General features: G+C 39.6%; 6 protein-coding genes across 13 annotated transcripts; 1 reads left to right on the forward strand and 5 right to left on the reverse strand.

Moving 5' to 3' along the window:
- Window positions 1-18286: 18286 nt before the first annotated feature.
- On the reverse strand, window positions 18287-58642 carry LOC122643080 (chitin elicitor receptor kinase 1). Its single transcript, XM_043836716.1, has 12 exons — window positions 57926-58642; window positions 57308-57341; window positions 57200-57204; window positions 56896-57060; window positions 55492-55694; window positions 53158-53247; window positions 20867-20960; window positions 20596-20747; window positions 20430-20518; window positions 18974-19112; window positions 18782-18880; window positions 18287-18695 (listed from the first exon to the last, which is right to left on the reverse strand). The coding sequence occupies exons 1-12, from the start codon at window positions 58566-58568 to the stop codon at window positions 18531-18533; spliced, it is 1878 nt and encodes a 625-aa protein (XP_043692651.1). The 5' UTR covers window positions 58569-58642; the 3' UTR covers window positions 18287-18530.
- A 50741-nt stretch (window positions 58643-109383) lies between these two features.
- On the forward strand, window positions 109384-139596 carry LOC122643027 (protein STRUBBELIG-RECEPTOR FAMILY 8-like). 3 transcript variants are annotated; one of them, XM_043836652.1, is made up of 16 exons: window positions 109384-109728; window positions 110000-110132; window positions 110281-110352; window positions 110472-110537; window positions 110633-110704; window positions 110799-110870; window positions 112020-112091; window positions 112168-112233; window positions 112308-112373; window positions 112471-112790; window positions 117785-118035; window positions 136480-136751; window positions 136842-136977; window positions 138249-138388; window positions 138525-138684; window positions 139383-139596. In XM_043836652.1, the coding sequence occupies exons 1-16, from the start codon at window positions 109632-109634 to the stop codon at window positions 139530-139532; spliced, it is 2145 nt and encodes a 714-aa protein (XP_043692587.1). In that variant the 5' UTR covers window positions 109384-109631; the 3' UTR covers window positions 139533-139596. The 3 variants fall into 3 exon arrangements, with proteins under 3 accessions (XP_043692587.1, XP_043692588.1, XP_043692586.1); XM_043836653.1 differs by having other exon boundaries at window positions 109388-109728; window positions 117827-118035; window positions 138525-138681; window positions 139380-139596; XM_043836651.1 differs by having other exon boundaries at window positions 109391-109728; window positions 138525-138681; window positions 139380-139596.
- Window positions 139597-142535: 2939 nt separating this feature from the next.
- On the reverse strand, window positions 142536-179235 carry LOC122644234. 3 transcript variants are annotated; one of them, XM_043837857.1, is made up of 19 exons: window positions 179018-179235; window positions 177748-177865; window positions 177429-177616; window positions 177215-177322; window positions 176859-176923; window positions 174682-174787; window positions 172758-172841; window positions 168893-169039; window positions 168686-168814; window positions 168418-168485; window positions 167273-167306; window positions 167103-167187; window positions 166647-166714; window positions 166458-166571; window positions 166299-166334; window positions 166102-166188; window positions 165555-165646; window positions 164837-164946; window positions 142536-142556 (listed from the first exon to the last, which is right to left on the reverse strand). In XM_043837857.1, exons 1-18 carry the CDS (start codon window positions 179153-179155, stop codon window positions 164850-164852), a joined length of 1764 nt encoding a protein of 587 aa, XP_043693792.1. In that variant the 5' UTR covers window positions 179156-179235; the 3' UTR covers window positions 142536-142556; window positions 164837-164849. The 3 variants fall into 3 exon arrangements, with proteins under 3 accessions (XP_043693792.1, XP_043693790.1, XP_043693793.1); XM_043837855.1 differs by lacking the exon at window positions 142536-142556 and adding an exon at window positions 147965-147976; XM_043837858.1 differs by lacking the exon at window positions 142536-142556 and adding an exon at window positions 148758-148779.
- Window positions 179236-180593: 1358 nt separating this feature from the next.
- On the reverse strand, window positions 180594-206197 carry LOC122644235 (serine/threonine protein phosphatase 2A 59 kDa regulatory subunit B' gamma isoform-like). The gene is made up of 3 exons (XM_043837859.1): window positions 206007-206197; window positions 204313-205796; window positions 180594-181380 (listed from the first exon to the last, which is right to left on the reverse strand). Exons 2-3 carry the CDS (start codon window positions 205546-205548, stop codon window positions 180991-180993), a joined length of 1626 nt encoding a protein of 541 aa, XP_043693794.1. The 5' UTR covers window positions 205549-205796; window positions 206007-206197; the 3' UTR covers window positions 180594-180990.
- On the reverse strand, window positions 199180-219062 carry LOC122644233 (subtilisin-like protease SBT2.4). The gene is made up of 12 exons (XM_043837854.1): window positions 218859-219062; window positions 218321-218465; window positions 217826-218223; window positions 217626-217721; window positions 217464-217533; window positions 216163-216445; window positions 215733-216073; window positions 214452-214722; window positions 214079-214351; window positions 212874-213277; window positions 205048-205050; window positions 199180-199192 (listed from the first exon to the last, which is right to left on the reverse strand). Exons 1-12 carry the CDS (start codon window positions 219041-219043, stop codon window positions 199190-199192), a joined length of 2472 nt encoding a protein of 823 aa, XP_043693789.1. The 5' UTR covers window positions 219044-219062; the 3' UTR covers window positions 199180-199189.
- Window positions 219063-221553: 2491 nt separating this feature from the next.
- Window positions 221554-232259, reverse strand: LOC122643136 (chromatin remodeling protein EBS). 4 transcript variants are annotated; one of them, XM_043836779.1, is made up of 6 exons: window positions 232122-232259; window positions 231689-232031; window positions 231537-231605; window positions 228260-228392; window positions 222849-222854; window positions 221554-221869 (listed from the first exon to the last, which is right to left on the reverse strand). In XM_043836779.1, exons 1-6 carry the CDS (start codon window positions 232192-232194, stop codon window positions 221843-221845), a joined length of 651 nt encoding a protein of 216 aa, XP_043692714.1. In that variant the 5' UTR covers window positions 232195-232259; the 3' UTR covers window positions 221554-221842. The 4 variants fall into 4 exon arrangements, with proteins under 4 accessions (XP_043692714.1, XP_043692712.1, XP_043692713.1 ...); XM_043836777.1 differs by lacking the exon at window positions 222849-222854 and adding an exon at window positions 226020-226023 and having other exon boundaries at window positions 221554-221871; window positions 232122-232258; XM_043836778.1 differs by lacking the exon at window positions 222849-222854 and having other exon boundaries at window positions 228254-228392.
- Window positions 232260-234124: the final 1865 nt, after the last annotated feature.

Below are 234124 nucleotides of genomic sequence, written 5' to 3' on the forward strand. Positions count from 1 at the left end.
CTCTTATTTCCAGAACTCATATTTCATATTGATAGAGGATGGTGTCCTCATGTTTAGAGATCGGTTGTGTGTTCTCGATGATGCACAGTTGAAAACGATTATAAGGGGTTGATTTTGTTCATTGTTTTAGAATTTCCATCCAACTTCATTGATGATCTGCAATTAGAACAAGGTCTGCGATTAACCTTCCATTTAAATATTTTTGCTTCTATCCGCCAGAAAGATAAAACAATCAACTGTCCCCATACGCTCATAATTGAGGAAGTTGATATTACTACTCATCATCGACATATAATCTACATTCACCATTTCAAAGGCTTTGACTGGTTTGGGATTCCATTGCGAGGAAAAGATTCTATTAAAGATTTGAAAGTTTTTGAATCTGAGTTTTATATGTCGCCTTGTCGACGTTACTCTCCGATAAGAGACTATTATATAGTCAAATCTTGGAAGGTCTTGTTCGAGAACAGGGAACCTGACCAGCAAAAGCTTAATGATCAACATTCGATTGCTATGATGGTCGCAGATATCTTCGGTTGGTCATATGGCAACGATGATGGTGGAGTTCCTTCTCTTAGTCGGAGCTTAACATGTTTGTCAAGAGGGGAGGTTGAAGGATCAAATTCTGTTCCTAAAGAAGAAGGAAGAAGAGTGAGTGTTGCCATCATGTGTAGTAGAGACATTAATGGAAAAGGGGAAAACATCTCTCTTGACAATACAGAAGAAGAGGAAGAGGAAAGGAATTGCATTGGATTCGACTCTGTTTCTAAAGTAGTGGGGGAAGAGGAAGAGATGTGGAGGTCTAGCAAGAGAGCTCATCTACATTACAACAATGATGATGCATCAGGTCTTCCTAACATTCAACCATAGACATTTTTTCTTTTTTATTTTATATTTTTTTTGGGGGGGTGTTTGGAATTTGTGGTAAATTATCAATTTTTTTTTATGATAAAAAGAAACTTCATTAAAAAAGACTAACAAAGAAGCAAAGTATCATACACAACATCCAAGATATTGTTTTTCCTAACCCTTCTGTCTAGATGATGGGCCACAACAATAAAACTTTTGTCCTTCTTTTCTAACTTAAAACCTCTCCAATTCAAAAGAAAATCCTTAGTCTATAAGATACGGAAACACCTCCCGTAGCCAATGTTGCATTCCTTGTTTCATCATGTTTCACAAATCCTTCCAAGTTAATCCAAAAAGTGGACGGTGGCATCGATCCCTAATAGTGTTGTCTGGGTAAATCCTTCAAATACTCCTCGGATTTCTGACTCCTGTACACTCCCTATATAACTAGAGCATAAGGAAGAACATATACATTAACCATTCACAGTATTATAGACGCCCAACCAGCTTAGTGATACACATCATTGAAACTGCCATCATAGAAAATAATACACTCATCCTTGGGTAAGAGCGTATGGTAATTCGGCCAAAATAATGGTTCCACAGGTCCTATAAAATAGGTATTACTGTATGTTGATTTTATCATGTTTGAATCCCCTACCCATTTGTTAATATTTGACAAGATAGCAAGAGGGTTGAGGGGATTCCCATGTTTTACATAGGCCTTCCTTGCTATCCATATGAAATCACAAGTGATACGAAACACCGATAGGAAGAAAGAGAAATCTGATTTTGATAAATTATATGTTCAGATAAAGCTAAAAGCAACCCCGCAATTTACTCCCCTTGAAGGTACTCGGTTCTTAAATCAAGAACCTATGGTGCCCATATTCATTTAGAAAATTTGCAAGAGACAAACAGGTTTCAATCAATTTCTTGATGAAGGACATTCATGCTTTATTAAAATGAAATGAATGAAGTTTGTCCTGGTATGGATACCTTTCTCTCATAATTTCCAAAGAAAATATTTGAATTTAGGATGAGATTTGGACTTCCATAGGCTAGACCAAAACATAGTACTAGAATAGTACTAGATGAATTCTTTTTTTTTTTGTTTTTTTTGGTAAACAGATTACCAATTCTAATGGTGGGAATAGTATCACATTCTCTTCTATTGTTGATGCTTCTAGGAGAGTTCCTTATTCTCCCAAAAGAAAAGGAGGTAGATGAAATTTAACGCAAAAAACTTCTCCGCTTTTCCTAGTTAAGACTTGGGACCAAAGGTTCCGTTGGGGGTTGTGAGGACAAAATGGCCGCATGGCGGGTGATCGTTATGTGTCCTCCACCTCGTCCCTCTTTGGGGAGAGAAGAGAGAGAGGGGTGAATTGAATGTAGGGAGTCACCACCTAGAGGAGGGTCTAGGACCCAAGATGTAAATATAATGACTCTCATGCGAGTCCATTAGGGACAAATGGTCCGTTGGTCTGGGTAAGAGTCAAGTTACGGTCTGGAGAAGGTATTAGGCACCTCAGTCCGTTCGGACTTGCCGGTCTTTCTACTGCTAAGCACAGGCACAGGTATAACATGCTTTGGAAAAATGTAAAGTACAAAAAAATTGAAATAAAGTGCAACAATGAACAAGAATGACATACCCAAAGGTTTGGCTGCAAGGCAATGATTAGCATACGGAATGTAAAAAAAGAGACTCAAATCCTAAATAAACCTAAACATGATTGACACTATGCTACGCATGACAGGACGATGGAAATCGATGATGAAGCATGAAAATGCTTATGCATGGCATGTGAAAAGACTAACAAGGGCAAATGCATGAGGGAGTCTTAGACTACAAGGGATGGGGACCATGCAAAGGGATGCATGCATGTTGAGGGATGAGGCATGATGTAAAGAAAATAATTATACAGAAAGAAAGAGGGGAGGGGGTGTGACCACCATCTAGAAAAATGGGATCACACCTTCCTCAAGAGATGCAAGACGATAATTAAGCGAAAACAACACGTAATAAATAGAATTAAGACGCTAAAGGAGACCTACCTAGTTGAACAAAAATGATGGTGCGGAGGTTTCCCTTTCGTAACTCAGAAGATTTGTACGTAGAGCAAGTATCGTCGCTTGAAAGGCTTCTCTTATTTCTTGTAAGCGAACACTTCATTGTCAAGCCAAGATTACCAGATTGGTGACTCCAAGTCTTGATCTTGAAGTCTCAAGTGGGATTGTAGTCCTCAAGAGATGGAGGGAGTGGTAGGTAATGGCCAAGTGAGGGGCCAAAGCTTAGACCCAAAGCTCTTGAATAGGAGGGATGAATTGGAGCAAGTAAGCACCAAAACAATGGGTAATTGGACTAAGCAAAGCTCATAAAAGCTGCATGTAACCCTCCTCAACGTGAGAGGAGGTGTATTTATAGATGTAGAAGGATGTGTGTACTCCCAAATTCGTGTAGGTGTAGCTGGGTTCATCCGGATCGTCCAAATGGGGGGTCTTTGCATCGACGGTAGGTGTAAAGTTATGGTGAGGACCAATGGGTGAGTGACATGTGTTTTATTGCCTTAGGAAGTGTTCTTTGGGTCCTAAGGGAGCCAATAATTGAGATCCAAAGTGCCAAAAATAAGCTTGGTCGCGAAAAGAATCAAAATCGGAGCAAAATATAGCAAGTTTGGGCTTCTTGAATTTGCAGAGACTTGACATCGAAATGGGGTGAGGTCGACATCGAGTGGTTATCAATGAACAGGACTCAACATCGAGGGAAATGGATCTATTGTTGATTGTCGTTGTCTGAATGTCGAAGTGGGATAGACAGTAAAATGGTTTGTCCGACAATGAGAGGGCATGGCTCGATGTCGATGGCAGGTGGGTTCAGTGTCGACTCGGGACCTTTGAGTGTCGATCTGGGTTCCAGTGCTGACAGGCATGGAATGGGCTGTTTGGGCTAGGTTCTGCATTGGGCCAGGCTGGTTCCAAGGGGTCTGGGTCAGGGCTAGCCTTTCTAGAGGTTCTTGGAGGGCTTGGAGGCTCTAGGTTTGGGCTCTGGTAAGAGGAATGGACGATTAGTAGACGGATTCAAGCAGTGGACACTGATAATACATCCACAGATACACCGGCTCTAGGCTTTGGAGGGTACTCATCATTGTTACGAAAAAACTCTAGGGGGAAAGACAAAATGAGGTGTCTATAGGAGCAAGTTAAGGTCAAACCAGTACTGGTTGGGACCTAGCGAGCTAAGCCTATAAGCCCCAGATAGTTTAATGAAGAACATAAAGCAAATTGAAGTAGTAAGATAAGACAGAAAATGAGGATCATGGGACTTTAGAAAATAGTGGTATATTTATTCCAAATACTATCGATTTGCCATTGATTAGATTTGGACATCTCAAGTTCATTCCTAGAGAGGTGTATGACATAGAAGAGCAAAAGGAAATCCCTAGAGAAGAAAATATGAGATATCTTCAACCAATTTTTGGCAACCATGCACAACCACTATTCTCTAATTCTGCAATGGAGCATTAACTCAACTCTTGAATGGAAAGTGGATGAGGTTGTATGCTTGAATCTTCCTCTGTTTCCTTCTCTTTTCTACTCACCTTCTCCTCTTTTTCTTTTCTTGAAGATGTTCGGGAAATGAGCCCTAAGTTTCATTAAATAGCCCCCAAACCAACCCAAACACGAGCTTGGTTCAGCAACTCAAATTGGACCAAAATCGATCTTGTAGACAGGCCTTATTTCATCTGGAGGGCATAACTTTTTCTGTACAAATCCGAATGGGCTCATTTTTATTTCCTATGAAAGCAGACTCAAACTTTGACAAGTTAGACTTTCCCAGATTCTGCTCGGATCATACTCAAATATCGACCTAAAGTTGGTTAAATTACAACATCCATCCGATTGGATAATTTGTTAGGTCAATCAGCCAAGTCAGGTCGAACTCTTCAGCTTGGATGACATATTTACTTTGACCATTTTCACCTCAATCATTTTGAGCTCAACCATTTTCACTTCGGTCGGTCCATTCAAATCAATTAGCCTCTTTAGGTTGGACGATCAAGTCAAGTCCTCCTCTTCAAGTCGGTCGGCCTTTTCAGGTCCGTCGGCCAAGTTAGGTCGACCTCTTCACCTCGGATGACCTCTTTACTTCGACCATTTTCGCCTTTATCCACTCAAACTTTTATATCTGACTCATCCGAACTCCAAATGACCCAATTCTAATGATATTGAAAAGAAGACTAAAATGGATACATTTATATGAAGATATCTTCAACCCAGGTGGAGTGCATGGTTGCCAAAATTTGGTCTGAACCTAACTAATGTGCAACTACTACTTTCTTCAATTATGGTGTCAAGCCTGAAGTTCATGTCGTAACTTCCTACTCCGATATCAGTTTAACCTGATTCAAATTTTTCAAGAAATATGACTCGAAGGACTCCACTTTTCATGTTTTATGATCCTCCATATTCTCATTAGAGGGCATCTCCAATATTTCATGAAGATGTTACTATAATATCAACATCCAATTTTCAACATATAACAATATTCCTCACATTCGACAACACTCTCTCCTTCGACAACATTGTCTTATGTCAACCATGTGCTTTATCATCATGTGCATATCATAAACATTCATCACACGTATCACGTTAACTTGTACATGCATGATTGTTTGGCACCTCAACATATATTGTCATGTCACTAAACACATGGTCATTGACTATGTTCACATCATGCATGCCACCACCACATCTTGTTTCCATCTCTCATGCCATCAATGCCACTTCACCACATACAAAATCTGACCTTATAAAATGTCAGTACATTTTCACGTCATCAATACTAGGCCTTAACACTTAGATTTTCCCATTTTATTCCTTTTTCTGAACAATGATATGGAAACCTCCATATCTTCTTGATCTAACCTCAAAATGGGGTGATTTCAGTTGCATTGAAAATATGACCTAAAGAACTACAACTCTAAAGTATATTCCCACTTCCAATATAGATACTTAGCATGCCCAAATTGGCTCAAAACTTAATCCCTCCATATGAACATGTCCTGTCACCATGAGAAGTTGCATATACATTGTTCCCAATGTTGCCAACTACTATATAATATTGTACTGTCTACACTGCTAAGCAACTCTCTGGCTCTGCCAGCTCTACTAGAACGCTTGTGATTCTATCATATCACTTTTGATGCCCTGCCACACAAATACACTGCATGCACACCTCTATACTCACAACTGCCATCTGTATTGTTGCTCTGTTGACTATACTGCACCAAGATGCATTGTGTTGACAACAAGCAACACACATGCACAGTGTTGCCAACAACGACAATCATACATTAACAATCTCCCCCTTTGGAATTGTTTTCAATGCACATTATGAGAATGATCATTAATAAACTCTATTACTCATGAGTCTTTCTCTTTCCTAGACATTAATAATTTTAAAGGGTTGAAGTGAACTACCTCCAACTTCACTAGAGACTCTCTCCCCCTTTGACTGACTAATTAAAGTGGTTCTCATTGTTAACAACACTAACATATAGTGTGCAGTGGCCATGGAAAAGAATATGGCAGACAGTCATGCATGTGAAGGTTAATGGTATGCATGTGATGCATGTTGATGGCATGTACATGATGATCAGGCACATGGTTGACATAAGACAATATTGTCGAATATGAAGAATGTTGTTATATGTTGAAAATTGAATATTGATGTTGTATAAGCAGATTTGTGAATTTTTTAAGAGTCTTCTAGTCATAATATTAAGAATCTCAAAACATGATAAGTGAAGATCTCTAAGTCAGTTTTTCAGAAAAATTTGATCAGGTTAAGTCGATATCAGAGTAGGAAGTGATAGCATGATCTTTATGCATGCGATAGTTGAAGACAGTAGTGGTTGCACATCAGTCAAGTTCAAGCCAATTTTTTAGAACCTTTTACTCCACCAGTGTAGACACCTTATTTTGTTACAATCGTGCCCAAACCTGTACTAAATTGAACGTGTGTGTAGATGTGGAGGCTGTGTATACCGGTGACCTCTGAACCATTACATTTAAGTCAACGCACAAAATCATTGGTCAGTCGACGGGTGAACTTATGGAAGAAAGGTTCATTGATAGAAAATTGAGAAGATTTGTTCATGGTTGAAAAGTACTTGATCTCCTTCCGTGCACTTGTTAAGGATGTGAAGAACACCATAGAAAATACCCGAAACTTCCTTTTTGGATGATTGAAGGTATGTGTCCTAACCATTATGCGCTTACCTCTCATGGCAAGTAGACATGATGCCATTACCATACCTAGGCCACCAAACAAGGCCCCTCACATATGGCCTTGGACAGTAGCACTTAGACCTCAAAAAGTGTTATCAAGACAGTTAAGGTCAATCATGCGGTCGATCAAGCATGATCATCCACATGATCGACCCATGGAGATAAATAATATATTTTTTATGTTATGGGCCCCACTAAGCCTTGGGGTGGGTCCCAACCCCTTATGGCATTGTGACGAATGAATGTCCACTTGTCAACCATACCAACTACACCTTAGTGATGCTTGATAGTGGGCCCACCTGCCCATGCATAAAGTTTAATGTAGTTTAAACTTGAGGATTGGCTTGCTTACCATACCGACCCTAAGAAACTTAAATTATAAATAGATATGAGTTTCCAAATAGCTCATTTCATTTCTCCTAAGACAAAAATCATGGGGAAGGGAGAAAGAATAGAAGAAGAAGAAAAGGAATGGAAGAAAGTGAGCTAGGGCAACCCCTCTTGGACTTCCAAGCTTCAATCAAGGTAAACCCTATACCTTGTATATCCCCTTCCATTTCCTTTTACATTTGACCTTGGATTTTGAGTTTTTCTATTAGAATTTGGGATTTAAGACCTAGGGTGAATGCCATGGCCACCCCCATGTGTTTCCCTAAGTGTGTACACCCTTGTTCACCTTTTCCATTTTCAAACCCTAATTTACTCACTACTTATTTGGGAAGGATTTCTAATGTATTTACGACCCTCTTATGATGGAATGCATGTTGCCCACCTCCCCTTTAAATTCGAATTAGGATTTGGGGCTAAAACTAGGGTTTCTATGCATGAAATCTTGTTTGGATCATCCTTCTATGAATTGGGGTAGGTTCTAGTGCTTTTCATGACCAAAACCATGTGTACATTATATACATTTATTACCCTTAGAGCCCCTTTCACTTAGAACCATGATTGACCAAAGGCTAATGAAGCACAACTTCGGATGCCTGACCGGTCGATCATGCAAATGGTCAGATGCCATCGATCGTTGGCTTAAAGGGTGCTTCTGTCAGCCTGAGATCAATCATGCAGATGATCAGACTTCATCAGCCGCAAGATCAACCTGTGGTTGTGTTTGGGCTACATTTTTCAACTTATTTTGTGGATCTTAATGCCACTTTAATGCAATCAATTTACTTATATTCCACACATTAAATAGGTTTAAAACAAAATCCTGGTGAGAACGAATCAAAGATATATGCTCAAGTGCATCGAATCACCTAAGTGTCAAAGGTGAGTGGGTTGGATCCTCGATTTAATTTATTTAGTGTTTGGTCTTGTGTTGTGTATGAACATCCATGCATGGTTAATTGAAGCATGAATCATTGAATATGAGTGATATATTTAAATTCCATAACTCTCACTATGCTTACTAGACTAGGTTAGTTATATTTATTAGGTTGCTGTCATATATATTGTATGATTGTTAGATGCTAGGTATTCTTGATTTGTGTGCGTTGTGATGATTGAGATGGTGTTGTGATTATGGGATCTGAGTGCCAAAGGGGATGTTAGACTCGGGATTCCCATCTATTAAGTTGTTCTTATGCATATAGAGTAAGCTTTGGGAATGGGGTGCAGAATGGCTGGTGTGAATTCCATTGTCGCATCGCCATACTTGTATTTTATTTTGATATATTTGTTGCATTAGGTCAAGAAACGGGGTACGGTGTGACCGAGAAGATAACCGATACAGTATCGTTGTACTATTAGCATGTGGGTGTGTATGCTAGAAGAGACGTGTGGATAGTGTGGCCGAAGGAAAATCCGGTACTATGACCCCGACCTCTAGTATATATATATGCTTGCACTATCATCCATTTAGATGCATGCTGTCTAGGTTGATATGAGACCATGTATTACGATCCCTTGCCGACAAGGGGTTAAGTGTCAAACAACCCACGGGTTAGGCCCACTAAGAAGTTTAGGTTCCGATTGTATTTTGGGAGCGAGTGCCAGGACGGGATTGTAAGGGGTTTGCGGTCAATCTCATAATGAGTCTGATACTGCAAGCTTCTAATCGCAACTCGGGTTTGACATCGTTGGGCTCCACCATTTTTGGGATTAAGGATGCTACCTATGGCATTGCAGTAGTTCTCGCCTAGACTTAGACATTGTTGCTTAGGTGGACATTAATAAAATGAATACAACCATACATCACGTGTTTGCATTCATGGATTTTATGTGTGTGCTTGTATATTCTGACTGTTCATTGGGCTTAGTGAAGCTCATACCACGTGGTTTACTCCTTTTAGATGGTGATGTTGGTGTTCCGGAGCCGACGAGGTCAAATCCCCCTTACCCTTATACTGACGATCTGAAAATCTGAAGTTCTCCTGAGGAGTAGGAGCATGGTCTGGGTTGCATGTGTGATGACTGTCCCCATGAGGCATGATTAATTGAGGGCGGGGCGGGGCCCTTTTTCTGATACATTGATGTATTTAACTCTTTTTCCATTGATATATAGTTTTTTTTTGTATTACTGTATTTATATCTTGATACAAAATTTGGATGATAACAATTAAGATAAATGACACACACAGTTACTATATATAATATAACTATTAGATTCCATTTTGCTGATTTTATATTTTAATCTATCTTCAACTGCTCTGATTCCAATTATTTTGATTATAGACTATGAGTGTTAGCCAATGCATCTGTGATCCTAGTAGATTGTTGGGATGTAAGCGTACATCCTAGTCACACTTCCCAGTAGTTAGGAGTGGGGTGTGACACATTTTGTCCTTCCCCTTGGAGGCTTCCTGTGATGATGATAAACATCCTCCAAAGTAATAGAGTTGTTGTATCTGTAGATGTGGCACAAGTGTGTACAGCCCAAATCCGTCCACAAATCATTTAAACCCCTACCAGAGCCAAAACCAGAGCCTCAGAACCCTCCAAGATCCCCTGAAAAGGCTAGCCCTGACCCAGATCCCCTTGGAACCAGCCTGGCCCAACATCGAACCAGCCCAAATAGCCTAACCCTTCATGTCGACACCCAGACCAGGGTTGAGACCCAAAGACCCCAAGTCGACATCAACCCTACATCCCATTGACAACAACACATCCATGTTGACTATCAAGCAGAGCCTTCTTAATGTTTATTTCATATCAACATTCAAAATATTCACACTGACACCCGAAGCCTTCCCACCAACGTCGATAGTTGTTCATCGACAATAGCTCGATGTCGACTCAGCCCCAGTTCATTGTCGATCCTGTGCAAATCTGAGAAGCCCAAACTTGCAATGTTTAACTTTGATTTCATTTGCTTTCGTGACTAAGCCTATACTTGAAAACTTTGATATGTATTTTGGCTTTCTTAGGCCCCAAGTAACTCCTCCTTTGGCAACAAACTATTTTCCCACATCCCATTGGCCATTACTTTAATCAAACACTCACCGTCAATGCAAAGATATCTATTTCAATGCTTCATCGATGATCCGGATCAAACCTAGTATCCTAACACGAATTTAGGAGTGCACACACTTCTCTGCTGACCGCTTCATCACGGGTTCAAGTTCTGGAAACAGGATAAGGCTACGTACATTTGACCCTCCCAGACCCTGCTAAACAAGGGAGCCTTGTGCACTGGGTACGGCCTCTTTTTTTTTTACACATCTCTTTGCATCTATAAATACACTCCCTGTCACGTTGAGTAGGATCCCTTGGAATGCTTGAATCCTTGGACAAATCTCTAAGTCCTATCTTGGCTAATTAACTTATATTGAGTAACCTTCAAGTACGGACGGTGAAGTGCTGCCCAAAAGAGGGACAAAGAAGATTGAACTATTGGCGATATTTTCTCTGTACATCACTCCCCTAAGTCACAAAAGGGAAACCTCCACCTCCACTCAATTTCAGTCTTCTAACTAGATAAATACTTCTTTTCTTGTTTATTTTTTGCCGTTGTTGTTTTCTCTTTCACATTTGTTTTGCATCGCTTAAGGGGTGTGCAGTCACATCTCGTTAAATGGTGATTACACACATGATCTTGTTGTTCCATATTTTACATTCTCATTCATTATCCCCATCCCCTATAGTCTAAGACTCCTTCTATTTTCGTTTATTACATGTGTTTGCTAAGTTTTTCATATAATTATATGTCTTCCATGTTTTCTTTCTTATGCATCCTCTTAGCTTAGGATTTGAATAATATTTTTATCACAATGTTTCAAAGTTGTTTGATGCATCTTTCATGTGTCATATCTCATATATCATGTCACACCTTTGCAATATCTTATGTTTCAATACCTTGACTCTTTGCACCTAGATTAGGGTTTTCCCTTCTTCTTCTGAATTCTCGTCATGTTTTGCATTTTTACCTTATTTTTAAATCATTCTTGTATTTGGCCTTGTCTTAACTTCCCGCTGCTTATATTCATTACTTGTATAGCATAATTCTCATATGTTTAACCTCATTTTTTCATCTATTTCATCATTTACTTTTACTTTTATGTATACTAACTTTTACCATGCAGCCAAACTTCCAGGTATGTCATCTCAGCTTTCTTTGTATTTTATGCTCCAGTTTTACCTTTCTTGTACTTTATCTATTTTCTCACCCAAAAGCATGGTATAATCTTGCCTAGCCAAGTAATAGAAAGACCGACAAGTCTGGGCGGACTGGGGTGCCTAATACCTTTTCAAACCGTAAGTTGACCCATACCTAGACCAATGGACCGATCAATCCCCAAAAGGGCGTTACATGAGAGTCATTACATTTACATTATGGATCCTAGACCCTCCTCTAGGCAGCTTACCCTTGGTGAAACCAAAACTCTTAGCACAGTACCTTCGGATATGTAAAAGATGTTTGTGTTGTCGTACTGCTTAATCATCATACTTGTAGGAGTGATGAGAGGTATATAGGTGCACTTTGCTAAAGGAACCATTTATGTCCTATTACACTAACCAGCATGCATCATGTAGGGATCTAGAGCCTAACACTTAGATGACAACACACTAATAGTAACATTATGTGAGAAACGAACCAGCACTTTGTTGACCTTGTTCCCAACCATCCTGATGATTCTTAATCCCATATTAGGCCCGCTTCGCCTATATGTGACCCTTGATGTATGAGCTAACCTAGAACTTGATCAACTTAGCGCCTACACTTACAAATCCATGTTTGGGTAAGACGTGCTTTTTGGAACTGTTTGCGTATCATATGCGTATCATATTTCCTTGAGAATGACGTATACGGGGTACGAGATTCACTTTAGGTCTAGGCTTTTCCTAAATTCCATGTGGTCTAATCGTGATCGTTATTCTAACTAGGAACCATTACTTCGAGACAGCAGGATACCAATTCGACAACTAATTGCGCTAAGATTGGGAGAAGATTAGTTTGTCTTTCGAATTCACATAAAGCAGAGATGAGTGACACGGAGAACAATCGTACAGATATAGAAGATTTGAAAGCCCAAATGCAACTTTTGGTTAGCCTAGTGACTAAGCTAGTACTGAATGTCATTGCATCGGTAGCACCGTAAGTCAGTGTGGACCAGAGTCGCACACGTTTGCATGGGGGTCATCACATAATCTCATTCTAACTTTAGAAGATGAGGTCATTATTCCGGACCAAAACCGTCGGTTGAGTCAATTAAAACCCGACTATTGAAATAAAAGGTAGAAAAATTAGAACATGTCATGAAGAATGTTAAAGGGGTAGAAGACTAGATGATTGATTTTGAGGGATTATGTTTCTTCCCTGAAGGACAATTACCCGATGGTTTCAAATGGAAGTTTGAGAAGTTTGATGGAACTATCGACCCTCGAGCACACCTTAGGATTTACATCGGCTAGATGAGGGTAAGAAACTTCACAAAACAACAATGGGCTAAGCTTTTCAAATGTCTTTAACTGGGCTCATGCTGAGATGGCTCATGTCCCTAGATTCCTTCTAAACATGTACTTGAGACGATATGGTAAAAGCTTTTAAGAACCAATACTCATACAGTACAGAGATGGAGTTCACTCAACGAGATTTGGAAACCACCAAACAAGAGGCCAATAAGGGGTTCACCCAATATATGATGAGGTTCAGATCTAAGGTTGCACTAATGTGGGACCGTCCTACAAAGAAAGAACAAGTCAAGATGATTATCAAGAATTTGCAAGTGACTTACAAGACTCACCTTTTTGCCTAACCCTTGACTACTTTTGAGGCCTTATTCGAAGCGGTCAAGCAAGTTGAAGATGCATTGAGCCCACCCGAAATGATCCAAGGGAGTTCTAAACAGAACATGGTAGTGAACAACCAACAAATCGAGGCCGGAAAGAGGACTTTTCCAAGCAAAACCGCTGCAAGTAAATGTCGTGGAACCTTCAATAGAGGCCCCTTTCTTAATCCAAGAAAATGTTCCTAGGCTCGGAACCACCCGATAGAAGAAATAGTTCACGGATGTGGGAATGTCATTGAGTTTGATCTTTAAGAAATTACTTCAAAAAGGGCTCTTGGTTAAGATTCAACCGGCTAATTTACCGATCCCATTAACCAAATGGTAGAAACCAAATCTTTACTATGAGTACCATCAACAAAATGGACATCTGATTGATGAGTGTTACCAATTGAAACACACCATACAAGATTTGCTAGATGAAGGAAACTTTGCGGTTCAAACTAGTCAACCTAATGTGCAGACCAATCCACTCCCATAACATAATGAAAATTCTAAGTCCATTAACAACCTTAAGGACGAGGATCATCCCACCAACTTACAAGTCTAAATCACATCTGTTGAAGGTCAACATGATCCCCCTCATGCAAAATGGACTGAAGAGATTTTTCAAGCCTTAGTGGCAATTACTCTAGGGGAAGTACTTTCTGACGATGTCATTATGATACACATTGGAGATGATGAGGATGAAGAAACCCATGATTCGACCAACAATCATTTGAATCAAGAGGACAGGTCAACTCATCCCTAGAGGCCTTCCAAAAGGATGAAGATGACCTTATAGACAAAGCAGTCGATGAACATCACAACAATCGAACGGAATGCCTGGACTGTGAGCTATTTGAAACTGATGATCCGATCAATCCAGTCCAAGAAATGGATGAATTGGCATCGATTGGCCAACAATTGAGAAACATAATTACAACACTTGGACATGATCATCAGGAGAAGGATGAAAGGTTATACACAAGCATCGAAAATGTCTACGAAGTCAAGCTAGAAGTAGACGAGCTCATGTGGACATATGTCAAGAGAAGACCTAACCCATTCGGACCACATAGTTGGGGCGCATATGGGCAATACGAATGGGTGGAAAACATAAGATCCCTACCAGGGATAATACAAGAACTCAAGAACATAACCCAATTCATCAGAGGACATGTTAGGGATACACTCAATAGACAAATGGATGTACCTGAGCGTGACCGAGGAAGAAACGCAAATCCCTTAGGCCAAAACATAATCAAGACCCAGAAACAGCAAATCAAAACCATCCAAAGCATAAGTCGGAGAATGGATGAGCGATATTGGAAAATATGGGATCGACATATAGAGTGGTGGAACAATGTCCGTGATCAAGTCCATGTTGTTACCCAACTAGTTCAGGGAACCAATGCCTATCTTTGGAGGAACATAGCCGAAAGTCTCAACCTAGGCATAAGATGGGACATTAGTCTCCCTTTTCCTACTCAGGAAGGTGACATTTTTGAATATTTCCAAGATCTCAATCAAGAAGTCCGTACAACGGAGGCCCTAGTATGAAATCTTTGTGACAAATTGCAAGAGCTCAGCACAAGGGAAATCACCGATGAACTTTATCTTCTCACCATTTGTCATTCTTTGTCTAGTGATATTGTGGTCTTGAAGGTCTTAAATCTAGATCGACATGCACACCAGGTGTGGAAATTTAAAGCTAATTCAATCTGTTTTTTTCTCAGTTCTTCCTGGTTCCTTGAATCCTCGTCCTCTCTTGCAACTCTATCCATGACCCCTTTACAATTCCAAAATGACCTCTTTACAACTCCAATGGCCTCTCTCTCTCTCTCCTAGCTTTGACGATATCTCCCTCCCACTTTCTCCAGCTATTTCTACGTGAACTGTACCACAGGGTTTCAAGAATCGGGAATCGGATTAGTTAATTGACCAATAGTATATCAGAATCATCCGAGACCAATCCCAATTCCTGCCTATTCAGATCGTAATACCACTCCAAGATTCCCTTGAATCACCATGTTTTCAGATCAGATGGCTGACTCTAAGGTTCTTGATCCGATTCCAATCCAACCCAAAATCAGCTGGGATCGGATCCGTCACTGATTCCTGGTTTTAAAACCCCGTGTAACAATCTCTGTGCAACTCTAGTGACCTGGTTCACATAGGTATTCTATTTCCTTTAACTAGGTTACAATTGCATTAAAATGGTTACGGAAGACAATGGTTTGCAAGCTTTGGAAATGAAGAGACCTAATCTGTTCATGACGTACATAATCTCACAAATTTGGTTATGTTTAAGGAAATAACTTCTTGCCTCAGTTAACAAGCTTAACATCTGGAGATTTAACTGTAGCTAGTTAAATCGTTCTTTCTATACAAGGAATGATCAAGCAATTTGTATTTTCACTTGGCTTTGCTGCTCCAGGTCAGCCTTTGGAGCTAGTGCATCTTTCTATCAAAACCCAGGATTTCCTGGAGTGGTAGAAGGGATGATGCCTATGCCTGGTACTTTAGAGGCATCTGCCTTAAGAAGGTAATAGTGTACAAGAGAGCTCAGGTCATGTGCTCTATTTTAGTTTGCCCACTCATACTCCATAACTTCCACTGTTCAAGGGAAATGCAATATTCCCTCATGCTGGATATGGGAGCTTAATTTGCAGGTCCTCCTAAAAAATTGTTGGTTAGCATTTCCCATAGGTTTTCTGCAACATTGTTTTCCTGAAATGGCAAAATGTTTCAACTTCAAATTTACGGGAAGAAACAGTCTAGGTCAAGATTTAGGGCAAAATAATGAATCTCAGTCCAACTACATCCATGTTGGACAAGTGTGTGTCCATCAAACTCGGTTCGGTCCGGTTCAATCCGGTTCACCTTTGTATTGAACATTTATACATTTTAGTTTAATATTGTCACATGTGATATAAATTTTTTGAGCATTATGTGTCTGTAAGTTATACTTAAAATGGTAGTCACGACTAGGGTTTGGGCTGGGCACCCTTATCATATGATCGTCGCATTGGGTATGCCTAGACATGTGATGTCAGGGTACGAATGCGAGTGCTCACATGTTTGATGTGTGCATTGGCGAAGAATCTACTTTGTCGATTCCCTCATGTATTCCGCGGATGTAAGAAGGGATAGACATGTGTCACCGACACCCTGTACTGAGGGAACCCGTCACCGCAAAGTGTGATCGCATTCTTTGGTTCATCAATGACCGAGACTCAAGCGAGTCAAAGTCGGTGTTCTGGGAATGCGTGAACACTTTGTGAGTGAAGGAGTTATCCAACACGGTCACCACTGCCCGATTGGGGAACACCAAGATAGAGACTGTTCGTGCATGGTCGGATTAGAACTGGATCCAAGATCTTGTTTTGGAAATGGTTTTGCAAAATTTATTTTACATAAAATGATACATTATTTATAGTTATTTCAAATAAAGTGTTTTATCGAGTTTTTGGGACTCGATCGGATGCACTGACGCTCTTATATGGACATGTACTATGGATTGGGGTTTGGCAGTACATGTGTACATGCCCTAGATTCCATAATGATGGTGTTGATTAGTGGGAGGTTGTATATGATAAATTGTTATCATATAGGGAGTTATTTGAAATTTGCTAATTTAATTGGCTCTTTATTTAATTAATGGATTTGGTGCTAATTGTAATTATCCATTAATAATTAAATAAAGAATCTAATTAATACTTTCCCTATTAGATTCTGCTTTTTTACCTGTGTAGCACTTTGAGTTTAAACAGAACTGCCAGATTGAGAGAGAGAGAGTCAGACTCTCACTAGGGCTCTATTAAATCTATCTAGGATTTAATTAAACCCTATTATTATAAATAGGGGACCATAAAATGCAGAAGAGAAAAGCTCTCCACGTTTTTGGAGCAGACACTCTCTCTCCTACGTTTTTGATTTCTCTCTCTCCCTCTTGTGATCTCTCTTCTTCTTCTTGCTTCTCTCACCTGTGTTTGAGAGTTAGGGTTTGTGAAACCCTAGATCTGTGCTGAGGAGTTTGAGGGCATCTGAGATTGGCGTGTAGAACCTTGGTAGCACAATTAAAGGTTCAGATCTATTTGCTTGGAACGCTCATTGGAGGAAGAACCACTGTCTATTGGAGGAGGAACACTTGAGGCTCACCAGATTAGCAGTTCTTTATTAATTCCTTCTGTTCATTGATTATTAATATTTATGGGATGCGAAAGAAACTCGAATCGATTAATTTTCGCTGCGCATTCGAGTATGGGATGGATCCTTCTTTCCATGTGATGGACTAAAGACGAATTTCTCCATCCCTATTGTGATAATTAATTTTATGAAATGCAATAGGAAAGGAGAAACCCTAATAGGGATGCACCAAGGTTCCCATGAGCGACCATGAAAAACCCTAAAATTAAATTAGAACACCCATGGGCTAACCCAGGGCGTGCAAAACCCTAAAGATAAATATCTTGGTCTCCTTAGGAAACCATGGTTTGAACCCTGGACCGTTGTTTGACCAACAATCCCAACATGCATGCTTAACTATCCTGTTTGTGAACAATAGTTCCTAATATGAAAATGCTACTGAAATAAAAATTCAGGTTGTAATTCTACTATGAACTCTTTACAAAGAATGCCAGCACACCAAAGGGGGAAAAAGTGAATTATGGTTGCTTGAAGAAATACGTGAATTGCGTGATGGGTCTCGCAGTTGTAGCTTCATCCATCATGTTAGGGAGATTAATACTTGTGCTAATTTTTTGGTTAGGTTCGTGCGACATGTGCATGAATTTGATCTTAGTATTAATTGTCTGCCGAAGGCGCTTTCCAATTTAACAAGGAATGTTGCTTCTAGTATGACATACTACAGGCTGTAAGCTCTATATTCTACCTATATAAAAGTTCCTTTTAACCAAAAAAAAAAAATTGAATGCCAGCACACCAAAGGGGGAAAACCTGCAATTTGCAGATTTATTTACTTATACACATTGGGATTATGTGCTCAATCATGGCGATTGAATATTTTCCTATCCTTTTCTCTCTACTTACCCTCGATGTTTTCTCTTCATCTTCTTACTCATGGCCTCATCATGCAGCATTTCACATAGTTCAACCAACAAATTCTCATACTAAGTATTCTTTTGCGTAAGTACATGAGAATCCAATGTCCCCTGCTAGCTGCTACCTTCCTGACATTAGATTTACTAATGGCTGGTTTCCATAGAAAGCGCGGACATCCCAATCCTCAGTTGAGGAAGAAAGGGTCATTAGTGCAACCACCATTGACCTCATGCTTGGCCTCAACTCGTGATTGTCTTGTGTGCAAGCCATGGCAAGCTGAGCCATCTGCAACCAAAACAGCCACAATAGCTTTATTAGATTTAGTATAGCAACCGAACCTTGACAAGATATTTGCTTATTTCTGCTTCCACCTTAAGAACTGAGTCAAGCGGATAATCATCCCCAAGCCTAGGGTCAACTAGTTTGCGGAGATCTTCTTTTGGGTCGGGCTGATTAAGAGCATCCTCGAACTGTATAATACCAAGTAGTAACAGTTATTTAATGGGTGATATTTTCAGAAGCAGTTACATCATCATTGAACTGAAAGGGAGTAAGAGAATAACCAAGGCCACGAGTCCTTTTAATTCAACACTAGATGCAGTTCCCTTGAGCACAGCTTCCTTGGCCGAAATAAGTTCATAAAGGACAACTCCAAAAGCATAGACATCAACCTTAGGAGAAACCTCACCATATTTAGCATACCTACACATAATTGATGTGAAAAGTCAAGCCATATTTGTTTCAAAAGTCCAACTCCAAGTTATTTGATGCTATAAAATGTTGCTAGGATGCAGTTCCAGCAAAAGATTATATTGAGATAAGCTGAAAATTACTAGTAAGCAAAAAATGGTGATCCCTGGAAAACAGGGCCTTTCAAAGATCGTGTGAGTTCATCAGGAGACAACCATTCCTATAACCCAAGCAAATCGAGCAGTGAATAAGTCCCTATAATTTATTTAATCCCCCAAGTATAGATCTCTTACGTATCCAATTATCCCCCTCTGGTACACTTTAAGATCAGGCAATAGAAACATTTTATAATAAAGATTCATGTGCATAAAAGTGAGACTTGCATGAACATTAATCATCATTGTAAAATGTGGAGGGGATGGTGACACTGCATAGCTCTATTCATAAAATTGAACTTTGTAATGGAGAGGCATTTAAATATCATGCTCCCTCTGAGGTATGTAAGTATCATAAAAGAAACTCCTGTAAGGAATGTTCAACCAAATCATATAGTAATGGCAGAAGGAATTCCCAACCATCAATTAACTAACAAAAAATTCAAGCCACAAAAGAATTGACAAGGCATTGTTAGTTTAGATTTCCGAATCAAATGTCTAACTAACCAAATAAACACTTATGGATTTAACAAATTCCTTACTTCAATAAACTAGCCTATAGATTTGTATACTTCCAGATCCTCACAAATTTCCCCCCAATAAAACAGAGCGCCCCCCCCCAAAACAGACAAACTAATAGTTTATGAGAACCATGTAAGTAGTCTAATACCAAACAATGATTCAGAATCCTACAGCCTATTCCTACCATGTTCCTGTCCAAGTATCTGAACCATAAGCTCACATGTCTCGTGAGAAGTCTAACAAGGCCATACATGAAGCACTATTTTCAGTGAGTTAATTCTGCAACTATGACAGACAGATTTTCACTGATAGCTGCTCTATCATCCACCCAAAACACTAGAAGAACATCCTGCAATTTAATACACAGCCAGCATACTAGGATCCAGAACAAATATGCCATGATGTCATGATCTATACCATGGTCTTTGGGTGTAAATGCTCCTTTCATATTATAAAGAACAAATATACCAGTAGAAATGCTTTTGGGGTGTTTAAGCATTTATGAATATATATATATATATGGAGTCAGCATTATCTCATGATAGTTTTTACTTCAATAATATTATACATATGACTTCTAATGACAAATAATTAGAACTGCAAGAGAACAGCATTACATAAAAAATAAATAAACCAACAGAAACCATCTTACTCTGGGGCCATATATCCAAATGTACCCACTAGACGTGTTTGCGATGAATTTCCAACTTCTGTCAGTTTTGCCAACCCAAAATCTGCAACCTACAAGATAACAAATTTTTATCAAACAAGACAAATTTTTAAATGTCTGCCTCTTAGCTAGAGGGGATTTTCACAACCTTGCCATGATAGTTGTTGTCGATCAAAATGTTAGCTGATTTAATGTCACGATGGATATAGACAGGAACGGTATGCTCATGGATATATTCAAGACCTCTGGCCGAATCAAGGGCAATTTGTACCCTACTAGACCATGGAAGTGGATCCTTCCCTGAAGGCAGAGGAAAGTAATTACAACCAATACATTGAGTGAACTATAAGCAGTTAATGGTGTTCAATTGTAGTCAGATAAAAATTGCATGTGGCATGGTTGTGTAATACTGTTCATACCTGAACCACGCAAATGTTGGCTTAAGTTGCCATTCTCAATAAACTCATATACCAGAAATAAACATTTCTCAACACAGTATCCTATCAAGCGCACCTGCATTGGATTTTAATGTAGAGTCACATATAATCAATAAAAACTAAATAACTACTCGCCTTATAAATAACTACTCCTATTAAGGATCATCTAGGCAAAACAAGCAACTCAAAGCTGTTATTCAACCATAAAAAAACAACTGGATAGCAATAAGCCAAAACATTCGTTGAAAAATAAGTTCTGAATGTTAGATAATTTATATCTTTCAGTCCGAGCTAATGTATTGATAGCATTTTTACTCTCACAAGCGTGGGATGTAAGCGGGCCAGGCTAGAGCAAGGTAGAAGTAGGCCCAGCCCACAGGTTTTTGGTCAAGGTCCCGGCTTAGGCCAAGTTGAACATTGCAGGCCTTGGGCTGCCATATATAGTCCCAGGTTGATATGCATACAACACTCACATATATAGGTTGGAATATGCATAGTTTACAGTTTGGGCTTGGGTTGGGCCATTGAGGTGGATGGAAGCCAATCCAGTCTGGCCCCAATTTTCAGGCTCAAGCTGAATCAAAAACAACAACTCAGCCTTATCCCAACTAAATGGGGTTGGCTGCAGGGATCCAAGCAAAGACAAAATATTAATAATAATAATAATAGTAAAAAGAAAAGAACACAACAACATCAACAAGACAACAATGACAACAACAGCCTTATCCCAACTAAATGGTCATTCCTTATTTTATCCTTCCTAGTTTTGCCACACATCCATCCCAACATCCTCATCTTCGCTACACTTAGCTTATCTATATGACGCTCCTTAACTGCCCAACATTCCGCACCAAACATCATAGCCAGTCATATGACTGTCCTATAATATTTTCCTTTAAGTTTTAAAAGAATCCATCGATCACACAACACTCCAAATGCACCTCTCCACTTCAGCCATCCTACTTTATTCCTCTCTGAAACATCATCCTCTATATCACCTTCTTTACTTATGATTAATTACAGATACCTAAAATAATTACTTTGTGGAATCTCCCTCTCATCAATTTTACCCTCCTCATTTTCCGTCCTGGAGTTACTAGGTTACACACCATACTCGTCTTCATTCTACTTATCTTAAAACCTTTTAATTCCATGGTTGATCTCCAAAATTCTAGTTTGGTGTTAATTCCTACTTTTGTCTCGTCCACCAAGACAATATCATCAACAAAAAGCATACACCAAGGAACCTCATCTTGGTTGTCACTAATTAAACCATTCATGATAAGTGCAAACAAATAAGGGGTTAAAGCTGATCCTTGATGTAACCCAATTGTAATTGGAAATTCATTACCTTGAACCCTCACCCTACGGTGCTTACACTAATCACCACATCATCATACATAGCTTCAATTATATCCACATATTTACTTGAAACACTTCTCTTCCCTGGCCAGATTAAATCTCTAGGGACTTTGTCATAAGCTTTTCTAGGTCAATAAAGACCATATGTATATCCTTCATGCTCTCTCTAAATTTTTCCATGAGTCTCCTAAGTAGGTGGATAGCTTCTATTATGGATCTTGCTGGCATAAAACCAAATTGGTTCCCCAAGATATTGGTTTCTTTTCTCAAGTGTGTTTCAATAACCCTCTCCCATACTTTCATAGTATGACTCATTAGTTTTATGCCTCTATAGTTATTGCAACTCTAGATATTGCCTTTATTTTTGTAAATCGGGACCACAATGCTTATCCTCCATTCATCTGTCATTTTCCTAGGGCTCATAATCTTATTAAACAGCTTGGTTAACCAAGATATGCCACAAATTCCTAAGCTTTTCCACACTTCTATTGGGACCCTATCTGGGCCTGTAGTCTTGGCTATTTTCACCTTTCTTAGGGCTTATTTTACTTCACAAACCTAATTTAACGTATATACCTACGAGGCTACGACAGGTGGTGCCTTGATGTGTAATGCCTTCTTCCAATCCACTATAACTCGGAATGTCTTCCTTAAGTAGGATGTTGAAATAACCTTTCCATATCTCCTTGTTGTCCTCATCCCATATTAGGATTGTACCATCTTAACTTTTAATACATTATACATCTAACATGGTCAAAATCTCAACTCATCCTTTCCCTCATTCTAGCTATCTTATAGATAGCTTTTCCCCCTTCCTTTGTGCTTAGATTGTAATAAAGATGTTCAATATTTCTTCGCCCTTGCTTTCCCCCCAATCTTCTTAGCTTCATTTCTGCCAGATTTATACCTTTCTAGATCTTCTATATCCTTAGTCTTAATTTGCCATGACTTAAAACTAGTTTTCTTAGTCTTAATGGTTGCTTAGACCTCATCATCCCACCACTAAGTCTCCCCAGGGGAATGACGTCCTTACGATTCGTCTAGGACCTCTTCAGCAACCTTTTTTATACACATAGACATCTCGTTCTACGTCGTATTAGTGTCTCCCTCAAAGTCCCAATATCCATGTTTGACCACTTTGTAAGTAAATGGCTTCAAGGGGTCTCCTTTTAAACTCCACCACCTTATCTTTAGGGCAAATAGGCTCCCCTATCTTACGATCCTGTTTAATGAGAGACATGTCCATGACCACCAATCTATGTTGAGTGGTTAAGCTCTCCCTTGGTATAACCTTACAGTCCTTGCAAAACAATCTATCAAACCTTCTAGCTAGGCTCAAGATGAGTCATAAAAATCAGCCTAATCCAAGGGCCACGCTGATCATGCCTCATGCCATCCCAGACCAAGTTTCATCAGGGAGAGTTGGCTTATTTGCAAACACTAACTACAGTAGAATCACCGACAGCAAAAGGTACTAAGGGCCTGCATGATAACACTTCTATTTCCCTATTTCTCTGTTTTTTTGTTCCTGGGAACGAAAAAGGAGTAGAAATCTGTTGTTAATACCGGTTCATTTTTTCATCTGAGAATGAACTGGGACAAAAATGTAGCTGAGAAATAATTAAAAAAAAACTCCTTTTAGGAACTTCTCTATTCCAGAATTAAGACGGAGAAATAGGGCTCCATGAGACTCAGCGCCATCTTCTCCAGCAAAGTTACGGTAAGCTCTCTCTCTCTGATCTCTCTTCATCTCTTCCCTGTCTCTCTACATCTTTCCCCTCTATACCTTTCTCTAATTTCTCTCCATATCTTCATTCCTTAACCCTTTTTTTTTTTTTTATATGTTCCATTCTCTATCAATCGATTTTGCTGTGTATTTTTTAAGTTCAACTTTCTAGCAATGGATGTCTCTTTTTTTTTTTTAAAGTTCCATCAGTTCCATCTCTCTAATCTCTCCTCTATGCCTTTCTCTGATTTCTCTCCATCTCTTCGTTTCCTAACCCTGTTTTTTTTTTTTCTCCATCAATCGATTTTGCTCTGTAGTTTTTAAGTTCAATTTCCAGCAACGGATTTGTCTCTCTTTTTTTTTAAGTTCCATCATCTCTCTCCATCTCTCCCCTCTATGCCTTTCTCTGATTTCTCTCCATCTCTTCATTCCTGTCCTTTTTTTGTTTTGAAGTTCCATTCTCTATCAACCGATTTTGCTCTGTATTTTTTAAGTTATATTTTCCAGCAATGGATGTCTTTTTTTTTTTTGAAGTTCCATTCTCTATCAACCAATTTTGCTCTGACTTTTTTAAATTCCATTTTCCAGCAATGGATTTGTCTCTCTTTTTTTTTTAAGTTCCATCTCTCCCCTCTATACCTTTCTCTGATTTCTCTCCATCTCTTTATTCCCTAAACCTTTCGTTTTTTTTTTTTAAGTTCCATTCTCTATAAACGGATTTGGCTCTGTATTTTTTTAAGTTCCATTCTCCATCAATGGATTTGTCTCTTTTTTTTTTTCTTTTTTGGGAATATTTATCAATATTCGTTATATATAATAGGATCTCAGACCTCCTGGTATACTTTCAATTCTCTGTCCAGGTATATATTATCTACATTTATGAGTGTTTCTGTCGGTTTCAATTGATACATCCTAAGAGATTAAGACACAGAGAAAGGAACAGAGAACATCACACCTCTATTATACCCACTAAGACCAGAGTTTAATTGATGGAAAGATTTATAGTAATAGAGAGCAAACAAACTAAAGAAAAGAACAGGGACAAGAACTAGACCTTGGAATACATATGACGGATACAACAATCCTTTTTTGGGTATTCAATGGTATTTTTGTAAATTTATAGAAGTGTTAAAAACAAAATTACTGTACATTAATGTTAGAACCGTAGGGGTATTTTAGACCCTTTTCTTATGTTTTTTATGTTTCTATTATGTGGGCTTTAGTCCCACATTGCTTATTTGTACTTTTGTTCTCTATTCTCATTGATATAAATAAAGAGCTTGGGATGACCATTAATCATCCAAGCCTTACTCTAATTCTAAATCTGTTAACATGGTACGAGAGCAGGGTTTCAATTAGGGTCCTCTACCTTCTATTTTCAGCTCTTTCTTTCTCTCTCTCTCTCTCTCTCTCGATCTCCTCTTCTCTTCTCTCTTTTCTTCTTTTGTTTTCTATTCTTCAATAGGGCAGTCATAGATCCAGTTGCTGCCCTTTCTCACCTCATTCTATGATTAAATAAGTTTCCATATCAACTGAAGCCTCCCATATTTGATTGATTTCACCTCCACTGTAAGGAATCAATCTCCCTTATTGAAGATCAAGAACTGCAGCAGGTTCCTTTGTTGAAGTTTTTTTTTATCTAAGATCTGCCTTGAAGACCCCCTAGATCGATTTCTACAAAAACAGGGTTTTTTTCAAAACCCTGACAAATATCGATCTAGGGGATGCTGTCCTCTGTTGGAGCTGATATTTGGAGGGGTGCCTAGTCTCTTCTAGACCCACACTCGAGCCAAGTTTCAGCACAATCCACTGATTTTTTTGCAGGTTTCTCTCCCTACATCGATCTCAACAAAATCAGGGTTTTTTTCAAAACCCTGAAAAAATCGATCTCAGGGTTTTGAGCCTCTGTGGGTGCTGGTTTTTTGAAGGCTGGTTCTCCACTTATAATGACATATCTGCCCCAAATTTGAGCCTCAATAATTCAGTTTTTGGGCCTATTCTCCCCTATATCGATTTTAGCCTAGTAGGGTTTTTTCAAAACCCTAAAAAAATCGATCTAGGGGCTACACTTGTCTACTGCTACTAATTTTTGGAGACACATCTTGTGACATTGAAAGGGGAATCTCCTCCAATTTTCAGCCTTTAATTTGGAGGATTTCTTGTGTTTCTTGTTACCATAGCCTTCTCTGCGATTTGGTTTGTTCTACTGCACTTATGGCTGAATCTGAAGTTTCTACTGGAACTTCTACTGATAATGGGTATAGTAGGAATGATACCCGTGATCTTGTCCCTAATCCTATCAAACTGGATGGGAGCAATTACCTGATATGGTCTCGCTCTACCTACTTTGCCATTGCTGGCCATATTGATGGCACTACGGTCATGCCAGCTACAGCTGGCCCTTCTCTGACCACGTGGATCTCCAACAATGGTGTACTTATGTCCTATTTGATTGGCTCAGTGCACTTAGACCTTGCCGATGGTTTTCTTCTCCTTGATACAGCCCATCAAATTTGGTCTGCTTGCAAGGAGACACATGGACAGCTCGGTAATGATATACAGGTGTATGAGCTCCGGCAGAAGGCCAATAATACCACTCAGGGGGAGTTATCTGTCTCCAAATACTATGCTATTTTGCGTAGTTTCTGGCAGCAACTGGACCATTTTTCTGATTACCATCCCACTACAGCTGCTGATATCACTACATATAAGAAAGATCTGGACAAAACCAGAGTCTATGATTTTCTGGCTGGTTTGAACATGTAGTATGACCAGATTCGTGTTTAAGTATTGGGTCATTCCCCTTTTCCCACACTTAAACAATCCTATGCTTTGGTCTCCTCTGAAGAGAACCGTCGGGCTGCTATGCTCCACCCTCCTGTTACTGACAGATCAGCCCTACAGTCTGCTGCCCAGGCTACTCCTGCCTCTGTCAAACATGTTTCTCTTGGTGATTCTACTACAGGGACTGTTACTTGTGAGCACTATCACAAGCCTTACCACACCAAAGAGAAGTGCTGGAAACTTCACGGGAAGCCAGCTGACTTAGAGGCTAAACGGGCTGCCAAGAAAAAAATAAAAAATAAGGCAAACCACTCTGAATCCGTTCCTACAGCCCCGGCTACTGACACTGGCCTATCCCAGGATGATCTACAGGCTTTCCTACGATTGCTAAGGTCTTCCGTTGTTGCTGCGTCTACAACATCAGCTCCTGCCACCTCTTCTGCTCCTTTAGGTTCACACTTTGCCCAGTCAGGTATTCCATTTAGTAGTCATTGTGCTTCTGTAGCTTCTCATCCTTGGATCATAGATTCTGGGGCTAAAGATCACATGACCGGTTCCTCTAGCCTGTTCCATCGGTATTCTCCCACTTCTAGGAAAGACAAGGTCAAAGTAGCTAATGGTTCCCTTTCCTCCATATCTTGAAAAGGAATCATCAACTGCACTTCTTCCCTTACTTTGTCTTAAGTTTTGTCTATTCCTAAATTTACTACTAACCTTCTTTCTATTAGTAGTCTTACTCGTGATCTTAACTATAAAGTGACTTTTTTTTCCTTCCCATTGTGTATTTCAAGATCTGGCCTCTGGAAAGACGATTGGATTGGGTAAAGTGCACGGTGGCTTGTACCTGCTTGATGATGGTCGTCTCACTCCACCCCCGTTACCATCTCCACATCAGAACTCCTTAATCTCTTCTAAAATTTACCAGTGGCACTCTAGATTAAGTCACCCTCCATTAGGAATATTAGCATCTTTATTTCCTACTTTGATCAAATCAGGTGATAAGACTGATTTTTTTGTGAGGTTTGTGTTCTGGCCAAACAGACACATTCTACTTATACGGTTTCAAATAAAAGGAGTTCGTCACTTTTCCAGTTGGTGCACTCTGATGTTTGGGGCCCTAGTCGTAAAACTTCCCTTTCTGGTCATCGTTGGTTTGTTTCTTTTATTGATTGTCATTCTAGGCATACATGGGTTAATCTTATGCACACTAAGAGGCAAATTTTTTCCTGTTTTCAGCATTTCCATAGAATAGTCCAAACTCAGTTCCTGGCTAACCTCAAGGTTTTGACAAGTGATAATGGCACCAAGTATAAGGAACACCAATTTCAGAAGCATTTGGCTGATAATGGGATTATTCACCAGACTAGTTATGACTTGTGTCAATACCCCAGCCCAAAATGGTGTGGCTGAAAGGAAGAACCCGACATTTGTTGGAAGTGACCAGGGCGTTGATGTTTTCGCACCATGTCCCCTCCCAATATTGGGGGGATGCTATCCTCACTGCAACCTATCTCATTAATCGGTTGCCTTCTCGTGTTCTGGACTCTCGCAGTCCGGCTGAACTCTTACATGGGAATTCCACCTTTGTGGTTCCTCCCAAGGTGTTTGGTTGTGTGTGCTATGCCAGAGACACGAAATCTCATGGTAAACTTGACCCTCGTGGGTTGCGGTGTGTTTTTTTTTGTTACTCTCCAACCCAGAAAGGCTATAAGTGTTACCATCCCCCTTCCCGTCGTACTCTGGTCAATATGGATGTTGTTTTTGACGAACATCTTTCCTATTATCCATCTCCACAACTTCAGGGGGAGAATTCTGGTTCTAGTGAAGATGTGTTTGTGCTTCCTCCCCTTGAGGCTCCTCCTACTTTGGAGCCTATGGCTGCTATCCAGCCTACTTTGGAGCCTACTTTGGCTGCTGCCCCTTCTTCCACAGGGATTCCTTTACAAGGGGAGCTTGTAGAAAATAATGATGGTCATGTTCCTAGTCAGGGGGAGTTGACCCTAGTCCAGAGGACCATCAGTGAATTTCAAAAGAGAATTGACGACTCGATGTCATCACCTACCAAAAGAGATGCTCCACAAGAGGGCAGCATCATTCCACTATGGCACCCATACCTATCCAATTGCCCGCTCAGGATCCAAATCCTCATCCTCCTCCTCCTAGTGAGAGACTTCTCCTTCCAAACTCCCTATTGCTCTTTGCAAAGGTACTAGGACTTGCACCTTGCATCCCATTTCTCGCTTTGTTTCTTATAGGTCTCTTTCTCCGTCTTTTCGTGTTTTGTGTGTTCTCTTTCTTCTGTTTCTGTTACTAAAAATTGGCAGGAAACTTATGCAGATGGAAAGTGGAAGGCAGCTATGTTGGAAGAAATGAAAGCCTTAAGAAAAAATAATACTTGGGATCTTGTAGATCTTCCTCCAGGGAAAAAACCAGTGGGATGTAAATGGATGTTTGTGGTCAAACAGAAGGTTGATGGCACTGTGGATCGGTATAAGGCACGTCTGGTTGCAAGAGACTTCACTCAGACTTATGGGATTGACTACCAGGAGACCTTTGCTCCTGTTGCAAAGTTAAATACAGTTTGGGTTTTGCTATCTTGTGCAGTCAATCTTGGATGGGATCTACAATAGTTGGATGTGAAGAATGCCTTCCTAAATGGAGAACTTGGTGAGGTATACATGAATATTCCACCAGGGTTTTCTTATGAGAGTAATCAAGGTAAAGTGTGCAAGTTGAAGTGAGCACTTTACGGGCTAAAGCAGTCACCTAGAGCTTGGTTTGGTCGGTTTCACATGGCCATGATTTCTGTAGGCTATAAACAGAGTAATGCTGATCACACTCTCTTTATAAAGAGGGCTGAAAAAACCATCACTGTTCTTATAGTATATGTGGATGACATTGTGGTTACTGACAACGATGGTGATGAGATCAACCGGTTGAAGAAGTTTCTTGGGCAGGAGTTTGAGATTAAAGATCTAGGGAAGCTATGGTACTTTCTAAGGATTGAGGTTGTCTGGTCTTCTAAACGCATCTTTCTCTCCCAAAGGAAGTATGTCCTAGACTTGTTGTCTGAAACTGGTTTGTTAGGATGTCACCCTTCAGATACTCCTATGGAGGCTACTATTCGTCTCAAAGAAAAGGAGGGTGAACCTGTTGATAAAGGCCAATATCAAAAACTAGTGCGGAAGTTGATTTATCTCTCACACACACGTCCAGCAATGTTGTTGCTGTGAGTGTTGTGAGTACTGTGAGTTTATGCATGACCCCTATTCTTCTCATATGGAGGTTGTCCTTTGGATTCTTCACTACTTGAAGTCAGCCCCTGGAAAAGGCATTATTCAGTCTCCTCATGGTAACCTACGGATAGAGGCATATACCGATGCTGACTAGGCTGGTTCTGCTAATCGAAAATCTATCTCTGGGTATTGTTCTTTCGTAAGGGGCAATCTTGTCACTTGGCGTAGCAAGAAGCAGAATGTGGTGGCTGGTTCTAGTGTTGAAGTAGAGTTTCGTGCTATGGCACAGGACATTTGTGAGTTACTTTGGCTGAAAGGCTTGCTACAAGACCTTGGTGTTCCTGTTCATCTTCCTATGATGTTGTACTGTGACAACAAAGCTGCAATCAACATTGCTCACAATCCAGTACAGCATGATCGCACCAAGCATGTTGAAGTGGACAGACATTTTATCAAGGAAAAGTTGGCAGACAGATTGATTTGTGTTCCCTTTGTGAAGTCTATTGATCAGGTTGCTGATATTTTCACCAAGGGATTGTCTGGAAAATTGTTCCATCCTAATCTAGTCAATTTAGGCATGATTGACATATTTGCTCCAACTTGAGGGGGAGTGTTAGAACCGTAGGGGTATTTTAGACCCTTTTCTTATGTTTTTTAAGTTTCTATTATTTGGGCTTTAGTCCCACATTGATTATTTGTACTTTTGCTCTCTATTCTCATTGATATAAATAAAGAGCTTGGGATGACCATTAATCATCCAGGCCTTACTCTAATTCTAAATCTGTTAACAATTAACAAACGCATTTCTGTTTCTTTTATGGCCCAGAAATAGAAATTACTACCCATTATCAAACGCATTTTTTTTTCTAGAAATTTGACCCAAAAACAAAAATACCAAAACTTAATTCTGGAACAAAAACAAAGCCTAGAAATAGAAGTGTTATCATGCAGGCCCTAAATGACCAATAAGTTTTGCAAGTTCAATGATTAAGAGAGCATTCCATCACTACACAGAAACTGTGGCAAGGCATGGGATAGTGACCTATACCCATAGTTCAAAATCTTGCCGAAATTTCAGATATTTTAGCCAGGCTGGGATGAGATGCTATGTCGTAATGAAAAAATGTAATATTTCGGAAATTTCGGAGAAATGTTGTAAATTTCGGTCTAAAAAATGCACCGTTTCTTCGAAATTTCAGTTATTTCGGCCATTTCAGCATTTTACACCCCGAAACGGCCAAGCAAAACTCATAGAAAAATACAATATTTTAGCAAAATTTCGGTGTATCTTGGAAAATGGCCTTCCAAGATGAGATTTAATACTATGCCTATACCTATGGTCGATTGGTCTCCCAGTCTGTCCATGCCAGTAAAATCTATGATCTCCATGAGAATAGGGGCTACCATTTGTCATACATGTTGGGAAAACACTTCTCTTCTCCCACTCTCTTATGAATGTTTTGATGATAACAAACACATGAAAGAACACTGATGCTTTGCTTAAGAGTATTTAAAGATGACAGAATTGCCAAGCTTCAAAGAAAGATCGTGAAGAAACATAAGAAATCAAGACATTGAAGAAAACAGTGTTGAAGAATGTACCTATTTAAGAACTCAAGCAAGGAACACTTGAAGATCTCTGGAAGACGTTCGTGTGCACTTAGGAGCACAAAATGCATGTTGTAATTGCATACACATCTTGTAAAATCATATGCATCTTCTAGTGACCTTAGGAGGCTTTTATATACCTTCACTTGACCTTAGTTTAAGCTGAAGAGTCGTTGGAACGAGACCCCAAAAGACAGACAGTCGAAAATAAGGCAGAGCAGTATGCCGGTCAATGGATCGATCAATCAACAGACCATTTTCGACTGGAAGCGGCAGAAGCATGCCGATTCGTACCGACAAGCTTGTCCAGTCAACCAGACATCGACCGGTAGGACCAGCTGAAGCCATAACGGCTACTTTTTCCCCAACGGTCATATTCTCCGGTCGACCAGTAGGACAAAAATATAATCGTTAGAGACTTTTTGGCACATGTTTTTAGAGCATTAAATGAGATCTATAACTAGTGAACGTTCAGTACTCACTACAGTCCAAAAAGAAGCTTTATTGTGAGAAGAAAAGTCATTCCAAGCACTTTATTGGTATTGAAGTCAAGGAGTCTCTTTCAAGACTACTCAAGGCTAACTTCATTGATCAAGACCTCTATTCTACTAAGTTCTTATTCTAGAGAGAAGCTCTAAAGGAGGTCAACATTCAATTTCATTCATCTTTGCATATCATTTATCACTTGCAAGGAGTACGCATCACACTCCTTGCATAGGTAGCTTCTATTTTTCTTTTTAATCTTTATGTTTGTTATTGCTCTTGAGTTTGGTCGAGTCTCGGTGAGCAATGTGATTTTTGCACTAGCCTAGACTGTACTTAGGATTGTGCAAAAAGGATTCTCTTATCCTCAAAAGATTTAGGATCCTCTTATCCTTGTTAAAAAGATTTGTAAAGCTGTTCTTCCCCACCTATTGTATTCAAAGGGAGAACTAGTGGAATTCTCTAAAGGTTGAGAGGAGTGGATGTAGGCTTGATTAGCCGAACCACTATTAAATCTTGTGTTGCTTACTTTTGTGCATTTTATTTATTCTATCATTTTAAGCATAACCGAAAGAATTCTAAAAAGGAATACATTCCACTAGTGATAACTTATTCACCCCCCCTCTAGGTTATCCCACTATACATTGGTATCAAGACACAGAAATTAAACTACTTTATAGAGATGAACAGCGTATACTATCGTAAACACTGGAATTGACTTATGTAAGAGCATAAAAATAATAAAGCAACCAAATATTTACTAGCAGATCAGGAGAACAGTTGACCACGGAAACAGTACATGCACTTTAAATCTCTAATGCATATATTGAAACCAAAATACTAAACAAAAAAGAGATGAATCATGAGTATAAAGGAAATGTTTATCTATGGCTGCAGCGTACAGTGTCACAGAGTCCACAAAATAGTGCTGCCCAGTCCACTCTGGATGTAGCATCAAGCACAGCAGAATGTGCATTTAAACATTGAAGGCTGCCTTAGGCATGTGCAACCACGTGGTAATGGTCACCATGAACAACTCAAGTCATTCCTCGAAAGAATAACACGTCAAAAGAGGACAACTACTTTGTGATTGTCTCTGCAATATTAATCTGCACTCTCCCTGAGAGAGAGCCTTCATTACTTCATCAATACACTTGCCATATTGGAAAAATAACAGCGGAAGCAGCAGCCAAAGATGAAAATCCAAAGAGTCCAACCTCTCTGAAGGAAAGAAGCAATATAGGAAAACATTAACTACCAATCAAGCAAAATGCTAACTAGATAGATGACTACATGACACACATGTGACATCTAACCTCAGCTCATTGAGCCTTGAAAGGAAAGCCTGGGTAGGGAACTACTTGCAACTTAGGTTCCACACTCAAGTAAAGTCCAACCTTCTCTTGCAAACCCCTAACATGTAAAAAACGGGCCTAGAAGTTTCAAGAGACTTGCACGATGGAAACACATTTGAAATTTAAGTCTGCATATCTCCAAAAAATAGAGAAAGTAAGAATCTAAACCTTGACAATAATCATATAGTAGACCAAAACCACTAGAAAGATTAGCATCAGTTATATTGAACATTCTCAGAACCAAGCCAATGTACAGAAATGTGGCATCCGTGGCAATTTAGAGGTTGCAGCAGCATGGATAAGCCCGAAATTGCACTTCACGAACCACCACCCCTATCCATCGTGAGGTGAGGGGTTTCGCAGTAGTGTCCACGAGCGACACAACCGTTGCAATGGAAGAACTTTCAGGTTTGTATTGGTGCCTTCCAATCCCCACTGATGAACGAGAAACCCTATCCATCGAATCTTCTCACTATGGCATTTTTCTTCTTTGTCTGGATTTTTATTCTGGGGTAAGATCATTATCTCCTGCGGAAGTCATGTCGATCCGATTGTCCCGGCACTGCCTTCAAAAGCTGCCAATCCAAAACTCCACTTCACGGAAACCTCCACTCCATTCCAAAAGAAGAGGGCCCGAATGTGGATATTCGTTGCGATCTTTGAGTTCATCTTCCACGAGTTATCGGTGCTAGGTCCAGGACAACAACAAAAATTGGGTTCCTTTATTAACTCGATTTTATTTTGGTAGTTTATTTCTGTATAGAGCTCCTCTGATCCGATATTTCTTGGTTTTTAATATCACCTACTATTTTTCCTTTTTTGGCTTACCTTCTTTCTGTATTTAGCTAATTCTGCGCATATCTCTTTTCATCTGAGCTGCATGTTCTTTTGGACTAACTTCTTGTTGCTGTCCAAGCTAAGCTTCCTTGCTCAATTCAGTTTCTATTGTTGCTATGCTTAGGAGTAAAGTGGGTTTCTGGATTTTATTGTTGAGTGGTGTATGATTTATTTTTGGTTTCGGAATCTTATTGTCGAATTGCTGGTTCTGAATTCTAGAATCTGTTTCCTCCTGATTGGTACTTCATATTACTGTTTATTTTCTAATGATTTCCCTGTAAAATTGCATTGCTGCAAGATAGTTTATTCAAGTTTAGTTTCTTCTTCTCGTCTGCTGTTACGTTGTTGTGGTTTCTGAATATTAATCCTAGGGTTACATGTGTGTATTGGTTTGGAGTATTTGGTTGAATTTTGTTCCTCATTTGTGCCATATCTGGGTTTTCCTTCGATTTTTGTTTCTTTTTGCTTCTGAAATTTGAGAATGTATTCCGTCAGATTTTTTTTTTCTTATTGTTTGTGTATCCTGTCATACTTTCTATTATAAGGGTCAATGTATACTGTTATTTTTTTTTTTTTTTAAACCCGACTATTACGTGGGACCCAGGCCAGCCCCTAACATTTTATTTATCTCCAAAAAATAATCAAAGAATATAAGAGGGGGACATTCCACCTTACCTCAACCCACAGCTCACCACCACACAAGGGCCTCTCTAAGTGAAACCTCACTCCCCATACAAGAAAATCATGCTCGCTAAATCCTGAAGACTGGCATCCCTGCCTTGTCTTCCCTAATAATTCCTGTGCAACCCCCACCCGGCATACTGCCCTGATGGAAGGTGAAGAAGGATCCCGTTTCACAAGCGTGATTAGCCAGCCAATCCGCTGCTCTGTTGCTTTCACGAAATGCGAAAGCCACGTTAGCTTGAGTAATGGAGACAAGAGCCAAAACCTCGTGGAACCAGTACCATCCCTTCCATAAATTACACTTCTTGAGGTTGACCACTCTAACCGTGGTAGCCGAGTCAGAGTTTACCACCATCTCAGCCAAACCAAGCTCCTGGTACAGACGCAAACCATCTCTCAGCGCTCTGAGTTTGGCTATGGAATTGGTGCAGTCTCCATAGAAGTAAGCAAAAGCAGCCAGCACCACTCCATTCCTATCCCTAATCACTCCTCCCCCTCCACCCCGTCCACGGTTCCCCTTGCAAGCACCATCCACATTAAGCTTAACTGAGAGAAAAGAGGGGCACCAGTAAACGGGGAGGGGGCGTTTCAGCTTTGCAGATGGCGCCAAAAGGCCAAAACACTGAAGAATTAAGTCATCCCTAGAGGATCCCAGCCGACAGATCTTGGAGGGCAGGTTCACCTCTCTTACCCATCCTCTAACTCGCTCAATAATGGACGCTGCAGTACGACATCTCTCCCCATGCCTTCTATTGTTTCTCTCCTTCCAAAGCTCCCAAATAATCAAAGCAGGCAAGATCCCTGTCATGTAGGCACTAAGACTCTTGCAGCCCGCCGACTCTTGCCAGAGTAACACCCGACTTCTGACATCCTGAGAGGGCAGAAAAGGTATGTCCAAAAGCCGAGAGAAGAATACCCAAACCTTAGAAGCTGTACCTCCAGAACCCAAGCAATGATCCATGGTCTCCCTCCTTGGCTGTCCACAACAGTTGCATCTGGACGCCAAGGGGATACCAAGAGTCATCAGAAAATCATCGATGGGGATCTTACCCATAAGAAGCTGCCAAGAAAAGAAAGCCACCTTTGGGGGCAGCGCTTGACACCAGATCCATTTAGCGAAGGAAGTTCCTGGTGACCCACGTCAGACCTCATTCCATGTCGACCTTGTAGAGAAAAGACCATCACTAGCAGCAGCCCACACCATGACATCGTCTCTATCCGAAAGCACAAAATTCCCCAAGGTGATGCTGTTTGTGACTGCCTCAGAATCAATGAGGTTTAAAATGTCCTCCCTCCAATTTTTCTCCTCATCCACCACATCCTTAACACACAGATCCAGATCGACTAGCAGGCCATTGTCAACAAAATCGATCAAGGGGCCAACCCCCACCCAGTTATCAAGCCAAAAGGAAATATTACCAGCCCCAAGGAGCCACCTTGACCTCTCCATCATGAACCCCTTGAACTCCAACGTGCTACGCCAAGTTTTAGAGCCATTCCCCACCATTCCTGCCAGCGACGCATGCATATTTTTAAAGTACTTAGCTCTAAAGAAGCCACTCCAAAGCGAACGATCTGACAAAGCTTTCCAAAGGCCTTTAAGTCTGAGGGAGAGGCCTACATCCTCAAGGAGCCAAATTCCCAGCCCCCCTTCCTCCAGCGGCCTACAAACCTTCTGCCAATTCACCAGTGCTTGTGATAACCGCATTCCAAGCTGCCCAAAAGGAAATCAGTAAAGATCCCATAAAGCCTGCGAAGGACAGCTTTAAGCGGATCCAGAGTGGCCAGAACAAGAATCGGCATAGAAAAGAGAACATGCCTTAAGAGCGTTACACGACCTCCAGAGGACAATAACCTTCCCTTCCAACCTGCCACCTTACTCTTGATCTTCTCCACCAGCCCATCAAAGTTACAAATTTTGAGCCTCCCCGAGTGTAGGGGAGCTCCCAAGTAAGTGATCGGGAGCGACCTCCTGGGGAAGCCAGTGACCGCCCCAACCATACGGGCTGCAGCCGTTGAGGCTTTGTTCCCCAAAACAAAACAGCTTTTTTGCCTGTTAACGAGCTGACCCGAAAAACCTTCATATCTACCAATGAAACCCATAATTTGCTTGAGAGAGCTCTTCAACCCTCTGGAGAAAATGATGGTGTTGTCTGCAAAGAGGCAATGAGAAACCCCAGGGCACCCTCACGGAAGTCTGTAGAACGCTACATGCCCATCAACGAATAGCCCTTTTATTCCCCTACTTAGAACCTCCTCCGCCAAAATAAACAGAGCAGGGGAGAGGGGGTCCCCCTGCAGCACCCCCCTGGAGGATTTAAAGAACCCGGACTGCCTACCCAACATAACAATAGAAAACCAGCTGTTCTCCATAGTCTTCCTTATCAGAGAAATCCACTCGTCACCAAAACCAAACCGAGAGAGGACCAACCAAAGAAACTTCCATTCCAGCCAGTCATAGGCCTTAGCCATGTCCAGTTTGAGGATCACGTTGCCTCCCCTCGTCTTCCGGTTCAAGTCTTGAGTCACCTCCTGAACAATGGCTATATTATCATGTATGCACCTGCCCTGCACAAACGCACCTTGCTCCTCTGCCACTAAGGATGGAAAGAGCCTTGCCTGCCTAGAAGTAATGATCTTTGCAAAACTTTACAGGAAAAGTTACTGAGACTAATAGGCCAAAAGTCTGCCATTACCTCAGGGTTGTCTTTCTTTGGAATAAGCACTAGGTTGGCTGAGGTAAAGCTTCTAGGTAGAGCTCCACCAGCAAAGAAGTCCTTCACTGCAGCCCAGACATCATTGCCTACCACCTCCCAACAGACCGTGAAGAAAACCCTTGAAAAGCCATCTGGACCAGGGGCACTGTCACCTGATTGTGCAAAAGCAGCCTCCCGCACCTCCTCCTCAGAAGGAATTAGCAGCAGAGAGGAGTTATCTGAATCAGTCACAATTTTGGGAATCAGCGACAACAATCCCTCATCAACCACACAACCCTAAGAAGCAAAAATCCCTGAAAAATGCCGCACAGCCTCAACCTGAACCGCATCAGTGTTAGATATTCACTTAACATCAATTCCCTTAATCTTGCTAATGCCAGCCGTACTCCTTCTGACATTCACCATGGAATAAAAGAACTTCATGTTCCAGTCCCCCTCCTTTAACCAGGTTACCCTCGATTTTTGCCTCCAGAAAATCTCCTCCTACAACAGAACCCCCTGAAGAGGATTCCTGGCCTCCTCCAGAATCCCCCTGGACTCGACACTGTTAAACCGGTCCGAGTCCGCTGCTGCCCTGCTAACAGCATCTTCCGCACCCTTAACCTTCTGATGGATATTACCAAAAATCTCCTTATTCCAGCCACGGAGAGCACGGCGAAGGTCTTTGAGCTTTAGGAACAACACAAAGAACGGCGAACCAAGCACCGGTTTACCCCACTGGTTCCTGACAAACTCTATAAACTCCGGATGAAGCAGCCACATCTGTTGGAACTTAAAAGGCGACCAACAATGGTCACGGGCAGCAACAACGGACATCCAAATAGGAGCATGATCAGAACAGGTCCTATTGAGATGAGTAACATCACACCTGGGGAAAGCACCAGCCCACCCCGCTTTAACCAAGAACCAGTCCAACCTGGCCATAACCCTCCTAGCACCAACCTGGTTGTTCGACCAGGTAAAACGCTACCCGAGAAACCCGCATCCAGGAGGCCAGCACCACTCACAAAGCTTCCAAACTCCTCTAGGGAATTCGAACAGGCAGGTCTGCCACCCGCCTTTTCCGCTGCGGAAGCAACAACATTAAAATCACCCCTACTGCCCACAGGCATGCAATGGTCCTGGAGAACATCTCCAGCCTGGTCCACATCTCCCGTCTCTCCAGCACCAAATAAAGGCCATGAACAAAAGTAATAAGAAAAGTCCCCCCACCTGTATCCACACATCGTAATGTGACAAACCGCCTATGCTCCTCCATCACTGTCACCTGCATCGAGGCCCCCCAGAACACCCACAGCCTGTCCAGGACATGCACCGAGTCCAACCCAACCCTTCGCAAAATCAATCGCGTCTTACAGGCCTGCGCCTTAGGCTCTGCAATCGCAACAATATCAATCTGATGCTGACTTACCAGAGTTTTTAACCATCTCGAAGTAGGCTTATTCCCAATCCCCCGTGCGTTCCAAAATAAGCAGTTCACTTGGAAACGTTGGGAGAAGCCTCTACCGATCTCATAGATCTCGTGACACGCTGACCAATCCCCTCCCTAGCCGGTCAACCCCGCTTGACTTTTCTGATTTTCTTTCTTTGGTATACTTGTGCAGCACTGAGCAATGCAGCTCGAGAGGACACCTGCTTCAGCCGCTTCCCTGCACAAGTCCACGCAGGCTCAGAGGCTCTACACTCCTCCCCCAACCTGTCGACTGTTCTACGAATCCTGCCCTCAATTGAGGCATTAAACCTCTTAAATCTCTCCAGCAAAGCAATTCTGTCCAAAGTGGAGCCAGCCAACTCAGTCACCTGTGAGTCATCCCTGATGCGTCTAGCTGGGTCCCTGTGAAGAAAGAAAGAAAGGCCTCGAACGCTCCCCCGCCGACTGCGAACAGTCAACACTAGCACTGCTGCCACCAACCACCTCCTTAAAGGGTCCTGCGCGTACCCCCACCCTCTCTTGAGCAGGCGCAACAAGCACCATAACTCAGCCATCGCCCTCCCCTACCCTAGCGAGCTCACTATCGTCACAGAGGATTTTTCCCTCCTCTAAGGCCCGATTGTCAACCACGCCTTCCGCCTCAGGGAGAGCAGCACCAATCTCCGTCAGTACTCCAGCCCCACCCTCAGGGCGAACAGCAGCAGCCAACGCCTGAACTGCAAGACTGCTATGGTCTTCCACCGTAACCACTGCCTCTCGGGGGGCAGCCATCGAGTTCCATAGCCCACCCTTGAAACAAAGTAGGCTTACCATAGCCCAGCCCCCCTTGGAAACACCCCACAGCCACATTGCCGCGGCGTCGCTAGCCTCAGGTCGGCACTTCTACCTTGTGTCATCGCGCGACGAGCCTTCTCCTCGTTGGAATAAACACCCCATCTCCATTTCGCCACTCACATTGACCCGACGGCACGTCACCTTCCCCGAAACTAGCTAACCCAGTCAAGAAGGGTCAACGGCAACTTTCTTCCTCGGGGCAGCCCCACTGCCTCCGCAGCATGCACGTAGATCGCGTTTATTGTACTAGGATCGCTACTTTTATTTTTTATATATACGGAAGAGAACGTCAACCGGTTGTGTAGGCTTTGCACCAAAGATGGTAGACAATGAAAGCGCGCACAGAGGCATTGGTTTGGATGCAATTTTCGATTTCATGGGGCTGAACGATCGATCTTTTCACGCATAAATGCCTTTGGTTTGTGTCTAGGCAAGCGGGAACCATGCTAACCATGCGACAGTTGGCATTCTTTTCCCCATATACACATACACGAACGCGCACACACACACACACACATGTTGGTGTGTCAAGTAGGCAGCCGGCACCGTAATATATTCAGCCAATCACCTTTTGCATGGATCCTATTTTATGAGAATAATGTATTTAGTGTTTAGGTATATGTTCTATCGGCCTTATGGTAGGGCAATCCCCTAATGCAATGTGGCCGCATCACACCTAACGTGCCGTGGATGAAGCTTACTTTGTATAAGAGGCAAGGGTTCTCGTTAGACAATAGACAAGTGCTGTAAAGAAGCTAGTCCATAAGCGTAGGATTAGATTAGCATCTTGGAACATTGGATCTTTAACAGGTACGAGCCTAGAATTGATAGATGTTATGAGGAGAAGGATTAATACAGCCTATATTCAAAACACTAGATGGAAAGGTAAAAAACGCTAAGGAGTTGGATGACTTAAAACTTTGGTATACGGGGGATCAAAGTAATAGAAATGGAGTGGGCATAGTAGTAGATAAAAATTTAAAGAATGATGTGGTTGATGTTAAAAGATTTGGAGATAGGAGTATATCCATCAAGCTTGTGTTAGAGAAAGAGGTTGTCAATCTAATTAGCATTTACACACCCCTAGTAAGATTAGATGAAAGTAGGAAGTTATAATTTTGGGAACACATGTATCGATTAGTGCAAGGTTTTAGTCAAGGAGAAAAGATTATTATAGGGGTGACATGAATGAACATAACGGGAGAGATCGTAGAGGCTATGAAGGCGTACATGGAGGTTTTGGTTTTGGAGAGAGGAATGAGGAGGGGATCTCAGTTTAAAATTTTGTTGTGATTTATGATTTATCCATTGTAAACACTTACATTGAAAAGAGAGAGGAACATTTAATAACCTACAAAGTGAGCATCATAGTAGCCAAATAGATTTCTTCCTTTTTAGGTAAATTTACTATTCACAAAACCTTTTTTTTGGAAAAAGTATGAGTAATAGTTGTTGTATGGGTGTGGATTATATATATGTTACACACCGGAGGCCGATCTACAACCTCACGGTGTCTAAATATTTTTCTGTTTCTATTTTTTTTTCTGGTTAAAAAATGATTTTCCTACAACAAAATCAGAGAAAATTAAGGTTAATACTTGTTGGATGGAGCTCAATTATATATATGTTAAAACACCGGAGGCTGATCATCGACCTCACAGTGTCGAATTTATTTTTCAGCAAGTAAATAATTTTTTTTTATTTCAAAAATTATGAAAAATATTCAAAAAAATCTGTTTTGATTAGAAAAATAAGGGTAGTTTATGGTACAGCAATTGAAGCACATATGAGGCTTCAAATTCTGTACCATACTTTTTTTTGAGTATTAGGCCCAATATTTAATTGAATAAATAGGGAGAAATAAGAAAAAAAATTCTGTTTTAATTAGAAAAATAAGGGATGTTTATGCTTTATGGTACAACAATTGAAGCACATATGAGGCTTCAAATGCTGTACCATACTTGTTTTTGAGTATTAGGTCCAATATTTAATTGAATTAGTAGGAGAAATAAGAAAAATAATTCTGTTTTAATTAAAAATAAAGGATGTTTATGTTTTATGGTACAACAATTATATGAGGCTTCAAATGCTGTACCATAGTTTGAATGTTTGATGTTTTCATGTTTATAATTTTTTTTAAGCTAAGGAGGTGAGATAATGGCTGATAGTGAAGGCGATGGGGAAAGAGGTAGGAGAGGAGGCAGAGGAGGAGGCAAGGGAGGTGGAGGTGAGAGGAGAGATATAGCATGGCAGCATGGTGTTCCTATTGATGGTGACAAAAGAAAAACACGATGTAACTATTGTCATAAAGTGATGAATTCAGGTGGGGCCACGAGAGTGAAACAACATTTGGCAGGGAGTGCCACAGATGTGATGGCATGCACACAGGTACCTGTTGAGGTTGCTAGGGCTATAGGTGAGAGCATGAGAGAAGGGAAGAGGAGGAAAGCAGAAAAGGGCAAGCAAAAGGAAGCATTTGAGGAGGCAGTTTGTGCGACCCACCGAGGTGGTGTACAGGGGGATTGTGATAGTGATTATGATAGTGAAGACCCTACATATGTGCCTAATGACATGAAGACACAGGCGGAGGCTAGAGATTTTAGGTGGGCAGCTTACGTGATGAGTAGGATAGACACAGAGGAGGAGCTGGTCCATCCATGGCAGGTGGTAGTGGTAGTGGAGGTGGTAGGCATCCTTTATTTCCCTTCAGGAGATCTCAGAGTACTAGGGCAGCTCCACCTCCACCTCCAGTTCCAATGGTCCCACCACGAGTGGACCCCGTATTACAGCAGGATCTCGCCAGTTATAGAAAACAAAGGCAACAAGCAGCCCAGCATTAAGGGGGCATGGGGTAATGTGAAGGGAATGGTTGGAGAAGCTGTGTCTAAGTGGTTGTTATTCCATAGCATCCCAGCAAACGTCACCACGGGGCCCTATTACCAGCCGATAATAGATGCAGTTGCTGAGGCTGGCCCAGGGGTCAAGGGGCTAATGCATATGATGTGATGAATGTTTATTTACCAAAAGAGAACGACCTGAAATAATATATAGATGAGCTGAGGGTGATGTGGGAGAGCTACGGGGTCACGATCATGTGTGATGGATGGACTGGGCCCACAAGAAAGTCAATCATCAACTTTATGGTTTACTGTGATGGGAGGACAATATTCCTAAAATCTGTGGATGCATCTAAGGAGGTAAAAGATGCAAAATACGTTTATAAGTTGTTAAAGGATGTTGTTAAGGATGTGAGAGCGCAGAATGTTGTCCAGATTGTGACGGACAACGAAAGTAACTTTAAGAAGGCTGGCCAGAAGATGATGAACAACAAAAAGTACCAGCTCTTCTGGACCCCTTGGGCAGCCCATTGCATTGATTTGATGCTAAAGGACATGAGAAAGCTGAAATTGGTGCAGTCTGTTGTTGAGAGAGCTAGACAAGTGAGCACCTTTGTTTACAACCATGGGTTTGCACTGAATCTGCTTAGGGAGAAGTGTGGTGGGGACTTGGTCAGGCCCGGAATCACTAGATTCACAACAAACTACATTGCACTAAAGAGTTTTGAGAAAAAGAAGATTGGACTCAGAGCTATGTTTGCATCTGAAGAATGGTTTGGGTGGAGGGAATCGAGTTCCCCTGGTGGTAGGGCAACACAGACAACCATTGCATCTGAGGAATTTTGGACCCAGTTAGGTAAGGTGGTCAAAGTGTTAGGCCCAGTTGTCTCGGTCTTGAGGATGATGGACTGTGCTTTCAAGCCCATCATGCCACAGTTGTATGTTGCTGTAGACAATACTATGCCACATGGCAGTGCGAAGTACCTAAAGATTATCAAAGACCACTAGGAACTTCAACTTATGCATCCACTACATAAGGCTGGTGAGTATTTAATTTATGTGTCTAATTCACATTAGATTTTGTTATTCATACCTTCATAGAATATATAAAACATTGATAATATCTATAATTCTATATGTCAATTTTCAACATATTACCTAAACCCCAAGTATCAATATAACCATAGACTTGGGATGAATACGGACCTTATAGAAGCAGTGAAGGCAATGATTGCGAAGTTGGAACCAAGTAAAACCCAACAGGCTATTTGCAACAATAAGGTGAGTTGTGTACTTCTTTATGAATATAATAAATAATTACTCAGATGATGAGGTTCCTAACATATACAATTTTCCAAATGGGTATAGATGAAAAGTTACAGGGATGCAATGGGGAGTTTTGGATCCCTAGCCGCAAAGGCTGGCCGAAATAGTGGTGATGCGGGTAAGCAATTAAGTAATAAATAATAAGTAGTATACTAGTATATTCTCTTACTTACATATGTATTTAAACATGTGTTCTTGTTGTAATGCAGTTGAATGGTGGGTGTTGTATGGGAGTTCTGCAAAAAATTTAAGGAAGGTAGCAATCAAGGTCCTAACCCAGACATGTTCTGCCTCCGGCTGTGAGCGAAACTGGAGTACGTTTTTGCTCATCCACTTAAAGAGGCGCAATTGATTAGGTTCCCAACGCCTAGCTGACTTGGTGTATGTGCATTACAACATGAAGCTGAGGATGCAACACATACGCCTTGGTATGGAGAATGGCACTTCCTAGATCGAGCTCATGGATGTTTTCCAAATCGAGTCAGATAATGAGGATCCCTTTGTGGATTGGGTTAGAGATAGAGGTGAGCCGGTGATGGATCAGCCTAGGGGTAGGCCTGACCCACATATATCCAGTGAGATGGATGTTAATGTGGATGAGTACATGGCTACAGAGGGTCGGATACACTCACAGATACCCTGACCGTTTGGGCCCACACCCGGTGTAGATGATGATGAGGACCCTGATTGGTCCACTTCCTCAGGTAGTTAGCAGACTCAGCCTCGATCCGATTCACCTACTCATGGAAGTGATGGAGACGACGACGGTGATGGTGATGGTGATGGTGACGGTGAAGGTGATGATTGTGGTGACGATGATAGATATGAAGGTATGTGAGAGCAGTATGATCAAGGACAGGAGATTCAGGAGGTGCAGCGCTAGCCAGAGCCGATTCGTTTCGCAGGTGAGACCTAGTTTGATCATGCCACACAGGATACGGACCACGGAGGACGTCCCAACACCTACAAGAGAAAAAATCGTAACCAGAGGCAGGCTGATTGTATGGACATTGATAGCTTGTCTAGCACTATGGGCGGGGATGAGTATAGGAGAAAGCAGAGGAAGTGGTTATTGGCGTGCCCCATCTTTTACTGGAGAGAGCCCCCATCTCAGAGTACAGTTCATATGGGCATTCCATTGGCGTTGGAGATCATGGATCTTCTTCATCCGTTCTGAGTTATGGTTATGACGCCTCCTCACAGTCACAGGGACATACTAGATCAGCCTTTGTCAACAGTTTCTTCGCCTACCCAACCCACCAGCCGTACATGCATCCATATGGATCTTATGAGAGTGGCTCAATGACTGGTTCTTCACATTACGGTGACCTATACCCTAGGATAGGTTATATGCAATATGTAGATGAGACCATTTATAGTGCAGTTGTGGAGGACTACTGTTGTTTCTTCTCGAACAACATGACATGGCATTCATATGTCATGCAGATAGAGGACAATGCATGTTGTCTCCATCGGACCATAAGTAGACTCGATCCAGCTTGTTATATTTCATATCAGTTGGCAGTCACTTGTTGGGACTTGGGACTTGGGACTTGGGAGTCGGGAGACTTGTGTATTATTGTTCACTATACTAGGTAGTTGCCTAGTTGGTATTATTGACTAATTGTCGGGTCTTGGACTCTAAGGAGTTGGGACTTGGGACTTATGTATTATTGACTTATGGTTTAAGTCTTTAACTATTTCTTTTCAAAGTTATGTCTCTTCAATCTTCATCCATTATTGCATAATTTACTTGTTTTACTTTCAAACAATGTGTAGAATAGACAGTTTACATTTAGGGTTCAGCCATTACAACCAACCAAGGGTGCAAATTCAAAACACCAAATTGGGTTTTTTTTTTCAATTTGAACCTTTAAATATGTTTATTAAGCCTAAAACAAGCTTCCCATAAAGTTTCAAAGCAAACAATGGCCATTTGCCCGCCGAAACATTGTTCCGAAACCAAAAAAAATAATTACACTGTTTCGCCGAGATCTTGGAAAACTCGACCTGGTCGAGACCATGGTCAAGACCGAGTTTTCAAACCTTAAGTTATAGAGATCAACCTTGGAATCAAAGGATTTTAAGATAAGTAGAACGAAAAATGAGATGGTGAAAATCGATGAGAGGGAGATCCCGCAAAGTGATTATTTTAGGTATCTAGGCTCAATCATAAATAAAGAAAACGATAGAGTGGATGATGTTTCACAAATAATTAAAATAGGATGGATGAAGTGGAGAGGTACGTCAGCAGTGTTGTGTGATTGGTGTATTCTTTTAAAGCTTAAAGGAAAATTTTATAGGACAGCCATACAGCTGACCGGCTATTATGTATGGTGTGGAATTTTGGGCAATTAAGCAGCGTCATATAGATAAACTAAGTGTAGCAAAGATGAGGATGTTAAGATGGATGTGTAGCATAATCGCATAACTAGGAAGGATAAAGTAGAGAATGTCCATATTAGAACTGATTTGGGAGTAGCCCCAATACTTGATAAGCTACGAAAAAGTCGTTTGAGGTGGCATGACAATGTTCAACAGAGGCCGTGGGATGCTCCAGTACAAAGGAGTGATCTGATTCAAATTTAAGGAACTAAAAGAGCTAAGAGCAAGCCTAAAATGACACTAGGAGAAGTGGTGAGGAAAAATATGCATGTCTTAGGCCTTGTATCAAGTATGATCTCAAATAGAGCTGCTTGGAGGGCAAGGATCCATGTAGCCGACTCCATTAGTTGGGATAAGGCTGAGTTGTTGTTGTTGTTGAGTAGCATGGATAAGCATCACATATAATACATGACCAAGGGGCAGATGCCTATGGATCAACAATTAATACTGATAATGCTTTTCCTTGTCCTTTTTTAAAACAATTCTCGGCTAAACCAAGACTGTTTCTAGGATGCCCCAGTCATACCCTTAAGATTTGATTGAACCAAGTATAGTAAACTGACCCAGTAAGACAGGCTGGTCACTGAATTAAATTCATATTTAGTAAGAAAAGAGCATAATGAAAGCATATTGAGTGTGATTAGCCAACGAATTTGATTCATATAGGTGGGTTGCCACAATAAAATATACTTCTCTACTCTCTAATCAACCACGCAGACCAACTTCCAGAACTCCTTAACTACCATTGTTGTTGAATATGGAGATTACCACCAGATAGACGCAAGGACTTGTTGATGGGGAACAGAAATCAAGAAGAGGATTGAAGGAGGTAGAAGAAGACACCAGAGGGGGGGGGGGAGAAATCACACAGAAGAAAGGGGAAGAAGAGACGCAGCAGAAGAAGGGAGCGTCCAAGAAGGGGGGGGGGAGAAGCAACCAGCCACGCAGGCTTCAAACTCTCAATTCATGCATTCCAATCTCTAAAATCTCTACTGTATTACATGCTTATAAAGAAGAAAACTTCCTTACATGAAAATAGAAACCCAACTAAAAAGGGAAAACTAAATATCCTAGGAAATATATCAAATATAAAATTACCCAAAAGAGATAATACGTGATCCACCCAATCTCCTAAAATAAGATAAAATAAAATAAAAGATATTATCTTGCTAAATAAAATAAATTTCTAAAATACTACTAAATCTAAAAGACCCAAATTTGATCCGTTTCATCCTGGTCTGGGTTCACAAACAGGTTCAGGTCAATCCATCGAAATTGTCCTGCATCAACTCTCCTGTGGTTAAGAAAAACTCGACCACGAGTTTTAAAGAAGGAAAGGATCAGCACCACTTAATCAACATCCACGATCAAAAGCTTAGATGGGGTGATGATCCCGCACAATTCCTGATTAACCATTACGATCTCCCGGTGATCGTCAACAAATGATATGACTTTGATTGGAATGTGAACACGGGGTTTTGCCACTGTAATCGGACCATTGATCGGTTCCACGGCTGCAATCTTGATCGGATCGTTCAGCTCCACCTTTCCTTGAACGACTATCGACGCCATCACGTCCATCAATGGTGGCTCGCCTATTGGCTCCTCAGAGACATCTTCAGTACAGTCTTCCGTTAGTGTAATAGAATCTCCTGGAAGTGATTCTGTCGGTGATGCGTCAATCACAACTTTCCTGTCTTTCTGTGCTGAAGGCACAGATGTGTTCTTGAAACCCTTTGATCGTTTGTAGTTCAATTGTACCTCACTTAGGCATGAAAATTGAATGTCCAGTGTACAGCAATCATCATAAACATCACGCCCTTGAAGAGCATTTCTTGCTAAAACGGCACTCGGAAGTGACTGATACTGGATAAGGGCTTGAGAACTAGCAGACTTATGAAATGTTGTCACGATCTTTTCCACAAATCCATAAGGAGAAAATACTTGATGCAGTGCTTCCACTGTTACAGGACATAATAGGTGATGGATTGTAACCAAGAGAATTCGGTTGCATTGTATCCGAGTCCTACTATTGGTCAATTCCCGTGATTTATGATATCAATGGCAGAATTGTAAATATGGGATGTTCAATTAGAAACACACAAGAAAAGAGTCACGGGTATGGGGAGGGTAAACTTGGAAACTAATAAAATTAAAGGAGAAGGAAATTAGAGAGAAAGATAGGGGTAATTCTGGAAAAAAAAATAATGAGAAAGGACTGAAATAAATTTAAAGACTAAAGTGGGGGTAATATGGGAAAATGGAGAAGTAATAAAAGGAGGAACCGTGAGAGGGAGGGTTATACTTGAAATAAAAGGAAAATAAGGGAAATCAGAATTAGATTACAAGGGGAGGGCAGTTTAGGAAATAAAAATAAATAAAGAAAATAGACAAAAAGTGGGATCGTGGGTGGGGTTACCGTCTCCTACTTTGTGACTGTGGGGGGTGTGAGGCGAGGAAGGAGGAGAAAATCCAGGAGCAATCAGGTACGACTTCTACTCTTTTTTCTTTTGGCTTCTCGATGTCTCTCTGCTATTCTTCTTTCTCTGTCTTGCACTCTCTTTCTCTTCTGCACCTCTTTTTTTTTTTTTTAATTTATGGGAATCGCAGGGGGGTTTGCTGCTTGGGTTTCAGTGGAGTCGATGGACAGGGAAAGGGTAAGGTTTCAGAGTGAGATGGGAGAAAGAGGGTTGCTGTGGGAAGGGGACATACGATTTTTTTTATTTTTTTTTTTGTCAGACATTTGAAGGGGGGGTCGATTGAGGCTACTGGGAAAAAGGGATGACGGTGGGGAGTTGGGTTGCCCAGAACAAAGTAACAGCGTTGGAATAAAGAAACAGAAATAAAGAACAGAAAGGGAAGAAAAATAGAATGGGGAAAAATGAGACTGAGGAAATAGCAGGGAAGAGAGACTGAGAAGATGAAGAGAAGGAGGAGATTCACCCAGATTTGGGCTTTGATACCAAATTGATGGGGAACAGAAATCAAGAAGAGGATTGAAGGAGGTAGAAGAAGAAACCAGAGGGGGAGGAGAGAAATCACACATAAGTAAAGGGAATAAGGAGACGCAGCAGAAGAAGGGAGCGTCCAAGAAGAAGGGGGGGGGGGGGAGAAGCAACCAGCCACGCAGGCTTCAAACTCTCAATTCATTCATTCCAATCTCTAAAATCTCTACTGTATTACATGCTTATAAAGAAGAAAACTTCCTTACATGAAAATAGAAACCCAACTAAAAAGGGAAAACTAAATATCCTAGGAAATATATCAAACATAAAATTACCCAAAAGAGATAATACGTGATCCACCCAATCTCCTAAAATAAGATAAAATAAAATAAAAGATATTATCTTGCTAAATAAAATAAATTCCTAAAATACTACTAAATCTATAAGACCCAAATCTGATCCGGTTCATCTTGGTCTGGGTTCACAAACAGGTTCGGGTCAATCCATCGAAATTGTCCTGCATCACTTGTTACCTGATAATAAACCACTTATGAATAAAATATGAATATGCAAGTCTTTGAGGAAATTTTCCACATCGTTGAAAGTATGAAACTGCTGAAGACAATACAATAGATGAATGTTAGAGAGAAGCTGATGTAGATCGAAGAAGGAAGAAGAGAAGAAAAGCCAGCAAGCCTAGTCCATCAAGCAGCCCAGTTTGGGCCCTTGTGGTTGAGCTTGGTCCACTTTATGGGCAAGGTTTAGGCCCATGACTAAGTCCTTTTAAGTAGCCCATGCATGGGGAACAGTTACTACTTTCTATTTTTGTTAGTTTCTAATTTTATTGCTTTGCTACTTTATTATGTAGTGGTTAGAACTACATAGTGGTTGTTTATATCGTGGGTTCGAATCGAATAGCTTCTCCGCGAAGCGGGAGTATGGCTGCATACATTATGACCCTCCCCAGACCCCACAGTGACGGAAGCCTGTTTTTATCTTATTAGTCTTCTAGAGGTTAGTCTTTTAGACTGTTACTATTTCAGAACGTTGTAAGGATTCTCCTTTCTAACACAAGGGGTTTCCTATTTGAGTAGTACCCTATTGTTATAAATAAAGAGAAGGGATGTAGTAGCCCCCACGATCTTATGACGTAGAAAAATTTTGGTTTTGTTTAACCAATGGCTTGTGAGATGCAGCTGGACTGTGAGAAACAGTTTACCACCTTGGTGGATGGGAACCGGTGGGAAGCTGGTGAGGTTTGAGTGAGAGACTCAACCATCTATAATTTTATCTTTTTCTTCTTCTTCATTCAAATCTGTGATTTAATTTTCTGCTTTGAGTTTGCACTGATATGCCTGCAGTTCTGTGATTCTATTTGGAGTAAGCTTACCCTGTTTAAGGCTTGTTAAAGAGTACTGCTGTGCCATTTGTTCCTGAAGTTTCTGTAACATTAGAGTAACTTGAGATTCTTTGTTTTGGGACTTTCTGGTCTGATACTTCAAGGATAGGTATTCCATCATCTGATTCTGATCATTGGATTGTTATGGAACTTTGGAGTTTTCATGAGGTAAACACATACTGCTAGCAACCCTACCTAGAACCTGATCTGACTTATGGCTAGATAGATATCTGCAGTTACTAAATGCTGTCATTACTTTCTATTTTAAAAAGTTGTTGGATTATAAAATATGTCCATCAGATTAAGTGGATTTCATATATGATGAGTAGATAAAGTCAATGCTAGTTTGGTACAGTTCTACTTTATGGATTGGAAGATACTGCGTAGTTGGTAAATTCTGGAATTGAGTTTGTCAAAGTATATAGGATCCAGGGGGAGAAGAGGATATCTCGATTCTCGAGATTCCTCCCCTCCTCTTGTGACTCCTATTTTGAGTGTGAGTCAGTCCTATTTCTACTTTGAGTTTTTAGTCTTAGTTTCAGTTTGAGTTGTTAGTCCTAGTTCTAGATTTATTTCATTGTTATTTTCCTAGTGTAACTTGGAATCCTATCATGATTAGCAATTCCTAATCTGATTAGGAGTTCCCCTTTCTATTGTAATTTCAGATTATAAATACAAGCAGTGTGAGGGAGACTGTCATATCCGACAATTCTCTTCTCTTCCTCATCTTCTTCTCTTCATCTCTTCTTCTTATCTTCTCGGTTCTGGTCTTCTTCAAGTATCTTCTTGGTGTTGAGGTTTTACGAAGCAAGAAAGGTATTAGCTCGTCTCAAAAGAAATATGTTCTTGACCTTCTGACTGACACTGGAATGTTTGCTTCCAAACCAGCAGATACTCCCATGGATCCCCATCAGAAACTTGGGTCCGTTGAGGGTGAGGATTTTTTAGATGTTCATCGATGTAGAAGATTAGTTGGCAAACTTATTTATCTTACAGTCACTCGACCGGATATGTCCTTTGTTGTTGGGGTTATTATTAGTCAATTTATGCAGTGTCCAAAGAAAGTTCATTGGGATGCTACTTGCCGTGTGTTGCGCTATTTGAATAGTGCTCCTGGTAAAAGTCTTGTTTATTGACCTAATCGGAATGCTAATCTGGTTGGGTTCTCTTATGCTAATTGGGCCGGTGCTGATGGTGATAGACGTTCTACTTCTAGTTACTGTACCTTTGTGGGTGGAAACTTGGTCACCTGGAAAAGCAAGAAACAAACCACCGTTGCTCGATCCAGTGCTGAAGCTGAATATCGAGCGATGGCACATACTACAGCTACGTTGATGAGGGTCAAATCCTTACTCCAGGAATTAGGGTTTCCCATCAACCAACCTATGCAAATGTTTTGTGATAATCAAGCCACTATCTATATTGCAAGTAATCTTGTAATTCATGAGAGGACAAAGCACATCAAGGTTGATTGTCACTTTGTTCGGGATGTTGTTATGAAGAAGTTGGTTGTTACTCTTTTTGTTTCTACTACCAATCAACTTGGCAATATGTTTACAAAGGCACTGTTTGGACCTGCTTTTCGCCGAAGTTGTTCCAAGCTGGGTCTAGGTGATTTATACACTCCAGCTTGAGGGGGAGTGTTGAAGTATATTGGGTCCAAGGGGAGAAGAGGATATCTCAATTCTCGAGATTCCTCCCCTCCTCCTGTGACTCCTATTTTGAGTGTGAGTCAGTCCTATTTCTACTTTGAGTGTTGGTCCTATTTCCACTTTGAGTTGATAGTCTTAGTTTCAGTTTGAGTTGTTAGTCCTAGTTCTAGATTTATTTCATTGTTATTTTCCTATTGTAACCTGGAATCCTATCATGATTACCTTTCTATTGTAATTTCAGATTATAAATACAAGCAGCGTGAGGAAGACTGTCATATCCGACAGTTCTCTTCTCTTCCTCATCTTCTTCTCTTCATCTCTTCTTCTCATCTTCTCCGTTCTGGTCTTCTTCAAGTATATTCTGCTACAGATTTCCTATTTCAGTTCACCTACCCATATCTCTGCATCCAACCCTTGGATTACTATGAAACTTTGGGCAACTGTTTCTCTATACCAGCCCTAATTCGATTCAACTTTGAGGCTGATCCGATTGTTGATTGGTAAGTTATTGATTTCTACTGTTCTAGCCTTTATTCATGCCCTGTGATTCTGTCTATTGGGTAGGAATCTGAAACCATCTTAAAGGATGAATTGATTCCATCAGAAACACTATTCAAATACATGATCACGCCTAACCAAAAAACTAGAATTTCATAGGGTAAATACAATACCAGGTTCAAGTGATGAACATGCGTCAGAACCTTCAATTCTGCAAAGAATTCTCTTGAGGCTTGCATATCCATCTTCTTGATTGCAGCTTTCTGTACAACATGTACGAAAAACAAAGAAGTCAGATATTCGACTATAAGGGGGGAGGAGACATAAAATCAATATGGCAGAGATACTTCAAAATGACCATGTAACACATGATTCTCTTATATGCCTCAGCATATAAAAGATGAATTATTACAACAGGAAATTAGGGGGTAAAAAATAGATAGGGCTATACATTCACATACAAAGGGGAGGGGTGAAGAAGCAAAGCTGCAAATATTTTCTTACACTACTGTTAACCAGCTCCTTTTTTAAGAGAGAAATTAGTCCATTAATTTCAATATCCCCAAGACCAGTTTGTTCAATTCTGCGAATGTGGACCTCCTGATTCTTGATAGTATGTATAGCAAATCAAGGAAACATTAATATTTTCAACTGAATCATGTGATATCTGAGGCAAGTTTAATGTAATTTGCTCTGTATCCTCAGATGCAGTGATTTGTTGTTAATTGGGGCTAGAACATACCATCTATGCCATCCTAAAAGAATAATTGAAGTCAAATGCTTTCAAATCCATTATTGAAAGGACTCCCACAGAGATATTTGCCCCTCCAGACCCTACAGTAGCGGGAGCTTCATGCATTGGGACGCTCCCTCATATAAACCAGTAGAGATCCAAAAGTTGAAAAACATAGCTATTATTTTAAAATCTTATTATCTGGAATCTAATAATGTCATTGTTGTCAAGGCATCGTCTAGGCGGCGCCAACGCCTAGGCGTCCAGGCGGATTTTTTGGGGTCTAGGCAACTGTCGCCTTAGTGGTATTCAACACTTTAGTGGTATCGAACCAGATTTGGCCCCAATTTATGCCAAATATCATTTAACCTATTTGAATCCAATAAAAATAGTTAAAGAATCAAAATTCAAAAAGGATAAAAAGTCAACCCCCTAGTTCAAAAACAAAAACTGGATTTTCGACAATAGGTGAAATTTTTAACTTTCTCAAATCTAAAAATTCCATAAATCTTAAAATGGTAAAACATTGCTAAAAACCAAAAGAGCGGTAAAATATTCATTTGTTTTGATATCTAAAAAAATATTTTTCATTCAGAGCAATTTTGACAGCATTCGCGCACACCAAATAAGGATTTGACCGGAACATAACTCCTTCAATATAAATCAGATTTAAGCAATCTTGGATTTGGTGGAAAGCTGGTTTTGTGCTCTACCTAATACAAATCTCATGTAAAAATAAAATCATTTAACCAGTCAAACTTCTTAGAGAACAAAAACATTTCTCTAAATCGAGAGTAGTTTAATTACTTATAGATAAGATCATATTTTCTAAGAACAGTATAAACCAAATATGAGACTAGCTTTAAAAGGATAATGACCAATGCCAAGAACAGTATAAACCAAATGTTTATTTTAATTGTTTCAAACTTCCAATAGCTTGCTTCTTTAGTTCTGTTGTCTTCTAGTTCTATGTTGATTTTTGATGACTTGATGTGGCATAATATTGATTTTTTATGACTTGATGCGACTTAATGTTGATTTTTTATGACTTGATGTGGCTTAATGTTGATTTTCTATGACTTGATGTGGCTTAATGTTGATTTTTGATGACTTAATGTGGCGTAATATTGATTTTTTATCATATAAGGTATATATTGTAGCATACTAAATAATGTTAGAAACAAGGGGGAAATAAAAATAACACTTGGGCACCTTGGTCGCCTAGGCGGGCGCCTAGTCACTTAAGCTCTTAGGCACCCCTCCATCGCCTTGGGTCGCCTTGCCGCCTTAACAACTATGAATAATTTTTACTCAAATCATCAAGACGCAAAGATACATAATCGTGATTCATGCTTAAGAGGTTAAATATCAATCATAACCAAATACAAGACATTGTAGACAAATGTTGACATATTTTGGCTGAAATGATGGGAATATTTCAGTTTTGATAGGAACCACAAAAATATCAATCACTTGGGTCAAAATAAAGTAAAGCCATATAAAAGTCCCATTATTTGAGTCAAAATCACTGAAATCATGTAAATATTCAATTCCACCAATGACTTAAATAGGACAGAAATCGGAATTTGTTTCCTTGCTTTTGATCACTTAAATAATTGTTGTCATTCAAGAATAATCAATGACTTATATTGGATTGAAATCATAATTTGTTTTGCAGTTGCTAACTTGGCATCTATATCTTTTTCTTTTGATTAATGAATTATTTTGCATCTTTTTTTTCAAAAATAACTAATGCCATTCAAGAAATACAAACCTCGCCTCTCAGCTCGGCATAGTAAACTGCCCCGAACCCACCTTGACCAATTTTGCTAGCTATATTAAAGTCATTTGTAGCCTTGGAAAGCTCTTCATATGAGAACTCCACTGATTTGTCCACAGTGATAGCTGTAGGACTCGAGGGCACAACACCAACAAGAGCAGTTGATTCAGTAGCTTTATCCAAGGTACTCCCAGAACCTAGACACACAAATGAAGAAAAGTAAAATATTTAATAACTGAAATCATGTCTTCTACTGTAGCATCTAATGTACACTTTGATTAGACAGTTTACCAAAAGAAGGGAAAATAAAGAAAAAGGGCTCAGAAGCAGCGAGAGAGAGGGAGCAATTTTCACTGAGAGGGTAAGATACACCATTCAGTTCTTGGGTACTTCCATTGTGTCTTTTGGAGAGGGATTTTTTAGGGTGAAAATGTGAAATTTTCAAGTTTATTCAATTTTTGTGCTTCTTCTTTTTAGGTATTACTCTCTAAAATACTATAGGATTTTTAACTTTATATTCACAAAAAGGGACTGCATTAATCCATCCATATTTCATACTGACAATCAATTCGACCTAAAAAAAGAGATGGAGATCCCAAAAAAAAAAGTCTGTTGGACTATAATGACCATCCAATCAGTTGTATTCTCCTGAATAATCTGCTATCTAAATAGATATAAGAAATTCCCGGGAAAGAACAACATACTCCGGATATCAGATGGTTAAGGTCACAAAAGCAAGCTGATTTTTCTCCTATCAGATCCCTCAGAATCTCCAGGTGCACAATTAATACAGTAGAGAGCCTATAGACATATAACACTACAATGGTATCTCCATTTTCATTGTACTTTTCAAAGAAAACATATTTCCAAAAGTAATATCCCATAACAATAAATAAATTGAAGAAGTTAATGGTAAATGAAGTCACACGTTCCATTGAGACAGTTAATATTCAGAGAAAAACATAAACAGCAACAACAGTTCCCAAACTACATGCAAGTCACAGAATCATTCTACAGAATAACTAATAATATACATAACATGGAAAACGGCATTACAGTTGGAAGCAACACAACATAAAACTATAGTTCACATATAAAGTATGTTTAAAATGAAATCAACTTCAACAACAGCAACAACGATGATGATGTTGGTGGTGATATTATGTTACAAACAAGCATTATGAGTAAAATGCATTCGACATTCTCCATTGAAGCTTTTGTTACTGAACAATAGCATAAGAAATTTTATCTTCTCTTTGTCATGCAACTCATGTCCCATTTTTTCAGCAACAGAACTGTTAGAATAACCAAGCAAAACATGGGAAAATCCTGAAGAAACATCTATTATAAAGGAAGAAATGGTTAATGGAGATATTTAACTATAAAAAGAAGGATTACCACGCTGATGATGAATAGAAAGATGTTCAGATGCTGAGTGAAGCAATGACGCCTCTTTAACCTTCTTCCTTCTGTAAACCAGAAAAATAATACAACCTGCCAGAAATAGTGCCAGGGCTACTCCTGCAACAGAAATGCCAGCAATTGCTCCGCTTGATATTCCTGCTTAGATTTAGTGGTAGTACATATTATCAGCTTAAAAATAATATCAAAGCCTCATTTTGGCATACTGCATTGCCAACCCAAATGACTTATGCAGAGCCGATAACAAGCATAAAAGTGGCAAGCAAAGAAGACCCACCACCTGAACTGCAAAATGGGGAAACAAGTATCCATGTTAGACAGCTGGAAGAAGTAGTAAAGATATAAAGCAGCAATTGGCTCAATCCTTGACTAATTGAATACAAATTACCTTGTCTTCAAGGCTGGAAATGTTCCTGTTGTATCTACAAAAAGATCAAGAACACTAGCAAGTATCAATTCCGAGAAGGTGAAAAATAAGAGGGCGGGGGAGTCGATAGTTCAGCAACAGAAATTCAGCTTTATATTCCAAATTAAATCAATAATAAAGACAACAAGCTAAATTTTTTCAACCCATGTACCCCATCACCCCAATACATGATGGTATCTTGTGACCATGGCCATGGAGGAATATGGCAAATTTTCCCTTTAATATTTAAATTTCAAGGGCTACAACTATTTCAGGTACTACTGAGAAGCTAAAACTTGCAAGTCTTATTTATTTGGAATGTTTCTGTGGTAGTAAGGGAATATTATGCAATAGAGGTATTGAGAAAATAAGATACATATAAAAGCCACAGAAAGTGGCTTCTTTCTGTTCACGGTAAAAGGTCAGCATACATGATACTTTTAATTATTCAATCTCTTTCTTATCGTTATTTCTTAATGGCTAGCAAAGTATGCTCGTACTTCACATTTTTGTGTTTGCAAATTTCTGCATTCTGAATTTGCTTTGTTCATTTTTTATTCCCCTTAATGGTGAACGATAATAAGCAGAATTAGGGATTACCTTTGCCAGGAACGAACACCAAACCACTCCCATGGCTGAAATTCGTGCTGGGGTTGTACTTCTGCACCAAAGTCGAATTTACGCCGAACTCAGTGGCGACCGAAGACAAGGTGTCACCAGGGCGAAGAGGGTAAGTCACGAACAAACCATAATCCTTGGACACACTGCTATCCCCACAAGAACAATTGACAGCAACGCTGAGCTGGGCAGTGTCTGGAATGTTAAGGGCAGGGATATTACTGTTCCAACTCTGCAACCATTCCACGGTCGTTAGGTTCGCATAGGCTTTCGTAGCGATAGTATAGAAGGTATCGCCTGTGTTGACGTTGTACTGGAATATATGAGCCAAGTAATCACCATTGAAGCATTCGCAGCGCGAGAAAGGAACGTTTACTTTGGTTCCAGCAGCAACACTATCCTTGCTGGTTATTTGTTTGTTGTAGTTAAGAATCTCTTGAATAGTTGTATTTGTGACGGTGGAGATGTATGTGAGATTAGAGCCTTCCCACACATAAAAAGAAGCCAAGCCCAGGTCACAGCTGTGACACTTTGCTTCTGCTCCAACGAAGAAGAACACGAGCAAGAGTGACAAACCTAGCTCAAACCCTAATTTTGGTGTTGTCCTTGCAGCAGCAGCCACCATGTTTCAAAGATAGAACCCTCGAAAGAAGAAAGCAGGTACCACCATTTACAAAGTACTAACCCTTGCAAACCTAATACTCGTTCTCCTCTTCCAAAACACATAAATCAACAGAAAAGCAGCAACTCTGAGATCTGAACTCGTCTTCGTCGATCTAATTTTCTAAGTTTTGAAATGTGTAGATCCGTAGTTGACCCGTCTGAATTGTGAAATCTGTAAAAACTCCTCTTTGACTACTAATTTCTTCATCCTTCTTTTTAAAGCTTTAATTTTAAAACAAAATCCTTCTTCGTCTACCTCGCGTTTTTCCATCGATTTCTACAGTAAGTCGGGTGAGTTTGGCTTCACTGTGTAGCTTTGTCGGGCACGCAAAAGGGAAAATGTCACTATTACGTCTTACTCGGTTAATCCCAAAATAAATATTTCCTAACATTTGCATGAAGGAATCAATTTTCCAAGGCTTCGTTTGTTTGAAGTATAGTTGGGAAAACGGATTTTAATTGATCGATTCAAAGTCAAAATTTTGGAACTTTGTTCAGGATTAGATTAAGTAAATGACGAGACTCGATCATAAATCTTCCGGCAAATAAGTCTTATTAATTATAGCCAAGCCATGACAATAAGGTTCAAAATTCAGGTATCGAACTCGGTATTTTAAACCCAAAAAAAAAAAAAAAAAAACTCGGTATTGATCATGACCAATATGTTTTTAGATCGGTATCAGATTGGTTAACATTGATCTAGATCGGTCAAAAATACTCAAAAATCATTTTTTTATGGATTGACTCCTGTATCGGTCAAGATCAATAGATGTTGTGATATCAGATTGGATCGATCGATATTCTTAGGATCGGATCAAACTGGTACCAATAAGTATTGATTAAAATAATATATATAAAAAATTGACCTCTATAATAAAATTACATCCACCTCCCCTATAGGGAGCAAGTGTAATTTTTTCAAACTACATAGAGTTCAAGTGACGTTGACACTTGACAGGATAAATATACTATTTTGTTTATCAAAAAAAGGATAAATATAATATATTACGAAACGTACCACACATACAAAGTAAGGGGGAAAAAATAATAAACAGTTTCATATGAGAGGAAAATTACACCCTGAGCTCGTGAGAAAATTTTTCCCAATTTTTAATATATTTTTAAAATCCAAGAGATTTGAATGCAAAATAAAATAAAATTTATGATTATGTTGAATGATTTAGAATTAGTGATATGAACATGTAAAATAATGATTAAAAAATTAATTTTTAAGGTTTGAAATTTTCATTTCCTTTTCTTTTAATTTCCATTGCGACTAACTAGAGTCTAATTGTGATAATCACTCACAAAAGTAAAGGAAAAAATTTCCTGCAACGTACCAGCTCCCTCTCACATGAGTTTTTTATTGTTTTGTTTCTCCAACCATGATAATATAGACCTCATGTGAATGATACCAACCATTCTACGTGCTGCCATTGGTGGGAGTGGCGTTGCTCACTCCACATTGGCATTGTGTGGAACCCTTTTACTAGAAGTAATAAAAACAATGGGAAATATCATCCCCCTCCCCTCTAAGGAATAATTATCACCTCCAATTCCTCTAATAGGGGGGAGTGGACCCCACCTTGGGCAGTATTTTTGGGCAAGGGGTAGGGTGATCATTTCCATCCCCAGGAATTGGAGGGGATAACGATTCCCCCTCTAAGTATCCATAATATCAACCCCATCCCTGAGTTTTGAATAATGGCCTCCCCTACTTTTGAAAGATTCTATCAACCGTATCCGTTCCATTAAAAAGCGTTGTTAAGTGATGACATCATACTTAATTTATTCATTTAAACCCCAAAATGCCCTTATGTAATGTGATATTCTAATATTACCCCTAATAACAAGAGACTAAAATGAAAAAGACAATAATACCCTCATCTCTAACCTCATACCCTTCTTTCTTTTTTTCTTTTTCTTTCTTTCTTTCTTCTTCTTCTTCCTCCTACAACCCCACCCGCCCCCAAACCTCTGCAACCATGGTGAGCCTATATATTAAAAAAAAAAAACAACAACAAAGGCAGCCAAGGCTGCCATTATCATTAAGCACATACTTGGGCCTGCCATTATCGTAAAGCTCTCACAAGGGCATGCAACCAGTGGCAACAAAGGCCGCCTGTACAGTGGCACCGAGATTAACATATGTGGTCGTCGAGGTGGGCTCTTTCCTTCTCTGGTGATCTAAAAAAAAAATCAATTTGCAAGCGGCAAATTTGGGAAATTTTTTGGAATAGTGAAATCGATTTAGGTTTTAAGCTAGGCATTAGTTCGACGGTCGGACAGCGGCATAGGGTTTGCCAAAGTCCAACTGTTGTTCAACGGTGTTGTGGATGTAAATCGGCGTTGGCAACAGCCGCAATCAAAGGCTGAAATTTGAAACCCTAGCAATTTCCGATTTCACGGTTTGGGCTGAGGAAGAGGGATTGGCATCGGATTTGCAAGTAAATCACTCCCAGAAAAAGCCACAAGAGAGACCAGTCACCAAATTCACGGTGATTGTGTAGTTGTAGGATTTCCCTACAAGACTCAATGTTGAAATGAGAGCCATAACATTGACTTGGGATTAGGAGAACATCTTCATTGACCTATCTCTTTTTCCTTGAAGCTGAACTAACAGGAGACTACTTCGGCAACTATGAAGGTTGAGCCTTTTCCACTTTATCTTCACCACTGTTGAATGACTGACTCTTCGCCATGTGTGGATGGGGTTGCAGAGGGGTGGGAGCAGGTGGATTTGTAGGAGGAGGAAGAAGAAGAAGAAGAAGGAGGGTAATATCATCTTTTGAACTGTTGTTTTAACACCATTAGCCACTTTGGGTACGGTCGATAGAACCTTTCAAAAGTAAGAGAGGGCATTATCATTATTCAAAACTTGGGGGTGCGATTGATATTATGGACACTTAGAGGGGAAGAGGATGATCATTTAGGCATGGAAAAGGGTTTTCTGAAAATGAAGCGTTTCCTACACCTACTTACATGGAGTTTTTTACTCTTTTTTAAGTGAGAGAAAATTTAAAAAAAATTATATTAGTAGGCATAGAAAACACCTCATGTTCAGAGATACTTTTCCCTTTAGGTGTACTTCAATTTGTTTCTTTGTTTTTATTTGTCTAAATTAATAAAACATGAGGTTCTATCTAGCCGCAAGTAAAGGGAAGGTAAGGGGAAGTGAGTAAAATAAGTTTTATAAAGGAAATGGAAACTTTTGTAATCTTGGGATCACTTATAAATACTAAAAGTCTTAATAAATATGGGGGCGTCGTTCTCTGCCCAGGCACGTACAGGGGCGTAGGCTACACCCAGACACATGGGGCATGGCATTGTGGTCATTTTGGCCATTTAGGGGGGTAGGGTGGTCATTTGCCCCCATGTGTCTAGGCGCATCCTATGCCCCCTGTGCAGAGAACATTTCCCCTAAATATGGCAATCATACTTTTCAAATGGAAATTTTTTCTTCTTGAAAATAATGTCTTGGTTGCAAAATATAATAAATTTTGATTAATATATTTGTAAAGTTTTATTAGTAAACAGTCTCTCTCATGACATGGAGGTAAGGTTGCGTACATATGTTTCCCTCTGCCCTATTGCAAGGACAAAAAAAAGGAAATGAATCAATCTAAGAAGATAAATACTTTTTATAATCATGATTATGTAACATACATAAAACCCTAATCGTATTTGATAATGATCTGTTCTAATACAATCTTATTTTTTTTTCAATGTAAAGTAAAATTTGAAATCCAGATTTGAAAATGTTTTTGAGTTATTTACATAGTTACATGACCATTACTAGTCATGATTGCAAAAATTATATTTTAAAATTGTAAGGAAGGGCATTTATGACATATCATCCCCTCACATGAATAGGAGGGGGTGTGCAATTTCATTTTTGAGCTGGCATTGTACAAAACTTTTTCCTAATTTTGTAATAATATCATTTCCCTTCACTTCTTTTTCTTTCAACCAAATGTAACCAAAGATATAATTAAGGTAAGCTTTGTTGTTTACTAAAAAGTATCAAACATCATTCTTAGGACCAAGTTTTATTTCACCCATGGTGAAAGGGACTCCCTTCCTAATCTTTGTTGAATCAGACTACTACGGGTATGATCTACTTCATACAATATGGCCTTGCATGATAACACTTTTGTTTCTCCATTTCTTTGTTCTTTTGTTACAGAGAACGTAAAAAAAGAAAAATAGAAATGCATTTGTTACCACTGGTTCATTTTTTTTATTCATAGGAATGAACTAGATAAAAAAATTTGTTGAGAAACAAAGAAATAGAAGCTTTAATTTGGACCTCTGTTTCAGAAACAAAAAGGAGGGGGGGGGGGAGTAGCTCTTTAATGAGCACATGATTAATTTGATGAGCAATGCAGTAATTTCATGTTCAAAATAAAACACCACCTCCATTGCAACTTCAACCACCACCTGTCACACCCTACTTCCAAAGGTAATGGAAGTGCGATAGGGATGCTTACCATCATCCAACACGTCTGTCAGGATCACAGACACAGTAACCAAGAAATATCACAATTAACAATCATCGGAACAATTGATTTATAATATATAAAGATCATTGTACTTTGGGCATCTAAGTGATAATATTACATTAATCCGAGTTATTCAAAAAGTACAAAAAATGATACCCATAATTTAACAAGACATAGTGTATAAGTTATTATAGAATAAACTATCATATAGTATCACTGTAGGCACACACATCACAAACATAGTTGGACTCGTGATCCTTGTACTTAGGAGTCCACCACTCATTTGCCGCGGAAGAAGGAGCATCAACACAGTCCATGGTTGCATCACCTACTGAAACATCTAAAAGAGGCATGCATGTGGTGTGAGCTTCACTAAGCTCGATGGGGGCATGCAAACATATACAAAAGATGCGGTGTATGATTTCCAGTTTTATGTTCAATACCTAACAACAGAGCTAAGTCATATTGGTAATGTACTACTGCAACACATTAGGATGAATTACTCGTCCCCGCAAGCTTCCTGGGTCAACTAGCAAACCCCGATAGATCCTACCAATCCCGATAATAACCTCAGACACGCAGCTCGGATCCGCCTCCGGCAATAATCACATCGTACTGCAGATGTAGTTTCGAGAAAATCAACATCTGACATACCACGAAGGCCAACCAACACGTAACCCCCTATTGGCTATGGGTTGTCGCACAGGGTTGATTATTCTAGCCATCAAGTTTTTAATATGATAGGTGTCACATACATATATGTATATCAAAAAACAAGATGATAGTACCGGAATCCCCTTGGCCACACTACCATCCTGTCTCTCCGAACATACACATACATATACTTTAATCACGGGAGATACGGTACCGGCGCAACCATCGGCCACACCGCAATCCATTTACATAAATAAGTCTAATGCAGCATGAATGTAACATAAATATGGCGATCCCGGTACCATAATCCACCTCGGCCACACACTGGATCCCATTTTCAACACTAAACATATATTTCATCTAATCATATAAAACAAGCATAATTATATGAACAATAGTTTATAATTAAAATGAAGATACACAAAGTAAACAAAGAAACACTCTGCAATAGAAATCAATAATACCCACTCACCTTGTCGGTAGATGAGGTGAACACAACCCGAGTAGATGTCCAAGCGATCCCTAGATACACCTCGATGATGTACTAAGGTTGACTTATTCATGTTAACAATGTGTTAGAACCAATATTGGATGAGTGCCCGAAGGTTTCCCAGAAGGGCAGAGTACAGTTCCACATTGGGAACCAACCCGTATATGTCATCAGTTGATCATCGGTGGATGGCCAATGATCAGCCGGTGGCATTGGCAGAAGCTCGGGTTTTTAAGATTTGCCCACCGATAGATGCTACTGGTTGATTATATGATCGACTTGTGGATCATCCAGTGATCGACCGGTGGATGATCCGAGAGTTATTCTTCAGCTCAGTTGTCATCTGACCATAGTTCAAAAACTCGTTATATCTCGGTCGAGATCTCAAGAATTTCGAGTATCTCGATCTAACCGAAACGAAATGGTGGTTCAAAATTTAAAAAAAAAAGGCAATTTCTCGGTCGAGATTTTGGTCATCTCGTGAGATCTCGAGATTTTGTTACAAATCCACTTTATAAAAAGACCAAAACCCATGAGTCTTCGACCGAGAGCTCATAAGGCTGCTCCTCTTTTATTTTTTAGTTATGTGTTTGTTCATCCTTCACTTCCCTTTGGTGATTTTTGTACCAGGCTTCGAATCTTCGCCACATCTATTCTAAAAGTACTTAGAGAACACAAGATTCAATCTTTTTAGCACATTTGTGAAGTCTTTCCACTATTTCACTTGGAGAACACAAGATTCACTTGACTGGTATTAGGAATTTAGGATATTGATGCTATTGACTTATTGTACTTAATATTATAAAGTATGAGTTATGAGTCATTGATTTTATGTTTTCAAGTGAATTTACTTGTTTAAATTGCTTATTATTTATTATGTGATTTATGTCCTCTAGTACTTAAAGTCGTATACAATGTGTATGTGTAATGTATGTGTAATTAACTAAGTTATGCATAAGGATTCAACCTAATACTACCAATCAATGGTGCAAATATAAAACACCACTTTGGATGACTATTTTTGCAATTTGAACATTTACATGTGTTTATATAGCCTAAAATAGGGTTTCTATGAAGTTTTAGGCATTAAATTGGCCTAAAACCCACCGAATGACCTACTAAAATCATACACAAAAAATACAATATTTCTACCGAAATATCCGAAATTAAGACCGAAATAGCGAAACAAAACGAGATTTTAAACCTTACATCTGACACATTGTCGGGGTCATTTCTACTATATAGAGATTGTAAGGGATCACTCCACCTACGCACGAAGCCTAACGACATTGCGTTTCACCGAGTAAAATTGGAGATATGATCGAATCTCCAATCAAAACTTAAAAGCTAGGGTTTGGGCATGTTCCACCTAAATCACCCTGGAATCGGTCAAGAATGAAAATGGGAGTGTGCAAGACGGTGTAGAACCCTCGCACAACAACACTCCGGCTGGCCTCCTTGCCAAATTATCCCCGCAAAAATCCTAAACTCTAGGTATGTAAAATCAGCATAAACGAAGAGGAGAAGATAGGGAGAGTGTGCTCCTACCTAAGACTGAGCAGGGGTAGCACTGGTGTAGCTCCGGGTCCCTTTTGCTTCTTCTTTATTCTTCTTCTCCTTCCTTTCCTTTCTTTCCTCTTCTTTCTCTAGTTTGAAAGAGATGATTATGAGTTTTTAAAACTCAAAATCATATATATAGGTTAGGGACACTTAGGCTTGTTTTCTTGCGCACTCAATCTAGCCAAACAGATTAAATCTCCAGTTGGACCTCGCGGACCCTCCACCTTGACTCTATACTGGGCATGGAGCTAAAGGTAGGTCATACAATAATTCAAAACACATGGGGGTCGATTCGATGTGGGATTCAGGGGTCCCACACATAGCAGTCCGAAATAGGACAACATGACCCACCAGTTGATGCAACCGGCAGATCAAGGTCTGCTTGTGGTGATTGACCGGTAGGTCAATCCTAGCTCTGTTTGGGCTGGGATTTGACCGGTGCTTTCGCCCACTAGAAAGGGCATTGCAAGGGGTGTTTTTTCACAGTAATGTGGGTGTGTTCTACATGCCGGAGGAGTTAGAATGGTGTGGATGGTTACCTATGAACTCAAGTCATCCGGGGTTGGATGTGGCCACCTTCCTAAACCTCTCGCTCATCGCGTCCATACGAGGAGGAGGATCCACAAAGCTTCCACGGTTGATAAACCACCCGGTATTTTGATTGACAAATCTGTCTTCCATGTATCTCCATGTTGTCTCATCAAGAATCCTATGTGGTTGTTTGATTGTTATGGCCCATATATTGCTAGTATTGAAAGATGCTAGCACAGTACCTACACACCAAGGTCAAATTAGACATGGTTTGGGCACGAGCATAACACCACCACCTGTACCTCCCCCAAATTATTGGATATTCAATTGCATTTTTGAAAATTTATAGAAGTTTTAGAAACAAAAATTACTACACATAACAAACACGTTTGTGTTTCTTTTCTGACCCAGAAATAGAAATTAATATGTGTTACCAAACACACGTTTTTTTGTTCAAAATCTTGACTTAGAAACAGAAACACAAAAAGTTTTCTAGAATAGAAACATGGCACATAAACAAAAGTGTTATCATGCAAGGTCTAAGGGATCGCATATTTGACCTTTGATTTCCTTCATCGCGGGTATTGAAAAACTTTCTACTTGTTCTTATTCAAACATTATGCCTTCATTAAATGAAAAAGCTGTCATTGGGTATGAAAATGGTTACAAAATGATTTTATTTCCTCAAGAAAAGAGGAGTCCTGAACTTCATCCTTCTTGCACTTACACAATGCTTTGATAGAAAAGGAAAATTAATTAAGGGGTGCAACTTGTAGTCATCTAGGGGTGTAAGTTTGTCAACGCAAGCCTGAACAGGGCTTGGGCTGGATTTTCCAACCCTGAGAGCGGGTTAGGATTGAAATTTTCAAGCCCGAGGTTAGGGTTAGGCTGGGCCAGGGTTGAGGCCTCGGGCTAAGCCCAGCCCGGCCCTGTGTTAGGTTATTTACAATTTATTGATTACATTTTGTAATTTTTCTGTAGTATCTAATTATCTATTGACATACAAAACAAAAAGACTAATTATCTATTGGTTTACCCAAAAAAAGGCTAATTATCTATTGAACAAAAGTATTTAAAATTTTAAGATTGGACCAAGTTTTTTAACCCAAAGAAAAATCTAATAGTCAATTGAGTATGAAACCAACCAATACCCAATCACATGAGACTGGTCAATCAAGGCCAACCATGCCCTAGGAAAAATTAGGGTCAATTAGGCCCAACCAGGCCCGATCAAGGTCAATCAGGGCCTAGCTGGGCTAGGCTAAGCTCGACTGGGTTGGGCCTGGGCTAAGATATCTCATCCCGACCTAGGGCCAGGTTGGGCTTGGGTTGAGCTAAGAGGTTGGGCTAGGGTTTTAATAAACCGGGCCATGTTTCACCCCTAGTTGTCATCAAAGTGGTGAACTAGAAGTTGTAAACTTTTTAATTGTCCCCTTGTCTTATTTCCAAAAGTTGTTTAATGTACTATTAAATGCAAGGGGTAAAAAAGAGTTTTTAAAATGTAAAGTTAAGAATGCAGTATTTAAGAAGTGTTTATGTGAAATGATAAGATTCTCTCACTTGAAAAAAAAATGTGTTATCTTATTATTATTATTTTTTTGGTTAAGAAAAAATTGTGTTATCTTAAGAGGGTAGAAAAGTAAGATTAGAACTTCGTAATTCACCACTTTAATTACAATTAGATTTTCCCCTTAAAAAGAAAAACAATTTTTTTGGAGAAAAGGAGCTTTGTATTAATATAAATAGAATGAATTAACAATCTATAGAAGTTCTTCCCAGAGGCATCCTCTCTTATAAGGCAAGAGAGTGTGTCTGGGAGACTATCTCTATAGAAATAAACCTCCTGACAAGAATTTAAAAACCCTGCTAGGAAGTCCGCATGGGAGCTAATTTCCCTAACATGATGGGCAAACCCAGAACTCCGAAACCAGTCATGAAGCTCCAAAATATCTCCCAGTAGACCAAGTAAATACCAAGGCACACGGAATTGCCCAGAAATAGTATGCACAGCAGTGAGCGAATCAGAGCGCACATGGACCTGTAAAAGACCAAAAAGAAAAACTTAGGTATGAATGTATGAATAATCTCGTTCATGATGAAGGATTGAAAGGTTGCCCCAGGAAGTGATTATATCAAAATTCTTGTGGGGAATAATCTTCATGGGCATACATGCATATATTTATATGTAGTTACATGTGTAGTACCACCAAGGTTCAAGTAAGCCTAATCGGCTATTGAATTGACTTCTGCCTATTCTGATTCAATCGAACTCAGTTAGGAATCAATCGAAATCAACATGAACGCTACAAATATTTTTGAATCGACAAAATTGAATTGAAAGAAATCAAAATTAATCGATTTGACTAATCCGATTCTTATTTTTAAATCGAATCATTCCCTTTTTGACTCTCAAGCCCCAAGTTGGAATAATCTTAATGGCATACTATTTGCACCCAAATTTCACAAATTGGGATTCGATTATGCGTGCTCTAAGGCCGTGCATTGTACACTACCATCAAAGAGTTCCCCTTTTGATTTTGAAGGACAAAGTGGGCAGGTGGGGTAGGAAATTATGGATTAACCACCTAAAGAGGTTCATGGAAGTTGCTGGAACTACCACAACCGCCAAGGGAGCAGTTATAAAAGAAGGGAGTGCAAAGAAGAACGGACACCACAATCAACAACAGCACACTCTACAACAAAGTTTTATCTTTATCTTTTTTTTTTTTTCTTTTTTATCTTTCAAGATGTAGATCTCTCATCTTGCCCTGTAATTTTCGCTGGAGTTGGCTTCCAGCCACCAATGTCTCATTAGCTCGTGTTTCAAGGGGCATTCATTTAGATATTGCTTGGAGAATAACTCCAACAATACATCTTTTGGCCCGTGTTTCGGAAGATGTTTTCTACCGATCAAGGATCGTCTTTTGGCCCGTGTTTTAGAAGGTGTCTCCTACCGATCAAGGGTTGTTTTTTGGCCCGTGTTTCAAAAGACAACCATCAGAATCAAGTTTGCAAGCTTCGACAAATCATCGCCAAGCAAGATGTGGGAACTTCAACGGATACGCTACTGGCAACAAGAGATTTGGTGTGGTTAGTGTAGTTTAACACCAAGTTGTACATGTTCAACAGTTCGTAGACGACAAGTGTAAGCGTCTTCAATGGCTATGTTATTGCCAAGCAACAATTTAATTTTTTATCTTCTTCCTTTGCTTCTCTCATTGCGATTTTCTTTTAGCCAAAAGTCCTTAGAGCTACTTAGGCGCAGAAGGATCCTCTTCTCGTCCTGGTTAGAAGTCAGAACAGGCCGTTTCTGGCCTCTTAGAACAGGCCATTTCGCCAATTAGAATATGCCATTTCGGCCTGACTTGAAGTTAGAACAGGTCGTTTAGTCATTTAGAACAAGCCGTTGCCTCCTGGTCGGAAGTCAGAATAGGCCAATTCGTCAGTTAGAGCAGGCCGGTTCATCCTGGTTGGAAGCTAAGACAGGCTGTACCAGCCTCGTTTGAACCTACGCAAAGGTTCTGGCACGCCCACGCTATTTGCACCACGTGCATGTGCCCCTGTGTGTGAGTGTTGTGATTTTCTCGCCAACACATACATGCATATATTTATACTTATTCAGTTTCACTAGTAGTTTAAGGAACTAAGGATTGGGATATTAGTATCGGTATTGGTCTCTACTATATCAATCCGATATTGATCTGGATAGACTAATTTTACCCTACAATTCAATAAAAATTGAGTTTTTCTTACCACTTTACCTTTGATCCGATACCAATACCCATTCTAGGATCGACCAGGTATTGGTATCGACCTTGACTGATACTGACCTGATCCGACCGATTCAATATCGATACCTCAATCAATGCTAGCAGTTGCAAATGCATTGTTTTGTCACGTTTGAAATGAATTGAGATCCTTCTTGTCCTTGAGGACTGTCGGACTGGACCACCTTCAATGTTTCTTTCATCTATTGGAAATAGGGGTGCAACAGGGTCGGGTTGGGCCGAGCTTTATTAAACCCTAGCCCAACCCTGAGTCTCCTTAGCTGGGCCTAGGCCCGACTCGACCCTGACTCAGGACCTGAAAAATCCAACCCTAAGCCGCCCTCAGGGATGGGTCAGGCTGACCCTGATTGGCCCTGATCATGGGGAGGGGGAAGGGAGATGCATGGGCTGGACTGCGCTGGGTAGAAAATTATCAATTTTACTTAAAATAACATTATAATAAAATGTTTATATCACTTATTATCTTCACATATAATATATTATATAACAAAATGTGGGTGACATTTAAAATTTATAATATATATACTATATAAATATATATTTTATAGTATAACTTAAAACCGGGTCGGGTCGGGCCAGGCTCAGCCTTAGGCCTCAACCCTGACCCAACCCGACCTTGATTTAGGATTAAAAATTTCCGGCCCTAACCCACCTTCACGGCCAAGATATCCTAGCCCAAGCCCTGTTCGAGCTCAGGGCTGGTTCGGGCCAACAGGGCCAAACTTGCACCCCTAGTTGGAAACATGTCATGTGGGAAAGATCTGATTCAGTCAGATCTTCAAGAATCTTCCATATCATTAGATATTTAAATTTTTTTTTTTTAAAATTATTAGTTGATATCTATTCGGAATTTTGACTACCAATATACATCCCTGGCTAGCTAATACAGTCGATCCATATTGGTATTAGTATAAATATTGGCATTAATGACTAACACAATACCCAATACTATGTTTAATGCCCTAGAATACAACAGCTAAATACATTAGGATGAAAAGTCAAACCCATTTGCAAAAGAAAAAAATACTTTTCCCAAATAAAAAATGTTATTGATCAGTTGAATGATGGATGAAATTTTGTTGCTAGACTTGTAATAAGAATGTTCTTGCTAAATTGTTAGGAGCCAAGGAAACGGGATCTTAAAGAGTATTTTAGAAAATACTAAAACCTAGGAGGGTATTTATGATCCCAAAGTCTGGTTGGCTCCAAAGGTGCTTTCATCATTGCTGATCTCACTCGGCTCATGTGTTGTATTCAATTCATCTCCTAGTTCAGTAAAAAAATCTATTTTATTTGAGATTCAATCTGCACCATACGATCATGATCAATGTTTGGTTTGTGATCCTCCAAATTGATCTGTTGCGGGTTGGTCTCCTCTTGAATGTGCTGAAAAGTAGCCTCATTAAGAGTCTCATTGAAAGGCATTTCGAGGGGTGAATCCTGCATAGGTTCGAACCAGTATGAGACTAGAGAGGCAGGTGAATCCCGCATAGACCAATCGTTCGAGATCCATAGTCCATTTCGGATCCAGATCGAGCTTATTATTCGACTGTTAGGTTTTTTCTCCCTCTAGAATGAATAAGGTTGCATGGAGAAAGAAAGGTGTGCATACACACTCAACTAACGAAGAGAGGGCAGCGTATTTTAGAAAATACTAAAACCTAGGAGGTTATTTATGAACCCAAAGGGAAAGTGAATTATTCAATTTCCTTAGTTGCCAGCAGTGTAGCAGCAAAATTTTTTCCTAGAATGATAGACCCTAGATTCACATATAACTCCACCTGTCATGTTATATCTTGACTAAGGAAGGCTGTTTATCGTGAAAACCAAGTAATAATTAATTACCAACTATCTCTCATGCCCGTTACACTGGACTAAATCGATCAATAAAGCTATGTAGGGATGTAAATGGATCAGATAGTGCTATATCCGCATTTGCATCCGCATCCGATTAGCTTTCGGACGGATTCGGATAGTGCTAAACAGACATGGATCGGATATTTTATCCGTTTATATGTAAATATAGTTTTTCGGATAGCTATAGCCTATCCGTATCCGCGTCCGTTTAGCTTTCAAATGGATTCGGATAGTGTTAAATGGGTACGGACACGGAGACGGAAACAGATTTCTACTATTCATTTACATCCCTAAAGCTATGTCCACACCTTTCTCTCTTTCTCTCTCACGTAGATTGTAATTCCAACCCCAAAGCTTACATACCCAAAACACGAGAACCAAGTAGTTACCCAAGTAAGGAAAACATGAACACCCTCACTTTTACGCGTTAATCTTCTTCGGAGAAGCTGTAAAAAGATCTTAACTCAACCTCTACCTTCTTATAAATCCTTCACTCTTTTCATCTTATTATGTGCACCAATGACCAGAATACCAAAAATGTGTCCTTCCTACAGTCTTCAAATTGCCATTCTCCCATTGCTCTTACTTGTGGTTGCAGCGGGAGACACAAACGTTCCAATGCATCGTCAAGGTGTGGTGTTACGTAACTCATCATCAACAACTTCTCCATGGCTCAAGAGAATGACAAACTCAAGATCAATTGGCTGTTTGTCACGGCCATGGATTTGTAACAGTAGACAACCAACGATTAGGAGCTTGTGTTGCAGTAACCGTTGTGTCGATGTGATGACAGATATGAATAATTGTGGGGTTTGTGGCTTTAGGTGCCCTTTTAGTGGGCAATGTTGTAATGGGTTTTGTGTGGATACAAATACAAACCCTTTTCATTGTGGGAAGTGTTGGAAGAGGTGTTCCTTTGGAAGTCTGTGTATCTATGGGCTCTGTGGTTATGCACAATCAGTACTCCCTCCTTTCACATCTCCTTTGCCTTCAAAGCTACCTCTCCTTCCCTTTCCTTTTCCTCCAATAACACCTACACCAGACCCACCATCTCCTTCTAAGCCTCATCTTACTGCTACACCACCTTAGCTTTGTAGTAACCCACCTTCCCTCTAACTCTCTTAATGTAGTTGGAGGTAGCTTAATTCAAGATTCTTCATATATAGTTGTGATATTTCAATTTGTTTTCTTCTCTTCCTAATTTGTTTTTTGGAGTGATGAAATGAGGTAACCATACATGCATGGTAGCTTCATATGGAAGGAGAGGGATTTGATGTCTCATGAGGTTCCATATAAGCCTCCTTGTTATCATGTATTGTTTTTTTTTTTTTTTTTTTGTGTCAAATGTGGTAAGCATGCATGGCAGCTTCATATGGAAGGAGAGGGGTTTGATGTTTCAAGAGGTTCCATATATATGTACCTCCTTATTATCATGTATTGTTAATTTACTTATGTGGCTTATGAATGATGAAATCTTAGTGATAATTGGTAAAAAAATGGTGTTTAAATTTCATTATAGAGAAATATATATACATAAAGTTTATAAAAAAAAATTATAAGTAAATAAAAATGTCATATAATTTTGCTTTTTATTTTTTTGGTAAAAGCACTTTATTTAGATAACGTGAAAACTCGTTGTAGGACACATAAATCCAATAACCATGGATCATGCACGTTATCGATAGGGCTTTCCTTGCCAGGGAGTCAATACAACTGTTAATCTCCCTTGGAACAAAACAGAAAATACAACTTTCAAAACAAGAAGATAGATGTATAATATCCTCCAAAATGGTACGCAAAGAGAGTGGTGAAGAATGCAGTCATCCTTGCAAGTACGAAATTATAATCTTGTTATTCGATTCAATTACAATCCGATCATAACCTTCAGAAATAGCCTCAGGTAGAGAATGCCAAATCGCCAAAGCTTCACCCAAAGCAATATCACCAAAGTGCATTGGAATCGACACTGCATGTAGAGGACAACTAGTACAGTCTCGACAGATTATTCCAATACCACTTGTAGACCCATTTAAAGGCAATGATATATCACAATTGATTTTCACCTGGCCTGGACATGGTGCACTCCAAGACACCGATTCAATATTTGCAATGGGCAATGGGCAATGGGCAAGAGATCTCTACTTGGTCACATGGTCTTTACACAAGTGTCTGGGCCAATGGGTGAGTACACATGGGTATCTACCTAGGGGGCAAAGACGTCCTCTCACAGTGTCCTGTGAGAGGACGTAGGAAACACCACCAAGTAGAGATCTTTTTCCCTATTGCAATATACAAACAAAGAAACTCAATACAAGAAAAAACCATTTACACAATATTACAGTTAATAATTAACATATCTTTAACTCGGAATCGAATCGCATATGATCTAATGTCGCCTTGAATGGTATTTAGTAATTTTTATTTTTTACTTTTGGTAGAATTTAGCAATTTTGTTGGGAACGATGCTAGTGGGACGTACATGATATGACGTACTAGTTAGGTATAAGTAAAATTTATTTTCATAAATAGTGTAGGGTTTTTTTTTTTGGGTAAGAATAAATAGTGTACTTTAATTGAATTGTATGTGGTATTTAATTCTTATTATGCTATTTAAGACTCATGCTATTTTTGTTTCTAATAAATTGAGAAAAAAACTCTCGGATCCTGATTCCTTGAACAGTGATTAGGATACCTTACTTTTCATCTCCAAATCCTCATTTTATAATAGTTTATTTTTATCTGCCCCCAATTTACTCATGGGATCCGTATTGCAAGATTCCCATTCACGTCAGTCTTCAATTAAGATCTTAATAGACCTTGCAATGCTATTTTCGTGAGGTTAGCAAAAGCCTTTTGCGTATCGAAAAAGAAATCAAATCCCTTTTACAGTTCAAGGTTCACCTGTTTAGGCATTGTAAGAGACTTAAAAAGGTAATGGGAGGACTGTACGGGAGCATGACCCTGCGTTAGAGGCAATGGGAGTGTGCGCGAAAGTATCAACAAGTGTGGAATTTTCATCTTTTGTGGGGGATGGGGCAATCATTTCTTGGGGCCTATGTCTGGGTGCAGGAGTTGCACTCCCAGACAGGCTCCTTTTCCCAAAGGTAATATATTGGATATCCAAAGTTAGAAAGAAAGGGAAGAGGGTGGATTATGATATAAGAGTTTCGCGTATTCTCTTTAAGGAGAGGGTTTTCCGAACAAGCGCACTAATGACATACGATAAAACAGTATTATATATATATAGGAGAAATGAGGTTATTTCATGTGAGAAGAAGAGATAGATACAGAGGTGCTAGCATACCCTGCCCTGGTGGCCTAGAAAACCTTTTCCCTTCTCTTTATTATACCAAAATAATTCACCAAAAAAAATATATTATACCAAAGTATATTCCTTCCAATTTCACCACATTTTGCCTACTTCGAAAATTATAAATTCCACTAATGCTAATTATAAGGGAATATGCCTTCCTTTCATTTTTTTAATTGTATATTTCGACTATGTCAATCCAATTCATAGAAAATGATTTTCTATTTACCTGCCCATTTACTTTTCTTAGTTAGAGAGGAAATTTCAAATTTCTGTTTTCACTTTTTTTTTTGGGTGTAATGTGATAAGTTTCTACTTATTCTTATAAGTTTCCCGTTTTCTATCATCTTCAATCCAAGCATATAGAGCCGAGCAAAATTAAGCCAAAACCTGTTAAGTGCAAAACAAATTCCATTAAGAAGTGTATGAATAATAGGCATCACCCTTTTAAGTTTGTCACATAAATCATGAGTTGCTAAATTGTACTCTCCATGACATGACTGGATTCCCATGCTTCAATAGATTTCAAACTTCACAATTTTAATTTTAAATTTAAATTTAAATTCTAACAAATTTGGAGAAGTCTTTACCAAATTAATAAGGCAAAAATGAAAACTATGATAGGACTTTTTGTGCCAATTGTGGCCCATGCACTATGGTTTTCTACCCAAAAGATAAAAAATATTAAAAAAAAAACTATATAGTTTGGTAATTTCAGGTACTTAATTTGTATCATTCAACTTTTGTTCAAATTACTTGTATCTTTCAAGAGGTCGTTTGGTTAAATGAAGTAAAGAAAAATTTTAGCAAAAGAAAAATGAAGAGCTTTGCAATCATTAACATGGATAATTTTGTAATTAAGTCAACAACATACTAAATATGATAAATACTCCATATATCATGAAAAAAAATTCATCAGTTTTGTTTCAATGTAAAAGTGGGAAGAAAAAAATATTCAGCTAAAATAAAAATGTATATAATATTTGTTTTAAATACAAATAAAAAAGGTAATAGAAAAAAAAACTTTTACATGGATAAGAATTTTCAACTAAAATATAATTTGCATAATAAATTTTTACAATAGAAAAGCAGCATTCAAATAAAAAGTGAAGTAAAATTTAAGAGATGGTGTTTTCTATCTGAGAGCATGGTCTACATTAGCACTTCCTACGTCTATCTCTCCCCTCCTCCAATAGGGGTAAAGATGTCATTTCATAAGGGATAGATGAGAGAGATAAGTTAATAACGTCAGCTGCAGTCACCTTGTGTAATTATTAAGGAAAGCAACTTTCTGTTTGGAAGTGTGGCCTACGCCAGCACCCCCATGTGTCTCTCTCTCCTCTTTAAAACAAGGGGGCAGAACTATCTTTTTATATGAGAAAGAGAGATAGACTCATAAGAGTGCTGGCGTAGGTCACACTCTCAGACAAAGTTATTTTTTCCAATTATTAATTAACATATTTTCACATTGCCTGGTGTTTTATATGTGCATATGTGATGAATATTTTTATAAAAAAATTGAATATTTTTTTTTATGTTGGACTCTCTTGACTCTCCATTTCCCAGGCCTTGAATATATATGTATTTTTTTGTAAGAACCCCAGGCCTTTATTGCATGAGCATGAAATTGATTTCCACGTATTTTATTAGACGTGAACCAAAGCCACTCTTACGTGTATAAGTGTATTGCCATCAATCACTAGCTGTATAACGATGGGAAGGTTATATGTGACGTTTGGTCAAATTATGTTTGACGTGCCGGGTCTAAGTTTGATGCACTAATAATACATATATGTATTTTACCAAAAAAAAAAAAAAAACTATATGTATTGGAAAAAATATAAAGGGCCTTTCAAGGCTTCACTTAAGGTGCAAGTTTGGCACTATCGGTCCAAACATGCCCTGCCCGCTCTAGGCCCAAACAGGGTCTGGGCTGAGATACCCTAACCCTGAGGGCGGGTTACGGTTAAAAATTTCTGGCCCTGAATTAGGGTCCGATTTGGCTGAGGTTGAGGCTTCAAATTGAGTCCAGCCGGCCAGCCCAACCTTGATTTAAGTTATATTATAAAATATATATTGATACAATAAAAATATGGGGTGATGTTCTCTGAGGCGCAGCATAGTCTATGCCTAGACACATGGGCCTACCATTTGGGGGGGCAGCGTGATCATTTCTTCCACCCCCATGTGTCTGGGCACAGCCTGCACCACCGGCACAGAAAACATTCTCCCTAAGAATATTATAAACTTTAAGCATCACACACATGTTGTTAAATAATATAGGGTAAATTACACGTCACCCCTGGTTTTTAAAAATACTCAAATCACCCCCTATATTAGACCCCAATATGACAAATGAGTCCCAATCATTAGTTTTATGTTGTTAGTGATGATGTCAGCCAGTTAAATAAATTTAAATCCCTAAACTACCCTTGAGATCCAAACATAGATTTTGAAGGGTAGTATTGTTAATTTAATTCTAATATTTAGTACAAGGGTAAAATAGTCCTTTTACACCAATAACTGACAGTGGACTAACACTGTTACTGTAGAGGGGGATGGATGAGTATTTTAAAAAACTTGGGGGTGATTTGAGTTTCGTTTGAAAACCAGGGGTGACGTGTAATTTACCCAATAATATATTATATATGAAGATAATAAGTGATATAATATATTTTATTATAATATTATTTTATGTAAAGTTGATAATTTTCTTCTCGGCCTAGCCCAGCCCATGCATCTCCCGTCTCCCTCCCTATGATCAGGGCCAATAAGGGTTAGTCCGACCCGACCCTAAGGGCGGGTCGGGGTTGGATTTTGTAGGCCCTAAGTCGGGGTCAGCCTGGGCCTAGGTCCAACCACCCAGCTAAGGGGACTCAAGGTTGGGCTGAGGTTTTAAAAAGCCTGGTCCAAGCGTCACTATGCCTAGTGAAGTCTAATGTTTCACTATTTTGTCACTTGACCATATATACATTAATCCATGTAATAGGTGAACAACCGCTAGCTTGGTTGGTTGGAGGTTTGCTAGTTGGAGCGCATGCCCTCCCAGAAGGTTAAGGGTCCAACTCTCCTGGTCACATTTGTGTCATTAAAATGACACCCTTTCCCGCTCCCCCTCCTCCTTGGTAGTTGACAGCTTATCCAGTCTAAAAATCCAGATTAAGGATTTCAGGTGCAAGTAGGCCCAATAATCAACACTAACTGGTGTTGTGCGTGGGCATGTACCTACGCCCAAACACAGTCCGACGCGAAAAGATCGCCGCACCCTTGGATCTTTCCATCTCTCTCTCTCTCTCTCTCTCTCTATATATATATATATATATATATATGGGGAAAAAAACTTTATACGGGAGTGTGGCCTACACCAGCACTCCCATGAATCTATCTCTCTCCTCCCCTTATGAAAAGACACCTTTGACCCCTTGTTTTGAGGAGGAGAGAGATAGAGGCATAGAAGTGCTGGTGTAGGCCACACTCCCGGACAGAAAACTACTTCCCTATATATATATACACTAATTTGACTCATAAAAGGACCCCTAATCACTCTAATACAGCCAATAAAAGTAAACAAACTTAATTTAACTACTAATCCCGTCCACTAACATTATTTCCACTTTATGGGCTTATATATTAGGCCCATTACATCAATAAACCCAAAAATGAGAAGCCTAAGGTCTATAGAACCCAACCATGGGCCAAATAAAGTCTTCTAAGACCTAATTGGACGATCTTAACTACATCAACATCTCAATGACCAAATTTTAATCCAAAGTAAGGAAAATTATTCAAACTCTGATTCAAAGTTTTAGAAAAATTACCACAATGACATCAAATGGAGATGAATATAAAATACGAAATGACTTCTTATGTAATTTCAACTACTTTACTCATTTTAAGTTGAAATTGTATCAATGAGATATTTGTTTGCTTCTCTATCACATGGACTAACTCATGTACAATCATGTGGCAAATAGTGAAGCGAATACTTCACTATACATAGTGACGGAAAAGAAAACCCATATTTAAAAGGGAAAAAGAAGGGCAAAAAAAAGTTCACTATGGGCCTAGATGCTTACTAGTTTTATCAATCATCTATATGGGTCTCACGGTATTTTTCTTGTATATTGTTTTTCAAGTACTTTTTTGTTTTTTTTTTGGTTTTTTGAGTACCTGATCTCATAGGAACATAACAATCATAAATTAAAATAATAAAAAAAAACAGAAGGAAAACCTAAAAATTCTCTTTGGATACACTTAATAATATTGCAACGATACAGAGAAGAAGAAGAAGGGAATGAAGCAGCGATTGTAAATTTCAAGCTAGGGCCCTATTACGTCAGAAATCCTCTCGGAGTGAGTTCTACCTACAAGACAAGGGTTAGCAGGGAGTATCGGGCGTCGTCGGTGATCTCACTCCGATGCTTAAGTCAGATCTCTGAGCAATAGTCAGAATAATGAGAATTCAGATGGCTTAGACGTGTGTTATCTCCCTTATTTAAGGTGGTGGAGAGTTCGAGTCGTGCCGGAATTGGAAAGCTGAAATCCCAGAGTTGAGTGAGACCGTTGGAGAGTGTAATTGGGAGATAATATTTATCCGTCGTTTCCCACGCGCCTGATTAGGCGTGACGTGGGCGGAAGTCTAGGACCATGTCAATCCATGATAGACTTGGAATGTCCTATGTAAGCTTCATAGGATATCTCTTTCATTTGGTATATGCAATGGCACCTTTGTCCCTCGATCGAACTCTCGAGCTAGGCCTGGATTTCTTGATCTCTGTAGCTTGTTCTGACCAAGCTGGTAATCTTATCCCAACACGAGCCCCCCACTCCCCTGAACGTGTGCGTCCGGGGGGGTTAAGCTAAGATTGCTCTAAGATCATCTCTTCGGCACGTGTGATCTAACAAGTTGGCGGCTGAGTGTGATTTGCTGATTCAGCCGTCACAAGCCACATGGCCAAAAAACCCTAAAGGTGTCTCGACTCGAGGCGACGTTCGACATTCCTCCAATGTACGAACGCGTGTCTGTAGGCATTATGATCTCTAGGCTAAGCCTATAGTTGATTGATCCTGGTCATGTCAAGTCTTCCAATGTGGTTCAGTCATGTGGAATGAACATTAATTTCTCTGGGAGACGCCAAACCCCAACTACCCTAGCCATCCGATGGGTTGCGTCCCTTGGCCGTTGGATTTGGAAACGCCCCCTCTTCTTTGTGTGCATAAATTGAAATTTCACTTTTACGGCAATCTTCTACTGATTCCTTCCATTTCTGAGCTTCGCGCCTCTTGTGATTCCTGTCTTTTGTCATAACATCTTACTCCGATGCCGTTGCATTTGCGGGCCCTCGGACAAAGTTCTTCTCCTATGGCTTTGCGTCGATCGTGCAGTGCTCTTCCATTCTCGACCCCTCTTGACCTTTATCAGTAAGTTTCTTCGATCATGTCTTCTTCTTCTTCTTCCCAGGCGGAGTCCCACAAGGATTCCGGCAATGGTGCTCAAACGAGTGGGGGTTTCGATCCTAAGGTGAGCTCTGAGGAGACCCAAGAGGAATGGTCTATTCTTTTTGGGTCAAAGAGATTCTCTGCTCGGGTCCGTCATTTGACCCAAGACACTGCCGCTCAGCATAGCTGTGAGAGAGCAACATCCAAAACTTTTGCTAAGTGCATTGTCGACGGTGGCAGTGCCTCAGGAGTTGAGGAGGAAGAGGGTGCCTCAGCGAGGCCCACCAGTGTGGCTGCCTTTGAAAGCACCATGACCGAGGATTCTTTGTCTGCCTTCCTCATTCGGTACGGATTTCCTGCATCGGTAGAGACTTGGGTCCCTACCAGAGCTGAGAGGGCGAACACCCCACGGCCAAATACTATGTGCTTGTATGAAGTTGCCTTTCAGTGTGGTCTTCGCTTCCCTGTTCACCAGTTCGTTCAGGAAGTGTTGGATCGCTTCGAGATTTCCCCTGGCCGATTGGTTGCCAACTCCTGGAAGCATCTTCTAGACTTTTACTTGTTCTTTGTCCAACTCGGCCGCAAGGCCTCATGGGCCCTATTCCTGTATTTTTACCACCTGAAGCCGTCCAGCGATGAGTGGTTCTATGTGGCTCAACGTAGTCCCCCGGGGTCGTACGGACCCAAGTCATTTGTCTCCCATATACCTGAATCAACAAAGAAATGGAAAGATCGCTTTTTCTTTGCGCGTATTGAGGGTAACCCCTTTAGAACGGACTGGGGACCCGCTCTATTATGGACTGGTAATCAAGTCCCTATGCTGAGCTCATATGATCAGCGATCTCTCGAGATGGCGTCGATGAGCACGGCTTTTAATGTGCGTGGTCTGGCAAATGAGGGTCTGTTGATTGAGCACGGATTGAGCTTAGCCCGAGGTGAGTCCCTTTTGCCTCAAACTTATCTTTTTACGACCACGATCTACCTCTGAGTTTATGTTTGTCTTTTTCAGTGGACTACGAGCCGGACACCCACGATCTTCGCGAGCAGGCCTCATCAGCCAGGAAAAAAGCTCTAGAGAAGCAATCTCAGAGCACAACTAGCCCCTCGCTCCCAGGTATCTCCATAAAGGATTCTTCTTCTGCCAACGGTAATCAAAGGAGGCAGGAGGGTTCCTCTAAGGGCAAAGAGAAGGTGCCCAGCAAGGTCTTGCCACCTAAGATTACCGAGAAGAGGCTGCGTGACGAAGCAGTGGGCATCGACCCTGCCTCAAAAAGAGTTGCGTAAGGTATCGTGTGCTCGGGGGAGGCCATCCAAACCCCAAAGGCCCCCAAGCCAGCCCCCCTAGGACGTTTCGAAGGGGAAATCGGGCAAAGGCGCAATTGGCGTCCCCCCTCCTCCTAGGGGGAAGAAGCGCCTTCAATTTCAGTGGGAGGTCTACGAGGGCTAGTCCTCCCTTTACTCTCCTCACGTGGTAGGCGAGTTGATGGACCACGGTCCGTCGGAGGACGTGGAGGACTATCGGTCCCAACTGAACGAGGAGCTTCTGAATTTGTTCGCTTTGGATTTTGCTAGGGTATGTCTCGAACCAAACTGTTCTCCTTGTGATTCACTTTGAGTTTTTTCTGATATGGTTCTTACTTCTGCAGGTTACTCGCGGGGCGAGCGAGTTGCGATGGCATATGGTGGCCTTGTCGTCCTCCTACAAGGAGGAGAAGAGAATGAGGGAAGCCGCTGAGGAGCAAACAAAAATTGTTGGGACCACCATTTCTAACATGACGGAGGCTGCCAAGGGTCACGAGGACGCACTTAAGGGTTTTACGAAGCACATCGAGGTGCTGGAGGCAGAGCTGGAAAAGGCTAATAATGATGCTGCAATAGCGTCTTGGAAGACCGACTCCATTGCGGTGGATTTTGTTACTTTCCAGAAGAAGTAGCCCCAAGTGATCGACGAGACGTTTAAGGCGGCACTGGAAGCTTTTAAATCCTCAGATGAATTGAGGGAGCGCATGAAGGAGGTGAGCCGTAAGGCTACATGACCGAGGTTGATGATACTATGAAGCACGTCCTTGAGACGACCCCAGGCTATGATTTCTCTGGCTTTGGTTACTATGTTCCACCTGTCCCTGCGACTTTGGACGTGCCCGAGGTTACGGAGGATCCTGTGGTCGTGGAGGACCTCCCAGCTCCAGTGTTTTCTCCTACTGCTATCGTGTCTCCTATGGAAGAGCCCGTCTTGCCAACTTCTCCTCCTGCGGATGTGATCTTGGCCTCTGCAAACCTTTTGTCGGACCCCTCTCCAGCTGATCCTTCTCCAAATTGCAGCCACTGTTCCTGATTCTTCTATCAGCTGTTAATTGTTTTGATGTTGTATTCATTTTCCTCTCTTTCCCCTTTCTCTTTCTTTTATTTTTCTCTCTTTCTTTCTTTCTTTTTTTTTTTTTTTTTTTTTTTTTTGAGATGTAAATATTTGCCTTGTTATGGATGGAAAATTTTTCTCAAGTATTGGAGCACGCCCTTTCTTTTGACTGGCATCCCTTACAGACGAGCTAGATAACTCCTTAGGTTGCGTCATTCCAATGTCTTGCTGGGTTTACCTTTGAAATTGACTTCCCTCCGTTGCTTTACATTCTCCATGATGTAAGCATCATTATGACGCTGCGTCCTTTCCAAATATCTTTAGCGGATCTTCCCTATAAGCCTTTATTGCCTTTTCTTTTCGGTTGATCATTGATTTTCCCAACCACTTATGGGAACTGATCCTTGAACTGCCTCCTCGATAATGGCGACATTTGGGTTTCTCAGAGAAACCATAGGCCACTGACGGTTGAACACGTGTCCTCGTAAATATAGGAACTAAATCGTTAGCCCTTTATTTACGCCGCTTTCAGCTTCTAGGAGAGGCGTGCGGTTGGTGGGATTTGGCCACGTGGCCCATGATGCGATTTATCACTTATGCGGCTCTGGATTTTGGACCGTCATTCTTTTACATTTGTGTCCTTTCCAATGTCTACGGCAAGTGTGAGCCAATGGGCTTAGACCACGTGGCTCAAGGCTTTATTCATTTCTCAAGTGGTTTGAGCCATTGAACCGTCGTCTTTCTCCTTTAAATAGGTGTTGAATGCTTCAACTCTTCCATCGTTCACGGGATCATGGCTCCCTCTACTAGTTCACCATTCTTCATTCTCTCTAAGGATTTATGCTCCCACCGCTACATATGGCTCCGACATTTTTTCAGATGTAGAGGCTGTAAATTTTGGAGACTTGGCTTGGTTCTATTTTCGGCTTCAATCTTTTATCGACATTAAACTTCACGGCTTCAATCCTCGATCGACATGTCCTGTCCTTCGGGCGATTGGCCGTGGGGTATCCCCTTTGTGTTTCCTTCCATACCAATCTCTCTGGGGTGGTAAGGTAACATCAAAGGGGTGGAGAATCTTGAGGAGGCCGTTGTTGCTACCCTTCCCGGTTAACGTGTCTAGAAGGTCATGGTGTGGAGCTATCAGAGATGCTGAAGGACCCTAAGCCTCCTCACGTTCATGTCCCTCCAACCTTCTTCCCAGCCGAAGAGGAGGAGGCGATGACTGAGCTTCTTGGGGCCCAGAGCATTTGTATTGTGAATCCCATTTAGCAGGGCGGTCTTCTCTTGATTTCTGGGGTCACTCAGGGAGTGTGACTTTTGATGGGCTCTGTATCAGCCTGTTTGACGTTGTTGTTGTCAATGCTACTCCTGTTTCACACCTGATGACCCCTGGTGCTTGCGCTTCATCAGCTTCTCCTATTCTAGTGTGCCAAGGTGTTTTTCTTCGGACTTGCAAGGCTGTGGAACTCTTAGTTTTCCATGTTTTCTCTTTACATGTTGTTGTGTTTGTACTGAGGGCGATCTCTGTAACTTTTCTGTATATTGCGATCTTCGCCAGTACTTGTACCTTCTAAAAAGGTTAATAAAAGATTCTTTTATTTTTTACTTACGCTTGTCTTGTATCACGTCTTGGATGTTTAAGATCTATTCTTGACCGAGGAGATTATGTCTTTCTTCAGGCTTTCGTGCTAACCATGGAGGCCAATTTTTCGCACTCACCCTTGCGAGTTAGACTTTTATGCTGACTACAGGAGTCAGGCTTTTGTGCTAACCTTAGCGAGCTAGACTTTCGTGCTGACTACGGGAGTCAGACTTTGGTGCTAGCCCTGGCGAGCTAGGCTTTCGTGCTGACTATGGGAGTCAGACTTTGGTGCTAGCCTTGGCGAGCTAGGCTTTCGTGCTGATTATGGGAGTCAGACTTTGGTGCTAACTCAACGAGCCAGACTTTCGTGAATGCTTGCACAGTATTTGGATCACGAAGTGATATTTTATTGGTTAAAGATATCTTTACAACGATCACTTACTAATAAAAATTTTCCAGATTCTCTGAATTCCATGGTCATGGTATCGTGTTGCCCCCCGGGGTCTTCAAGCGATAGGTCCCTGGCCTGATCTGCTTGGAGATCACATATGGTCCTTCCCAGTTTGCATCCAGCTTGCCTTGGTGCTGTGGTTGGGAAGTGCTAACTTTTTGTAGCACTAAGTCTCCAGCTCTGAATGTCCTTTCCTTGATTTTAGAATTGTAATAACGAGCTATTCTCTGTTTGTATGCCACATTTCTCATTAACGCATCCTCCCTGACTTCATCTAAGAAATCCAGGTTTGCCCTCAACCCATCTCAGTATGTTCTTTCATTGAAGTTCAGACTTCTAAGTAAACCTTGCTACAACTTCAACTGGGGCCAATGCTTCAGTTCCATAGGCAATCCTGAACGGGCTCTCCCCCGTGGGCGTTCGAACTGTAGTTCTGTAGGACCATAGTACGCTGGGTAATTCATCAAGCCATTTTCCCTTCGCCTCAATTAGCCTTCTTTTCACTCTTGCGAGCAGGGTGCGGTTTGCGACTTCTGCTTAACCATTTGCCTGAGGATATGTGACGAAGGTCATTCAATCTTCAATGCCGTATTGGGCGCAGAACGCATCGAATTGCTGGTTGTCAAATTGTTTCCTGTTATCCGTCACCAGAATCTTTGGCAGGCCAAACCTGCAGATAATCTTGTCTCTAAAGAATTTCTCCATTTGTTGTCACGTGAACTTGGCTAAAGGCTCAGCTTCCACCCATTTGGTGAAATAGTCCACAGCGACCACGAGATATTTTCTTCTCCCCAAGGCTGGGGTGAAGTTACCCAGTATGTCCATTCCCCACATAGCGAAGGGGATAGGACTAAGTATAGAAGCCAACTCCATAGCAGGCTGCCGTGGTATGTCTGCGAACTTTTGGCATTACTCGTACCTTCTTACATACTGGATGGCGTCCTTCTGTATGTTGGGCCAATAGAGTCCAGCTCTCAGTACTTTATAGGCCAGGTGGCGTCCCCCCATATGACTACCGCATATGCCATGATGGACCTCCGTCAAGGCGTTCAGGGCATGTGTGGGAGTCAAACATTTCAGCAATGGGCTTGTGATTGACCTTTTGTAAAGTTCTCCCTCTATTAAAGTATACCGGGCGGCACGATCTAAAACTTTTCGTGCCTCTGTTTTGTCTTGGGGTAGGACGTCGTCTTTCAGATAAGCGACGATCGGGTCCATCCAGCTGGGCTCGACCTCGACCTGCATGACCTCTTAAGCTAGATGAGTTGGTCCATAAAGTTGTTCGACATATACTGAGCTATCAAGCTGTGCTAGTTCTTCTTTAGACAAACGTGAAAGTGCTTCTGCCTTCTCGTTCTCACAACGCGGAATCCTGATTATCTCAAAGTTCTTGAACGAGCTCAGTAATTGTTTCACTTCTTTCAAATATGCTACCATCCGATCATCCTTGGCCTCATAATCCCTGTTGACTTGGTTCACGACCAGCTGTGAGTCAGCCCGTACGGCTAGATTTATGACCTGTACAGCCTTTGCGATTCGCAGCCCCCTAATCAGTGCTTCGTACTCAGCCTCATTATTGGAAGCAAGAAAGTGCAGGCGCAGTGCGAACTGTATTTTGAAGGCTTCCGGGCTTGTTAAGATGAAGCCAGCTCCCCTGACTTCCGCATTACTTAATCCATCCATGAACATTGTCCAGGATGGCTCTGTGCTGATTTTTTCTTTCAGCATGATCTCTTCCTCTAACTCGTTCTCGCTCTGCGTACATTCAGCTATGAAGTCCGCTAGAGCTTGGGCTTTTATGGCCGTTCTGGGCCTGTACTCGATCTGGTACTTGCTGAGCTCAATTGCCCAGGCTGTCAATCTTCCAGATACATCAGGCTTGTGGAGTCCCTTTTTTAAAGGTTGGTCAGTCATGACCACTATCGGGTAGGCTTAGAAGTACGGCCTAAGCTTTCGGGCTACTTTCACCAGCGCAAATGCGAGCTTCTTGATCTGAGGATATCGAGTTTTTACGTCCAATAAGACGTGATTGACGTAGTACACTAGTCTTTGGACTCCGTCTTCTTCCCTTATTAAGGTGGCATTCATAGCCACCGGTGACGTTGCCAAGTACAGAGTAACTCCTTTTCAGGTACTAGTCTCGTCAATAGTGGCGGATTGGCGAGGTATGCTTTGAGGTCCTGAAAGGCTTTTTGGCATTCCTCCGTCCATTGAAAACTCCTCACATCTTTCAAATTCTTCAAAGTTTTGAAAAATGGCAAGCATTTATCTCCCGAACGAGACACAAAGCGTGCGAGTGCAGCTATTCTCCCGTTCAGCCTCTACACTTCACGAACGGTCTTGGGCGGGCTCATCTCCTGTATGGCTTTGATTTTTGCTGGGTTGGCCTCAATTCCTCTCTGGGATACCATATAACCCAGAAATTTGCCTGAGCTAACCCCGAAGGCAAGCTTCATTTAGTGGGCCCATAATACTTCGAATGCCTCGTCTAGATCAATTAAGTGATCCTGGGCCTTAATGCTTTTTACCAGCATGTCGTCCACGTACACCTCCATATTTCAGCCTATTTGGGCCTTGAAAATCTTGTTTACCATCCTCTGGTAACTTGAGCCTGAGTTTTTCAAACCAAATGGCATCACCAGGTAGCAAAAGTTCTCCTGGTCTGATCGGAATGCCGTGAATAGCTCATCTCCTTCCTTCATGAGGATCTGGTTGTATCCAGAGTATGCGTCCATGAAGCTTAGCCTCTCGTGTCCGGCTGTTGCATCTACTAAAAGATCGATCCGAGGCAGTGGATATTCATCTTTGGGGCACGCTTTATTGAGATCGGTGTAGTCAACACACATCCTCCATTTTCCGTTTAGCTTGGGGACCATTACTACGTTCGTGAGCCAGGTAGGAAATTGCTCTTCTCTAATAAAGCCAGATGCTTTTAGCTTCTCTATTTCTTCTTTCATCGTGGCCTGCTTCTCTGTCACGAATGTCCTTTTTTGTTGTACTGGCTTCCTGTTGGGGTCTACATGCAGTGCATGCTCAGCGATGTGATGGGGTATGCCTGGCATATCCGCTGCTGACCAGGCGAATACGTCTTTGTTCTTTTGCAGGAATAGGGTGAGCTCCCTCGCTTCTTCCTGACTTAACGAGGACCCGATCTTAACTGTCCTGGTTGGGTTCTGTTCATCCACCGGGACTTCCACAAGCTCCTCCACTGGTTCGCCCCGCTGATCGCCTTTATCTCCTTCGCGGTTGTCTACGACCTCTATCTGATAGGCTGTTCCTCTACAGTTGCCTTTGGTGCCCTTCAGGAACACTGTGTGGCACTCCATGGCTTTTTTCTGCTCTGTTGGCACTCCCCTATGCCATTAGGGGTGGAAAACTTGACCTTCAGGTGCTTGGTAGAAACTACTGCTCTCAACTTGTTCAGACTATGTCTGCCCAATATGGCATTGTAGGCCGTGGCCGCTTGAACGACCATGAAGTTGACCTTTACGGTCTTTTGGCGCACCGATGTTCCCACCGTCATCAGGAGCTCTACAGATCCTTTAATTGGTGCTGGCGCTCTGGAGAATCCGTACAATGGTGCGATCTCGGGCTTCAGCTTATCGGGCTCGAACCCGAACTGCAAGTATGCATCGTAGGATAGCATATCCACGGATGCTCCTGTATCCACTAAGACCCTGTGGACGGGTCGATTGGCTATAACTGCCTGAACCACAATGGCATCGTCGTGTGGCCAGCTCAGCCCCTCCATGTCTTTATCCGAGAAGGTGATCTTGGGCTCTGTGCATGCTTTCTTCTCGGAGACTTCCGCTACTGCTACAAATCTCGCTTTCGCCTTAGCTTTGCGAGTTGACTCTTGCCCTGGTCATCCCAAGATGGTGAGGATTGTTGTAAAATCCGTACCCAAAAATACGGGCTAACTTAAAATTTTATTGAAAGTCCAGAACCCGAGGTCAAAGCTACCAGTACACTGAGGAGGCATCATGGGAACGAAAAGAAGAAATACAGGAAAAGTATCCCCAACTCTTCGAGCTACATGGTAAGCAAATTTCGAGGATGAAATTTTTGTAAGGTGGGGAGAAATGTCAAACCCGCCCCTGACTGGCTGGGGATTTGAAGGTAGGACAAGAAACCCCTGACATGGCATCCAAGCACACTGTGGAGTGACACTCCAATGATTGAATTTAATGGAGAAGCCCTGAGGATGTCCTCCTATATACTTGTCAAAAGATGGATTGTAGACCTTTGTAAATGTACAGCCTGAGGAAGGTACTATCCCTTGAGTCTAGAATCCTTTGACTAAATCCTAGATCTAGGTTAAACTAACGATGATCCTCATCACTTTAAATATTTTAGATAAGAAATTTTTAAACCCAAATATCAATTTTTATGATTGGTGTGATGATGAGAACCCAATTCCATACATACATCTTAAATCCCAACATAAATGACAAATTCTGCTAATTTATAGATTGACCTTCTCTTAATTAAAATGATATAACTCTATCATCCGAACTTCATTTGTGTTGGTTCTAATTTTGTTGGAAAATAGACTCATAGGGCTGCATTTTGTTAGAAGACACCATTATCTAGTTCTGTCTCTAAGTTAGTTGAAAGTTTAGCTCAAGTTGCTGTCAAAATAGGGATCCTGTTGTTTTGACAGGTTGACCTTTGTGTAATAAAAATAGCATAACTTCATAACCTAGGCTTCTTTTCCTTTGATTCCAATTTCCTAGAAAAAAAATTCATAGAGCTTCACTTTCCTAGAAGGAACCATGGCCCAATTATGTCTCTAAATGGACTGAAATTTCATTTCAATCCAAATAATTCTGCAAATGAATTCTCTGGGCGATGCAGTAAGGCCCAGTGACATCACCCAGAGTGGGAAATTTCTGTATTTTAATGTACATATGTGTGGGGACCACCCATATTGGACATGGGAACCCTCCATAGGTTGAGGGAAGTCTAGGGGACCACCTCATACCCTCGAATCACTGTGGACCTCACCAGAGAGCCCGGAATGACTGAGAATCAGTCCAAAAATGGATTTTTAAAAGGGGCCTAAACAGACAAACATGCCTCAGTAGAGGCTAAGTCTATAAATAGGGGGCCATGGGCTCATTTTAGAGCCCTTGGCAGATCTGAATCTGAGAGAGGAAGGAGAGGAAAGAAAGGAGAGAAAGAAGAAGAAGGAGAGGAAGGAAGGAAGAAGAAGGGAGGCTGCTGCTCCATCCCTGGCTGATCCGAGCTCCCCCACAGCATTATTCAGGTATAAAATCATGTACATACCTGCTGTTCTCTATCTCCTTCCCTTGCATGTTGTGTCTTGCAACCCTGGGCAGCCCAGACAAGCTAGAGTTTGCCCAGCCTTGGTCCAGAACAGCCATGCAGACCTTGTGCATGGTAGATCTGGGCTTTTTAGTAAAAATCAAAATATAGTTATGCTGCTGCCTTGGCCGAAATCTGGTTGTGCATGGTTGCACTGCCCAGATCCCCTTCTGGTTGATGGATTGAAGCCCAGACTGCAAGCCAGGGCTGCAGAGACCAAACCCTAGGTGGTTGCAGCCCTGAAACCCTATTGAACATGGGTATCCAGCCTTGCATGTGGCTGAATCCAAGATTTCAGGTTTGATAAAACCCTAAACACTATTCACCAGAGTTATTTGGGCAGCCACAGACAGGCTGACTGGAACCCTGATGGGAAAATCAATGGAACCATGAGATAGACCATTGCAAGGGCTACCCAGATCCCCAAACATGCAGAGGATCAAGTGTGGGCCCAGCCCTGCAGGTCCAACCTTGGAAACTCAGCCCAAGGCCGATTCTACAGGCACTGGGCCATGCACTGGGTGATGCAGCAAGGCCCAGTGATGGAATCTTTTAGGAATGAAGGGGCAGATCTATAATTTCCTGATGGCCTTGATCCCTGGACACTGTGGGATGTGAGAAATGATAAAAATGCCCTTCCCCCACATCTGTCCATATGTGAAAAATATTTTGGAACCCTAAGTGGGCCCCGCATGTGACTGTACACTGTTGTGCTTGGTCCTACAACACAGGCATGCTATGGACAGCACCGAGACCATGTTCTAACCTAGTAGCAGGTACTGGTATTACAAATGACCAATTTTCCCCTGAACCCTAGGCACTGGCCCATGCACCAGGACATGAGCCTAAAGCCCAATGCAAGGCCCGGAGAATTGAAAGTGATCTCGGACTGAGCACCGAGATAGACCTAGGAGCCTAGACTAACACTGGGATATCCAAAATAGTTTTGAATAATTAAAATAACATATTTCTAATTTATTGCTTTAGGATTTGTTTCTGTGCTCGAGGTGCACAGCCAGATACCGACCAAAACTGAACAAACATCTGAACTAGTAGGATCAAACCAAGGTGAGTGGAATTATGCCATGAGTGCAGGAGTAACATGACTGACGGGTCATGACAACAACAACAATATTTACTATCTTTAATTATTTTAAATTGTTTTATATTCTCATTTAAATTCTGAATCTTATCTAATGAACATTGGAAATGTATGTTGATGCTTGTATGTGAAATTGCTAGATTAGATGCCGTAGCCGGCTTGAAAATGAGGCCTGTGGTAGCCGGTATTATAGGATATGATTGACACCTCCTGACTCATACGATGCCATATAGACATGGGGCTAGAGTTTCATCACCAATGCTACGCACCCTTGCCAACAGGGGTTAAGGTGTTGGATGCCTGTGGGAGCCACAATAATGTCAGGAGCTATATGCCGGGCTTTATGCCAAAAATAATGTCAAGAGCTATATGCCGGGTTTTATGCCAAAATTAATGCCAGGAGCTATATGCCGGGTTTTATGCCACAATATAATCCAAAGAAAAAGAAAAGAAAAGAATTGAGCTAAATACTAACGGTTACCCCCACAGGTTAATCACAGAGGGCTGGTCGGGCTGACTTAGGAAAGGGTGTTGGAGCTGACTGCTCCTCTCCGTCAACTCAATGGGTGTATCGGGGGAAGGGGTAACTAAGCCCACACCAGGGATACATGTATTGAGGATTGTAGTAGCACTAACCTGACTTAGTTGTGATGTTAGGTGGCTAATAAATAAAATGATCTGCACCTCATGTAGGACTCATTTGGTTGTGCTTACATGTGCATGCATGGTATATTTCATTCACGGCCTCGGTGGAGCTCCCCCTCTTGTATATTCTCTTTTAGTTGATTTTGCAGGAACACATTTGCCAATGGGCGGGGAAGCTGTCTATGGAATTGCACATCTTCCTCATCTCGTTGCTTAGCGACGATTCTATTATATTTAAGATTCTTTCTTTCAAAGAAGTGTAATTACCAAGATAATGTACTTATGGAACATAATTTTGATATGTATAAAGTATAACATAGGTATTTGGGGTTTTATTATTGGTAATATAAATCGTCTGTGGGTAGTTCGATCTTCCATTGCACTTTGATATTCTTTAATTATCTTTTACCTCAGTGTGTGGTTTGTGACGTGTAAATACTGCTTCTAGATCCTTGGGGATTGGCGGATGTCGTAGGATATCCAGTCACTTGCCTAAATTCTCCCAGGGGGTGGTTTGGGGTCTGACAATTGCCGAGGTTGTGGACGTGTTGGCCTCGTCCTGATTTCTCCTGACTTTTTTATGATCGCCACGTTGGTCGCCTTGGCGATCTCGGTCTCCCCCTCTTCGGGCTCTATCATCTCTTCGCCAGTCATTCCTTGGGGTTTCTCGGCCTCGGGGGTTAACTCTTACCTCCTTCTTGACGTAACGCCTCAAGTGGCCCTTTTGGATCACGTCCTCTATTTCCCTCTTCAGCTGTCTGCAGTCTTCTGTGTCATGGTCTACCTCTTGGTGGAACTGGTAAAACTTGTTCGGGTTCCGATCCTCCGATTTTGAGAACATTGGTCGGGGTCGCTGCAGCAGCCCTCGATCCGATACCTCCATCAGGATTTTAGTCCTGGTGGTATTGAGCGGGGTATATTCGGGACTTGAATCCCTCTCTGACCTCGCCCTCTTGGTGTCTTTCTTCTTGTCTTCTTTTTCACTCGTCCTCTTTTTCTTGGGAGCTTTTCCATCCACTGCTTTTCTCGCCTAAATGATATCGAACATGTTGGTGTATTGGTAAAAATGATTCAGTAGCTGTGGCATGGTCGTCACTGGATCTAGCGCAAGCTACTTTACTAGATCGTGGTTGGTGACCCCATTGTACAAGGCGTTGAAGGCCATTGCATCACCCAGGTCCTTGATCTCCAGGCTCTCTACGTTCAAGCGGGTGATGTAATCTCTGATGGACTCATCAAAGCGCTGCTTCACAGCCAACAAGTTGGGTGCGGTCTTCTTCTGCTTTACACTGCTCTGGAAGCGGTTGACAAAGGCTTTGGCCAACTCTATGACGCGTCGGATCGAGTTAGGCTTCAATTTGGCGAACCACAACGCCGCGGGCCCCTTGAGAGAGGTGGGGAAAGATCGGCAGGATACTACATTGGACCCACCATAGACCATCATCATGGCATTGAAGTAACTGATGTGGTCGTTGGGATCGCCCTTCCCATCATAAGCCTCGAACGTAGGGGGTTTAAAACCCTTGGGAAGCTCTGCTCTCATAAGCTCCCTCGTAAAGGGATGTTGGCCCGGCCTGAAGCTTTCTTTTGGGGTCGTTCCCCTCTCCAGGGCCGTAATTTTTGTGTTCATCTCTCTGAGCTTACGATCAAGCTTGCTTTCTTCGACTTGGTTGTTGATGACGTTCGTGCACGTATGACGTACATTCAACTCGTCCCTGAGATCTAGACGGGGTAGCCTTGGTGGGTCTACCTGATCAATGCATATGTCTGAGGCCCTGGAATGAGTCCTTTTAGACTGGCTGTGAGTTCTCCTACCGGTGGAAATTGATTGATCTTCCCCGCGAGGGGGCCTGCTTCGGGTAGGTAGGTTCCCCGTACGCACTATTCCTAGAGGAGGTGGCTCTCGCCTGGAGGGGTGTGACGACCCCGCTCTACTTCCTGATACTCGTACGTCGTCTCTCGCTGTCCTTAGATTTTCCCGAGCAGTTCTTAGGAGTACTAGAGGCAGCAAAGGTGCAGGGGGTGGCATTGGTGCCGGCGGGAGGCCTGCGGCCGCGGCAGTGGCTGCCTTCAATGCTTGCACCTCACGAACTATATCCCTCAGGACCCCACTCTGGTTCAGAACTTGCAGTTGTAGGTCCTGGATTTGGTCGACATTGGCAAGCGCTCCAGGATCTGTCTCGGGGACGAATCCCTGGGGCATCGGTGGCGGAGGTGGTAAAGCCTGAATGCCGCGGCTGGACTGGCCCTGATTCTGAGTTGCCATTTGGTCAGCCTCCAATGTGGCAGAGGGTTGGGTTCTTGCCCCTTCCCCTGCCGCTGGTGGCTGGGGGTCGACAGATGCAGTTGCCGTTCGCCGCTGCTGGGTCTTCTTCCCTGCATTCCTGCCGCCACGGGTGTTCTTCGTTGTCTGACGAGTCACCGGGTTGTCCACGACTGGTGGGGCCTGAGTATTGGATGGAACGACATTAGGTTCTCCGGCCATGATCTCAAGCTCAGTCAGATAGAAAGTCTAAGGCTTTGAGAATTGTATCGTTCCCACAGACGGCGCCAAACTGTTGCGTTAGAAATCCTCTCAGAGCGAGTTCTACCTGCAAGACAAGGATTAGCAGGGAGTACCGGGCATCGCCGGTGATCTCACTCCGATGCTTAAGTCAGATCTCTGAGCAATAGTCAGAATAATGAGAATTCAGATGGCTTAGACATGTGTTACCTCCCTTATTTAAGGTGGTGGAGAGTTCGAGTTGTGCTGGAATTGGAAAGCTGAAATCCTGGAGTGGAGTGAGACCGTTGGAGAGTGTAATTCGGAGATAATGTTTATCCATCGCTTCCCACGCGCCTGATTAGGCGTGATGTGGGCGGAAGTCTAGGATCATGTCAATCCATGATAGACTTGGAGTGTCCTACGTAAGCTTCATAGGATATCTCTTTCGTTTGGCATATGCAATGACACCTTTGTCCCTCGATCAAACTCTCGAGCTGGGCCTGGATTTCTCGATCTTTGTAGCTCGTTCTGACCGAGCTGGTATTCTTATCCCAACAGGCCCATCCCAAAGGCTTCCGTTTATTATGTGTAAATGTGTCAATTTTGAATAAACCGATAAATTGGACCAAAAATGATTGTTGAAAACCAAATCTAATTGAACTATTACTAATTGGTCCGGTTTTGGTTGTAAACTCTAATAATCGCTTTGGTTTTGGCTTTAACCGATAAATCATTGGTTACAAACAGATAACCCGATAAAACAATTAAATAATTATAATTCTCATAAGAAAAAATGTTTAAGACAAGGAGAGAGAATAAAGGCAGATTTTGTTAAACCCTCTTTTCTTTCTATCTATTGTTTAGTTCGGAACCAATTAAACGAATCGATTTTGGATCGAAAAATCAAAACCGATTAATAATTAGTTTGGTTTCAGTTTATGTTTATTACATCTTGAATCAAACTGAAATAAAAACAATAAACTAAAAGAGAACCGAGGTCCTTATTTATGCATCTAAATCAATCTTCCAAATAGGGGGTAACCCACCCATGGTTCGTGATCTCGGTATCGGCTGGATCAGATCGGATCGGGATCGCCTAAACTCGGGCAAATATGACAATTTCGTCTTTTTTCTCATAAAAAATTATTTTTTTATATTTTTACCCCTGTTTGTATGGCTGGATCAGTCTCGGCCGATACCAATCCTATCTGGCTGAAATCGATCGATCCAATCCGATACCTCAAACCATGAACCCACCTGACCATTTGGTGGGTTGAACCCAACTTAAATAGGTATTAGTGAGGCATGGAATGAACCATTCATGATGGAGGCCCCAATTCGACATTATTGAGTAATTTGAGTTCTACTATAAGCATATTGTGGTTTCAGAATTGGGCTACTAACTTCATCTCGACTTGGAGTCGGTTCGTCGGTGAGGGAACGAGGGAGGAAGCATCAACGCCCAACGGTCAAAGAATGAGTCAATATTGACCGTTCCCACTTCAACTGGAAGATCGGATACCTCCATTATTAATGTCTGACCATTGACTGAAACCACCGACCGTTCTCAAACTAACTGCTTCCCAAAAGGATGGTGTTAATTTGATATTTCCACGCCTCTTTTATGGTGGGCCAAGTGTTGAGGAAGGTTCACCCACCATCTTTTACAAATCGGTATAGGACTTTTTTTTGGGTGAACCGATATAGGGTTTTAGTATTTTTTTAAAGGGAAAAATAACTCTGTCCGGGAGTGTGACCTATGTAAGCACTCCCATGAGTCTATCTCTATCCTCTCCAAATAAAAAGACACCTCTGTCCCCCTGTTTTAAGGAGGAGAGAGATAGACACATAGGAGTGCTCAGACAAAAAACTACTTCCCCTTTTTAAAATTGAGTTTTTATCAATTGCCCCCTCAAAATGCTTATTTGTCTAGATATACCCTTACAACTTTATAATTTGCACATGCCCCCGACTTTCAAAACATTGTAACACTTTAGTCCAATCTGTTAGTCTGGGACATTAGACGTTAGTTTCAGGGAATCTAATAACCAAAATGCCCTTATGATAAAAACCCACCAAAATTAAAGAGTAAAGTGACCAAATTGCCCTCATCTTCCCCAAATCGTTTAGGATTTGAAACTGAAAATTGATTTGGAGAAGATTTGGGTTTGCTCACTACTGTAACATTTTTTGAGACTAACAAATAATTTTTTAGGAAGCCATGAATCCAGTTCAAGAGACAAATGAACACACAGAGGGAAATGGGTACCTTTGCGAACAAAGAAGATCAAATTGGACTGGAATGCGGAATATCTTGTTAAATCATTCCATCGATTTGCCTCCTTGATAAATAGGTTTCAGAGTCTGTTTTAACATTCAATTTTTGGATCGATTTAAAGAATGCAACTTGCATTCAACTTCCTAAAATTCAGGGTTTCCTAAATTTGAGATGCTACTTCTATTTGTTTTCAATTTTCTAAGCAATCCTTGAATATTGCCTTAATCAAGTACTGAATTGTGGTCTAAAATCCATGCTATCAATTGAAGGAAACTTCCATATCTTTAAATTTCACCCTTAGATTTAAATCATCTTTTGCAGACCTGTTATATTCACTTATTAGACCAATCAGCTAGAATTTTATGCATAGCAGATTTTGTTCTGGTTGAGTTATACTACTTTCTCCAAATCTGGTTCTTATTCTTTTCCTTGTGATCCTGCTGTCACAAGCTAATCTCTCACTGGACATCTACTAGAAATTCTTTTATTTGCAAATGAAAATAATAGGCTTCTGATACATCATTCTCTTTTATGAACTACACAGCTTGGAGAAAAGTTAAATTCAGATTTCAAGGGCTCAGAACGAAAACGGTAAATTGGGAGAAAAATAAATGAGAGGAATCGATCGATGGTAGAGCTCGAAGATGACGACATATGTGAAACGGAACTGAAATTGTAGATTTTGCATGCCAAACACGTTAGGGCTTTGGGGTCTCTGCTAGGAAATTGGAAATTGGAAATTGGAAAACTCTCAGAAGGTATACAAGACCTTGAATTATCAGTGAATTCCTTCCCCTGTTCCCAAATCTTGCCCAAATCGATTTTCAGTGTCAAACCCTAAACGATTTGGGGAAGATGAGGGCAATTTGGTCACTTTACTCTTTAATCTTAATGGGTTTTTATCATAAGGGCATTTTGGTCATTAGATTATCTGAAACTAACGTCTCACTTCCCAGACTAACGGACTGGACTAAATTGTTACAATATTTTGAAAGTAGGGGGGTATATGTAAATTGTAAAGTTGTAAAGGTGTATTTGGACAAATGGGCATTTTGAGGGGGCATTTGACAAAAATCCTTTAAAATACCCACCCGATATCTTTTCCCGTCTTCTCCTGTCTTGCGGTGAATACATGAGATCCCATTCTTTGTGGGTTGAGGAAAACTCGGTCCTTTTATTGAATAGAAATTGAAGTGGCTGCCACCACTGTGGGGTCTTGGAAGAGTCATAATGTAGTAGACTTACCCCTGTTTTTGCAAAGAGGTTATTTTCAGACTCGAACCCATACCCAATGCGCAAGGCTGCCACCACTGTGGGGTTTGGGAAGAGTCATAATGTAACAGACTTACCCCAACTGCTTTCGCAAATAGGCTATTTTCAAACTCGAACCCATGACCATTTGGTCATAATGGAGCAACCTTTACCATTGCACCAAGGCCCGCCTTCAAAGGGGAGAGAGAGAGAGAGAGAGAGCAGACAATGTGTCCACCATGGATGTAATTTAATGGTATTGGTACTAGTGTAGGTCTCGGTGATACGAAAAACGTATCGATCATATTGCGCAATATTGGGCCGAAATTGGACAAAAACCATATTTTCATTAAAAAAACATGTGGACCATCTTCCTTCTCGGCAGTGAGCGATGACGAAAAAATTGTTACTTAGGATGAATCTCAGAAAAGAAGCTAGTGACGAGTATTGCTATTGCTTATGCGGTTTTTATTCTTATACGATCACCCTCCATTTGCAGATTACGGGCTTTCGAGCTATTCTATTTACCTAAGAATAGTAAGGGTACGACGTTTGCTGGCTTCAAAGTGCTAGTTGTAGCGCGCGTTAATGCGCTGATGTACAACCAGCTTGTTCTCTGAATCTGCAACTCTCTTTACTAAGCGAGACTCCTATCCCAACTAATGGTTATTCTGATTTTTCCATTCTATGATTTGATTCTTTAATACAGTATCGGTCAGTTATTGATATTGAGGACTGTTAAGAAAACAACGCCTAAAAGTGGCGATTTGCAGAAAAAAACGAAAAATAGAGAAGACACACAACACCAAAGATTTATGTGGTTCACCCCTACGATGGGATGCTACATCCATGATTGATCAACATAACAGATTTCACTATTTTGAAATGTTACAAAACCTCTCTTACAGCCCTCTCAGAGAAAAGAACATTATATAGAAAAGTCTAAACCCAGAAAGTATAGAATTGCCCCTAGAACCCAAAAATAACCAACTAGTCAGGGTCGGACCAAAACATAATAGATGTCTCAAAACATATCGATTTGAAGGCCTCGACAAGTTCTACACAACTCTCCGCCTCCGGTAGTGATGTAGCCGCTTTTTAAACCATCCGAGATTGTTTCGAGGTCGAAATGGTCGTCCGACGATCCTCAACCACTTTCTGGAACGAAATCAGGCTTCACCAATAACAAGGACAGTCGATGCCGATATGGATTGTCCAATACACCCTATCCAATACTCATTTCTAGCACAATGGTGTTTGTTGTCCACCTAAAGTTTTAGTAGACGAAATCGAATCGGAATCCATCAAACTCGACCTTAATTCCTATTGATCCAATTCACGATATGTTGTCAGTTCCACTTATTATTATTTTTTTTGGGTGCAATTCAAGGGCTGACCAGCCATCAACTCCATCAGAGCCTCACAAGGAGGCAAGGAGAGGACCCAGAAGGGGTCAAATATGGTATCCCTAGGCTCCACTTCTTGGCAAGCTAATAAATGTGAACTAGGTGTCGCTACGGAAACTTGAACCACCGATCAAGCTCCTGACGCAAATATGGTTCGGTACTCCCTTGGGAGTTCCACTTATTTGATATATGAAAAGGGAAAAGGGGAAAAGATGAGCACATCGATTGTTGTCTCTCTCTCTTTTTCCCGTTTGAAAGAAGTCCCATGCCCTTCTGTATGATGATTCCTCGACCTGCACCCTCATTGGTTAGCTTGTCGCACCAGGGGATGAAAAAAAATGAGTGATGCATGCAATTTTCATTTTCCATACGGTAACACCATAGCAAACGGGACGGAAGTGGTCCCACGGACTTTAATTTCATGAAGGGTGCCTGCATTCCCACGTGTGATTGTATTAATTACCCTTAATTAATTTCTTCCCTTGTTTTTTATCATGTAATTGGATCCAGTTATGCAACAAAGATGCCCACCACTTTTGGGATCTAGATCTTCTACGACGCGGGCTGCCCGTCCTGTCATATTGTGCAGACATAAGGTGGCACACATTGACTGCTTACCCCTGTCCGAGCGTCTTGCCCAAGCGAGGGTAAACCGGTCATTGTGCGTGGACTTGTGTTTGCGCAATACAGGCAAGATAGGGCAGCGCACCATAGAAAATTTGTGTTGCCACTTTTGTGGTTGGTATACATTTATTTTTTTATGAAATAAAATACTACTAAAATTTGTAGTCGTAGAATAAGTGTTTAGAGATTTTTTGGAGAAGCTTTAAATCAGGATTTAACATTTTTGTTTCACATAGAAAAATAAAATCTAGTTTACATTTGCTAAAATGGGATGAAAGAGTATGACGAGTGGAGATGGAATTGAATAATAAGAGTAATAGACAGAAAAAAAAAGTAATAAAGACTAGAAAAAAAAAAAATCAGAAACGTTAAAAATTACTGACAATGGAGATGGAGTTGAATCCTTGTTCTCAGCTCTTTTTGTCCAAGGTCTTCACTGATTCGCACAGGGAGCGTTTTCTCTGTGAAGAATGGTGGAGCTCCTCTTCCGATTTCAGCTTGTAAACCTAGTCTTTCATTTTATTTAATAGGATTCAAGTAGTTTTTGAGATCTTAGAGAATTTCTGGAAGAGTTTCAATTCGATGGGTTCATTCTCTTCATCAGATGAATTAGACTGCTTCCTCTATGATTTCCCTTGTGAGGGTTCGGATGGTTCCTTTGAAAGTATCAACTTTTTCTACATTCGGCCGTGATTCACTATCACTCTACACTTTTTTTTTTTTGGAGAGGGGAGGGGAAGGTTCCTATCTTAAATCAAATATGAGATTTTCTTATTCTTTTAGTGTAACACACAATTTTTTTTCAATGAGAATAAATACTATCATTTCACATTTATCTTAGAAAAATGTGTAAGACAATGAACTATTGCTGAATAAGCCAAGGGGTAATTAAATGAAGAGTCAAGTTTTAAATACACCTATCGAGCTGTCATTTAGACACTCCATCAATTAAATACATCTAATTTATTTATGGGAAAGAGAATGGTACCTGGGTTTGTACAGTTTGTTGCCTTTGCGCTTAGACACAGGGGTACATAAAATGACTAACCCACCCCCAAGAAACTCCACCTTTTCATGGGGGTGGAATGGTTATTTCATGCATCTCTGTGTCTGGGGCAGAGACAGTGCACCACATGCGCCCAAATAGCATTCTTTCTCCCTTTATTTATATAATCACAATAGTAGGTGGATTAAAAAAAAAAAATTCTTGAGTTGTGGCAATTCTCAATAGATGATTTCAATATTCAATATGATCATTTCAATATCATATCATATAGTCTATTTCGTCAACATTGACATCTCATCTGCATAGTGTTGTCCATATATTCTCTTTCATTGCTACTTAGATCCAGTTTTGTGATAGTGTGCTATTTCAATTATTGAAACTATCATGTTAAATATGAAGATCAATATTTTTTTATAACTAAATATATAATTGGGGCTCATGTTCTCTGCGCCGCAGCGCAGGCTGCGCCCAGACACATGGGTCTGCCACTCGGGGGGCAGGGTGGTCATTACGCCCACCCCATGTGTCTGAACACAGGCTACGCCCCCTGCACGAAGAACATTCTCCCATATAATTGTTTGGGAAAATTACAAGATTAGACAATATTGGGTTTCCTTCTACAAATCTAACCACTTGATGTTTAGTTCGACAAAATTATACATTTTTATGTTTGGGTTTACAAAAGTATCCACTACAGTATTCCACCCTCAACGAAGTATTTTTTTGACAGTTTTGCCCCCACCTCCCCTCCTCGTCCACCCTGCAACTAGCCACCGTCGGAACCTCCTTTGCCCCTGCCCCACCCCACCTCACAGCCCCATCGCCTCACCCCTGCCATGGTCTCGTTGCACCTGCATCACCCCAGCCCAAGCCTTGCGCAATCGCCACCCATTGCTATCCTTGCGCATCTCACAGCCATTGTCGGAGATTGGGGATGCCCCTGCGCATCATTTGTTCCAGGCTTCCAGCCGCTGCCCACCCCCAACAACACTCGCCACTGCCATGTATATCACCCCGCCCTGCGCATCTCACACTTGAACATCCCATCACCCCCGACATCGCTGCCCTGTGCATCTCACACCTGCGTTGGATCACAGTAAAACTACTACATTTTTCTGCGATCCTCTTGAAAGGAATAGAAAAAGATTCTCTCACGGCAGATGGACTGATAGTCGTCAGAAATGAAAGGGTTGAAAATTTTTTTTTTGGTAAGAGGAAGGGTTGAAAATTGAGTTCTAAAAGAAAGGGGGATGGGGATGGGTTGCAGGTGGGGAAGCCGGCAGTGGGAGGTTGGGCGGGATTACAGTGGAGGTTAATGTATGCTCGCAGGCGGGGAATCAGGGGATGGGTGTTCCAAGAAGACCAGAGCATGGTTTGGGGTGGGTTCTTTCTTACTTCCTCTGTCAAATTTTTTGTTTTCGTTGTCATTTATTTAAGCCGCCCCATCCTTCTAGTGTGTTCTTCTCGGCCTTTGGAGTGTGGTGGTCGATGGTAGGCTTGGAGAATTGGGTCGGTGGATGATGATGATGTTATTGTGATGGCGTCTCTGATTTTGCTTTCTTCACTTTGGCAATGGTGGAGGGATTGGGGGTTAATTCCATGGTTGAAACAAAGGGGTGCAGTGCCTCGGTGGAGGTTTAGGCGATGATAAGAGGTGGGTTTGCAGGGTGGAGGTTCAAGTGCAAGTGATCGAAAGAAGCGGGTCATGGGTGGTGTAGGGGACAGGATGGGTTCCAGAGAAGGGAGAGGTAGGAAAATTGGAATAGGGTTAGGGGTAAAATTGTCAAATAAAATAGGTAATGGAGGTAGAGACACTATAGTGGTTAATTTTGTAAACTTAAACTCAATGTTAAACAATTTTAGTAAGTGATAGATATAGTGGATATAGTTTTATAAAGAGAAACTCAAAAATGACTAATCATGTAATTTTCCCTAATTGATTCACTATTGACTATAAAGGGATAATGATATTGATGGCCAACCAATAGACCCAATTAAGCTCTAACGGGGCAAACTCTCATCCGATTTAAAAGATATAATACGTAATCCACTTAAACAACTGTACTCTAGTTATAGTGATGGATAATGGCTTGGCTCCTCTCTAGTCACTAGGAGGTCCATTCTAGTATGGGAAGTCCTTTCGTTATCTTTTATTGAGGTCCATTTTTTCCATCTTCAGAAGTGGGATTTTAATGGTAGATCATATTGTGTGGAATGAACAAAAAATCAAAAACCCTTGTCGTCTAAATGTAGTTTATTAAATGGTAAAATAAAATAGGGATAAAGTTTTCTGCATTGGGTTGCAGGTGCGCCCAGACACATGGGGGTGGGCGAAATGATCGGTCCACCCCCTGGATGACCCAAACCCCAACCATTTCCTGCCCCATATGTTTGGGTGTAGTATAGACCCAGATGCATTCCCAGACAGAGAACGTACGTCAAATAAAATATTAAAAAATATAGACTAACAAAAAATGGTGCATAGACATATATATAAAAGGTTTTGGAATTACATGGAAGGGTAAATAATTGAATTTCTTTATAGAATTTTACACGTGGACAATCTAAATCATTCTCTAGATATCTAATTATCACAATTACCACCTCATCATTTACGTGCACAAGTAAATGTGCATACCACAAAACCTTTTGCTGCCACTAAGGCTGTGTTTGGTATGCATTCTAGGTCATAGTATTTTTTAAGAAATAGTACCAAACACAACCTTAAGTACCAATTGATAACCTTACGTTTCTAGTGTTTCTGTGCTATTTGTGTTCCCAGCACACAAAAACACCAAAAAAATCACTTGATAAACTTGTTCTGTTTCATGTGTTTTTTGTACCATAAATCAAAATTTATATTCATTTATGCAACATGTAACTCTTGTACCAATCGTAGCAAAGTATTTCCCGATAAACAAAAGAAAAAACAAGGACTTTCTCTCGACCTCTCTATCACGCCTTTCCCTCAACTTCCTCGTTGAAAAAACCCTGAGAAAACCCTCGCCCTTCTCTCCACCTCCTTCTCCTTAGCCCATCTGCCATCAGTGAGAAAAGTGAACTTCTTCTTCAACCTTTTTGGTTTCGGGCAACTCGGTATTTCAGTCCTCCGATGATCTGTCCTTCTCGTCCAAAGGAAGCTTCAGATCTTAAACATCTAGACCTGTTTTTTGTTTTTGAGAATCTCAACATTTTGTGGGTCATTGGCACCTGAGTCCTGTACAAAAAATAAATTATACAACTATACTTTTAAAGCGATTGAAATCATACAGTGAACTTTTTGAAATTAAGATTATGTTTGGCATGTTTTTATAATACATTATTTATTTAAAATGCATTCCAAGAATGTACACCAAAGTGCTAAGAACCTATCCCCCACTCCATTGTAGTTAATTTACATAAGACCCAAAATATGCTGTTTTGAGGCAAGGTATTGGGTCTCTTCATGGTAAAATGATTCCTTGTAATAGGTCATTTTATCTCTCACCTGGACCATTCATCGAATATCCCCATCTATTTTGTTTAAAATTTAAAGGTGGACAAATAACTGCACCAATTGAATTGATTGCACATTGGGAATGAATGGATTGTTAGTGGATGCAAGTTGTATTCTTTGTTTGTTTCTTTTTCTATCGAATCTAACGGCAGCTAAGATCACAAGCACATCGTTACCTTTTTGGGAAAAGAGTAAAGTTGGGCTCTCAAATCTCATCTCTTTAATCACTACCCTGTGCTTTTTAATGCTAAACCTCTGAGTTAAGGTAATCCAATTACCTTATTTTTTTAAAAACCTTTCTTTCATAAAGTGAGACCTTTACATGCATACATCTCCTACATTAATATCAACATATGAAATCAATCATGGAATGTTCTTGCTTAGATGTCTCATCAAAAATTTTCTTTATTATCTTTTTAATTAATATATTATTGTTATAATTATGGATTAGAAGATTAGGGCAGCTGGGGCAGCTGGTTTTGATCATTAATGTTTAGAGGATCTGGATTAAATGATTAGTGAGTAAACTGAGATTGGATACACATAAGTCAACATAATCTTCATTAGGTGAAGAATTTTTGAAGCTGTATTAGAACTTTTTCTAACTAATCAAATGACTGTAGAACAATATTTCTGGTTCATATAAGTCTAGATCTTAATCCGACATAACTACCACATGTTACTAGATATTGGTCAATCAAATTGTTCGACATAGTCAAATTTAGTGGTTTACATTCTATCATTTGCTAATGAGACTTTTTTTTTTATCTTTTACCTAACAACAATTCTCAGCACACGCAAGAACATCAATAGGGATATGATTTTTTCATTTTAGGGGTGAGATGGTCATTTTGTGTGGTCCTGTGTTTGGGCATAAGCAGCACATAGCCTAACAGGGATCTTAAACTATATTAGGTAAATAAAAAGTTTTGAACTTCCTCTTTAACATTAGATACTATCTTCTCAATTCTACCCTTCATAGCCCTTTTGTGGACTATGAATACTATTCATCTATTCTTCTTCATTATACAGACAGAATTCAAAGTTTTCATTAAAGAGTGCTACGGACCCTCCATAATCGACTCAGAGAAGAATCTTATGCTTAACATATATAATTGATCTCGCATACAGTTGGCGAGAACCATACAACATAAAGAAAAATCCCTTCATGTCATAGCACTAAGGGCATCTTTTTTGTCCTCATCATTTATAAGGTGACCAGTGTAAAGATTACTTATCACCTAAGATTTAGTTTTTACAAAACCTCCATTAGAGCATTGTTTGAAAATTTGGAATTGAATCAAGTGAATTGATTGATTCAGATCGGAATCAAATCTGATCGATTCAATACAATTGATTTTAAGATTTTAATTGTCAGATTATTGAGTTTTCAGATTTGAAGACTAATTCTAGAGTTATTGTGACTGTTTCTAGCAGATTTTAATCCAAAGTAGAATCGACAAGACCAATTCGATCTGATTCCAATTTTAATAACCTTGATTACGAGGGTCCCAGTGTTCCTCCCAATAAAAATCTCATCCAAATTTCAATCACTGTCACACTTTAAAGATGAAACCTCCCCCCTCCACTCCAAATTTTTTTTTGGGTTAAATACGCGTACCTCCTAAAATGCACCCAATATTTCTCATACCTCCGAAGGTTCTGACAAGTCCACGTACCACCCATACTTTACCCCCCTAAAGTCATTTAAGTCTACACCAAACATTAAATGTTAAAAAATGACCAAACTACCCTTTCTATCTTTTCTAAAATTTGGAAAGACCTAATTATCCTTACCTATTTGCTAAAATTTGAAAAGACCATAATGCCCTCATCTTCCCCAAGTCATCTTCTTTTTTTGCAATGTAGATATCCAATACCACCACCACCGCCACCCACCATTAACACCATCACCACCGTGAAGCCCCACCTCCAGCACCACCTCCAACTCCTCCACCTTCACCAATCCCACCCTGAAGTCCCCCTCCCTTTCGATATGAACTATCTTCCATGTACAAAGACTTCGGTACCAACATACCATTCTGTTCAACCGTTGAAGAACCATTGGAATTAAAATTCTTCTATTTGTCCATTCTAGAACTACTAGGGCCGCTGCTATCATTGACATACTTCAGACTAGGTCTAGTGTCAGCATTTGAATAAACAGGATCAGCTAATAAAATTTCAGGTGAAAGCCATCAGATTGAGTCTTCATCGAACTGTGATCGGTTACGGGACTGGCCGTAAAGGGGTGACCGAGATCGAACGACCCTACAGTCTCCCCCTCCATCCAAATGACTAGTGTAATCTCTTCTCTCAACTGAAGAGCTCCTACAATCACGGCCCAAAACCCTTTGAGACCTCTTGATTTTCAAGAGGGCTAAAACTTCAAAGAGTTCGTGGACGCTGATCCTCATGGGTGTCTCAGTGATGTGATGGACATGGATTAGGACGCCATTCGAAACAGTGATCCCTTATCTTGGCGGGAGGGAATCGGGTTCTCACGTCTCCGAGCCTTCGTGCTCACATCTTCTAGTTATCAGCCAAAAAAAAATTGTTGAAATTGCAACGTCTTATGTAGAGAACGGTTTGATAGATACTTCAGAATTAGAATTGCCCGCAACGGTTTGAAGAAGATGGTCGTAAAAGGGAGGGGGGAGGAGGGGGAAAAAGAGAGAGAGAACCCTAGCAATCCAATAAAACTGAAAAACAAAACCCTAACCTAAAAGAGAATAGTCACGTATTCACTCTATTGTTGCACCTAATATTCATAAATTAGGTAAAGGTGGAGGAGTTGGAGGTGGTGCTGGAGGTGGGGCTTCATGGTGGTGATGTTGTTAATGGTGGGCGGCGGCGGTGGTGGTGGTGGTAGTAGTATTGGATATCTACATTGCAAAAGAAGATGATGATTTGGAAAAGATGAGGGCATTTTGGTATTTTTAAATTTTAGCAAATAGGTCAGGATAATTAGGTCTTTCTAAATTTTAGAAAAAATAAAAAAAAGAATAATTTAGTCAAATTTAGCATTTAATGCCTGATGTAAACTTAAATAGCTTTAGGTGGGTAAAATAGGGGTGGTACGTGGACTTGTCAGAACCTTAGGGGAATATAAGGAATATTGGGTGCATTTTAAGGGGCTGCTTGTATTTCACCCATTTTTTTTTTTGGACCAATAATGCATAATGCTTAGCTCTCAAGCATATGGAACTTTCATCCCCCCCCCCCCACAGGTGAGCAAGTCCTCACTTTTATCTTATTTTTTCAGTAAGACCTCACTTTTATCTTTAACACCGATGAAAATGAATAATTAGGGTGGTGCATAGTTTACAACATGGTTTGAGGTTTCGGTATCATATCACTTGTATTGGGTAGGGGTGCAAGTTTGGCCTTGTCGACCCGAACCCGCTCTGAGCCCGAACAGGGTCTAGGCTGAGATATTTGGCCCTGAGGGCGGGTCAGGGCTGAAAATTTCTGACCCTGAGTTAGGGTCGGGTCGGGTTAGGGTTGAGGCCTCGAGCTAAGCTTGGCCCGGCCCGGCCCGACCCTAATTTCAGTTATACTATAAAATATATATTGATATAATTTATACATTATAAACTTTAAATTTCACCCACATTTTTTTATATAATATATTATATATGAAGACAATAAGTGTTATAATATAATTTATTATATTGCTATTTTATGTAAAATTAATAATGTTCTTCGTAGCCCATTCTAGCCCATGCATTTCTTTCCCCTTCCCCATGATCAAGGCCAATCAGGGTCGGCCCGACCCGACCCTGAGGGTGGGTCAGGGTTGGATTTTTTTGGCCCTGAGTCAGGGTCGGGTCGGGCCTGGGCCCAACTTAGGGGACTTAGGGTTGGACTAGGATTTTATAAAGCCCGGCCCAACCCAACCCTATTGCAGCCCTAGTATTGGGCATATGTACTAGTTTTGCAAGTGACTGTTTCTAATATCATGCGGGTGACATGATACAGACAAGAGGTAAAATGGTCAAAAAATCTATTTTTTAACAGTGAATCAAGGGTATATTTGTCCAATACAACTGATCCTTGCCGATACTATACTGTATCGGTTTCCGTATTAATCGATACCCGTTCCGATAATGGTGCACTAAAACCATGGTTTACAGAGCAGCTAAAGCCTAAAAGGCCTAAACGTTTACTGTCACCGCAAAAAGGTCCGAAAAGAACATGCAACGATTCGAAGTCAACCAACGTCTCCGGGGTCCCACGATGTGGCACAAACAACGAAAACTCCACAGCTCTTTACTCCTTCACTACCGATATATAGAAGAAAATGACTTTCAAATTTGTCTTATTGTGGAACCTGGAACCTATGAGGAGTGCCACGTTGCCTGTCACCCGCTCATTGGTCACCGATCACCGTCAAACAAAAAAAGGAATGATGGCTTCAATGCAATTAGAATCCTTGTTTAAGGATATTTACGTACTTTCAACCCACAGGTTTAAATGCTCTCTTGGTTTTCGAAAGTTCGAATTCAGAAGCTTCAGGTGCTATATGGTAGAGAGAGAGAGAGAGAGAAGAAAAAGCAATGTAGTCAATACTCTATATACTATATAATATACCTTGCTTACTTCGACTCTTCTTTGCCATTGGCCTTTATTTACTATTTCTACCGTTTTTTACTATTTCTTTCTACTTTTGCCGACACAAACTCTCTCCCTGCTTTCTTTCTCTTTCTCTCTGTCTTCGCATTGATCTCTTTTCTTCGTCTTCTTGTGAGTCTTTAATGGAGGAGAAAACCAGAACTGATTCGAGTTGTCTCAGCTTTTCATTTCTATTTTTGTTTTCATGGCGGTGTTGCATGCGTTTTAAACTGATAGAGTTTCAAGTATAGAGCTCTGCTGAGTAGAATGGGGCTGAACAGGGTTGATTCTGTTTCTGCCTTCGTTGCTTTCGCTATTTTTGTTACTCTACCTATCGTCCTTGCTACAACTGATGCTTCTGATGGTAATGTATTACAAAATTGGTTGGATCATGTTGCTTTATTGATATTTTCATCGATTGTTTTACCTATCGTCAAATATTTGATGGTATTACTTAGTAGAAGAAGGTTAGAAGCTCAGGGTTCCGGATTGAAATGATGTTTATGTGAATAGAAGTTTAGAAATGGAAACTTGCTCTGTGGATCTTGGCTCTTTCCTTTTTTTTTTTTTTTCCCTTCTAGATCATTGGATGTATTTTCTTGTTTAGTTACTCAGAACTGCTCTTTGATTTGCAGTTCAAGCTCTTCAAGTTTTGTACACATCGTTGAATAGTCCTTCTCAACTAACCGGGTGGAAGTCCAGTGGCGGTGATCCATGTGGAGAATCATGGAAAGGAATAACTTGTGAGGGGTCTGGTGTTGTTGCCGTGTACGTATGCATTCATGATAAGGGTTTCGGTTGATTGCATTTCATCACATCCTCCACTTCACCATGTTTTCTAATAGATATATATATTTTTTCGTTGATGTGATTAATGTTACTCTTTGTGTTGCTGGCGCCGTTGTTACTGCAACAGTGTTGTTCCTGGGTTAGGACTTAGCGGGACAATGGGATACATGCTTTCGGACCTTTTGTCACTCAGAACACTGTGAGCTAACTGATTCTCTATTTCCTTTCCGTGCATTCATTGAGTGTGAGTTTGAACATTTTTATTGTGCCTAATTTGTATTCTTAATAAATTTAATTTTTCTTTAATTGTGTTTTTAGGGATTTGAGCGACAACAATGTTCACGATTCTATTCCATATCAATTACCGCCAAATCTCACAAGCTTGTAATGTTTGATCTACTTATTTCGGTATTATGTTGCTTATTATATGTTAATTCACAGTTTTGATGTGCAAATGCTTATCTATTTGTCAAATGCAGAAATCTTGCCACTAACAACTTAAGCGGGAATCTTCCTTATTCCATTTCAAATATGGTTGCCCTCAATTACTTGTGAGTGAACTGCTTGGGTTGCTATTGTGTTTTTTTTATCTAGTTATATTCACAGACTTTCAGACTTTTATACAGTTGTGGTTCTTTCGTTTAGGAATCTCAGTCACAACTCGATCTCTCAGTCAATCGGAGATATTTTTGCAAAGCTTCAGGGGCTCGCGGTCTTGTAAGACATTTGGCTCTATCATTTGCTAATTGAAATTATATTCATTTGCTTTTAAAATTTTCTTGTGTTAACACTGTTAATTACTCTGATCCATAGGAAAAAAGGGAAGGGGGTGAACAAGAACTGGTCCTAATCTTTGGCATTTTTTAACATGAAGTGACTGCCTTTGGACTTAAACCTATGTCCAAACGCTGACAGTCCAACCTCTTATCACTGATAGCATTATTATATTTTCTGCTTGCCCTTATGCTAGTGTTTATACTTTACATTCCTTCACTAGCTGTCCAGCATGATATAGTGACTGCTCCTGGCCCCTGTATTTTGGATCCATATTCCAAGCAGTCTGGTCTGTTGGATGAGAAGTCATATTCAGAGTGGTATATGCAAGAATGAAAGTAAAGAAACATCCAATGAATTCTACATCTATATGATAGTAGGAGCATTGTCATGTATGTGTACTGTTAATTTATGGATGTGGATGTTGATGAAATTCAAAACTAAGAAGACAATATCGTGATAGGCTTACAAGGTGGGGAATCAAGATTGTGTTCCATGAGTTGCTGTCCCAGTATTTTACTCGTGGCCTAAGTTTTTTGGGTCAAAACCTGCAATAGAAAGGTTATTCAATATATTTCCAATGAGTTCAAGATCATGCAACTTCGATGCAATTTGAGCAAGATTTTATTAGTTGGTAGATAGGGTATGGATTTTTTTATAGGGATTATCCAATTTAGCTGGGTTTCTGTACTTCTTGCAATAATTCCTTTTATTTCTTAAATAGCGTCGGATGCAATTATAAAAAGTAGAGCTTTCTCTTTGCTAGATTTTGCTGACAAAATTTGCAGCCACAATGTTGCTGTGCTATTTTGTTTTCTCCTATCTATCGATTCTTTGAATCCTTCTTTCGTTTAGAGTCTGCTGATATTGTATCCGTTGCATTGATATGATATAAGATGTAGTATGCTATGTCTTACCCATATCTTTATGATATGTGTTTTTCTCCCTAAATATTATATATAGATTTTAATAAAGAGTCTTGGTTTTGTGAATTGTGAGTGCTACTAAAGTTTTAAGGTTTCTTTTTTATTCCTTTCCTTTTTATTGTTCCACAGTGTTCTATGTATTCCTTTTGACTATTTGTGAATTCAGGGATCTGTCGTTCAATAATTTCAGTGGAGATCTTCCAAATTCTTTCAGTTCGTTGTCCAACCTTTCTACTCTGTGAGTTTTTACTATTCAGCCTCTGGTATATCTGGTTACAAGTTTGCACTTTTCATGACTTTTGGATTGCTGGCAGCTATATGCGGAACAATCAGTTAACAGGTTCAGTTAATATTCTTGCAAATCTGCCTCTGACAAATCTGTAAGTTCTTATCGTTTAACTTGGCTTTTAGTTTGTTGCTGCCATTTACTTTTGACATGCTCAATTTCCAACAGAAATATTGCAGACAATCATTTCAGTGGCTGGATTCCTCAGGAGTTGAATTCAATTCCAAATTTTATGTAAGCTTTAATATGCTCTATTGTTTTTTATCCTACTTGTTTCATGATATTGAACTTTTACATTATTTTTTTTTATCTCACATGCACAACAAAACAGATATGGTGGAAATTCCTTTGATAATGGTCCTGCTCCTCCTCCGCCACCATATTCCTCACCTCCTCCTCGTAGATCACATAATAATGGTAACCATTCTGGGCCAGGTACACATGGAACCCAGGGCCCATCATCACATCCAGGCAGTGGAAATAAGAAGAATGGTTTAAACACAGGACCTGTTGTGGGCATAATACTTGGTTCAGTATTGGTTGTTCTATGTCTGCTGCTTGCTATTGTATTTTGGCTTCGAAAAGGTAAAGTTGGGAAGCATAGTAGTGCACGGGCTTCTATTGGAATTCCTTCAGCTGGGACTGATAAAGGTAGGTCGTCTTTTATTTTATTTTAGGGACTGTCTAAATGACACCTCTATAGGTGTATTTAGAACTTGTAACCTTCTTTTGATTGCCCCTTGTTTTATTCCCAAAAGTTCTTTAAGTCGGGTAAAAAAGGGGTTTTAAATAATTTGAAAGTTACTTATCATCATGTCATTATCAAAAGCTGTCACTGTCTTTGCACATTTTTCAAGTATACAAGTGCAATGACAGGATTAACCCTCATTGAAAAAAAGCAAAAAAAGAAAGGTTACAAACTTTGACACCTTTAGGGGTGCCAATAAGAAAATCCCTTTATTTTATTGCTAGTTTGTCATTTCTGTGTTTCTGTTTGTGTGATATGTGTGGGTTGTGTGCTGCTTCTCTTCTTGAATCTGATCTTTGATCTAAAGTGCTGAAGGATTTTACTATTGTAAATTTTGGATGATTATGTAAATGCCTTAAAGGTATGCTACTAATATTAGCATGTAATTCAAACAGTATGAAATATCATTTCCTTATGAATTCTGCTATTCCATATATCTAGTACCCCTTTCTGTTTGGTCTTAAGGTCATGCAACTTTTTGGATCTTCTGTAATCCTAGATGCACATAAAACATTTGTTTCCTTGTTCTCTTTTGTCATTTTATTAGAACTTGACAATCTATTTTTGCATTAGCAAGTTGAACAAGAATGAAAAATTTGTTCTTCACTTTCTGCACGGCACAGTTTCATACTCCCCGCCAGTCCTTGTTATTGAATTCTACCCAGATTTTTAAGTAACAGTGATCTGATTGATGGTAAAAGTTTGAATATTGTCCTTAATACGGAGAATTGAAAAATGATTTATATATGTTTAACCTTTATTTTTCATGCAAAGATACTGCAAATGGAAAAGATTATATTGATGAATTAGGGAAAGATTCAGGCCTAATTATCTTATTTATTTCCGTAGAGGAATTTTTTTTCTTCTTATATTTGATGAGTTCCATTTTGGAATTTCTGATCAGAATGCAGGATTGTCTAATTGATGCATTTACAGTTTCTGCATGTTCTAGGTAAGAATTGTTTCAGGTAGGTATAGAAATAGGTTTGTAGGATTAAGAGGTTAAGGGAGAGAACCGTCTGGTCTTGCAGCTTGGATCTGTTGTGGAAGGACATGAAAGTGAAGTATCTAATCAGATAGAGGCTTTAGAATGATTTAAACTGGGAACTGGGTGTTGATATTTCAACTTGTTCAAGTTTTATATGGCTATGGAGGATCTCAGCCTAAGGTTTGGATTGGTGCTTTAGAGGAATGATTCAATTAACTGAATAAGGGAATGATGGCACATTGATATGCTACGGTAGATATTTTGGCAGTGGGTAATGATGTGTCCACTAGATGAAGACATTTTGATTCTTTATGAGCTTGGCCAGGTAATTTTTGAGAGGTTCCTTGGTTTGGAGTGGCATAAAACACTGAGGAAAAAATTAGCAAAGTTGTATCACTTTGCTCATGTTAAAGTGATTGTGGGGATTCAGTATTGAAGTGGCTTAAGAGAGAGAGCCAAAAAATAAAAAATGAAAATGAGAACTATGATTTTATCTTTTAAATGTGAAGCTATAAAAAGCTCAGGTTGAAATGAGCTACGATGGATTTTTTAGAGAGTGATGCAACATGCAAGCCGAATGAAAATTGGAGCCACCTATGTTTTCATCATGGTTGAATCAAAAAGCATTAGAGGTGACACAATAAATTTTTTTTCTTGCACTTCATTGAAGAGCAGAGTTTGGAGTACCAAACTAGCTTGTTGCTTTCAGAATCCAGTGAATATCATCAAGTTGTGTTCATTGGTAAATTACCCACGTCAGTTTCTGAAAGGCTGCAATATTTATCTTGTTGGTCTATCATATGATAGAGATAAAACACATTTGAAGCCAATACTACATTGTGATTATTAACTTTGGCCATGGAAATCACAATCATAGCAACTCCTGTGAGTTGTTAGAAGTGTTAGTAAGTTTGATGTCAAAGGCATTTGTTTATTAAGCATGCATAAGAATGGGTGATTCAACATTTGTATAGTTGACACTTTGAAGTGGGAAGATGTGAATGAGTGCCGCTTGCAACTTTGTTCTCCATATTTGCAAAATCTTGAAAATTTTTCCAAAATTTTTTTGCCCTTTGAAGCTCATGTTACCTTTGAAGGTTGAACTCTTTGTATGAGTTCATGTAATACAATATTTAGATCAGTATCTTAGAAAGTAGTTTTGATAATACCGCTGTTCAGTATCTGAGTTGGATTGCTTGAATCAGTATTTGAAAAATGCTATGTGTTTGTGCAATACCATGTCACAATATCTAGGAGAAGCCAATCTTTTGTTGATTCATCGTAACTGATCTAATAAAAGGATCACGAACTAGTGAGGGACACTTTTAGTTTACCAGATCATTTAAGTCCATTGATAGGATTCAGTGGTCCTTGTTTAAATTTTGTAGAAATAAACTAAAGTAACTAGTAAGTCTTATGTCTTGACTCTGAATCCCTTGTAATTTCTCTTTTATCTGTTGAACATGGTTGATTGACTGCTGTATTACATGTAGTTTAAAGAAATTGTGGATACCTTCCAGGGAGGAAAAGTATACTTGTGTATTTATATAAAATATTGACAGTAAACATAGTGCAATTACGGCTACATTATTAAATATTGCGAGCACATTACAATTGCGAGTTGGTAACATACTAAGACGGTAAGACTTGATGTTCTGGAAAACCGAGCCCAAATGGAAATTGCCATGGCTTAATACCTCTTTCATAGAACCTGCACTGTTGAGACGATGGCACGGCTGAATTGTGGTCCATTACGGTACTAGCCTGTTGTTCCCACCTTGCAAGCAGTCTGCTGCCTTTGGATTGGTACAGTTATCAGGGGACAGGTACCTGCAAAATGAATATAATTATGTCGTCTTTAAGCTGATGCCCATTCTAGTTTAGCATCTAGATTGAAAGCATGGAATGACCTCTGGCTGTCTCCAATAGATGGTCTGAAAATTCATTGGTTGGAGGATTGACTTATGTGTGTTGCAAGGGAGTCTAGTGGGATCCTAGGCCTTCTAAAGGTTTAGGGTAGGATTCCAAAAAAACTCAGAACTGCAGGGCACATTATAGAACCAGAAAAGTGATTGTGTAATATTAACCAGTTTGATGAGATTGATATTCCGGTTAAATAACAGTATGGGGATGGGGTTAGATCCTCAAATCCTGGTCCTAATCCATTGGGCAGATTGAAGTTGTGGGACTGTCGCAGAATTAGAAAGTATGCCAAGTACAGAATTAGGATATGATAGGTTAGTAACTAGTTTCAGAAATTTGAAACCCATCAGTATAAAAGCGTCCTAAAATAGAAACTAATTTTAGAAACCTGTAGAACTGAAGAAAGGAATTAGAAACAATGCTGATCAGAAAATAGTAACTAGAAGTATTTAGTAACCAATTCCAGAATTTAAAGGTCAAGCAAAATAATAACAATCAGAATTTAGAAACTGAGATTGGCAACCTGTAGAGGCTTTTAAGAAATTAGATAACACTGTTGACTCAATAATAGAAACTCAGAGATACTGTAGCAGTGGCTGTAGATTTGGGTCTTCAACTTGCTGGAATCTCTGAGAACAGAATAAGCAAACAGTAAGGAACCCTGTGAATGCTGTTAGAGAGAACCATTAAGACTTGATAAGATAACAGATCTGTAGGTGAATCTGAAACCAGAATTGAATCAGTTCTGAAAAGAGAGATCAGTTGAAGAATATTAACTAGATTATAATAACCAACTGAAGAAAGCGAAGAGAAGTTGTGGAAGATATGTTAGGCCTCTCACCGAACTGTGGGGAAGGAATCCCAGCAACTCATACTTATCATCCCACCATGGTTTCCCTACTGTATCCCACAGTAGAGCAGTCCTGAATCCCACAAAACCATGCTCTGTCTCTCACAGAACTAAGTAAGCCCAAGGCTTAATTGTTTCTCAAACCGTGGGTTAGAATGATCCTCTACTCGTTTATTTATAACCTTGTAGCAATACAAGAAAATAGTAACTCTTAGCACAAGCAAGAGAGTTCTAGAGAAAACAAAATTGAAGGCCTCTATTCTGCTACATATAGAAACCAAGTACTTAATCTTGTATAGGCCTCAAATCCCTCATATTTGAACTTATAGTATTGGCCCATGACTCATATAACCCATAGGGGATTTGAAATTAAGTCTAACTTGACCCAATCTTGAACCATATGTTCAGTTTGACCCAAGAAACTGAACCAAACCCAAAACAAGAGTCCCATCTTCTCTTCTTGCTGAAATTCTGCATCAGAGTCAGTTTCCAAGCATTGTGGTAATGAGTTGGATTGGCTGCATGAATTTTCGCAGGATGAAGATGGAGTTTAATGAAAATGAACCCATTTCTTCTTAAAATTCAAAACAGTATTTTATTTTCTTCTGCAAATTGAACACTGGTCCTAATATATGTGGTTGTAATATATGTTGAAATGTTACTTGCTTTTTGTAATCTGCATATATTTTCTTTTTGGAGGTGGGGGGAAGGGGGATACATAACAAAAAATCAAATTTTATATTGATGAATAAAAAGAAGTGCAATGCCCCAAACAGGCAGGTGATAGCCTTTCACTAAATGGCAATCGCAACATAATTACATCAGGGAACTCACACACCCAAGTCTATCATGGGTGAGGAATTCCAGAACTCCAAGACAAGCTGTCATCTTGTTATAGTTTCCCATGTCATTTGCTGACCTTGGCTTGCAATCATTTTTATTGTGTAATCTGCATTTTAGGCCTTTATATTTTGCAAGTTATTTGCCAAAAGTTTATATTTGTATAAATGGTCCTATCGTTAAAAATGCAGGTGTAATAGCATGTGTATCTTTATTCCTTAAGTTGACCTTTTCGTCAGATTTTTTTTTTATTTAATCGTTGATGTGTTCCTTATTTTTTGCGGTATTCAATTTAGGGTTGCAATCACAAAGGGTCAAAAGTATGGCTGTTGTAACAGATCTGAAACCTTCACCTCCGGAGAAGTTGATGGGTGAGAGAGTACCTGGGAGCAGTGGATCTGGAAAGAGAGGGAAATCTCCTATTACTACTGCTACTTCATATACGATAGCTTCTCTTCAAACAGCTACAAACAGCTTTAGTCAGGAATGCCTTGTTGGTGAAGGTTCCCTTGGCCGTGTTTACAGAGGAGAGTTTCCTAATGGAAAGGTAATCAAGATTTTCATTCACTGAAGTTGGGCTTTGCCATTGAATTCATTTGTATTCCCTGGAATTGATTGACCAAAAACCAGAGACAGAGCCTGGAATTTTCCTTTCTTTTTTGTTGGTGGGTGGGTGTGTGTGTGGGGGGGGGGGGGGGGGGGAGGGGGGAGGGGAGGAACATAGATATGTTAGAAAAAGGGAGGAACATAGATATGTTAGAAAAAACATGAATTTAAAAACCAACAGCTAAAGTGCTACCAAATTGCAGCTTTTCTAACGCAGAAATTGCATTTATGATAAAGTAAAAATAGTAAACATTATCTCCAATTTGTATTAAAGGCAAAATGAATTCAATCAACATAAATCATGAGCACATGTTTGACAAATGCATCAAATAAATTATAGATGGAAGTCCGCATATATGAAAATCCTTTAAACACATTACTTGATACGTTAAGTTTTCTTCTAAGCTAGTTTGGAATTAATCCATATTTCAAGAAAATCATGTATCTATGAAGAAAATTAGTTCAAAACCTATAAAAATAATAACTAAATAATTTAAGGAAAAATTATATGGGCCTGAGAAGAATTACATTAAACTCTATTAAAAATAGAAGAGAGAAAATTTAAAAGAGAAAAAACTCAGATTTATTCAGAGAGAGATAGAGTTATAGATGAACTGTATATGCATTAACAATCACCATTAAGAACCATCACCACCAAGCACTTTTGTTCTTGTGCACTCTCACTCATCCACAAACCCTTTTCTTTAGGCTCCATTCATTTCAATGTAAATGCCCAGAAGTAGATTAACTAGGGAAATATTATTATAAATATTTTGGGCATTAAATAGTGGGTTCCGCTGTAAAACTTTAAGTCCCTTCGTTTTACTTCTGAGGGAAAAAACTCTCTAACTAGATATTTTAGGTCATTTTTACTTCCCTTGTCTGCCCTTGACCATTTCTCTCTTTTTCTTTCTTTGTAAGTGGGATTTTTTTTTTTTTTGTGTGGTTATTTTCCCTTTCTCCCTCTTCCTCAATGGCTCGGGCTTCCCTCCCTCTCCTTTCCGAGTCTAGAGGTCATCACTCAAGGATCTGTGCATGCTCAGTGGGATCGTATTTAGACGGTTGCATAAAAAGAAGAATAATATGAGACTGGTTTCTGGGTTTGAAACTTTGAATGGGCAAATGGCGGTGCTGTTTTGTTTTTGTCTCTCCTGGCCTGCTCATTTGCTGTGCTGTAGTACACATTTGGGATGTCTGAACGCCGCCTTTTTTTTGGTGGAAAATCTTTCTTTCATAGTTTTGTAAGCAAGAGACCACATGGATGGCGACCTCTTCCTGCTGCAAGATCACCACTGCCAAGTCCATCGTGGACTCGCTCACCCGCATCTATGTTTTGAAACCGTTGCCTCATCGGATTATTCTGTTTAGAAAATACCATGCACAAGATGTCTGAATAGACCCACATCTCTGATCACTTGATTGAGATGGACTTATAGGCATACTACTCGAGAGTGCAGGTCTGCCAGTTCCAGAGGAAATGCAGGTCGTTGTTTTGATTAATTGCTTGTGTGGTTTGTGCACATGGAAGCGAAAGAAGAGACTGAAAATAATACGAGTAGCACTTGAGAATCAAAGGGGAATCACGAGCACATGAACAGGGGGAGGAACTTGGAAGGAAGAAGCAGAGAAACCAGAGTTGACAGTGACGACGTCTCCTAGGCTTTCCCGCTGGACAAGTTGAAGTTGTTGGAAGAGAGAGATGAGGGTGGTGGCCACTGGCCAGTCACAAGTTGACAGTGACGACGCCGCCCAGGCTTGACATTCCCGCTGGACAAGTTGAAGTTGTTGGAGGACAGAGATGAGGGTAGTGGCTACTGGCCAGCACGGGTGGAGGTGGAGGAGAGGGGAGGTTGGACCAAATTACTTTGTTAGACCCTCTAATTTAATGCTACTTCATTATATTAGGGGCAAAAAAGTAGGGTTTCGAATAGAATTTGTAACCTTCTTTGTTACAAATAGACAAACCCATATTTAAATATTATGGCCATTAGCCAATTTGTACGTTGAAACAAATGGGGCCTTAAGACAAGACTGGGAGAGGAGTAAATAATGGATCAGCTGAGTTAGATAGGTCTCACCTTTGAAATCATTTTTGTTTTGTTTTGTGAAATCTAGATTGAAAGGGACAGGAAAGGGATTTGTGGAAAAAAAATCAAAGGAGAAAGAGGAGCCAGATTGTGTAATATGGAAAGAGAAGAAATGTGTATTCAGAATTATACACCACCGTAACAAGATCACAAGTAAACCCTGTTGAAGATATGGCAGTGGTGTTGTCAACACATTCAGTTGAACAACACACTCACATTATGGTCACACTGATAGTTAAGTAGTGTGGCATGTGTCAGTACAGTTGGGGCAATGTCAGTGAGGTGTAGTGGCAGTACAGATATGGTAGTGCAGATGTACATGTAGTGTACTGGTTGAGATGGCTCAATAGCAGTTGAGCAGATGCAAAGTAGAGTGTAGCAGTGATGTGGCAAGTATATGCTTGACATGGCAGACGAGGTGTATAGCATGTGTGTACAGCCATTGATATGGTTAGTATATCAGTTGATATGTCAGGACATGTGTATCATGTAGCACTGATGGCAGGCTCATGATGATTATGTATGAAGAGCCATGTGTGATATGAGAGATGTCATGGTGATGTGTCATGGACATGATGGAGATTTGGATGCATGGTAGTGATTATGGAGATGCATAGAATGCTTGTTGCACGGTATGGATTGAGCTTATGTGACATGTGGCAGTTTTCCAGTGATACAGAGACTTCCGGGCATTATGATGACACCTGGCAGTTTATTACATGTTTACTTAGTCATTGGCTGCATGTGAAAGCCCTGTACCTTAAAAGTTGTGAATTCATAGGTTCACGCAATGGTAGCATATTTGAAGCTAATTTTGGAAGGCTTAATGGCGGAACTGGGTAGATCAATCTACATTGAGAAACGTAGTTTGTCGACTCGCCTTTCCAACACAACGAGAAGTGTGTTGTCTTGATGCCGGACGAAGAAGTTATTGCAATTCTCGTATCATCACGCAGAAAAGAAGCAAACCTGAAGAGTTTTTGGATTTTTGGGGAGCATTCAGTGAGTTTTTCCTGAGATTGCAATATATGAATCCTTGTCACGAGCATTGTGGTGAAAACCGCACTAAAAAATTCATTAAAATGAAGAAGTTATGTGAGGAAGACTATATGGCCTTGGAGAGATCTACATGAGGTGATGTAGCTGATGGAGGGGGGGGGGTGTAGTAAGCAAGGCAGATCGAACAGGAACAACAAGAGGCATTATAACAGTCCGTCGGTGTTCTTCAGACTGAACCAAATTATATGCTTGAAGAAGTATAGGGAATTTATCACGCCCCAATATTTTACCTTATAAAAGTACTAGAACTCGACAGAACTCGTGAGCTCTCTGTCGAGTTCTACTGAGACTGATATACAAACACCTATCCATGCAAACCTTGGTATACAGACTTATTTATGCCTAATATTATGCAAACCTTGGTATACAGACACAAGACAGACCGACTTATTTATGCCTAAATGAAACATTTACTTAAGATATTATTCATAATTAAAAAAATACCCCCCTATTTATTTTTTTTGGATGAAAGTGTAATCACACAAACCACATACCCAAAAACAAATGTGGTAAAATATTCATTTGTTTTGATGTCCAAAAAAATATTTTCATTCAGAGTGATTTTGATAGCATTAGCGCACACCAAATTAAGTTTGGCCGGTACATAACTCCTAGATAAATCAGATTTAAGCAATCTTGGCGTTGTTTGGAAAGCTTTCAAAAAGTTGAGATTTGCACCTACCGCCGAAATTCCAGTTTTTTGTTCTTGAACTGGGGGTTGACTTTTTTCCCTTTTGGAATTTGATTTTTAACAAATTTTATTGGATTCAAATACGGGGGTATTTGCTTATTTATGAATAATGTCTTAAGTAAATGTAAACATTTGGACTTTGTTTTTGCAAAATCTGATAGTGCCATTGTGTTTAAATGGCCTAAAATAGGCTGACTACCAAGTTTCAGACCCAAACTAGGTCTAAAACCCACCGAAACCAGCCTTCGAGTTGAAAAAAAAAATACACCAACTCGACCGAGATCTTTCAACTCGGTTTTGTCCAAGGTTGAAACCTGGTCGAGTTCCGAGTTTTAGTTCCTTGCTTGGTCATACTCAGGATTTAGACCAGTCAAGAAATCATACACGTTCCATTTCCCTTTCCTTCTGGAAGGTGCCAACATCATCAGGGTGGACCAGAGGAACAGAATGGCAGAAGTCCATTTGTCGCTAGAGACTGGTTAGGGCAGAGTAGTTAGGCAGTGAGAGAGATCTCCTTTTGAGCAGTATTACAAACCTAACATCGTATCTCATAAATCTGGGCATAATTTCCTGCCTGTGAGTAGGTTTGACGAATTGCATCCCATAGTTCCTTGGCCGAATTAAACATAACAAAATTGGGACTAATAGAGGTCTCCATCGAATTAAGCAGGAAGGACATCACTAGCGCATCATTAGACAACCATGTAGAAGTGGTTGTAGGATCAGTTGGCTTGGGAGTGCCTCCTGTAATGAGGCCAGAGAAATTTGTCCCCGGAGCTTGAGAAGGCATGCATGGGACCAGGTAAGGTAGTTTCAACCATTCAATTTGATGGAGCCAGGTTGAAGAGTGTGATTCCCAATGCTACTTGATCGACCAAGTGGGTGCTCCTCAGTGGTGCTAGAGGAGTGTATACCAATAGATGTAGTACTCGTATTGTTGTCGCCCATGATAACCAAGAGAAGAGGATCAAAGGCAACAACTAGTAGGAGTATTTGGAAAAATGTAAAAGAACGGGAGTGTCAACAACGACTGTGGAGAGGCCGACGGAGAAGCCGCGGCAACCAAATGGGTCACGGAGGAGCAGCACCACTGGCAATAGGAGAGGCCAGTGGGAGAAGGCACGACAACCTAGTGGATCGTGGCGGCACTAGCAAGAGAGGCCGGCAGAGGAGACACAACAATCTGAAGGTTCGCGGTGCTGGCGAGTGGTGGTAGTGCCGTCAACGAGAGAGGTCGGCGGAGGAGGCACAACGACCTGGCGGGGCAACGACAGTGGCTAGAGAGGTCCACGGTAGAGGCGTGGTAACCTGAAGGTCGCGGCGGTGGCAGCAGCGCACGACAGAGGGGCTATCGGAAGGGAGGTCGCAATAGCGGAGGAAGGCTGCTAGGTGGTGATCGCGGCAATGAGAAGAGAGGCGACCTTGGGTCGCGTTCAACGAGGCAGTGGCATAATAGCAACGACAATGGCGGTAGGAAGGGGCGGTGACGAGGTGCAAGGTAAGGGAAGAGAAAAATTTAAGGGTGTATGGTACGATGGTCGTCTACTATGCTAGATGAGGAGGCTACGCCTCCAAAGGGCGGCAGTGGCGATGGTGAAGAAGGTCAATGCAAAAACCAAAAAAGATTTCTTAGGGTTTTGGGCTCTAATACCAAGTTCGGAATCAGAGTTGAGGGAATGATGTGACTTGTCATTAATGATAAAGGTCCACTTTATTTATAATGAGAGTTACAACCCAAGGGCAAAATAGTAAAGAAGGAAAAATGATAAAACCATAAAGTAACCTAAAGACAGAGACAATATTCCAATCCCATGGTTCTCAATAATAAATAAGCTAACACCCCCAAATGAATCTAATAAACATAGTTAAAAATTCAAATTTCAAAAGTATAAAAAGTCAACTCCCCAATTCAAGAACAAAAACTGAAAATTTCTGTTGTAGGGGCAATTTTCAACGTTCAAATGCTAGGTCTTTTTGCAAATCTAAATTGTGATAGTTTATCACTAAAATCCAAAAGAGGTAAAATTTTTCTTTTGTTTTGATGTCTAAAAGTTTATTTCCATTCATGGTGATTTTAAACAACAAATAAGGTTTGACCTGAACATAACTCCTTCAATATAAATCAAATTTAAGCAATTTTGAATTTTTTGAAAAGATGGTTTTGTGCTCTACCTAATACAAAGTCTCATGTAAAAAAAATAAAATCATTTGACCAGTCAAACTTATTAGAGAACAAGAACATTTCTTCAAATTGAGAGCAATTTAATTACTTATAGATAAGATCATATTTTCCAAGAACAGTATAAGCCAAATGTGAGACTAGGTATACCAGGACAATATCATTTCCAAGAACAATATAAACTAAATGTATTTAATTACTTATAGATATGATCACATTTTCCAAGAACAGTATAAACCAAATGTGAGACTAGGTATACTAGGACAAGATCATTTCCAAGAGCAATATAAACTAAATTTATGTTTTGATTGTTTCAAACTTTCAATAGCTTGCATCTTCTGTTTTGCTGTCTTTTTTCTATGTTGATTCTTGATGACTTGATGTGGCTTAATGTTGATTTTTGATGACTTGATGCGACTTAATGTTGATTTTCGATAACTTGATTTGACTTAATGTTGATTTTTGATGACTTGATGTGGCTTAATAGGTATATATTATAGCATACTAATTAATGTTAGAAAAGAGGAGAAATAGTGCTTTGGCACCCTTCCACCGCCTTGGGTCGCCTTGTCGCCTTGTCGCCTTGACAACATGCTCACATTTAAATTATGGGATCTCATTCTTAAAATATACAATGTGACAATCATACGAGTAGAATGCCCAATCTTGTCCCTAGTTGTGAACAATGTAAGGTCTAACTTAAGGACAACCATTCATCCATAATAAATTGTTGGCATATGTAATCCAGAATGCCGTGGGGTTATTCTGGTCATTTTTGGGGTAGTTTAATTCTTATGTCATTAGGTTAAGTTGCTGCTCTTATAGAGTCAGTTAGTTAGGGGTAATTATGTCTATTTCAGTCCCTTTGTAACTTTCCCCTCTATTATAAACAGAGGGGCTTACCTATAAATGAAAAGTTATTCCATTCTCTCATTCTCTGTTTCTAACCCACGATTCTGTCAACATAGTATCAGAGCATGTCTGATCTAGGTTAGAAAGAAAAAAAACCCGTTTTTCTTCAATCAACTTCTCCCTCCTTTCTCTTTTTCTCGTTTTCACCTTCTTCTGGTTTTCTTCTTCTCATCCTTGCAAGGGAGCAGCACTAATGAGGTAAAACTTAAACTAATGATTTAGTTGCTGCCTTCCTCCATCCTATCTATTTTTTCCATTAAAATTCTGCTGGAACAATCTTTGCGATTTGAAGGTCTCCAGTTTTTCTTGAAGATCAGATTTCTATTACTAAAGAAGATTGATCCTCTAATGTTGGAGCCTCCCATGCACCCTTTTCCATCCTTATAAGGGGGCAACACTAATGAGGTAAAACCTAAACCAATGATTTAGTTGCTGCCTTCCTCCATCCTATCTATTTTTTCCATTAAAATTCTGCTGGAACAATCTTTGCGATTTGAAGGTCTCCAGTTTTTCTTGAAGATCAGATTTCTATTACTAAAGAAGACTGATCCTCTAATGTTGGAGCCTCCCATGCACCCTTTTCCATCCTTGTAAGGGGGCAGCACTAATGAGGTAAAACCTAAACCAATGATTTAGTTGCTGCCTTCCTCCATCCTATCTATTTTTTCCATTAAAATTCTGCTGGAACAATCTTTACGATTTGAAGGTCTCCAGTTTTTCTTGAAGATCAGATTTCTATTACTAAAGAAGACTGATCCTCTAATGTTGGAGCCTCCTATGCACCCTTTTCCAGCACCTTTCTACCCTATTCCACTGTCCTCTTTCCCGTTTTTTCTTTCTCCAGCTTTCATTAACCATTCCAGCCCCCATACCCAATCGATCTCAACTTGTCCCGACTCCAATCGATTTTTGGGTTTTTCCTTTCAGATGCAGCTGATTTTGGGGGGGGGGGGTTGATTCTCTACTACTATAAGCCCCACTCGACCTAAGTTTGGACTTTTTCTGATGGCTGGATTAGTTTTTATAGCAAAGCTTCCTTAACCTTCTAATTTGGTTACCTGCTAAAAACCCTGACAAAACCCTGCCTCCAATTGAATTTAGGGTTATAGGTCTTAGATTTTGCTGATTTTTGGAGGGCTACTTATTTCCATTAATAGGACCACTCGACCTCAGTCTTGCACCTATCCAAGTTTTCTAGAAGACCCCTACCCCAATCGATCTCTATCTTTCCCTGACATTAATCGATTTTTTGTGTTAGGGTTACCTACTTCTGGAGTTTTTTAGAGGTAATTCTACTATTAAGAGAGACAATTTACTTCAATTATTCATGGCTTGAAGAAGTTCTTTTACACAAGATAGTTGCTGCCCTATTTTTTCTGCACTTTTGGGTGTTTCTCCCTCTTGAAGATCAAGTCTCAAACACTACAAGAGATTGGTTGTTCGTATTGGAGATCCATTCAAGCAGCTGAGGACAGCATCTATTACCTGAAATCATCACACTTTGATAGTCATCATCAGTTTTTTTGAAGCCCCATACCCTCCAATCGATCTCAAGTTTTAGGGTTTTTTACATAACCTTGACTATAATCGATATAAGGGTTAGGGCTGTCCTCTCTTGCTGATTTTTTGAAGAGTGTTTTATCACCATAAGAGGAGTACTCGACCCAAGTTTCAGCATCATTCATGGAGTTTTTTTTAAACAAAACTCAGGTTTCATCCTTATGGTCACCTTCTACATCAATCAACCTATTTATTTTGTAGTTCTTATGTGGCTGGCTGCATCACTTCCTATTGGATTTGCTGAGTTATTATCTTATACTTACTGGTTCTATTGAGCTTTACTACATACCTTGCTGGTTCTATTGATTGGCTTCTGTAAGCATGACTGGTTAACCTGTTACTGCTGCCTTTATGTGGAATACTGTTGCCCTGTTCTTGAGACTGAGTATCCTACTATTGGGGATCGAATTTCTTTCATTGTCGAAGACTCGAATCTACTACCCTGGAGATAAGTTTATTTGGGATTACAAGAGTGTGTTTAATAATTATTGGTTGCAACTACGAACCTATTCAGTTGTGTGAAGTTTTCTCTACTGATTCAAATCCATCTTACTTTGAGAGCTTGATCCTAGCATTGTTCACTAATTCAGATCTGATCCAAGTTTTTTTGAAGCTTATTACATCAATTCTGCCTACATACCTTCGTCAGTTCTATTTAGTGTGGGAGTTTACAAATTGGAGTTTAGCACACTGATTCTTTCTTGTGTGAAGATCGATCAAGTTTTGAAGAATGGTGCCTTCTTCTTATAACAAATCAGACCTGTTTTTTATTTAATTCAGATCTGATCATTGGAGATTGGTGTTTCAAAGTTAGTTTGATCAATTGAAGAAGGTTGCAGATTATTGTGTGTTGTTTTTTTGTCCATGGTTCTTTATCTCATTGCCTTTTTTCCTTATACATCTCCCATACCATACCTTTGGCATTTACCAATAACCACTTTGGAAGTTTATGGTATAATCTACTTTGTCATTACTTCCTCTTTTCCATTACCCATGGCACCTTTGGAGAACTCTGGAAGGTTATTCTTTTGCACTATCTCATTCATCATCTCTGTTATGTCTACGTGTACTACTACACGTGAGGGGGAGATTATGTACAGTACACCTGCAGACATTACAGAAGCAGAACTTACAGGAACACTTGGTGCAAAACATAGAAGATCAGTGTTTTCATCATTGGCATTAGGTATCCTTTGTTATTGGGTTGAGTTTGTCGTAAGGGGGAGATTGAAGTATTAAAGTATTGAAGATATTTGGTTGTTGCCTGCCTATTTGAGGATTTGTTGCCTATCTATATGAGGATTTACAGTTGGGTTGATTATTTTCACTACCTAATTCAGTTTATTCCACTGCTTGCTGCCTAGTCTTTCACTTCAAGATTTGATGTCACTTTGACAATCTGAGATTCATCACTGGATAGCTATTGAAGATCGTTAAAAGCTGCATTTTTTTGGGAAGAAATTTCAGTCCCGGTTTGCTGATCATGTTTGTCCAAATTTTGAAGATCTATATGTTAAGTTCTTGAAGGTTTATTTGGGAGCTGCATTCATCTATCAAGTTGGACTCTGCTGCAACATTGTTTCTTCTCGTTTTGTTCAAGTTGTGCATTAGTACCTTGTATGCGCCAACTTGAGGGGGAGTGTTAGCATTATTATGGAGTTTTTTCTTATTAGTTCGAGCTGGAGCTTCTTTTTACTTATATGTATAATCCAGCTTGAGGGGGAGTGTTGGAATATGTAATCCAGAATACCGTCCTTTTGGGGGTAGTTTAAATCTTATGTCATTAGGTTAAGTACTTAAGTTGCTGCTCTGATAGAGTAAGTTAGTTAGGGGTAATTATATCTATTTTAGTTCCTTTGTAACTTTCCCCTCTATGGGCTTACCTATCAATGAAAAGCTATTCCATTCTCTCATTCTCTCTTTCTAACCCACGATTCTGCCAACATAAATAAATGCAAATTAACAATTAATTAATAAATTGGGTTTGATGGACACATAAATCCAGCAGTTTTGTGCTTGAGTTGGGGCAATAGCTGGATCAACGAACTTGAGTTTTGGAGCTTGGGTGATTGGGTCAAAGAAAGGGGCTTGGTGTTGGTGGGAACCCGATCGCGCAATGGAGATAATGGATCGAGTATCTCTTAAATCCGAAAATCATTGTATAAAAGCCATATATTAATCCGGGAGGGAAATGGGTTACCTTAGAATCGCAAGTGTAGTTCCTCCTCCTAATAAAGTTCTTCTACACCCGAGCAACGCAAGGAATTGATGCCTTCAACACTTAAACGGATTGGAAACACCAAGATATGCACACTATTTTTCTCACACTTTAGGGTTTCTCAAACCCTAATTCTCAAACCACAAGAGGGAAGAGGGAGATGGAGAACGATGGAGGAAGAGAGAGGGTGGCTAGGGTTGTGCGCACACAACTCCCTCTCTCTCTTAAATAATGAAACCCGCCTTGTGGGATGCCAAGTTTGTGTGTAATTGGGGATTTCTAAATACCAATCTTGCCTTATGTCCATCTATTAGGTAGTTTCTTATTCTTAACTTGCCCTTAAAGAGAGGGAAGAGGTGGAATAAAGAAAGGATTTAATACGAAATATAATTTTTTTTGGTGAATAAATAATGTATTACCAAAGCCCGAGGGGGATGAGGGAGAAGAAAAGGGGGGGGGGAATATACAAAGGGAGGGGGGGGAGAAACGGAACCAACTAGCGGGGTTCTCAAGAGAGCTATCTAAGCCCCAGGACACAACAATATGCCTGTTCCTTGGGGAATCCAAAAGGGCCTTCAAAGGCAAAACACCCAGCTTGGAGGAAACATAAAAAAAGATGGCTTTCCAAATCAAGTCGAACGAACGAGAATTGGACGTCCATCTCCGAAGGTTTCTTTCCATCTAAATGTGATATAGGACCGCACCAAACACAAGCTTGCCTATAGTGTCGCAGATAGTGTGCCCAGGGTAAGTCATGTCCAGCCATAACCACTCTCTAGCAAAGGGGAGGGGTCTCCTTCTGCGAGGCCAAATAAACAAAAGGGTTTTTTTCTAGATGGTAGAAGAAAAAGGGCAGTCAAAGAAAAGCTGTCCAATGTCTTCGTGGTCGGTCCAACAAAAGATACAAGAGGGGGAAACTGAGATTCTTCTGTGTAGAAGGAAAGCTTGGGTTAGGAGGCAATGGTTGAGGGTTCTCCAGGCTAGGAAGCTATGACGAGGGATGTGGCCTTTGATACGAAATATAATTATCTTGTCATATCTTTAATCCAATCAAAGATATCGTTAGACAATAACTCATTAGAAAAATTGAACTGTTTATTCCGCATAAAAGTAGATATTCACAATTAATCTAATTAAATTAGCCCCTCCACTAGGCATCACATATTGAACTATGGGGCATGTCATTTAATTACTTAGAAACCCCAGTTCATTGTATAAGTCCATATTGAGATTCAGTGATCGTGATCGGACCCAAAAAATATTTTGAAAACACCTTTTAAATAATAATATTAATAAACATGTTAGCTAAACTGAGAATGAGAGAATGACTTGAGTGAGTTGTGACTCTCCTCAATCCCTCTATATAGATTTCATTAATTAGGATAGAATTACAAGTATACCCTCCATAGCCGACTATGATAGCTAAAGAGAGAAATAAAGAAACAAAATAACAAAGGAAATGCCCAAAGTACCCTTATCGGGTTACATAACTTAATACTCCCCCTCAAGTTGGTGCATATATATCATGCATGCCCAACTTGACTAAACTAGGATGAAACAACTTTCCACTTAACCCTTTGGTGAAGACACCTGCAAGTTGATCTCCTGACTTCACAAAGGGTATACAGATTTGCCCACTTTCTAACTTTTCCTTGATGAAGTGTCTGTCGATCTCCACATGCTTAGTACGATCATGTTGCATTGGATTGTGAGCAATGCTGATTGCCGCTTTGTTGTTACAGTACAACATCATTGGATGATGAACAGAACCACCAATATCCTTGAGCAAACTTTGAAGCCATAATAGTTCACATATGCCCTGGGCCATGGAGCGGAATTCTGCTTCAGCACTGGACCTAACTACCATATTTTGCTTTTTTACTTCGCCATGTGACAAGGTTACCTCCAACAAAGGTACAATAGCCTGAAGTAGACTTTCTGTTAGGGTTACCACCCCAGTCAGCATCTGTGTAAGCCTCAATGCAGAGATGATAATGTGGAGATAAGAGAATCTCCTTCCCTGGAGTTGACTTCAAGTAGTGGAGAATGTAAAGAACAGCAGCCATATGAGTGGAGTAGGGATCATGCATGAACTGACTGACCAAACTAACAGCAAATGCAATGTCTGGTCAAATGCAATGTATGGTCTTGTGTGGGAGAGATAGATCAGTTTTCCCACCAACCTTTGATAGCTCCCCTTATCAATTGGATCACCATCCTTCTCTTGTAGTCGAGTAGTAGCCTCCAAAGGGGTGTCACATGGGTGACATCCTAACAAACCAATCTCTGAAAGTAAGTCTAGAACATATTTCCCTTGGGAGAGGAAGATGCCTTTGGGAGAATGGGCAACTTCAATCCCAAGAAAGTACTTGCCTAGGTCCTTGATTTCAAGTTCTCGGCCCAAGAATGTCTTTAGGTGAGAGACTTCCTCTGCATCATTGTCAGTCACCACTATGTCATCGGCAGACTATGAGAAGATTAACTTTATCTCCATTCCGCTTGATGAACAAGGTGTGATCAACATTGCTCTGTTTGTATCCTATAGAGATCATTGCTTTATGGAACCTGCCAAACCAAGCCTGAGGAGAATGTTTCAGCCCATATAATACCCTCTTCAGTCTGCAAACCTTCCCATGAGTCTTGTCTCAAGAAAAACCTGGAGGGACCTCCATATAGACTTCCTCCTCCAATTCTCCACAAGGAATGCATTTTTCACGTCCAATTGCTGTAAATCCCAACCAAGATTGACAACATATGATAGCAAAACGCGAACGGTGTTCAACTTTGCCACTGGGGCAAATGTCTCCTGATAATCAGTGCCATAGGTATGGGTAAAGCCCTTGGCCACCAGCCTGGCCTTATATCTGTCCATTGTTCCATCAGGCTTCTGCTTGACAACAAACACCCATTTGCAACCCATTGTTTTCTTGTCCGAAGGAAGAGCCACCAGCTCTCATGTTTCATTTTTTGATAAGGCCGTCATTTCTTCCAACATGGATGTCTTCCACTTTGGATCTACTATTGCCTCCTGCCATTTTTGAGGAATAGAAACAGAGGAAAGAGAGGATACAACTGCATAATAGGAAGGGGACAAAGCATCATAGGAAACAAAATTGGTGATAGGATGTTGGGTGCAAGATCTAATGCCCTTACAGGTAGCCAAGGTAAATCAAGAGAGGGATCCTTATCAGACAACGCAACAAAATCTCGATCTGGATCAGGTTCTGACGGTTGGAGAAGTGGTACAGTAGTGGTGATCTCCACTTGCTTTTTGTGTTTCCGGCTGAAGACTTGATCCACAGGAATTTGACTCACAGGTCTTCGTTTCCCCTGAATAGGAGGCACACTAGAGACTGAAGCTTCGGGAGAAGGAGGAGGCTCCCCCTGAGTAGGAGCTGGTAGAAGATCAGGCACATCTTCAAACACTGGAACATGCTCCCTCTGAAGAGGTGGCTGAGGATAGTATGCCAAGGATTTGTGGAAGACAATGTCCATGGTAACAAATGTGCGCTGAGAAGGGGGATGATAACATTTGTATCCTTTCTGGATGGCGGAGTAGCCCAAAAAAATAAACCGGATGCTTCGAGGATTAAGCTTACTATGAAGGTGATGATTGCGAGCATAGCAAACATAACCAAAGATTTCTGGGGGGACCATAAAGGAGGAGGAACCTTGAAGGAGGTCAACAGGAGTACGCCCATCAAGGACAAGAGTAGGTATACGGTTAATGAGGTAGGCAGCAGTGAGTATAGCATCACTCCAATATTGAGGAGGAACCTGCCGTGCAACCATAATGGCCCGAGCCACTTCCAAAAGGTGTCGATTTTTCCTTTCGGCGACTCCATTCTGGGCAAGGGTGTCTACACAGCTGGTCTGATGGATGATGCCATTCTCAGCCAAATAGGTTGGAATTGACCCTCCATGTATTCTATGCCATTATCACTCCGCAGAATTTTTAATTTGGCATTGAATTGGGTCTGAATCATACAATAGATTAGTTGGAAACATCGGAAAACGTCACTTTTGTGTTGCATCATATACACTCAAGTGGTCCGAGTAAAGCAATCAATGAAGGAAATAAACCACATTAGTATGAACTAAAGCAAAAGGAGAAGTACTTCTTTTATTGATTGGAGAGTAATTAGAACGAGTCTGCTTAGCCAAGACATAGGCTTCACATAAAAACTCATCCTTGTTACAATCTTTAACTAACTGAGGAAACACAAAAGCTAAAGTTCTCAGAGGAGGGTGACCAAGCTAACAATGCCATAGATGGAGATCCGAAGAAGTTACTGAATGTAACTGATGAGCCGAAGAAGAAACTGATGGTGGACAAGTCTGACCCGTGTCGAGTATGTAGAGACCACCATGTACCTTACCACCCCCAATCGCGTGGCCTTTCTTCATATCCTGTATGACACAATGAGAAGGAAAGAAGGTTACTTTGCAGTTCAAATCTTTGGTTAGACTACTAATGGAGAGAAGATTAGTAGGAAAGGAAGGAACATGCAAAACAAAACTTAGGGTAATGGTAGGAGAGTAGTGAATGGAACCCTTTCCATGAATGGGAGAAAGGGAACCATTTGCTTCTCGAACAGTATCTCTACTAAAACAAAGAGAATAATGATGAAATACATGAGAGGAGCCAGTCATGTGGTCAGTGGCACCGGAGTCTATGATCCAAGGGCGACTGCCGATGCACAATAACTACCGACTAGAATACCTAAGGCAAAGTAAGAACCAGAAGAGGCAGATGATGCAGGTGCCGTGGAAGGTGCAACGGAAGATGGTTGGAGCATGTGATGGAGGGCAAGTAGCTCATCCTGAGTAAAACCAATGTCAACAAAGGGGACTGTAGCAGTAGCTTCAGTCAGATTGGCCTTCGGTTTGAGCTTTCCCTGGCCTCGTTTTGCCTCGAAATCAGCAGGCTTCCCATGTAACCTCCAACACTGAGCCTTGGTGTGATAGGGCCTGTGGCAATGCTCACACTTGACAGGCTCTTTGGAGGCAACATTACCACTGTTAGTAGTGGCAATAGGAGCAGGGCCTGCAATAGTCTGTAGGGCAGACCTAGCAACAATAGGAGCTTGTAACATCGCAGCCCGACGAACTCCTCTGTATGAATCATGGCAAAGAACTGCTCCAGTGTAGGAAAGGAAGACTGGTTCAAAACTTGCATTCTAATAGGGTCATATTCCACATTCAAATCGGCCAAGAAGTCGTACACACAGATACTGTCGACGTGTTTACGGTAGACAGCAACATCCGTAGGTGTAGAGGGCTGATAAGCGGAGTAATGATCCAATTGCTGCGACAAGCTCTCGAGTGTAGCATAGTATGTAGAGACAGACAACTCCTTCTGATTGAGCTCATTAGCCTTCTTGTGAATCTCATACACTTGGGTAGCATTCCCAACATGCCCATAAGTCTCCTTGGCAACACTCCAGATCTGATGAGCTGTGTCCAGAAGCTTGAAATTGTCGGACAGATCTGGTTGTATAGATTGCAGTAGGTAAGACATCACCATGGCATCATTGGACAGCCACTTCTCTTGCGAAGACCTAGCTGTAGGTGGCATAGGGTTGGTCTCAAGGATATGGCCAGTCAGCCCTCGACCAGCAATGGTCAAATAGGTTGTCCGAGACCACTTGAGATAGTTGGAACCATCAAGCTTGATTGGAGCTGAAAAAGGAAGGAGGTCTGTCTGGGGTTGGCCATCTTGCCCAGAGGTTGCAGAAGAGGCATTTGAGCTTGTCGTTGAAGCAGCCCAACAAGGAAGGAAGACCCTATGCACTTGACCAAGAGAAACCAGAAACCTTAAGATCGATAAGGGAGATAATCGATCTCAAGAGGCAATTTATCAAACACCTGGTAGGCACTCTTGAAAAAACACAGAATCTGAGGCTGAAATTAAGGTCGAAGATTGCTCTTGATGGGAGTAAGCAACTCCGAAAGAATCAGCACCAACAAGAAGTTCAGCTGCTCTAATCAAGAAAAGTCGATTAGAGTCCAGGTTTTGAAAAAAAACTGAAAAAAAGTTGAAAAAGAAGATCAATTAGGGTAGGATCTTCAAGGGAGAATGGAAATAAGTGATGCTGCTGATTAAGATTGAAGGGAAAGGATCTCGAATGCAAAGGGATCTCCTCCAAAGCAACCAACAGCAGAAAAAGAAGCCCAAACCCAAAAGTCGATAAATCTCAGGGTTTTGAAAAAACCTGAAAAAAAGTGATCGATTGGAATAAGGGGCTGATCAGAAGGGTTTGAAGGATGGATAGATGCTGGAAATGTGTTGCAGGTGAAGATCCAATAGAGGGAAGAAGGGCCTATAAGTGAAAGTAGGCTAAATCTTCAAGGATTTGGAACTCTTCAGTACCGCAGGGAAGGAGGCAGCATCTATCGAATAGAGAAAAGTGTCAAAACATAAGAGAAAAAAGGAGGTAGGGTTGAGGGCAGCAACTAGATCGTAAGATCACCTCATTAGTGCTGCCCTAAGGTGAAGGGAAACCAAGAGAAGGAGGGAAGGGATCAAAGGTAGAAGAAAGGGAAAAGAGAAGGCAAGAGAAGAGATGGAGGGTTTGGGAGATTGGATCAGAATAGGGTTACCTCTGATACCATGTTAGCTAAACTGAGAATGAGAGAATGAGAGAATGACTTGAGTGAGTTGTGACTCTCCTCAGTCCCTCTATATAAATTTCATTAATTAGGACAGAATTACAAGTATACCCTCCATAGCCGACTATGATAGCTAAGGAGAGAAATAAAGAAACAAAATAACAAAGGAAATGCCCAAAGTACCCTTATCGGGTTACAAAACTTAACAAAACAGTATTAGACAAAATAACTTTGTAACCATTTTATAAAACATTGTACTGGATCCAGATTTATGTCGGATGGTATACAGAGTACTCCCCTCAATATTCCCCAATTAAGTGCAGTGGATTCCATGTTGAGAATATTTTTCGTTTATGATCGACACCACGAATCCAATACACAGATATGTATTCCAAGGGACATCAACCATTGGTGCGCCAAAACCCGTGATGTGTTACCGCAACTAGAAGGACCTCTTAGGTCAAAGGGCCAACCAAATTCTACAATAGAGAATCCCGTTCCTCAACTGCTAGCAGTAACACATGTAAGACCACGTGATTTAGTTCAATACACACACCGTATGTGTACTCACATCTGTGCCCTGAAGTCTCCATTCATAGAAGCACATGATCTGTTGACGACCTTTTGAATGGGGTTTCCAGCCCTATACCTAGTCGAGAACGTTTTAGGTAAAAACTTAAGGACAACCATAGCCTGTTAATAATGTGTCACGCATAAAAATAACCAAATTAATTCAACTAATTAAACTTCGGGTTTGATGGACAAATAATTCCAATACTGGGTACCCTGTATCAAGTTTGATATCTATCCCAGACTTGGCCACCATCTCTGCACCCTCTGTCCATCTTCCCCCAACCCCCATCCCCCATCCATTAACAATATAAATATAAAAGAAAAGGTTAACCTGCTTTCGGGTTGATCTGATTGTATTTCAATAGTCCTTCACTGCCACTGCTATTACTATATTTATTTTTTGCCATATCGAACTAAGACTGTTCCCTTCTTTTGCCGACCATGCTCTCTTTTGTTGACAATGAACTCCGGGCTAATATATCTCTGTCAACTAGGTTCTAGCCATAAAGAAGATCGACAGTGCAGCATTGTCATTGCAGGAGGAAGATAATTTTCCTGAAGCTGTCTTGAACATATCACGCCTAAGGCACCAGAATATCACAACTCTTGTAGGGTATTGTGCAGAGCATGGTCAGCGCCTCTTGGTTTATGAATATATTGGCAATGGGACTCTGCATGATATGTTGCACTTCTCTGAGGATAGTAGTAAGATGCTTTCATGGAATGCTCGTGTCAAGGTAGCACTTGGTACTGCTAGGGCTCTAGAGTAAGTTTATCATGGTGTTTGCTTGCTGAGATTTGTTCCCCCTGTTTTTTAATCTCTTTGCAAATATTGACCCTCGTAACTCTCTGTTAGGTACTTGCATGAAGTTTGCTTACCTTCAGTTGTGCATAGAAATTTCAAGTCTGCAAATATTTTACTTGATGAAGAGCTTAACCCCCACTTGTCTGACTGTGGACTAGCAGCATTAACACCGAACACTGAGCGGCAGGTAATACAAATGTTGCCAGACATTGTTGTCCATGGCTGGGAGAGATTTGCGCCATCAATGCCATGTTCTCTACCTATACACCTCTGCACCGTTGGATAACTGTGGTACAAAGATTGTTTGGTTGAATAATCTTTCCTCTCTAGGCAGAAACTTAGATGACCAGAAATAAAAGTATGCTAGTGATTAAAAGAAAATATCCAGACATGGAGGTTTAGACTTTTCCTTTTGGTGCAAATAAATGAATGGTTTTGGGAGTTTCAGCATGGTATGGTAGGTTGCTGCTCCAGTAATTATAATTTATTTGCTGAACCATTAGAAGATGATGTTTTTCTACAGTGTATTTTTTGCATAAAGGATGGCAGAGTAGTGACTACCCCCTTTTTGCATTGCAAATTATCAAGTCTGTCTGGCAACACTATGTGGCTCTCTTAGTGCTTCTTGGTCATTTCAGAGAGTTCTTAATTAGAACCCTTATTTGGTTAGTTTGGGGCTGTATGGCAATGTTTTTATTCCAAATTAGTATTTCTGAGTCAGAAGTACTTCTTTGTGTTTCTGTTAATTTAGAATACTTCTATACAAAATAATATTGTACGGTAAAACTAGGAAAAAAGTATTTCTGCCATAAAAAAAAAACAGAAACATATATGAAATGCATATGAATAGAAGTATTTCTTCTGTTTATACCAAATTACATAAAATGCCATCCTACTCATATTTGAGAACACTATTTTAGCCATGTAAGCAAGATCGTTGAATGTGTTAAATGTATCAATCAGACATGTGTGGTGGTGGTGGCTTCTCAAATGGCCATAAGAAGTGTTTTTTTTCACCCGGTTCGTTTCAAAAAAATCATAAAAACAAACTGGACAACACATACAAGTTATGCTCCAAATCTGTTCCAAAAAAACACAAACAACCGAAGTATTTTTTTGAGCATTGCCATACAGCGCCTTCAATTCTACCTTCTGTGAGGGAGGTTGTGTTATGCAGAATGATTCTTTTTCCCATATGTTGGCTTGTGTGGAAGAGGTTAGCCACGTGGCCAATGATGAAGTTATGAGCATGTTGAAAGAGTTAAAGCATCTCTTTTATCAGACCTCAGTCTGCAATTAGTCCAAGAGACAGACAAGTTCTTTGGCAATTTGAATGAGATACTTTGTAGAGGGAGTTTGTGTAAATTAAATATATCTCTGTTTTTATTTGCTTTAGAGGGGGTTTTGCTACAAAGGGTTTTTGCTCTATTCTAAAACTTACCATCATGTATTTGTCAGATTTCAACTCAGATGATTGGTTCCTTCGGGTACAGTGCTCCAGAATTTGCAATGTCTGGAATGTACACTGTCAAAAGTGATGTGTATAGCTTTGGGGTAGTGATGTTAGAGCTTTTAACAGGTCGGAAGCCACTAGACAGGTAAATGCAGTGCTAAGGTCATCAACTTTATTTGTTTGCTTGCCTGGAGTTCATTTCATGTTTCCTTTAGATCCTTTGATAGTGTTCTTTCTATCTGCTTTGTCTTAATTTTCTTTCTGGATTGTTTATTTCTCAGTTTGAGGGTAAGACCTGAACAGTCTCTTGTCAGATGGGCTACTCCTCAACTTCATGACATTGATGCCTTGGCAAAAATGGTTGACCCAGTGCTAAATGGCATGTACCCTGCAAAATCTCTTTCACGTTTTGCTGACATCATTGCCTTGTGTGTTCAGGTATGCTTTTTTTTTTTTTTTTTTAAATTATTACAGTGGAGACTTTTCAGTCTCAAGTTCTTGTCAAGGTAGGCTTGTCTATAAACATTTTCCACTTGATATTTGTGTATGGGAGACGGGTCTGCTTTCATTAATTCTTGTATCCATCAATGAATAGCAGATTAGGCTCTTAGTTCCATATTCGGAGGCAGATTTTGTTGAGGCATATATGATATATGAGATACAGATGACATTGTGAAGTTGCTTCAATGTGTATTCTGACAATAGCAGGGACTTTAGATGTCAGAACTTTGAACCCTTACATTTTGCCTCGATCTCTCAAAAAATGGTTCTGGTCTTATATGGGCTATAGACTGGAAAATAAGAATCATGTCCCTTGGATATCTTTATTGCCCATTCAACAGAGAAACCATGGATGACTAGAAATCCTGCACTTTTTTGGGGAGAAACAGTTGTTAATGTGGTTAACAACTAGAACTTAGTCTGTGTTTGATTTGTATTGAGCATTGCAGCATCTTCATACTTCATGTAAGAATGTTGTAGCATTAATGATGTAGTAAGGATTGCACTCGCACAATTCTTCTCCTATTGTTATTTATTCAAGCTTTGAACCGTGGTTTATTATTATTATTATTTCTAGTAGTGTTTGGTGAGTCAAGGTTCTAATGCTTAATGATGGGGTTCTCTGGTTTTTGTAGCCGGAGCCTGAGTTCCGGCCTCCCATGTCAGAAGTTGTACAAGCATTGGTTCGGTTAATGCAACGAGCAAGTGTGGTCAAAAGACGGTCTAGCGACGAATCAGGGTTTATGCACCGAATGCCAGACTATGAGGCTGTTGAGATGTCATTTTAGGTAAATGGGAATAAAGTAAATATCATGTTACAGATTACATCTGGAATCATGAATACGAGCATGCCCAAAATAAAAAAAATGCAGGTACAATTAAACACAGGCAGAACATAGTCAAGACATGACAGGGGAGGCTATAGCGCAATATGCAAACAGAGGAGTGTAATTTAAGAAGAAATCCTGCTGAGGTCTATTTAAGGTCCCTCTCTCTCCTTTGGGTGGGGTGTACTCTGGATATTTGCAGTAATGGAAGGAAAATATTTGTTTAGTTCAAGCATAGGCAGTTGAATAATGGAGATCGATCAAGGTGGATTTATGTAGTCAATGAGTGTTTGTGCCAGGGGGCATGGCTTAATGAGGGAATCCTATTCAACATTTTTCTTCACAACACTTGTAAATCTATTCATAATTAAACGGCTTCTCAATCAACTAGAAGAAAGATTCATTGGCTTGTGAGAAGGTGCAGCAGGCCTGGGGAAGAGCTTCACCTACTTATGCATACATAAGGTCATTAGGTCAGTTTAAGTTTTACCCTTGTTGTCTAACATTGTTTTACTTGGACATGGAGTTCTTAATCTATAGTTTCAACACTCATTTGCACAGTTTACAAATAAAGATATACAAAAAAAAAACTCAATATCTGTTACGTGGCATGTTGGATGGGTCTTAAATTATGGACCTAGATAAAGTTTGCTATGGTGCTGTTTGTTTTGCCTTAAAACTATTTTAAGGGATTGTTGAAAACCAATACAAAATTCTATAGATAATTAGAAGGGGAAATGTTTTATTGAAATGTAATTCAAAAAATTGGAAACCAACATCCATTTAAAATTCCAGGGTGTTCTCCCAAAATAGTGATAGTATCTTTTATACTCTTGGCACCCTTTGGAGGACTGCACCCCATCATATGTTTGTTTCCTTTCTCTCACTCAATGATGTATGTGTTTGCTGGTTATGTTCAACCCAAAAATGCCAAATGGTATAAAATTTTAACAATATAATTCTTTAATTTTGTATTAATTTTCAATAAATCTAGTTAGTATTTTATTGTGAAAAAAATGCAGCCTAAATTTTGGAAGGTATGGATGGGAAAATGAAAGAACCCAGAAAGAGCCTCTATTTTAGGGATTGAGCTCCTCTCCTGCGCACGATGTGTGCTGGACGTTGGCTGGGGAGGCCTTGATCCACATGCCACTGCATCGGGATGCATGCGCCGGTGTGGATCGTAGCTCCCCAGCCGCACGATGTGCGTTGGACACCGTCCGATGCACAAGTGCGTTGGAGAGGAGCCGGATTGAGCTCCTCTCCCGTGTGGGATGATATCAAGCACACATCGTCCGGCTGGGGAGGCCTCGATCCACACGCCCATTGCACCGGGATGCATGCGGCAGTGTGGATCGGAGCTCTTCAGCCACACGATGTGTGCTGGACACCGTCCGGCGCACAAGTGCGCTGGAGAGGAGCCGGATCCATTAGCCTCTCTTGTCTGCTCCTGCACCCCTCTTGGAACCAGAATCGGCTGAATCCAACCGCTTTCGCTTCCTCAAACCATAGTTGGAAACTTGGAAACCAAACAAGCAAATGGAAACATCATTTCATGTGATGAGGAGAGAGACAAAGAGCTAACCTACCCTTCCTGATGGCATAGGTAATCTTTTTCCTTGGTGGTAGTTGCTATCTTCGCTCCTCTTTTGCTAGTTCCAGGCCTCCAGTCCAGAGCAAGATTCCGTTTGCAAAATGCTTCCATTCAATGAAATGGAGTCTTGAACTTCGACCTGGAACTAGAGGAAGTAGAAATGGAAATACAGGCTCCCCAATGTGGATTCAAGCGAATGATAGTCATGGTTTAAGTGTAGTGTATCGGATCCAGGATCAGTCACCCCAAAACGGCGGGATTGGATATGGATCGGCCAATATGCTGAGTCAGTATATCTTTTTGGTATCAGCTCGGATGAAAAAATTTAAGAAAAACGGAAATGTAAAATTATAAAAAAAACACTTATTGTTTAACATCTTTTTACACACCAAAAAAAAATAAAAATAGTGATCCTCTATCACCAACAACAATAATTCAGTTTTATCCCAATTAAATGAGGTCGGCTACAGTGATCCTCGATCACCAATTATATAAAATTTAAGGGGGAGGGGGAACAATGATGCTTTTCCTGAAAGAGGAGCTTAGAGGAGCTTAGGAAGTACAACTATGGCTTCTGATTTGAACGCTGAAGTTGATGGGACTTGGCTTCAGTCCTATAGTGGCGGGAGCTGGAGCGTCTAGCCCAGCTAAACGACAGGAAAAACAGGGGTGGGGTGGTCATTTCACCGCCCCCACTTGTGAAATGACCACCCCACCCCTATTTTTCCTGTCGTTTAACTGGGTTGGACGCTCCAACTCCCGCCACTGTAGAACAGGAGCTTTTTCCAAGTTGATGACCACATCAACAGAGAAGAAGATATGAGGTGTTAGGAAAAAAAATGATAAGTCTTTTCCCACCCGTACATAAAGAAAAATGGAGAAATACGACAACACTCAACAACAACTATGAATAGTGCATGAGAATAGTGATTATGTGGGATCCACATGTGCACAAACTCATAACGTATAAAACAATAAGGGTTTCTTCCAAAATGCCCCTCTTAAATTGCCTATTTGTACAAAGCACCCTTGAAACTTTACTAATTTCAAATGCACGTTTACTTTTCAAACTTTGAAACACTGTAGTCCAGTCTGTTAGTCTGGACGTTATTTAGTTTCAGGAAATCTAATGATCAAAATGCCTTTATGATAAAAACCCATCAAAATTAAAGAATAAGGTGTCCAAATTGCCGTCATCTTCCTCAAATCGTTGAGAATTTGAAATTGAAAATCATCCCTAAACCCTAAACGGTTCAGCTTCCTCTTCCTTCGACCTTTTTTCCCAATTACTCTGACTCACCCATTAATTCTTTGTTTTTAATATTTCGAAGTTACAATGGGGGTGGGTACGTTTTTTCCCTCATATTTACTCTCTCTCTCTCTCTCTCTCTCTCTCTCTCTCTGTGCATGCAAGTTGCAACTCTGTATTAGATTGAAACCATCAATGGTGCAGGGTCACAAAAGTCATGGGGGGAGGGGATCGACCATTCTGCTTCACCAGTTCCTCTCTCTGTTCACAACCCCTCTCCTACCCCCAAATGGGTTCTTTTCTTTTCTCTATATTTGCTCAAGAAGAACAAACCATGAAGATGACTAGTATAAAAGAGACTGAAGAGAGAAATGTAATAATAATAATTTTAATGAAACAAGAAACCCAATAAAGAAAGAAATGATAAAGAATAAAGCAATGCAAATATTGGGAGATCTCTCTCTCTCTGCAATCCTCTATTACCCTTTTCTTCTTTAAAAAATAAGAAATTATTTACATGAAATGAAAGAACAGAGAGGATTAACAGAGGAGACGATGACATTGGAGATGTCGTAAGGTAAGAACCGAGGAATGAATGAAGAATCTGAGAAGAAGCACAACAAGCGCGCATGTGCAGGAGGTGGAGAAAGAGAAGTCCATTGCGTTTATTTAAATCACCATCCAACCTCACTCTACTTATGCCAGCAGCTACATTATCCAGAATGCCAACAGCAAAACCATGTTATTGACTCCAATAAAGCAATAAGGTCAAAAGAAGAGGAAGCTGAAATGTGTAGGGTTTAGGGATGATTTTTAGTTTCAAATCCTAAACGATTTGGGGAAGATGAGGACAATTTGATCACTTTACTCTTTAATTTTGATGGGTTTTTATCATAAGGGCATTTTGGTCATTAAATTCCCTAAAACTAACGTCTAACGTCTCAGACTAACGGACTAGGTTAAAGTGTTACAAAATTTGGAAAGTACGGGTGCACAAAGTGTCATGGTATGTACAAGACCTAAATTGCAGATCACGAAATGACATGCAAGTGGAGAATTTACCCGCTTTGGTTTGTCCATATTGTACCTTATAAGTACCTTTTGCATTATCTTTCTTGTGATAGCTATAATTTTTCAATTTTTCGATCACAAAAAATCCCTATACCTAAGATTTTTTGTGTAGACCTCAAATCCTTCATGGCAAAGGATTTGCTCAATTGTTGCTTTAACATGTCAACTTTACTGACATTCTGGCCAATAATCAATATGTCATCAACACAGAACAAAAGAATAATAAAATTATTTTCTTTAAAATTCTTAACAGAAACACAATATTGTTCTCTTGTACCCATGATCCATCATGAATGAATCAAATTTCTTGCACCACTGCCTTGGTGCTTGTTTCAAGCTGTACTATATCTTTCTTAACCTGTAGACCATGTATTTATTATCCTTGATTAGAAAACTTTCTGGTTGTTACATGTAAATCTTTTTCCAGATCACCATAAAGAAAAGCTGTTTTTACATCAAGTTGATGGACTTACAAGTTCTTACTTGCTACCATTCCCAGCACTACCCATATGGCGACATTTTTAATATGGGTGAAAAATCTTCATTGAAGGCAATACCTTCCTTTTACCCAAAAAACCTTTCATAACCAACTTTGTCTCGTACTTTGGTTGTGAGTTGTTCTCTTCGGTCTTTAATCTAAACACTCGTTTATTGTTGAGTGTCTTCTTCCCCTTAACTAAATTCACCAAATTATAAGTGTAGTTCTTATGTAAGAAATCCATCTCCTCTTGCATAGCTTTCAACCACTCACCCTGATGGTCATTAGCATTTACTTCTTCAAAGCGTTTTGTTTCACCTGCATCTGTTAGTGTAACATAGTGATTAGGTGAGTATCTGGAAGATGGTTGATGCTCTCTGGTCTTCTCAATTGGGCTCAGCTAGCGGCTTTTGAAAAACTTTTTCCCATGTTCACTATTATTGGTATCATCTGTAAGAGCATTATTGTCACCATCGCCATCACCATCACCATCACCGATTGCATCTACTGTGATATAAAACTTGATTAAGATATAAAATATTGCTGAGTTACCTAGCAATGTTTTTGCCTTATAGCAGGTTAGTGGGGCGCAAATTCAGTAGGATCTCCCCTTCTTAATTATGTGTCAATTTTAGTTGAAAATGAACTTCAAAAAGTTTCAAAATCAAGTGGAGAAAAGCACTCATAATTTTGGATTTTGATTAACATAGGATGTTCAATTTCCATTCAAAGTTTGGATTGCCCTCATTTAACATGCCATAAGGCAGAACATAAGAATCTAGAACCACCATCAAAAGCAACCAGGTTCAGCCATGGATCAAATAAGCGAAATCCGGCTACGTATTCGGGCTCCATCGTTCGGAGTCGACCTGAATCCAAGAAATCCAATACGAATATGTTGAATTAAAATTAAAATTAATTGATTTTGATCCGAATCAATTGATTCCGATCTGCTTCCTTAAACCATGGGTTGACCCGGGTTCTTTTTGTCAAAAGCCCTAAAGGGGTTAGGAACTCTTCTAGTTAACTAGGATGACATGAGCCGGGGGTGGTGAGCTGCTCATATCCAATCAAATCATCATTTCTAGTGAAACCATTATTTTCCATGCAATTAATAGAGAATCGTACACCCGTTTTTTCAAATCAAATTTCAAATCCAAATGAGTATCAAAGTGACTAAAAAGTGATTCACAGTTTTAGAGCTTAGACGCAATTCTTGAAGCTTACTTATTATTCGAGACTAAGGCTTGATTGGTAAGATGATGTGAGATTCTCTTTCTATCACTTGTATTATTATACTTGAAATTGAGAAAATTCCATATCATAATTATTAGCCTTGAGAGTTAAAGACTTTTTTTTGGGACCGAGTTTCCCTCCATCCACGATGAATGAGATTCCATTTACTGAGAGGCGGGAGAGGGCGGCAATGGGTATTAGGAGGATATTTTAGAATATATCAAAATCATAGGAGGGGTTTGTGAATCCTATAACGGTGGGTGATGCGTGCTCTATGGGTGGAGAAAAACTTTATCTTTTTTTTTTTATGCCAAGAATTGAGACTTGAAATTGTAAATAACCCTTTTTCCTCGCAGCAACAATAATACTGTATTTGATTGACTGTAAAAAAAGCCCTTCTCAAAAATTTTTGGAGTTTACATTTGGGTTGGTTTCTCTAGGAAAGGAAAAGTGATCACAAGGATGATTTTGAGAATATATTTTCCCCTAAAATTTGTTCCACAGCTACAAGGTTCTCAAGGGTGACAATTAGCTGAATCAGTTTTGGGTTGATTATTGGCCAATCCAAAATCAAATCATTAATTTGATTTGGTTTGGTTTGGTTCGATTCAACTTTTATCAGGTTGGTTTAATGGGTTTTTATTGGGCTGCAATGGTGGCAACATTAGGGGTGTAAATGAATAGTCGAAATCTGTTTCCGTATCCGTGTCCGTATTCGTTTAGCACTATCCGAATCCGTCTGAAAGCTAAACGGATCCGGATACGCATAGGCTATAGCTATCCTAAAAGTTATATTTACATGTAAATGGATAAAATATCCGATCTGTATCCGTGTCCGTATCCGTTTAGCACTATCCGAATCCGTCCGATAGCTAATCGGATGCGGATGCTGATATAGCACTATCCAAGCCGAATCCGATCCATTTACAACCCTAAGCAACATGGCTCCATCATTGCAGGTAATTACAGCTTTTTGCAGTCACATGGAAACGAAACCCAAGGATGAGTAAGCTTAAGACTACGAATGGTAATGAGGTGGATTTAAGCTATGGGGTCTGGACCACGGTATAGCTACCAATGATCACGGTTTTAGGTATCGGTAATGGATCAGCTAAATATCGGTCAATTCATATCGGTCTCGACAGTAACCCTAAGCGATATGGATTGCTGGTATGGTACATACAAAATCGGCCTAATAACGCCCCACATTGCCGATACGAATTGGTATTGATAACTACTATATCATTGACTACCGATGCTGGTGCAGACATCATGAACTACATCTATGGCAATGACTGATGTCTGGAGTCCAATGATTCCCCTCCATTTATAGGTGGAAAGTTACATGCCCGTGGATAAAAAATGATAGTTCTAAATTCGAGTCTTCTCCACCCCTTGGTTAGGGTGTCAAAATCAAACCAAAATGGAATCATCAAGCCGTTTTAAATCGAAATCATGAAATCGATTAATAAATGGTTTGGTTTCAGTTATAAAATTGAAATCATGATTTGAATCAAATCAAACCGTTTAAACCAACGATAAGCTGTTTAAATAACCATTTAAAACTGACTAACTTATACATAATAAGTTAAATCATTCTGGTTAAAATAAATAATAAACAACTATAACCTTATAATTATTAAAAACATATAAACAACTATAATCTTACAATTATTAAAAGAAAACTCAATGCTAAATTTACATCAATTTCAATAAAATAAATTATAAGATAAAGAAATCATTTGAATAAAAATTACAAAAACCTAATAAAATCGTTTAAACTAAAACCACTTAGTAAACGGTTAAAGTTTTGTTTTTAAATCCATTTAGTTAAACGGTTTGGTTTCGATTTCTAACCCTAAACATGCTGAATTGAACCGAGTACCAGACCGTTTAACACCCTTGTCCTTTGGGACGGTGGGACCACAAGTACAAGATCCCGGTTCTAATGGGTCTTGTAATTTTCCTGGTCAAGAGGATTGCAGGGTCGTACATGGCAGTTATGAATTCCATTCTTCTCCTTCCCTGTCTAGGGGTATTTATGGAAACAAAAGAAACAGGTGTTGGCACCTGACCTATACATGCAAAGGAGTTGAACTCCACAGAACATACATATACACTAGTTCTTTGGATGTTATGAGTAATGTGCATGCTAGAACTTAGGATGAATGGAAAGTTTCCAAAAGAATTGAAGCTCCACCATTTGGTATTTTTGGAGAAATCTTGAACTTCATTGAGAGTGAGAAAGCTAGCGGGCAGCACGTTTAGTAGAGAAGATGTCATCTTTGGCAAGATTACACCACCACCGATCCTCCTCATCAGATAAAGGAATATTAGTAATAAGTTGAATAAAACAATATGGAATATAAGTAGAAAGTAAACAAATATTCCAATGATGAGAATGATAGAATTGACTTACCATATGTTGCCGAAGATTCAGATTGAGAGATTGAGGAACAGAACAGTCCTTAATGGCAGGAATCCAAGGGTCACACCAGAAGTCAGTTTTTTTGCCATTTCATATCTTAATGAAAGTTATACGTTTAAGAGTAGGGAGACAAGTGACAATACTGTTCCAGGACCAAGACCCACCTTTAGTCATAACCTTGTGGTTGAAAATAGACCTATGGGGGAAATATTTGGATTTGAGAACATTTGCCCAAAGGGAGGAAGGTTGAGTAATTAAGCGCCATCATAATTTAAGTATCAAGGTTGAGTTATGGACCTAGCTAAGGGGACTCACAGTTGGGCTGGGGTTTTAAAAAACCCAGCCCAACCTGACCCTGTTGCAGCCCTACCTGCAAGTATGTATCATTGTAAACCAAGTGGTTTGTGGACAGGTTCTAGAATATGGTTTTAGTGCACGGTATCGGATCGGGTATTGGTCACCAGCAAAACCGATATGATATCGGTATGGATGTCATATCGGATAAATTTACCCCTGAATCTTCATTAAAAATGAGTTTTTTTTGACAATTTTACCTCTTGTCCATATGGTGTCACCTATACAGTATCAACACAGTATCAGGATCGGTTACTTGTAAAGCCAGTACCGGGTGATATGATACCGATGCCTCAACCCATGTTCTGGAATCATGTGAACGCTAGGTAGAACTGTAGAATTGATATTTTTTTCCAGGACTTACCATATCAGCATTTTTAGCTGATAAAGCTTTAGCCACAAGGACAGGTTAATAGTAAGTAAAGTGGCAAATCGGCGGATGAGATCATGAGAGTGATGGATGATGGAATACAGTACTATGATTTAAGAGAATGTCAAATGTTAATTATAGTCGGTGGGCCTGGTGGGTCTGTCATGGACTTAATAGGCTCCCTGATCCATTAATAACTTCATGGGTAACGCTTTCTAGAACTACATGGGCCATTGGGCCCAGCCAAGATCGATCTGTTCATTCCTTCCCTTCCCTGTGTTTCTGTCACTATCTTCTCCTTTCAATCTAAATGGTATCAGAATTAAGAAGAAGCGCATGTCCGTCCCACTGTGATTTGATGTTAGATGGGACTCCATTTATTTTACCCCCATCAAACAACTTTATTATCTCTCTCTCTCTCTCTCTCTCTCTGTGAATGCTGACGCTGATGCTGATTGAGAAAATGAAACCTAAGGAGACCAATCCCATATTCTCTTTTCCCTTTCCTTCCACCCTCGTCATCATCGTCAACAAGAATATATTCAAATAACGATTGCGTAATTACTTGGAAACCTCACACACAAACACGTTTATACACATTTACACATACACAGAGAGAGAGGGGGCTTGTAAGTCTACGAGTGGCTATGCAGATAAATTGTTTGTGAATTGGTCGCAGTGAAAGCAAAGCCAAGGGTTTCTTCATTCTTCAACTTGGACGGTTCACAGCTCAACCACCGAAGGTCTGTCTTTCCATCCCAACCCGCACGAGGCAAGTGATGCATCCTTTTGATATTCTAGCTTATAGTGCCGGTTTCATTTTTAGACCATTTATTATTGAAGTCAGATCGGAATTTTTGTGGTGGGGGGCCCACCAATACACTTGTTCCAATCCAATTTTCCCATCCTATTATTATAAGTCGAAGAAAACTTGGTCTAAGAAAGAAAAACAGGAAAAAAGTGAATCAAAAAATAGAAAGCACACAAAAGGGGTCTTCTTGAGAGTTGATTCAAAGATTTCAGAGTTTCAACAAAGCCAATCGAGTGCGTCGGCATCTGATCTGACCTTTCCCAAGTTTTAATTTCCCAAAACATGACGAAAATGACCTTTACTTAGTGGACGAGGCACTCCACCACACTCCTTTGTGTTACCCCACTAAGCATTGTTTAGTTTTACCCATCATTTGGATGTTGAATTTGTCCAATTGTTGAAGGTTATTTCTGTAATCCCACCAAGATCTCAATCCCAAGATGGTAGCGTAGCAGACCTTCTACTTCAAGGTTTTTCACATATAACTAGGTTAATTTTATGCATACCCACTACCATATTATTATTGCTTCTCTTTCTTTATCTCAAAAAATCTCCCTTTCTGTCTGTTTAATTCCCAACTTTCCTTACACATTGTTCAGAAATGAATCTGAATCGTCTTTGTCCATTCCTGTTTCTTACCCTTCTCTTGCTATCCATGTCTCCAAGGAATATTGATGCAATTAGAAAGAGTGTGAGTTTCATGGCTGATTTCTCTGAAGCTCCCCAACAACAGGTCTTCCAACCCTCAAGAGGTGATAAGGTTTCCGTTGGACAAGCTAGAGATATGGAGTCAGAGAAGCGAAAGGTACCTTCAGGATCAAACCCACTTCACAATAGGCGATAGCTTGCTTGCTAGCTAGTTTCTCTGATTTCAGAATTTCTTCATCAGCTTCTCTTCCTTCCTTCATCAGTTCAATCCATGTGTTGAGCTAATACAGATTCTGTACAGAAGGTCTTAAGATAGACCCACCATATATATGATTTGGATCTAAGTAGAGCTGTTTAAGTTTTTTTTCTTAAGGATTGTATCCCATACCCAGAGTGGATTTGATTTCCTTTATGTATACAGATTACAGTGTGAGAGAGATAAGAGAACTACGTAATAAATGTTATTATTTTTATTTTTATTTCCTTAGAATGGAATCATGGAGACCAACTCTATGAGTACTCTCCCTCATGATCACATGAAACGTGTAGTATTTGATATGGAAATCGATGGATTTGTTGGTCACAATTGGGCTTTATTTTTCCTTTTTTCATTATTTCAGAGGGAAGGTTTGAGTGGATAACCTTTAAAATGCTCAGTTGCTCATCAACATCCACACAAGAAGAAGATGAAATTGAAGAATAGGAATACCGAGTTCATTGGAGTATGGGAGCTGGTAACCCAGCCATGGGAATATGGAATTTGGGTTATTAAGAAGGTTTAGAAGTTGGAAGGCTGAGAGGAGGTTAGTACCGAACACTAGTGAAGGCCATCTCGTACAAAAGGAACAGAGGCTGGCCGATTGGCCGTCCTTCACCCAGGATAAATGCTAGTGTGTCGCTTTTTGCCTTTTCCTCTTTTTTAAGAAGAGAAGTATAGAACAGTGCCATATGGCTACAACTAGGGTAGGGTGGGGTGGGGTGGGGTGGGGTGGGGTGAGATAGAGCGAATGGAGTCTGGATCTGCTCCCTACATGAGGACAGTCTCCATCCCATCCACATCGTCCATGAGGTGTGAGTCCTGTGCATAGCACATTAGAGGTGGGTCTCATATTCAATGTACGGTGTGGATAAGGTGGAACCGTCTCCACGTGGGGAGTAGATCCAAACCCGAGGGAAAGATGGGGGATGGTCCCATCCAAAGGTGAACAACAACTCTTCGCATCGAGCATTTGACTTGCAACATCTACATTGCCCAGCTGGTGTTGAGAGCTAGTCTTCCCTGAAGTTGTGTTTGAACTTTACTTAGCATAGTCTTTGACGAGCATGCAACAACAACCCAGATGTTTCTGTCCGTTTATACTCTCTAGCTAGTTTTGGGGAACGTTTTCTGCCTTCCAAGGTGAAGTGAGAATCTCTTCATCCAAGGTGATATGATGCTATAATTGAACGGTTCAAATAGTGAATGTTATCATTAATTAACTCTCACTCATATTTATTAGGGTTTGAAATGCCATTTTCAATCCAATCGAAGGGTCAGATCCTATGGATTAAGAGGTTTTCTCTTCACCGTGGGTGAAAGGAAACTTGGTCCTACTAGTTTTTGTATCTTTTTTATTTTAGTAAAAAATGATATGATAAATTACACATTGTGTACCTAACATTTATAGAAGCTATGTTTGGGGTACCTCAGATTTCATTGGCATGTCTCACATTTCATAAATGTTCTGTCTAAAGTATCTTATGTTTACAAATATTATTATATAAGTTTGAGGTATCTTCTTTTTGAGAAAAAGAATGCTAACCTGTTGCGCTCTATGCATGGCTCCCTCGTCTAGACATATAACTGCCTAACCGCCTTGGAAATGAACGCCACTCCCCATGGGATTTCCACCTTTTTATGGGGGCAAGGCGCGCGGTTATTGTGTCTAAGGGTTGGAGCGCCATGCCTAGAGCACGACCGATTAGCATTCTTTAACCCCTTCTTTTTTTTTTTATATTTTCATTGTTCCTCATAGATATTATGTTTGCTTTTTTCCTTTCCTTCTCTAGCCAATCGATCTCAGCACCCACACAACAGTGGAGGGAGAAAAACAGACAAGGAAGAGAAAGATGGAGAGAGTGATCAAAGGAGAAAGAGAGGGTGGAGGAACAGAAAGAACAGGCCGGGGGGAGAGATGATATAGTGAGCCAAAGGAAGAGAAGTACATCAAGGGAGCGGTGCTGCGAGAGGGAGCAGAGGCCAAGGGTTGCAAGAGAGAGAGAGAGAGAGAGAGAGAGAGTGAGTATAGAATTGTGCCAGGGGAAGGATTGTCAAGTGCCACAGTGGCTCAACTAGAGAGGAGATGATCCCATCCAATGGTGAACAACAACTCCTTGCATCAAACGCGAGGGGATGATCCCATCCAACGGTGAACAACAACTCCTTGCATCGAACACCTGACTTGAAACAACATCTTGTTATTAACTATATCAAAAAATTGATTAGAGATAGACTTATCTTAGTTCCTTAGTAATCAAATTGTAAAATCACTTGAGTATAGGAGAACTTTAAAACAATCATTAACTTGAAGACATGGTTTGTAAAATCTTAAACTCTGATATCATTAGGAAAGATAATGGGTCTCGTACCATGCACCAGTTACTCTCGTTAAGACTGTAGACGTCCCCTATAATGCAAACAGTCGAGTTGATATCAATTGGTCACCAAGACAAAACAGCCCTGCAGGCTCCTCCAAATCTCCAATAGTCATTCTACATGCATACTAAGATACGCGGAAACAGTTTAGAGTTGTGCTTAATCAAAGAGAATAAACTTTGAAGACTATTAAAACAAAACAAGAGAGAAGAGAGGGATTTAGCAAAAATATACCTTGGAACACACAAAAAATTCTACTAAAAGTTTCTTTGGTATTTGTGATATGAATACTTAATCAAAATATTGAATTTAGCTCATCTCCAGTGAGCCCAGCACGCTTAGGATGCATTCAGGCATTGGGCTGTGCCGCACACATCCCTAGGCATGCATCGAGATGTGTGCGGCACAGCTCAACCGCTGGATCATAAAATATCTGGGCACTCACCTTTTTACCCCTCGCTCTAAATCCCAGCTACTTAATCACGTAGTTCTTAGAGTACACAACCGTTTTGCAGGTTGGAAAAGTAATCTCCTCACTTAGGCAGGAAAGACTATTCTTGTTTAGTCTGTCATCTCCTCTATCCCCACTTACCTCATGTCCAGTTTTCCCTTTCCCAAATCCATTTGCAAGCAATTGGACTCAATTAATGCAAATTTTTGGAGGGGTCAAAGCCATTATGGGAAAGGTTTGAAGCTGATCTCTTGAAACTCAATCTGCACCCCAAAAATCTAATCGGGAATTGGTAATCCGACTATCCCACATCCATAATAAAGCCCTTGTCTTCAAGTTGGGCTGGCGGCTTATTTCTCAACCAATCACCCTATGGGTTAGGATTCTTAAGTCTAAATACTTCAGATCACCAATACAAATTCTTTACGGTGCACTGCCCGTAGCGGACCTAGATAGAACGCCGTGCACAATGTCTGCCTTATCCTTGCCCGAGCAGGGGTAAGGCGGACATTGCATGCGGCGCTCTGTCTGGCCGCACAAGCCACTACAGGCAACGCGCCATAAAAGATCACGATCCTTCAACTCTCTCCCTCTTCTTGTTTTTGGTAATGCCCACCCTTTTCTTACTCATAATGTCATTCTACGAAAAGGTTCATGGATTTGAAATGGTATAAGGAATACCTTATCTGAGCTACGGGATATCATCTGTTGGAGAATGGAACCGGCTGCCCCACTTTGAGGGACTCAGGAGTCAGGATTAGGGGTGTAAATAAATAGTCAAAATCCATTTCCGTATCCGTGTCTGTATCCGTTTAGCACTATCCGAATCCATCCGAAAGCTAAACGGATGCGGATACGGATAGGCTATAGCTATCCGAAAAGCTATATTTACATGTAAACGGATGAAATATCCGATCCGTATCCGTGTCCGTATCAGTTTAGCACTATCTGAATCCGTCCGATAGCTAATCGGATGCAGATGCGGATATAGCACTATCCGAGCCGAATCCGATCTGTTTACAACCCAATCCTGCAGTTGCGCATTAGTGATCGTAGACCAACCTTTTCTTGCTGGTGATCTATGACCACTCTCTCCTGGTGGTCGAGTGACAGGATGGATGTGGAGCCCCTGTTGAGTTTTGGTTTTCTTGCTGGGCGCGCGCCTGACTCTCCATTGGGCTAATCCGTTGCTTGGTTGAGATACAGATCGTCTTTATATAGCGGTAGGCCTTTTCTTTCTACTGGTCTAAGACCACCCCTGATTTACAACCAGCCTGATTAGGGTTATAAACAGATCGGATTCGGCTCGGAGAGTGCTATATCCGCATCTGATTAGCTATCGGATGGATTCAGATAGTGCTAAACGGATACGGACACGGATACGGATCGGATATTTCATCTGCTGACATGTAAATATAGCTTTTTGGATAGCTATAGCCTATCCGTATCCGCATCCATTTAGCTTTCGGACGGATTCGGATTGTGCTAAACAGATACAGAAACGGATTTTGACTATTCATTTACACCCCTACTCAGGATCCCACAAACTGTTACCACTTCCCTTCCCTTCAATTTTCTTTTGCTATTCATGTGTTTTTTTTTTTTTTTGGTTCTAAACCTATCAAGAACCCATAGGCTATTAGGTGGGCGCCCAAGGGACCCACCCCATGGTTACTATGAAAGGAAGGACAGTCCTTAAAAGGAGTATCTAGGTCCACCACTCCAACCCAAGGAGTATAGGGCATTCATGATGAGGGCACCATAACGCAATCATCTGCTGCAGACTTGAGTATGAACATAGGGGAAGCAAGCTCAAGTCCCACTATCAGAAGAGCCTAAGGATGTGATTTATAGACTCTTATCTTTTCTTAATTATCTATTTTTTTTGGCCAGATAAGCAAGACGGTAGGGTGACGGGTATTCCAGTGTGGCCCACCAATTATTTACCAAACAGAGGTATGATGTGAGAATTTCAATCATTGGATATAGATCGAGCACGATTTGAATAAGTTAATGTGAGAATTTCGACCATTGGATTGATCAAACATGATTCGGATAATTTATGTTTCCCATCTCACTCGTTATTTGGCACCTTAATTTTTTGGTGTTCTCAGTTTCTCTTCACCCATGGTGAAGGAAACCTTCCTTCACCATGGGCATTAATGGGAGTGGGTTGATGATTAAAATAAGGGTACGTGTATTTTTTTTTAACTTTCATCCTATAGGGGGAGTATTTATGACGGCCAGATCAGTCGTAGGATTTCCAACGTTGTGGGTGAAGGAAAATTTTCTCCTTTTGTAATCGTAAATTTTCAAGGCATTATTTTGATATTTGCGAAAGGACAGTTTTCATTCACTGCCTAGTGAATATTCAACCACCATCATAGGGTTCACAAACATCCCCCCATAGGGTTTTAGTATGTTCCCTAAAATACCCTTCCGATATCCCCACCCCCAAAAACCCATGCGTATCTAAACTCGATGGCTGAAGGAAAACTCAGTCCTTCGTCGAATCCCATTAAAACTACAACTTAACTAAGGGTATCAACTTAAAAATGGAATCAAAACTGACCATTTAAAACCGAATTGACAAAAAAAAAATCGGTTCGATTTTACTTTTTAAAATGAATTTTATTCGGTTTCAGTTTTCGCCTAAAAACAATTAGTGTGAACCGAATAGAGTATTTATTGATTCAAATCGAATTGAATCTTTTTTTTTTTTTGGTAAGAATTCAAATCGAATTGAATCAAACATAAACCATACTCAACCTTATAATCATGAGTCTTAGTTGGGATGTGTGAAATTACCTATTATGGGTTTCTTTGTTTAGTTCCATATTTACTATTGTAGTATTATATTTTCATGAGGTTGTAATTAGGCCTGTAAATGGATCGGATTCGGCTCGGATACGGATCGGATGTAATCGGATTCGGATATTTCCTAGTTGAATACGGATACCTCTAAACGGATTCGGATGGATTCGGATGCGGATCGAATTCGGATTTTTGACCATTCGTTTACACCTCTGCTTTGTGTAACCCGAACCTTCTTCCCCCTGGTGGATACAATTCACTCTCAATCCATAGTTTTAGATCATGATTCTCTTCTCTTCATATTCTAGAACTTGTTGAATCTTCAAAAACCCTCAAGATCGTTATTTATTTAATTTTTTATAATTAAGTATTCGGATTCGGATTTTTATCGGAGTATTCGGATTTTTTTCCGGATATCTCTAATCGAATACGGATGCTCCTAAATGGATATGGATGCGGATCGAATTCGGATTTTCGGTTATCCATTTACAGCCCTAGTTGTAATTTCCTTTCCAACTTTATTTGTTTTTGTTGTTATTTCTACTTAAATCAAATTATCAAGATCATGTATGAACCGAATGAAACCTTATACAAAAACAATAGAAATTGAATAAAATCAAACCGTTTTGGTCCGATTTTGATTTTAAAGTTAAGAAAAATATTCGGTTTCGATTTATAGATATTGTATCCCAAAAATTTTCAATTATTTCTCTCCAAATCTTTGTTCTAAGAAACGACCAGCTTGCATAGTTTGAGAGGTAAGAGTATCTTTTCCTCCAAGAAACAACCTTGGACCAAATCCAGTCTTGCTTGGACTAATGCACATTGATGCTCTAACTTGATCATCACGGCTTTAGTGGGGATTCAATTGTTCTCCTTTTCCTTAGTCTAAGGTTATGTATCTGGTTTTTTAATAATTCGATTCTAACGGGTCAGGATCATAATTGGACCAATAATCTAATCGGTTTCAAACTAAAATATAGGATCATTAACTAATGAGTGAATTGATTCCGGTTCCTAATCGATTCCAAACAGTCTAAAATAAAATAATAAAAACACACACACACACACACACAATTTTCTAAATTTCAAAAGCACCATATTCAGTTTTTTTTTTTTTTTTTTGGTGCGTGGTTTTGTTGGAGACACCATCATTTTTGTTTCTTAAGGGTATCGGTCCTCTAAACTACCAAACACCTTTTGTTTATATAGGATCTCAATGCATGCTACATATATTCAATAATATTATATTGGACAAGAGATCGCTGCTTGATCGTGTATCCCCTGTACCAATACAAGGGCCAATGAGAGCGCACGCAAGGGCATAACAAGTATGGGATATATTATTTCAAATACAAGGGCACCTTGAAGAAAGGTGTTTGTTTAAGAAATGAATGAGAGTAGAATCGGATTGTGGTTTTCGTGTGTATCTCGGCATACAATCCTTGTAATTTCTTCTCTTTCTTCTCTCCGGCGAACTTCTGCTTGAGATTGAGTTGCAGGTCATGTGAGGAAGAGGATCAAATTTGGGGTCTTTAGATTCAAGGGTAAAATAGTAACTAAATTGGTCAAGGGTAGTTTATGGATTTAAATATATTTAACTTGATGACTTCATAAGTTAACCGCATAAAACTAATGGTAGGGACTAAGTTGTAATATAGTGCTCTAATCAGAGCTTTTCAAAACCCCAGTCCAACCCTGACTCCTCTTAGCTGGGCCCAGGCCCGACCAGACCCTGATTCAGGGCCTGAAAAATCCAATCCTGACCCGCCTTCAGGGTCGGGCCGGGCTGACCCTGATTGGACCTAATCATGGAGTGGGGGAAGGTAGAGATGCATGGATTAGACTGAGTTGGGCAGGGTCTGGGAGAAAATTATCAATTTTACATAAAATAACACTATAATAAAATATATTATCACTTATTATCTTCATATATAATATATTATATAACAAAATATCTGTGGCATTTAAAGTGTATAATATATATAGTATGTCAATATATATATACACACCAACAATTTGCAGCACTGACCCATCCTCAGGGTCAAGTATCTCAGCCTAGACCCTATTCGGGTTTAGGGCAGGCCAGGGTGGATTCGGGCCGACAGGGCCAAACTTGCACCCCCTAGCTCTAATACAGGGGGACGGGTGATTATTTTCAAATAAGAGGGGGCGAGTTGAGTATCGTTCGATTTTCAAGGGATGTCACGTAATTTACCCTTCATTTTTTTCATTTTTAATCACATATATATATGGGACCTACCAAATGCTCCTCCTCTCCTTCTTCTCTGCCTTGCAATCCCCTCACCTTGCCTCGCGACTTCTCTCTGTTAGTGGTGTGTCCACGTTGCCACATCCTTATCCCCAAAGAATATGTCAAAGAGACCATAACCGAATAGAGAGAAAATAGAGGGTGATTCCGTGATTGTGGAATAAAATGTTACTCTAATCCAACAACTCTAAAAAGACTCCTATATTAACAAAGTACTAGAGTTGGAAGTGATATTGATTAACGATTCAAAAGAAATCAACAATCGCATGAGGTGCCCCTTATCCGAGAAAGGTTTTTTTTTATATTCTTTGACGATTAATGCTACCTGTCCTAATCCTCAGAAAATGAAGAACACTAATAGAAATCCTGCACTACCTACAAATCATCAACATAAAGAGTTCATTGGCACTATTAAGTGAAATCTGTTTGGAGAATAGTATAAGGGGTGGTGGATAGATTCAGATGCAACAAGTCACATTGCCAGGATCACTCGTGGACAACAACAGTTGAAGCCTCTTACACCTGGTGACCATAAAATTTATATGGGGAACAATTTATATAGTGAAGTACGAGATGTTGCAGACTGTGTCCTTGACCTAGGAAGGGACAATTTCCATTTGAAAGATGTACTTGATACTCTCGACATGTACCAAAACTTGATATATGTACTTGCCCTTATTAAGAAGGGTCTCGATGTACACTTCATGGGAGCTGTGGTCATTATTGGATGACACAGTTGTTCTTTTGCTTTGGGACGATTTGTCTCCGAACATGATTTATTTTTACTTTCTACTGTAGACAATGTTCACAATGTAATCACCAACATGAATGGAAATGTATCTACTTTTTTAGTTTATATTGATTGTGCAAATGTGGTTTATTCATACATTTGGCATATGAGACTAAGATAGTTTAGAATCAATAAAATGAAACAAATAATAAAATTGGGGTCAAATCCTAAATTGTCCAAAGTTGAATATGATGCATACGAACATTGCCTATCTGATAAGATGATTATGAAACCTTTTACAGTGGGAGTGAAAGCAAAGGAACTCCTCGGTATACATTACCATTTGTGGGCCGCCCAATGTAAGTACTCATAATAGGTAGACTTACTTTATCACATTTACTGACGATTTCTCCAAATATGAGTATATTTATTTATTAAGTAGGAAATCAGAAGCATTTAAATGCTTCATACGATATAGAATTAAAATACAAAATCAGTTGGAAAGAAATATTAAAGTTTTAAGAACGGATCATAATGGAAGGTACAACTTCATTGAGTTTTAAATATTTTTTGAGAAACATAGAATCATTAAAAAAAAAGGATCTGTCTTTCACACCACAATAGAATAGTATGACTGAAAAACGGAATAAAACGCTATTCAATATAATACGTTATATGTTATCACAATTTTCTATTTTTAAGAAGTCATGGGGAAAGATCATTCTCATAGCAAAGTATATTCTGAATAGAATTCTCACTAAGTCTGTTGAGACTACACCCTATGAACTATGAATAGAAGAAACCAAACATAGCAAACTAAGGAAGTGAGGATCAGTAGCCCACATACTAATACTTGAGCCATATAGTTGGATTTTAGAACTATAAGATGTAAGTTCATAGGATATTCAGAAGGATAAAAAATATATAGGTTTTATTAACCTGTAAGGGGGTTATTGAGAGTAATGATGATGAATTTCTAGAGAAACTAGAAGAGGAACCGCAACAAGAGGATACAGAACCTCTACATGTCATTGAAGATGGCTATGATGTTGATTCTCAAAATGAATCAAGTATTTTTGATCAAGGAACTCAATCTCTTGGAGATCAAGTTTATCCTAAAGAACATAACTCGGAACCTAAGGTAAGTGGGAGTAAAAGAACAAGATCACCTCCAACTTATTTAGATGACTACTACCTCTATCTATGTGAATCATATTGTCATACAATTAACATAGATGTGGAAGAAGTAGTTGATTCTGTAACTTATAGCGAAGCGATAAAATCACGAGAATAAAATGAATGATTGAATGTCATACGGGAAAAAATTGATTCTATCACAAAGAATTAAGTATGAGAACTATATGACCTATAAAAAGGTAGAAATGTCATAGGTTGCAAAGGGTACTTAAGAATAAGTATAAAGTAGATGGGCCTGTTGATAAATTTAAGACCAGATTAGTTGCAAAGGGATTTACCCAAAAGGGAGGAATAGAGTATCAGAAAATTTACTCACCGATAGCGAAATTTGCTTCTATTAGGTTGATATTAGCACTTGTTGGACATCTAGACTTAGAATTATTCCAAATGAATATGAAACCGACTTCTTAAATGATAAATTGGAAGAAACCATTTACATGCGATAACCTGAAGGTTTTTCGATAATGAGACAAGAAGATAAAGTATGTAGAATTAAAAAATCTTTGTACGAATTAAAATAATCCTCTCGACAATGGTATCTGATATTCCATAAAACGATCTTAAATTAAGATTCGTGGCTAACAAGTAGGACAACTATGGACATATATTGAAGAGTAGGAGTAGTTTTACAATCCTCTCCTTGTATGTCGACAACATATTGTTAACTGAGAATGACATAGAGATGTTAAATAAGACCAAGTATAAACTCAATAGTAGATTTAAAATGAGGGATATGAGGTGTTTTAAATAAATTGATTTTGGTGTAATCGACTCGGTTCGATCCAAGTTTTTTAGGTGAAACCAGAACTGAACCGTTTTTTTTTTTAATATTTAAGTTATTGAAACCAAAATCATTTAGTAAATGGTTTCAGTTTCTCGATTTTTAAACGGTTTCGGTTTATCAGTCTTAAATGGTTGCGATCACAATTTTAGATACCTGATTCCTAAATGGTTTGCCTGTTTTACACCGAATTTAATGCTTAGTGGATGTACTCAACAAATCACATTGAAAAGAACATGATTTTAATTCATAGAAAAACCAAAATATTCATAAAAACATTGAATACTATTATACTAATGTATTTGAATAGATCCAACCCAATTATTTTATTGTAAATTTTACATACACACTTCTACCAATCCATGTTTGACTTTCATTGTTTTCAAATTAAGCAACAATCGTCATTACATCTTCCTAATATTTGTTTAAGTTTAAATCGTTTAACTAAACGGTTCCAATTTTAAAACAAAAATCTAACCATTATTAAATGGTTTCACGGTCGGTTCGGTTTCGATTTGATTTTAACACCCCTTATATGGGGGGAAGCATCTTATATTCTAGGAATTCAAATTTCTAGGGACAACACAACGTAGATTGTGTTTAAGTCAATAAAAACACTTCAACTCTATGTTGAAAAAGTTTGGGGTGCAAAATTGCAATCCATCATCAGCTCCAATTGTATTGGGAAATGCTTTATAAAAAATCCAATGTCCTAAAAAATGACAGGAAAAGTCGAATGTACCTTATTGTATGCTATGTTTTATACACGAGCGGATTTGGCCTAGCTATCCAGTTGGTTTGGTAACTAGATACCAGAGTAATCTTGGCTCTATCCATTGAGAATCATTGAAAAAGATTATGAAGTAAATCAAAGGACCTAAGCACTTAAAAGTTTCCAAGTAGAAAAGCTTGAGGTCATTGGATACACCGATGCTGACTTCGGAGGTGATAAAGATGATTGTAAATCCACCTCTGGTCATATGTTTATATTTGGAGATACAATTGTTTCTTGGGGTAGCAAGAAACAAGAATGTGTTGCAAGACACACATAAGAAGCTGAATACATTGCTTGTAGCATGACAACTACTCAAGCAGTCTGGATAAGACGATTTTTAATGGAATTTAGGTTGAATTTTGTAAATAGATCAATGAAAATATTCTGTGAAAATCAAGCGGCAATGAACTTGATATATAGTGATGCAAATAACTCAAAAGAAAAACATGTAAAGATTCAATACCACTATTTACGAGATACAGTATAAAATGAGATACAGTATAAAATGTGAGATTAAAGTAACCTATATAACTATAAGCGATATGGTAGTCGATCCCCTCACAAAGGGAGTTCGTGAGAAAACTTACATTAAACATGTAAATTTAATAGGACTTAGAGACTTAGAGCAATCTAAGTCTAGAATTGAAACTAAATGTCTAGAATAATTTTGGGACTTAAAATAGTCCTAGTCTAGAATAGAAACTGATTGTTCTTCATCATGACAATGAAATTTTTTTTATGATTATTCTTGTAAATAACAACAAAAATGAAAATATCATGACGGATGTTTTTGAAATAAGAACTCAGAACGTGCATTCGACTAACATGACTAAGTGGGAGATGTTTTTGACATGGCCATGTTGTAGAATAAAGTCGCTGTTCTCTTCAACCACTATAAAAATATTGTTATATTAACAAAGTAGTGGAGTTGAATGTCATATTAATTAGCGATTCAAAAGAAATCAGTAATCGCATAGGGAGCCCCTTAATGCCCTTATCCAAGAAAGATTTTTTTTTTTTCTGTATTCTTTTGACGGTCTAAGATTCTCCCTCTCTCTCTCCCCCATCCCCTGTTTCACTGTCTTCCACCGTGCTTTCATCAACCCCCACCCCATCCCCTTCTTCTCTGCCCTCCCCCATCACCCCCGCCCATCCCCTGCGTTCAATCCCTCTCCGGTCTTCCCTCAATCTGAGTCCCCACCGGATCAAAAATAAGGAGAAATTGCTCAGATCACAAAAGGCTTCAATTTTTCCACTGTTGTCTAAGATGCGAGGATGGGAATACGCTGGTCAGTCACCAATGGCTTCCATTTTTCCGACCCTGCAGTTAGTGATATATAATAAAGAACATTAGTTAGTATTAGACGAGGATCAGCTTCTTTTATCCATTTGGTGCTTGATAATTAACACCTTTGAAGCCCTATTACGACTTTGTACGTTTTGGCTTGAAAGTCTAGAAAAAAAAGGTTATATCATTGTCTATCAAGATTCACATCAAACTAAGGCAGCTAAATTCTCGGAATGTTCTTAAGACTCCTAAGACAATTGGAATTAGAATTTAGAATTCCCCATTGAAAGCATGTGGGACAGTGGTTTATGGTTATTGTTGTCTAAGATGAGAGGGATTAAATACGGGGTGGGGAACCGCAGAGAAGCAGGGGATGGGATAGGGAGTTGATGAGAGCATGGTGGGGAGAGTCAGAGTAGGGGAGGGAAGGGGTGTTGCAGACTTTCAGGCAAGGGTGTTAAACGGTTTGGTTTCGGTGTAATTTTTTTTAGGTCAAACCAAAATCGAATCGTTTAATAAACATTTATAAATGGTTTTGGTTTAATCGATTTTAAAAGGTGTGATAAAGTTTTTTAAAATTTAATTCACAGTTCAAACGGCTACTTTCCATTACATGTTTGTTAACCTTTTTTTTTATTTATTGAAATGGAAATATAAATTAAATTTTTATATGTTTTCTTATTTGTACCATTACATATTTACTAATTTTTTATTGTTACCATTAATACTCAAGTATTTCCATTACATACTATTAATATTGGTTTTGATTTAAACGGTTTGGTTCGATTTAAACCATTTAATTAAAGAGTCTCAACTTTAAAACAAAAACCCAACCATTTATTAAATTTTTTTCACAATTTCGATATAAACGGCTCGATTCGATTTCGATTTGATTTTGACACCCTTACTTGCAAGTAGGGGTGGAGTTGTGGGCAAGGTGAGGAGGTTGCAGGCGGGGATGGTGCAACAGAAGGAGGAGGAGGTGGTGGTGGTGGGGAGATTACTTCCTCTCTAATGATGTTAACCACCAAAGCACTGACACCCCATGGATGGTGTGAAATTGACTCTGGTGGTTAAACGTCATTGGAGAGGATTTGGACTCGGTGGTGGGCTCCACATATGTGATTAAAAAGGAAAGAAATAAATAGAAAATGTAAAAAATAGAAAAAATAATAATAAAAAAACATGGAGATAGAAGATGTAGTGATATTAGGGGTACTTTAGGAAATTCAGTTTTGTTTTCTTCCAAGGCCACCTGAGAAATCAGTAACTTTGGGGATTAAGTAAAACTTTTCAAAGTTGAAACTAGTGAATGCAAAATAAATTTTAAACCTACTTGCAATTTTCCCTTTTATTTACCCATAAAAAATTGTTTTTGAAAAGAAAAAGAAAAGTTTTGCGATCATGATTGTATAAACTACCTAAAACTCTTACCATATTTAATAATTTTTTTTTTCTTTCAGATGTTTTAAATTAAATGAATTTGATTGCAAGGTGAAGGGAAATTTAATAATCAAATTTGTATATTTTGAAGTTAATTACACTATCATGTGAGGTAATGCCTACAAAAAATCACTTTCGTATTGATTTGATTTCACTTCCCTTTCGAATAATTATCACCTCCAATTCGCTGCCCGATCCAATTCCCTCCAATTCCTCACATAGAAGCGGAAATGACTACCCTACCCCACCTTGGGCAGTGTGTTCGGGTAGGGGGTAGGATGGTCATTTCCACTCCTATGTGGGGAATTGGAGGAAATGGAACTGGCAGCAAATTGGAGTGGATAACGATTGCATCCCTTTCCTTTGTTTCCCTTGCAACTACACAGAGCTGCAAGCAAACACTTTATAGGTCTAAGATTGGAGCCAAATTGATCAAAGGTCTTCAGGAATTGTGGGACAGGAAGCCTCAAAAGTTATCATGGTGTGAGTGGGGTAAAAGAATACTATAATAATGATTTTTTAGTCTTTCAGATCACAAACATAAATAAAATGCAAAAGACCAATCATTAACCCTTCTCCTAGATTGAATCTTGAAGATAAGTTCTGGGATAACAATGCACAGTCTTCTTGGACAATCTACAACATTGTTAACCTTATAGTTTGTAATCTAAACCAGATCCATACTTCCAAGCATCAAGACGTCTATTCCATTCGTACTTCATCTTGTCTGGAAATGCATTTATCCGGGACCTTGCAGAGGAGAAAATTGGCAAAGATCAGGTGAAAATGAAGCACATTAACTATCATTCCCAGATTAAGAAAATTAGTTCAGGAGTGTACTAATGTGTTTCTCACAAGATGACAGACATTTTGCTGACATACCATAAGAAAAATTAGTTTCATATGCTACTTAATGTCTTACAAGTCTATTGAAACTTAATGAGGCTGCAATTGGCTGTGACATGGAATCACATCATTTAATTTTGAATTCCCACAGCACTTGGTATAAAACAGCGAAAGGTAAATGCTTCATAATGTACTCACCTCTGGTCATATTGATTTGTTACAAAGAGGGGGGAAAGAAAAAGATCAACTCAGATTCCTTAAATGAAACCATTTCCACTCTCTATACATTTCTTGGTGATGACTGGAAATGGATCCATTTTGTGGTGGAACAAATGCATCCAGATGCTGTGGAAAACCATTACAGGGAAAAAGAAAAGGGAGATGCTTCATGCTTGCAAAACCAAAACGAAACTATTTCATTCCATATCACAACAAAGTCTTTCCTTAGCAAACCCTAATCCACAAGACAACCATTTTGTGTGTGTGTGTGTGTGTTACTAGAAAGTAATTACCTTATAACAGGGTCAATGAAGGTAGAGAGAAACGTGTAGTAACCCAGCATGACAAAATGTCCCGACCAGTCCAAAAGCACTGCAATTCCCACCTAGAAGATAATGATTGCACATAGTAGGGACAATCTGAGGAGATTAGAATACACAATAGCCAATTCCATGAAACCAGTTATTTGATAGATACACAGTTAGCAATCCAGACCTTTATCTATTCATGTATCTCTTAATCTATATGTTCCTCAACTAAAGGTTCTTATACTTACCGGGAGAGGGGAAAGGAATTATAAGTTTTTATAAGTAGATCAGTAATTTCATCAATCTCAATATACCTTATATCATTTGTTGGTCAGCCCTTGTGGGTTTACACAAATTTCTATGCTTGAGATGGTGATCATCATTGATCTTTTCCATTAATACAACTTCAGCAATAAAGCTACTGGATTAGTTTAATTGTGAGGAATGAAATCCTAATGTTATAATTATGGTACGCCCTTTTTTTTGTTAGTAAGCAAGCATGCAGCAGATATTTTGTGCTACCAAAGCATACCTGTTTGAATATTGATGGAATGATTTGAGGCTTGGTTACCATAACCAAACCCAATGTCTTTACTAGAGGCCCAAATTGTATTACATCCTGCCACAATATAGAGAGTTTCATAGCAACACCTTTTAATTAAGAGACACCAGTAACGTCCAAATTCAAAGAGTTACATAGAGTGGGTATGGAAAACACAAAATACCAACCTGAAGAAACGGTCTTAATACCGGGTCCCCTAGCCTCTGGTGAAGATGCAACATTTAATATAAATCCAAAAAAAGAAGAAGCATGTAAGCATATGAAGCAGGGGGCAAAAATTGAAGAATACAATTAGTACCAAATCTGTGCAGAACCACATAAATTACCTGCATACACTGGAAATTAACAAAAAGAAGCTCATTAATGAAATCTGATGAAACATAAGCCTGTTGCCTTGCTGACATTGCTCGTTGAAACAGCCATGATGCTCTTAAGTTGGGCTACATAAAACAAATTTCCATTGAGTTACACAAAGCAAGATTTATTTAACAACCCATGTACCAGGAGACACCCACCAAATAGGGATTCAGCAGGGACAGGCTGTCAGAGTCCAGAAAATTGTTACTAATTGCTTCATATATCCCTTAATTCACCAAGAATAAAAGAAAGATTAGACCAATTTCATCGATGATAGCAAGAACACCCACGCACACAAATGCAGGCAAGCACTCAAGCACGCAATATACACAGAAACTTCTTGTCACCCCACACATGGTGACAAATGCATTGCAACCATAGCCAATCATTCTACTATAGCCTCAAATTCATCATTCATATGATAGTTAGAAGTCCCTAAACCTTAAAAAGAGGGGGAAAAAAGGATGGCCAGAAGTCAGGAAAAAAGTTCGACTTTACTTTGGAATAAAAAACCATAATATTCGTAGGGATATCGGAGAGGTTCTTCTGTGAAAAACTTGCCGTTTAAGACTGCCAATGGATATTAAAAGGAGCAGTACATCAACAGAATATACCAGTTGAGAGTCTGCCAAGGTGCCGAGTCAAGCTCCCGAAACCACCAAATGAAACTGGTGATTGTATGCCACTAGCATCACCAAACTGCACAGAATGACTTGTCATGCTCAATGCATTCTTTATATAATTCCACATCTTTGAGACGTTAGAAGTGTGTAATGTAAATCACCTGTAGAATACGATTAAAAGAAGCTGGCAATGGACTGTAAAGAAGTTGATCCGCCCCATTAAAAGAGAGAGGTGTCAGAGTCGGTCAATGTAGTTGGCACATTATCTTGAAATTGGCAACAAAAGTATTAAAACTATCATTTTGATTTAATTTACAAATGGAGAAACTAAAGATGAAGAAATACAAGATTATAATTGGATAGAGCATTAATACAAAGTTCAATGCACAGATACACAAGTCAAACATCTATCACTTTCAGTTGGCTTGGATTTGACATCAATAAATTCTACGTTCAATCACATGCACATATGCAACACAAGAAGAAAAAGAAATGAATAAAGAAAGAAATAAAAGGAACCAAGGATTCGGAATGATAGCACAAATACAGAAATAATTGAAGAACAGAAATCATCAAAATTACCCTAAATTCATTCTTGAAATAACCATCCTTATCTCAAGAGGAATCTACAGTGCTAGAAAATGAATGGAGTAAAAAGTACAGTACTCCTAGTAAGCCTTTCTTGGCTCATATCAGGGATCTGGTTATCAACTATAGTCCAAAGTGTAGCTCGGTTCAATTTTGTGCAAAAAGTGGGACTCTGCAGCCGTCAGCTGCTTAGAGGAAGCCACCAAGCATTTCTGGTCCCACTCAGCCTCCAAACCAACAAATGACCTCTATGCGAATAAAATATAGTAGGCTATTCAGGTTACGAGTAAGAATTTTTAAGAGCACATGCACCTATAGGAATCCCTTAATGTGTTTGAACTATTGGAGTTCAGACTCCTGACAATATAGGACTATTAGTTAACAAGTCAAGGTAAATTAGACACAAAATGGAGGTGTAAATTACTACGCCAATAAGGAACCATCCAGTTCTATTAGAATAGTAATTCACTAATTCCCACCAATTAGGCAGAGATTTTAATTTTCTTTGTTGGATAGAAATGCAGTTGGAAGAGAAGAAATGAAATTTCAATGTTACAGATAAGGTGTGTATAACTGGGCTGTGAAATGGAGATTCAAAAGCTATTTGGATATCACGAACCAAAGAAAGCACCTTCAAATGGTGTACACTATGACTTATACCTTGTCTTGAACATAACAGAATCTTAATTGCAATTTTTGTAACAGTAGCAACTTTCACCTGTCACGATACGTAGGGAAAATGCCAAAGAGAACTCTCAATATATCCAAATCGTCAAGTGAAACTCCCTGTAAAGCATTAATAAATCACAGAATCTGCAGTGAATAAATGGTTACCAACTAAATTAACAGATGTTACAAATTTCTATATTCCCATTTTTATAAGAGCCAGTATTATATCAACAATAACACAAAAAGCATAAGAGCCAGTACTATATTAAAACCACTGGAAAGTTGACTTAATGAGTATGGTTGAAGAATTCAACAACCTGATAAGCTGGCATTAGATCCCAGTAATCTTCTAATAAATCTTCTAATTTTGGGCATCCTGGTTGGGGATCAAGATAAGTAAACATATAGGTAGTTCGATCCGTGGGACCAGAGCCAGCAGGAAATGCCTGTGGATTCACAAAGTAAAGATCCATTTGTAAAGAATAATTTAGTTGCAATAGAGGTTAATGGTAAATTCCAGTTACCTCCCAAAAATAATGTACATCTGAATCTCCAACCTTTTTCACCGATGAACTACTAAAAATGACATCACCCATAAAATTCTCCCTAAAACCACGAGAACAAGAACCAACAACAAGGCAAACACCTTCTGGCTTCCTTCCTGATCTGATCTGTTAAATGAATCGCATACTTAAAAGTTACAAGAATGCTATTTGATAGGACTGAGAAACCGCACATAATGCTGGACATGGTGACAAACAAGATGGTGAACATATATACTTATGGATGTTAATATTGTCATACATTAATTTTCATGCTTTGTTTCTTTGAACATTGGGTGGACTGCAAATCGCTAACTGCCAGGTAGTGGTCATACCAACAACACATTCATATATTTAAATTTAGGGACTCGTCAGAAAATTCTCTGATTGGACAGTTTGATAGTTCAAACCACTTGTACTGGAGTCCATTTTTGGGGGTACGAAAGAGTCCAACAACTGGATTGTGTATGTAAATAAATTAAGAAAAAGGAAGAAGAAGAAGAGAAGCCGAGAGAGAAGAGGAGACGAGAATCTGCAGAACTGTGAGAGTTTCACGATATGTGTTACTCTCCTCTAAACCTTCATTATGTAAATAACTTAAAGGGTAAAACAGTAAACATCCAAATAAAATAAAAGAAACAACTTAATGGCTGATTAGACTAAAATACCCTCCTCACTGTGCTCTCGGTATTAGCTTCTTGCGCTAATACTAAGATCACGATAACAGTGTACAATAGTAATTATGTTGATTTTAAATATGTACTCGTATAAATTCATGTATTAGTGCTAGAAGAGGGTGGGCCTCGGCAAAACAGTAAGGTTGCTCCATGGTGACCCAGTGGTCACAGGTTTGAGTCGGGAAACAGCTTCTCCATGAAGCAGGGGTAAGGCTACATACATTACGACCCTCCCCACACCCCGCAGAGGTGCCTCATGCATTGGGTACGTCCTTTTTCAGTAGTGCTAGAGCAAGGTTCAGACTTTTGATAACATTTTTTAAATAAATACAAACATATTAATCATAGACAAAAAAGAGCAGCCTACAAAAAGGATGCTATACAAGATGACAAATAATTAGTATTAATGACATTGCAAGAATTTTTTCCCATTTAGGGTCATAGAAATTTTGCCACAATCTTTTGCAACGATTTTGAGGTGATTGTGTGACCACTTTGCCTTGTAAATGAGTTTTAACTAACCCTTTTTTAAGTTGAGATCTGTCAGTACCTATTGATGTTTACTTTTCTTTTAATAACTTAGTGAAGAACTGTAATAGTTCAACTATCACATGATCCTAATATATGTACTTTACTAACTTTTACATATTTTAAAAGAACAACTACAAAATTAATTATAATTTACCATAGTGGATTTATTCCTCTAGGGTAGCCAAAAAAATATTATAGCAAAACAATTGGATATAATGTGGGTTTTGCTTAGTTAAAAAATTTCAATCAGAATCACTGAAAATAAAATTTCACCAATGTTTGAAATTCTTACGAAGAGTTAGACAGCTTAAAATTTTTAACGGCTAGTTTGAAGCCACCTTAAGAATAGGCATTTCAGGGAAATTTCAAAAGCACAGGGAAAACTTGGAACCACGTGTGAAAACTGAAAAGCATGTTTCTATATCAAGATCCCTTATATATAATATTATGGGTTTTTGCCAAATGCCCACCTCAAAATGCCCATTTGTACAAATGCCCCCCTACTTTCAAAGCATTGTAACACTTTAGTCCAGTCTATTACTCTGGGACGTTAGACGTTAGTTTCAAGGAATCTAATGACCAAAATGCCCTTATGATAAAAACCCACCAAAATTAAAGAGTAAAGTGACCAAATTGCCCTCATCTTCCCCAAATCGTTTAGGGTTTGAAACTGAAAATTTTTTCTTCATTGACACTGCTGCAAGGTCACCGCTGGAATTGTTTAGGGAAAGAGAGAAAATTGCAGTACCTGCGTTCTCCGAGGCACAATGTAGCCTTGCCAGTTGGTGAAAACATGAGGAGGCAATTTTCTATATCACACACTATTGATAACTCCCTAGCTTTCTTCAAGATGCCAGCCTTCCTTTTCAAGTAGGTCACTTGCCGGCCACTGGTATTCTCCAATCTCTTTATCTTTAGCTTGACCCTCCCCATTTTGAAATTTTCACAGGCAACTCTTAATTCCTTGTGTCTTTCCAATATATCCGGACCTTCTAATCTCCAGAAAATGAAAAGTCTCCCTCGCTAAAGTGTTGTCCTTTCCCTCATTTTTTCTGCTCTAGTCCATTTCTACATTTGCTTCAACACAATTCCCTGAAGAATGCAACTGATGCTTCCATTTCCAAAAGCTCGAATTCCCATTTGAAACACTCATCGACATTAGGAACCAAAACCAATATCGACAAAGAATAAAGAACTAACTCAAATGCAACAAAACCCTTAGCAAGTTAAACCGAAATCAGATTTAACAAAATTACCTCAAAGATAGAAACAAAACCCCTCTATTGCTAAAGAGTGAAAATCAATCAAAAAATTAGGAGAAAAAAAAAGGCTACAACACATGACAAACCAAACTGCAAATTACAAAACCCTGATCTCTGGAATCGTTTAGGGCAAAGATTTTCAATTTCAAACCCTAAACGATTTGGGGAAGATGAGGGTAATTTGGTCACTTTACTCTTTAATTTTGGTGGGTTTTTATCACAAGGGCATTTTGGTCATTAGATTTCCTGAAACTAACGTCTAACGTCCCAGACTAACGGACTGGACTAAAGTGTTACAATATTTTGAAAGTAGGGGGCATTTGAAATTTGTAAAGTTGTAGGGGTGCATTTGGCAAAAACCCTAGTATTATTTATTTCACAAATCTATTCCACCATTTATGTTTTAACAAACTGAGCCAGTGATCAGATCATTTGGACCATAGAATACCAAACAAGTTTTGCCACCATTTCCATATATTAAAAGCAATGCAAAAGGCCATCCAATACAATACCAGCAGACGCTTGTGCATGCAAACTAGGTTGGAGAGGGAAGTGCTGTCAATAAAATGCAATTTTAACAGACAGAAAAGATTTGAGGGCATGATATAAGCAAGCAGAAAAAACATTTTGATGGAACTTTGGTCATTTGAAGGGGGCCATTGGAACTCTCTATCAGGTCCTTATGCATCATAGCATGGTTGAATGTTGGTAATGATAAATGGTATTTTAGCTTTTACATGGTATAGTGTTGAGATGCTTCTCTCCATGGGACCCCTAATTCTGCCATGTGGCAGGATGGTGAGGCAATTTCAAACCGGTAGATAGAAGGGACAATCTAGAGAGGCCACATGTCAAATTTTGGATTCAAATTAAACCATATACCCCCATATAATGGTATGCATCCCCATTTATGTCCATGCATATGCCTACTCAACCAATACTGTGCACTCTCCCATTTCCTTGATTTTTCTAAGCCCCATTTTGTAACTTGGTGAACTCTGTTTGGGCTGAAACTTGACATGTGAGCAGGGGACCTAGGGGTCTACCGGTTCACAAAATTGTGGGCCATCCAAATTTCCACATGGCAGATCTGGGTCCTGTGTAAAAGAGTTCATCTACACAGCCATGAAGAGGCCTTTTTGCCCATTGATAAATAAATAATATGCCTGCTATATATGCCAAAATGATGAATAACAAGATCCTAAACATCTGTATGCATGCTTATGAGGGTATGCATACATACGTTTATGTACATTAGTACTTCAACCTCGTACTGTGTGTATGTGTGTGTGTGTACTGTGTGTATGTGTGTGTGTGTATGGATTTCCATTTATGAGTACAAAGACAATTAATATTGACGAGGAATACAAACCTGACCTGTTTAACAACAGGTGAGAAATTTCCCATTGCATCAATAACGAGATCTGATATTAAAATGTTGCCCTCTGTAAATTGCAAAACCTGAGGAGCATAAAAAATACAAGTTACCCTACTAAACTAGTGCACTTTAAAAAGTAATGTAAACAAATTGGTAGTATTCAAAGATTGAAGCATGGATAAAACACATAAGAAGGCTCTCATGACGGTACATCACTTTTGGGCCATGTGAAGGTTAGGATTTTGGGGACCAACCATTGGATGGTTTACAAATCCAGCAGATCAGCCAATTGCCAAATTTGGAGTCCCATATCAATTGTTGGCTGACATTTGATTCAAACTAAAACCACCAAAACTTGAATTTTGAAGATCTTAATATCTCCTAGTGGGAAATTAGGGTTGGGCTAAAAGTTACCAGGCTGACAGATGAAAATGTGGACAACTGGCCCACAAAAGTTTAAGACCAAAAGAACTGCCATGTAGCAGGCAGAAATTTGGGCTCTCATGATGGGCAATCAACACAGCAACACAGCCTCAACAAGAAAAGGGGATTAGGCAAACCGTATCGACAGAAGTAGACTCATACCTTTCTTCTTCTCCTCATTCCCCCTATGAGATTTACTCCCTAGAGTGGGGTTTTAAGTGTCATTGCCAGCTCACTGGAAAATCACCCATAGTTACAGAGAGGCTAACACAGTTGCAGATCTTCTGGCCAAGAGGATTGCTTTTACTCAGGTTTCTCAGTGTTGGGTTGAATCCCCTACCTTCGCTCATCATGAGATTGAATGGCACCTGCAGGAAAGTAGTCGCTTCCGTTTTTGTTCATAGTTGATACTCTTTTATTTGTGTTGGATTAGTTAGTTGCTCTCTGCTGATGGCCATGACGAAGGTGGGGCCCTAGGGTAACTTCTTCTAATCATTGTTCTGCTCCTTGCCGGCTCCATGCCGAAGAGGAGATGGTTTTTTTGGGATTTTGAATTCCTCAATTGGGGATTTTCTGAACTTGTATTTTACTTTTTCATTTTTAATACATACTTTGCTGATCTTTAGCAAAAAAAGTGTCATTGCCTTTTTTGGTGGTTAAAGTTTTTCTGTATTCAAATTGTGGTAGAACAAGCTCTCATGTTTCTTAAGAAAGCAATTATTGGCTGCCTGACACGTCATGCACCTGACCTGAATTAAGGCCAAGATGGACCAAAGTTTCCAGCAAGTTGCCTGGCTACACCAGATTAGGTCTTATCCAAAATCCCTTAATGTTGTGATCAGCCAAAACCTGCCAACACTACCCATATTATTCTGACTCATGAAAGCTAGTCCGAAAAGTAGCTTCTTCATATTTTCCTGCTGGTAAGGACTAATGACATAAGATATCTCACAACGGCTGCCAATATTTGTTTAACATAACTTTTAAACCTAAAGAAGTTCACACTCCTGTTGGTTTAACAGTAAAGGTGTGAAGCAAATTGCAGACTGTATAAACCATTCAGTGGGTCCCATCTAGGATACATCTGGATAAAACATCGATCTGAGTAGAGATTTAAATCCTACTGATTTATGAACCTTTTACATGGACCTTACTCCTACAATTAAGGCCTTCTATTTTCTCTTTCTAGGCCCTAGTAAATGGAAACTCCTGGGTTGGATAGTAGGATCTGTCCACAAAATTGTCCACCTGATGCCAACATTCAAGAGGTGACTTCATGCCATAGGAAGGATTCCCTACATACCTAGACATTTCCCAAATTTTGGGTCTGCCAAAGAAAATTCAAACAAGTATATTTTGAATTTTTTTGCTAAATACATATCTAGAAAGACATGGCACTCCAACTAAGTTGATACCGACTATTTGATAAAAAAAAATAAAATTGATACAGCAATGAATTGCATGATCATTATATTACAAAGCAATAGTCAGAAAGCGCACCGCTGCATCGTCATATATGGATATGCTTGAAACGCTATCGCCCTCAAAGATGACTCCACCAAGGGAAGTAAAGCGTGTCTTCATAAGCTCTATCAACTTAGATGGCCTATACTGACAGAGAGAAAGACAACATTGAGAAATTTATCTTCTGAGTGATGAAATGAGTTGTTAGAAGCAAATCCCATACTTCTCAATCGTAGATCACTATGAAATCTTCTCAGCAATCACGTAAATGACAAAAACTACATTCTCAATGCAGGTGTTTCAGGTGACATGGCAACTCCTTAAGGCAATTATAAAAATCTCTCCTCTCCAGTAAATTGTCACTGAAAACATTAATACTTCAACAAAAAGGAAACCATAAAGGAAACTGAAACATAGGCATTCTTTCAGGTGAAAAAAATTCTTAATAAGGTAAATTACTTAGTAAAAGGCAAGGTTGCAGTTTCACTGCACCAAATGTTTTGCATATTGTTGAAGGTGGACACTATTTTCAGGAAACTAACTTATTTTTTCTTCAGAGCACTGCGAAAAACCACTATATTGGTGGCCTTTCATAAACTTGTGGCAGTAGCCACTGAACACGAAATTCTCACTTGCTTCATAATTTACTGGACATAGTTTATAAAATATTTCAAGAAATTGAGTAGCAATCGGTATATAGGCCATATGGTTTGTATGTCAGTCATATTGAATAAAGCAGTAAAAAGATGCATAAAGAATTGCAAGACAAGGGAAAGAAAAAGAAAGGGCTATTTATTCAGCTTTAAATAACTAACTCTTATGTATTTTAGGTATGGATTCCCCCCCCCCCCCTTGCCCTTTTGTTTATGTTTTTCACTATGATGAGTCCCATTAATCCACATTAGTGACATTCTATTAATTCCCCCAAAAGACAAAACCCTAAGACTGAAAGGAAGTAACATCCTCTTATCTATATTGTAATATCATATTAGTGTATGTCCATCTTGTATAAAGGTACTAGTTGCAGAGTTCCAAAAAAATTCTACTTTTTGACAATTTGTCTCGTTTTGACTCCAGCAGTACTTATCCAATCTCTGTGTCCCATTAAAGAAGCTTGCCAGTAATCTAGATAATTGGAAACTCTGTACTATGAATAACATTTTTCTGTTAACCCACTTGAGAAATCAGAGCTGAAATAAATGACTGGAAATTCATAGTGACCATGTGGTAAGAAAATCAGCACAAAAATCCCATCTCTTATAATTGCTTTTTTCTATGATTTGATAATAGAATATAGGATAGTAGTTAAGTTCCAGTAGGAACGTCAAAGAAAAGAGCTATGCACCTCCGACGCCATGCATCTAAAAAGGTATTATGCCTGCTTTTATGCCAAAGGCACGGGTCAGAAAGCCCGTCCGAAAACCGGAAATGCGGAGCGGAACGTACATAGCTGTTCCAGCGGAAATCTCATGCTTCCCAAACATCACGCATTTTTTAGAGTTCTATTTGGCGCCTAAATGGGCACCTGAGGAGACAACCCATTTATGGTTCCAGCCAAGAAGAACAGATAAGTCCAGTCTCAGTCAAGGTAGCAAAAGGGGGAAAAAAACTCATCTGTCTTAAAGTAAAAAGAAATATATATATATATGTGTGTGTGTGTGTCCTTAAAACAGTAATAATTCCACTAGACTCCGACAAGAACAAGACTCTGGTGGCATGGAATTCCATCACCGATAAAGATTAAAACAACCAGTTTCCCCCTACAAAATAAATAACAACATAACTTAAAGGCTCAAGTCCAGCCTCAGTCAAGGTAGCAAAAGGGGGAAAAAAACTCATCTGTCTTAAAGTAAAAAGACAGATGTGTGTGTGTGTGTGTGTATGTGTCCTTGAAACAGTAATAATTCCACTAGACTCCGACAAGAACAAGACTCTGGTGGCATGGAATTCCATCACCGATAAAGACTAAGACAACCAGTTTCCCCCTACAATAAATAAATAATAACATAACTTAAAGGCTCAAGATGCAAAGTTGACAAATATTTTGAATTTTGAATGCTACAAGACAGAATGAGATCTAAGGTACACTGCAACATCAATCCGCTACAAGATAGCATGAGATTTGAGGCACAATTCAACATCAAACTTCTTATCGTTGATAATGTTGCACCATACAATACAATACAATAAAATGGAACAGAAATCCGACTTACGAAACACCAAGGTTAAGAATGTCCTCAACCCAAATCTCGCCCTTTCCCTCGAATCCACATCTATTCTGTAGAAACCATAAAAATAAATCATCATAGTAGTTTCTCTGGATGCAACAACTAAACTTTATGAAGTGGATAAATCAGAAGATTAAACTTGGTCATATCCTAGAGAGTATGCTATAAATGAACCAGTTAGGACATTTTTCATCAGCAGAAATCGAGTATGGTGCCTCAAAGGTTTACATGATATTTGGATTATCAATACCGATTAGCATATGTGCCACGTTTCTGCAAAATCTGGCAGGCCTTATATCACTGACAACCTCCAAATACTTATATAAATTTCAGAAGCTTACAGGATTAAACTTCACCGCTGTAACTTGTTCAATATCATCTTCTGTTAGAATGCCAACCTCAACAAGTTCCATGAGCTCTTTCCGCGAGATATTCCACTCTTGTTCTCTCTGATCATTGATTATAAAGATATTAATGCAAACTTGTATCGTACCTCAAAATTATTGATCAGTTGTGCATGTATGAAGTTTTTCTAGAATGAATATCACAGTATACCCCCTTTAGCAGATTCCTTTCGATTATGCCTACTCGAAGGCCTTTTGAGCTCAATGCTGTAGCAAGGAATATACCCAAAGTACCGCCACAGATTAGTACATCAAATGCATCTACTGCTCTATCAGCCAGATCAGATTGGCTGAACAAACCAGGAATACAGGAAACCACTTCTCGTTGTTCTTGCAAAACTGCAAAAGAGTAATCCAGATTAGTTCACCGAAATACAGATTCTACATGTAGTATGTTGTTAGTATTCATTCAGTAATTAATAACACATCTGTGTTCAAATATTAAATAGAAAATTGGCTACTAGGTCTACCTGTTGGTGAAGAGCAAATATTAGACCATAATTGGTCCAACTTCTTTAAAGCATTATATGAAGATGCACCACCAGCACCACCCACTTCACCACTTACTGAAATGCTCTCCATTATCCTCTACAAGATTATAAAAACCATGCCTCAAATTTATGCAAGATTGAACATAACACCTTCAATGACTAGGGAAAATTTTAACATCAAAAGTACTATTGCCATCATGTGTTCGACGAATATTTTAAGTTAAACAAAGCATGGCACCTAGATAAAAGAAAAACAAAAAATTCCACAGTGGTCCTTTTGGCTTATGAGTACTTTTGTTTTCAGAAATCCTTCCCTTTTTTTTTTGGGAGAGGGGGGGTTCATACTAGCATTACTTGTGACATGCTAGTATTTATGATCTTTGCCACCACCCTTAGACCATATTATGGTTCAGTGTCTGTATGTTACAGCCAATACCCATGATCAATCTTTAGTCACTTCTTGCAACTCTAACCTTTAGGCTCTTCTTGTCAAATACAAGAAAAGCCGACGCTTTGGCCACAAAATATTTTGCAGTTTTCACTTCAAAGTTTCTTCTCCAGTGCCAGTCTAAATTAGTGCAAGAGCCCATTGAGCACAGGAATATCTGCCTGGTTCCAGTTGGAAAGTGCTTTGAGGCCCACACAAACCAGCCCCAGTTTATCCATTCAATTGAAGAAGACTGTTTGTGAAGGATGTCTATAGGCTCGAAAAGAAAGGACCTAATCCCTGAGTTTATGACGCCACAAGAAAGATAAGCGTGTGTCTTGGTTTTTGCGCTTTCCTGTTAATCTCAGATTCATAATAGACTTATTTGAGCCCTCCATTCTGTTTCAATCGGTATTGGAAATGCAGGAAAATATTTTCAATTCCCCACTTGGCACAATTATCATGATTCAAATAAAGTGAAGTTCAACTTTTCCTTTACAAAATATTACAAGTTTGTTGTGCTGCTTTATTTCTAATATTATTTGCGTCGGAATAGGTCGCTTTCCCATCATCTTTTGATTCCTCGCAGCCGACAACTCTGAGTGTTTCACCCCCAATTTCGCTTATTAATCAGAATTGCAGTGAAGAATAAGATATAAACAAAATACCACCATTAGAGATACTAAATGGAAATCTAAATATGGTTGGTATGAAACACGAAAGAAGCCATGAACAGCTCAGAAAAAAAAAATCTAAAAATGAAGAGGCGAAATTCAATCAGAAAAAGAAACAGAGAGGAAGAGAGAATATCAAATGGAGTACTTGGGTTCTAGAAGGAAGCGCTTCTGTTCGCAGAGAGCCGTTAATTTGTGCTCTCCCTCGTCTTTTGAATGGAGTTGCAGTAGAGAAGTTATAGAAACCATGAATAAAGGTTTGCTGTTGAAGCTGCATCACCGACATGGCTTCGAGGCTGACCTCTTCTTAGTTCTAACTCTTCCCTCTGTTGTCCCAAACTCGAATAGAGAAGGCCGGGAAGCTTAACTCATCATAATCCACAGATGAAAATACGAGAATATGGATATACGGAACGGAACAGAGGCTAAATGTGCGTTTAAGCATTCGACACGTTAACGACCTGACCACTACAAAGTCACACTAATGGTGTAAGTTTGGACCTGTCGGCCCGAGCCCGTCCTGATCCCGAACGGAAACTGGATTGGATTTTTCAACCCTTTTCAGGCCTGGAGTCAGGATCGGGCTGGGTCAGAGCTGAGGTCTTGGGCTAAGCCCAGCTAGGCCCGGCTTTGTGTTAGGTTATGCTTTACAATTTATTTATTATATTTTAGAATTTTTTATTTAATTATCTATTGATTTATCAAAAAAAAAAAAATTTTTTTTATTTATCTATTGAACAAAAGTGTTTAAACTTTTAAGATTGGACTAAGTTTTTTAACCCAAAGAAAAATCTAATAATCAATTGAATATGAAACAAATCAATACCCAATCACATGAGACTAGTCAATCAAGGCCAACCAGGTCCTAACAAAAATCAGGGTTAATCAAGGCCAACCTGGCACGATCAGGGTTACTCAGGGCCAGACTGAGATGGGCTGAGCCCAGCAGAGTTGGGCCTATCTCAGCCCGACCTAGGGCCGGGTTGGGCTTGAGTTAAGCTAAGAGGAATCAGGATTGCATTAGTGTTTTAAAAAACCCAGCCCAACCTGGCCTGTTTCACTCCTACTCACTATTCACACTTTCCCGTCTTTTACCTTTGAAGTATAGTCGTTGGCATCTGTATAGAGGATTGGTTAGTAAATATATGGCGCCATTCAACAACCGTCGAATCCCAGTATATTCACAACTCTGCTCCTAATCTACTTCTACCGTGCACCGGCACCATACATTATTGTCTTCTTACATATATACATGAAGAAATGACAAAAGCTTTCTTATTTCTTGCTTAAGCCTGGGCTTGAGGTGTCTTCTCTATTAATTGGATTTGTCATGCTTCGTTTCAAGCAAGGATTCAAAAAATGGACGAGGAATTATGATCCAGATGGATCGGATCAGAATCAGAATGGATCAGTCTAGACTCCCGATATTGATATATTCTTGGAAGCGAGGGATTTCCCATACAAGAATTGGATGAGCCAGATCGGCCAGACTTGGGATCAGCATCGGCAGATTCTGATCCCAAATTCTTGAAACGGTGTCTGTCTCTATTAATCAGCCAAACTTGGTCTCGAGCGCTGTCAATGGTAATTCTGGTAATTCTTCCGCTATCCATTGGGGGTAGTTCATTGGGTTTGGAGGACAGGAGGCTTAGATCCCAGTTCTTAACTTCTTTACAATCCGTTTTGAACTATGCTTGCAGCCATTTCTGAGAGAAAGAGAGAAGTTATGTACAAATACAGCCTTAAATTTCATTCGAATTGGGCAACTTTGAATGCCTCTAGTAGGGAAAAAATTCACAGGGCAAAAGCATAAAGAGCAGAATCTCTTGCATCACCATTACATAATAATTAAAATAACGATCAGCAGGTAGGAAATCCGCAGAGACACTACCTCTATAACCAAATCCCTTATGATACATACAATTAGTTGCCTGAAGAGCCCAAAATGGATACCAAGTCAATAACCACACAACCCCATCTTCTTCTTCGCAACCTGCAGGAGGTAATACAAAAACATATGTAGAAGAAACACGGGGAAAGAGAAGTGACCCACCATCAGCTAGACTCCACCATGGGATCCCACCACCAAGTATTAGATGATTTGCAGGATTCATGGCTCTCTTAACTACCAACAGCAGCTCGTGGACTTGTGGAGGAAGCAACAGCCAGGGATGACACAAACCGGGAGACGAGCACAGCCTCATTGCTAATAGCCTTTGAGGCTGCCACATCTTCCAAGCGCTTCCAGGCTGATTCCCGTTTCTCCCTTGTCTCCCTTTCCTTCTCTTCATCTTCTTGGAACTTCGCCAAGCACTCCTCCACAAGCTCTGGGTCAGAATCCGTAAAGATCTTCTTCACGTTCAATGTTAAACTCTGGACAGCCTGATTCCAGTGGCTCCGGGTGTTCCTCTCCAAGGCAGGGAATATTATGGGCAATATCACCTTACGATTCTGCGTGATGAGATTTATTATGTGATCATTGTTCCACAGGAATAATGCTCGCTCAGCTACCTGCCACACACATTAAAGAAAAACATCACAATTCTGTTTTACTTGGACAGGGCATCTTGGCTAAACATTTTTCTTCTTAGATCTACCGAAGTTTTCTTTTCTCAAGATGACATTTTCAATGACGAAACGCAACTGCAATGCATACTGGAGAAATTGAATTATAGTCAACATGTCCTTAAAAAGCACAAGATTTCTTGGGAAAGAAAAATAAGAAAATAAAGATTAAAAAGAACCTGGGATGTGACATAACTTTTGCTTAAAGTTAAGGTGTTTACCGAAGAATCATATTAACTACACTCGCAAACAGATTCCAGTTTCAGAAAGCCCAAAAGTGCCTCCCAAGCTTATTTTCACTACCAAATGGATTAATGGAGGTCACACACTTAAACATATGCTAGCAGATTCCCACTTGAATAACACACTGTACATTTGTTAGACAAGTCTTGCTCCTTTTGAGTCTTGCACTACCAAATGGATTAATGGAGGTCACACACTTGGTCGATTAATCAAACATATGCTAGCAGATTCTCACTTGAACAACACACTGTACATATGTTAGACATGTCTTGCTCCTTATGAGTCAATTTCTTGAGTAATAATTCTTAGGAGACAGGACTCATGCACGGGAGATTCCCCCCCTCCCCATCGAGCCCGTCTTATGGGGGGATCTTTGGTCATTTCGGATGGGATTTTATGCCCATCCAACTGTGGCCGTGCATGTGCACGGTTGTGCATGAAAACTATCACCTAATTCTTATCAACCCCAATCATGGTAGAATGGTCGAACAAGATTGCTGCAGCCGATACTGACCGAACCTTCAATGAGTTGAGTCAATTATTGACCCAAACCCACTCACTGCCTTTGTAGTCCCATTGTGCATAGTAACAACATTCTAATGGGATTCTAATCACCTACAGAATAGGGTTTAGAAAACCATGTAATTTCCAGATTCGCAGGGTTAGGAACAAAGCAGAATTTAGGAGAAATCAAATATCAAATGATCAACAAGTTTGAGCCAACCAATATTCAGGTCGAAGGCCCAATTAATGAGGAGAATAATATATCACGATATGAAGAAAATCCAATAGTCAGAACAAGAGATATCAAATAATACTACTGGGGGGGGGGGGGGTAGGATTCTTGAAACAGAAATTCCAGATCAACAAATCGATCCAGCAAACTCATGGCCTTTAAACCAGTAATTCAGAAAATGAACTGATATTGATGTCAACCAGAAAACAAAGCCAGGAAAATAAACTGAAATCTGGAAACAGGGAACTGAAGTTTAAGAACTAAGAAGTCATACCAGAAGTAGGAAACCTGGAAATCAATGGAAAAATGGAATTCTTAAAACTAAAAATGAACTAGAACCTAATACTAGAACTGGAATAGAATTAATATGCTAAACTGAAGTGAAATAGAATGATGATAAAGCAAAACAGAATAGGAGAACTAGAGATGCGCAAAACAAAAGGTAAGAACTGAACTGAATGATTGGAAAACAGGAAAAGAAGAGAAGAAGGGAAGGGAGGGTATGAATCAGGAATCCCATCTGATCCTCTGAAGTGGCATCCCACCAAAACTCAAGCTTGGAGTTACCACCAAGCCATCCCACCAAGGTTTACTGCATCTCACAACACTTGCTCTGAATCTCACAGAACTTTAGAGGCAAAAGCCAGCTTCATTCAATTCATAAATCATGGGGGTGGCCTTAGGCTTACATCTCTTCAAAGTTCAAATAGAACTAAAAACTGAATTCAAACTAAACCTAAACAGGGAAGGAAACCTCCCCAGCCAAAGGCTGTTTTGGAGAGTCCTTAGCAGACTCAAATCTTAGGAAAACCGTAAAACATAACCCAAGCTGTGATGGAGACCTTCCCCCCCCCCCCCCCTCCCCACCCCCTTCGCAGAGTCTGTTTGGGTGTCCTAAAGAAACTAACTGAATAAAACAGCTTAAAACGCAGCTACATTCAGAAAGTCCCTAATCCAGCCAACTACTACCAACAAAAATAAATAAAAAAACATCAACTAGACCTTATGACAGGACTGGTCTCCAGTTTCCTGAAATGACCAGGAAACCTGGAAATTATGGAACTACAGGGTTGTTCAAAGCAAAAAACTGATTCAAGGTTGAACCAGACCACCCAAACTTCATGAGATTCTCTTCCTCTTCTTTCTTTTGCTGGAATTCTACCTCACATTTGAACTTTTTGCTTCTTTTTCTTACCCTTCCCATCCACCAAATCAAACAAATAACAGATAACATATACATCTCAATATTCAAATAATGAAAGAGAAATGTAGACCGTTGCTTCACATCTCAATACGTCAAGAAAGGAATTTCTTGATGACATGCCTCATTTGTCCCACGTGGAAGAGTATAATGTAGCTATTCTGATGGTTGGATACGTAGGGAATGATGTCAATTGATCATGTGTCAAATTTCAATAAATGGCCTCTGATGTTAAGGATACCCTCCCCATGTGTGTCTATACACCCCAAAGTGGACCATCTACCCTTGTGGTAGTCTGAATTTTCAACACTTTATTTTGCCACATGGAAAACTCCATTCAGGTTGAAACTTGACATGTTAGCAAGGGACTTCGGAGTCTACCTATCAACAAAATTCGGGGCCCATCTGAACTGCCATGTGGCAGATATTTGAGGGCTGTAAAGAGATACCTTTCTAAGCAGACCATATGGAAAAGCTCTTCTCCTTAAAATAATATAACAATAAATTTTTCAAGGTCCAGAGCATCACCACTCCAACAATTTTTGTCTCTGTAGCATGATTTTCCCAGGACATGTTGTATATTTGCATATATCATATACATCCAACAAGGTGAGGGCTCATGTCATGATTTGGTTCTTCCCTCCATGCCATCAAGTTATTGCACTATAGAACCTATCTTTGTTCGTGTTTACACATGTATACAAAGAAATAGTGGCCTTCCACGAATCAATCATAAACCCCAACAGGAAGTGTCAGGCATGCCCACCTTCAAGCGATGTCTTTCCAAATGCAACACCCATCATCCAGCCCACTCCCCCCCCCCCCCCTCCCACCCAAATCCCACCCAAAAAAAAAAGGTAATGAGCATTCTACTGGCAAGCCCCAAGCAGAAGCAGCTGATATCATAAAAAGAAGTGACAGACTGACTCTTGCAAAGGGGGTTCTGGACAACAAAAGGGACTCAACAAGATAAGGAAGAGTTGCACAAACAGGCTCAAGCAACAACATGACATATAGTTGTCAAGACTCAAGACAACTAGGTCACCTAGGCGACAAGCGCCCAGGCGTGCAGTTTATGACTGTATGTAATATAACAATGATAATTTTATATAATTATGCTTATATGCAATATAAGTGGGCGAGCCTTGGCGCAAGGGTTAAGTTGCACTATTGAAACCATTAGGTTGCAGGTTCGAAACATGGAAACAGCCTCTCTGCAAAGCCGGGAGGGGGGGGGTACATACATTTGCCCTTCCCAGACACAGAAGTAATGGGAGCTTCGTGCACTGGAACACTCTTTTTTTTTATGCTCATATGCATGACGCAGGCGGAAGGTAAAGATTTGTAACAGAGAGATCAGATCTAATTTATAGGGAGATTAGGGATAGGATAAAGGGAGAAGACGAGGTTTCAAGATCAGATTCTGATCTTGATAAAGAGAGAAGAAGAGACGGGGGCATGAGAGAGAGTATCGTGAGAGAGAGAGGAGAAGAGATGAGATTGAGAGGGGGAGAGAAAAAAAAAGATGTCGAGGAGAGGGGAAGGGATAGAAGGTGATCAAACACACCTGCTGATTTCCAATGAAATCCAATATTCAATTCATTCTTCAAATCTTTCTTTCATTGTTGGATTACATGAGTATATAAAGAAAATAAAAATGACTCTTGGACTCGAGCATTAATCACCTAGAAGCTAACTCCAATAAAGCATTAAACTACCTAGAAACTAATACCAAGTAAAATTAATTACTTACACAAACTTTTGGACTCCTACATAGAAAACTTAAAAGACCCAATTTGAAAACTGAAAAGTCTAATTAAAGCACCTAGAAAAAGAAATCAACTCATTAACTAAGCCTAGGAAAATAAAAAGACACATTAAGAAAATTAAACTCAAGTCTGGAGACTCTTTGGAGTCAACTTCATGGGCCCCACCAGCAATAATATTGCAGGGACTAACCTGGCCAGCCAAAACAGCACGAGTGATCTTCTTCAGGCTTGATACTGCATCAATTCTCCTGGTGTTAGAAAAAAACTCGTCCACGAGTTTTGTAATGGAGGAGGATCAAGACCAAATGATTTGCATCGACAATCAAGCCATAATCAACTTGTAAACATTCCTCGATCCGAAGCTTTTTATCAAAGTAACCATCAGGAAGCACGTAGTCAATTGGCTCATGTAAGAGATCCATTGTTATGATCTTCTGATGATCGTCGTCAAACAACGTCTCCTGGATTGGAATCTGAGTCGAAGACTTGACATCTTCAATTGGACCTTCAATCAATTTATCAGATTCAATCTCAATCAGCTGAGTTTCATCGATCGACTCTTCATGGTCAACTTCAGTTGTAGGATCATATAGTGGTGGCGTGTACCATATGGCTGAGCCTGTGACATAGAATTGGAAGAATCCCCAGAGTACATGGGATTTTTCCCTTTAGTATCATCAATATTTGGTCAACAAAGACTTTTAGGGATGTAACTATAGTGGTGAGAGTATCAACACGATCTAACAATGACTTATTGGAAGCATCAATAGCTGTCACCTTGTCAGTGAGACAATAAACTCCTCTTTGTGGACACTAAACTGTTGAAGAACTTCACTATTGGCTACCATGGTTGGGAAAGTAGGATTTTTTTGGCTCTGATACCAATTGACACAAGCAGAAGATTCAGATCTGTAATAGAGAGATCAGATTTAATTTATAGGGAGATTAGGGATAGGATAAAGGGAGAAGACGAGGTTTCAAGATCAGATTCTAATCTTGATAAAGAGAGAAGAGACGGGGGCATGAGAGAGAGGAGAAGAGATGAGATTGAGAGGGGGAGCAACAAAAAAATGTTGAGGAGAGGGGAAGGGATAGAAGGTGATCAAACACACCTGCTGATTTCCAATGAAATCCAATATTCAATTCATTCTTCAAATCTTTCTTTCATTGTTGGATTACATGAGTATGAGTATATAAAGTAAATAAAAATGACTCTTGGACTCGAGCATTAATCACCTAGAAGCTAACTCCAATAAAGCATTAAACTACCTAGAACTAATACCAAGTAAAATTAATTACTTATAAAAACTTTTGGACTCCTACATAGAAAACTTAACAGACCCAACTTGAAAACTGAAAAGTTTAATTAAAGCACCTAGAAAAAGAAATCAACTCATTAACAAAGTCTGGGAAAATGAAAAGACACATTGAAATATTAAAAGACACTTTAAGAAAATTAAACTCAGGTCTGGTGAATCTTTGGAGTCGACTTCATGGGCCCCACCACCAGCAATAATATTGCAGGGACTAACCCTGACCAGCTTAACCTACGACTGGGCTTAATTGGGGCTGGTTTTTGGACCTATGGTTTGGGTCTAGATCTGATGTGGAACAAAACAGCATGAGTGATCTTCTTCAGGCTTGATACTGCATCAATGCAAGGTGCGCCCGCGCGCCCTCTAGCTTCCTTTTACGTACCGTGACTCATATCATATAATTATACCAGTACACAATAATGACCTAATATGAGAAAATCAACATATAATAAACAAAGTATAGGACATAATATAAGAATATTAATCGAAAAGCAAAGCAATAAACATAAATCAACGTAAACTCGTGTAGTGTCAACAAGGCGTGTTGTCGCCTTGGACCCAAGAAAGAGACTGAACACCTAGCCGGCATAGTTGTCAAGGCGCCGCCTAGGCGTCCAGGCGCTTTGGTCGGCTTGGGCGCCTTGGTCGCCTACTTGGTATCGCCTTGATTTTTTACCCTCTCCAACACCTTGGGTCGCCTAACCGCCGTGACAACTATGCTAGTCGGTGCCTAGGTGACTCATTGACAACTAAAATAATGTCACCATAAGGATTTTGATAGGAAACAAGAAAGATATAGTCCTTTCAAGCAAGAAAGAACTGATTTAGATGGGAAATGAATTAAGACAAATCTAAAATATCCAAAAGAAAGGTTTCTTAGAGAGTGAAAAGGAACTAATTATTGATGGAGCTACATTGCGATTATCAAAACTCTCAACACCAATGTGATAAAGAGCTTCTCTGCCACCCCATAACCTAATATCATGGAGATCTGAACAATTTGTTATAACTAGCGCAAAATCATAGGAGATCAATAATAAAATTTTAATACTTAAGAGCTTTGAGCTGCAATCAACTATTTCATGATCTAAACTCAAGACAAATAGAGTTCCTCAGGTTTTTGAAGCTTTTCATGGATTTTACAGAAAATCACTGCTCTCTCTGGCCTCTGCTATGAAAATTGGATATGTTAACCTTTTCCTTTTCTTTTTATTTTTTATTTTTTAGTTTGTGGGGTGGAGGAAATTGGTGCAATCCAGGGTTCCAAAAACCAAGTTTGGGTTCACAATGGGCCCCACCCAAGTGCCTAAATTGGACAATATGTAATGGGAGTGGCAATCTGGTAATTAACCAGAATTTTCAGGAGGAAACTTGGTAGTTAACAAGGGGAATGAACAAGAGAGGAATTATATTTATTGATCAAGGACAGACTAGGTAATAGCCAAAAAATAAAGAGCAAGGCAAAATTAAGAATAAAGGTAAGCAAAACAATGGAAAGAAAGAATAAAAGAAAGGGGATTTGTGTTATGCAATTGAGGTTGTCTTCAACCTCACAACAAGCAACCAATGGTAGGTGGAATTCAATTTCAGGGGGATTATCTCACTTGAATAGACTCCTGTGAGAGTCTGAAACTTTAGGTGATGATTAGGAACTAGATGGCCTACCGCATCCACTTGATCAACACTCAAATAACCAGCAGAAAAAATCAATTTTGGTTGCTGAAACTCAACCTGGCAGTACCTGATGGTTCAGACTGGAACTCCACTCTGGAACTAGCTACAGTGGTGCGTTTACGTGATCAAATTGGAGGGTTTGGGTCTTCTATAGCAGAGGCATTCCAACCCCAAACTTTAGGAAGAGAAGAGAAGTAATGAGAGAGATTGAATTCGTATGGTGGGGGACTGTTAGATCACCAAAACAGAGTACGGTAACAATGACAGGGAAGAAAAAAAAAAAAAGACAAGGGGAACAAGATCGCAGGGAAGCAAGGAGGAAGAAGAAGAAGAAGAAGAGAGCATGCAAACACAAGCCACATAGGCGCACCCCAATCCATTTTCTATTCCATATTCAACTAGATTCTCCAAGTACTAAAAACATATTTAAAAGAAAAGAAATTACATCTAACAAGGAAACTAAACAAACTAGGAAACTAACATAACAAGGAAACTGGAAAACATAATCTAATTCCTACGTGATCTCCTCAAATAAAATAAAAGATTACATGTTAATCCCATCCTAAAATATCCTACTAGACCAAAGATCCAAATTTGGGTTCTCGGTCTGAGTTCCCAAACAGTTTGAGTCGGTTCAAGTGTTCAACCAAGAATCTGTACCAATTCCCTCAGTGTTGAGGAAAACTAACCCTCGAGTTTTGTAAAACGGGAGAATTGGCACCACTCGATCAGCATCCCCAATCATTGGATTTGATTGAGCAATGATCCAACGTATCTCATGATCAACCGTGTCACGATATCCTGACAATCATTGACAAACAATATCCCTCTGATTGGAATCTGATCTTGGGGTTTCACATCTGCAATAAGACCGTCGTTCAATTACTCAGCTTCAATCTTCATAGGACCGTTTATATCATCTTGATCATCACCTCCGTTGTCCACATTTTCTGCTACCTCTGATCCGTCCTCTGAAGCTTCTATCATGCTCAACACCTCATCACAAAAGCTGTCAGTATTATCAGCAATCTTTCGACAACCTGTCCTAGGATCAATAAGCCCCTGTTTGGAGATCACAAAATCTTATTTGAAAACTTTCTTGGAGTGTACAGATTTCATCTACAATCAAAAGGAATGAATAGTATGAATCAACCTCCATGATGTAGCCTCAGGTTCGGTTCTGATACCAAATTGATACAATTCAGGATTCCAAAAACCCGGTTTGGGTTGCTATGGGCCTACTCAAGTGCCTAAATAGGACAATATTTAATGGGAGTGGCAATCTGGTAATTAACCAGAATTTTCAAGGGGCAACTTGGTAGTTAAATAGTGGAATGGATAAGAAAGGAACTAGTATTTATAAATCAAGGGCAGACTAGGAATAACCAAAACATAAAGGACAAGGCAGAATTAGGAATATAAGTAAGGGTAATAATGGGAAGGAGGACTAAAAGAAAGGGGACTTGTGTTATGTTGTTCAGGTTGCAACCAGCGGTAGATGGAATCCTATGAGTCTGAAACTTTAGGTGATGATTAGGAAACTGATGGCTTACCACATCCACTTTATCAACATTCAAATAACCAGCAGAAAAAATAAATTTTGGTTGCTGAAACTCAACCTGACGGTACCCCCAAATTTCAGAAAGAGGAGAAGTAATGAGGAAGATTGAGTTCACATGGTGGGGGAATGTTGGATCACCAAAACAGAGTACAGTAACAACGACAAGGTAGAAAAAAGAAAGAGAAGGAAGAAGTCAAAATGGCAGGGAAGAGGGAGAGAGCATGCAGGCACACCCAAATCAATTTTCTATTCCATATTCAACTAGCTTCTCCAAGTATTACAAGCATATTTAAAAGAAAAGAAATTGCATCTAATAAGGAAACTAAACAAACTAGGAAACTACTCAAATAAGGAAACTGGAAAACACAATCCAATCTCCTACAGACCGACCCAAATAAAATAAAAGATTACATGTTAATCCCAAAATAGAAATAAATAAAATCCTAAAATATCCTACTAGACCAAAGATCCAAATAAGAGATATTCTTTTTCCCCTAGCGTAAGGGGGGAACGATACTTGATCGGATTTCCTTTTCATGCCATATGCGCTTAGACTTTTCTATTTCCCCTTTTTCTTCCTGGTCCAATATTTGTTCTTAAAGGTCTTCGTTTCCGTGTAGAAGCAAACTCTCCAAATTTATGACCAACCTTTTCTTCAGTGATCTTACAACGAACAGGAGTTTTTCCTTTGTAAATCCATACGGAGCAATCAACGAATTCTGGCGAAATAGAAGATCTACGTGACCAAATTTTCCTGTTGAAAAGAAGATCTCTTTTCTTCTGCATTCTCACAGGAATGCATCAACAAAACTGCCCTTCCATAAAGATTATCGTGGCATGAACTCAAAATTTCTTCGCTTCGATTTCGTCCAACTTAGCTCCTCCTCCTTCATCGTCGTTGGTCCTTCGTTTGTAGTGGTCATTGTATAGTGAGAAAGCTCACCCTTGCTTGCGAGACGAGAAAGCCCTCTTTTACATCATATGAATTGAAATGCAACAACCAATTGTTGTCCTTTTGACGATTAACCACTCCGATACAGACTATACGGAGTCAATTTTGAGAAAGTGAACAGTCAGTATCATACTTCGAACTCCTAATTGTGGCATGTGAAAACAGTCCTTCCCTTGGTTTGAAGCCTTTATTCTTAAGGTCCGTACAGCTCAGGAATGATTATGTGAAACCCAGACTAGCAGAGCACTATATATACACAATTTTTTAAAACTCTACTATAAAAAAATCAACAAGGGTGCCAGCGGTAAATCAGCTTGACTACCGGGAGAGAGTTGTCTAAGATCAGCAGCAAGAAAAGGTTGGTCGTAGATCACTAACGCGCAACGGGGGTCTACGATCAGCTAGGGCGCGAATCCAGCAAGCACTTGAGCGGAGTAAAGCGGATCTACGAGCACCGTTGCGCTAACGTGCGCGCTGTAGTTTTTTAGCTTGTTTTGGCGTGCTAGTTGTTGCTTGGTTCTGGCGCGTGCCTTACTCAAATAGGGGCTCATGGAGTTACTTGGTTAAGGTTGAAGCGCTAAAGTCCTTTTTTTATATAGGGTAGTCGTAGATCAGCTTTTCTTGGCTTCTTGCTTGGACCAAGCAATGATCCCGCCATTGTTCGATTCCCGACTCGAAATCCATAAAAGACATTCTTATCTGGCTGGTGTCAGTCTCTCGGTCGAAGGGATCAATTAAATAATCAACAAGAAAAGCAGCCCCTATTGCGTAAGGGGGGACGATACGATCGGATTGGAACAAATGTTGGGATGACCCACCTAATGAATTCACAGGATCAAGAGGGTATGATCCTGTCCGATCAAGTATCGTTCCCCCCCCTAGCTTGGGTTCCCAAACAGGTTCGGGCCAGCTGAACCATGAATCTGCATCAAGGGGCAGAGAGGGGGGAGGGAGGAGGAATGGTGAACATCACAAGTGTTTGGGGAAGGTCAAATAGCCAGTCTTTGCAAATTACTCAGCTTTGTAATCTTTCAAATAAATTGAATAAAAGACACAAGCATTATTAACTATTGTAAATTTATTTCTCCTTTCAGTAGGAAAGGGTGATGTAGAATTCCAGCAAGAAGAGAATTTGGGCATACTGTTTGAGGCTTGGTTTAGTTTGGGGTCCAACTGGACCTATGGTTCATGTTTGGTTTGAGTTAGGCTTAATTTGGGTCCCAAATGAGTTTTATGGGTCATAGACTTACTATTTTTTGGTTTACTATTGCAATGATCTAATCCTATAAACCCAAATATGAATTTAGTAGTTATTTTCTGTTTTGTAATGCTGTAGAAAAGTTCTTATTTTGAAGAGAGACTTAGGTTATAACTTATAAGGAATTCCTCCTAACATACATAGGGTGTTGGCAGAACCATGGGTTAGAAAGAGCGAATTAGAGAATGGAATGGCTTAATTCATTGATAAGTAAGTCTCTCTATTTATAATAGAGGGGAAAGTTACAAAGGGACTGAAATAGACAGAATTACCCCTAACTAGCTGACTCTATAAGAGCAGCAATCTAATCCTAATAACTTAACAACAAAGCAAGCCCAAAAGGACCAGAATACCCCCACGGTATTCTGGATCACATATTCCTACACTCCCCCTCTAGCTGGAGATCCAGCTTGAACTAGTAAGAAAAAAAACTCCATAATAATTCTAACACTCCCCCCTCAAGTTGGCGCATACAAGGCACTAATGCCCAACTTGAACAAAACGGGAAGAAATAAAGTTGCAGCAGAGTCCAGCTTGACAGATGAATGCAGCTTCCAAATAAACCTTCAAGAACTTGAAAATTAGATCTTCAAAACCTGGGTAGACTTGATCAGCAAACCAGGACTCGAATGTCTTCCAAAAAAGGCAGTTTTCACCAATCTTCTATAGCTGTCCAATGATGAATCTCTGACTGATAATCTTGAAGATAAGCAACTAGGGCAGCAAGCAGCGGAAACAAATGAATCAAGCAGCGGAAATGATCAACCCAACTGTAAATCCTCATATAGGCAGGCAACAAATCCTCAAATAGGCAGGCAACAACCAAATATCTTCAATACTTTAATACTTCAATCTACCCCTTACGGCAAACTCAACCCAATAACGATGGATACCCAATGGCAATGGTGTAAACACTGATCTTCTATGTTTTGCACCAATTGTTCTTACAAGCAAGGTACTAAAACTCGGGTCTCGGTACCAACTCGGCTCTTGGAAAAACCGAGACGAGTCGAGATCTCACCGAGTTGGTGCATTTTTTTTTTCCAACTCGAAGCCTCAACTTTAGGTCAACCCGAGATCTCACCGAGATATGTCGAGTTTTGTCCAGTTAGGTAAGGTATTTAAGTGGTAGGTGGGTTAAAATAGTGGGTCGAAACCGAGATCCGAGATCTCGCCGAGATATTGCACTTTTGAGACTCGCAAGCAGTCTCGTCTCGGCTTTTCCAAAAACCGAGAAACTCGGCGAGATCTCGAACTATGCTTACAAGTTCTGCTTCTGCAATGTCTGCAGGCGTACTGTACATAATCTCCCCCCTCACGTGTAATAGTACACGTGGACATAACAGAGATGATGAATGAGATCGTGCAAAAGGATAACCTTCCATAGTTCTCCAAAGGTGTTATGGGTAATGTAAAAGAAGAAGTAATGGCAAAGTAGATTATACCATAAACTTCCAAAGTGGTTATTGGTAAATGCCAAAGGTATGGTATGGGAGATGGGTAAGGAAAAAAAAGCAGTGGGATAAAGAACCATGGACACAAACAACGCAACACAGTAATCTTCAACCTTCTTCAATCGATCAAACTAACTCTGAAACACCAATCTCCAATGATCAGATCTGAATTAAATAAAAAACAGGTCTGATTTGTTATAAGGAGAAGGCACCATTTTTCAAAACTTAATCGATCTTCACACAAGGAAGAATCAGTGTGCTAAATTCCAATCTATAACTCCCATATGCTGAATAGAACCGATGAAGATATCTGGGCAGAATTGATGTAATAAGCTTCTAGAAAACTTGGATCAGTCTTGAGTTAGTGAACAATGCTAGGATCATAGTTCGAGAACTCGCGAGATCTCACCGAGTTTCTCGGTTTTTCGAAATCCCGAGACGAGACTGCCTACGAGTCTCAAAATGTCAATATCTCACCGAGATCTCGGTTAGACATAGGAAAATGCCCATCTAGGTCCTTTATATGAGTACCAGATCTCGAGATCTTACTGGAAATTCTTGGTATACAGACACCTATCTATGCCAGGAACCAAGACAGACAAGACAGACACTTATTTATGCCTAATATCATTTACTTAAGATATTATTCATAAATAAGCAAATACCCGCTATTTGAATCCAATAAAAATAGTTAAAAAATCAAATTCCAAAAGAAAAAAAAGTCAACCCCCCAGTTCAAGAACAAAAACTGAATTTTCGGCGGTAGGTGCAATTTTCAACTTTCTAATGCTGGAGTTTTTCTCAAATCTAAAAATTCCATAAATCTTAATATGGTAACAAGTCCAAGATTGCTAAAATCTGATTTATATTGAAAGAGTTATGTACCGGTCAAACTTAATTCGGTGTGCGCGAATGCTGTCAAAATCGCTCTGAATGAAGATAGTTTTTTGGACATCAAAACAACTGAATATTTTACCGCACTTTGAGATTTTTAGCAATGTTTTACCATATTAAGATTTATGGAATTTTTAGATTTGAGAAAAACCCTAGCATTAGAAAATTGAAAATTGCACCTACCGCCGAAAATCCAATTTTTGTTTTTGAACTGGGGGGTTGACTTTTTTCCTTTCGGAATTTTATTTTTTAACTATTTTTATTGGATTCAAATAGGGGGTATTTGCTTATTTATGAATAATATCTAAAGTAAATGCTTTGCTTAAATGATATTAGGCATAAATAAGTGTGTTTGTCCTGTGTCTGTCCTGCTTTCCCACTAACTGAAACTCCTATTTGGACTTTGTTTTTGCAAAATCTGATAGTGTCATTGTGTTTAAATGGCCTAAAATAGGCTGAATACCAAGTTTCAGACCCAAACTAGGTCTAAAACCCACCAAGATGAGGCTTCGAGTTGAGAAAAAAAAAATGCACCAACTCGACGAGATCTCAACTCAACTCGGTTTTTCAAGGGTCCGAATTGGCACCGAGACCCGAGTTTTCGAACCTTGGCTGGGATCAAGCCCTCACAGTAAACTGGATATAAACTTGTAGAAAAGCTTCACACAGCTTAATAGAATCGTAGTTGCAACCAATAAGCTTGGAACACACTGTTGTAATCCCAAATAGAAGCCAATCTCCAAGGTAGTAGATCCGACTCTTCAACAATGTGAAAGAAATTCGATCTCCAATAGTAGGATACTCAGTCTCAAGAACAAGTCAGCATTATTCCACATAAAGGCAGCAGTAACAGGTTAAGCAGTCATGCTTATAGAAGCCAATCAATAGAACTAGCAAGGTATGTAGTAAAGCTCAATAGAACAAGCAAGTATAAAATAATAACTCAGCAGATCCAATAGTAAGTGATGCAGCTAGCCACATAGGAACTAGAAAATAAATAAGTTGATAGTTGGTGAAATCGAGCCATAAGAGTGAAACCTGAATTTTTTCAAAAAAGAAAAGAAAAAAAACTCCAAGAATGATGTTGTCATTTGGGTTGAATACTCCTTTGATGTTGATAAAAGTCTCCTAAAAAAATCAGCAAGATAGGACATCCCTTCCCCTAAGATCAATTAGAGTCGGGGTTTTGTAAAAAACCCTGAAAGTTGAGATCGACTGTAGGGAAGGGGGCTTCAAAAAATTGATGATGACTTGTCAAAGTGATGATGTCTTGGCATAGATGTTGTCCATAGCTGCTTGAATAGATCTCCAATACGAACACCCAATCGCTTGTAGGGTTTGAGACTTGATCTTCAAGTGGGAGAAACACCAAAAAGTGCAAAAAAAATAGGACAGCATCTATCTTGTGTGAAAGAACTTCTTCAAGCCATGAATAATTGAAGTAAATTGCCTCTCTTGATAGTAGAAACACCTCTAAAAAACTCCAGAAGCAGCGGGTAACCCTAACCCAAAAAATGAATTAATGTCAGGGTTTTGGAAAAACCCTGAAAAGTAGAGATCGATTGGGGTAGGGGACTTCTAGAAAACTTGGATAGGTGCAAGATTGAGGTCAAGTGGTCCTAGTAATGGAAGTAATCAGCCCTCCAAAAATCAGTAAAAGCTAAAACCTGTAACCCTAAATTCGATTGGAGTCAGGATTTTGTCAGGGTTTTTAGCAGGTAACCTAATTAGACGGTTAAGGAAGCTTTGCTGTAAAATCTAATCCAGCCATCAGAAAGGGTCCAAACCTAGGTTGAGTGGGGCTTATAGTAGTAGAAAATCACCCTTAAAAAATCAGTTGCAACTGAAAGGAGGAACCCAAAAAATTGATGGAGTCAGGGTTTTGAAAAAAAACCCTAATAAAGGAGATCGATTGGGGTAAATCAGGTTGGGAAAGAAAAGAAAAGAGAGTAGATGGAAGAAGGTAGATAGGTGCTGGGAATGGTTGCATAGGAAGCTCCAACAATGGAGGATCAGCCTTCATGAGTGAGAGGAATCTGATCTTCAAAGAAATTGGAGACCTTCAAATCGCAGAGATTGTTCCAGCAGATATCGATTAGAAAAAGTAATTACAAAAAAAGGTAGATTGGGAGGAGGGCAGCAACTAAATCATTGGATGATTTGATTACCTCATTAGTGTTGCCCCCTTACAAGGATGAGAAGAAGGTGAAACCGAGAAAGACAGAAAGGAGGGAGAAGTCGATTGAAGAAAAAAGAGTTTTTTTTTTCTTTCTAACCTAGGTCAGACCTACTCGGATACCATGTTGGCAGAATCGTGGGTTAGAAAGAGAAAATTAGAGAATGGAATGGCTTAATTCAATGATAAGTAAGCCCCTGGGGAAAGTTACAAAGAGACTGAAATAGACAGAATTACCACTAACTAGCTGATTCTATAAGAGCAGCAATCTATTCCTAATAACTTAACAACTAAGCAAGCCCAAAAGGACAAGAATACCCCCACGGTATTCTGGATTATATATTCCAACATAGGGGTTTCCTACTTTAGTAATTGCTATGGAGCTATAAAAAAAGGAGACGGGCCTAGACACTCCAATTTTTTGACAAGAAAATTATAGCTCTTTGCTGTGATTTTCTGTGAGATGCAGTTTGCTCTTGTGAGATCCAATGGCAACTGTTAAGAGTTGTCGATTAGAGTTTACAGGTTTCTGGGGATACTTTAGTCTTATTTGTGTTTTTAGTTTATTCTATTGTCTTAGCCTCTTAGGGGTATTTTGGGGAGTTCATATGTAATTCTTTTGCTGCTGATATTATAAATAAGATTGCCCTCCCCATGATTTGATCTTAACCAAATCGTAAGGGAGGTTACCCTATCAGTTGATCTCTCTTTCTTCTCCTCTCTTTCTCTACTTTCTTCTTCTTCTTTCTTCATTGCTGCTGATCAGACTTAGGGTTCTATTTTGTTACATGGTATCAGAGCACTAAATCTGATCAATAGTTCTCTCCTTTTATTGCTGGTTTGAAGGCTTCTCCTTCCTCTTGCACTCTTGTCGTGGTCCACAGCAACCAGATGCTGTACCTTCTTGTCTGAACCCTAGTCGTACCAGAATGAAGGACTAGGGTTCCCTGATATGCTGAAGATTATTTGTGCTTGTGCCTGATGCAGTATGAATTTCTGTTGATTGAAGTGATGCCTGCCTCCATCTGAGATATCGATTTCTCTATAACCTGTGAAAATCGATTTTCTTTTTCTCCTGGGATTTCTTTCTTCCATATTGGCTGCTGGTTTGGGGGTTCATTCCTCATTATTTGATGATTGTCTGCACCAGAAATTGATCACATATTGGGCTGTTCAGCCTTGTTCCTCAGGATTATCGATTTTATCCTAATCTGGGTTTGGGCTGAAATCGATTTTGCCTGGTCTTCCTTATTTGTTGGCTGTCTCTGTTACTCTACTTCTCCAAGGTATTTGACATTATTTATTTGATTTCATGGCTGACTCTAAGACTCCTACGGACAACTTTAATGTTCAGATTACTACCATCAAGTTGAATGGTGCCTCCAACTACTTTCTTTGGTCTCAAGCTTTGGAAGTTTATGTTACTGCTCGCCGAAAGATGTCTTATCTTACTCTGACACCACCAAATCCTACTGATGACAAATGTGAAGATTGGAAGGCTGAAAATGCAACCCTTCTTTGTTGGCTTTGGAATAGTATGGAACCCTCCATAGCCTCTAATGTTATGTTTCATAAAACTGCCAAGGGTGTTTGGGAAGAACTCAAGGAGAGCTACTCTCAAGATACCAATCTATCACGAATTTATGATTTATATGAGAAAATTTTCTCTTTCAAGCAAGAAGGAAAGTCTTTTGGTGAATATTATAGTTCATTACAGGGTACGTGGGAGGAACTCACTGTATACCAGCCCATCTCTACTGATGCTTCTATGATTAAATCCCAACGTTCTGAGTTCCTAGTTGCTAAGTTCCCCTCTGGATTGGATTTTGATCTTCAATACGTCAAAAGCCAATTATGGGCTGGTGAGAAGATTCCGTCTATGAATGAAGCATATTGTCGAATCCAGAGAGTTGTTTCCGCTTCAGTGGTGAAATCTGATCCAGCCCCCGCCTCTAAGGATAATTCAGCCCTCTATACTTCTACTGGAGGGCGTGGTCGCGGTGGTGGTACCTCCTCTCAAGGTCGTGGTTCTGGAGCTGGTCGTGGTTGTGGGGCTGGTTCTGGTGGTCGTGGTGCTGGTTCATCCTCTGGTGATGGTGGCTCTCGATAGTGCTCTCATTGTGGTCGTCCTAACCACACTATTGACAAATGTTGGCAGAAACATGGCAAACCACAATGGGCACGAGAGCAATTTGCCAACACTGCAGTCTCTGATGGAGCGGCTGATTCTGTGCATCCTCCTGACACTACTCATGGGTCTTCCACTGATGGTGGTGGTCCTTCTAATGATCTGGTTTCTCAACTATTACAACGAGTTCAGCAACTTGAGGCATCCTCTTCTACATCTACAGCTATTCTTGCCCACTCAAGTACTACTGCATGTTTCGCCTCCCCATCCTCTCTGTGGGTCATTGACTCTGGTGCCTCTGCTCACATGACTGGTAAGCCCAATTTATTTTCATCTTTTACACAGTCTACAACCCATCTCGGATTTCAATTGTCGATGGGTCTTTTATCCCTGTTACTAGCCATGGGGATATCCCCTTATCTTCTAATCTTTCTTTATCTAATGTCCTTCATGTACCTAAGCTTCCTCTTAACCTTTATCTATTAGTCAATTAACTAAGTCTTTAAATTGTTCTATAACCTTTAGTCCTTCTCATTGTGTCTTTTAGAATCTTGTGACAAAGACGACGATTGGTGGCGCGCATGAGAAGAGTGGCCTCTATGATTTTGATTTGGAATCCACTTCCACAGCAACGGTTGCTACTTCTTCTGGCGTATCTCCTTTACATTGGCAATATCGGCTAGGACATCCTTCCTTATCCAAGCTGCGCCATCTGGTTCCTAGCTGCAAATCTGTCCCCCGCATTGAGTGTGAAGCTTGTGAGCTTGGCAAGCATCATCGTACTGTTTTTCCTTTAAGTCCAGAGTCTAGGAGTACTTCTTTGTTTCAGTTAGTTCATTCCGATATTTGGGGTCCATGTAGGGTCAAGAGTCAATTAGGCTTTATTATTTTGTTAGTTTTATTGATGATCATTCTCGTATGACAAGGTTGAACCTCTTGAAGGATCGACCTGAATTTGTTTCTACTTTCAAACAGTTTTATAATGAAATTCGTATTCAATTTGGTGTTCATTTAAAAATTCTACGTACGAACAATGCCCTAGAGATAATTCAACATGAGGTATCCTCCTTTTGTTCTGACAATGGCATCCTTCACCAAACTAGTTGCTCTTACACACCGCAACAAAATGGTGTGGCAGAGCGCAAAAACTGCCATTTGTTAGATTTTTGATCAATTGTATGCCTTCCTCTGTTCTTAATAATAAAATTCCATTTAATGTTGTTTTTCCTGATCGGGCTGTTTGCTCTCTCCCCCTTATGTTTTTGGATGCCAATGTTTTGTTCATGTGCTTCGACCTGGTCTTGATAAATTGTTTCCTAGGGCTATCTAGTGTTTGTTTCTTGGTTATTCTCGTACCCAAAAGGGTTATAGGTGTTTTGATCCTATCTCTCGCCAAAAGTTTGTTTGCGCTGATATCACCTTCTTCGAAAACACTCCTTATTTTGCTGGTCCTCCCATTGATGTTGATCTCGTTGTTGATATTAGTGTTGTTGGTCGTGTTATTGCTGAGTCTGTCCCTCCTCCTTCCGTTAGTTGCACATCCTGGTTCCAAGCAGATGCAAGTCTACCTGCGCCGCACCCCACAGCAGCCGCTGCCACTGCCACTGCCACTGCCATTGCCACCTCAACCTATTGTGGCTGCCCCTCCACCGCCACCAGCCGACTCCTTGCCTACAGATACCACTTTAGACGTTGATGATCTACCTATTGCAAAGAGGAAAGGTATTCGCACTTGCACTCAACATCCTCTTTACCCGTTGGCCAATTATGTTTTTGTTTCCAATCTCTCACCCCAAGGGGTTTACATAGACCTATGGGGTCGATTATTTCGACACCTTTTCTCCTATTGCAAGATTGAATTCTGTCCGTATTTTGCTTTCTTTGGCGGTCAATCTTGATTGGCCTCTCTTTCAGATGGATGTGAAGAAACGCCATCTTATATGGTGATCTACAGGAGGAAGTGTACATGGAGCAACCTCCTGATTATGTTGCTCAGGGGGAGGATAGTGTCCGGGTTTCATAAGGCAATTTATGGACTGAAACAGTCTCCCCGTGCCTGGTTTGACAAATTTAGCAATGTTGTGGCTGGTTGTGGGTTCTCTCAGTGCTATTCTGATCACTCTATCTTTGTTAGACGTCAAGGGTCTAACTTGGTCATCTTAGTAGTCTCTGTCGATGACATTATTGTTACTGGTAATGACACTTTTGGGATTGCACAGGTGAAGACGTATTTGCATGATAACTTTCAGATCAAGGATTTGGGTAGCTTCAGGTACTTTCTTAGTATTGAGGTAGTTAGTAGCTCTCGAGGTCTTAGCCTGTCCCAGAGAAAGTATGTTCTTAATTTACTTGATGAGACAGGAATGTTGGGATTGCACAGGTGAAGACGTATTTGCATGATAACTTCCAGATCAAGGATTTGGGTAGCCTCAGGTACTTTCTTGGTATTGAGGTAGTTCGCAGTTCTCAAGGTCTTAGCCTGACCCAGAGAGAGTATGTTCTTGATTTACTTGATGAGACAGGAATGTTGGGTTGCAAACCTATTGATACTCCTATGGATCCCCATGTCAAGTTTGATGCTTCTAATGACAAGGACTTTAGTGATCCACATCACTATCGACGCCTGGTCGGTAAACTTATCTATCTTACAGTTACTTGTCCCGATATCTGCTTTGTTGTGGGTGTTGTTAGTCAGTTCATGCAGACACCTAAGCAAGTACATTGGGATGCTGCTTGTCACATTTTACGCTACCTCAAGGGTGCTCCAAGTAAGGGCCTGGTTTATTATCGCCATGGTCATACCCGCATTGTTGGATTCTCTTATGCTGATTGGGCTGGTTCTGATGGCAATAGAAGATCGACTACTGGTAATTGTATCTTTTTTGGAGGTAATTTGGTTACTTGGAAGAGCAAGAAACAGACCATTGTTGCTCGTTCCAGTGCTGAGGCTGAGTACAGAGCTATGGCTCATATAGCTGAAGAATTGATGTGGGTTCGTTCTTTTGCTCGTGAGCTTGGTTATTCCAATGATCAACCCATGGAGATGAACTGTGATAATCAAGCTGCCATCTATATTGCCAACAAACCTGTTTTTCATGAACGGACCAAGCACATTGAGGTTGACTGTCATTTTGTTCGAGATGCGGTTCAGAAGAAGCTAATTACTACTCCTTTTGTTCGTTCACAGTTTCATCTTGGAGATATGTTTACGAAGGCTTTATTTTGACCTGCTCTTGGGTGGTTGTTCCAAGTTGGATCTCGGTGATGTCTACGCTCCAGCTTGAGGGGGAGTGTTAAGAGTTGTCGATTAGAGTTTACAGGTTTCTGGGGATATTTTAGTCCTATTTTTGTTTCTAGTTTATTCTATTGTCTTAGGGGTATTTTGGGGAGTTCATATGTAATTCTTTTGCTGCTGATATTATAAATAAGATTGCCCTCCCCACGATTTGATCTTAACCAAATCGTAAGGGAGGTTACCCTCTCAATCGCTCTCTCTTTCTCTACTTTCTTCTTCTTTCTTCATTGCTGCTGATCAGACTTAGGGTTCTATTTCGTTACATCAACCTTGGTGGGATGCTAAGCTAGCTTGGTGGGAAGCCAGGTTTCTAGGTGGGAGGCCTAGTCCATATCACTTTCTTTTCTATCTTTTTCTTTTTCTTCCTTCACCGAAGATCATATTTTGATTACTTCTCCATCTTGCGCATTCAAGTTATTATTTCTGTTTAACCTTTGAACTGCAATTCTGCTTCCAAACTGTAGTCATTGTTCCTTTTAATTTCAAACCTGGATTCTACAGCAGATACAGCCTTCTATTAGTCCATCATGTCCCTGTTTGTCGGCAGTCTACTGTCTGGTCTTGAGTGCTGTTAAAGCACACTATTGTCCCACTTTACTTCTATTTCCAGCAAGTTACTAAATCTGATAACTTTCTATTTCGGTACTGTTTGGTTACTAAATCTGTTCTAAGTTTCTAATATGGTTTTCACTTGTTATTCCTTGACTAAGTCACTAAATTTTTGTAGATACTAGATACTAGATCTCAGTTTCCAATTTCAGCAACTTTCTAATTTGATATTTTTTTTATTTCTCCAAATCTGGCCGTTGAGTTAACTCCAAACTTTGGGAACTTAATCTATATTCTCTTAGGCCATTCGATTTTAATTTGTATCAGCCAGGTTGTTGGTTTTTCTCTATGTGAGTATTATTTGATCTGCGGCTGAAGATCATGCTTTGGTTTCGAATCTCTATTCCTTATGTGATTGGTTACCCATCAAAGGGAAGTGGTGTTGGCAGGTCTAGAAGTGTTTCACTCTTTAGGGATTGAGTTCTTAATAAAGACGGAGTCAAGTCACAATTTTTATCTCCAACTTCACCAGATGTAACAGACTCTTCAGCAAAACAGAGAATTTGAAGCCAGCATTTCCATCCCAAACACAAAGATTGTTGATAAAGCAGTCCAGGAGATTTCTGGGATTTCTCTTGGTAGTGGAGATGAGATAGAGAAACCTCCCAGGATTGGGTCTAAACAATAACACTCAAAAGAGGGTGGGGAAAAGAGGGGCTGAGAAGAGAGAATGGGAGAATGATGATGTTGATCTGCATTGGCAGTAGAAAGTAAAAGTCTTCTGCGATGATTAATGTGGTTGTGGCTTTATAGGGCTGATGTAGACTATCATAGAGAGAGAGAGAGCATCCACACCATCCAATGCTTTTCTAATATTAGTGCTCAAGGTAACCTTGGAAAGCCTTAGGCCTGTTCAGTGGTGCATTGCTGCTTAAATTCAAAGCAATGCTTCTACTGGTTTCCACTGGATCTTTATCTTTGTTTTCTATGTTTCGGGTAGGTGTTTTCATTCCATTCTGGTATACATCTCATATACACCTTCTCTTTTTCTTTTCTTTTTTTAAAGTAGGGAGTAAAGATGCTTCGCCCTTCTTGCATTGATTTTCTGTTTCGTCTTTCTATTTGATTGGTGTGAGGAGTGCCTTAAGGCACAAGGTGAAGACAGGAGAAATGAACCCAGGACCTCCTGGGGTACCTGCACTCTATTGGGCAAGGCACCAACCAACTGCGCTAGCAGTTGTCTTCGTATACACCCTATTGACTCCCATAAACCTCCACTATACATTTCATATCTTATCAACTGTTATGTACTATATTCCTATCACCTATCAAAAGAGGAAATGATATTAGCTCACAGTATGACCAAAGTGTACCATCCCTGGCTCAGCTCAGGCTAATTTCACAAAAGGAGGCTAAATTTTTAGGAAGATTACATAGTATCCAGGATAAAGATATTAAAAAGGTCAACATTAACTTATTATCTAATAGGGTGTTTCTATCCTGAAAGGGTGCCCATGTGCATACAAATAAGCCAACTTCAATATCAACAAAGCAATTGAAAGATTTCCGAATTTCAAAACAACGAGTTCCAAGCAAAGGGAAAAACAAAAGGGGGGGGGGGGGGGGGGAGCAGGGAGTCACAACCCTGAAAAACAAAAACCAAAGCCAGTACCTGGAAATGTGAGCTGTTGAGGCAGCGACCAATCTGGCGGATCAAAGGTACCATGCATCGCTGGAATTCTGCTGCTTGGGTGGCCTCTAGAACTTCTTCTAGCTCACTAAGGAACATAACCTCTTTCGAACTGTTAGTTACAGGCCAATATTTTAGAAGACCACGAATCACTGTATCTGCCAACTTGAAGTCCTTCTCCACAAATTGAGTTATGCAATATGAAAGCTGTTGATGATATGTAGAAACACACTTGGGCTTGTGTAGCGGGATCAGAGCCCGCACAAGGAAAAGCTTGTGCTCTTCCTTCAGAGGCAATGCGAACCCGTTGATTATGCTGCCTAAGATCTCGAGCAGTTCCGCGATCCCATTGTGCTTCTCGGTCTCAAAAATGAACCGGTAAAAGATGTTGTTTATGGCTTTCCTGATGTATGGACGGTGCACCATGAATTTGCCATAGATACGATGGAGTATTGTCTTCAGGTATTCCCTTTCCCTTTGGTCCTCTGAATCAAAAAGGTCAAGCAACCTCAACACAAATGAGTGATCGATGTATCTCTTTGCCAGCTTCGCATCTGTCTCCGATGAAGCCACAAACCTCAGGAAGAACTCATAAACAATCTCAAGGTGAGACCATGCTGGTTCCATTGTGGGTTCATCATCCTCCGGGTCATAGCATTCCAAGAGCTTGATATCGTGATTTGAACATGGAAACGTGCGGAACAAATTCGCAGCTACCATCTTTGTAATCTCTTGCATCATCATCTCATTGAACTTGGAAGAAACAGAGGAAATGTAATCAACAAGTTCGAGCAGCGTCTGCCGTTTTACATCTTTCTCTTTGAGATTCTTAGAAGGATCGGTGAAGTCAAATACAACACAACACATGTTAATCTTCCGAAAAAATAGATTCTGCTTCTCCGAATTGGGAACATCCCGAAAGCTAGGAAGTGCCTCGTAGGCACTAGACACCGGCAAAGGCCCCGCTTGGGAAGCAAAAGCCGGAGATTTCTTTCCTCCATTCGTTTTATTTGTAGTGGAGGATTGCTGGGCGGAAGCCCCATTGTTAGTACGGGAAAGACCAGTGCTTGCATTTGAAGATTTCCCAGGAGCGGAAGAGGCTCTCGAGTTATTAAGACCATGACCTACGGCGCTGGCAACACCTCCGTCAACAGCATCATTAGGAGCCGATTTCGAAGAAGGCTTCCGAGGTAGCCTCCCAAGTATCTGCTTTATCATATTTACAAACCCTAACACCAAATCCTGTCCTAACCCCGGTCAACAAAACACTTTCTCAGGATCTCCCCCATCCAGATGGAGCATGCAACTAAAAATCTTCCCTCGAAACATCTCTGATGCCAGGCATTTCTTTCAATTCAGCGAAATGGGTTGAAGAATTAAGGCATATACTTATATATAGGTTCAGATGGAAACCCTAATCAGAAGCTCATCCCTTCCGCCCGAAATCCAAACCGATGAAGCCTTATCTGCGTCAATAACATGATTCAAATGCTCATTATTCAGAGCTCGCAACCGCAAATAACCGAGCGAAACAAGAACAAGAACAAGAAAAAGTGGAATCTCCGCCATTGGAGAAAGGAAGGTGTTTTCCCAACAGATGAATATCAAGGAAAGAGATTTTTTTTAAAAGAAGAAGAAAAAGAAAAGAGAAACGATGGATTGAAGAAAGAACTTACATTGCTCCTTCGATCGACAACAAAAACAACAACCAGAGATGAATGAGAAAAGGTAACTCCTACATAAATCGAATACTTGATTCTGCCTGGTTTCTGAAATGATAAATCTGGATAATTATAAGAAAAAAAACTTAAAATCTCTAGTTGCAATCTCACGCTCTCTTCCTCCACGACGAAAGTCGAACGGAAGGAAGATGGAGAGAGAGAGAGAGGTGCGAGGGGGCAAGAATGCAAGTAGTTGTAGTTCCTCTGGGCGATACAAAACGAACTTCTCTCTTTCTCTGTCCTTCGTCGCTTAGATTAGAATTTACCTAAGTGATGAAAATTATTATACAATAAGGGTAAATAGATTTGGAGATTAATTAATGCCTACTTACGGACTAGGGACTAGGGAGTAGGAGGCACCAAACGGTAACATAAATAAAAGGTAAAGGGTTAATTTGGGAATTCAAGAAAAGTTTTTAAAAAAAAATAAGAGATTCATAAATATTGATGAATCATGGGCCCACTTTGGTGTATTTGGGACTCCGATTATATCAGTGTCTATTAAAAGGAAGATGGAGATAGCAAATGGACCTCCATATGGGCCGTGGGCCGTATTGGGCCAACACCTAATTTGGCAAGCAAAGCAATTCAGTTAATGTAGATCAATCAAAACATCCTTTTTCTATTTGGTAAATGTTTTAGTCACCCACCCTATCAACTTAAATAAGCAGAAAAATGTATCAAAGGGGATATCCAGTGTCAAGCTTCTCTATACTGCACATTGACTTAACTACCCCTATGGACTTTTTTCTTCCCTTTAACATGATGGGTTGATCTAGCCTTTGGATTCTTAGATTCTAGTATTCTTTCGTTCTTTTCTTTTAAGTCTTGTAAGGTTAAAGGGGAAATGTTTCCTCTTGGCGGAGTATAGCCCCTGCATACGTACAAGGGTCACTGATAGCACCCGTAGAAGCATCTTGTGGGTGATCATTTCTGCCTTTCATGGGATGGGCGGTCATTTCGCCCCATGTCTGGGCATGACAGTACACTTCTTCGTAGGAAAGATTTCTCCAAAGTTAAATTGTTCAGCAGAAAAAGTTTCACACACAAAAGTACACAACCAATGTATAGTACATCCTCTCCTACGAGTTTTTATATTATTTTCTCTCTCTTCTCTTGATCATGTGGGTCCTATGTGGATGACATTATTTTTCGCATCATCATTAATGTATGTAAAAGATTCCTCCCCATCCTAACAATATGGGAAGACGAGGAAAATAATGGAAAGTTTTTTATATATATTATGTAAAAAGTTTTCTTCCATCCCAAAGGAAACACTAACGAAGCTAAGGTCAGTATTACTCTCCCCCCTATTTGTTAACAATTTGAAATACTATTCACTGTTCCTAGCACCTATATAAGCACAATAATGATTATCGGTGATGAAATTTCTTGAGAAAATTTGATCCTTATATTAATTTAGTGGAAGCGTTTCTCACACTGTTGGAGTGAAAACATACACCAATGAGAGAGGCACCGATCGATTTGTCACGAAAGTATATAGGAGAGAAAGTGCAACTAGTTGTCAGGAAAGAGAGAGGGAGACAATAACTCAATCTTATCCCAACTAAATGGGGTCGACTACACAGATCCTTCCACACACACACACAAAAGGAAAGAGGATAAGAAAAGGGAGTGATGGACAATGAAAAATGAAAGTAAGAAAAAACAGGATAGCCTAGGAAATCAGGAAAATCTCAGTTACATGGTGTCGATAACGTGTATCCTTGGCTTCCACGGTTCTATTTGAGGTCATACTTGACACAAACCTAGACTATGCATGTCATTATCATTCTTCACAACCTCACCTATGGTCATTTTAGGCCTGCCCCTACCTCTTTTAGCTCCTTCAATCAACATCAGATCACTCATCTTTATTGGGGCATCCCTAGGCCTCTTTTGCACATGACCAAACCACCTCAGATGACATTCTCAGAGTTTGTCGCTGATTGGGGTAACTTCCACATCAGCTCTAATACGTTTGTTCCTCACTTTATCCTTTCTTGTTTTGCCGCACATCCATCTTCACATCCTCATCTCTGCAACACATCTCTGCAATACATAGCTTCGCTATAGAGCATTTCTTAACTGCTCAATATTCTGCCCCATACATCATAGCAGGTCGTCTGTAGAACTTTTCTTTAAGCTTTAAAGGAATGTGTCAGTCACACAATACTCTGATCACACCTCTCCACTTCATCATCCGTCCCCAGACTTTGAGAGAATTTCTCACTCTGATGTTGTGGGAAAACTTTTATCTTTATTTAACTTCTTAGAAGTTACTCCTTAAAATTTATAATCAAATGGGAAGACTAGACAAGGAACAAAAGCTAATGTTGTGGGAGAAGGGAGATTTGTCCATAAATGAATTGATTACATCCGAATTGAGTGAAGATGACTATGCATTACACTGGTGAATTTTGGAAGGTATGTCAATATGTCATCCCTAAAGCTTCTACCAAAAAAACAAAAAAAATCATCCCTAAAGCCCTTTTTTCCCACCTTCAAATAAAATAAAAAAGGTAAATTTTGGTGGTTGATATAAATCTGGCTGGCCCAAACTCATTCTTTTAACAAAGGGCAGCGAATAGAGCCCGACCCATTAATAATTGGGCAGATTATGTGGCTTATTTTAAAATTAAATAATAGATTAGGGAAAAGGAATATTAATCGATGCTGCAATGAGGTGTGTACCACAAGCCCAGGCACAGTTGTGCGCGAATGATTAGCGCACCCCTGGTCCTTTTCGCCTTTCTAGGAGGTGCGCTGATCATTTCATGCGTGACTATGGGTGGGCGTAGGTACACATAACACACCACATTGCAACACCGGTTGGTATTCTTGCTCTCATATGTGGCCTATTTTAAAATAAAATAATAGATTATCTTATTCTCTACTTATTATTATTGAATTAAAAATATGTTAATTAAGGAATCAATTGGCAATTGGCCGGTTCCAGTGGCCTTTTTTGTCCATGTAAAAAGAGTAGCTGGCAGCAGTGAAGGATATAACACTAGCCTTCCAGGTCAGGTCCATGCCCAAGTAAGGTTTTGTATACGGTGGCTGTATCGACCTCAGCCGATACTGGTGGTTGTGTCGGTCTAAGTTATACAGATATAGTAGGTTGTATCAGACCATTTTACCACCAAAAGCCGATTTCTGGACCATTTTACCTTCTAAAGATATATTGATACCGATACGTATTGGCCGGTTGTTCAATATAATACCGACACCTAAATCCATGAGCCTAAGCCTAATCCAATTAATGATCAGGCTAATGGGTCACATTTGGTAACAGTCTATTTTTACTAGGGATGTCAACCGGTAGGGCTTTGTCAGTTTTTGTCAAGCCTAATCGGTCCCCACCAATTTAAGGCCCTACAAGAATTATGCCTGGGTATCGGGTCTCAGCATAGACATGTTTCTATTCTTTTGGAGAATTGATCCATAATCATTCTCAAGGTAAATGGGCTAATTGGGACTTAAACAGGCTACTAATTGACTAATCAGTTTATAAACAATCTTTGAACGGGCCATGAATAGTCCTTAAACATGCTATAATTTGACCACATAGACTTAAATGGGTTAATCAGGCTACAAATGGTCGATTATTTACCAATCATAGTATTTGGTTAGTCTCGGACAAGTAACCGATGGATCACTACATTGTATCGAAACCGCCCAATTATTAATTAGTTAATGCTTGAACTCAACATATTTAATAATCGATCGAGCGATCTCAATCTTCAACCGATGAATTCAAGTCGGGCCTACCAATGCTGGTCAATTTTGGACACCCCTAATTTTTAGGTAATTCCATTCCAAATTTTTGTTTCACATTAGCTGTCTTAAAGTTCTAAAATACTCTCAAACTGTATTTTTGTTTTAAATTTAAATCAGATTACTTTTTTAATGACAATTATGCCCTTGTGACCCACATTGAATTGTTCAAATCCTCATTGGCCAACACTTATTATGGACTTCCATCTTCCAAGTCCATAGCTTTACTTCCAAGTCCATAGCTTTATCAAAAAAAATCTTCCAAGTCCATAGGTCAAGAAGACCCTACTTAACGACAGTCAAGCCCCTGTGGAGCCCATTATTTTTAGGTCAAAATTAAAAAAAAAAAGGGCTCTTTCTTTTGTGGGTCAGTTGAGACTAAGTTGTCTGTGGGACAGGATCTTTAAAAATCTCACTCTTGGGGCTTAATGGTAGGACATGTGTCTTGTCCCTTCTAAGGGTTATGAAAAGTAAATGCTTCTTAGCTCATCTACTTTCTCGTTTTCTTGATCTGCTAAATAATCTAATTTAGTTGGCACCTCATGATCTATACTTGCAGAAATGGATTAGAACTACCATTGTATATATGGCTTATAACTGATGGATTGCCTGGCCATTAACTTCAGGGTGGATAAGTGGTGCCCACGTTAGGTAGCTTTAAACAATGTCATGATCACTTGTTATAGTTTTTAATTTTTTGATTGATGTAGTTGAAATAAAGGAATAAAGTACAAAATAACAAAGATCAGAAAGGATCATTTAAATCTAGGGTTTCTTGAAAAATCACTCACTCAATTAAGTGTAGAATTTATTCACGAGTGAGGACCTCACATTCAAATTGAGAGTCATTTAAGTTGCATTGGAATCAAATTCTTCTTTTTCTTATCAACTAAAAGATATATATATACTGAAAGGGTTTAAAGAGCTATTGAAATAGAGAGCACTTGGAGAAGAGCTGTTGGAATAGAGTTGTTGGAAAACAAAAGTTGGAATAGAGAGAGAAAAGTAGAGTCATGAGCAAGGTTCAAAATCAAGGTATCGGATTTGGGATCGGTCATGGCCAAAACCTTTCTGGATCGGGATCGGGATCGGATCGGTCAAAAAACCCCCCAAAATCATTTTTTTATGGATTGGATCATGTATCGGCCAGAGGTGGTGGGTGTTGTGATCTCGGGATCGGATCGGCCGATATTATCTAGATCGGATCGGTCAAAATTGATTGGTATCGGTCAGTATCGATCGGTATCGATCAAGATACTATAAAAAAACTAAAAAAAAAAACTTTAAAACTTTAAAAAAATGAAAAAATATTCACTTGGATCAGTCAAGGACCAGATCGGATTGGCCAATCCAACCGAGTTGGGCAATCCAATCAACGATCCAATCAAACCTTGTTGTATAGTTCAAATCTCGGCATCGGCTCGATCGATACCGATCTGATCTGGCCAATATCGGCCGATCCGATCCGATACCTCAAACCATGGTCATGAGCAATAAATGGTCTTGATATCATGTTGACGTCATAGCTAGTGCAAACTAAATAATGATGCGTATGTTTTGTAGACTCAGAACAATGGTCCGAATTTGTACCATGGGTCAGGGTGTCAATTGGTTCGGTTTCAATTTTTTGATTTGATTCAAGATACAATATGTGGAAATCAAAATCAAATAGGAGCCTATTTTCCAAATCAGAACCAAATCAACTTGGTTTGTATTCGATTTCATATTCAGCTCACTATTCGGTTTTGATCTAACTTGTATTCAGTTTTGGCCTTACTTTAGGTGTTTGGGCCAACTTTTTACATATTCACCAACAAAAAAACCCTTTATTTGTAGTGTCATAATCCACCAAAATTTTTTCAAACATTAAAAGGGAATAGAATTTATCATCCACATTTATTAAAACATTAAATATGATTAATTCGGCTCCTTATTCGGTTAGAAAATGGGTAATTTGATTCAGTTTGACCATAGTTTGCAAGAATGTAAATGGCAAAAAAAATAGAGTCTTACGGTACAGGGTTTAAACGGTAAAAAAATTGCAAACAGATGGTCAAATAAAATAATAAAAAAAACGAGAACAGTAAAACACGAAAAACGTATGGTACAAGTTCTAAAAGTTTATATTTAAAAAAAAAATGAAACAAAAAAAGGGCAATATTCTCATATAAATTGAGGAATTTTTATTTGAAATACATATTTTTAATTTCAGTGTCTGTGCATTGACCTTGAGTTGAAGGTGATATCATGAAATATGTAACCCTTCGAGTCATCTTTACATCAATGAAAGAATCAGGCTGATCAGAATTCGAGAGAGAGAGAGAGAGAGATATGTTCAGTTAAGTAAGTCATTGTTCAACAAGTCTAAGGTCTTAAAAAACGTAAAAAAAATGGGAACGGGTTTTAAATACATTTAAAATGGGAATGCTTGCCGTTTACCTTTTTTCCCGTCTGTTTGGAAAACTTACGGCAAAACTTCGTTTTAAACACGTTTTTACTAATAGAGAGTTTGGCAATTTCAATCATGAAACTAAAATTAAATTGAACTGAGAAAAGATTCCAGCTTTTGAAAACAAAATGAACCGATTTATTTTATTTCGATTCGATTTTAAATGATTGATTCTATTTAGATTTCGGTTCTAAATTGACACCCTTAATCATGGGTGTAAGGATCCCACACATACAATTAAGACCCTAGATTCAGAGATTCTTTAAACCGTGGGTATAAAAACACCTTCGCCAAGAGCAATAAATTCTCATTGGATTGGGTACAAATTTTGAGTTGGGATCAGCTTTCCACATGAGCTGCCCCCTTCATATGAATCTCACCAGTCATAGAATGTGGATTCCGTATATTAGAAATGAGTTCCACATCCCATAGACGGTGAAATCCTTATGAGTAGACAATCCGGACCGTGAAGCAAACTAGAACTTGGCCCATTTCTATGGCTTAAACAAGAAAATTTCAATAAAAAAGAAAAAGAGAGAAAGAGAGAGAGATGGTGCTTCAATATCTTCAATCCTCTACATTCCCTTGGACACTGGAACAGTAAAAACAGATAATGGTATCCTCACCATGTGATCCAAACTTCCAGTTAGAACAATCTCACCAAAGCTGAAGGAGTTTAACGCTTGGGTCACATTGATTGTAACTTCCAAGTCTTGAGTTCCCTGCGGATTTACAGTAAACTGAGGTGGATTCACACTAACTTCAACCCCTCTTGGTTGGAGAACCGCACATAAATACGTTTCTGGTTTACTCTCTACGTTCTTCACACTTCGTCGCACTACTTGAGATGTAATCAAGTTTGATATGGTTACTGAAGGGAGGTTAAGATCAAATGAATGGGCAAGTGAGTGATTGCATAATCTCCCAGTAATAGCTTTAATGACTGATGAGTTGGTATTTGGTAAGGAGCACAAGAACTCAACATAGTCTTCAAATCCTGCTTTAATTCATCAGTAGACAAACAAATTTTACAATTAGAAAATAACATCTTTGGATAGAAATTAATCTCTTCAACCGAAATTTTTATAGCAAATTAATTAAGTAAACTTGTTTGATCTACTAGATAGACCTCTACATGACAACCTTTTAGAATTGGGTGCATCTTGTTGTCATCAAGCATGTGAACTAAGAAGTTTTAAACCCTTTTTTTTTTTTTTGGGATTTTTTGTCTTATCTTCGAGTTTTTTAATGTGGGGGGTAATCTTATCATTTCACATGAACAATGACAGTTTTTGAAAACGATATAATGGTAAGTCATTTTCAATTTATTTTGAAAATCATTTTTTACCTATTATTAAAATTACTTTCTGGAATAAGACAAGGGATAAAAAAATAAGATCAACATAATTCAAAATTTTGTTGAAATTTTGAATATTTCGGTAATTCTGAACCCCCAGAGACGAAACATCAAAATCCAAAACAGACAATGTTTCATCGAAATTTCAAAAATTTTAATCATTTCATTTAGGGATCTCTCTCAATTTCGATTTAAAAAATGCATAGTTTCTTCAAAATTTCGATTATAATTTCGTTCGGCCTTTTGCACTCTAAAATGATCAAACAAAATTCATAAAAATAATTTAAAAAAAAACAATATTTTTGCAAAATTTTGAGGTTTAGGTTGTCTGGACCTAATTGAGACACCGAAACAAAACGATTTTTCGAACTATGGTGGTAACCAACCTTTGTTAGAAGAAGATTTTCCATTTAGGGAATATAATAAGAGATAGTTCATTACCTGATGGGAAAACTAAGCCTGGATGTAATGCAAGCTTTGGGTTTATTAGGCCAGCCCCAAAATCAAAAGGAGTGGAGGGATATAAGCTAGTGATATTAAATCCTTCTGCCATGATAGGTTCTCCATAGTTATCATATCTAGATGCTGTGGTAGACATTGCAGAGGCTATCATGGAAGGAGTCCATGAAGGATTATATTGTTTAATGAGTGCTGCAATTCCAGCTACATGAGGAGTTGCCATGCTAGTTCCAGATAATAGAGCAAAATTGTAACCTATAACGCCAAACAAATTAACCAAGTTAATAAGTTCAAATTAAACTCGAACGATTAATTAGATTACCTTAGAAACCATAATTAAGGATTATTAGATTACCATTAAGGATGGGTTCTGCGATGCTCATAGGACTCCAAGCTGCCCAGACAAGGTGGCCCGGAGCAAGAATATTAGGCTTGAGTACATCTGCTAGGTTGCTTCGACTGGCATCGATGAAGTCTGGTCCCCTTGAAGAGAATCTGCTAACAGTAGGTGCTCGTCCTTGGAAAGAAGCAACTCTTCCCTCTCCTATTGCTGCTCTTGCATTGTATTCGGTGGCGCGTCCATTATGATCTCTGGTCGTCCACTGCCCGTAGTGCTGCAATAGAATCTAAAATAACCAAGCAAATGACAGAAGTTACATATGTAGATGCATCAGTTATTGTGTGGGTTCGGATTAGTGTAATTCGTAGACTTGGTTAGATGAAGCCCAATTGGAAGTGATCTTCATAATAGATTAATGGGCTTCAGTTAATTCGTCTCGGTTTCAAAGTTAGTCCATGCTTCCTGTTTGTATAAAAGAAACAATCCTCATTGGTTACGACCAGTAACGAATTGTATATGGAGGGGGGCAGGCAATACCCGAACATCTGAGGTAGGGATGCAAGCTTGGCCTTGTCGGCCCAAACCTGCCCTGGCCCACCCTAAGCCCAAAGAGGGCCTAGGCTGAGATACTCGGGCCCTAAGGGTGGGTTAGAGAGGGTTAGAATTTTTTTACTTTGAGTCAGGGTCGAGCCAGGCTAAGGTTGGGGCCTCGGACTGAGCCCGGCTTTGTTTTAAGTTATACTGTGAAACTATATATTATAAAGTCTCACATACATTTTGTTATAAAAATTTATTAATATGAAGATAATAAATGATATAGTGTATTTTATTATAGTGTTATTTTTATGTATATTGATAATTTTTTCTCCGTCCCAACCCAGCCCATGCATCTACCTTCCCCCCATTATCACAATCAAGGCCAATCAGGGTCAGCCCGTCCTGACCCTGACTCATTGTCAGGGTCGGATTTTTTAGGGCTTGAGTCAGGGTCGGGCCAGGCCGGGCTGGGCTTGGACCCAACTTGGGGGACCCAGGGTTGGATTGGGATTTAAAAAAACCCAACCCAACCCGACCTGATTCTGTTGCAACCTTATTTTGAGTAATTCTGAACAAGTAATATGGATCCGGGTATGATTCCAATCAAATCTTTTATTAATATTGTTTGTGTTCGTTGATCCCTTAAATTAAATCTATCAACACACGTATTCCATCCATTCTTGGATGATTACTTCATTGTACATACCATGTATGAAGGTCACAATCACTAGCAGAGCTGAAGTGTTTTAAGATGTTTACCTGCACATCGGCTACTTTTGGGATCATAATGCCTGGAACGGCAAAGGGAATTGGTTGAGCAATGAAATCACCATAAAGAGCATTTGCAGTGAGAATAAAACCCATGAACCCTAACTCAGTTGCAGTATCCAAGATAGCTGTAACAGTGGAGGTCCCATTGAAGAACCCAGCTGAGAAGTTGCAGATAACAATACTACCAAGCACCAATGTAGGATCAAATGCCTCTGGGTATTGACACTCTTCCACATATTGTGGTGTCTTGGGGAAGGTTCCACTTTCCTTCACTGCATCCTTTGCTAGCACTAACATATAATGTAATAACCCATTTCCAAAAGTTGGCCCTGATTAAACCAAAATCATTAGCAATTGTGTTTATAAGTAACAGAATTTATAAAAGAAAGCTAGAAATTGCCAGCAATTAATTAATTACCAGATAGTCCCACACCATTAATGTTTCTACCATCACCAAGAACAAGTTTACCAGGGAAACTCCTGTCTGTGTTGCAAGCAGCAACACTCATTACCCATGGACTGAAGGACACAATTGAGGATGGACTTGGGCCACGATTCCCTGCAGCTTGTACCACAAAAATACCAGCTCTCTGTGCAAACAACATGGAAATCTCGAATACATTTAAGAAGATTGGTGTTTCTTTTGGAGGTGCATCTGGTCCAAGGGAGAGTACTATGATATCCACTTGATCTAGAATCGCCTGTCAATTGATATATTGCTACCATATGATTATTGATCATCATGAAAGAGAAATCAACTCAGCAGAATGGAAATTTTGAAGAAGAAAACGAAAAAGAAAGAGAAATCACACACACACAAGATAAGATTTTACGTGGTTCATCCCCAAGAAAGAAGCTACATCCACGGTCGAGTGATAGTACGAATCCACTATTTTGGTGAAGAATAATACAAACCCTCTCTCACATTTCTCAAAGGGATAGCTACAATATATAAGAAAACCCTAACATAGAAAATACAAAACTGCCCCTCGAGACCCACCTGGTCTAGTTTGAGATTTTAAATCATAATAGGGAGAAATACATATCAAATCGAAGGTCTCGACGAGCTCTACAAGAGACAATGCCTTTGGCGCTGATATATGCACTTTTAGGCCATTTATGCACGTTTCGAAAGGCGAAATGGCTCGCCGAAGGAACACCACAACACTTTCTGGACTGAGATCAGGCTTCACCAATAACAAGGTGTTTATGTTGATCTACATAATTAGATCCCTTTGATATGTGTGTGTGTGTGCTCACAGCAAGTCTTTAAACACAGTTTGCTAGAAGCCACCCAAGATTGAAGAATGATGGATTTTTTATTATCCACAAGAATAAGAAGCAAAATCTGATGAGGTACTTACTGGTTGTGGAGTTGGAATTAAGTATTATTGGTTAAGTTTGATCTCAGTTTAATTCAGGAAGTATTGTTCACTTTTCCCCAAGCAGTCCTGTTTGCCGGTTCCCGCCCCCTTCCTAGGATTCAGTGGCATAGCTTCGAACTCAAATTTTTTTTGGAGACATTTATACTAGGAGCAGTACTTTTGTACTTTTAGGGTATTAGGGTTTCTCTGTATTGTAATGTCTCTTAAAACGTTATATATAGGGTGTGATCTCGCAAGGAGATGTGTGTGAGGATCTTTAATTTTCTTAATCAGAATAATGGAAGCTCTAATTTATCGCCCATCTTGGATGAACCACGTAAAATTAAGAGCTTACTTGATCAATTGCAGCAACCACATCCGCCATAGTCCCTATGCTAGGGAATATTGCCTTGTATACTGCAATGCTGTTAAGAAAAATTAAGATCAAACTATATATGTAATACATCAATCTTATTCAAATATGATATTAACATTCAAATGGTGATGGTGATCATACCGTGCACGTGGCGCCATTCCACTGGCACGCCCATAAAAGAAGCTATTCACAACCACTGGGACTCCAAAGTTCCCTGCTGCAATTGATGCCACATGACTGAAAACAACATTAACTTGATTTCATGTGAGAGAAGATTAAGATTAGGGTTTGATGTCATCTTAAATTAATTTTTAAGATAAGAAGACAATTATTATGCATACCTTCCATGTCCATCTGCATCAAATGGTGAGAGAAAGTCCTTTGAAGTGTTAAGAGGAGTGATAGATTGAGCTCCTGCTGAGAAGTACCTTGCTGACACTATCTTACCATTGCATGAGAATGAAGGGAACCGAGGACCAGTTTCGCAGTCACCGGAAAATCGAGGAAGTTCTGAAGTGTATGGATCTAAAGGATCATAAGCAAAGCTTGGGTGCATTGGATCAATACCAGAATCAATAACTCCAATTACTAGTCCCTCTCCAGCATGTCTATATCCTCCTTCTTGAGTCCATACTGACATGGGTAAATCTAGGAACTGAGGTGAGTATGTTGTCATCAATTTAACACCTTTATCCTCCTCTACCAATGTCACTCCTTCCACTAATTCCAGTTTTTTAGCCTGAGAAATTATACACAATAAGGGATTCATGTAATATTCTTGGTTAAGAAGTAAAGATCAAATTTTGAGTTTAAAGTCAGATGGAGTGAGGGTTTACCTGAGAAGGAGTTGTGTGGATGGCAAAGCCATTAATGATATGTTTGAAGCTGTAGAGCTTTTTGTAGCCCCCAACCTCTATAGTGTTCTGTAGAAGTTGATCATGAGAATCCACCAATTGCTTTGCATGAGCCCTGTAACCTTTACTGACACCATTGAAGTAGGATTCAAAATTGTATTAAGATGAGAAAAATGATATAAAAAAAACCTGGAAGAACCAGGAAACTAAAAACAAGAACTGCTGGACCTAACCCCCTCCTATGGCAAGACCCTCAAAGGGGAGAGGAAGCAGCCAAAAAGAATTGTAAATTTCAATTAAACACCACCGAAAACTAGGTCTTCCTTGGACATCAACTCGAAGATCTTCTTCTACAGAAGCAGGCCATGAGTCAATAGGAGAAGAAGTACCAAATTTTGCAGCCGATTTAGCTAAGAAGTCTGCCACCATTAGAGCTTGCACCAAATGGGTAGGCCATGAAAGACATGAAAATGCATAACCCATTAAGGGTTAAAACCTAAAACCTGAGTTAAATAGTCACCTGTTGGGATCATGCCTTTCTCCTTCAAGAAGTTCTGTACCATGGTGGAATGCTATTGGCTCTCCTTCCATTAAGACCAGATAGATAGCTCGCTGCTCTGGAAAGGCTACAAAAACAATCATAGACAGGAGAAGAATGGTGCACCTGCACCTCAATGAAGCTGATACATTCATTGTCCATCCCATGGTCAGAGATGAATAATGAACTCTTTTAGACTAATTTGTTTTCTCATTTGGAGATTTTAAAGAAGAGAAGCCATGCAAAATGGTGGCTAATCCTAAACATGTATGATTAGTGTGAATAAAGCTGGAAGGAACTTTATTAAAGATCAGTAATTGCTGGGAATATCACACTAGAAGTATGACTAAAACTAGGACGTTTTGGATCTTTAAAGACAAATGGGTTCCATCAGTTGTAACTGTAACTACAAGACTTTAAAATTTTGGTAACTTTTTAATCTTTTGAGGAAGAAGTTTTGAAAAGAAGGTTTGAATTTGCTATATATATTAGCGTTTTCATCTCAGTTCAAGGACTAAGGAACCTCTTTTATTTCAATTCGACTCCTCTACTTCCGCCTGCCCCTACTGCCGTGTGCGTTCCACACACAAGTAAGGCGGAATGTACCACCTTACCCCTGCCCGAGCAGGGTTAAGGTGGTACTTTCTGCCACGCATGTGTGTGGGGGCACACGGCAATACTGGGCAGGCGGAAGTAGAGGAGTCGGATCCCTTATATTTGCAGCTGCCGTTACTGGGAAGCTCCATTAAGAAGCTATATGCATATACATTCATTTATTAGAGCTAATTAAGGCACTCTATCCTCTAATTATTAAGTCAGCTTGTAGATCCTTTTTGCTTAAGGAAAGGTAACCTCCTCGTCTTCTACATGGAGAGCATGTGAAATCACATGATCTGGTTATAAAGATCAGAACTTTTGTTAGCAAAAACGCGGTTAAAACGGGTTCCTTTTTTTTACTGTCTTAAACACGTTTTGTTGGGAAAAAAAACGACAAACGGCAAGTGACAAGCATTCCCATTTTAAATGCATTTACAAGGTGTCCCTTTTGGCTATGACATGTCCTTTTTAATCCTCAGACCATTAGAAAAAACACAGTAGTAAACACATGAACGATGCTAGAAGATATTAACCCTATAAGGCGTCTCTCCCTTTATGGAACTCCTTATTCTGATTATATCTATATCACATGTGTAACTCTCTTTAGGATTCCTCTTTTATCATAACTCTCTTTAAGATTCCTCTCATATTCTCTCCATTGTAAGAGAAATCTTAATTAATAAAGAAGTCTGAGTTAGCAAAGATGGCATAATTTGTAGAAACTTAAACGTATTCATGATTCAGAAAACACAATAAACAGAAGAAGAAAAGATTTACTGAGACTAGTCTCATCAAGTGACTTAATGCGGAACAAAATTCTCTAATCAGTAGGAACTGAGCTTCCTCAATTAAATCAAACTATCTATTTTTTCTTGTGCATAGTGCAATCAACTTTTTTCAAGAAAATAAATGGCCAATCCACATGGCCACTTATCATTTAAGTGTCAGAAATCAGAATAGACTTCTTTTTGGCAAAACTATCCAAATTGACCTAATTCCAAAAAAGCAAATTGATTTTTAAAAAATTGTATCGAGTATCTCTTCACCCACAATGAAGAGAGAAATATCCTTTGCATTGAATTGAGAAACATTATTTCGACCCTTCGACGATAGAATAAGGGCAGGAAGTCACAACTCACTCTTCCAAGAATCCAATCAAAACATGAAATCACCTTGGGTGAAGAAAGAAAGATCCTTTAATTGACCTGAGAAACATTATTTCGGACCTTAATGATATAATAAAAGCTCCTTTTATACAAAAAAAAAAAAAATTATTTCGGACCTTTGACAATAGGCAGGAAGTCACGATTCACGATTCATCCAATCAAAACATGAAATCACCTTGGTTGATCAGATTCTCTCTTCACCCTAGGTGAGAAAAAAAATATCTTTTGCTAGAAAAATCCACCATATATGCCTCTAATATGAAATTGACTACCCAATCAAATAATTTTATATCCATCCAATTAGACATCAGTGTTACATATATGCAAAATGATACTGCCATCAAGAGATTCTTCTATAAACAGGTATTTCGGTCTAGAAAATCTTCTCCCTAGAAGGGAGGATGTAAACAAGCAAATTTCAACCACTAAAATCCAAGAATGGCCATTTTCACTCCCATACTTGCAGAAGGCCTTCGCCAAATTCTCTACTAATTTACGAAACTACAATCCCTTGTTTTATGCACCACAAGTTATACCATCACACTAACGCGCATAGGTACAAAGAATAAAGTAGTGCTTAGACTCCGATTTCTCTCCGGTGACTGGAGGATTTAACAGATAGAGACAGAGTGGCAAGCTTCAGCTCCAATACACACCCTCTTGCTTGACCTCTCCAGTCACAGGAGAAGAGCCACGCTTGCAAGCCTAATGGGCACACAGGTCTCATGGAAAGTGCACACTCCGACAATACAATGAGTCATGAAGCAAGCCCTGCGCCAAGGTATACATGCCAGTGCTATCATATACACTGCTGGTGGGACGGTAATTGTTGTGTCATCGTTCTTCCACCTGCAAGCTAATGTTTGATACTAATGGAGCATATATAAAACCCAAGACAAGCATTAAAAACATTATCCTCCCCTAACAGTCTGTTTCATGTGATCTTCAAAGAACCCGTCCTTAAATGAGATTAACGACATTTTTTGAACAGTTTGTACACGAGACGAGACATCACAGGAGTCACCATCCAAATCCAACGCATGCAGGGAAACACATGCATACATATGAAGTTAAAGCACATAAATTAAGAAAACATCTAATTTGTGCAATCACAGTATTTTCTCTGCACTGTACAATTCCACAGAACACCAACAATGGAGAGCTAACATGCAAGGGAATGAGTGCCTCCTCATCATCAACCAGTCATCTCTTTCGACGCTTTGGCTCCACCTGAAACAGAGATATACCACACACCAAAATATAAACATAAATAAAATTAAAGCAGCCTATATAAATCACTAATGAGTCGGGTATGTAATCTGAGAAACACCAACAGTCTGAATCACTTTTGGCACAGGTGAGCTACAAAAGCTCTTGTAATCTACACTAAAACACAATCGTAGAAATGATAGATCTTAATTTATTTATCTACATTACATTCAGAAACAATATTTTTAACTATCTGATATCTAAGAAAATTTCATGGTTGACCATCAACTATGTATTTTTTGCAGGCAAGAATGGACTAACAATGTTTTTCAGACCTTTTTCATCTTCTTGTTGCTTTTCTGGAAAAAAAAATGCCACCAACTCTCTGATGTTGAAAAAGCAGTTGGCAGCTATTAGTTCTGGCAAAAACCTTTATTATCCTCATTTCTCATCATTCCACTTTTCCTTTAAGATCCACATGCTGCATCTAGCATCTATTAAAACCTAATCATGGAGAAATAAATAATACTATCTAGCACCGATAAGGCAAGAACAAGAAAAAGCTATCTGCTGTCCCCTCACCTGAATATGCAAATCCTTTGATGGCAACCATTTATTGGCAAATTGCTCAACAGTATGCAAATCATGAAGCTGGCGGCAAAAGATCAGAACAACACCATCAATGTTGTGCAGACCACCTCTAATGTCACCATAGAAGGATTTTCTCACAAGGGGCAGGACCCATGGTTCTTATTTGGGTCCCAGCTGAACAGCAAGCAGATTTGCTTAAGTTGGCATGGAGGCCAGTTTTTTCAAAAGTCAATGTGCTTTGCATCCTACTAGCCGACCCATGGACCTGAGAGAGAGAATATTAGAAGAAATCCTAATGGATGTTGGTTTATTGTTTCTTTTTACTTTTGTATTTCGTCAGGGTCAGGGTTTTCATTTCGTAATATCTGAAGCTATGATTCTGACTTCTGAGGTTGGCTAACTATAGAACTTTGGGCTAGAAGAAAGCAGTACGTTCAGTAGGCAAGAGACCAGGGCCAGTTCTTGAATAATGATTAGGCTCTTTTTAACATACCCTATTGTCAAAAGCTACTAGAACATTCACATTATCAAGGTTTGCTGAAACTAATTTTTGTGGACTTCCGGTATCATTTATATGATCTCTATTTCTGTGCCTGTGTTTCTAAGTTTAGATCATTCATGTTTACTACTGCTGGAGTACAGGTTTAGATTGACCTCACAAATGATTCCATGGGCTTTCCTGGTTCTTGGGATAGCTCTAGTAGAATCATCGATGCACTAATTCTTGAAATAGGTTATTGTTACACTCAAATTTATGCTTTCTGATGGCTTTCTTTCATTATCCTTTTTTTAAGGGGAGAGGGGTTCACATCCAAGAAATCACTAAATATCACCGTACTAGCTTATCAGGCAACCCTTGCTTGTGAAACTGAGAAACCCACTTCAATGGTGGCTTATGCAAATGGTCGCCCAATCCTTTCCATTTTTCTGTTCAATATGGAAAAAGCAGACAATGACATGTCAGTTTCAGTCTACTACACTCTCAAGGTCACACACCACAGGTTGACTATAGCACATGACAAAGTTCCAAGCGAGGAAGATCATTCATGAATAGTTTATGTAAGACAAAACTAATAGTATAATGCAGAATCCAAAAAGATGGGTAATTCATTATTACTTCTCAACATACCAGAATATAAAGATTTATTAGATCAGGGTAAGGCAGTGATGCATCTTAAATTTGACAATGTTCATCTATATAGGCAAGATAGGTAGAATCAAGTTTGCTTCAAACATATCTAAGACGAGATTATGAGGGTGAATCCAACACCAACTTAGAGTAAAGATGGTATGGAAATGGTATCATTCTTGAATGAGATTCAGCATCAGTAATGGGTTGGTTATCTTTCCCTGCTGGTGGATCTTTGAGGTATATGCACTTGATTAGAAAGCCAGGTCCCTCCAATTACAAGAAGACTCTCCTGTTTCTTGAAGAAAGAGGTCAGCTGACTCCATCGTGGATGCCTTGGCTAGGAGGTCGGAATTCATTGTATTTGGGTGATCTTCCAACTATTTAATCCACTTCATGGGTTCCTATAAGGCTTTCACCTTCAGTATTGTTTCTTCACATATTCTAGACAGGGTTTCCTTGGATTGCATATATGATTCGTTTAATCTCTCGGCTTCCAGGATTGTCAAAGAAGTATTTGGGATCTTCTGATCTCTCATATTGATCCACTTCAAATATATCCAAGTTCTTCCCAATAGCGTCATTCACTTCTGTTCTTTTTTTTTTTTTTAAATAAATATGATGGTTACTCACATTTCCTTTCTAAAGTCTAATAAGATGGCCCATGGACCTTGTAGCATTCAAAGACTCCCCACTCCCTTCATCAGTTTTTCATATTGAGGAAGGAATAAAGCTGGTCCAAGGCCAGCCATGTCTTTACTTTAGCCATCATCCTATGGGAAGATCATGTTTAATATTATTACCTTCATCATGCATGAGGACAGTGATCACAATATTAAACAATCAATTGAAACAATAAAGCTAAAGCAGCAAATCTCCAACCCCACTTGGCATTGCAAGAAAACCATGAAATTTTTTCAATTTAAAATTACTTTATTCACACTGAAGGGTTATCGTATATGTTCTTAATAATAAAATTGTCATTGCAAGAGCAAAGCAAAGCAAAGAAGCATATAATACAACAAAAACAAAGGGGAAAAAGAACAGAAAATTATATAATAGGATAGCTAATCTTGTATCTCCCCAACACTCTTATCTCTGGCTCACTTAAGCATTATCATGATTAAGTGATTCTTGTTAGCTATGGCATACTGTGACATCATCAAATTATGATTGTCCAATATATAGTTGTTGACAACAAGATGTCAATTTTACATGTCACAACATTCCCAAGAACAGTTATGATCATCAAAGCGTTGCAACAGTTACCAGGGGCCATTGCTTGGTTAAAGTATGAAAATTTCAAATTGCTTCTGACTAAAAACTACACATGTTCTTCCAGCATTCCTGTCCTTTCAGCTCCTTCAAATTTCACTAATTTCTTATGCAGAAGACCAAATAATCTCAATGATCTTAATGGATTCTCCAGTAGAGCGTTTAAATTTGTGTATGTTTTCTTTTTATTGAATATCTTCCTTTAAGTTCACAATTCCAACTGTAGTGATACTGGCTCCCACCAATTCAAAACACTTCAGTCTGTCTCAATTGTACAAGAGCCTTTAGTTTAGACTTAAGCAGTTGAAATTTATGTTCATTGAGGTTGGCGCATAGGTAGACATGTTGTGAGGTCAGCTACCCCAACACCCCCCAAGGGAAGAGAACCGGAAACAAAAATATTTGTTCACCGGGGACAAGCAATTCAAGTTTGAAGTTTGAGCTATGTATTGGAGCTATAGAATTGGACCCCCCCCCCCCCCCCCCAACTGATAAATGCTTTAGAATCAATGGTCTTACTATGAACAGCACTAAAACAGAACCTATTTAGTTCGATTTTAGTAAACTTAGGAGCAGCACAAGGAGAAGTTACGATTGGGATAACCCAAAGCACCTACTGTTATCTTATAGTTCAATTACCCATAAGGTGGTTGGGATTGAATGGGAAGTGACTAAATATTAGAGCAGGGTGGCTGAAGGGAGAGAAGCTTCTGACTGTTCTATTGACTGGTGTATACCATTAAAACTGGACAAATTTCACAAGATAGTTTCAAGATAATCCATGCTTTATGGAGCAGAGCATAGGGTTACCTAGAACCAACACATAAACAAGCACATCTGAGATGAAACGAGAATAGAGAGGATAGAATTAGAAATTATTGCACTCACTTGTAGAAATCTAAATGTAGCATACTAGCATCAATAGGATACACAATGATAAAAGTTGAGAGGAATGATTTGGTCACATACAATTAAGAATAAGGACCATTAAGGACCAAAATGTAAGTTGAAGGTGCTAAAAGGACAAGATTAAACATTATGCAGTGAGAGGAGAGACATGATCGAATGTAGAACAAACCCAAATTTTCCAAGCATATGTAATAACATATGACACTGCACTAAGTTATTTCCTATTTCCATCATTTTTTAGCTTCCATGATTTATTCATCATTTCCATAGGCTACCATTTCCACAAAAGTGTTTACATTTCCATGAGGACCAAAGCTCAGAACCTCACAAGAAACAAAACTTTACAATGATGAGTCACTTAGGCAGCAGTACATGGACATCCAAAACTTGAAATGCAAACTACACTCATCATTTGACCACATGAAATAGAAAGTTCTTCCAAGGTTAGTATAAACAAACTACACGGCCTTGGAAGGAAACTAAATTCCTATAAATTTCATGAGGGTAATGATCTTTCCAGATTACAAATTTCTCTTAGAAGGATAGACCTGTCAACTGATGTAAAATTATTTAACCGCTTCTTGAATGATAATCAGATGTTTTTGTCTGATCCACCTGGCAAGTAAACCTATCCAATCTTTATAGTAAAGGTAGCTCTTGGTTTCAATATACAAATATTTAGCCCAGAAACATGCAATGAGAAGCAATAAAACTAAATTCAGGATGGATGTTAATTTATCTCTAACTAGAATAAAAAATAAAAAAAGAGATATTTTAAAGAATTAAAATAATATTCAGAGTCCAACATATGTCAAAATATGATACCTCATCCATTCAGAAATAAACAAAAATATACCTCCTAATACAGGACAAATATAAACATGCATCCCATTTCTCAATGTTATATTCATTAAGAAAAGAAGAATTGGGAATATTATATGAAAACAATGGACAACAAAATCCAAGCAATGACAGGACGAAGAAGTGAAGTAGAGTGCATAATAGACTCGCATCTACTACTACTAGTCAACAGCTTGATTAGCAAATGCAAGCTTCAAATGATGGAACTACAAAAGATGTGCAATCTCTAAGTCACTGATAACTAAGGCAGCAGTGCATGGACTTGATCCAATTAGCCGAAACTTGCAGAATCACCAGATTATCCTCATCTTACTGGGGTAATAATGCACGAGCATCCCAATGATCCAATCAAATGGTTTTGGATATGCCCCACAAAGCGTGGAAGAAGTTTTTAGTGATTGGGAACAATACATTATAAGAAATTGATTATTTCCGTCACTTTTTGTAGGGCTTAATTTTTGGGGTGTCAAAAACTTCTCTATTTTGCATGATACTAGGGAAAGGTAGGTTATTGAGTTACCCATCCAACAAGACAAAGATTTTGCAATTCTCATTTATATAAGCAAAGTAATGACCAGTTTACTCATGGAGTATTGACCTGTGATTGGGCTTTATTAAGGTTGTCTAATTAGGAGTTCTACTTCAAGTCTATTACTTTAATTATTAGATTTATGTTTATTAGTAAAAGGGCTAAGCTCCCATTGGAGTTACTGTATTGTAATTAGATTCATATTAGGAGTCAATTTCATATTTTATTAGGTTTCCTTTAAGTGTCTATTTAGGTATCTTAAAGGGGCATTATTTAGTTAGTTCAGAATTCCTAAAACAGTCAATCTAGCTCTATAGAGGGGCTGAATTTCCATACAAATTTTGAGGATTTTGAAATAAATTTGGTTTTTGGAAGTGGTGTTTGCTGCCCACAACTGTTCAGCTGTGGCTGTTTTTTTTTCTCTTTTGGTAATATCTTGTTCTCTTCTCTTCTCTTTCTTGTTCTTATTGTTATTCCTTAAAGGTCATTCATGGGTACTTTTCACACTCCAATAACAGTTTGTCATATATTGTTCTTTCTCTGTTCTCTTCAATTTTCATTAAACTTATTCAACCCTATCATTCCCTACCACCTTCCCTAGTCATTCAGTCTTAAAATTCCAAAATCCTAGTCTGAGCTGCACCAAGTAAAGGTTAAATCTCTACTTTGGCTCATTATACTTCCCCCCCCCCCCCAACCACAGAAACTTCCAATTGATGGATGACCTAAAGCTATGAACAAACAGAAAAAAATATTGATACCTGCCTTCAAACACCAAAAGAAACTACTTACAGAACAAATTAAATACCATATGCAATTTATGCAGAAAAAATATCACATTTAATGAGAGAGATATACTGGAGCCATGGCCAAATAAAAACTGTACAAGCAAGAAGACAATTACAGCAAACAAAACTGCAATACTTAGGAGTTAGAACCAGCAACTCTCAAAACAGTCCTCATTGTCCCAGAGGAAAAGACCCTATGCATGCCAGAATTGAAAACATTTCATGTAACATGAAAACAAATTAATTTTTTCGTCCTTTGTGGGTTCAACATAATACACTATAATATAAAAGCTTCTTAAATTATGTGATGGATGTAAACAAGCATTTACCTCAACAGGTGGTGAAACAGGAAAATTGTTCGGGGATCTTTTGGCATCATTTTCGGATGAGCAATCAGAGCACAGAAAGTGTTCTAGTTTCTTTGCTTGTTCAATAGTCATACCCATACAAGAAGGATGGAACCTGCTCAGATAAATTTCAAAGAAAAGAAGAATCAAAATGCAAATGCATTTGTAACTAATCTATAATGAAAATAAGACTGCACCGAAAAAGGTAGATCATCATACCATTTAGAAGAAAACAGAAGAATAAAGAACAAAAAGGTATGCCAAACCATATTTTAATCAGTCCAACCAGAGACTGTGCCAAAACAATAGTTTAGAACCCAGACAAGGCCAGGAGAACATGAACCAAGATCAGCCAGCAGGGAAATCAGTCTGACCATTAGATTGGATTGACCTAAAAGTGGATAGAACTACTGAATTGCTCAACCCAGAAGCACAGATTGGACCAACTTACTATATAAAAGGTAATTTTTTTTTGGGGGGAATTAAGTAAATGGTAATTATGTGGCCCTAAATTGTGTAAAAACCTTTTCATTACCTATTACACCAATTGAAAGCATAGTAAGGTCGGAAAACAAAATATGTACTCATTCTCAATTCATTTTTTGAATTGTATCTTCTATCAATTCTTATATAGTAAATCTACATAACAATCATTAGTCAAGCTTGATTGAAATTCAATGCAAAGGCAGGGCGAGAGAGAGAGGTTGCCAGCATCAAACCCCACCACCCAATGGATCTTGGCAACAGCATAGCCAATCCACTTAAAAATATTTGATCAACTCGGGCCCGCCTTGCCATATGAAACATGCATGGGACAGCGGCGGGGCCCTATGGGTTGAGGTGGGATGGGGTGGGGCACCAGGGTTTTATAAGGACAGATACCTGGTCAAGACCCAACCTTGTTTGTACCAGGACCCACCATTTGGAACAGTTGCGGTGGGGCCCCATTTAACCCGCACCAAAAGGAGGGGACTATGAACCCCATCGATCTAAGCATTTGCCAATTCAACCAACAAATTAAAAACCCAACAGAAATTAAGTTTGCATCGGTTTTAAGCAAAGGACTTTAGAAACTCAGTCAATATACCCTCTATAATTTTCAACATAGAATAACACATAAACCAAAAGCCTAACAACAAAGTGAGAGACCTGTGAGAAAGATATTATAGAAACCCTATAATACAAAAGAGAGGGGAGATGAGGAAACTATATCTTGAAGTTCTAGACACATAATAGATGTCACTGCAGTTTCTATTGCTTCATTAGTTTGTTCCTCAATTACTTCACATCCATTTCAGTATCATTATGCTAATTTTAATTGAATGGGCAACAAAGGAAGGATGGCACATTGATACTTTAGTAACTTGTAATTCCTGGCAACACTGAGTTGACACAGCTCAAGCCTGCTGATCAATGAGGTTGAACCTAACTGCTCACTGTACAAATAGTGATGGTTAGTAGGGTGTCTAAGCAACAAAGTTTATTGAAATTCTTAGGCCTTGCCTACATCGAAGATCTACTGGATGGGAATGAATTCCTGATTCCAGCTCCTGATATAAGCTCTACGTGGTAAGTTCATCCAAGAACAAGAGCTGAAAATGTATACCACCTATTCCTTTTAGGGGGAGAAAAAATAAACCTACTTCATTGATTGCATATGTAGAAATGTACAACTTTTGGACAAAACCCCACATACAAAATGTCTAATCTTTAAAGAGCAGTGATCTGTAGAAATATACCTCACTGAGCAGTAGCATCTTAAAAAGAATCAATGCAGGAAAAATAAAGGGTCCATTCATTTACTTGAGGTGTTTTCATATTTCCAAGGAATATGAAGTAGGATAGCCTAGCATTTCAAAATCTGGGGTGGAACTACAATAGAGAGGGTTTTCAGGAATAGAAAGAAATAGGGAAAGTGCAAGGGAAAGCTACTGTTTTGGGACTGTGAACAGTACCGTGAACAATAACCATGAAGCAAAAGAGAAGACAAGAAATCAAGAAGGAAGAGAAAAACTCACCACCTAGGCAATTACCAAATCTAAACAAATTTAATCCATTCTATTCCATAGTTGGGGGTTTGCTACATATTTATAAGAAAAAACAATAGAAAATATCATAAATCTAAAATCTAAGGTAGCTACACTAGCTTAACTGCCAAGGACTCTAAACTACTTGACTAATTTAGAATTGTTGAAGCATAAGCCTTCTATATAACTGTTAGATAATGTGGGACCCACAACTTACCAAAAGAAGCATTGAATATCTATTTTCATACACCCCCTTTAGACCCCAATTTGGTACCTAATAATTCAACCCATTACAAAAATAACCCAAAGAATTAAAAGCCCATGTTCAATAGATATTAAAATATGACCAATTTTCGGACTGGCCTTCATTAGAATACCTCTTCTCAACTGAAGTTTTCAAGTCAAGAAGTTGATTTTGTATTTGCTTTGGATGATATCCTTAAATATTATTTAATGCCAACATTCCAAAAAAATCAATGATAGACAATACAACTAAGAAATTCTAAAGCAACACAATTTGAGTTGGTAGGTACATAACAAAAGTTAAACTCATTATCATGTTCTCTTTTTTTTCTCACTTTTTTCCCCTTTTATCATTCTGTCAACTGTAATCTCCTCATTTTCCACACAATCTTAAATTCCAGTATGATGTCTTAATAAACCAACTTCTTTTTCAGCCCTCTTATTTTGTGGCCTTCATGCAATGACACCAACTTCTTTTCCAGCCCTCTTATTTTGTGCTTTCATGCAATAAAACTCAAATATATGCTTCACACAAAAAGAAATCAGCCTGGGGAACCAGATGTTCAAACCTGATAGGTTGCCTATCCAAGAAATGAGCTTTCATAAGTGCTTTTTATCATCTATGAAAATGCCAGCATTTATTCAAAACAGCATTTTTGGAATCAAAATGAATGAGAACTGAAGGAAAGAAAATGTAATACAACCAAGCATTTAAGGATTTACCTAGCAATCTTAACGGTTTCTATAAGCTATAAAGCCATGAAAAAAAAAAAAAAAAAAACTCCAGTCAGAATAGATTTTTAAACATGCCAAAATATCTTCAACCCCTTGGATTCCCCCATAAAAAGTTACACTAGTTTGGCAGTGTGGCTTAGTAGTTAGTAAGGCCACCAAATAAACAAAAGATGATAATAAGGGATATGGATACACTGCTGCACGGCTAACACTCAAATCAGAAGGGATGGGGAAGCCAGGAATAAGAAGCATACCAGTCTTTGCATCCTTCGCATTGGACCATGAGGTCGTCTGGGTTATAAGGCATCTCGCATTTGCAATATCTGCAAACTAAACAATGTCAAAAACAAAAATATATCAGTAGGAACTGCAGCAAGGACTAAAAGATGTAGAACTCAAAACTCACACTGCTACACGGTCGGGCGTAAATCCTCCGGTGGAAGCCTTGTACTCAAACCTACAGAAGTAATCCTCAGCTCCGACATTCTCAAGTTTAGTGTAGTTCTTGAATGAATGGACAGTACATTTTCCCTCGATAGTGTGCGCACTCTGCACATCATAATGGTCCGAGAGAAACAACTCCTTTGCTCCATGAAACTGTCTCCTCCCTCCAATCGACTCCTCAGGCCGATAATACCACCTTACCCTAACCTTGACATTATTCCGATTATCAGCTTCGATCTTTTCCACGCGTGCCACGTACGGTGGCTTGTCGGTGTCCGAAGGACGCATCAGCACACAATCTCCAGCTGCAAAACCACCAAAACCGGAATTCACTCAAAACATCCAAATATAAAACCGCGAGATTCAAAAAAATATATATATCAAGAAAAATATACCTCTGACAACTTTGTTAGTGCCTTTGATGGTGTAGGAATCCAAGTCTTTTTTCCCAGGCTTCGTTTTGGCCATGACAGCTTAGTTGCTCTGCTCTGCTCCGCTCCGCTCCAAGAATGTTTCAAGGGAGAGAGTACGATAGAAATATATGATAAGTACCAACAAGAATCAAAAACCCGAATGCATTGTTCTGATTTTTCAAGCTTGTTCGTTGAAGGAGACAGAACAGAAATGGTTGGCTTAAAAACCCTAGATTTTTGGAAGAAATGAGACAGAAACCCTAAAAAACTAACTCGTCAGAGAAAGAGAAAGAGATGACAGACGTAGACAGAGTAGCGTTAGAAGCGAAAGCTCATTTCCGACGAGGGCTTATGTTCGCATGCGAGCTTTGAGAAGCTCCGAACCACAACCCCTCTTCCTTTCCATCTCTACATTCGTATCGTTCCAATGGTTACAGTACACACCTGGAGAAGACGTAGAGAATACGAGGAAGATGAGGTACTCCTGCAACTTATTAGTGAGACAGTGATGGTGTGTTATAATCTTTATAGTCGTAGATCTTGATGGAAATGGTGGGGTCCTTGAAATGAACGGATGTGATTCGTTCTTGTACTTTATGGACCGAACTGAAGGTGAATCGTTAAAGCATAGAAGATAGCTACAATTATTTCACCATCACCAAGACACTAACGACCTTTTTACGTAAACGGCTATGAAAAACGTTGTTCCCTCTACGGAGGTGCACCACTATTCATTTGTACTTCAAATTTCAAATTTCTAACTTTCACGAGGCAAACCACCTAACCCATGCTAGTCAAGGCCTCAAGGGTGTCAAACTGTCAATCGATTCGGTTCGGTTCTGGTCGGGATGAACCGGTTTTGGACTGATACTAAATCAAATTGAAACCAAAAAAATTTGTTAAACCCAAGTTCAGTTTCGGTTTTGATCCAGTCCAATTTGGTCTTTCATCGAGTTGGTTTACTGGTTCTTATCGAGTTGTTACCAATCTGATTTTGGTTTTTTATATATGTGTAACAAACCTAGTCATCGTTTAAGTGCATTTGTATCGGTCAACTTGGAAATCGATACGGCGGTATTGGATCAGTCGTATTGGACAAATTTACTCCTGATTCTCCTTTAAGGCATTTATTATTACTGATTGGTAAAATCCATATCTGTAGAAAAGAAAGAAATATAGGAAAAGAATTCTTTATATGGTAAAAAATTCATTTACCTCGATTATTTCACAAGAAAAAGAAAAAAAAGAAGAAAATATATTTTTTTGACCATTTTACCCCTTGTTCGTTCCATGTCACGGATACAGTATCGACATGATATCGGAATCGATCACTTGCAAAACCGGTATGTATTGCCCCATACTAGCGATACAATACCGATACCTCAAACCATGAACATAGTTATAAAAATAATAATTAATTAAACTTATTTTTATTGCAATTTTCTCGGTTTTTTTTATAGGGTTCAATTTGATTTTCCATCAATTTCGATTGGTCCATTTTGGTCGGTTTTGGGTTCTACCGTTTCATACAAGCACAAACCAAAATTGACCTGATAGGGTTTAGATCAGTTTGGGTCAATTTGGGTTGAATCGATCAACTTCAATCGGTCCAACCGGATCAAGCTGAAATTTGACACCCCTACTCTCCTCCTCCATATATCTCATTCCAAACAAAACGTTTTTACAAGATAGCGTACCACAAAGATGTTCCCTTCTTTTATGGAAATTCCTTTTAATTGGCCATAAATAGTTTCCTTATTGAATCTACTTTGTCATTGCTCCACATTAAACACTTCTATTTTCTGAATTTTTTTTTTTTTTAAAAAAATACTCTATTTCAGCCTAGAGATGAGATGATAAGGGTTTTTTTTTTTTTTTTTTTAAATTCTCATCAGAATTATTAAGGCTCCATATGGTTTTTTTTTTTTTTTGGTAAGGATTGAATTTACTAATGATAAGCATGTGTACAACCAGCAGTGGCTTCA

This window comes from Telopea speciosissima, chromosome 10 (assembly GCF_018873765.1).
Source record: "Telopea speciosissima isolate NSW1024214 ecotype Mountain lineage chromosome 10, Tspe_v1, whole genome shotgun sequence".
Taxonomy (NCBI): Eukaryota; Viridiplantae; Streptophyta; class Magnoliopsida; order Proteales; family Proteaceae; genus Telopea; species Telopea speciosissima.

Excerpts from the sequence above, each read along its gene's own strand:
- LOC122643136 (XM_043836779.1), bottom strand. The coding sequence starts at position 232,194 with ATGGCCAAAACGAAGCCTGGGAAAAAAGACTTGGATTCCTACACCATC. Across the intron at positions 231,606-231,688 it reads ACGCCCGACCGTGTAGCAGT|ATATTGCAAATGCGAGATGC; the intron begins GTGAGTTTTGAG and ends TTTAGTTTGCAG. Across the intron at positions 228,393-231,536 it reads TGCGAAGGATGCAAAGACTG|GTTCCATCCTTCTTGTATGG; the intron begins GTATGCTTCTTA and ends TTATCTGAGCAG.
- LOC122644234 (XM_043837857.1), bottom strand. The coding sequence starts at position 179,155 with ATGTCGGTGATGCAGCTTCAACAGCAAACCTTTATTCATGGTTTCTAT. Across the intron at positions 168,486-168,685 it reads ATCTAATGCCAGCTTATCAG|GGAGTTTCACTTGACGATTT; the intron begins GTTGTTGAATTC and ends AATGCTTTACAG. Across the intron at positions 164,947-165,554 it reads TTCATTGACCCTGTTATAAG|GTCCCGGATAAATGCATTTC; the intron begins GTAATTACTTTC and ends CTCCTCTGCAAG.
- LOC122644235 (XM_043837859.1), bottom strand. The coding sequence starts at position 205,548 with ATGATAAAGCAGATACTTGGGAGGCTACCTCGGAAGCCTTCTTCGAAA. Across the intron at positions 181,381-204,312 it reads TCAACAGCTCACATTTCCAG|GTAGCTGAGCGAGCATTATT; the intron begins GTACTGGCTTTG and ends TGTGTGTGGCAG.
- LOC122643027 (XM_043836652.1), top strand. The coding sequence starts at position 109,632 with ATGGGGCTGAACAGGGTTGATTCTGTTTCTGCCTTCGTTGCTTTCGCT. Across the intron at positions 110,133-110,280 it reads GGGTCTGGTGTTGTTGCCGT|TGTTGTTCCTGGGTTAGGAC; the intron begins GTACGTATGCAT and ends TTACTGCAACAG. Across the intron at positions 136,978-138,248 it reads CACCGAACACTGAGCGGCAG|ATTTCAACTCAGATGATTGG; the intron begins GTAATACAAATG and ends TGTATTTGTCAG.
- LOC122643080 (XM_043836716.1), bottom strand. The coding sequence starts at position 58,568 with ATGGTGGCTGCTGCTGCAAGGACAACACCAAAATTAGGGTTTGAGCTA. Across the intron at positions 57,342-57,925 it reads GGTGTTCGTTCCTGGCAAAG|ATACAACAGGAACATTTCCA; the intron begins GTAATCCCTAAT and ends ATCTTTTTGTAG. Across the intron at positions 55,695-56,895 it reads TTCTATTCATCATCAGCGTG|GTTCTGGGAGTACCTTGGAT; the intron begins GTAATCCTTCTT and ends TTGTGTGTCTAG.
- LOC122644233 (XM_043837854.1), bottom strand. The coding sequence starts at position 219,043 with ATGGGATGGACAATGAATGTATCAGCTTCATTGAGGTGCAGGTGCACC. Across the intron at positions 214,723-215,732 it reads CAAAAGTAGCCGATGTGCAG|ATTCTATTGCAGCACTACGG; the intron begins GTAAACATCTTA and ends TGGTTATTTTAG. Across the intron at positions 214,352-214,451 it reads CGCAGAACCCATCCTTAATG|GTTACAATTTTGCTCTATTA; the intron begins GTAATCTAATAA and ends TTGGCGTTATAG.